Below are 216,718 nucleotides of genomic sequence, written 5' to 3'. Positions count from 1 at the left end.
AAACCATTTTCTGATTATGAGGCACGCCGTAGTGGGGGACTCCGGAAATTTTGACCACCTGGGGTTCTTTAACGTGCACCTAAATCTAAGTACACGGGTGTTTTCGCATTTTACCCCCACACAGATAGTGATCTAAAGAAAGAAAGGACGCTTTTTCCTGCAACCCGTGAGGGAGCACGGCGAAGCGTCGACAGGGAAGAGGGAGTGCGGGCCGCGACCCGCCACGCACCGGTCCCCGCACAGCCCCAATGCGCGCGTGGCGCGCCACCTTTCGGGGCAGCGCCGTACATTGAGAGGAAGGGGTCTTCTGTGTTTGCCGCAAGATGGCTCTGCGTGTGCGGAAAGCGCAGAAGAAATGTAGCGGACACGTACTTCGCTACTCGTGTAACTGTAGCTTCTGTAAGTTACATGCTCATATTTACCGATATACACTGCAGTACAACTTTCTACGGCACGTTTCTAGGGCAACACCGCATTCACTAGAGGCGCTTTTGCACTGCTTTGAAGCATCGCACTCGTGGCTGAGTGACGCAAAAAAATAAGGCGTAAACTGCTGACACGCACGTGGTAGGAGCGAAATGCCATACTAAAACGCTGCTGCCACGCACGGAAGTGACGTCACAGTTATGATGACGTTGTTTAAACAAGTATGGCGTGTTCCGGTTTATAGTTTTGCGCGCACTGCTGGAGCTGCTTCAGCTTTTCAGCTTAGCTAAAACAGAATTTTATGGTTTCTTACTGTGTTGTGTGATAGAATGTTGTTCTAGTTAGTTGCGCTGGAAGAACCGGATGGTGTTCGAGCTTGCGATCTCGAGCCACACTTGGGCGCAACGCTGGAGCAGCTCGTTTCTTTATGCCTTGGAGCGCGTTTATGGTTGGTAGTGTGGTCTTGTGCAGCTCCTGTTACGTTTTTCAGTGCTGTTGCTCTTGTTTGTTGAATTTACTGATGTGAATGGAGCATATGTGGTCTCTCAGTTTGGCAGAACTTTTTGCTCTTATGGTAAAAAACGTATAAACTCGTTCCAAATGCTTGTTGCTGCAGTTGCCGCTTAGTGTTGTGCATCGATCGCGAAAAAAAAAAGTTTCATCCTTCGTAGGATTGCTGTTGCAGATATTGCCTAAGTAAGTGAGCTGTTGCAATTTTTATATGGCACTCGATGTTGCATTTACCTGTACTGTTTCTTGTCTTGCATGTTCATACTGTTCCCTTGTTTATCGGATTTTGGCGGCTAGCGAATCGCGACTTGCTTGAGCACCTGCTCGCCACAGTTCTAAAGGAACATGTTGAGCAACCCCAATGTAAACTACGAAGACAAATATTGCAGAACGTGGCCCAGCCGCTCATAGTTCTACTTTGGCTCAATTTTGTTCTAAAGCTTGGCTGTCTTGAAGACCAAGAAATTTTCTTAAATTTCTTCCAGCTAGTTTGCTAAGCTGCTATTTAGTATTGCTTCTTGTGATGGCGCTATGCGAGGTACCAGGTTTGCGCAAATGTTCCTCTCAACTTGTTTACAAACATGATGTAGGTTCATTGCAGGAACCTGCATTAGGTTATAGATGTGAGATGCACACTAATATGACCGGTGTGGGTTTGCGGGTCCCTGCATGCCACTCTCAAGCAAATGCCAAGTTTCCATTGTATGAATCTTCCTTGACTTCGCAGGGCTTGTTTGGTTAATCCCTTCATCTGTGCAATAGAATGCTCATTAGTCATGAGCCTTCCCCTGATCCTCTTGTCCAACAAAAAAAATCTTTTAGGCATTGCATTAGGGAATATATCTGAGTGCCAATGTGACAATTTTTGCCTCTGTAACCTTTTTTTTCTCCCATCTTATCAGTGAAGGCCTTGTTCGAACAGAGTGCCATGCAGTGACAGAAATTCTGATCACAGTAAGAAAATCTCTGAAGGAGATTTTTGAGTCTGACTAGGACTTCGTCTTGGGCAAATTGGTGAAGTCTGCTGCACATTGTTTTTGTGTGCGAAAATCTATTTACAGAGGAAGGACACATGAAAGTGCGAACTACTAACTGATTTAATGATTCAAAGGATGAAACATAGTGTACAAATTTTGTGCACAGGCAAGAGGTGAATGTTGTGACAGTGCTAGTTTGTCTTTTAATGCTACAAATAGCCATTAAACAAGTGCACCTCTGGGGAATTAAGGCAATTGAAGTGCTACTAACATGTGCACTCTCTGATAAAATATACCTTCGTGAGCTCATGCGATGTTTTGTTGCTACTCCTGCACAGGATCATAATGTGCGAAAGCACGGCTCATATGAGCAGGCCTTGCAATGTGTGCTGCACCATCCGGTTTATTTAAATTGTTTGAATGCTCCCTCAAATAGTCATTCAGGCATTGGGCCGTTTGGTCCACGTAGAACTTGCCACAGCTGCGAGATATCTTATGACCAACCCACAGCACAATGCTCAATATGGTTGGCGTAATTTTTCATACACCCTTGTCTTTAGGTACGAGAACACAATTGGGCTAATTTGACAGGTGTATAAAGGAACAAATGGGACATTGTATCTAGCAGGCATGTTCTTGAAGCTGTGGGTAAATTTGTGCGCATATTTGTACATGAGGTGTACAATTTGTACACCTCAGGCCTAGTGGCGTCTGTTCCGCTTACATTTGATTAGCAAGTCCTTGTCGAGCTGCTCTTCAGCTTTCGGGAAATGGATTCGGCCATGGCACGCATGACCTAATTCCCCCACCTGTTCGCTAGTTGCGCTTCTGCTGTGACGGGTGTTGCGACGCTCGCCACCAAGGTGCTCTGTCAGGAGCATATACTAGATTGACAAGTAACCTTATTTCCGCATTTCTTGTCAGCAATTTGGGCACACTTATCTAAAACTTTCATGTTTAGTGCACTAGTGAGTAGTTACTCTAAGCACCTTTATGACAAGTTGACTGTCTTTGCTATGCGCTTAGCTGAAAACCTTCTATGTTTTTAAAGCTGATTCTGAACAGTATCCACAATTGCCGACCAAGTCACTTCCTTTGGCCTCCTCGGATGTTCTTATCTTCCAAGCTGAATTAGCCTTTATCGAGCTGAGCCATAATTGTTTGACCAGATGATGAAAATAGGTAATGAACTCGGAGAAAGCATAGGGTAAATTAAATATGCATTTTTGGAATTTATACATAGTATGGATAAGGGAAATGAAAGTGGACGAAAAGATAGTTTGCTGTAGGTAGGAGCTGAATCCACACCACCTTCATTAGGCATGTAGTGCCTTACCAATTCAGCTACTGTGGCACTCACCCTCCCATCCCCTTGGCATAAGCCACTACCACTCACAGCCACAGCAGCAGACGTCTTAACTGCAGGCATCATAAAATACATCAGCAGGCAACTGTTCAAGGGCTCTGACTTCGGCTGCCCCTTGATGCCCTAAGACAGGGTATGATGGTTTATTGGCCATTTGCCCAATTGGGGCAAGTGGCCTGTTGATGTGATTTGATCAAATGAACAGGCATTTGAAATCCCACTTACTCAATTGGTTGTACATGCCGTTACCAAATCTGTTCTTTGAAAGGTGAAGCGTTCCTCACTAGGACACACCATCGGACATAAGAAGAACAGATATCACTAGATATGACTTCGTGCCATATGTGCTCAGAATTAGCCACAAATTGAAAAACTTGACTAGTAGATATGGTGCCCCAATGGTTTCTCCCGCACCGAAGTGATTAGCCCAATTGTGTCTTTGTAACACGAGTACTGAGAGACAAGGATGTACAAAGAACCATGCCAAGCACTTTGTGTGTTGTGCTGTGGGGGTTATCAGCGCAATACCTCTCTGCTGTGGCAAGTCCTATGCAGGTCAGAGGGACTAGTGTCTAAAGGGACACTAAAGGCAATTATTAAGTCAAGCTAAAGTAATAGATTAGTGCTCGAAAACGTCGAAGGCATCACTGTTATTGCGAACAGAGCTTCAGTAATTGATGAACGTAAGTAACTGCAATACACAATTAGAGGCTGCCCCAGCACATTAAAGTACCAGCCCAATGATGAAGGCACTCCTCATTAAAGTTCTGTCGCTAGGACTTATCTACTAGTAATAAAAAGATTGCTGCATTGCATTATAAGATGAAAGAAAATGCTATTCGTCTAGTTCTATTTGATATTTAGAAAAAAGAACCCATTGAGGTTACCCTTGAAAGCATCGCCCACGCTTACATGTTTTAGTAGTTTCGTTATCACATAGTGCTGAGCTGGATTTTCTGGCTCGCGAAACTCGCACAAACTGCAAGTTACAGAGAATTCGATGTTTATGTGATGTTGCGGGGTTCCCGAACAGTCCGTGCTACTTGATCAAGAGCAGTTGCAGCGGCGAGTCCAACGTTCTGTCTTGGCTCGGTTGCTACATGGCTGGGCTTACGCATTTTGCACAGAAAACTGTAGCACCGTCTGTAGGGTACTGTTTTACTCACCAATGGAAGTGAAGGGCAGTGATGGCACAACGTCGCCACTCTGTCCTCAGGAGCAGGCGAATTGAATTGCTCTCTAGGTATGCGAACCCTTCAGATGCAATTTTCTCGTAAACTATCTCTTCTTGGCATGGAAGAAGCACTGTGAGGTTTATGGAATGCTACTTTAATAGGCAACATCTACTTAGTATTTGCCTTTAGTGTCCCATTAAATGGCCATAATAGGAAGCACTCAAACAATTCAAATAAATTTCATGGTGTGCATCTTGGCACGCTTTGCAAGGCCTACTAATGTGAACTGTGCTTTTTGCGTGTTATGATCTTGGGCAGTGCATGAGTTCATGGAGGCATATGTTATTAAAACAATCCTGCATGTGTTAGTTAATATAATTCATTTTAATTGCATATGACCTTAGAAGCAGGCTAGTAGCCAATAAACTGTTGTATGCTACCCCAAGGCATTTAGGCGGTCAAAGTTAGGGCCGTCGACCATTTGCCTGCTCCTAAGACCGATTAATGGCAAATCAGTTCTGTGGAAGCCCGCAAAATCAAGGAGGGTTCACGAAAAGGAAAATTCTCATCAACCTGACTTTAGCACAATGTCCTGGGTTCCATCCCAGGACCTGGAGAAAATTTTTTTTCAGCTATGAAGCTTTTTTTTGAAGAAATCCCTTATGGGTTTTTAAAAAACTGCTTTGGGCTGAGGAACCTATGAAGCCATCATTGTTTTAACATACATCACATGACATAGCCATAGGTACGTACGATTGTATAACACATAATCACTGATAACTTGACAATCCATGCTTCTCTTTCATATGCTCGTCCAGTACACATGTAGAACGCAACAGTCTGCATGTTGTAAGCTGACTTCAAATGGCCGGAGTAGAAATCATGCTGTCAGTGTCACACAATCATAGTCACTGACGTCTTTTTGCTTTTGTTACACACATAGTTCATTTTACACAAACATGTTGGTCCGCCTAGCAACACTTCACGTTAATCATAACAATGTTGGGTTACCAGCAAAATGTTACCATAACATTGGTTCCCATAATGCATGGGAGTCGCTCCATTTTGATTTCCGACTTGTGTAGTTGTTTAACCCTTTTGCTGGAATTCAAATTAACAAGTCCTCATTGTTAATTACATGAATGCAATAATGACTTGCAGGCTAAGGCTATGTTTTCAGACTTGCGACGGAAGCACTGTGAGCAGAGGTGTATGTACAAAGAAGTTGTGCGAAGGCTAGGTTTGGTCGTCCTGGTCACCAATTTATGGGAGGCAGCATGAAGAGGTAACTAGGCTTATTCAAGCCAGCCAGCCATGGTGTCACGGGATCTTGGGAGCAGCCGTTTAGGTCGCGTGCACTAGCATGTTCTATTCTTGCTCTGCCTGTGCGTGAGCCCATCTTCTTTGCCTATGTTGGAAGTGATAGCCGCGCGGCTACAGAGCCCATCTCCTAGTGCGAAGTGCAATTGAAATAAAGTCCAATGGTAAAGCCCCCAGGTAAAGTGTGCAGACGGTGTCGTCATTGGTAGTGTCGGGTTCTCGCAATCTGAGAGATATACACCAGGCAGCACCGGCAGCATAGGTTGTGAGTGAAGCGCAGCCACATATGATACCAAAGTGAGAAATCGCAACCTGCCACAGGCACTCGTAGATGCACGGGCCTGTAGAAGTCGGAGCTCCAAAAGTAGACCATCTGGCAGCTTGGGACTTGCGTGGAGATAGCGCAAGTGTTGGTCACTCATGTTGTTGACTTAGAAGTGATTCTCGAGCTGAAGAAACCAGATGGCAAGGTTGCTCCTGCAAAATTTCGGTAGGCCATGCATCTGCGGAAGATGTGAGCACAACATCGGAAAGCTTGCCTGCTGCTGCTTTCAGTGGAATCTCGAATGCCGATAGCATCAGGGTTGCAGTGGTCACTCAATGCATCACGAAGGTTGTGCTTGTGGCAACGCCGCGCCAGCGAGAGTGAAATTTGCGCCTTGTTGAGTCGGTGGCTGAGCCTCTGAATTGGCGATGAGCGAGTTGCCCCGAGTGGAAAGCGGGCAGCTTGTGGGGACGTCTAAGGAAGAACAGCGACGAGCTGTAAAGTAGCCAAAGGCGCTTGCGTTTAGCCCAGTGTATTTCTTGGAAAGAATCGTCGAGCAGCTGCCTTTGAGCTGGGGGAGGAAGCTCATGGACCACGTAGAGGTTTGATGCTGGGGTCGGCGCATGCCGACGACCGGCACGGGTGGAAGCAGGTGATGTGGGACGACCATATTCAGAATGACACGATAGATGGCGAGAGCTGTTGTGATGGAGCACCAGCTAGAGGAGAGTGAGTGCTCGAGGTGACATAGTGAGCAAGGACGGCTGCCCACGAGTCCTTGTACAAGTCAGAGCAGGGGCTGAGAGCCGGAGCCTGGAACCTTGTTAAGAAGGAAATGGTTGTTTAGCGGGATGAACCAGATGTCCAGCATGTCAATGTAGAATTCCCATGCCCCCTACAATCGCAAGACTTCTGCCAAACCGTGCGAGGCCACGTCACTACTCGCCTTGGTAAAGTCGGTGCGCTGATGCTGGCATGGCAGGGCTCAGTCGTCCTGGTCACCAAGTTGTGGGAAGGCTGGGCTCGGTCAGCTGTGTCATCACTTTGAGGGAGGCAGAGCGAAGAAGTAGCTGCCGGAGCCACTGTTTGTTTAAGCCAGCCATGGTGCCACGGGATCTCGGGGCAGGCTGACACCGCGGCTGCTTTGGTCAAGTGCGCTAGCGTGATCTATTCTCGCACTACCTGCATGTGAGCTCATCTTTTTCGCCTGCATTAGAGGTGACAGTCATGCCGCTACGAGGTACTAAACATGTTTACTGTTTAAGCATCTCTGAATTGCATGAGCTATTAAATACACCCATCACACAAGTGCAGAGCCCTTCCGCTAAGTCTATCTGGCAGGAGTCTTTTGTCCTGTAAATATTCACGTTTTCCCTGTCCATTGTACAGCTGTATCCTGCTACGTCTACTTGGTTAGATGCCGACGCCAAACTTGGAGGAAAAAGCGAAGCCAGATCCTTATTAAACGACTTCAATGTGATAGAATTTTTACAATTATCAGCATTCAAAATTAGCTCTCATTACAAACCACATTTAAATTTGCAAGAAACTCTCACTAAAAGGCAAAGCTTATACTTTCTGATGAGCCTACCTTGTGCATTTTCATTCCTTAAGAATTTGTGTACTTTTCCTTATAGCTTTTATCTTCAACATTAAGTGAACAGGGTTTTTCAACTTTTGGTAAAAAGACATTTACACAAGAACTAAAATTCGTGCTATCTTGTGCTGTCAGGCCAAATTTAAGCTTTTCTGTGTTGTATGTCATCTTGCTTTTGTGTTCTACTTGGCGCTTAATAGACAATTTATGCACAAACAAACCATTTGTATTACAGACTCTTCAACTTTATATGCAAAAAGTATTGCCATTGCAGACAGAAAACACTGAAATATAGTAATTCTGAGAATTGTTTTCCGCGCAAGAAATTTGGTTGGCTTTGCGCAAGGGTCTAAAAATGTTGCATAATTTGGTTTCCTAAAGTCAGTTTTTCCGAAATACAGCTGTAGTCACAGGACATGTGTGTTCCTTAATTACAGACGTGCGCACCACATGTGCTTACACATGTGCTTAAGATACCCCGATAGACATTTTACACACAAACAAACCATTTGTATTACAGACTCTTCAACTTTAAATCCAAAAAGTACTACCATTGCAGACATAAAATACTAAAATATGGTAAAAAATTCTGGGAATTGTTTTCTGCACAAGAAATTCGGTTGACTTTGGGCAAGGGTCCAAAAATGTTGTGTAAGTCGGTTTCCTAAAGTCAGATTTTCGGTAATACAGCTGTGTTACGCGGTGAAGCATGTCAAAAATGAAAAGAGGCTGTTGTCACAGGACATGCGTGTTCCTTAATTACACACGCACGCACCTGCTGTCTCCTGTCATACTACAAATACCGACACATGTAATAACTACTGGCAGCCATTCAAAGCTGTTTGTGTGGAGATTTAAGGCCCATGTTCTGGGGTGAAAAGTGCGGCCCTAGCTGTAAGAAAGTAACGTTTTGTTTATCAAGCCAAAGTTTATAGTGTTCATGTTTTTTAAGTGTTTAATATTTCTAGAATAATAGCTACATCCTTGCAAAGTAGTTGAAATAACAGCTCACATTGCGCCAGCCATGTCCAAAGTAACTCTGATGGCCTGCTAGTACAATAAATAGGTGTATTGGTGCTTTTACTGACAGGAGACGGAGGGTGCACAGACGTATCATTAAGGGGACACTAAAGCAAAACAATAAATCAGTTTAGACTAATAAAGCATTGTTTTAGAACCCTGCAGGCAGTCATTTTAAAACAATAGTTTGGTTATTAGATGCGAAAATGAAGTTCGAAGTATCAGTGTTTGAAATTCACGCCAAAACCTCGACACAGCTGCGTCAGTGTGACGTCAGGGATTTCAAAGTATATTTTTGCATTTGGGCAGCGTTGGCTGAGTAAAAATTCCAGAAACTTCATATTTGGTTCCTTTAGAACACAATGTAGACAGTCTGTACCGCTATGTACTTAAGTAGGCCCTAGAAGATACCATCCAAATCCATGACGTCACAGTGACCAGGTCTGGGAACTTCAAGGAGGCGTCGCCACCCGTCTTTTGTTTTTGCACTTTTTCTGGTCTACCAAGCATCTTATACTGGTAAGAGTGGTGTTTTTGGTGTTGTAGAAAGGTAATTTACTAATGCAGAAGAAATAATTTTTCTCTTTATTGTCACTTTAAGGAACACATTATATGTCCCTGACAGTGGCCCCTTTCCACTTTTATAATATGCTTTGCCGTCGTACATTGCATAAGCTTCACTGCATAACAAGACCGTATTGTGGCGAAGCTGATTTTAGGAAACTGAATTATGCAACATTTCTGGGAACCTTACATGGCTTCATTCTGTAGAGGCTCTAGGAAAAGGCATGCTGCTCTATATTCGCAGCAAACATAATCTGCGTCATAGAAAAAGAAATGTTTGTGATGTTTATTCGCAAAATATTCATGTAACGTCAGCCAAAATATTACCTGCCGTTTTATTGTGGCACTGCTGCCAGTAAGCCTGAATACCTGAGTGGGTCTGAGTAGTCTGGCTCTGAAAATTGCCCATTGATAATATTTGCATTCCGTTAAGATCAGTTTTTGCCTTTACAAAGATGCAAATGAAAAAAATGTTACTGTGATGTAGCATTTAGCATGACCTTTAATACGTCCCGAAGACATGGTGGACCGATCACACTGAAGGCGCAGTTCAATCTTAAGCTGGGTCCCCACAAGAGATGAAGAACACGATGTGATGATGGTCATGTGCAGATGATGAAGTGCCTAAGAAATGCCCACATTATAATTATTTGTGTCAACAGAAGAATTATAAGCAACCTCTAAAAATCTGACTTGTGATGAAATTGAAAAAGTTGGCAGGTATGTATTATGACATTGATGCAGAAAACATTCATTTTGTCATTAAAGAAAGTCATGTATGCATTCACTTTTTCATCTTCCCTCTTGTGCTTGGGCCTTCATTGGTCTGCATTGTGCAACAGGTAAAATGATGAGAAATATAACTAAAGACAAATAAAATCCTAGCCTGCTAACATATGCCTGCTCAGTACACTATTGACACGCTCTGGTTTATTAAGCGTGCTCACCTGTCAATTCAGGCACAGAAGCAGGTCCTGTTCTTGAGCTGAAACATACACAGCCATGCTTACATAGGAAACAACTTTCAGGAGGCCAATTATTGACACGCATTGCAGATAGTACTATGGATCAAGCATGAAGCTGACCACAATGCCCTCGAACTCTTCCCAACATACATATATTTTCTAGCATCCTGGGCCAACCTTCTGGCCATGCTTTGAAGCTGCTGTCAGGTTTCGAACCAAGCCCAATCTTTCTGGCTTTGTTGTCCTCCTCGTCGTACCATTTCCCCCCTCATTTATGTTTGTCTTATTGAGATAGATATTATGTGATGATTTTTCACTTGTGTGTAGTTTGGGCAAAATCAATTTCGAATAAAACAAGCCACCCAGCTATTATTATGGCCTAATTGTTTTTGCGCTCATTGATCATGGAGACCTACCTGCACGGCTGCATGTATATGGCAACTAAGTTCTCGTCAGATGTTATGTGAATATTTAATTAATAAACTTCATTTACATTTCTGCGCAGCACAGACCCATTGCGGCTGCAACTATACTGAGCTGCATGGCTGTTCGCAGCATCATTACGGAATAAAATCTGCCAGTCTTTATTTAATAAACAGTCAACATAGTGAATAACCGAATACTATTTTGTATATTCTAAATTTAAGTACTTTATGGCTTGCACTGTCGTGTTCTTATAACTTTGGCAGGCCTAAAAATCTCAACAGACCATCTAACTATGTGGAGTGATTTTTTAGCCATTACATATTCATTGCGTTTGCCTGTTTTCCACATGGCTACAAATAATCAGTAGATATCATGTCGGTTATTTATATTTGGAATTGGCGACTTTCCAAAAACCTCATAGTATCCCCCCCCAAAAAAAATCCATCGCATACATGCAATAAAAGTTTAATGCACCCATGGAAGGGGAAGTAAATCGTAAAGATTTAAGTTAGAAGCTGACAGTAAGATGGTATTTCGACGTGAACAGCAGACTACAACAAATAAAGCAGTGGCACAAAACAAAGCCAATGAAAAAAGTATTGTTCAGCCAATAAAAACATTTCACTGTTGCTGCAAGGTGAGAAGAGGGAAGCAGCCCTGCACTCACCCCAGCAACTACAGGCTTGACCGAAGGGTCCAAGGCATCTCGAACATAATGTCCACACTTGGCCAAAGAAGCGGGAACCATATCGAGAAGCTTGTGTTCTGGCCACAGAAGCGGGAGCTCACAGGCCTTGTGTTAGAATTGTGTAGCCTGGTGAAGTTACAAACCGTACTCTTGTAGCGATGTGTTGGCCAGGTTTTGACTGGTTGCCCTGGTCCAGTGAAGTCTTGACTGCATGTCTTCAGCACAATCCATGGGGTAACCTTCCTATGTGGCTTTCATCCATGTTCCAGCTATTCCCTTCATTTTTGTCACCTGGGGCTTCGTGGTCCGCAGTGATTAGTCCCGTACTTAATATGTACAAATAGGTCCTTTAATTTTCCTGTTTTCTTGCCTTGAATGCCCTCATACCTATTGCAAACAGAAAAGGAAGATAGCACCACTCTTCTATCATGATCGTTCACATTAGAGTTCCATTAAAGGAGCAAGATCAGGGTATCCATGGCATCTGTCTCGATTCTTTACATTTTGTGCCATAATACCCAGGACTCGTACTGTGGCTGCAGGCGTCATCTGTAAGTTTGGGAGGTGGGAGCACCTTCTGCTTGCTTCAGCTCCTGTCTGACCTTGCCCTTCAGCACAACAGTCTAAAGTTCACAAAGCCAGGATGCCCCCGGAGGTGAATGACACAACCTGTCAGCCCAGCCCTTGGAGCAGCCAATGACCTGCCTATCGATGCGAAGGACAACTGCAATGACAACTGCAAAGCTTGCAAGGCTGGGACGATAAATTTCTTCAGTGACATCCATCTTGAAGGCCTAGTCCTTGAAGTGAATGGCGCATAGAGTGCAGACTTATCTTGCCACCACAACGATGACTGCTCCATAGCTCACAAGGCTGGGATAGCAAGTCTCATCGGAAGGCTGATCGTGCAGGCCTAGCCCTTGAAACCACCAGCTGTGTGTCTGCCAATAATCTGTGCCTTCATCGTGATGGGCTCTCCAAGGTCTGCAAGGCTGGAACGCTGAGGTCATCCCATCTGAAATTTGGAAGCTTTGCCCTTCAAGCATCCAGTACCACCATGGCAGTATTAAAGATGGAACTGCAAGGATCACTAGTGTTTACTAACAATTATGTAGCATCCTTGTCTGTGCACTCACAAGTGCCCTAGGGACCTAAAAGACTGAAATATGGGACATTGAGTGGCTGAGAATTATGGGAATATTCTTGCACACTGACATCAAAGAAAAGTAATAGAATACTTACATCTATGTCACAAATAGTTGTTAAGTTCAACTTAGCTTGCTTTCAACAAGAGTGACGTAGAGGCTTGTGAATACTTTGAATTGGACATCTGCTGCAGTAAAGTGAAGCTCGAGGTCCGATTGACCAAATTTGACAAAAAAGCGCGTTACACATCCGCCAAGCCAACAGGGATTTTAATAAGCAGGCCTTAGAGCTGGGTTTGTTCACATGACTAGAGGATGCCCATTGATAAAGCTAAGTAACTCGGTCTAAAGAATGCTGCAAGAATTTAACACTACTTTAGTAGCGATATTCTCACAGCAAACAGATGCGTTGCAGAAGCAACAGTCATAGCTCCAGAAGCACAGAAACTCGGAGGCGAATCTGAATTTGTGCCACAAAAGCCATTCTGTTCTCTGTCAGCAGGTCTGCTATGCTGTGTCAGTCAATGGGTGCTGTGTCTGCCCTGAAGACGGCAACAGCTTACCTTTAACTGGGACTGATAGCCCATCTAGCACCACTGCTAAAGTAATGTCAAACATTTATCCTAAAGACAAAAACGCAAAACAAAGCAAGAGGGAGGGGGGGATGAAGCTTGCAGAAAAACGAGACAAGGATTCTTTGAGATAAGGTGTGGCAGTCATGATCAGAACCAGAACGATAAGTCAAAGGAGAGTTTTTGCACTTTCGTGTGTGATCAAACGGACAGGCATCATACTGAAGGCGTCAAGAGGAGCACAAGGATGAAGCAAAGGCACTTGGCAGCTTGGAAAGACTGTCACGCAATTGAATGCAGAAAAATTGCGGGAAACAACTCAAGCACCCGAATGCAAGAAAAGAGTGAAAATAATACGTTATGTTAAAGAAAAAGGATTTCCTTTTGAACACAATATTAATATAACACTGCCCCACTGTACGATACATCAAACATTATACACAGCTTCAAAATTGCATAACTGTGCAAACTCAGCCTGAAATAGATGGAATAGAATTTGTTCCTTGTGAGAAAATCGGGATTGTGGCTTGCATAAGCTGAATGTGTGCAGTTTTTGCTTAGCAGAAAGGTTATTAATTAGTCAAACTTCTATAGTGGTGAACAAAATAGGAGTTCGGCAATGGGAAAGAAAAGAACATTAACATTTGTGTGCAGTAGTGTGAGAGTTAACGTGGGCAGAAGTGCAATGTGTAAATAGGGTCTATTTTGGGCAGATATACCGAGATATAAATTGCACTGGTATTGTACTGAATCAAGTTATCTTGACATGAAGCAATAGCCTGCCCTTTAATTTGCATAGATTTTGCCATACAGTCTTGCATGGCTGTTAGACTACTGCATACTTTGGCAAAGCCAAATAGCTGTCATGCTAAATGTCATGTATAAGGCAGCCATGTATTTCTATCCACGAGAAGGCATATCTGTATTTTATGACTGTGCGCAAGTTTATTGTTGACAGATACCGTATGTTGTGCATAACATAAAGTATGTCCTTGCATTCATAATGGACGGCAATATTTTTCAATTCTACCCTGCCCCCTCACTCTAGGTCTTTGTCCAGAGAAGGAATGCCCACTGCTTGAGTGCCCGTGACACAGTCGATGCTGCTTCAAGCTTCAACAATTGTTGTGTCAGTTACAGCTATGCAAGCCAATATTTGCACCAAAAAGATGTTACTTAGCTCCTTCAGGTTTTTTAAATAAAGTACTTTACCAACAAAACTATGCCCGGGGGCTGTCCCCCTTCGACTTTTCTTTGGCATTTACAACACATCCTAAGACCATAAATGCTTATTCAAAGCACCCAATACACTTTAGGCCGAACATTGTCTGCAAAGTTCCATTTGAAGAGGTACTGACATGATATCTTCAATTATTCCTTTTTTTCTCTCATTAAATTAAGGCTTTCGAGCTCTAAAAATATAATAACAAGCCTTGGAGTGGCGTGATTTAGTATAATAGCTTTCCTGGAGCCGGTTTCAGTTTTGTTTTCTGGGAGGATACTATGTAGTGACATCACAACACAGTATGTGGTCATGTGAGAAAAGGACATTGCAATGTTTTGACACTCTCTTGAGGCCTCCGGCTAGCTCAGTCGACTTGTGCACTGCAAATTTTGAAGGTCAATGTAGCAGCACAGTGGACGACTGAATGAGCTAGAGCGAGTGTCATAACATCGTAATGTCTTGCTCCCACATGACCATATACTGTGTCGTGACATCAAGGCATAGTATCCTCCTGGAAAACAAAAGTGGCCGTAAAGAAGCTACTATATTGAATTATTTACGGTGTTTTGAGGTCTGTCATCTTCTCTCCGCCACTCTTCAGCACTGGTAAATTCAATTATAAACGTGCACTAACCAGCTCAGTTAAGCACACTCGTGCAGTATGTACTACCAAGCGCTTTTTTATCCCCTTCCATGTCGCACTGTTACCCCGATGGAGGCGAAATGAAAAGGCACCCATGTATTGTGCATTTGGCGCATATTAAGGAAACCCAGATGGTCATAATTAATGCGGAATCCCCCACTACGGTGTGCCTCGTAATCATATCATGGTTTTGGCATGTAAAACCCCATAATTCATTTCATTCTGATGAGAAGTGGCTAATGTATTTTTAAAACCTCAGCTGACAACGTGTTTTACCTGCTCAGAAAGAATAAATTTGCTTCTTCTTGTGCTGTCCCATGGATTATGCATTGCCTTCGATCAAAAGCATGACTAAGCATTGAGACACATATTGGCTTGTCCATGGCAATGCTAGAGAATGCGAAATACTGTTTATGAGCTGAGCTTGTTTTTGGCCGTTTTTAGCAAAAAGCCACGGACGAACCTAGCTCGTCGAAGGCACGGAATATGTTAAACATACCACTATGTGTACAAGTATTTCATTTCAGAATCAAGTAGGGGAACACAAGCTGCACACCTGGCAAGTATTGCTTGTACAATTGACGGAAAGCTAAGTCTACCAATCTTGCTAGAAAGCACGCCTGAAATGATGCACGTCAGCAATTCCAAAACTAGACAGCAAGGACAAAAGTCTAAGAATGCAAGGCATGCGGTGAAAGATGTTGGGTAGCTTTTGCAAAGAAACTGCGGGTAAATTATTAGGCTACTATGAAAATGCCTTTGGCAGACCAGTTCTTTTTAATAAGCTTGATGACACAAATTTTCATTGCTTAGACAAAGGAATACTGTTAAGAGCTTGGGGTCATATGGCTTTCAGTGAAAGGCAATAATGAAGAACAAGTCTTAGCACAGCCACCTACATGCTCTTTTTGTTTGGACAATGATTTAAAGCAAGGGGCCCGGCCCGGGTGGGGGGCTCAGAAGCAGATTAAGAATGATGTATGTAGGACATGCCCACACATCATTAACAATGGCAGATGAGATAGGTGATATTTCTGGCTCCTGTTCCAGACATTAAAATATGAACCAGATTCTCTCTACAATGACTGCTTTAATTATCATTAGGTTTATAATATTACCCTTTTTTATACACCTAAACTTATAAAAAGGAGCTGCAGACAGGCTTCACACAAATCAGGTAGCAATGTCTTTTGACAAATTGGCTTAATAGCATCAGCTTTAGGCATATACTTCCACAATCCTGTTCATTAAGTACTACTTGGAACATATGCAGAGGAAAGGTCACTTATATTGATATTAATTAGAGCTGCATGAATCTCGGAACATTCAAGCAACCAGAGGGGCTCCATGCTGTAACGTCTTCCTAGTTGTATTAGTATGTATGGAATACAGGTTTAGTCAGATAAGTACACTAAAGGCAAAACATTTTTCTTAGTGACCATGGTTCTTTCTTTTGTGTTTCTTTTTCAACTTGGAAGGAGAGAAATGAGTGCAAGATGATGGTTGTCAGTACATTTAGATTGCCACAACAGAGTGATTAATAAAAATGGAGTTGCCGTGAACCCGTTAAACGCATATCCAATATATAAAGAAGGGAACCTTAGCAAAGCTGCACAACCATTAGTCAAATCAGTTCAAGTGCATATACTAGTTAAAAAAACAAGCTTAAAATATAATGTACCAAATATTAATTTAGCCGTCATGTATACCACTCATAGGTGCTAGCGTGGCTGAGTTAGTGATCAGAAATGATCCTACAAAAAAACCATTGTTGTAGAAAAAACAAAATCCGTGTTCCTGCTAGGGTTTGAGTTCATGACTTAATTTATAAGCCAGGTGTTCCATACATGACATGGCAGCAGTTTCATTCTTTTCTTTCTAATGTAGACACAATCCAATAATTGTAACCCAGTGTACTTGACCACATTTGAATGTTTCAACAATTCAAATGCTGAACTCTTAAGAGTACTAAAAGTGAAATATTTTTATGTGGGTATCAGTCAATACAGTCATCCTTAGTCCACTATGACTGCTGTTGTCTTAAATATTAAATGGTGGGCAATATTGGGAGATGTTGAACAAGTAAGCACCATCGGAAGATAAATAATTTTTGTACACCACAGGTCTTAGAACAGTTACCCATTGACAAAAAGCTAATAAAATTGACATTGTGCTTAAGAAGCCCGAGTATGTGAAAGTGAGCAAAGGCTTTGCAAGTTTAAGAGCTGTCCATCAAGAAAGATGTGTTTTCAGGTAACACTATATCATAGTAAATACAAAGGGCAAGTGGAACAGTAGGAGCTCCAGATTATATTTGGTCATGACCAGGACATAACGTGAAATGATTATGAGACTTTCAGCTGTCCACAGAGTTGACAGTGCAAGCCTTACCTTAATTAGGTTTCCCTAAAAGGCTGCCACAGTAGGTTGACGCCTACTTGTATGTAATGGTTCATTTGAAGTTTTGTGGGTTGTTTTCGTCACTCCACTTGGAAGAACCCTTAGCACACCCCTTTTACTATTGCAAACTAATCCTTGCCTTCAAAGCCTTCCACTTCCCCTTTCCACAGCCTTCATTTTGCTCTTACGCACCTGATATCCTCCTCGACCCTTGCGAGCGATGAGCTATGTGGAGATCAGTTTTTAATAAGGCAAGTCCCTTTGTCCAAACATTGACTCCAGGCAGAAGATTCTTTTGTTCAGTGACTGTCAGTCATTTAACTTATTGTGTGGTGATCTACTTTCTCTACACAAAACCTTGCACAATAAGGTGTAATTTAAAACCGCCATTAATTTCTGGCAAAGTGGTACCTTAGTTGGCCAGGCCATTGCCTGACCAAGTGTGCTGACCAACTAGCTATCCCTAGTTAAGTACAAGGGCATCTCAGTCATTCAAGTGAGTATGGGAAAGAAGATTTCAACAATAACTTTGGTTTATTCTCACATAAGAATAAGTTATTCTGACAGGGCTGCCTTTGTGGAATCGCTGGATCAAAAAAGCACACATGCATGAATCACGTGCATGCATACTTTCATATGAAAAGCTGACATTTCTATTGCGTCATTCTTTCACGCTACAAGTAAATGATATATTTCATTAATGTGGAAAGCTGGGCTAGTTGCTGATTAATCATCATACCTTGCAGCTAGTGTCATAAATTCTTAGGTGTCTTCACCTTGTCCTTGTCAGTGCACTGCTTCACCTCCAAGATATGATAATCTATTTCATGTTTTGCAAAGGCTAACTATGAAGCTTTCGATGACAGTAGATACAGAACTATCAACTGACAACTCTGACTACCTAAAAGATAGACCATCAGAACACCAACATGATTGGGTAAAAAGGAATTAGTTCCTGACTGCCACCTTTGTTTCCTATACTAGCGAACGTGCCACAAATGTCGGACACGTAAATTGGGCAGCCACAACACAACGGCTCCTGAATTTCACAGGTGCAAACACCTCGCCAAAAATTCTAATGTGTAGTGCGGAAAGACATTTTTATAGTGTATTCTGTATGTATTGGTAGTGCGCTATCAAAGAACTGCGGCGCAAAAAAATCGTGAAGCTATTACGAAATCAGCTATATTTATACATCCTTCACTGCAACCAAGAACGTTATACCAGAAAGGAGTTCCTGCCGTTTACACATATAACCGAAGACAAATTCAAAACCATGCATGTTTAGAGTGTTCAAAAAACAGAGCTATCTTAATAAATTTACAAGTACCGCATCGTTAGCCTGCACAACGCCTTGTATTGCATTGGAAATAAGAAAGGAAAAATTTAAAAATGTAAATACAGCACATAAAAATGAGTAAATCATTGCATATTGTCCCAGTTTCTAAGTACTAACACATACAGCTTTAATGGACGACTGCAAACAGCAGACAGAATGAATCACTGATTGGTAGCACACACCAAAAGACACGTAGTATGAGCTGAATGAGTACTGATTTGCAGGAACTGTGAGATCACTGTGACCATTGTGAATATGGACAGCAGTTCATGGCGAGAACCACTAATTTGTTAGTCACTGTGCAACGAGTAAAGAATATGTACTTCTGAAATGCAGCTTCTTTGCAGTACAACGTAATAATGAACCTCACTGACAAAAAACTAGAAAGTTGGAAACATCTCACTCGCACGAAGACATTAAAACTACGAAACTCAAGCTAAACAGCTATTGGCTTAATTTTGTGGATGGTTTATTGTACCAGTGCAGTCGGATATGTATGGTACACGTCGAATACATTTTCACTGCAGCAAAAATTTTATGCGATGAAGCCGATAGATTTTGGTGTAAAAGCTAGTTCGTCGCAGCCACTGCAACTGCTGAGAACATATCGTAAAAACTTGATTTGCACACACACACACACACACACACACACACACATATATATATATATATATATATGTGTGTGTGTGTGTGTGTGTGTGTGTGTGTGTGTGTGTGTGTGTGTGTGTGTGTGTGTGTGCAAATCAAGTTTTTACGATATGTTCTCAGCAGTTGCAGTGGCTGCGATGAACTATATATATATATATATATATATATATATATATATATATATATATATATATATATATATATATATATATATATACTGGCTACCTGCGAGACTGGCTACCTATATACTGGCTACCTGCGAGACACTGAACATTGCGAAAACATGATGAAGCGCAATGTGTTTACCGGAGTTTAAAATTTTTACGATAGCGCTTCACTGCATAATACTTAATGCTGCTGCAAAGCCCATTTGCAGACAACAATTATGCATTGCAGCGAATAGCTGGGTTTATTAGTTGGCTTTATTGTTGTTCGCGAGCGGTTGTGTAAAGAGGGCGCAAACAGAGAGGAATCCTGAGGGCAAAAAAACGGTTTAAAACACCACACCAGAAACACCTCTGAATGCATGTCGGTACACATATAAGATGGTTCTGTGCTCATAATGTGACCGGAGACGACGTGTACGCACGTGTGTAATTAGGGACTCTTATTATAGTCCCCGTGAGAGTTGAACTGAGCCCCCTTTCAATCTCAGTATGCTTCACAGCAATGCAGTTAGTTTGTATAACTCACCACATAACTTGTCTGTATTGTGGTGAAGATAAAGCAAAAAAACAACCATTAAGAAACACATACAAGACCTTTGCCCACGTGTAGGTGTGTATATATATATATATATATATATATATATATATATATATATATATATATATATATATATATATATATATATATATATATATATATTAGCACATATGCTCCTCTGCACTGCATTTTGTACAATTTAGCCCACAAGATGTCTATGTTGCAGTCAAGTTTGCCCCCTGTGGGTTGTATTTTGTCCCCAAACAATAATCGTCATTTATCTTGCCCACATTTCCTTTCTTTAATGCTGTGAGGCCGGGACTTCCTAGTCACGAACGGCTTGTGCGTAATCAGCTTGACACAGCAGTCTCAACAGTAAAGTATCGAGCACCGAGTTTTCAAGAAAGGAAATATGCAAGTAAGGCAGATATGACGATTATCGCTGTAGGACAAGACAAGACCTAAAGGATGTAAACTTTTTTTAGAGTGTACTGTGGACTGTCAGTGGCTGTGAAATCTTCAACGTCTAGCTCTTCTCTCTCTTTCGAGATAAAATTTAATTGCGTCTAGAGAAGCCCCAGCCCCAGGCTTGGAAAACTATTCTCCATGTTAGACGGCAAGGGACTAAAGAAAGGAAGTGAGCAAAAAAAGAAAAAAAGCACACTGACTTACACTTACATCCGTGCGAAATGCACTATCGCAAAAGTGATTTTCTCATTGCCTTTGTGGAGCACAGCTCACATATATTTTTGGTTGCACCACAAATCGTGTATTGTGTGGCTACTGAATTCCTAAAGACAGCCCTCACTGTTACAAAGCCTCTGCAAATATAAATCAATGGTCCCTGTCCTAGTTAACACAACAGGCGGGTACATGTATGGCATATGCTAGACAAATAATTCTAAATAAATCCCTCTTGGGCACATGGCCGTTAACGAGACCTTTAGCATTTTGAAATGCAAGTTTAGCTCTGAAGTGGTTAAATTGGTGATACAGCCATGGTACGTCTCGAGGTAGCATTTTCTTGAATCTACTGTGTGTAAAACACACTCACGATTGTTGACAGTTGAATTGTTACAATTGCAATCAGCAGAGAGACCTAATCTTGGCCTACATAGCTATACATACTAAAGGGCTCAGAGCACATATTCAACATTCCACCATCTTGCTTGAGTACCATCTCGTTTGCTTGAAAGTGGTGAGCTCTCAGGCTACATTTTGAAGAACCATTGTTACTCACTAGCCTCCACTTTCAAAGATGTTTGCACGTGCTGCAACATCACCATTTCCCCTTCGGGGTGAGAGAAAGCTCTATTAGAACTGTTTATGACATCTGGGCCTTCTTTGTAACCCCTGGTAATTAGAGGCATACTTGATCAAGTGCCTTTACAAATTCACTGTCCTTCGTTATTAAATGTGACCACTGTAACTGCAAAAAGACCATTGAACACCTCCCCTGTCAGTCTTTGATATCCAATGTCAGCCCTTTTAGAGTTTACCCACACAACTGGATAGTCGACCTTTCACAGAGGCTAGGATCCTGGGTGCTTGGCCATATTAATGAAGAAAGCTATGCATACATGCTCTTATGACTTTCTAAAATAAACGAATCTGAAAAGATACTTATAGACACCATCTGTCTTTTGTGCGAGTGAACTGTCTCGACTTGCCTCCTTTTTTTCTTTTAAACCCTCATACCCTCACCCCCATGCAGGGATAGCCAACTGGATGTACGTCTGGTTAACTTACCCGGCCTTCCTTGTTCCTTTCTTTCTCTCTCAGATGTAAACCCCATGCAGAAAAACCAAAAACCACACAATATCTAGTCAGCCATACCTGTTGAAACTAAGATGCGACATGCTTAAACAATTTCAGACATGTAAATGCACCTAAAATACAAGTACAAAAGAAAGGACAACACACATGTAGCACATGCACTACTGATTCTTGTGCTTTCTTTTAATTGTCCTTGTATCTTATATAGATTTACAAGCCTGCAATGCTGAACCAACTCGCCCAACTACCTACATTGCTTAAACCAATTCAATTAATATTTTGGTTAATGTATACCCAAGAATTCGTGCGATGACTGGCAGATTCTTCTCTTGCAGAACTTCATCCGACCAAACACCAGAGAAAAGAGTGATGCTGATACAGACACACAAGTTTTTTTGGCAGTGGAATATGTTAACTAGACAAACTGCTGCAAGTGTTGCATAGCAACATGCATTGAAGCTGGTGAGCAAGTTCAAGTGCATGATCTGCAAATTTTCTGCCAATAATTTGCATTGTCAGACATCTGTGACGAAGGTGCAGAAAGGATTGCTGGCATCTGGACCAGGTTCTTGCTAAGTTCGTAGCAACTGCTATTACACTGGAGGACAAAATAAAGCAACCACTGGGCCACATGAAGCAGTATTCTCGCTTGTTGCTTAATCCAGCAAGGACAGAAAAAGAGTGGAGAATGCTGCCTTCCAAGCTTAATTACAAGCAATGCAAAAGCAACCTTGGAAATCGAATCAACTGCATCATTCTGGGCAGAAATGGGAGAAGTAAAAAGATAGGATGACATGCAAGAGTACAGAAATATCTTTACATTGGCCCAGCACATATTAATTTTATATTATTGCTGCAGCTGAGGGAAGCTATGCTTAAAAAAAAGAGCAGCAGCTGGGCTTGGAGTTTAAAAACTGCATGCCATAATCACAATAATATCAGCTTTTGCCATGACTGGCAGGAGCTATGTCAACGTGTACAAGCATCAATGACCAGCAAATTAAAGTCCACCAAACAGGAAGTGGACTAAACGAGACATTTGCTTGAGCTTTGGCAAGTGTTATCACCTGACATTTCTACTTTCATGGCCTCATCAATAAAGTAATACGCATAAGTAATACAATATTGCTTTTGCTGTAATGGACTTTTTATTGTGTATTTGCTTATGTTAGTATACGTTTTTTTATGTAGTTTTATAGGTGCAACAAAGCACAAAATTTTTTGTTATAGTTTGTATTGAAATATTTCAATAATGGGGTTGTTACTCTTACATGTTTTTATGCCAACCCAGTAGCCCAAGTTGTATATTAGCTTGTGCCACTAGATGTGTGGATGTGTTATGTTTGTGATGCCATCGTGTTCGCTGCGCTGTCGTCATTCCAGCTTTGTCATGCGACTCTCACGCTACCTGCGTTGGAACCAGATGGCTCACATGAAAAGATTCAGGTGTCTCAGCAGCAGCACACCCACCCGTTGTTGGTCACCTCCATTTGAAATTCAAAAGGAAGTTTCACACGAGTGTTCATTTCGAATCACCGATAGCAATACCTCACCTTGGCATAGCCAATTACCTGTAAAATACTTCACATAACATCAATTTTCACATTGCGTGGGATTTACGCAAGTTTATCTCATAGTTTTCATGTAGAGCCTTTTGGACCTTTATGTGGGGGATAATAAAATGGCTTTTCAAGTCTAGCTCCTCTGAAATATATATAATTCGACACCTTGCATGCTAAGCTGCAGCTTCTTAAGTCCCAAACTGGCATCAAGAAAGCCAGGACTGTAAAATGATACTGGGCTGGACAAATCAGTTTCCAAAGATTTACGTTACGTTCTTGACCTCCTTTCCAGAGTTCCTGTGATAAGTTTGTGTGAAAAGACATTCTCAAAGCTAACATATGTAGAGACCAGGCTGAGAAGCTTTATGTCAAGAATGGCTTAGCCGGCTGATGGTGCCTTTGGTGGAGCAATGAATTGCAATTTCTTTTATGATGTTACGAAGATAAATAACACCATAGCATGCAGACTTATGCTGCAGAAAGAAAGCAAGAAGCGAATGAGTAATTGCAAAGTGATCTGCATATTGTATCCCAGCTGTATTGTGCATGCCACATTACCAGAGAATCCTGCTGACTTTTAATTAACCTTTCCAGCAAAACATGTCTTTATCAAGCCATACCTTTACATTGGGTTGATATATGCAGGGATGCCCTTTCACCTTCATGTAAGCTTAGCTCTGTCAACAGCAGATGCACTAAAGCTGAACACTCTTGCTACCTACTTCACATACTGCAACTGAAATGAAGGAAACACAAGTCTTAACAGTAAACTTTTAAACAGTGCATTTAAATACTTGTGCAACCTTCTTTTTGGAAAGACCATGTGGTGCCTAGAGATGTAGCTTGACAAGTAAGAAACTGATGTGCTTTTATCTAAAAATAGAATTGATTGATGTTTTGTGGGACAGGGTGCCTGGTGTCTCAATGAGCACACTTTATGGCTGAGAATATTTTTGCCATTGTGTCAGCTTTGAAAACTTGTCAGAATCTTTAATCTTGGTGCATTAGAAAACACCTTGACACAAAATGAATGTAACCCTTGATGTCATTGAAAGAACAGTGCTGAAAACAATTCGATAAATACAGCAGAATGAAATGCAGAGAACTTAGGTGGGAAATAGGTAAGCAATTTACCAACCACATTATCAATGCAAGCAGCTGACACTTAATAAAATAAGAAAGCCCTGGAGCAAGTCTCTGGCTTGCAGTGCAAGACCTGTGCACACTTATGATGATATTGCAGTATTCATGGCAGGGACGGGACCATTCAACCTTACGCACTGTAACACTCTGTATATCTCTCTGAAATCTTCTTGTACCAACATGTACAAACTGCATGTTGCAAACAGCAAAATCATTGCTATTGTCCTACAGACAGTTTCCATGTTTATTGGATTCTCATTTTAACAGCTGACTTTAAGCTTCCATAGTGAGAGCTGGACGAGTTAGTGCGTTTTTGAAAGAGTAGAAACAGTGCACAAAGTATGAAGGACAGTGAAAACGCAACAGGAGCACTGACTTGCAACTGAATTTTTTATTCAGGTATACATACAAGAATAATATGCACACACCATGCAATGTGAAAAAAAGCAAGCAAATGAAGTGCAAACTATTAATCATGATTGACATTGCTAGAAAACACAAGCATGAGTGACGTCGTGAGTTAACTGCGACATCATACTAAATCCATGCGAAAAACCATGTTAGAACTTACATGGGCATTATGCGATTCAATGAATTCAACAGTATGCTTATAACCTATGTATTCTAACATTTTACTTGAATAAGGTGCTAAGAAGATCAATCTATATATAGCTACAAATGCCTTAGTCACCAGATTTGAAAAGCGGGAGGACTTTCGTTTGTTTCAGAGATGAAAGAATACCTGTTGTGGGAGAATGCTGAGAAATAACAGCGATACTGAGGAGTCCATTGGGAATAATATAATGTACCAACATGCATTAGGAATTACGGCAGGATCTCCAAATTTATTAAATTTGCAGACATACTTCTATATTTTAACAATATTATTAAGGCATACAAATTTTAAAAAGAAATGCCACTACGTTAGTATTTGCCATAGCAAATGATTTCCTAGGGGTGCATGTACAATGGCACCCAATTGAATATTGTACAACTAAAGCTCTACCACATGTGTTTGACCCCTGTTGATTGCAAGTCGCACAAGCCTGTTCCCTTAGTGAGTGAAACTCAGTGAAAGAAACTTGGCCTTCTTTGTGGAGCAAAGACAGTTGGCAAAAATGAAGCACACAAAGGTAGAGAGGTTTTGGTATAGCCTGCACAGTGAAAGATCCACTCAAGATCCAGGTGCTGTACCGTATCTTCAGAAGATAAAGCATTCATCTAAACACAAGCACAGGGTGTAAATGATCGCACTCCGATGCATGTGATACATAATGACAATCACCACGAAAGCCTATCGCATTACTATTACTTCCACAGGTAATTTTCATGGCTGCTATGGAATGGCTGTCTCGCTGCACCACAATCTATAGCAACTAATACACTGGGCATTTCAAATGGTTCATGAAAGCGGATTGGGCCCTGGTCAGACTGAAGCAGCGGCACTCGAGAGACACTTTTCAAAGCCCAGCCTCGTGTGAGTCACTTGACACTCGTCACGGACACTTGCTGACATTGCCTTCAGGCGGGAACAGGCCTTTCTGTTAGATTCACGTTTCACGTCCAGGCTTTCGTTACTAGGCTTCTGCGTGCGTAAGGCGACGCGAAATGTTTGAACGCACTTTGCTCATCGACAAAAGGCGCCCTTACTTTGCACAGCGATTTGGAAATGTGTATGCACCCTACATCGACGTCAATGCCGACGCGCACCACTTCTGCGTTTTCGAGCTCGAGAGCAGTGTGTCGACGTGGTGTCCAAGGCCAAATAGGCATCCGACTTTGCCAGAAGGCGTACACACAACTTAAAGAATCGCTACATACGACACACCCTGCAATATGCATGATCCGTGTCGGCACCATATGCAGTCGGCGCTGTGCTACCACGACTCTTCGAAACCGACAGTCCAAATGAGGCGACATGTCGTGCTGTTTCGTGGATGCAGCACAGTTCGTTCGAAGCTTCTGTAGCTTCGTAACGGCAGCGTTATTCGTACTCGCCGATATTACACAGTGACCCAATATGCAGTCGGCGCTGTGCTACCACGACTCTTCGAAACCGACAGTCCAAATGATGCGACATGTCGTGCTGTTTCGTGGATGCAGCACAGTTCGTTCGAAGCTTCTGTAGCTTCGTAGCGGCAACGTTATTCGTACTCGCCGATATTACTCAGTGATTTGTACACACCACACAGCCACAAGGAATCGCAACGGTCCTCCCACTGCGTGCACGCGTGTAGGCGCCGACAGTCATTTTCGATTTTAAAACGCTGCACAAAATAAATGCTTTATTTATTTAGGCGTAGTGTATTTAACAACAAAACAATAACGTTAGCATTTCATGTATTTTTTTCTAAGTTTTCTTTTTGTGACGTCATCATGCGTGGCAGCAGCGGACTCCACTTGGGGTCGTCTGCTGCCACGTGCGTGCACCCAGCGCCGGCCAAAAAATAAACCTGCTTACAATCTGTTTGAGGAAGAAATGTGACAACCCCGGCCCCCTATTCAACACTCTATGGAACAGATTACTACGACTTGTACGTTCCCATGTTGAGGCCCAAATAAACATCGCAAATATTCTATGCAGCTTTTGCAGACATCCTCGTCAGACATAACGCTTGCATCACATAAAAGATTTTAGCGACTAAAAACAAATTACACACGGTGGCTCTTGCAAACATTAAAAAATTATGTCCTCCCCATTTGCCGGTCTGGGTTTTCATTCGCACTACTTCATTGTCCCAATATTCTTTGCTATCTCGATAATGTTCGAGGGGGACACCTAGGTAGGTGCCTGGAGTTACCGCCCATTGCATGTTACAAAAAGTCTCAGGCTTGTATTGCCAGTTCCCATGCCAAAAACCAAGACACTTGTTCCAGTTAATAGCCCTTCCACTTGCAGTACAAAGTACTACAGCCTCTTGTACAACTGCTTTAACACTGTGATGGTCCGTACAAAACACTGCTACATCATCAGCATAAATACTCGAACTTCAGTTTTATGAAAAGTGTAACCCCGGATGTTTGGGCTCTTCAGCAGCCGCAAACAAAAGGGCTCGAGGTAGAGAGCGAAAAGCAGGGGGGATAAAGGGTAGCCTTGTCTCGCAGACGACTGCACAGGAATACCATCACTTAACTGCCTATTAATTATCAGCTTCGCTATACAACCATTGTACATCATTTTAACACCTTCTGTAATAACCGATCCAACATTGATATGGTCTAGGATATGGTCTTTTTTTGCGTGACCAAAATGTTGCTTTTCTGAGAACAATGATCCAAGCTAGACTGCGCGATTCATTGCCTGATTATGTAGTGTCGTCCATGTATACGGGGCCAATGCCTTTAAGTGCTATTTTGCGGGAAGTGGTCGCGTCTTTCCGAATACTAAAAGCAAGATTTTTTAGTGAATATCTGGCCGCTGTTACTAGTAAGAAGTTGTATAAAGATCTTGTTGATGTATTCTTGCCTGTACCGTTGTATCGTATAGCATTTGTTTTAGGTTCAGAACGAGATGTTCTTAAGAGAGTTACACGAATGCCGGTAAGAGCTTCTGTTAAATCTTTCTTTTTTCAACTACATACAGGCACTCTCCCAGTGAAACCGTGGCTGCAAAGCAAAGGCATTTTTGTACCTTGGTCTGTGAATTGCTTTATATGCAAAAAACCGGAGACGATTGAGCATATCTTTTTGGACTGTCATGACGCAGTTTTTGTGGGATATTCTAAAACGTAGCCTTAAAAAGGAATTGCCGTTAAGTGCTTTCGGGATACGCTTCCTGCCATGCGCGGAACCAGAGGGAGTGCCTGTCGATCTGTTAATGCTTCTGTGCATGCACAGTGTCTGGCGAACGCGTATGGATATTAGACATGAGCGCATTGTTCAGACCCCAGCACATGAATACTTTATTGAAAGTGTGTTATACATGCGCGAATTTTTCTGTGCACAGAGTGATCCTCCTGATAGGCTAAGTGCTTTGGACAAAGTGACTAGCCTACATCGTTCTTATCACACCTCACTGATCCGGCATTGACTAGTTGTTTTTATGGCCACGTAATACTCACATTGTATTTTCTTTTGCCAAACCGGTATTCAAAAAACTCGTGGCTGAGTGGTAGCGTCTCCGCCTGACACTCCGGAGACCCTGGTTCGATTCCCCACGCAGCCCATGTTGCAAGTTGTTTTTATTTATGAATTGCCTGCCGGGATTTTCTCTCACGGCCAACGCCGCGGACGCCGACACCAAGGACATCGGCTTTTCTGCGACACGAGCTCCTTAACGCGGTCGCGTAAATAATAAAGTGTTTGGCGACGAGCATCTGGATGAGCCTCGTTTCGATGGCACAGAGCAGCTTTTTTTCTCTCCGCACCGTCGTTATAATAGCTCTGTTAAAACACTCCCTCCTGGCGGTAGCCAATCACAAAAAAGGACGACAGCCAATGAAGGAGCACTTACAATAGTGCCGCAGATGGAATATTGGACCGGCGAAGCACCTCTCCCCCCCCCCCAGTTCCAGTGGGCGCAAAGGCTGAGAAAGGGTCTGGCTGTGGAAATGGAAGAGGAGATTGTTTATTCCCACCTGGTCTTCTCCCCTGCTTCTCAGTAGAGGGTAGGTACCAGTTCGTGGCGGCATTCTTCCGGGAAACGTCCACTAGTCCTTCACGTCGTCTCGGCTTTCCCTGGAGTGGCAACTCTTTCTTCCCTTTGTGGCGCTTCTTCTATGACGAGGAGAACTCGTTACAGGAAAATTAGCACCACCCAGGATCGCGTGGGAACTGTCCTCCGACTGTCTTTCCAGCGTGGCTCTCGTATGCTACACTTTGAGCGTGACAAAGAGCATGTTGACAGTCATAACATCACACAGAGCTTCGGGCGTTCGCATTTTCCATGCCTTCTCCGAAGGTATTTCTAAGATATACATATGATTGCTTCTGCGTAATTCACAGGCATGCTCTCTCTGCTTTCAGAGTGCATATAAAAGGGACAGCCAACCACTCAGGACATGAATCGAGATAACCCCGCCGATTCCCTATCGTAGTGGCTAAAACAATTAAGCCAAGTTTTTCTGATTAAACGTGGATGTGTACTTTTAATTAATCTCTAAAGGTCACCAAAAACTACCTTTGGCGCCCCACGCGGCAAAAGGGTGACGCTGCATAAGAGGTCCACCACGTGACCTTCTGCTAGTGTATGCGGTTACTGGCCTTTTTATTAGTACTGAAATGCAGTATAATTTTTTATTATTATAAGTTTTCCATGGCTTGCAATGTGCAGATACGCATTCGTTTGTAGCGAGTAGAAAAGTGGCGCTACCTTCACCTTCATCTTCGATTAGTTGGCTTGGCTCGTCTATCGACAGAACAACGATGACTGGGGCCAGCCAGCCATGACGTAGACGTGTACTTGGGGGAAAACGCAGTGCAAATACAGGAAATGTCTGTACGACAACGCGAACTTATTGCACCAGCTTTTTATTTTCAAAAGTGGTTGAAAAGGTCAATATGTAGGTGGTTAACCACATTTACGCTCACTCCTATGAAAGCAGAACGATGGGCGGCATTACAATTTGCGAGGTGGGTTATCGACATCGCTCTCACTTCTCAGCATTGCTGGAGGAGGGACGCATACTTTTTTAGAGGCTGCGCATGTGGAAAAATTCTCCTTACTAAGTATCCACGCGTGTTTGGAAATAACCGCTGCAGGTGTAAACAATGCCGAGGGTGAGCTTTGCGTTGCACCATAAAAAACTAGGTCCTTAAAAATCGGTTCTCATTCCCTTTAACAGTGCTGAAAAGGCAATTCAGTTCACCGTCGAGCAAGAATTAGCATACTGTTGTGTACAGTTTCTTTACGTTCTTGTCAAGCGCGGTAACAACGGCCTGTCATTCAAGGTCTGTAGAAAGTCTGCGCATAGAGGTCGGTATCTGCACTTTAACTCGGTACCTCCTCATTCACACAAAATGTATGTTGGTGCTACGCTGTTCCACCGAGCAAAAAAGCGTTTGCACAAGACAGGAAGACCACACGCGTGATGCTGCGAACGTTTGTGAAGATTTAAATACCTGCGGCTACCCTTCATTTTTTTTGTCCTCAACACAGAAGAAAGTGTCGCACCCAGCAAGACAGCCCTTTACATCGGCTCTGAGGAAGCGAGCTGCGATTCCCGATGTCCCGGGCACAAGTGAGACTATCGTTCGTATCACGCACCGGTACGACGTCGGAAATGCGCATGTGCCAACACAAAAACTAAAGAACGCTAAAGTCAACGTAAATGATAACCTGTCACGTGAAAATTTCCCCAGTATATTCCACGTCATATCTTGCAGTCTGTTGAAGCATATCAGGGAGACAAGTGATTTCAATAAACGAGTGAAATAGCACGAGTACGTCGTCCGAAAGCGGCATGTGAACTCGAATGCCCTTGTTGAACATACGAAGTCCACAGGCCACCATACTGACTTGGCAAGCACACTTGTTTTTGCCAAAGAAAAGAAGCCCACGTCACGCCTGCATCTAGAATCCTATCACATTCATACCATGGCGCACACGCTGAATAGAAATGACGTGACACTTCCGACGATCTATACTCGCTCCTTAGGTCACTTATTGAAGCGTACTTAAATATGTTGTCTCTCTGTCAAGTTGATATTATTGTGAACAAGGCTTCCGTAGGGGGAGTCGGAACGTCATTAAATTTCAGTTTTACAGCAAAGCTGTCTATGGCTAGGATCTGGACAAAAAAAATGACCAACCCTTCCCCTACCGCAAAATGGGGGTAAGCGAAGCTTGTCCTGCGTGCACCGGACCTTCGTCACGGTTAAGTAACCCACAGGTAAAGGTGCTGGATTTCCTTCGACCTCCCGCTTCCTCCGCTCAGGATCTTCTCGTTGCTGTCGGATTGCCTGAGCTCGGGCGGCTCTAAGGGCTGGATCTGCGCGCCGACGGCGAGTTCTCGCTGCCGCTCGTCGAAGGCTGCCAGTTCCTCGGGGGAACGCATAACCCATGGCCGACCCATCCGTTTTCCCAGAATGAACTGAACGGCAACGAAGTCGGTGCAGCGCGCGTGAAGCCCTCACCCACCCTTATCCTCCCCGGCGAAAGCGAAACGCCTCTGATTTGTTGCGCGCTTGGCGTGAGCATGCGCCAACGCAGCTGGAATCCTTGCTAATAAATCATGCTCCGGCGCCGGCGCAGCTGTCAACTCATCAAACCACCCTCACCCGCAGCTGCCCTGCTCTGGGAGCAACTGGGTTTTCTGCGTGACCACAACGCCACCGAAAGTTGTGAACCAATACAAGCTTCGCTTGAAAAATGTGTCCGAGATGTTGACAAAATGCGCCGGATCGATGAACACTGTTGCCCAAACGCTAAGTCTGTGACGATGTGTGTCGTCATAGATGACACGCATTGCTGTAAAAATGATACTGAAATTGACTGCTAAAACTATCCTATCATTACTCCGAGTCTCATTTAGTTGTCGTAATTACAAACTTCACAGTTAAGCTGTAAACGTTACAGCATTCCCGTCTGCTGTCAATACATGGCCGTCTACGGAGGGAGTATGGTTACAGAAAACGGCTGTAACTTGTTTTATCAAAACTATCCCGAAACAAATTATATGACAATTAGCCACTGAGACGACTCTAACATTACGCCGAATTTCATCTACTTTTCACAATTATGTAGCTCACAGCGAAGTTGTAAATATTGTGATTCCCGTCTGCCATGCGGCGGTACTTGCACACGTCAATACTTCATAAAAAATAAGAATAAATCAGACCACAGTGAAAAGATGCATTCGTCGTCTGTGTCCTTCAGTAATCATAATAATACTAATAATACCTATATATACGTAGATGCGTCGACTGAGGTAAAACACCACAGCTTCGCTGCCATCTCCACAGAGTGGAAGTGCTGATGATTTTCGGTCAGTGCATCAATCCACGTTCTACAGCGCGGCTCATGGGCGCCCGTTGCTGCGGCGAGCGTCGGCGTCGTGCCTCGTAAGCGAGCGAACGAGCACAGCGAAGGACGACAGCGAACGCGGAGCGCATCGGGCGATCAAAGACAACGAGAGCGAAGAGAACGCGAGGAGGAAAGTGGAGGGGGGGGGGCTTGAACAGAACCATGAGGCGGAAAGCGGAGGAGGATGGTATGGCGAAATGTGAGAAGAAATGCGTAGTGCCGCGCAAGACACATTGCGGTGACGATGTCTACGAGATGGCGCCAGAGTAGCGGGCGTCGTTAGGGTACCTCAATGTACTCGCTCGTATCAGCTCCGTTCGCGGGGACGCGCGCATCGAGGCACTCTACGCATCGTCTGTTCACCAAAGCGCTGCACGAGCGCTTTGGTGAACAGACGATGTCTGCGGCGGCTGCTGTGAATCGCGTCCACGCGTCAGCCATGCACTGCCTCTCGCGGATCTCCTGATTAGTCAGGCAGCGGCACCACACTTCGCTTCGTTTGGAACGTGCCGCACGAGAGACTGCTCGCGCCAGCCAATATATCGCGAAATGAAAACACGTGTAGAGCTGCACTCAAATTTCGCATTAGGGAGTATCGCAACCGTGGGTGAATTCTTTTACCGCGAAATATGCTATATACTTTCAACACAATCAAAGTTATGAAGGAATAAAACTTATATTTAGAGGACATTTCCATAAAAATTTAATTTTAATAAAACATATTTCACGAATACATCACACGAATACAGGGCGGGAAGGAATACAAGTATTGAACAACGAACGTATGAGGGAACAAACAAACGAGCGAACGAACATATAAGCAAACGAACGAACGAATGAACGAGCAAGTGAGTGAGGCATCAGCAACAGGTCCATGGTGGGCAGTCATCGGCAAACAAGTGTAAAACATGCCGATTCTCCTACCACGATTTGCCACATTAACTCGCTCTCTCGCCCTTGTGACTAACGTTCACGTCAAACAGCCAAAAACAATGCCCAGTTCATCATGCTATCGCTCGACAACGGCGACAATTCAGGGGTGGAATGCGTCAAAAACCTAGAGCTGGCGCGAACGGGCGTGCCTCCGCGTACTGGCGTCTGTGTGTGCGCTTGTGTCCCTCGAGCGAAGCATCCTCCCCTTCTCTCTGACTATGAGGACGTCTGACGTAGGCCAACAAGACGGTTGCACCGGACCACAAGCACAGCTAGGCAGGAGCGTTCAGTCTCGGGAAGCTACGAAATACGACCATCGGCAAAAAAACGACATATTTCATAAGTTGCAATGGCACAGCCCACAACGACCGATGTCTACTTCAGGTATTGACAACTGAACACCATAACTGACTCCTTAAATTAATATAGAGTCATATACTTTGCGGTAGCATTGGTAAGATACGAAAACAACTTATCCAGCCATTTTCGTCTTCTATGTTACGGCTACGGGGAATAAAGTTCATTCATTCATTCATTCATACGGCTACAAACCACGTGCTACAAACACGCGTAAATTCAGTTGCGGCCGCTGTTCCCAGCTACACAAACTTGCTAACAAGAAGTAGCAACGCAAATTTCGCTGCGCAGTTTACAAAAGGCAAGTTACTTTTTTCCGCTTGAAGCAATGCGCAAGATGGCGCAACGGCACTCCGACAGCTAAAGCCCCTTTACCGAAAGCTAGTAAAAGACGATTGGAGGTTTCGTCGCTTTGGTGGCAGAAAACTAGGGAGACCACAAATCACGGAAGCGTACAAAAATAAGTTCCCAGTAATTGTACAGAAAGTTTGATGCTTGATAGAAACGGTTTTATGTTAGGTGTGTGTGTGTGTGTGTGTGTGTGTGTGTGTGTGTGTGTGTGTGTGTGTGTGTGTGTGTGTGTGTGTGTGTGTGTGCGCGTGTGTGTTTGTGTGTGTGTGTGTGTGTGTGTGTGTCTGTGTGTGTGTGTGTGTGTGTGTGTGTGTGTGTGTGTGTGTGTGTGTGTGTGTGTGTGTGTGTGTGTGTGTGTGTGTGTGTGTGTGTGTGTGTGTGTGTGTGTTCGGCAAAATAAAAACAAGGGCTTGGTGGCGCAGTCCACCACCCCGTTTCAAAGAGTGCGCTCATAACATTCATCCATCCATCCAGCTCTGCCTGCTACACTGCCATGTCTTTTCGGCCCTCTAATGACTGCAGAGCAAGCTAAGCATACTTCGCTCCGCGACTATTAGAGGGTGGACAAAAAAAGCGACGTTACCCGCCGTGGTTGCTCAGTGGCTATGGTGTAGGGCTGCTGAGCACGAGGTCGCGCGATCGAATCCCGGCCACGGCGGCCGCATTTCGATGGGGGCGAAATGCGAAAACGCTCGTGTATTCATATTTAGGTGCACGTTAAAGAACATCAGGTGGACGAAATTTCCGGAGTCCCCCACTACGGAGTGCCTCCTAATCAGAAAGTGGTTTTGGCAGGTAAAACCCCATAATTTTAAAAAAAGCGACGTTTCCAGTCAAGCAATGAACCAAAACAAGCTTTAGAAAACTCAGTTTTAAGAAAACTGGCACTCCAAACTGCCTAGATGGTCCTGCAAGGTATGTGGCCAACTTGATGCTGTAACTTGAATCCAGAATTCCTCCGTTCGAGTCAAGATTCCAGTTGCTTACAGTTATCTTACAAGGTTACAAGGTCACAAGCGGTTTTCATTTCTAACCCAAGTTCATTCTACTTTGTGCCGCAAGTTATTTTGGTACAGTCACTGTTGGCCTTACTTCTAGCAAACATGCAAAATATAGTTCCCAGTACTGATCCCACTTTCAACAGCATATACGAGGTGTTTCACTTAACCCCAACCAAGGATTTTGAAGGGACTGACAACTGGCCAAAATGCGTTGCGAGACGTTGATGGAAATGAAATCGCCTTGACTTATAGTGATAGAATCCCGTACGTTGTTCGCGATTTAAGTAGGAATTGTAATGTTAAATCTACAAAGAAAGTCTCAAAAACCAGTAAGGGGCGAGACCCGGGGGTGAAATCTTGGTACTTCGTATGCATTCTATGAAATTACTGTACGTAAGTCGGCTGTTATGAGTTATACACCATAATTATTGCTTAACATTGGAGCCGATATATTATTAGACACTCGCGTATTATTTTGTGCTTCGGAAATCAAAAACGCACACGTGGCTACGGCAACATAAACTCTGTATCACGTGTAAACGCGTCGTTTCGTTTTCGATCCCATTTTTTTCGTTTTGACCGGTTATATACCAAAGTAGTGGGACAAGAAAACACGAAAACACGTAGCTGTTATTGCAGAAATCATTTAACAATTCGGAAAACATGAATCGTAGGAACATCGACTTGATAAAGAAAATCATACTTTGTTACAGCACGGCCACACTTGTCGTTTGTCTCTCACTAATACCGGCGTACAATCGCTATCGCGCTCACCTATAATCTTTTTCAGCATGCTTCCAGTGAACGACTACATCCTCACTGCAGATCGAAAAATTCTGAAAAAAATGTTCCAAGGCGTTTACCAGGTTAGCGCTTCATGATTAGACACTCTGACCGGTAAGCTTTCCATTGCGTTAAAGAAAATGGGTGCGATGAAAATTTGTTGTCAGTCCCTCTAAATAAGTGGTTAGCCGCAGCTGAAATAGGATAGCGCACGAGTGGAGTCACGTGCTTTTTTTTTCTTATTTCGCGGGCTTTCTTTAAACGCCGAAACAAATCGCCACGCAGTATTGTACGTTGCCAACAAAAATTGGATTGGCCGTTTCTGAACCCCCTCTACAACGCAACGAAACGCACCTCGCCCTAAAGTGAATATTAAAATTTTTGCATAATTGATCTTATTAATTCAATAATGAAGCGGAATATAAACAAAATACTCTATGGAGCGCCACATGATGGCAAACTATATGTTGTTGGTTTCATTCAGCTGCGGCTAACCACTCATTTTTAAATCCTTGGCATAAGTTACGTGGAACACCCTGTATATACTAAGAACACCAATTCGCTCTCACCCGTCGTGGTTGCTCAGTGGATATGGTGTTAGGCTGCTGAGCACGAGGTCGCGGGATCGAATCCCGGCCACGGCGGCCGCATTTCGATGGGCGCGAAATGCGAAAACACCCATGTACTTACATTTAGGTGCACGTTACAGGTGGTCGAAATTTTCGGAGTCCCCCACTACGGCGTGCCTCATAATCAGGAAGTGGTTTTGGCACGTAAAACCCCATAATTTTTAATTCGTTCCCATTGCGTATTTCGAATGGCCTTCTGCAAAACCACCTTAACGAATTTCCACCCTACTGTGTGGTTGCCAAAGATGCAACACAAGGAAAAAGCTGGAGTTGACATTCTTGAAGAAGCCGACCAGTGCGTATGTGGAATGTTCGGCTCCCGCTTCTGTGCTCGTTTTCGGACTGATTTCTGTGATTCCTAGCAACGAAATGTGCACTATTCGACGCAGTTTCTTCTAAGGAACACGCCGATGTCCGATTTTTCTTCCCGTCAGTGAACTCTTTTCCATTTCCGAGGCTTTTTAGTTCGGACCACGCCGCGGCTCAGCTAGCCTTACCCGACTAGGCCTATCGTCGGGGGCGAGGAGCGAGCAGGCCCAGGCCTCGCTCGTACGTGTGCGCGGCAGTATGCCCGCTATGGAGACCGTCGTGCCGGGAGAGGACATCTCCCAAGAAGAAGCGAATCGCCCTGGCTGGACGACGGCCATGGGCAGAAAAAAGAAGGCCACACCGGGACCGACCGTTCCGGACCGAGGCAACGAGGGACGAGCAGAGACGAAGGGCGGCCGCCGCACGACCGGCCCGCAGAGCGCGGTCAAGCGCCTCGTCGCCGCATCGAGGCGCCCCCGGCTACCGAGGGACCACATTCGCATCATAGTGAGGCCGAGAGACGGCCTCGACGTAAAAAAAGTGAGTCAGATTCGCCTGGCGCAAGCGCTAGCAATGGCGGCCTCACTCCCGCCGAACGAGACCGAGGAAGACATCGTTTGTCCGAAGGCAACCCAAAACATTCTCGTCGTGTCCACGCCAACCGAGAAGAACGCGAACGCATACGCCGGAGTTCAAAAGCTTCACCTAAGAGAAGGCGCATACAATGTGGCCGCATACATCGCGGCGCCGGACAACACGTGCAAGGGTGTCATCAGAGGAGTGGACCCCGAAATCAACGAGGCCCAGCTTCAGGCCATGATCGTGAACCAAAGAAATCCCATGGCCTTGGAAGCCAAGCGGATCAAAAACACCTCGACGGTGGTAGTGCTCTTCAACGGCATGAAAGTGCCGAACTACGTCATGTGTGGCGTAAGCCTAATACGCTGCACGCTCTACAAGCGGCAGAACGACGTGTGCTACGGGTGCGGTGACTTGGGTCACAGAGTCGACGTCTGTCCTAATCCTGACAAGAAGAGGTGCCGCGGCTGCAGAGCCAACGACCCGGCTGCAGACCACCAGTGCTCGCCCAAGTGCGCCCTCTGCGGGGGCCAACACCCGACGGCGGACAGCAAGTGCAAGCAACGATACCAAATCCCTTACGTCGTGCGGCGCAGGAGGCGCCGACGCAGAAATGCGAAGAAATCGCAGCTGCAAAGCCATCCGCAACAGCTAGAGAGTAGATCACGTGATTCCAGCGTGTCAAGTGCCCCCAGAGGAGGACGTTCGACAATGCCGACACTACAACAGCGCAGCCGATCGAGAGGCCGTTCTCGCTCCAGGGGGCGCTCCCGCTCCCAAGTGCGCATTCAAGAAGGGCCGACCTGGGCGGACCGGGCCAAGCCAAAACCGCCTTCGCAATCAAATGTAACGCAGGTAGCATTGCCAAAGCATAACAAGGAAGACTCTAGAATAGCTCAGCTAGCGGAAGAAAACGCGCGCCTCAAGGCGGAGATTCAGCAAATGAGGGCGGATTTCGAATCGTTTCGGAAACACGGTTCCACTCCTCAGCTAGTCGACCAACAGCAGCAGCAGGTGCCGCAAAGTACACCGACCCCGCAAGGGGAGCAGTCGGTTCGCTCGGTCAAACGCAGGGCCCCCCCCCCCCCTGACGGAGGAGGGAAACCCGGCGGAACCCGAGTCCAGTAGCGTCCTATTGGTAATTAAGCAGTCGATTAGCTCATTGCAGCTAATGGTCCAGCAACTAGCGGAGAGCATGGTAGCGCTCGCGGCGAGAGTGACGCGTATCGAAGCACACGTGGCGCCTGTGGGTGCTAAACAAATCCAAGGCATCAATCATGGCGACCAACTCAACTAGAGAGCTGTTAGTGTGGCAGTGGAATTGCGCTAGCTTCAAAAAGCGCAAGGCTCCACTGCTACAGTTCGTTGCCTCACAGGCGGACAAACCGCATGTCATAATCTTACAAGAAACTTTGGGTAGCGAGGTGTCCCTGCCCGGCTACCGGGTCGCCTCGTCGAAATTCGAACAGGGTAAGCGCGGAGTGGCGACCCTCGTCGCGAACAAATGCTCTTTCCAGGAACGAGATTTGAAATTAGGCAACGCGAAAGCGGAGGTAACCGTGGTCGAACTCATACCGAACAGTTGGCTGAAAAACAGCGTATTCGTAGTGAACGTGTACAGCCCGCCCTCTGACCACAGACAGTCGTTCACATCGATAATAACGAAGGCGGCCTCAATGGCCAGGGGGGGCCCTCTCATAGTGGCAGGAGATTTTAACGCGCCCCACGGAGCATGGGGTTACGCAAGGCCAGTGCCTAAGGAGAGCGGCTATTGGTGGCAGTCACTACGTGCTCGCTAGAGCTGGTGACGGACCCCTGCTATCCGACTCGACTAGGCACGTCGGTGGCGCGGGACACGACGCCCGACCTGACCTTCGTCAAGAACGTGCGAGGGGCCGAGTGGCGCAACCTGCACGAGAACCTCGGCAGCGACCACTACATACTGGCGGTCACGATCCCCATCAGGGCGGCACCACCGAGAGAATTTAAGGTCACCGACTGGGACGCCTTCCGCAAAATAAGGAAGGAAGACACAAACGAATACGCGGATCTAGACAGTCTTTTTAGAAGGCTCAAAGAGGACGTTAACACCGCGACGAGGGTTGTCCAAACTGAACTGAACGTGGAAAGGATGGACGCGAGATTGGCACACCTATTAGAGGCAAAGAATTCCATCACGGCCAGGTGGAAAACGCAAAGACTGAATCGCAGACTACGAAAGAAAGTAGCGGCACTAAACTGGGAAATCGAAGCGCACTCGATCGAGCTTTCCAAGCAACAGTGGAACGAGGTGTGCGCGTCGGTAGACGGACAAATGAGAACCGGGCGCAAATGGAACCTCCTAAAGCAACTGTTAGACGACAAACAATCCAAAGGAAGTCAGAGATTGGCAATCGATAGGATTTTACAAAAGCAAAAGGAGCAGGGCAAAACGGAAAGCGAGTTCCTAAAGGAGCTGGCGGAGACGTATCTGCCACTGGGCCCGTCAGGCGACGGCGACTATCCCCAATACGCCGGGGCAGAGGTCGAAGAACTCGACGCGCCTTTCACGGAATCAGAAATTTGGGATGCCTTACAAGGCCTCAACGGACGCTCCGCTACAGGCCCGGACGGGGTCTCGAACAAACTGTTGAGGAACCTAGACGGAAGGTCGGTCGAGAAGCTCACCGAAAAAATCAACAGAGTGTGGGAAACGGGAGAAGTACCAGAGGTGTGGAAAGAGGCCTCGGTCATACTTATACCGAAACCCGGTAAACCTCTTGCGGCGGAGAACATGCGGCCAATATCGCTCACCTCGTGCGTAGGCAAGACGGCCGAACATGCCATACATAACCGAGTATCCCGGTACATAGAGAGAGAGGGCCTCTTCCCACATAACATGGTGGGCTTCAGACCGGGCCTCTCCACACAGGACGTAATGTTGCTACTCAAAAAGCATATAATTGACGGCATGACCAGAGACACCAGGGGCATACTGGCCCTGGACCTAACGAAAGCGTTCGACACGGTCAAACACAGATTTCTAATGGAAACGATCTCGATGATGGGGCTCGGCCGGAAATTCCACTCTTACATAGGCTCCTTCCTCAGAGACAGGAAAGCCACGATCAAAATTGGACAGGCCACGTCCGATTGGTACACGCTGGGCGCGAGGGGCACCCCACAAGGGGCGGTGCTCTCCCCACTATTATTCAATCTGGCAATGAAAGGGCTCTCTGACCGGCTGACGAGAGTGACCAACGTCAATCACGCCCTGTACGCAGACGACATTACGGTGTGGTGCCCGGGAGGGTCCGACGCAGAAGTCGAGCAGGCTCTTCAAGAGGCGCTGGACACAACGGAAGAGTACCTGAAGGAAACGGGACTCCGTCTGTCACCCAACAAATCGGAACTGTTGCTGTACAGGCCCTCAAAACAAGGCATGAGGAATTTGACGCCGATCGATCAAATACCGATCAAATTACATACGAATACCGGCCAGCCGATTCCCAGAGTGGACACTATACGAATCCTGGGGCTGCTAATTGAGGCGAAAGGTGGTAACACACAAACTGCCATGAAACTAACGTCCAAAACGGAGAACATGCTCCGGCTGATCCTCAGGGTGACGAACCGCAGAGGAGGGCTCAGCGAGAGCAGTCTCATCAGACTTTACCACGCCTTCCTCATGAGTCACGTCAATTATGTAGCCTCGGCGCTAAAATGGACCAAGAGAGACGCGGCCAAAATAGAGACACTGATGCGCAAGAGCGTCAAAAGGGTGCTAGGTCTCCCGATCACTACAAGCACGGAGCAGCTCGATCGGTTAGGGGTCCACAATTCACTATCAGAAATCATCGAAGCGCAGACCAAGGCACAGGTCGTGCGGCTGTCGACCACCAGGGCCGGCAGGCGCATCCTAGAAGAAGCAGGGATAAATGCCGAGGCAGAGTGCGACGCACACAAGATTGCGCTCAGCGCGGCGGTAAGGGGCACTTTCAAGGTAGAACCGCTTCCGAGAAACGTCCACCCGCAATTCAACGAGGGGCGCCGAAAGGCGAGGGCCCGAGCACTGCTGAAATCGACCGCCCACTGCCCGGGCCTGGCGGCATTTGTAGACGCGGCCCAGTATGGGCGCAGCGACCGGTACGCGGCCGTCTCGGTACGCTGGGATGGCACAATAATTAACGCAGCATCGGTCAAGGGGGTAACGTCCGAAGTGGCCGAACAGGTGGCAATAGCCATGGCAATGAGAGACCCTGAACGTCCTCACGTCTACACAGATTCGCGATCGGCGGCAAGAGCATTCGCCTCGGGCTCGATATCCCGGGAAGCGGCGGCCGTCCTCGGCAGCGAGGGAGCCGCGGGTCAGCACCTCGTCAAATGGTTTCCAGCCCACATGGGGGCCGACGTGCACCCCGAATTTCCCAACGCCAACGAGCTGGCGCACGGACGCGCGCGAGGACTCACGCACCGCGGCGATCGTGGCGAGCGAGGTGGCGGGGAGGGAGGGGAGCACCGAGACCCGCTGCTCACCTTCAACGAAGTAACAACACACTATCAGCTGTCGAGGAGGACCTTCCCACTCCCCCACGCTAAACTCACGAGACCACAGTCATCGATATTCAGAATGCTTCAGACAGGGTCGTTCCCCTCGAGAGGCAGACTGAGCCGTTATTCACCAGAAGTAGAGCCGCAGTGTCCGGATTGTGGCGAATCTTACTGCTCGCTAGCGCACATGCTTTGGCAATGCTCCGCGTTAAGCGGCACCGTGTTCACTAAAGAAGAAGACTGGCTGGACGCCCTGCAAAGCGACGACCACCAGACCCAGCTCCGGGCCGTCCAGAGGGCTCACGAAAGGGCGGAGGCTCACGGGCTTCCCGTCCCAACGTGGGTGCGGCCCGCGACCCCTGCCGCCCACTAAACCAAGAGTGGGTGGGGAGGGGTTCCTCAGGACACATTAAAGTTATTTCCTCCTTGACATTCTTTCTGCTCACCTCGACTGGGCTTTTACCCTTAGCTTGCCTAACTACGTATACGCCGAATTTCATAGCTGAATTCGTTGCAATTATCTTGGCCGTAAAAAGACGAGTCCGCAGCAGGTTAACACAATCATTGTGACTGACACCCTTCCAGTTTGTGCGAGTTTATCGTCCCCTAGGAATTCTGCTTTATTTAATCTGTTTTTTTTGCGCTGATGCCAAATAAGACGTGCCATGTTCGCCTTGTGTGGGTACCTGGACGTAGAGGAATCTGTATAAATGAGTGTGCCAATTTCTTTGGCCTTGTCATCTACGCTATAGACCAATATCCTTCATTTTCTGCCTTTCTTTTCACTATACTCACAACCAGCTGTTTCAGGCAGTTACTATCATTGAAGTGTGCTGGATCTTCCACCTTCTATCGATGGTTTACTTCCGGCATCAATGCAGATCGTGCAGATCGATGCCTCTTACGTCGATGTGAGGTTACACTGACCAGTTCCCTATGCAGAGCCCCGCCCCTGCGTTTTTGTCATCTTTGGTTCTATTGTAATTAATACGAAACCATACACCATTTTCTTCTTGCCGTCGTTTCACCTCCTAGCGCGAAATCTTCCTTTAACTCCCTCTCTGTGATTTTGCAATCTCATTGGCTATTCAAAATTTATTATAATTTTGAGCTATCCACAGGGAAATTACCAGTTCACCCTAAGTTTATAGAAGCATGAAGTCAGTTAGGTTGCTGCGGTTCTAACTCTCTGTTGAGATATCACATGTTTTGTTTTATGCGAAGCATATTACTAGAGCTCAACCCAGCTCCTCAGGCGCGGCGGTGTCGCCTTCAATACCACGTGACACCGTGACGTCACGACAGAGGAGAAACGGGGCTCCAACTCGCGCCGTCGCTCGCGGCATCGACTTCAAGGCTGACCACGTGGCACCGTGACGTCACGACAGAGGAGTAACGGGGCTCCAACTCGCGCCATCGCTCGCGGCGTCGTGGCGGTATATAAGCAGCTGCGCTTGCCTCTGCTAGACACTCACGAGGTGAGATGCCTCCTGGAGACAGAGCTGCTCGTTGGAATGAGAAGCGAAGTTTGCGGCGTGCTACAGAGACTGTTTCTAGGTGGCTTTGCTACGGCGCAGCGACTACGCGCCCCGCATCGGACGCGGTGAGCGTCGAGCAGCGCAGCGTTCGGCGCGACAACGAAATATGCGCCTGAGCAAGCGCCGCACGCCTGAGCCGACGCCGACGACACCGGCTTTTCTGCGACACGAGCTCCTTAACGCTGTCGCGTTAAAATAAAGGCTAGTATGCTTCGCATCCTGGGCTTAACCTTAGCTAAGCCACAGCCAGTTTTTTTTTTTTTTACAAATATGCTAAATTTTCTGATTTAATAACTGGATTAAGCTTTTCGAAAGATCTTGGTAATATAAATACTCATTTAAGTTCTTATTTCTGCGGCCCATCCCCTCGTGGGTACGTGCCATGTTGAAAAGGAATCAGCATAAACATTGCCTTGATATGGTTTCGAGAACGCGAGGATATAACTAGTCTTGGGAAAACATATTCTAAACGTATTAAATGACCATATTTATCAGACTGGTCGGAGGTGTCCCTAAAACGTAAAAAGTGGTCATAAATCTGCTTAATCTGATGTATCCCTGAAAACGACGTCTTTAAGGCCTTGTGCGCTGTCTGGATTGCCGCTTGAAAAGTTATTGAAAAGAACTTAGATCTGCCTCCTAAACTGGGTGGCTCACTTGGTCTAGAGGCCCCGCTAGCAATAATGATTGCGCAGCTACCGTTATACCCGAGTTAGCCTCTTGCAGGATATGCATGAAAATATTGACGCGAAGCACGATGCCCAATACAGCCGCCGGTCGCCAGCGTGAGGGCGATGGACAGTTAAGCGCGTCCTCCGAGTTTCTACCATCATTAAAGACAATCGTTTGGCAATCTTGTTTATTAACTTCATATAAAAATGTGCCACTCACAAGTCTTCGACATATACCCATATTGTTTCGTGGGTGCACGCTAATATGGCCGTGCATTGTCACACATGAATCTAGCAAGACAACTGTCTCATGTACATAAGCACTGACCACTTCTCTTATCATCATCATCCATCCCAGTACTTTCACTCCCCTTCCTTCTTCCCCAGCGCAGAGTAGCAGACTAGAGCGCACTAGCTCAGGTCGACCTCTCTGTCTTTCCTATCAATAAATCCAATTCAATTCACACATGAATTCATATGTAATGCAGCACCGGAACGCTAGCTGTAACGGTGCGAGACTAGACCACTGTGATTACATATGCCAACGATGAAGTTAACAAAGCCCAAGCTATTTACCTAGCTGCCGCGTTCCTCCAAAACTGACCTGTATACGAGCCCTTAGTGCCGCTCAGTGTTTCTGGAGCAGCTAGGGCACTATTTGAGGCATTAACGGTCTTAGCGCAGCAAGTTGCAAGCGTAGCATTTTTGGCCCATTTGGCGCAGTTGTACCACCCGTCTTGCTTCCTGCATGGATTTCGCTGAACATTTTTACCCTACATTGACTTACTCCATGTATCGTCGTGTCCCAGGCTTTTGTACGGCGCTCGAACATCTGAGCAAGTACTGCGCAAGATACAGAAACTTTTATTTTTTTTTTCATTATCATATCGTTTACAATACAAGGGCAAAAGGAGTTGCGCTGAATGCGAACTCCAGCTGGTGGTCTGAGCAAGCGCCGGCAGCACCTGTGCTGGTAGGAAGCTGCGAAGGCTAGCAGCCACTCCAGAGTTCGTCATGACGACGGGCCACATACGGAGGTCATAAACGCCGTCACCGTTTAGGATCCCCGTTTGTCGCCTTGTCGTATTGCAGGAATGTAGTAAGACATGTCCATCTCCTTATGTTCAATTTTCTGGTTGCAAAGCAAGTGTTCTTACCCATGAACCACGGGACCTGTATTGAAGAAATATGAAAGTGGAAATGCCATGCGATTTCTGACAGCAGACAGCAAACCTGCAAACTTGGGGGGGGGCCTCGGAATCCGGGATACTCGTCCAGCAAGGGGGCGCGTGGGGCGGGCCGGAGATGACGATGGCAAAGATAAAAAAATTCGTTCTCTTTTTTTCTGGGCCACAGCAATGTCAGAAACAGCTCTGAATGGCTGCCGGTACAGTTATTGGATGTCTCGGTGCTTGTACTGCGGCCGCAGACAGCGCGTGTACAATTAAGAAACACGTACCATATGTCCCATGACAGTGGCCCCTTACCACTCCTAATATTCTTCGCGGCACAAGGCCGTATTGCGGAGAAGCAGACTTAAGGGAATCGGCCATTATGAAGCCCATATTACACGTTTGCTTCACGCACGATTCTCAACGCGTGTCCCGACGTAAGGCGAACTGAGTTAGGCCTACACTGCCTACAAACAGACAGCCCGGATTTAAATGTGCCTTAGGCTAGCTACCTCGCCCGTAACGGCAATCACGATGCAGCTTTGCTGCGTGATGCGTTTTTTTTTTTTGGGGGGGGGGGGGGGGGGGGGCGTTTGGGCAGCTTTTCGGGAGACTTGTGGGTGTGCCCGTACAATCGGGAGAATTGGTCAGAATTCAGCAGTCTTCCAGATAAATAGGAAGAGTTGGCAAGTATGACCGAAAAGGCATGCTGTCTGTTCTTGTCACTAGATGACAAGCTGTTACCGCGCTAACTCCGGCTCGTGAATCGCTGCGGAGCATAGAACGGAAAAGCTCAACCTGCGAACTATGCTCTCAGTGTTTACCTGTATTAAGACACCCTGGCTCCTCTACGCTGTCGCCATTACATCTCATTTGCGCTTAACAGGAAGCTTTAGCTCTGGAGCTCCAATCTAAATAGTACGGTGCTGTTATCTCAAAAAAGCATTTCTAAGTTTTTACATCTTGCACAGTTGAACTCCCCGATAACGATAACCCGAGACAACTAAATTCTCGGCACAACACATAGGACTGATTATTTGCATTTCGTATCTATCAACAAAGAAACGACACTGAACTGCAATCTCGCATCAACGAAATTTGCCGGAACATTAGACCCCACAGTACCTACCTGTGTAACGCTAAACAGAGTAAAAGATTTCGGCAGAACCCGTCTCACGGCGACTGTCGATGGCAGTGGGTTAGAATTGAATCAATATAGCGACACAATGTATTGCCATCGTCTAAACGAGTTCCGTATGACGCATGTACTGCAGTGGGTCCCCTCTTTTGCGCGTCCCTAAGAATGCGCGGCGCCATCTAGCGCTGCCGCCGCGAAGCCTGCGCACGCCCTCCAAATGCTTGGCGCGTCGCCTCCAAATGCTTGGCGCGCCTAATAAAACATGTTCTATTGCTTCCCTAGCCTAATTTACTGCAAGCATATGCTTCTTCTTCCTTGGTTGTACCTCTGTTTATAACTACTTATTCTAACGTTCCTGATTTCACTTCGAAAATTAAAGAGCTTCCCTGAGTAATAAATAGTTTTTCTCGATTTCGTTTCTTTCTGAACGCGCTGCACCCTCTAGTGGCACTGCCGAGCAGTGCGGGCGTGGCTTTCGAGGCGAGAAGCATGGTTCATGCAAAATCTGAGAATTGTCCCCTCACTTGCCGCACATTCAGTGGCACATATTCAGTGACCCAAGTTGGCGAGAGGTTCTTTGAATAGCGGCACGTACCCAGTGAATTCATCATATAAATAGTGCATACATAGTGCATTGGGGTCATATAAAAAAATAAGAAAAATAAAAGGCATGCTTTGTCGGTATTTTGTTTCACGACATTAGTTTGTTGGCTGCCATTATCCAAATTCTGAGGAGTTATTATGTCAAGAATGTAAGACCTGATATGAGCAATTTTAGTCATAGAATTGTGCGACAATATAACCCAGAAGAACCGCACGTCATATAGCATGGCATGGCATATAGCATACATATACCTAAATATATGCGGACCCTCACGGCAACGATGACAGCATAATTTTGCTTAAACTGTCCAGATAATTGCTGTCACAATAAAAAATATTCTTGTCTGAAACGACCTGACGATTCTGCTAACATGCTGTCACTCACAGTGGTCTAGCTCGTTCAATTGAACTCATTGAAGTGTTTGCAAACAAACAATGCAAACGGCGCAGCCCTGATAACAAGTGCCGCTATAGCTTTTCTCCAAGCCACTGGGCTGGACACACGGCTTTAGAGATTTCCTTATACCATCACCATTCATCAGCCCTTTCCCTCCCCGTCCCTTTTCCCCAGTGTAGAGTAGCAGGCCAGAAAAAGTTATAGCTCAGGGCGACCTCTCTGCCTTTCTGTAAATAAATTTCTCTCTCTCTCTTGAAGTGTTTGTGCTTAGAAGCAAAATTTTAAAGAAAATAAAATTTAAAAAAGGGAGATGTATGCCTAAAATTGATTAGTAAAGTATGCATTATCTTGCTACTTTAGCTTCACTGTAGAGGGATGCCGACTTTTTAGTAACCAGTGAAAGATTCGCAGACAGTGCAGTAATATAACCAAGTTGCACAGCAATTTTCACAGAGCAGGCGGAATGCCAGCGAAAGATGCACAAAAAGCCCAGAGGAAGTGCCAAAATGTACACTGTTTGGTCGAGTGCCCATACTCCGTTGAATGGCAGAATTTGTGCTTTTTCTAGGTAAAAAAAAGGAACTAGGTGCATTTCGGCCAAGATTGTGGCATTGGAGGGCAATGTATAATCAGTTCACTGCAATCAGCACGTTTAATTACCACAAAATCGGCCATGCCATGCATATTTTGATCCGTGCCACCGACTGCCTATCCACACTAACTCAGCGGCAGTACCGTCACCTGTAGGCCTGTAGCTAGACCTCATTGCAAACTGCCGTCGCGCTTGGCGAGCAGATCAGATTTCGGCAATTAAAGGGCCCCTGAAACGGTTCGGACAAATTTTGTAGGCGCGTAGGGTACAGCTTAAGTAGAACATTCGCACCACAATTTAAGTGAAGCGTTACGTATTAATGGAGCCGCAAGCGATTAGAAGTTACCCTCCTCCCTAGCTATGCTTTTCCTCCTCAACTCGCTCGCCGAGCGAGCGGCGCTAAGCTCCGCCTTCACTGGTTCAGCGTCACGATGCAACGTCACATCGTTCACTTCCGGTTGTTTAGGAGCACGCACCCTCCCGCGCGAGACCTCTCCGCTAGCCGCTTGGCCGTCGACCGAGAGCTATCGAAGCAGCCTGCGTTGCGAGCATTCTGTCGTAGCGCCGAACGTGTCCGGTACTCCGCTAAAAACAGGCAAGCTGGTCATTTCGGCAAATGACTGGAGGCATAAACTCATGCTGATGAAGGAACTTTAGCGTAGACGTACGTGAGCGGCCTGATCGGTCTACACGGTCCAGGCACTTGCTGGCGCAGCGCTTAACCAGTCAAACAAAGCGCTAATATTGCTCTAACCAAGTGTAAAGCATTTTAAACATTTATAAATCAACGTGTTGATGATTACACTCCTGCGAAAAATACACACCAGCAGCAAAGAATACACTTCGTTGCTGCTACTGTGTATGGTTGAACTCTGTGCCACCAGGTGGCTCCACCGTGCAGACCGTTCACATTTGCCCTTCTGCTCATCGAGATCGTGGCTCATCCCGGCACAGTCAAGCGGCCAGACCCTGTCCCCTTGCGCTTGCGTTTGCCCTAATACTGGACTCGCGGTTTGCAGGTCGCTAGGTTTGCAGTCCACAAGGCAACAAAGTCGAATCATAGTGCTCGCGAAAAGACTGAGACCGACTCTGACCGCGGAGCTCTCGTCAAAATGGAGTACGTTGTAACACAAGCAGACGACACTTGCTGTCTGCCGGAAGTGCTGAAGTGTACTAAAGAACTATTCTTGTGTATTCTCTTTAAGTTATTTTCTTTTTACAAAAACAAAGTAACGAACATTCCAACTATTACGAGCATCATTTGTTCCCCATAAAGTTAGAAAAATTATCGACCACGCGCCCTGGTCAGCCAATCAGATAGCTCGCCCATGTGACGTAATATGGGTTATTTGCATCATATGGGTATGGTGTCTAGATAGGGGAGGTGTGATGACCGGCCAGGAAAACCTGACCCCCGTTCGCGTGAATGCCGCGGGGCGGCGCTGTTGTCAGGGGCGCCGTCAGCACGCGCGGCCGTCCGCTGCGTGTTTAGAGGGAATGCTGTAGTGGAAACGCATTTGACTGAGTTTTAGAAATTTTAGCTAATACTGCAGTCCCTTAGACATCGCAAAGATGGTATTGCGCTACGGTTATCATGCGGTTTTCGAATACGGGGTAACACAACCGAGTTTTCTGCTGGCAGAAAGCGAGCACGCATTTTAGAAATTCCATATTAAAGCCACTAAAGCAGCGGGGAGCTTATCTATCGTAGAATGCTGTTTGCACGATTTATATGCAATCGTATTCTTTCTTCTCCGAGGTCAACGCGATAACTGCTAGGATCCCCCGGAATGTTCATTTTCGCCACCCGTTTTTTTTTTTTGTAGTTGTGGGCGTTATTACGTACGAAAGCGTTTAAGTTCGTTTACACCTGCCAAATCAGCATTAAACCATGACATACCTTGTAGTGCAACGTCCTCGAGTCATTTCATTCTCACTGCAATTAAAAAACCAGATAAACAAAAGCAACATGTTTCTGGACGAGCAAACTTTATTGCATACAGCAGAATGTACTTCCAATTCTGCTGCTTGTTTCACGTAAGGCAAGGCTTCGTTCTTTTGCCTTTTTTCTCATCCATTTCCTGGTTGAGGCTCTTCAAATGAAAGTGGATTCTGGTAAGGCAGAAAAACCTGACCACCGATTCTGTAAGTGCCAGGCAATGCTCCACACAACCAATTTGTGGCACATTTGTACTCGCTTTCTTGAGTATGCTGAAGGCAGCTTTAGAATGCAGACGCGTTCTGCTAAATTCATGTGTTAGCCTGCTTTCAAGAGCTTGAATCAGACGATACAATGACTCCGACGGGTAGAGAAGCCCACCCAAGTCCCACTCTTTGGAGGCATCAGCTGGGAGTTCTTTTGGGACACAGTCCCTCGGCACAAGGCAGGCATCCCTGCATGCTGCACAGCTAGTTGAGAGCACACGCTTCCTGGCCACGTAGCCTGCAATGTAGTATACCAAGCGAGCATCGCTTCGTTTTTCAACATAGTCCACATGGTCCACGGCCACTTCAACAGCCTCCATGGGTAATACACCATCTTGTTTCTGATTTTCCAGGAGTGCCTCTTCCGCAGAAAGAAGGGAGTCCAGAAGTCCTGGCGACACGCTTCCACCTCTAGGGCTCTTTGCAAGACTGTAAAAGCTCAAGCACCTGCAAATGTTGAAATTACAGGAAGCTGTTCAGCAAAATTATTTTTACAGCCAAACATATACAAGTACCTGATGATAAGGATGAACTGAGCCGGGGTGGGGTGATCATTTGCACCACTTGCCTGCCGTACTATCCCAAACGAGCGCTCAAGGCAGTCTTGGCTCAGGTGCGACGTCATCAGGTATCTGAAGCCGACCTTTTTGGTTAAGTACTTCAGGAGGGCCTTTGTGGAATGTATTGAAACACGTAGCGGTTTGTCGGCCCTTGGAATGGCATGCGCCCACTTCAAAAACAGTTCTTGGCAAGTCGGCGCACGGAAAAGGGACACTTTTTCCGAACAAGATTTATAACCGGAATCGCACCCTGGCACGAAGCACCACCTCTGAGTTTTTTTCTTTGAAGTTGAAGGCATCTTCGTCAGCCCACAGCAGTTATAAATAAGCAGCACACGAAACAATCTGCAGCAAAACACACCGTGAACATCCGGCGCCCAGGCGCTGTCTAGCCGGACTCGCTGCCTTCTCTGCGCAGTCTCCGCGGAAATGCACACGGCGCCCCGGGCCGCAGCGCTCTGTATTGCCCTAGCGGCAGTCACGCGCAAGGGGATCACCCCTCTCTATGGGAAGGGCGCCGCGGTCATCACACTATGGTGGCTAGAAGGAGAGGTGTTTGCATCGTCGCGGTCGCGCCGTGATCGGAGGCGTGCTAGTGTTTCATGCCGCCGCGGGGCGGCGCGCACGTCACTACCGAGATCCGTCGAGAGCACCCGCCGACCGCCGTCGCTGCACGTTTCGTCGCCTACATACAGATACGGACACGTGTTCTCGCAACGTCTGCGGTGTGCTTGTTTGAATTTGTTTGGGATTGCTACGTACCGACGTGGCCATGCCACAGTGATGTCTAAGCAGCAAAGACACTGTTTTGCACCTGGATGCAAAGCGGGGTATGTGCAAAGCGGGGTAGTTAGCAGCGAATATGTAAAGGAGGCCTGCAAATGCAACACTTCCAGTTCAGTGACACTCAGGGCAATGCCGCACGTCACCATGGCTGTTTGCCAGCCTAATGGGTTTGAAAAAATGCGGGTCAACTTGGCGTTCACCCTCTTCAGTGATGAAGTTTTAAGGGGCCTGTGTGTCTACAACAGCCAAGTGGAACACTGCTATGGCTCTGGCTGTACTAAGGCTACTTCTGCATTTGTCTCTATGATGAGAGACCTCATCGATGCCATGACATCAAGATACTCAAAGCGAGGTTTAAGACCAGACAGTAAAGAAGTAGCAAGCATCAAACGCTTTCTGGAGTTTTTAGCGACCTGGGAAAAAGCTGTGCCTAAGCAGGAAGGGTTCCTGAGCGAATCAACAGCCGAAGGACTTCGTGTTACTCTTACCAGCACACTTTCCATCCTGCTCTATGTCACGAAAAGCCTGGAGTTTAAGTACTTGATGACTTCTCGTTTGTGCCAAGACGCGCTTGAAAACCTCTTCGGGATACTGAGGCAAATGTCTGGCTCCAATGATCACCCTACACCGACACAATTTTTGATATCTCTAAATTGCCTCAGTTTTTACAGCTTAGCGCAGTCACCCTCCAGTGGCAACATTCCTCCAGCAGTTCTGAGCAGCCTTCTAAGTCCGGGCATTCGCACTAATCCCATGAATCTACAGAATAAGCTGGATGAGCTCCTAGATGTGGGGCGTCTCAATGACGTTCATGAAATGATTGTGGCATGTGAAGCACTCCCTGACCACGCCGAAATTGTTGGACAAAAAAGTGACTGCCGGATCACTTATTACATCAGTGGCTATGTGGCCCGGAACATGTTAAAAAAGACAAAGTGCAACGAATGTAGCAGGCTGTTGCTTAACACAGAGGACTCGAGCTTATTTCCGGCAGAGTCATGCCTCACACGCTACATGGATAGAGGTGGCCTCCTGTACCCCTCTGAGTCCCTAGCAGACCTGGAGAAAGCTATATGGAGGATGCTTTTACCTATTGCTTCAGTTTCAACAAGTTGAAAACTGATAGCATCATGGACCTCATCTCTTGCCTGTCTGTGAAGAGGTTGAATATGGTCGGTTGTGAGCAGCACAAATTGGATGTTACGAACCAAATCATTCGCTTCTTCACACTGACAAGGTTGCATTTTCTTGTAGCTGGAGAAAATGCGTCCAACCAAAAAAAGAGAGAAAAGATGAAGTTCTTGAAGTTAAGACGCACTACATAACTTTCACAACATGAACACAACCAACAAGGTTTTCTTTTTTTATGTTATTGTACATTACGCAAATTATGTCGTCTGTTGTGACTCTTCAAAAAAAATTATTGGGTTTTACGTGCCAAAACCACTTTCTGATGATTAGGCACGCCGTAGTGGAGGACTCCGGAAATTTCGACCACCTGGGGTTCTTTAACGTACACTTAAATCTAAGTACACGGGTGTTTTCGCATTTCGCCCCCATCGACATGCGGCCGCCGTGGCCGGGACTCGATCCCGCGACCTCGTGCTCAGCAGGTTGTGACTCTTTAGTAATGTCTTATTCACATTGTTACAAAGGTCCCCTTAGCAAATTTGATGTCACAATCTGGCCGTGTTTGACATAGGTAGAAATCAGTTTTCGTAAACTGGTTTATGACTGCATCTGTGTTTGTCAATAAAATCTCAATGCCATGTGTGTATGCCCATTTTGGCATTGCATATTGACTGTTCTTTTTACTTCCTTTAGCTGAGTTTTGTATAACTTGCAGTTCTCCCCAACATTTATGCATATTTTCTGTTTATTTTCTTTTGATGGTGCTTTGATGTTCAGTTGTAAGAGTGTCAAAATAAATGTCTTGCTTATTAAAGCTTGTACGAAATAGACCTTGCTTTTCGATGTGCCAGGCATCAAAATAAAGCATTGAAGAATGGCTGCTGATGCTTCTACCTGAATTGAGGCGTCATGGAGAACACTGCAGCATCAAAGCGAAAACTGCACTGACGTTGTTTCGGTGACAAGCTCACGGCAAGTTATTTCATTCACTATCTTCCAGCGCTTCGAGGTGCCAGCGGCGCACGCAGGTACTACATATGGAAGCAAGTTCAAACATCTGTATCAGTCCCAACACACGCTTTGCAGCGAGCCGTCAGAAAAGTATGCCAACCAGCCGTTGTTGTGATCCGCACGGTATCGTGAAATAGCTGCAACGAAAAGCGGCTGCTACGCGCGCGCGCGCGCGCGCGGGGTGCATCTCGGAGCCGACAGCAGCGCCGCCGCATCTGGATGAATTCTCGCTCCCTCTCCGGCGCACCGATGCTGACACCTCTCCTTCTAGCCACCATAATCACACCTCCCCTATCTAGACACCCTAATATGGGTAGGGGCGGCTTAAAATTCCGCCGAGCAGTGCGCTGCGATCGGCAGCGATGTGTATTTTTAAAACCTTATAATAAATTACACGCTTTACGCAGAGCACTTAGATGCATCAATTAATGATCAGAAGAACCTACTCTAACGACTCAGTACGTTTGTAGAAAATCGCCAAAATCGTTTCAGGGTCCCTTTAACAACTGTGCCTCGCGTTATCGTTGTGCTTCGAACATCACTTGGGCGTCCAGGCACAAGTTTGCCCAATAAAGCGGTCTGGCAGCCTTGTCAGTCGCTGTCACCACTATGTGACAATACAATCTAATGTGTCCGAAAGACTAGTCAGATTACATAAATGACGTGATTACTACACCTATTCCATTGCATCGATGCACGGCAATGCCGACTCTACTTGTTCGCAAGCTTTTGTGCCCATGTTGCCGTATTTATTCGAATGTAAAGCGAGCTTTTTTCCCCCATGATCCTTAAACTGATCCTAAGTCGCCCCCTGCCATATATCCGGGGCTGATAGCTTCAGTTACTGTTTCAATATGGAAACAGCAGTGCCACATTTCTGGCGATCTGTAATTCACACGGCAGTGCAAATTGTGCCAACCAGTAAACCTTGGCAGGCGAGGCAGTACCATATTTTTGCACGTATAACCTGCACTGGAAGAGGTGCGAATAATACCCCTGCAAAGCAGGCTAGGTAAGTGCACTTACGGGGAGTGCACTTCAGGGCCTTGAGTGACACTTTACGCCACGCGGTGCTAAATGGGAAAACAAAGCGCCCTCGCAGTAAAAAAAAAAAAAAAGAATAGTGACACACTAAAATCGCTTTTTTTAATATGTAGATTAAAATAAAAAACTTAAAAGTGATTGCTTTACTTGTATTATAAATACAAAACAATCTTAATCTATATTTACTCAACAAAAAATTAAGATATTTTTATTATAAGAGTGTTGCAGGTCACTGCCAGCCAAGACGAATGCCTAGCCAATCCAGACCAAGATGGTGCTGTGCGATGAGGCTGTATTTGATCCTGCCAGAATAGAATATCGGAGAGTTCTGCTCCGATTATTTTATCAAAAGCTGCTCAACAACGAAAATGAACTGTGTCCTTTTTCTATGCATTACATTTTGTACCGTTGAAACCGCTGGTGGCGAGGCTACGCACTCGACCAGCAAAGTGCGTTCTGTGAACGCACTCCGACCGGAGTGCACTCTTCTGCGAGTACACTCCGCTTGCGCATTTATATTTAGGAGTGTGCACTTAAAACGGAAGTGACACTGAACTTGCCCGCTTGACAGGGGTATTATACGCGAATTTCACCTTGAGGTGCGACTTCACGGCAGCACAAGTTTTGCCTCATAGTGTGGCTTCACTGCAGTGTGGCGAGTGGTGCCGTAAAGGTACTCCCTAAGGCCAAATTCACATATAACCCACGCCCATTATGAGGGTTTCTGATTATTCAGTATTTCAAGCAATCCTTGCAGAGTCTGAATAGTTAGTCGGCTGCTCTGTATCACCTTTTATTTGTGTGTACACTTAAGTTCTTTTTCTCAGGTCTCCCAATTGGAAAGTCGTATTATAACTGTGACTGCCTTATAATTACATAAGTACAGTAATTATGTGTCAGTTACAGATAGTGACAGCATTTATTTACAAAGAAACACAAGGTAAGCATGTGACAATCATTTCCACAGTACCAGCGGACTTTCGCGCCACTTTACAACAAACTGTACAGGTCTTCCAGTGCAACTTCTTTCCCTCAATGAACAAACGAAGCAAACAAACAAAAGATTTATTCTGTCTTAAAAAAGTGAGTGTTCAGGACAGCGTAATGGTAAATGCTTCAGGCACAGCAGTACTACTGCCTCAACAACAAATAAATAAACAACAGAAATAATCATGCCTTCAATATTTGCTTGTTCTTTGCATGATCTCCAAGCAAGATTACAACAAACAAGTTGCGACACACTCATTCCACCGCAAACTCGCTGCACTTGGTGAGCTGACATGAGGGAGGAACAAACACACGCAGAGCCTACACAGGATGCCTAGCCCTATACATAGCCTCTGTATTCGGTGGCAAAAAGAAAAGGTCAAAAAACGAATGGGTGGGGACAATGATGTTTCAGCATAGCACGGTATGTTATTGCCACGTGTAATCACCAGACATCACGTCAGTCAAGTGGTGCCTTGCTACTATAGTATGCCTCGGTGAGACACTACCCTTTGCGTCCAAAATACTAGTATATAGCAAAACCACAACACAATGCATGTCGACAACAGGCCACCTATGCATTCACAAGCTGCAAATGACATTTGGTGTCTGCCGAGAGCATTGCAAGCTTTGGTAAACAAGTTCAACTTTAGTGCTGCTGTCCTACTCAGCCTTCACATGTGCTATCTTCACATATAATAAGGAGCCAGAGGATTGCTTTGCACGGGATGACACATTTAGTATTTCATGCTTCTGCAGGTTCATTGCATGATGTCTGCAGCTATGGTGACAATGATGTGTGCCTTATAGCAGTGCCGTGGCCACCCACTTCTTTAAAACATTTTTGTGTGTCTGTTATGCACCTGTGGTGTTTTTTACTCCTTTGGGGTGACATCGAGCTAAGCCCTGGGCCAGTGACAGAGCCTCAAAGATAACATTCTTAACTTGCACATAATGCCATTCAAATGCTTGAGGCCAACAGCACAAGCATTCTTGAAACTGTCAGTAAGACATTACACCTTCATTTCACCTTGAAGAACAAACTAGAAGAAGTTACAGTGCACTAGAATCCAAAGTGGACACCACTGCTTGTCATTCTCCTTCACCTAACTACAATGAAACAGTTAACTCCATTAAGACAACACTGTTCCAAGTGGTAACAAAGGTGTCAAGGGGAGGGGGAGGGAGCGGGTCATGCGTTGCCACAAACCGCATCGAAATCTCTACGGAATTCAAGGTACAATCGACAGTTTAGAAAACCGCTCAATGTAGGGTGCAACTTGTCGTTTTACAGTATTACCAATGTTGATAAAATGACACATGGGAGGCACGCAAGCAACTTGTACTGGATTTCTGCAAATGTAAATTTGGCTAAAAAGCTTCTTCCATTGCCAGGGCATACTGCTTGGGTCGGTTTTTTCTTTCTCAACCAGGATGATGCCAAAATACTTAGATCACAGACGAGTTGGTGCTAAGCCACTGCTACAAGCTCAACAACGCTTTGTTCAGCATTGCTTGTGGTACCAACGAAGTTTGAGATAAAGGATGCAAGCTTCCACAGTTCTCTAGAACTACATGAAAATAAAGTGATAAAGTAGAGCCGGTCTTAACAAGCTGTGTATCAATAGTGACATCTACATGAGCACACTGGAGGAAATTGCACAACACAAGTTCTCTAGAGCACTGCAGACTGATGCGCACGCAATACGAAGCCATCTTCCCATTGTGCTCCTACTGCGTTAACTCAACATGTTTACTGATGTGATGGCAGCATCGCTTTCCTCTTCACGAATATTACAAGTATGCTCTATAAATCTCTGGATTTATCATCCACCATCAATTCGTGCTTAGCATCGCCACTTGCGCTCAGTGAAACCTGGATTGATGACTCAGTGTCCGATCTGCTGATTTTGAGTACCTGGTCTGCGTTCAAAAACTCTCTCAATGTGACTCAAAGCAAATAAAAATGTGGCGGTGTTTTGCGGACTGTTAAAGAGCAGTTTAGGGCCACGTATGTTCCAGCTGATACATCTTTAGAATCCTTATGGGTCACGACTAAACATAATTTCAGGTTCTTACTTATAGGTGCGTTTTATGAACCCTCTAAAATGAGCGGGACAATTTCAGACGAATTTCAAAGGATTCTCAATATAGTAACCAGTCACTTTTCTAACTGTGCTTACTTTCAGGGACTTCAACTTTCCAGGTATTAATTGGTCAATGTTGTCTGTTGTACCAACCCTACCACAGGAGCAATGTTTTCTTCGAACTTGTCTTAACTTTTCCTTAAGCCAGCTAATCACTTGTCCTACACAAATGACAGCTTCATCTGCAAACATTCTCAGCCTAATACTAACAGATGACCCTGAGTTTTGCTTTAACTTTGCCACCTGCTGATAGTTTGTCTCATGACGACATTACTAACGGTGGTTCTGCTGTTTTATCTAATAGACACCGATATTACCAACAAGTACATAAGATGTTACAAGGAAGCTAACTTTACTAGAATGAGCTCAAAATGCAATCTGCATTTTCTAACCAATTCCTTGGCATCTATTCAGAGAGGACTGTTGAAGGTAACTGGATGTGGCTCAAGAATATGCTTATTAGCTTGATAGAATCAACATACATTCCTCTCAGCAAAATAAAATGTTCCAATTCCACGCCCTGGTTCAGCAAGCAGCTTTGAAGCCTATTCAGTAAGAAAAAAAAAGTCTGTAGGAACACCTAGAAAAACCATGAGAACACCTTCTTTGCTAAACACGAGACATAACTTTTGTTTTACAAATGACTTTTCTTCCATTATCTCAACAAACCCATGACGTTTTTGGCAAAAGCTAAAACCAAGCACCCATCCTCTAACAGCCATCCAGCTATCCGCTCGTTCCGCCTTGTCAAACATGCATTGAATCATGCGCCTCCCTAAATACATGACCACTCGTACCTTACACTTGTTCGTCCAAAAATAGAACAAGCTTCCGTCAGTCGGGATCCTAGATGAAATGAAGCCTACCCAACTTATAACATTGAATTTGTGCAAAAACGTGCCATGAACATTATTTTTCCAATTACTTGCATCATTCAAGCATCATGACACTAAGAAGTCACTTATGAAGCTTATTCTCACTTATGAAGCGACGCAAAGTTTCACGTCTTTCATAAACTTTACAATCACTGCTTTTTCTGATTGCTTCTTTGATTTCCCCGTGGCCATCTTCCTTCGTCGCAATCACTTGTGTGTAGTTAATTCATATTATGCACTAAAGCGGATTCGAATAATCTGCCATCACACATCTTTCCAAAAGGTACCAGGACCTCCTGCATGCTGAGCACAGAAGCTGGTTGTCATCTTTAACTTTTTTTCCATGTTCTTTCCTACAACGATTTATATTCATCTACATTCTTGATGAGCCACATTTCTGCAATTTGTTATGCTTAAATACAGTGATACCGACAACATGCATTTTCTCACAAATGCCTTTTTGTGATCAATGACATTCTACATGCGTTGTATTAACTACCAAACTTTCTCCTTTCTGTCAGTTGAGTTTTGCATTTCAGTTGAACATGTGCTGTTTGCATCATTTTGTCTTATAGAATTATGCAAAGGAAGTCCCCTTTCAGCCATGTGCTGTATATAACTGTGCAACCGTAGATAAAGTGTAACTTCTTCTACACTTTATATTTTGATGATCTGCACGCTTCCTTACTTGACTTATGATTTAACTATAACACGCTTGCTACTTCTTTACTATACTGTTTATCACACCATGCGAAGGTAAGTCTCCCCCTCCTGGAAGTAACACCCTCTCCGAGGGCATTTATGGGTATCTTTAAATAAAAGCGCAAGGCTGCATGCAAACACACCAAGGAACATGCAAACTGGATTTGCTCACATTCACAAAGGCTGGCCAGGACAGTTAATCGCACAAGGACGGACCATCACAAAGCTCTCATAATATTTGTTCTCTGCACTTGTTAGCACTTCTCGTGATAATCATGTCTGGGAGCACAGCACATGCTGCAACGGCCACATGTCATGCTGAAACGCATGCCTCGAAGACAGCTAGGTCACTTGCAAGATCAGTTCTTCCAGGGACGAAATGCTTCCAAAGGTCGGGGCTCCCCCTTTCTACGACCCGAGGAGGCTGTGGAAGTGGATGGAGGCGCTCCCAAGTCGTCAGTCTCGGTGCCCCTGCGCCGGAAGGCGTTCCTGGCCAGGTACTCCTGGATCATGGGCCATGGGCCCTGGATTACAGCCGGGGACATCTGGAGCGGGTTCCACGAGGAGCGCAGGCCGTCCTTACGCTCCTTCATGCTGGGGAAGTTGAGATGGGTCCGGGCACTTTCCTCAGACAGCGCTGACTCGGCCTGCGCTGAATTCTGGCCAGTGGACTTTGAGTAGCCATCGGCGGGCTGCGCCTGTAATGTATACGCGCATTTCCAGCCTTTGATGACGGGTATTAATTTGATGCAGTGTGCAGCATTGGATTTGGCAGGCCCACACTGTGAAGTGAGTTGCATGACAATAAAATTTCATTATTATGTCCAAAAATTTCCTCTTAAGGTACGAATATGTCACATTATAGTGGTTATGTAACTGCACTCTCCAGAACAAAGGGAATGGGCAACCAGCAAACCCAACCCGCATGCGTTCAGGGGTGATTTAACTGCTAACTGCTGAGAGGTTACCGATGATCACTCACCAGTGATGAGCCTGAACAACTGGGCACCTCAGACATGAGACGGGAGGCAACGTAAAACACTCACGAGTTTAATTACTAGACAATTATGCGAGGGACACGAAAAGGAGAATAAACAAATTACACGCAAATGTGCAAAGCTTGGCCGAAGCTGAGATTGACAACAACCCAAAAATCTCATACGAAGCGAACAACAAAGCTCCGAGTTTCCACGTAACAGAAATATGTTTTTTCGTACATTCAAATTGCAATCCGACGCTATCATGTCTGTAGGTTGTGTGTAAGTCGTATTTTACAATTTTCAGTGGCTAGCCACTGCTACAAAGACATGCCTTCTTGCATCAAAAGATTCTGGAAAGTTGAGTTGATTCTACAGCGACAGAATGTTGCCTGTAATCGGATCGCATGCACGATGTAAACAGCGTTGCACATTCTAGAATGTACGTGAGCACCAGCAATTATGCTAGAATGTGGGATAAGTCGTCCTATACCTTATTCACTCACATAATGATCACACTTTCTGTTCTATAAAAAACTGATGCTAACTTTGGGGTGCAATTATTATGCAATTATTAGTATGGCTAATTAAAAAAATAGGAGGTTCTAGTTCTTATGATGGCTACCGTGAGCAAACTAAAAAATCAAGTTGAACAAGGCTTACCTTTGTAACAAATGCAAGCATTCCGTATGCACTACATGAATTGTACCTCGCCCTTTTATTTCTCTCATTCAATCCCTTTGAGTTGGCTCACTCTTATTCTAAGTCGGGGTCTGCACTATCGTCGCTGCAGGCTTCCCCTTCAGAGGGTGCACTGTTATCATTGAAGGCAGCGTCACAGTCCCGTAGAAAGTCATCTTCAGTCCCATCCAGTGAGTTCGATAGCACGGTCTTCTCGTAACTCTTAAACCTCGTCCAAGAGTCGGCTCCATGCTTTCAAGATCCAGATGCAAAGTAACACTACAGACGGCCTTTTGATTTTGCTGATTGGCGTCAGATCATGCTGGCCCGTGGCCATTCACTCTGCATACAGCCTTCAAACGTTCAAGGACACGTCAAGAGGCTGTAGCAGTGTCGTGAGGCCACCTGGGATGACTGCGATGTCGGGGCATGATTCCTTCAGCTTTGCCCGACCGCTATCCGCAAGGTGACCCCGAAAGCAGTCCACCAAGAGGAGCAAGGGAAACAGAAGTCCTTGACTTCTTCCAATAAACTCCCAGTCTCTGTCCCCAAATGGTCTTTATTCAATCGACCATAAGATCTGCCATCATTCAAACCGTTTCCTGAACTCGGATGTAGATACCACAGGGAAAGTATCCCTTCAGAAGTTTCTTACATCTTAGTGTCACATAAGGAGGCAACTTTCACCCGTCTGCCATCACTGCCAGCATCACTGTGCATCATTTCCTACAGCCGACATCTTGTGTAGGACACTTCGGAAACCTCTCTCAATAGTCGTGCTTCGAGACACGTCAAAGTTCAGCTGAGTCTGGTCAGCATCCCCTAGTTGGGACAAGAGGAAGCCTTTACCTTCGCGGATCCTCGTGACAAAGCGGTCTTCATGGGAAGACGAGAGCCGCTGGCATGATGACGTACGCCATCTCAATGACAACCCATTCTATTGCGTCAAGCGCATTGTCCATTCAGAGCTTGCACGGAAGTCTTTTGTCACGATCCCCTGCTTACTCGGGATTGCACGCACCTGATTCTGTATCATTTCCAGTGATACAGCATGTCCTTCTTTGCAGAGGTACCCTTACATCTTCAAAGGCCGCCATCTCAACTTGCGGAAACTTGCTGGTCTTCGGAACACAGAAAGCCGAGCGCGTCTTGTTTGTTACCGTAAGCTTGTTGTACTGACTTCTCCAGGACCAAACACAGATCTCGTCGACACTGGAGTGCCTGCTGGCAGCACGGTTGCCATGCTTGAGCGCGAACTCAATAACCTTTAAGTTGTAGGCAGCCATGTAACTTGCATATTGCCCCGTGGCAAAATGGCACCAAGATAGACCTAGCACAAGCAAACAAAGACAAAGGACCATGCTCGGGGAGCACAGTCAATGCAGTGGCCACCTTGCAAGATGGCGAATATACGGCATTATCAGGAATTATGGAAACACATTTGCTGCGGGATGACAACCAGCCAACCAACCGGAGGCTACTGCTGTAGAAGTGCGGGACATCAAAACAAAAATGGCGACAGACGGAGCAAGGTGCACGTACGATAGCTACTGCACCAATTTCTTTTCGCTCGTGAGTACATTACATGTGTCAAAATGGTATTAACATTGGCAAGTTACTCAATTCGTGGCGGTAATGTTGTGAGGCCCACATTGAGGAGATAGAAATCGATACTGCCACGCTCAGCTATCATTGGACATGGAAACACTTGTAGACATGCTGGGGATTTTTATACCCTAATACACTATGTTTCCACTAAGGGTGGGCAAATATTCCATTTGTAATGTAAACGGCGCCATAAAGGTATACACAATACGGTAACTTAATACGATACACTTCTCCCATGTCTATTTAAATGTGGCTACTGCTGTCGTAGCTCGCAATTTGTTACCTGCCCAGAGTACCATGCACAGCATAGCTGGCAAAGTAAATGTCCCTCATCCCTTTCGATACAGGACAGGCTCTGTAAGTGCCACAGAAGAAGTAGCAATCTTGTTCAGTTTTAAAGTTTATTTATGAACACTATGCATTTGTGCTCAGTTCATGTTGTTCAGCGTTGTCCTCTTGCGGTGGCCTGTGAGATGTCGAAGTCAGTCCAATACAAGCTCATGTTCATTTTCAAGTGGCCCACCAGCTGTTTGCCAGTTCATCTGCTTCAGGGCTGCTCATGTTGGTTTGGTGCATGCAGTCGGTTCGGCGAGTCCTGACAAGTGGTTTACGTAGCGTTCGATAGATGGCACTTGGCCTTCAGGCACAATCACTCTCAGCGGGAACAGCAGACGACTCTTGCAGCAGCAAGTTTGGGGCGAGATCATTAGGTGAGGAAAAAATATACAACTTTGATAAAAGAATTCAGAGGTACGATCATTATGTGACTGCGAACATCATGCAACGAATACAGTAAACTGCCGACGTGTTTGACTCGCAGATCAGATTTGACCGACTGACGATGGTGCTCACCACTATTGCTGTGCTTTCGGTGTTACTTGTTTTTTCTGGCCGCAAGCTCACCCAATAATGAGATAGTTTTGTGACTTGCAGTTGTGTCACTACCGTTCCTCACCATCACTGCAGCGCGGCAATGGTAACAGCGATCGTTTCTCACTCAACAAGCAGAGGTAAAAAACTGCAGTCACATCTACAGTAAAACCTCGTTACTACGAACACCACATTAACGAACTTTTCAGAAATCCCCTGCAGACTTCTTATAGTTTCAATGTAAAAATATTTCATTACTACCAACTTTGGAATACTGAACTTTTCAGAGTAACACTCATTATTCAGTTTCCCTGTAATGTTAGCAATGCCCCAGTACTACGAACTGATATTCCAAAATCTGGGTATTCATACATTTCCGTGTATCCTTCATGGCAGACAACAGGGCGGAGAGAGCAGATGTCGTGGTGCTTGGCTTCAGAAAACCTGAGACGGCGCCCGAGAAAAAAAGAATGCGGGCAAGCGGAGGCGACGACACACCAGGTTGTGCGAGCATGTACTCTGCCCAGAGAAGTGTCACCCAGCAAAGGAATGAATGAATGAATGTTTGGTGTTTTATGGCGCAAGGGCCAAGTATGGCCAAAGAGCACCATGTCCGTGTTAATGAGTTTGCAGTGAAATCATGAGTTCTATGAAGTTGGTGTGACATGGCTGTAGAAGGGCCTTAAATATGGTCGCGCTAAAGTGCGTAAAATCTGTATAATAAGGTTATGGCGATGACTTATGACGTGTACTATGAACATTAAAATGCATTTAAAAAGAATGATACGAGCTGTAAAATATTTCAGGTTAATAAGATATGCTAGAGCACTACTGCCTCCTCAGAGCCCTTGAAACACAAGGGCCTGGAGGCGTGTGCTATTCAAAACAATTATCGCAGCGGCATCCTCTGGAGCGAGGATGCTCTACCAATTTATTGGGCTTATAACGTGTGGAACTACATCCTTTAAGAAGTCGAGGACTGCCTTGGTGTTAAAAAGCGGTTCCTTACCAAGAAACATAGCCGGGTGTAGAGGGATGTAATAACGGTATGCAAGCGGAAAATGTTTCTTTCTTTCAGGTTCAGCTTTCCGACACTCCAAGAGGACATGGAGGACGATCAGCCTCTCACCGCATCTACCACAGGTTGGAGGTTCCTTTCCAGTAAGTAGAAAATGATGGGTCCCAAATGTGTGTCCTATTCTGAGGCGACAGAATAGGACATCTGTACGCCGAGATTTTGTTGGGGAGGGCCAGAAACCTAACTGTGGCTTTATAACGTGCAGTTTATTATTTATTTCTGCATCCCACTTGCGTTGCCAGTGGTTTCGCAGTTTTTTTCGCAAGTAAGGTTTCAGATCTGTGAGAGGCACCAAAGCAGTCTTATTAACAGCAGGGGGTGCAATTGACGCAGCCATCTGGTCTGCCAGAACTTTACCTTCGATTCCCCTGTGGCCAGGTACCCAGCATATGATGATATGCTGGCTAGACAGATAAGCTTTGAACAGGTCGGAATAGACCTCAGTAAGTACAGGATTTTTCTTTTTGTAGGGTGACATTAAGGCCTTCACTACACTTATAGAGTCCGTATATATTACGGCTTTTTGGAGTTTTGATTTCCGTATATGCTTTGCAGCCGACCATAATGCGTAGGCCTCTGCCGTAAAGATACTTGTTTCTGTATGTAGTACATCAGATTCCTTGAAGGATGGACCGACGGCTGCATAAGACACTCCGGCATGTGACTTAGAAGCGTCTGTGTAGAACTCTGTGCACGAGTGCTTGTACTGAAATTGTAGGAAATGCATTCTTATTTCGACCTCTGGAGCATGTTTTGTGACTTTTAAAAACGATACGTCACATTCTACCCCCTGCCACTCCCAAGAGGGTAAGAGCTTGGTTAGGTGCATTAAGGGAAGCTCGAGGAGTGGGACATGCATTTCATCGCTAAGCTCCTTGACACGCAGCGAGAACGGCTGTCTTATAGACGGACGATTGCAGAAAAGTGTAGCACACGTCATATCGGTATTGGCATTAAAACATGGGTGTTCAGGATTGGAGTGCACTTTAAGGAAATATGTAAAGCTGACGTATGATCTCTGTAAGTGGAGCGGCCACTCATTAGATTCAGCATATAAGCTTTCGATCGGGCTTGTTCTGAAAGCGCCAGTGGCTAGCCGGATACCTAGATGATGGACAGGATCCAGCATCCTTAGCGCGCTCGGGGTGGCAGAATGATAGATCACGGCACCATAATCTAATCGTGAACGAATCAGGCTCTTATAAAGATTCATTAGGCACTTCCTGTCACTACCCCACGTAGTCTGGGATAGAAGTTTCATTAGGCTCATTGTTTTCAGACATTTTTCTTTAAGATGTTTAATGTGGGGGATGAAAGTGAGTCTACAGTCAAGTATAACACCTAGAAATTTGTGTTCTTTGTTTACAGGTATCTGTTGTCCACATAGTTCTAAGCAAGGGTCTTGGATCAGGCCTCTCTTTCTTGTAAAAAGAACACAAGAACATTTGTTAGGATTGATCTTAAATCCATTTTTGTCTGCCCACATCGACACTTTGTTCAGGCCATGCTGTACCTGTCTCTCGCAGACTGCGAGGTTACAAGATTTGAAAGCTATTTGAATGTCGTCCACGTAGACAGAGTAAAAGAGGGCCGGTGGTAATGAAGCACGAAGCGTGTTCATCTTCACGATAGAGTGTGCAGCTGAGCAAGCCTCCTTGGGGTACACCCATTTCTTGCGTAAAAGGACGTGAAAGTACATTTCTGACTTTTGCCCAGAAGGTACGATTGGACAGATAGCTTTCTATTAGGTTAAGCATATTACCAAGGATGCCCATTTCTAACAAGTCTCTTAAGATTCCATAACGCCACGTTGTATCATACGCCTTTTCCATATCGAGAAATATCGATAGAAAGAACTGTTTATGTATAAATGCGTCCCGGATATTTGCTTCAACACGTATGAGATGATCAGTTGTGGAGCACCCTTCTCGGAAGCCGCACTGATAAGGATCAAGCATTTTGTTCTGTTCAAGGAAATGAATGAATCGCCGATTTATCATTTTTTCAAACATCTTACAAATGCAACTTGTGAGGGCTATCGGGCGGTAACTTGCCACTGAGGAAGGGTCTTTGCCTTGTTTCAAAACAGGGACCACAATGGCTTCCTTCCATGCGGTTGGAAGGTACCCTGCATCCCAGATGGTGTTGAAAAGTGTGAGTAGTGTAACTTGCGTATCATTGTGTAAGTTTTTGAGCATTTCATACATGATTCTATCAGATCCTGGTGCGGAGCTCTTGCATGCGCTCAAGGCAGCTCTCAATTCGGCAGTACTAAAAGGACGGTTGTAAGGCTCATTCTGTCGACGTTTTCTTGTTAATGGCTTACATTCTTCTATATGTTTGTATTTGAGAAAAGATTGTGAATAATTTGTTGGACTTGACACACTCTCAAAATACTCCCCAAGTGAGTCTGCCTGGTCTTGCGGTGTATCGCCCTGTGTATTTACCAGAGGGAGTGAGTGTGTTTGCCGCCCTCTAATCCTATTGACCCTGTTCCAGGCTTTGGCCTCGTCTCTAAACGATTTTAATACTTGATAAAAACTTGTGCCAACTTTCTCTTTTGGCCTGTCGGCGGGTTCGCCTGCCTTGGGACTTTATTTCTTTAAAGTTGACAAGATTCTCAGCAGTGGGAGAAGTGCGTAGCAACCCCCACGCCTTGTTCTGATTCTTACGGGCGATCCTACATTCGCTGTTCCACCACGGTACACGTCGTTTGCATGCCAAACCACTCACTTTGGATATGCATTTTGATGTGGCATCTATTATGAATGCTGTAAGATACTCGACAGCAGCATTAATTTCTAAAGAAGACATGTCAGCCCATGAGATGGTAGTGAGAGTTCGAAATTTCTCCCAGTCGGCTGTGTCTATCTTCCACCTAGGAGTTTGTGGAGGATATTCGTTTTCTTTGGATGTTCTTATCAGTATGGGGAAGTGGTCGCTCCCGTAAGGATTGTTCGTAACTTCCCATTCAAGTTCGAGCAGTATAGACGGGAAAACTATACTAAGATCTATTGAAGAAAAGGTTCTGTTTGCTAGAGAGTAACATGTGGATTCCTTCTTATTCAGCAAGCACGCACCAGAAGAAAAAAGGAACTGTTCAACAAGACGACCTCACGCGTCTATACAAGAGTCGCCCCACAGGCAGCTGTGTGCATTGAAATCGCCAAGAACAACATCAGGTTCTGGCAATTCGTCTATAAATGACTGAAATTCATGTTTGTTTAATTTGTAGTGTGGGGGTACGTAAAGCGAGCAAATGGTGACAAGTTTATTTCGAACAACAGCTCGAACCGCCACTGCTTCAAGGGGCGTTTGTAGCTGTAAACGCTGACAGGAAATACGTTTATGAATAAAAATGGCAACACCGCCTGATGATACGACAGCATCATTGCGATCTTTGCGAAACATGACATACGGTCGGAGAAAGTTGTGGTTGTTGTGGTTGTTGTGGTTGAGAAAGTTGTGAGAATGTTGTGGTTTTAGGTGTGTTTCCTGTAGACACAGCACTTTTGGATTGTGTTTTTGGATAAGCTCTTGCACATCATCAAGGTTCCTAAGAAGACCTCTGACGTTCCATTGAATTATTTGTGTATCCATACTGGAATTGAATAGGTGCTGTGTGTACAGAAACAGAAGTAGTGGTTATGTAAATTACAGAGATTAAATCACAGAGCACTTTCGAGGCCCTGTAACGGGAGTTTTGCCCTTTCTGGAGCGTTCGAGGGAGCCTCGCCGCTCCTTAGGCACTTGGTGCACCTTGATGATAGGTGTTGTGTCCATTGCCTCTTGTGAGGTGCCGGACACGTGCTCTTGCAAGGGAGAAGTTACCCGAGAAAGTCCCTCCAAGGGGCTCTCTGAGGGATTTGGCTGCACCGGCTGTTGCCAGCGCAGGAAGGGGCCGGGGAGGCCGTGGAGGCCGGGGCAGCCTCGGCTGCGCCAACCTTCGGGGTCGATGATCCCTCATTCTGGGTTGACGGAGCAGCGCTAGCTGCAACCGCCGCGGGGGCAGATGGCGTAGCTGCCGACTCACTGCTTGTGGGTCGGACAGCCGCCGGAGGCCGTTGTGACGTTGCCCCCTGACGTGCCACTTCGGCAGAGCTTTTCTTTGGCAGGTACGCTACTCGCCTGCGTGCCTCCTTGAATGAGATATTTTCTTTCACTTTGATCGTTACGATTTCTTTTTCTTTCTTCCAGGATGGGCACGACCGTGAGTACACGGCGTGCTCCCCATCACAGTTTACACAGTGGAGAGCATTCTCACAAGTTTCAGTGGTGTGTTCTTTGGCACTGCATTTAGCACAAGTTTGGCCGCCGCGGCAGCTCTGCGAGCTGTGGCCGAAGCGCTGGCATTTGAAACATGGGAGTGGATTGGGCACGTAAGTCCTGACATGGAGCTTTACGTACCCGGCCTCGATTGATTCGGGCAGGAAACTTGAATTGAAGGTGAGAATTAGGTGCTTGGTCGCAATTTCTTTACCATCGCGCCTCATCTTTATTCTTTTCACATTAACAACATTTTGCTCATTGAAGCCCTCTAGGAGCTCTGCCTCTGTCAGCTGAAGCAGGTCATCATCTGAGACAACGCCGCGTGTAGTGTTCATAGTGCGGTGCGGAGTCACTGTCACTTGAAAGTCCCCAAAAGACACTAGATTGGGTAGCTTTTCGTATTGGTTCAGGTCACGGAGCTCCAAAAGGAGATCTCCACTTGCCATCCCTGATGCCTTGTAACCTGGACCAAGAGCCTCAGTTAAAGACATCGAAACTAGAAATGGGGAGATTGTGCGTACTTGCTAATCTGACTTTTCCGAATGAATGACGTGAAATCGTGGGAAGTTGGGTCTTTGTCGTCCAAAAAACTGAAATACATCTTCGGTGCGCCCTCTTTTCTGAGGGCTATCTGGGAGGGGAGGGAAGGAAGTAGCCATAGATTAATGTAATTTTCGGCAATAACGCCAGCCACCCACCGTGGAGCCCTACAAGGGGACGTTACAGGGACTGTAAAAACAGGTCCTGCAAACGCCAGCTGTACGTTATCACTATGTATAACCAAATATGAGATAACCTAGGTTGGTTATTCACACAAGGTTAAACCTTGCTGCCTGGAAAAATTGGAAGTAAACGGAAGCTAGGAGAAGACAGGAAAGATGAAAAGTAAGAGAAAGACGAAGATTGGAGGGAGTAAGAGAAGCAGGAAAAGGCAACTACCGATTTCCCCCGGGTAGGTCAGTCCAGGGGTGGCGTCTATGTGAAGCAGAAGCCAAAGGGGTGTGTTGCCTCCGCCGGGGGGCCTTAAAGGTCCAAACACCCAGCGTCAGCTCAACCCCCAGAATCCCCCTTTCCCCAGACACGGCTAAGCCGCGCACGGTTAAACGCAGGAGGGTCCAAGCCTCGTGTGCTCGGATACGTAGTGTCGACCCAGCAAAGGAGGCGAGCCTCTTCCTTCTTACACCCTTCTTTCTGCGCGCGTCTGTTTCCTTCACACTTCTTTCTGCGGCCATACTTGCTATGCGCACCGTGAAATGTAACCTACGTACTCGAGGGGATGCCACAAGGTCACAGTTTGCACTTTCCAGACGGTGTCATTTACACATGCTTGCACTTTGAAATAGTTCAGGTATCTGCCTCGAGTGAGACAGTTGCAATGTCCACAGCAAGAAATGTGAAAAACAAACAAAAAGCAAGAAACAGCACTTTGGATGCAACATGGAACTACCTTTTTGTCGGTAGTTCTCTCGGCATCAGTGTCAGTTTTGTGCACATCACTCTTATTATACGGTGCTTCGGTGATGCATGGTGGCGGAAGCTATGGAAAATAGCAACAGCGGGTGCCGAGAGCCAACAGTGACGTTTCTGTGGATAGCTCATATGGTGACAACTTACGAACTGATAGGGTGATGGGTGGAATGATTAATTTTGGGGCTTTCACTATAACAATCTTTCAGAATAACGAACAATTTAGGGCAGTCTCCTGAAGTTTGTTACATCGAGATTTCACTGCATCAGGATTCCTCGATTAAAGAAACTGAACTGTTCTGTTACCATGCTGCCAGGAGGCGAGCGTCAATGTCAACAGAAATTCTCTCTCTTTGCCTCGATTAGCGTGCACAAGCAATGTTCTTTCTGTCAGCCAGCGAGTGAGCACACATGGCTGCTTTTCTACAGCATCAATGCAAATGTTTGCCTAACGCAATTTTGAATGATCGAAAACCTGAAACTAATAAAACTGAATTGCATTCTTGACCAAAAGTGTCTTTTTCACTCTGCAATTTCTGGGTCCTGCACTTCGTGCATGCCTTCTAAGCACATTTCTGTCCCGTCTGTTGCCTGCCGGTAGCCAAGCACAGGAAGGTGAATCAGTGTGCCTGCAGGTGCACGTGTGTGACCGAATGAGTCACTGAGGGTAACACAGGACTCACCGCAGCCCAGAGGAGAGCCTTCTGCAGGGCTTCTTTCTCAGCATCCAGGTCGAGCGTCCCAATCATGGTGCCAAGGGTCGACAGCAGACGACCCAGCAGCCAGAGTTCGCATTCTCCCAGGGTGGCCGGAACGTGGTTCTCCATCGACTCGCGCATCACCTGGTAGAGGTCCTCGAACTGCGGCAGCTCCCAAGTGGAATCCTCCATGGGCTCCGGAAACGGCTGCCGCTCACATGCTGCCACTATCTATGCACACCGCCATTAGGGGAGAGGAAAGCCCAATGAGTAATGCGGTACCACAGCAACGCAGTTGACACATGCATTACACCAGTGGATGCTACAGCCACCATAACGTTTCTTTAAAGAGGTCCTAAACACATTTTTGTTCAGCCTGAGCGACATTCTGAAAAGGTGCGACAATTCCAAGTATTCCTGCAAATACTTTCTGAAAGGAATTTAATATGAATGGTCATACGAAAAGTGGAATGTTTCCTTTCCTCATTCCCCTTCAACACATTGGTTCCTCTCAGCCAAGTGGGCATTAACAGCAATGCCATTCTTATCATTCCTGCTTTTCTTTTACAGGAAAGCTGATAGGAAGACATGAGTCTTAGGCTAAACATTTTTCTTAAATTTTTGTTCTCCAAGTTATGGTGCTGAAAACTTGTACATAAATGCAATGTTGAGAGCCTATCTTCAATATAAGGTCCATTTTTGTTTATCACTTTAGGTTCGGATTTCCTGCAAGCTTCCTTTAATTATTTTTGTTCAAAGGTGCACAAAATATCAGTTCCTCAGATGCCACTAAACAGAGTGTCAATGGCTTTTGCATGACTCAAGGAATGCCATAATACCAACCTTATTGCTACCCTAGAACAAGAGTTGCGAAACTTCGAAGTTCACCTCCGGGAGAACACTCTTTCAAGTTTCCACAGGAACCACAATAACTTTTCTGTCTAAGCTCCTCAAAAAAGCTGCGAGTTTGCCAAGAGCAACTGCACAGATGAAACACAGTTTTCCATATGCTTTAATAAACTTCATCTAGAAGGCAAGATTTACAAGTTCGATAGCACCACGGGTGCTGTGGTTCAAATTTCATCAGATCATGAACAATCTGCCAAATGAGGTTCAATGATACAACAGAGGAACCTGTCCCTTACAGATTCATTTTCATTGCTCTTTGCCAATTTCTGTGGCTTGTACAAATAAACCTCGATATAATGAAGCAGGCAAAATCGGCAATTTGCTTCGTTATATCGAAATTTCGTTGCGTTGAAATTCGACCCATTATGCAAATAAGTACAGTCACCGATCAATTTTTCCTACATGGAAAGGGGCCGCAGAATTTTCTTAATTGTCAGGCAATCGGAAAAAGCAAATTTGAATGATGAAACAATTTATTTTGATGAATTTGGGAGTCAGCGATGAATGATACAGTTTCATGCCAAGTCAATATCTTCACATCAGCAGTACGAATTAAGCGAAGCCAGCCACACTTTTGCGTGCACTCTCCGACCCAGCAGCTGATAGCATTGCCCACATTGGAACGACGCTATCAGGAGAAGCGCCGACAGTGAGGAGCGAATACTTCGTTTGCCTCCCGCTCCAACAAGTCACCGAAACTCGGGATTATGCAAACTCCGATACTAAACGCGCGGGAAGACAGCTAACATAATGCCACGCCGTCTCGGCACGCCTGCTCTTTGCACAAGCGGCAGACTACCTCTAAAGCAAGGTGCGCAGCTGCGTAGGCACTAAGCCGTGCTTGCAGCCACGCACAGCCACAATGGACATGCGCCAGAAATCACAAAGCACCAACTTACCCTTTCCCCCACCCCTCATGCCGGGGCTCCCCTCCCCCTCTTTCCCTTTGCTCGCACGGGGAGGCGGCAGTCGTGAAGCCACCATCTTTCTTGTCTCACCCTCATACACTTCCACTCGCACCTAAAGTACACCAGTGCGCAGGGCGCGATAGGATCTTATCGCGCTTGGACTTTATCCGGAACATGATGCGACTCCACTGCGGCGGTTGCTCTTGTTGCACGATTTGAAAGGTGCGTTTGCAAGAAGATGCTTGCAATTCAGTCATTTGACCATTGGCATCCGTGGAAGTTTCCATTTTTTGTCTCTGCATTCCCTTGCAGCGGAAGCGAAATTTCATTATATTGAAATCCCAGGTCCTAAATACATGGTGTTCTATGGATAAGAGGTTAGGAAAATTTAAATACTTCGTTATATGGAGAATTTCGTTATATTGAAGTTCGTTATATTAAGACTTAACTGTACCACAAGACTGACATTCTAAAATCCATCACACTATACTTGTTCTACAGAAATCATCATCGATACTAAGAAGGAGAATGTTGCTAGCAACGACCTTTTATTGCCAATGCCATTCCTTGGGTTTTGCAAAGACAGAAGCGGTTGGTAATGTGGTGGTGTAATTACTGCAATTCATGAACTGTACTACCCTTCTCGTTTTCCAATAGACTCACCTTTGAAAATAGTCTGGACCTCGTGCCATATTGGCCATTGGCACAACCTCCCCAACACCACACCAGAGTTCACCCGATTTTCTTAGCAACGCAATCTCGCAAGTTATGCAAAAATTTCCGAATGCTCTTTTCTTCTTAGGTGGTGCCTTCAATTATCTGCAAACTGACCGGTTCATTCTATCTACACAGTCATAATAATCGGCCTGAATGTATTCGCTTCCTTTATTTGCAACTTTATCACAACTTTATAAAACTTGCATGTGTGCCTATGCGCAGGGTCCTTGTTCTAGACCTTATATGAACCAACAGTCCTGAAATTGCTAACACATGGACACTGGAAGAAATAAGTAATCATCATAAGGCTATTCGTTGCTTGGTCTCACTTCAACATGCAAACTATATAAAACTACACGCATGGGCCGACACAATAACAGAATGCTGCCTGCTTTTGCAGACGATTTTTACAAGCACTTCGACGATCATAAGACTAGCTAGAGCTGGTGCTTGTTCCGGGTCAACCTAAAGGAAATTGAACCTGCTGCTTGTGTTCCTAAAGAAACAATAGCTACAAAAACCAATGACTCATGGTTTACCCAAGTCGTAAAACGCTTCCTGAACATGGAGAAAAGATTTAACAGGAAAGCGGGGCACTCTAACTGTCCCCAAGATTGGGCAGACTATGAATACGTTATACTGGTTCAACAAAAACCGCCATTCTCCAAGCCAAGGACAAATATTTTTAAAAAACACTCCCTAACCTAATGAAAATGGACCCTAAAAGATTTTGGGGCGTAGTGAACCCTGAACGTACCCTCTCAGCACTGGCACTGACGAACGAGGACGGCAGTACTGTACCAGTAGAACACTGTGCTGAAGAATTTAATAAGCGCTTCCCTGAGGTTATCACTAATGAACTTCCACTAAATAATTCACTGACGCTGACACAGCTATTATTCATTCTTTCCCGGAAATTTTAATCACAGAGCACGGTGTGGCTAACGCTATCAATCGCCTTCCCCGCAAAAATAGTCCAGGTCCTGAGGGCATCAGTGCCAAAGTACTAAAATTAACCTGCCATTATTCAGATAACCTTCTCACATGAATTTTGCAGCAATCCTCAAATCTGGCTGTACACCGGAGGACTAGAAATTTGCTTATGTGGTACTCATACTTAAATATTGTAACAGTAGACACTCAAACAACTACAGGCCAATTTCCCTCATGCCAATCTCATGTAAATTACTTGAGCAAATCATACTCACAGGTCATCTCAGTCGAAACAATTTGATTCTTAACACTCATCATGGTTTCTGGAAAAAGTTACCATGCCAGGCGCAACTTTTCGAGCTTGTATCGGGCCTGCACACAGCACTACGCATGTCCGTTTAGACTGATGCCATTTTCGTTTATTTTTCAAAAGCTTTTGATTGTATTCCTTATAGTCGACTACTAAAAATAAGTAATTTGCACCTCGATCGCAAAATGACTGCAATGATCGAACAATTTCTAAGCAATCGCTACCAGGCATTCAAGCTTCACAATTTAATATCTAATCAAGACTAGTAGTTGCATCTGGAGTGCAACAAGGAAGCTCACTTCTGCTTTTAATTTACATTAAGAAGAAGCTTTATCTCGGGCCCAACTCCAATACCACCTATTGAAATACATGTAAAATGCAGAAACGCTTTTCTGAGATAACCACTAAACCATTTTAATGAAATTTGTTGCACTAGAGAGATAAAGCTAAATTCTAATGACTGTCAGAAGCAAAATTTCAATTTAGCGCCTGAATGTTTTAAAAACGATTTTCAAAAATTGGTACATTTGGTAAAAAGTAGAAGCACAAAGTTTACAATTCCGTAGCTCTGCACCAAGAAGAAATATTGTAGGTCTGTAAATTGCATCCGTTAGAGCATTCAAAGTGGACAAATTTGGTATGTCAATTTGCACCTTATGTTAATTTGTTACATTGTTTACGAGGGTTTGACTCCCATATTAATGGTTTACTTGAGAGCCGTATATAATATATGAATATTGTCTGCTTTAGATGTATTATTAGGTGCAATTTACATAACTCTTGTATATCATCTTGTATTGTTGAGTTAGAGAGTTGTAAACTTGACGGTTTTGTTTTCTGAATGTTTGCAATTCTTGTACATTTTCATTAAAAAATTGACAACCTAAACTGAAAATTCGCAACCAGCAGCCATTAGATTTTAGCTATTCCTGTCAAATGAAACAAATTTCATCGAATTTGGTGCATTTGTTGCCAAGAAAAACAGTTTCTCCTTTCCCATTAATTTAGATAGGAGCTGCCGAGCTAAAGCTTACTCTTAATGACATAGCATTTAATATACATCCTTCAATCTGTCTTTTCGCAGACGACTGCGGGAGTTACTTATAAAGGAACAGCTTGACCAAGTCGATGCCACAGAATCACTGTGGCATCACCAATTAAATTATCAAGGTTAAAGAAACGGTGCAGCAATTCGTAAATGGAAATTATAGCAGAAAAAAAAAACAAGCATCTAAAATTTACTAGCATTCCATCTACATGTTCAAACACTTGTAAAAGCAATGCGTAATAGAAAATGTCCTGTCATTTAAGTACTTGGTCATTCTACTTACTTCAGATTTAAGTCGGGCTGCTCATATCGAACACATCGTTAATAAGGCTTTCAAGAAGCGCGGCCTCCTTGAAAGGCGCTTACATTTTGCCAGTAAATATACAAGACTGCACACTTTGAATTCATTGGTTCGGCCTTCTCTAGAATATGCTTCTAATATACGGCATCCTAGCCTGACAGGTCTTACTAACCTGTCCGAAAAGGTGCAGAACAAAGCCACGAAATTTGTCACGTCATCCCATTTGCGTTTTGTAAACGCCTCATCACTGAAAGCAACCCTGCACCTACATGCACATGTCATGTGCAGGTGAGATACTCGATCATCCTCCTTTCGCTCACTTTACCCACAATAAAACAGTGTTTGCCCAATCACATATTCTTCCAGCACCGCAGGCTTCAATTAGTCTTGATCACACGCACAAAGTTACCCCATTTTCACCAGGCCAAAGCAATACCAGAATTCGCCTTGGGCATTGTGCATAACCGTACCATACTCGTTTCCGTCCAACATCGCTAACAGATACATCATCATATCATTGTGTGCTACTAGGCTACTTGAGAAATGAGAAACATTGTTAGCTTATCTCTACGTATATTACTATATTATTTACACTTTTTGTACACGAAGTCTTTGAAGTGTTTATATTTATGCATATGCTATCGCAATGCTTTTGTCTGAATAACTTTTTTCTTCCCTGCACTAAATTATATTTTATTCTGAACACCACGGTTTTAATCAAATGCTGTCGGTTTGCTTTTTATTGAAACCATGTTCTTTGTTTGTATTCCTGTATTCAGGTTTTATTGTTTTGAAACCGCATGCATGTACTGAGATGAACCCTCCCTATGTAATGCCTACTAGGGTCCTTATTGAAAATAAATAAGTAAAAAATATTGTGCTGTCCAGCCAACAGTGCAAACATTTGCTTAAAAAAATAATCTGACATTTTTTAAAGCAGCAGGAATACATTCATGCTGAAAATTTATCTGCTATGCATTCACTTGACAAATATTCAAATAATTGGCAAGACCAATTATTTGGATATTACTAATTGGCAAAAATAAATGGCATGTTTGGTGCCCCTAATGTAGAAAATTAAAAGATTTTCAGCGCTTGTTAGATACGCATACAGTGTACAGACAAATGTTATTATGCTGATATATTACCGTATCTACTCGCATAATGATTGCACTTTTTGTCAAAAATATTGCCACAAATTCAGGGGCTCAATCATTATGCAGGTTAAACTTCCCGGAAAGGAAAACATATTTTTTCATCCCGCATTTGCTACGGGATGGCAACAGGTGAACAAACAGGCAGCTGCTGCTTTAACAGTGCGGGCCACCAAAACAAAATGGTGGCCGGCGGAGCAAGCCAAACGGGCGAAACGCGATTTTTTTTGTTTTTTCGTTTTCGCAAGTACATTACGCACATTGAAACAGTTTCTTCCGTATCAGTAATGAATAATACCGGTAATATTGACAAGTCTGTGGCAATAACGCAGCCATGTCCACTTTGAGGGGTCAGAAACAGAGATGGCCGTGCTTAACTGCCAGTGACATAGAAACATATGGCAGGTATGCTGCAGGAACTGCGGCATTCGTCATCATTACTATCCTAATACGGCACATTTCTGCTAAGTGTGGGCGTATATCTTACCTGTGTTACAAGCGTCGGCGTATGAATAGGGTACACTTCTAACGTACCAGTGTAAACGTGGCTACTATCATTGCTGCTCACGATTTGTTGCACGCCCACGAGTGCCGACGAGAAGAAACGAAAGGTGCCTTTTTGTTGTTGTTGTTGACCACAACCATTATAAAGCCTACAAATAATAAAGCCAAGGCAAGTTTGGTTGTAGCTTTTTTTTTTTTCATGGAAGTGTGGAAAGTGATGAAAGGAATAAAATGGAGCATCTGCTTAAGAATGTTTGGTGCATGCAGACCGCTTGGTATGTCTTGAAGAGTTGTTTGCGTAGCATCTGACAGCATTCGACAGATGGTAAGTGCGATCATCATTAGCTAGACTTGGCACACGACATATCACTGCGGCAAGTTCGGGGTGCGTTCATTACACAGGAAAGAAAAAAACATTAAATTTCGCTGACAAATTCAGGGGAGCGATCATTACACGAGTGCGATCATTATGCAAGTAAATACGGTAAATGCACAACTGCACCAACAAATTGAACTGCCTTGAACACCAGCCACACAAAACTATACAATACAGATGGGACACTCCTCCGAACTATTACATAGCAGTAGAAACCATGCCAATCCAATGTTGGAATCCATGTGCAGTGAAGCTTCTGTAGACAGGTTAATTAAATGCCATGAAACTGTTTGTCTTCTGCACTGTGGTTACGTGCCTGCCCAGCGAGATGGGAAAATGTAGAGACCCCTACAACACAAACCACATGATGCATGCAACCACATATTGCTTCGTGACCAGCCCAGATTATCACTATGCCAAGGACCAATCCACTTTACTCGGGAAGAAGCGGACTGAGCAGACATGTTAAATCTCACTAAGACCAGGCACAGAAAGCTTTACTTTAATAAAAAAAATTATGGACTTGAAGGTGCACGTTTGTTGCAACTGAGGATGTTCAGGTACCATTTGTGGTTTTGTTGCGTAGTTACATAGATGACAGAGCTGGGCACTGGCACATCTGTAGGGGTAGTACAGATGGCTGCATAGAAGCCAATTTGTTATGCGAGCACTGTCCTGTGCATGAGCTATTCAGCAAGGCAGCAACATTCCAACAACAGCCATAGTCATTAAAGTCCTGGAGGGTTTGCAAAGAAAGCATCGTGTTAAAAGGTGTGGGCACCTGAACACTGCAGTAAAACCTCATTATAACAAAGTTGAAAAGACAGCCAGAATTACTTCGTTATATCCGTTATTGCATGTACAGCACCATGAATCTCATGGGGATTTAAGGGGGAATTCCACTGATTTCGTTATATCCATTATTTTGTTATCACGAGACCTGACTGTACATTGCGCAGTATGTCAGCTGGGCCCTAAATTATGCAGGAAAAACCCACAATCCTGCCCAAAGCAATGCACTGTAGACCGCAATGCATGCTTGTGATGTTCGTGCACGATCGGGCTTGCTATGATACTGCATCAAAGACACGCACAACTGCATAGCCTGGAGACAAACTTGGGAGGCTATGGGCTAGGTTGGCCCTGACACCTGCCGATCACCTGGACCTGGAAAGTGTCACGGGGGCCTGGCTTCCAGGTCTTCAGTGAACACTCATCACCTGCTTTGGCCTGGTACTTGAAATACTAGGCACACAAGATTCCCGGGAGGCCTAACCCAAGCCTAATGTTTCAATCATCGTTGATCATAGTCGCAGTACCTGCACCACACTGAGCTGCATGTTTTTATTTGACGTGATCCACCCCCTTTTCTTCTTACGCTTTCTTTGCCTCATCCACAGGGTTTGGCATTTGTTTCTTCGCCGAGTATAATTGTGGATATGTACAGGCAACTTGGGCCAACGTGCAGGTGCTGGCTGCTTGCTGCCTTGCCAAGTAGACTTCGGCCACTTGGCAAGTTGTCTACTAGGCTAGCATATACCCATTAGCACTGGGTATGTGCCAATGGGTATCTGCCCTTTCTTGGCCAATCACCCCCAAATGAATGTGCCACTACGACACAAAAGGTTGGCATCATACATCCCCTTCGTCTTCATTAGGCAAACGGCTACAGACGGCAAGGGTGTACTCGTGTCGTACGCTACCCCAGCTACCTCGCCAACTCAAGCAAGCTTCCAGAATTACATCCCAAACATTGCGTTTGATTTGTGTGTTTTGTTTATTCTTCTTTACTACATATGCCTTGCAGCAAATCTCTCAAATAACAATAAAGAGAACTGCTCAGCTCATCATCTCACCTGTGGGAGCAATTTTGTGCGGTCGTAACGACGCCGTATCACGTTCAGTGCCCTCCGCAGGACACGGCCCGAGTACGCTGCACGGTTGCCGGCCGGGCCCTGGATTACCACGCGATCCTTCAAGCGGCGACGCTCCAACAAGAAGTGGCTGTGTGAGGATAACAAGAAGTTCACCACCATCCACTCAAATTGTAGCATTCACAGAAGCAGAAAACAAATGGTCCGTTCAGAAATATACACACTACCGTAACACCCAAGCCATCGGCCAGTCCATTTTGCCAGAGGGTGTGTTGTTAGACACCTAGCCACGATGGCTGCATCCCACAAGGGGTTGAATTAAAAAACACTTGCACTCTTAGATATTGTTGCATGATAAAAGAAACCCCAGAGAGAGGTCAAAGTTATTTCACAGCACTCCAATACATGTTTCATTGCTTCTGTGTTACCCTAACGATACTTTTTTTAATTTTTGGTCTGCGGTAGACACCTCATAAATAAATAAATAAATCTGCCTCAGAGAGGAGTCTGGGTTATGACTCAGGGAAAGTGCAGGAAAGGTTGGTAATCCAAGCACCAAATTACTGGACTATAGTACTTGGGGAAAATGTAGGGCATGCTACCCTTTTCAGAGCATTTTGTTAGTGGTGAATTCCAATGACAGATTTGGAGCACTCTTTTTCTTTCTTTCTTTCTTTCCTGGCTGCATGTTCTATGGCGGATATGGAGCAGTTGTTGATAGGAGAGATCACTCAGAGGAGCAGACTCGACTGCTGTCAAAATTGGCTGAGCCAATTGGCTAGTACTCCTGATAACGTGCCTCCTTTGTATGTGTTATTTTTATCTCCCAGCTCATCAGGTGGCCTTGGAGAAATCATAGATGTTCAGTTTGTTACAGATGCATTTGTGTCTAGAGTCAAACCCACTTATAACAGTACCAGTTTGAACAATACATTGGATATAACAATGAGCAGCCGCAAACTTTTGTTTGCGTTCTATGTTAAAATAGACGGCTTAGTACAATTCTCCCATGGCGTGTTTTCACTTATAACAATCAAATCTGGTTACTGGGTGTGTCCATCAAAAAAAAAAGAAAAAAGAAACACAAACTCCCTGAAAAAAATATTTAAGTGGCAATTAACTGGTAAATGCAAAAAAAAAATGCACTAGCATCACAACGCACCTCTTTGAGGTACCAGATCCATGACTTAAACTGCGTTCACCACAGTGTGCAAAGTGCAACTCATAGTGGTCCAGGGCCGATCGCAGTCAGTTGCACTATATATATATACACCATACCATATACCATATGATGAACTACCTGGCTATTTCTACCACGTAACCGGTTTCCCACACATACAGATTTTCCCACTTTGACGTTCCTAACGCTAATGCATAAAAAAACATGAACTGCCATACGGGCCTGCATGCCGCATGCATTCACCACACCCACCTTAGTGCCGTGCATCCTGCATGGCGCGCATTCTTCGCATTGCCCCATGCACTTCCAGCCTCACACACCTCTCTCCCTTCCACCCCTCCGATGCCAGTGAAGTGGACTCGGAGGGGTGGAAGGGAGAACAGAAGAGAGCTGGCAGAGCACGTGGGTGGGTATATTGGCTCGTACTTATTTTCGTTTTCCAGGACCTCGTGTCCCTTTCCTTTTTGACGCAGACAACACGCAGTAGCCAGATTTATTTGTCAGAGCCAATAATGTGGCATGGGAACATTCTAGTAAGAAGTTTATTTTACCATAGAACACACTCGAAAGTTCAGCCTACCGCAGCTGCTCAATGTTACATTCGAGGACTGTTAGAACCGGCGATGCTATGGGTTTGAATGTACTTCATTCTTTCTAATGGAACTGTTTCGATGTCTGTCCCCTCCGCCTTTTTTGTGCAACCCAGCTATAAGCTATAACACTTGTCAGTTATAACAATGGGATTTCCTTGGCACTTCAATATTCTTAGAAGTGGGTTCAACTGTAATATACCTGGGTCGTTCAATACTTTCTATCTGGTCACGAAACTTCCGCATAATGCTATGGGAGAGCTTCAATAGTGCCCACAGACACATCGCAGCACTGGAGCAAGTAGTGGGTGGATTGGAGCAGACGCCGGATGGACGCCACAGGCATTCAATTGCACACGCTCGCTATTGTGCAAGGGATGGTGTGTAAATATGGTCGACACAATGTGCCAATTGCCGCCATGTTTCTGTACAGTGTTCAGAAACTTAAACGCGAACAGTTTCGAAACAACTACAACAACTCGTTTCATTTCCAGGATAACTACGTTCTCAACAGCAGCTCAATTCATGATTCAAATTGCACACTTGGACTACTCCATCGTTAGAAACAGACTACAAAGCAAGTTCACGTTGCACCTTTATGTAATTTCATGTAAACAAACCTGCATTTCAAACTAAGGAAGCTAACCAAGTGGCCCGCCTCTGCATTAATGTCATGCAACTTCAATGTATTCTACTGGTTCACCAGTCCACAGCACTCCTACTGCTCCTCTCTGGCCGAAAAATCATGCCATTTTATAGGAAAGTGCAGTTTGTTGGCAGCCATCCCGATAATGCTTCACAACGCCACGAAACAAGGAGATCAAGTTGGCAGTGAACGGCAGGACACAGGTGATGCTGGGAACAGTTTCAAGCCCACTTGTTTGCCTACGCTTGTTGTCCCAATCGTAGACTTGGAGCCTTTATTTTATTCTAGAACCAACTGCTTACTCGCAGAGTTTGCCAACCCCTCAGAACCTGCGACTGAAATTCACCACTAACTTATCCTTTCCTACAAGGCACCTTGTTTTTGTATGAGAAATTTAACACTAATACTATATTTTTTTTTCGCTATTTCTTCTTTTCTGGAATAGGATTCTAAAGAAATGCGAACAACCTATTCCATGCAGTCACTTTCCCGGACATGTCTCCCTCACAAACGAGCAATCACTCAGGGCATTTGAAATTTCTGTAACCCCGCAAGCTCCTCCCTGCTTACCAAATTGAATCGCTATAGGTGCCACAAAAGCGGCACGGTGCAGATTCGATGCACAACAGAGAAAAATAGAAGTGAGGCGTGCAGACAGGACACAAGAGTAGAGAAGTGGACAACACGAACGCCGGCGTTCGTGTTGTCCACTTCTCTACTCTTGTGTCCTGTCTGCACACCTCACTTCTATTTCGCATAATGAATCCTTACCAACTAGCTCAGCTTTCTGTCGTTCTAAGCACAACAGAGTTTCTATGAACCGTCTCTTTTTTTTGCGAGACCCGTGGCCGACTCACTTGACTGCAGCAACACTTCGCGTGCGGACCGCCTTAGCAAGTTTGCTCACGTCACTGCTTCCGTGCTCCTTCAGCGCAGCCAGCAGGCACTTCCGTTCCCTGCAGAGTAAGTTGGGCGACATCAGCCTGCAGACCTTGATCGACAGGTCGAGTACAGAATGTATTCAAGGACTGTAAGCACTGATGAAAGATCATTTTTGAAAATAAGGTAGGCTTTAATTCTTTAATGGGCACAGCAGAAGGAAAGGTCATTTCGTGTCTTAATTCTTACAGGCACACTGCACATTAGAAAGGAACCGGGCGCACAGTGTGTCCTGTCAACACTCGTTTATTCACCGTTATCCCTCCGATGACATGCCAGCTCTCCAGTGTCCCTGCGACTCATGGCAGCATCTCTCAGCCTTCTCTAGAACTAGCCTGAGCTCTGCGCTTGCAGTACTCCATACAACCACACAGTCCTTACATGTTTGTAAGATAGTATTATTAACAAAAAGTCAAATTTAAAAGCTGGCAAGCACTTTGTATACGAAAATGTGGGACGTATATGTCTCACCATCTATCTAGGCCATTTTCATCAAGAAGCACATTACGTAGCCTGGTTGCCTGCTGCTACCTCCTCAATAGTGCGTGTAGAATGATCAGAAGCAGCCTGTGTGCATTAGTGTATACTGAGCAAGAAGCATGTGCATGTTCTGAATGTCTTTCTTTTTTTCCTCTCTCTCTCTTTTTACCGCCTTTCAAGGCTGCCCACTTTCACAGCAGTTCTCAGAGAACAAATGCTTCTAGGAAAGCTTCCAAGGCTATGCATTTCAATGAATAGCTTTGTAATGTGTGGGTAACGCTAACAAATTGATGATCTACTACTTTTAAGTGCGGGTTATGGCCAGTCGAGTTGCTCAACCTCACCCAAATCATTAAAGCACACGTCTGTCCAAAAATGTTCCTCAAGTTTATTTTTTTTTTTTAAGTGATTGAATGCTTGAGGAAATGGGCTCAGGCTGTTCCCCTTTCCTTACTCTAGTGCAGTACTCTAGTGCAGCACTCTAGTGCCTCTGGATGAGACAGATCCTGAAACGCTGGTTGTTGGTTCACGGCGCATTCACCAGGCGGCGCCATGCATGGGAGAAAAATGTGGCAAGGCAGGGGGGGGGGGGGGGGGGCTGCTCCAATCGACCTGCCTTCTTTTTGCATTTTTTTATTTTTGTTCTATGCTGGCGCCAGTAGCCACTGGCTCGCCTGTCGTTCCACAGCATTTTTTTTTTATTGTGCAGGCTATGTGGTTTTCTTTTGCACACTGTTTGTGCATAGTCTGTCTTAGCAATTGCTGACATTCCAAGATAGAACGTGCCAACACAAAAACAATTAAGTCCAACTGCAACACAAAACAGCACTCCCCTTGTTTTATAAAGAAATGCAGAAAGCACTAGAACGATACATATTATGGTTTCATACCTGCTTTTTAAGTATACAAAATAGGATAAAATCTGTGCGTCTTTGTTTAATGCAGCACTCATGACACACAACTAAACAAATATCAAATTAATTGGCAACGTAAAGAAACTAAATTGAACCTTCACTAAATTTTTAAAAAGAAAATGTAAAGTAGACAATAGAAAGCGAAAACATGGTAAGCTCGTTTGCATCTCAAGTACTGGTAAAAAATGAAACAGGCGGTTGCTGATATTGGTCGATGGTAACGGAAGGACAAAAGCAACACTTTAACAACCACTGAAAAAAAGAGCCAAGTAATTGTAATGAAACGAGGCCAAGATTCTATATTTTAGGCAAGTGCAGACTACATTCATGACTATTTCTTAACGAGAAACTATACGCATATAAACTCACCCTCGACAGTTTCTTGCAACAGTATTCCAAATCCAAATAATTCCATTTCATAATTCCATTTCCATTCCATTTCACAACCGATCTTCACCTAAATTTAGATTCCTCATTTCAGACGGACGTTATATCTCTCGACTTCTCGAAAGCTTTCGATCGTGTACCGCATCAGCGCCTTTTAGCCAAACTTTCATGCTTGTGTCTTGATCCGCTGATATTAAGATGGATCCGTTGTTTTCTATCCGGTCGTTGTCAATTCACTGTCATCGATAATGTTCATTCGCCCACAACTGAAGTTCTTTTTCTGGTGTCCCACAGGGCTCGGTGCTCGGCCCACTTTTGTTTTTAATCTTCATAAATGATCTTCCTTCCATCATTTCGTCGAGCATTTGTCTTTTCGCAGATGACTGCGTCTTGTACCGCCGCATAACCACATCCAACGATCAGTTATTGCTTCAAAATGACTTGGACAGAATTGAAGACTGGTGTTCGACATGGCTAATGAAGCTGAATGTATCAAAGTGTAAATACATGCAGGTAACACGCAAGCGCACTAACCTCAGCTACGCTTATTCGTTGTACTCAACCACCCTTTCTCAAGTTGAATCTTACCGTTATCTTGGAATTCACATCACCAGCAAACTCACCTGGTCCGAGCACATCACGAAGATTGCAGCTGATGCATCGAAATCACTTGGGTTTATCAGACGGCACCTCAGCTTCTCCCCTCCCTCTATTCGCAGTCTAGCTTACAAAACTTTTGTCCGAACCAAACTAGAATTTGGCTGCCCAATTTGGAATCCACATCAGGCTTACCTAATCGATAGCCTAGAAGCCATTCAAAACCGTGCAGCCCGATATATTTCATCCGATTACGACACTCACTCCAGCGTTACCAATATAAAATTATCGCTTGACATCGAGCCTCTGACACACAGACGACAAATCGCCCGTTTGGCATTATTTCATAAACTATACTTCTGTTTTCCTTCGCTTCGGGACTCTCTTCTGCTACCACCTCTCCGAACATCACGCCGTCTTTTCAACTCCATGAGCATTCTACGTCTGCACGGCTTCTCTAATGCATTTAACAAGTCATTCCTGCCTCTTGCAATTGAAGAATGGAATTCATTACCAGACCATATTGTAATAGAACGCGATCCATTTAAGTTCCGGCAATTGCTGACATCCTATTTGAAAACATGATGTGGAAATTATTGTCTTCTTCTGTTCGCCTCTGTTTGCTTTACTGTTGCTATTTTTATATTTGTATATGCTTAAAGGGTTCTTGTACTCTTTTTTTCTGTATATACCCTGCTGATCACTGATTGTGACAATGTTTGAAAGTGACCTGCGTTGTTGTGTTCAATGTTTCCCCCCCTTATGTAATGCCCCTTCCAGGGGTCTTTAAGGACCAATAAATGATAAATGATGAAATGATGATAATTATTATCCATGTTTATGTAATGTCCCGCAACAACGATAACAGCACACTTGCTGCAGCACAGTAGTCGCGAGTTGACGCACATTACAAAAACCATGCCGACATTGTTGTTATTGTAGCACAGTCGTATGGGTTGCGGTTGGAGGGTTCCCACTATGTATTATTGGCTCCTCCACTCGAGTAGTCAAATAGGTGCAATGTCAAAAGCTGAGACACAGACCCTGTTTTAGATAAATGCACTGTTCTGCACACAACTTTAAAGCTGGACGATACAAACACCAAGCAGGGTGTGAGATCGGAGACATCGCCCACAGAACGACGACGCCGTCTAGTGTGACACTATCTCATCTTCCCTTCTCGCATTTGCTGGGAGTCATGGAAAACGGCAAACATAATCGAGGCAGCCACCAGGATTTCCAGCGTGATGGTCATCCCAGGTGATCACTTCCTCTTATTTTTTTTTTTCCCCTTTTACTCCATGAGCCTTATGTATACCAACTTTCAAACCGCACACCTTCTTAAGCTCCCACAACAAAGGAGCAGCACCATCACTACCTTTAGGCATTTCACGTGTGGAACTTTTTTGCTCCTAGCTCAAAGGCTTTCAAAATGTGCTCACATGCTCAGTGTTCCCACATACCAGTGAAGCACGCACCTCGAAGACTACGCGCAGACTTGATGGATGTGCTGCTAGATGATACAGCATGTTCATGCTAGACCCGAAAGTTTTATTTTGGTAAGAAACTAAAGTTCTGTCATTAGTGTGTTGCTAGCTCGGAATAACACACTGTATGCATAGCGTGGTCATACCATGCTAGCGATGAAGTGCGGCACCACTTTATAACCTAACTGCCAGACCCTTACTGCATGGTGGTCACCCACTTCAGGCAACCACACAACTTTGTTTGACTGAAGAGTTAAAACAGCATTTACTTAATACTTTTGTGACCACACTTATTTCCATCGAGAGTATGTTATCGATGGCCACAAATTCAAATTTTGCCACTTTTCGAGCACTGCTGGACAGCTGCTAGCACCATCTAATGGTTTAAAAAGAGACTATTTTATCGGTTTCGTTTTTGTGTTTCTCTTTTCTAAGGCGTGAGGAATTTTAAAGCGCCATCGTAGTCCGAGTAACAAGCTCTCATTTCAAAAATGGCGTCAACATTGCGTGCCGCTACTCCATGAAAATGGCACATTTGGACGAATTCCGATGCATCTGGGCTCGAATTTCCGGATGATGGTAGCAGCACATACTGACAAATCACATACTGATTCGTCAGACTTTAGTACAGATGGCGAAAGTGTGTCAAACCACCCCGAAACATCAACAGGCACCCGCTGGTGACTCGCTTTCTTCTCGGACCGTTTTGTCACTGCCGCACATTGACCTAAGTATATCCGATGTGTTCTAAAGGTCACAATTCTTATCTGCAGGGTGTCAACATCATTCAAGCAGGACCGAACGATGGAATTAACGGCTAGAAGTGGACCTTGGCATTGCGCTCCATAGTGCCACACAGCAGTTTGTAAGGGTGCGGTGGTTCACTAGGGCTAATGTTTTCCTATGCATCTAGAAAAATTTGCTAAAAACAGAGCTTATATTTGCAAGGTTATTGCATATGGCCCTTCTGCTGAAAATGTATATCAATTTTGTTTCAGTGCTCATTTTGTGCAAAGCAGCACTGACGTTTTTATCAATGTTTTTGTTTTTGTTACATTTTTTAATAATCTTTTTCATACTATTTTTAATAACTACGTTCTTTGAAGTTGATACTGTTGGAAAGACAATTCCTTCCTCTTAAATTTTATATCATACACTTTAACATCAAACATTTTCTGTGACAGGAAAGAAAATATTTCCTAGACCACCCAAAAACAACCAATTTTCCCATGGTCACAAAAGTGTTACTCTGTGTTTGCCATTACTTCTAAATGCAACTCAGTTTTCCTCCTGAAATAAACTCCTTTTCGTGAATGAGTTAAAAGGCATAGTGAAAACATGGAAATACTAGGACATGTCTTGAATATGGCTTGGCCTAAAATGTGGTCACAAGTGTGCAAAAAGGGTTTTCTTGAAATTAGGTCTGTCTTCATAAAAAGCCTCGGATCTCTAGAAAATACATCTTGCATTTCTTGCTTGCTTAAATTATCACTAAAAAATGGAGAAAGTGAAAATAATATCAAACCTTGTTCACAATGAACTCAGAATGTCTCATTCATTTTGCAAGTTTAGCGACCTGCTAGTCATACTGTTCACATTTCAAGTATACTTCTAACTGTACACCTTGGTAAAACACTTGGGTCTTAATTACGATTTTTTACATAATATGTAATAACGAAATTACTGCTTTACGCGCCATTTTAATGCTAAACCATCTTGACAGACGCAACACCACTTGATAGACATGTGTCTAAGGTGCCCTGGCTCTCTAAGAAAGACGCCAATTAAGAGCCTCTTTTTCCCAGCATTCGCATGAATAAAACAGCACTGAGTCATGACTTTTGCCTACACATGATTGTAAGAAACTCCAATGTTCTAGAAACCTCTGTGAGTTTCTTGTGTAGCTTCATGCTTTTCTCAGAAGGATGAGAGTTTATCCTTTTCATGAAACTTCGTGTCAGTATCGATGCTCATCATGCCAAAGACATAAACACAAGACTGATGAAAAATAAGCAAACACATCAATTGACGTCGAACCCAAGAATTTCTCAATACCGACACTCTGGCAAGCTGCGCCACACAAAATGTGAAAATGGGAGTTGCGCCGCCTTTGAATGCAATGAGTGCAACACACTCTGTATGATGCAACATACAATAATAATACAAGGATCGACGAAGCATTGTCTGACAACGAGCGTACATTTTCATGGAGGTAAATAAACACTTGTCACAGGCAACAAATAAAGAATAACCATGTTTCTAGCATGCCGAGATCCTTACAGGCTCTTTGTTCACAAAAGGGAAAGATGTTGGGGCATGGCTTATATACATATAAGACATGGTCCACACTGGCATGGCCCACATACATGTTGTCATACATAAGGCACGGCCCAGCCTCTTTTTGTGCACAAGGAACCTTTGCAGGTCTCAGAAAGATCAAACTGCATTCTTATTTTAGTTTTCTTTTTTTTTTGCCTATTGCAAGTGCCTGCTTACTAGCAAGAAAAAGAAGACAATAATAGACCAGCATCGAAGGGTTGGAAAAAAAGGAGGAAGTAATAGCTAGTATCTTTCTGCTGCAAATGTTGTTCTGTGCAAAGTCTCAAGCAAATAATAATACACCAGCCATAGCTATCTACTGCTTCAAGCTCTGGCTGAAACTGTAAATTTCTTCACGAGCTGCAGATGATGCAACCGTCTGAATTTGTGCACAGGCAATGGTGCCGGCTATCAGATGCAATGAACCTATACAGACTGTTGACCCAGTATGAGAGAATGCTGCAACACTCCTCATTTTGTCCGGTACCAAGATACGTACTCTCCTAAGTGCACCCAGCTTCCATCTCAATCCATTTAGGATTTTGTATGCACAAAAATAGGTGCAATTTGCACAGTTGGTTGAGGCAGGATCATTCCCAACAACATTCGAAAGAACATCATATAAAAAAATTGACATAAATTATGCAGAAATATATTTAACAGCTTCACTACCCTTAGAACGAATTAATTTTTGTTTAAGAATTAGTTTTTGTTTAAGTCTGTGCATAAGTGCTCGCAAAGTGCCCTCAGTTGTCAGCGTTTTGTGCAGAACAGCAGTGTGCAGTCAGCAGTGAACAGCAGAATTCAATGCCAGCACATCATCAATGATTTCTTTTAAATGTGCTCTGGGTATGATAACAGACATACAGAGGTATCAGGGGATGTAACAGAGGTAATTTGGTCTGGGTGATGAAAAAAATGCGATTACTGCTGATGCAGCAAAAATAACGCAAGCCACAATGCATCCACCAATATATCTATTGCCTGTTCTGTTGCCATTACTCCAGTGCAAATTCTGGCACCTTCACAATTTGGACAGGAGTGAACTGACCAAGCGTCATGACCGCCCACTCACGTGACTGTCCACGGCGTGTCATCATCCTTGAACCCTTCACTCTTGAACCGGACGGTGAACTTCAGGTCCCGGCCACGGCTCGAACGCAGCACTGGCATGACAGGTCGGTGCTTGCCTTTCTTTTTGCGTTGCTTCGGCTGCTTGGGCGCCGGCGGCTGAACACCGGATGGTCCAGGTTCATCACGAGCTGTGGAGTCCGACGGATTGGCTTCATCCGCAGGCAAGTCAAAGGACAAGTCAAGCAGGTCGGCTGGAAGATCGAAGACCAGGTCGTCTTCACTGCCTTGAGGCACAGAGACTGATGATGTGCTGGGCACATTGGTGGAGTGCGCCATTGCTTCACGAGATCTGCAAAAGTGGGCACGACATTCATTCACCATCACTATCACTCTATTAATGTGATTAGCATCCTGCAGATACTTCTTTAGGCAAAGGAAATTTAAGTGGACAAAACTACAACTTGCCATAGGTGGGAGCCAAACCCACCGCTCATCAGACGCACGAAGTGATGGGCAATGCGTCGTCTTTTGGCATTCTCAAAACGCTTGCGCTCCCGCATGATGGAGTTGACCATGTTGCAGTCCTTGCAAATGAGCAGACTGAATGCATCATCTATCCCTTTTAAGACATGTCCCACTTTGTCTGACTCTGTCATGTCGTCTTCTGCTTTGCGACAAAGGGCCAGTACATATTGTATATAAGGAAGGTAGGGCTCCGCAGATGTTTGAGCACATGACGCCAGCGCCTTTTTTGCTATGGCCATACAACCAATGGCCATTCCAAACAAACCCCGCATCTTTTGCTTGCAGGAATCTCAACTCAATTTCAGCTTCATGATTCCCAAACCAAACCTCTACTGTTCCTTGTAGATGAAATATAACATGCAACAGCATGACCGTATTGTCCCATCAGTTGTTTTTACTTACGCACTCGTATATGGCCAACCAGCTTTTAATATCGATGTCATCAATTCCTCAAACATGCCTGGATCTCTTTACTGCGCAAGGACCATCGTTGACATTGCCAGTGCTGAGGAAGAGGCCGCCTATTTTGCCATTGTGGAAAAACCTTGTGAGTATCTTTTTTGTTTGTGTCTGTGATTGTATGTGCTATTTCTTTGTTCCTGTGATCACTCTGTATAAAATATTTATCACCCAGTACTTGGAGTAGCATGCCGTGCAGTCAGCCAGGCTAACATCTCTATCTTATCAATAGAGTTTGTATCTCTTTATATGTATTTCACTATGATAGCACTAAATCATTTCCTTTTTCTCAACTTCAGTTGCAAGTGAGACTGTTGACCTACCATGTGTACTTGGGTATTATTTTATCAGGGAATAAAATTACCAGCTTTTCACTGGTGGGCACACTTCAAAGGCATTTGCAACCATCTTTTAGCAAGCAGTCATGAAGTAATAACATTAAGATCAAAATCAAGGAAGAGTTTCTGGAAGAGGAGTGACATACAATAATCATCAGCCTATTTTATGTTGAATGCAGGACGAAGGCCTCTCCTTGCAATCTTCAATTACCCCTGTCCTGCACCAACCAATTCCAACTAGCACCCACAAATTTCCTAATTTCGTCGCACCACCTAGTCTTCTGCCGACCTCTACTGTGCTTCCCTTCTCTTCTAACCCATTCTGCCACCCTAATGGTCCAACGGTTATCTAATGTGCACATTGCATGACCTGCCCAGCGCCATTTTTTTTCTCTTAATATACCCATTTGCTCTATGATCCAAACCACTCTCTTTCTGTCTCTTAAAGTTATGCCTATCATTCTTCATTCCATCACTCTTTGCACAGTCCTCAACTTGTTCTCAAGCTTCTTTGTCAGTCTCCAAGTCTCTGCCCCATTTGTCGGCACCGGTAAAATGCACCGATTGTATACGTTCCCTTTCAATGATAATGGTAAGCTTCCAGTCAGGAGCTGACAATGTCAGTCATATGTGATCCAACCCATTTTTATTCTTCTATGAACTTCCTTCTCATAGTCGGGGTTCCCCATAATTATTTGATCTAGGTAAACGTACTCCTTCGCAGACTCTAAGGTTGACTGCCAATCCTGCACTATTGTTCCCTTGCCTGGTTATTCATCATTATCTTTGTCTTCTGCATATTAATCTTCAACCCCGCTCTTACACTCTCTCTGTTACAATAATCAGGAGGTTAGGAGCGCTCCTCTTCAACTGACACAACATCATCCAGCAAATGCTACAACTTTCGCAATCACTAAAAGCCCCAGTCATTCAGGACATAGCCCATATGAGGCCCTTGGACACAACTACTCATGCATCCATAAGTCAATGTTGCCATGTCAATGTAACATGCCAGCGCAATCAAAGCCCCTGGTGTGCCAAGTACTGCCGAGAGCCAAATAGAAAGATACCGCTTTTTGGCTGTTTATGAGCCAATAGTTACACATGTCGTTAACTGTGCAGTTGGTTAGAGGCAGTGTAACTACTGCCAGTCCAGCTGCTCTCTTTCTGAGGGAGAAGCCTAGCATGCAGGCAGACACCAAGTAAGCAATCGCTGTAGGGTAAATAAGAACTGTTGAACCTGGCACACTCAATTGTTATCCTGTGAGAATGGAAACTAACATAAATGAAACTATACTCCACATGTACTAGTGGTGGCGCTAGTACTCTTACCATCGACAGGTTTTACGATCAGCCTCTAAAATCCAAGAACTATACTTCCACGAACTGGCACAGTTGTGCCCTGCCTCTCAATCAACAAGTCATGTCAACAAGTGTGGTGCTGGCCCTGTATAGTGAGAATCATTTCATGCCCTCAAGTACGTGACTATATGCCACAAGCGACAGAACTTATTATAGGGAAAGCATTGGGAAGGCGGGAGATGTAAATTCAAGACGAGCGAAAGTGGAACAAGGTAAAAGCAGGAGCCATTTGTCTTCTTTTTTTTTTTTCAAGGCAGGTCTTACAGAACTTACTACAGAACTTATAATAGGAAAGGCAGAGGTAGGCCTGAGCCAGCAAGCTTCGACCTGCTACTCTGCACGGGAGAAGGAAGAATGGGGACAAACATTGACGAATATTCTACCAATTGAAATGGATTTATCTATGACAGTTCCTGTAGGCAGTCATAACCGCTATTTATGATGAGCTGAGACTAGCATTTGAAGTTGTACCCCGGTCACACGGGGCATTGCGACAGCGATCGAGCTTGATTGGGATCTCATTGCTCGATCGTGATCGCAGCTTGCGCAAAGCAGTCATTCGAGATCGAGATCGCCCCGTGTGAACGGGGCATTATAATGCCAGCGGCCATGACACTGTAAATGCCGACAGCTCTATTTTGGTGCCTGGAACTAGTGTCTGTGAACAAACGCTCGTTCAAACTACTCGAATGGCACTCGCGCCAGCGAACCTTAGCAACTTTCGTTTCTTCGCTAAGCCCGGACGATTATCGGTTGAAATATTTAAGTGACAGATCAAACAGACGAGACCACAATTAACTGACTGCGCAGTATATAGTTAGCGTATGCTGGCAAGTGTTCCGAAATTGCTAGCATGCGTTCCGTGCCAGGAAAAGCGCACCACTAAAAAAGCTGGATTTTCCTAAATTTGTACACAGCTTCGACGGCTTCATATACATGCGCAGGTTGCATATGCAACCAAAATGTGAAGGGGGAAAAAAACTATACCTGCCACGCGTGGAAAAAGCAATCGCGCGTTTCTCCACATTACTTGTCGGGCATACGTAGTACTTTCAATCACCAGCGCGTGATCTCTCTCCTGCACAATCAGTGGTCTGGTGTAGTGCCTACATCAGGCGAGAGTAATACGAACTGATAGACTCGCCGCATATATCTATATTTCCTTACACTACAATGAAAATTAAATTTAAAGGCTTGCTGATGGAACGCAACGGCGCGTTTGTATACAGGCGGGCCGGCTATTCCACGATTGTTTCGTCTTAATTCCACTACTGTAATTACACACGGCGACAACGTTGTGCAGAGCGGTGCAACAGAACCAAGCGCGTTCATTTTTCTCGCGCTCAGCTGCTGAATTCGCATAAAAGTTTACAGAGTGGCAATCGGACTTCGCGCGCTGTAGCACCGAAGCCGGGTCTTGCTTGACACCCGAAACGCTGGTTAAACGTATGGACGGACAGAGCTGAGTTGATTACAAATCACTCCTTTCACTCACCACAGTCATCAGTTGTCAGTTACCACGTCCAGAAGAGCCTGTTAAGGCAATCTAAAATAAATCTCCAAGAAGTTTGTGTCTGCGCCAAGGAATGGATAGTGCGCGACAGCCCACATGCGTTCGGCACGCGTTCTGTGGCGAAACCAAGGCGAAACTTCGGCGCTTCGGTGTATTCTGCCAACATCTGTGGTTCTGCTCACCAATTTCTAGAAAACAATCCCTTCAAGTACGACTATTTTAGGTGATAGGCGAGGCAAACTATTTCTCACACACAGTGGCACCGAGTTTTATTTCAGAACGTACAGATACGAAGCAAACACAAAAAAACGAGACACTTCTTTTTTTTTTTTACACATGCATTGCTATTTGCGTCATGCCAACGCCATCGTGATCACTTCGATGCGCTTGGCAATGCGTAGCCTGTGTAACGTTAGAGCGTTTGGTTCTGCTGACTACTTTGCCTATAGTGTACTAACTTTGCCCCTACTTGTGAACTCCTCCTGCACGCTGGCCTTGCCGCGCCTGTGACCACATCGAAACGTTTCGCTTCGTGGTGCACCCGAGGGCGTCGGCGCTGAAAACCCGGAATTCTTGGCAGGGTAGTAAAAACGCAGGTGAGCGGACGTGGGATGCATGTGCGAACCACGTTTCATTCCGTTCCGCTGTGCTACCTTTCATGAAGGCTTTGCAGCGTAGACTAAGTTCGGGAACAAGTGTATGAAGTCAGTCTGAGCAACAAACACTTGTCGGTGTCAAGCGCGCGCTGGCTCAGTTTTCGCGTGCTGATAACCGCTCGCTCTCGCTACTCTGAAGACCCAGCCGCATCCATAAGCAAGGAACAGAGTAGCCTCCGGGCAACGAAAGAGCTCAGGACATTCTCTACGAAATCCAAAACGTTGACTGTTGTTGCGCCGTGATTGAAGATTCGGCGAAGTGTTTGAAGAATCGACACACTCTCGCTTCATTTGTGTTGGGAGATCAGCGAGTTGCCGGCGAAAAAAAAAGAAGTTTAGCTTTTAATAAACATAGTTCTAATCCCCTTACGACATGCGTTCTTCACTTACGCTTTAAATCGTGGGCGCATTGTATGCACAAGATGCGCTTTCGCCCTTGCTTAGTGGTAAAGGACATGTACCCTTATATGTGCATTTATTTACCTGCCCTTTTATGGTGACCGGGCATACAGCGGTGTGCATGAAGTGTGGAAGCACTTTAATCGCGACCCTGACACATACATACATACATACATACATACATACATACATACATACATACATACATACATACATACATACATACATACATACATACATACATACATACATACATACACACACACACACACACAGGTACTGCGCCATGTAGCACAATCTTCACCAAAGGTAGCAGTGTTGCCATGAAACCTTCATTGCATTGGCACAGTATAATGCCAGCCGAAAAGTATTCTACATTTTAGCAGCCAATTTTTATGTGCAGTAATAGTGCTATTAGCATTGCCTTGTTGCTGCATGCATTCCAATTTGAGGGGTTGCTATATATGCTGTGTTCATGATGCATATGTTCTGGTTGAAATCGTCAGGTGCAACAAGACCATCGTGAAGTGTGCCAACATGGCACAAGGCTGTCTTAGATGAAAGGGACATAAAGACTGAACTGTAAAAGTACTGCAAGAGAGGCTGCTTCTAAACTGTTTGGTGTCTGTAGACTAAATTAAAACAGTGGAGCGCAGTGGGAACATCACGAAGGAGGCAGACACAAACAGCCTGATGTCATTCTTGCCTTTCTCATCAAAATTTCATTGCATTCTGCTGTTTAAGCAAAGTTTAGACAAACCAAGCAGCTTGGAATTTTTGTGGTACGCACATCCGCGCTTCTGTCTAAAGCACTGCACTCAAAAGATAAAGTAATGCCACAGAAGCTGTGATGGTTCAACATACTGAAATGAACACTGTGTGAACGGATTGTGGCTGCCACGTCCATATGACTGGCACTATTCACAAGCGTCACCTCTCACACTGAGCAGCACTGCATTGACATTGTTACCTTTACATCCCAGTGTACTGTTCAAGTGCTCAGTTATACATGTAGACGTGTACGCACATATACACACAAGGTGCCCTTAAAAAGACTGCTATGACACAAAAAGAATGTCTTGTTACCTTGTCATCATTTCATGGACATCCTTTCCGGGTGCATTATGAGAAAGACAGATACAGTTTAAGGAAAGAAAAGGCATTTGTTACATAAAGGAAAGGTAAAAATCATGAGACATTCCATTCTGCGAAGGTGGATCACCAGCGAAGCTGTTTACCATATGAGACAGAGGTGACGCAGAATTTCGAACATAGGTACGGACTCATTTACCGTGATTTTTATATACATTGGCATGGACAATGAAACCGCCTCCCTGAGGAGCCAGAGGAAACTAGACACGCATGACATTTCGACAGGAATGCCACCATGAAAGAGCAAAAGGAAAGGACATATGCAACGCTTGGAATACCGTCAAAGAGAGGGCACAGCAAACGTAGACATGACCGACACAGGTCAAAGTGTAGTATCTGTTCTTATCAGCTTAATACCTGATACAGGTTGTATTTGGACCCAAGATTTTAAACTTACTTTTGCAAGTTGGCGGAGTGCTTGAAACCTGCTTCACCTCCACCGCGGCTCGGCCCGGTATTGCACAATCTTCGGGATTGGCCCATGGTTTTTGGTCTATGGACATCAATCCGCTCGAAACTAGCCATATACAGCTTCACTGTAAAAAGAATCTTACTGTATTCTTGAGCCCTTGGTTCGTTGATTCTATAATCGTGAATGAGTTGGTGACCATCCTGGCACATTAAGTTGCAGTTTTAGGAACTAAATGAAGTGAAAGCTGTCATCACTAGTGATTTTGTGGTGCTTGACCTTGAACGGCATGCGGTGTTCTGGGCACAGCATGTTTGCGCAGGTGCTGACACGATGCCTGCAGACATGCGCCTCGCTCCGGGCTGTGGAGAAGACGGCCCTCATGGAGCTCCGCAAGAAGACTGGATACACCTTCACCAATTGCAAGAAGGCACTTGAGGCCACCAACAATGACATCAAGAAGGTGATGCAAAGAGGCTTTGTTGTCCAGAAAGATGCAGAGTCTACCATTCAGAATGTATCACATGGTCACGCCAGCAGATAAAATAAACTAGGGAAGTAACATTGAAAGTGAGCACAGCCCTCACTACACTTCTTTTAATGGCACAAGATGAAAAATGCATACATACACACGCACACCATTAACGTAATACACGTGAAGCTTGGAAACTATCCTTGTGTGATAAGTTCTCTGTAAGTGTGATGCACTTACGAAGAGCCTAGAACACAGACATCAAAACTCTTAACAATGTGCCTGTTCTTTGTTGTTTGCAGATGCATGCACTGTGTTCTTTCCCTCCTTTAGATAAAATTAAACGAAAAATAAACATTTCCTTCAGATGTTTGTATGTCTCGTCCTTAAAAGGTTAATAGTCATTTTATCAGTTTACCGAGCAATGCAGTGATGTTTTGAAGGTCACCGCCAGGTGTGTCATTCCCACTGTAACAGCACACTGATAGCTTTTGGCAAGATAGCGCAGGCCACAGTGCATGTCAACAACTGGTAATGCTAAAAAAGAAGTGCTGCTTTTCCCACACTGCTGATAAGACAGAGGTTAAAAGCCGAGCAAGGCAGCACTGCAGGCTGCGTGCTTACATATGTAAAAAGTACCGTTAGCTTCCTGTTGGCACTTGTAGGCAATGCACCATTACAGTTCGTCTGCAGCTCCTGCAAACACACGACTACAGCCAAACGTTTGCATGTTGAAACCTGTTATTCAAGGCACATTAGGAGCGTGTTTCATACCTTGCCTTGTGACAAGAGCAGGCAATAAACTGCAGTGATTTTATGAACCTATATTAGCGGGGGGGGATATCCTGTGGCACTTTTCCTGTGAAAAACTTGGTACTTACATTTGAAAAGCTATCTCCTGCTCATTCTTTTTTAGAATATTGTCCTACAGCATGCACACATTTGCCACTGCCTACATTTCCGAGTTTGTGGGATAGTGCCATTTGCGTGTGTTTTTGTGTGCTTTTGCTTTCTGACTTTAATCTCTTCTCGTCTAACACAGCTTGAGTATCATGGTGGTCATCCCACCGGGCAAACCTCTCCAGTTTACATTAAGAAGCCTCTCTTTATTGCTAGGCTAAATTGTCCAGCTGTTGGGACATGAAACATGCACAGCAATTTCACAGTGGCATTGCCAAACCTATCCTTCACTTACCATATTTACAGGCATGATGTTCACACATCTTTATTTTTGCAGAAAGTTGATACGAATTTGGGAGATGTGATAGTTTTGCTGCAAAAATGTTCTAATAGGACGTTCAAGATGCTAATAAAAAAAAATAAAGGGTCTGTAAGTTGGGTTTGTCATGCCAGCCACAATAAACTCAAATAAAGTATCACTCTCAAACAGCATTTATCTTTGTAAGAGCACAGGTTCTATGCAAGCAGAAATTGCAAATGCCCTTTATTTGCGGACATCAGCTGAATCTAGAGTCACCAACGAAAAAAATAGTCGCCCTGGCCCGACCTGTTCATAGTCGGTGCCAATGCTGATTTCAGAACAAGCAGATGAGCGTTGCTGCTGCAATTTTCAATGGTGCGATGATTGCTTGAGGAAGCAGAAAATCTAAATTCTGATAGCCAATGCGGGGGCTGCAAACATTACGCGAGTAAATACGGTAGGTCATTTTCTTACTTACGAAAGCTCGGCTCACAGTATGAGAGGCTTCGGCCAGAGATTATGGGACAACACTAGTCCCCACAACTCGCTCGGTGAGCAGGAGCCCTCAAAAGCACATCAAGAGTGCTCGCAAGAGAACATGCGTGTTCCAGTTGGTGAACAGGAGCAGGACAGCTGTCATCTGGTGGTAGAAAAGTAGTAGTTCCACTGCACCAAGAGCAGCCCCAAAAGCACTATGAGCTGCTTTCATGTGAAAAGTGGAGCACAAAAGTCTCAAATGCCTGTTTTTCAACCAGCATGTTTCGGTCACTTGGTGCACCTGCCCTTGCCCACCACCCTCGCACCAGATGTCGGAGTGCACGGAACATTCCACTGACAGAATACATAGTCTTGCTTGCACTGCAGAGCTGTTGTACTTCTCCCTATTTGACACTTCCAGACCATTTCATCCTCTGGAATGTGCTGTAACAATTTGTATTGACAAACTTCTGTTTAACTGACTGTGTACGAATCACTATACATATGGGAAATAGCGCTGTGTATGCTGCATAATTGGCTATCACACAATCGTAGAACTGTGGCCTTGGCTATGGAGCTGCACCTCAGAAAGGGGAATGTTAACCTCACATAGACCCGTTTTTTTTTTCTCATCTTTTTTTTTCTTTGGTGCCATTCATCACCATGCTTTCTCTCTCCATATTGTCACTTACCCCTCTCCCCACTATGGCGCACCTTTCTCCCCTGCAGCACTTTCATCCCATCCTAAATCCTGCACATTGCTTCTGCTCATTGAAGGTAAAAATTAACTTCCAATGCATATCTATGGTGAGACAGTGCCAAATATGGCTAGTGTTGTAAAAGCATGCTTGTGTTTGCTTGCCATTTCGTGTCGTGTGACCTTTAAATCTTTGTGAATGCAATGAAATGAGTGTTAACACACCTGCGGGTGACACAGGCTGAGAAGTGGCTCGCCGAGGAGGCCAAGAAGTACGGATGGGCAAAGGCGACGCAGATGCAAGGTCGCCAGACCATGCAGGGCCTTGTTGCCATCAATGTGGATGGGCCCTTTGCAGCCATGGCTGAGGTAAGCTGTAACTGTACAGCTTGCATGTTGTGTGGTTTATCATACAAACAGAGCAAGCTTCTTACCATAGTTGCCTTCCAGCCCGCTAAGGCGCTCTATTACTGCCGTGCTTTGCAGCAGCGGTGGTGTAATGAAACTCATCATGAAATCAATCAATTCAGGCAGGAGCACATTGTGAGATGTTGACATAACAATTTTATGAGGGAAGCTTATCGGGGAAAGGATTGTAAGGAGAGGTGTATGCATGGAGAACTACAACACATATCTAAGTATTGGTTGAATGAATGAATGTTTGATGTTTAATGGCGCAAGGGCCAGGTATGGCCAAGGAGCACCATGCTAGTGTTAAGTATTGGTTGATCTGTTATAATGAAAACAGAATTTCTTTAAATTGGGCTTTATCAATGTGAGGAAGCTTTCTCCACTCGTCCGTTCAGTGCGGCAGGTGCTGTGTGCACAAGTAGCCTTTGCAGTTTGTTTGCTAATTTACTAAAATTTGTGAATTCACCTTTCAGTTACTGGATTGAAGGCTCATGTTGCTGTGGTAGTATTGCAGCAGGGTGCTGCAGGAAGCTAGAGAAACTTATGTGATTTACGAATACCATTTATTGTTTAGATATTCACTCACGAAAATTCTCCTTTTCGATTAAACCAGTTGGGCTAAAGTGCGGTGTATAGTCGCTTATCAGGAGTGTACTGTCCGCTGTTGTTATCATTCCATCAGTGATGGAAGCCAGGTTTAAATTATTTTTTTTCTTAATGTTTTTGGGAGACTCAGCCACACCATAAAATGTACGTAGAAATGTAGTTTACATTAAACATTCTTAATTTAGGCAAGCCAGCTTTTGAATTCGATTCCTTGGATCAAATATTCCATTTGTTTAGAGCTATTTTTGGACAAGCCTCATAATTTATTTGAATTTGTAGTTATCTTGAAACATTGTGCTTGGGTGCTCATAAAACTCAACCCTGTTCATTGCGCTTAAAGAGCGAATAAAAATGCCCCAATTTTGTCGCTCTTGGTGTAACGTTCACTTGCCCTGTACTTGTGGCACGCAGGTGAACTGCGAGACAGACTTTGTGGCTCGGACCCCGGAGTTCCAAGCGTTTGTGGAACAGCTGGTGCGGTCATGTACCAGCCACGCCAAGAAGCTGCCCTCCCTGGAAACTTCCATCATGAAAGTGAGTGTTAGTTGCTGGCTTGGCTTGGCTAACTGTGGTGCCCGTCGCTAAGCATGGGGTCATCAGTTCTGTTCTTGAACTTGAGCAGGTGCTCATCAGTAGACATGCAGATTGTACTGTAGAGTCCAGTATGGAAATGGACAGATCGTTATTATTTGAGAGATGACCAGTGCAAAGATGCAACTTAAAACTTTGCTGACGATCACCAAGTTGTTCTGCTGTGTAACAATCTGCTCCTTCTAAAGAAAGAAAAAAAGTAATCACCTGTTCTGTGACTCTTCATTTTTTTAGTACCAAGGACGAGACACAGCGCTTGTGTCTCGTCCTTGGTACTTTGTGGTTGCATGTGTTTGCGCTGTTACAATTTTTATGTCAAGTATGCACCAACTCGCCCAGAAAGAAGTTTTAATGAATGTGATTCTTCATTTCAGTCCGAAGACGAGGACATGTGGTGGCCTTGAATGCTAAGGTGTTTCTTATACAGAACAGCTTAGGATGTTAAAAGCAACACATAAACATGCATTCAACATTACCATCCATCCTGTCTGCAGAAAGCCATCAGTGCTATCAGTGATGGCACGAGTGCATGCTGCAGAAAGCAGATGCTCATCTTCAGGCTACGTGCTTATTGCATTAGCTGCCATCATTGTCATTAAATGATTTTAAGGTTCTGGGGTATTACAGACCAAAACCACGACCTGATTATGAGGCACTTCGTAGTAGGGGACTGGATTAATTTTTACCACTTGGGTCACATCGCAGCAGTGTACATCATCATCACCAGCATATTTTTGCTGGAAAAAATCTTCAATTACCCCAGTCTTGTGTTGCCCGATTCGAAGTTGCACCTGCAGATTTTGTAATTTCATCAACCCATTTAATTTTCTGTCGTCCTCGGCAGCACTTTCCTTCCCTTGGCAACCATTCTTTAACTCTAATGGTCTCTGGTTATCTCCGTACTTATTATATGGCCTGCCATTATACGTGCAATTAAAGAGCTTGATGGTGGCCTCAGGAAAGTATGGTCAAATTAAAATCGTGTTAATTACGCCCTGGTTAATTAGGAAAATATGATGATTTGGACTTGCCCTCTGGTATCAGAAAATGTATGCATTATTTATTGACCCCACACTCTCGTTAATTGGTTGGAATTAACACATCGGTTAATTTGGAGAAACCCTGCAGTGCTGCAAGTTTTCAACACTGGACAGCAAGAGCTGCACAGGTGGCATTAGCATTCAACTGAAACAGTGGCGAAGCCTGTGTCGCCATAGACATCAGCAAGAAGAGCACAAGGATGGCAAGAACCACGGAGGAAAGAAAATTTCTGGTCGAACCCACCTCACAATGAATGTCAACGTTGATGCGATTTGCATTGAGTTAGTGTATCAACACACTGAATTGTGAAATTCTTTCACTTTTTTGTACAGTATACGTCCATTAATTGGACTCCGGTTAATTTGATATTCGGTTAATTCGATCCCGACTGAAGAACCCGGCCAATGGTCATACATTTCTATGGGCTGAAACTTTCGTTATTTCGATCCCAAAATTGGCCGTCGGCAGATAATTCGAAATTGGTTGGTCAGCTTCACCGCAGCACAGCCGTGTTGTGCGATGATTCATACGCAGTCTATTGAGGTAATGCCTACCAAGAATGGAATCACGGGACATAGTACGCGTTTCTTCATCATGCAGGCGCATCTGCGCCATCACCGATACGAGCACCTAGGCACCTAACAAGCATGCTGACAGTCATTCAGAGCCGTTTCTGACGCTGCTGGGGCGATCTGAGCCCTCGTTTCGCCCGCCATGAGTGTCTCGTGTATGAAGCCGCGTGCTCGCGCGCGTGCAGGCGCCTTGCCTCGAGAAGCGGAGAAAGCCTGTCCGTGTTTTAGTAAGGCTAGAGTAAAGAAAGTCGAGGCGATGTTTAAAGCCAACAAAAAGAGCGAGGGTCTTTCCAGAACTGTGAAAGCCTTGCCAATAAACTTGTTAGGCGTCTCGGTGCTCCTACTGTCAGCGGAGCCGGCGCATTTACGTGTGTAAATAAGGAACACGTGCTTTGTCCTGTAACAGTGGAGAGAGACATGTCCCGTAACATGGGAAAGAGAAATCATTTTGTTTGGCATTCACCACACCAAATCCAATCAAATTTGTTGCATTCAAAAAAGCAATGTTGAACACCATTGACTGTAGAAAGGGGTTTTTTTTTTTTCATTTTTGTCATCAAATTGTTTTTACAGAATTTGTTGAAAATTGCAAAATTAAAAAAACACTGGAGTTGACCTTAAAGCTCTAACTCAGACATAAAAGAAAAATGAGACCGCTGTTACCTGTCTCACAATACCACAATTCTGTAAACTCAACTTTTGAGACCTCTAAAGCAGAAAAAATTGACATGTTACGCATTGCTCTAAGTTAGTGTACCACTGTATTGTGGGTAGGACTTTGCGAAGCCCTCGTTAAGGTCATTATAATTTCACATAATCTGTAAAGTCGTATCAACTTTCTCCACTTTTGCTGCTTTAACAGATGCAGCTTACAGAACTGCAGTAATATTGTGTTTTCATACAGCTTTATGGATTTTTAAACACATTGCTTCACATTTCTCGAAACTTACTGATTTTTTGGCAACATTCATTAAATTTGTGTGACCCTAAATCTCAATTATTTCTGCAGTTGGTAGAACTCAGCTTTATCCCTTGAATACAACCAGTTTCACCCAAATCATCTCAGTGGAGCTGTAAAAAAGGCATATATGCATTTACCATGTATTAGATTTGAAAAATTTGACTTGACCCTGAAGTAAAGCCGTCTCTTAGAGGCCAAGTGCAAGGAACCATTAGACCACGAAATAAGCATTATAGAGTGGACCCCATGCAAAATTTTAAGGTTGAAGTATGAGAGGATGCATCACAAAAAGCCACCAAGAAATAGACACTGTTGATGCCAAAACTGGGGGAAAAAAATGCTGTCATTGCCACCCGTTGGCAATATGCTGCAGAACCAATAAACTTGAAAATCAGAATGGCTCCTCCGCATCACCTTTGATATTAGACGACACCCATGGCACTCTGGAAATTCTGGAAATGACGTGCCAGGATTTGAGTTGTACCCACTAAGCACCAGTTGTACGCATCATCTGCTAAGGTGCTTTTGAAAGGCTTTAAAGGCCTAAGAAAATTAGGCCGTTACCAGCCTTGGCATCTTTGCCAAGATTGCTTCAGTAGTGTAAGGCTACTCATCACCAATTTAGCCAAAGTTAACTTTCATTGTAGTTGGCCTTTTACATTTGCTTGACTAGAGAATGCCAAAACTGAAGAAACCCTTTGATGGCTTGCGCTGGTCTCTCTTCCGCGCCATGCGCACCTGTGTAACGAACTCTGCCATTGTGTGCGCTGTTGTGTGAACAAAACATGTCGTCTGCTTGCGTGATCAGGTGCGGCTGGGCACCAAGGAGCTGGAGAAGCTGCGCATCAAGGATGGCCACACGGTGGAGGAGGCTCGAGCGTTAGCCGTTGGCAAGCTTGGCGAGCAGCTGGCCGTGCGACGAGCCCTGTGCCTGCGGGGCGAGGCGGGAACCACGCTGCTCGCTGGTTACTGCCACCCGCAGAATAGCCAGAATGCAACCAAGAAGTACCCCTGCTTCGGTGAGCCTGATGCTGTGCACGTGCAAGCAAGCAGCAGTTGTGCGCATGACCTGGCGCAATGATGGCAGCGTTCTAGCGCATGAGTTCTGCTTTTATTGGCGAAATTTCTTGCTAAATATTTGGAGACACAGAGTCGTTCCTCATGACAGGGGTGCACCACAAGTGCTTGGCGGCAGATTATTAAGACATTTCAACAGCCGTCATGTTTGCCTTGTAGAAGCAACACAACTCTTCTTGAGTTTTATAGAGTTTCAGAACTTCGCAGGCCATCGAATTAATTGCCATTGAAAATTGCCTGAGTGACAGTTATTACCAAACAAGGATTCATATGTATTCAGTTTCAAAAAGCACTTTTTCTGAAGCAGTGAGATGGAACCGTAAGTACGAGCCATAAAGTACATGGAGGCTTTGTGGATCACACAAGCCCTTCACAGGTCATGTTGTCATGTAGTGACGGTGAAGAACCACCCATAGCAAGAACTATGAGTGAAGAAACTAACTCTTTACTGGGCGAACTTGTGCTCAGAAAAACAAGTTACACTCGAAGCATGGATAGCGGTGATCATGATCATTTATCATTCAAAATGTGATCTCATGGTCAACTGCATTGGCTATTTGTACATGACTCAGTGTAGGTTCTAGTGTAACCATGCATTCTAGAAGGTACAACACTAATCTCATCGCACATGCACTCTTATCGCACAAGGTTTGGTGACAATGACGACAACAGATACAACCGGCAATAATATTCAAGGGACTTCTGATACAGAAAGATGCGTCTTGCGCGTAACGATAACACTGTGACCAAGACTGGCTAGTGAAAAACATTCGTCGCAGACATAAACAATTTATGGGCGTGTCAATATAATGTTTGCTTATCCCAAAAGCTCCCTGGATTGCCATTTGAAACCCACTGTTCTAAGCTTTAATACTTGGAAAAGTACTTTCAAGTACTATTAGCAATAGTTGACTTACGTGCACTATAGTCTGTTAGTAGGAGTTTCTTATAAAGAAGCATTCAGGAAGTAAACTTCTGTAATGACAAGGACTAAAGTCTCTTGACACAGCAACATTTTGCTGTCAAAAGATGGCCTAATGGTCTTCAGCCATTAAGAACGCATGAATGTGCCATCATTGCAAAAATCCAAGGGTTTATCATGGGCTTGCATGTTTGTATTTAGAAATGTGTGTGGAAAAGCTTCATTCTTACGCATATGCTATTTAAAGACAGGCTGGTTGTTTTTGTTAAAGGCAATTCTAAATGATGAACTGTGAAAATAAGGGCATCATTATTTTTTTTTTCTCTAATTGCTCTTGATCACAACATTCTAGACTATTCCAATGTCCCTGTGGTCTTTGCAGGTCGGTACGGTGCCGTGGTGGCATACCGGGACCTTGGCGATAGTCCGCTGAGCGAGGATGAGGTGGAGGAGCTGGGGCGCCGCCTGTGCCAGCAGGTGGTGGCACTGAACCCAAAGTCAGTTGGCCTGCTAGACGACTACCTGCTGTTCGAGAAGGAGGAGGAAAAGAGGATCAAGGAGCAAGAGGAGAGGGAGAAGAAGGCCAAGGAAGAAGCGGGTGAGAAGAAGGAGCCAGAAGGCAGCCAAGCAGCAGAAGACAGCACACCAGCGTCAGAAGAGCAGGAACAGGTGTGTGGGCCAACTTGTTCATGTCTCTTGTGGCGACAGCTTTTATGAACTGGTATCACCTGGGCTTTTCGAACACCCTCAAAGCGATACTCGACTGACTCAAAAACAAAGTGTGCACCCCACTGCGGGCAGATTTGAGTGCCCATGAAGTGGATAGTCTTTCAGTCGATGGAACTGTGCAGAGCACCATCAGAATCTTGAAGCTCCACAAGTGGTTTAGGAGTGCATCCTTGTCCTCAGCCTATTTGCATTAGCGCACCTTAAGCAATGCATTGAAAAAAGAACAGAAAGAAACAGTGCTGGTTCTCCACTGAAAAAAAATTCTCAGCAAGTAGCCTCAATGTTGCCAAGTGCTCAAAGAAATTCAGTTCCAGTTGGCAAAAAAAATGTAAATGTGATAGCGGCCTAACTAAAATATTAGAGTAATCCTGTAAGCATTTAAAGCATTCTGCAGAAATAAACATTTTCTTTCTATGTATTTAGATCACTTTTTCAGGGCCGATTACGTTCAGTAATGCAAAATTGACAGTGGTGCCACAAGTACCCTTGTGAGGTCATTGAGACACCTCAGTGGCAATACATCTCGCCATATAGCAGTGGAAGACTGTTTCACATTTGGTATTTGATGATATTAAAGGCCACTGGCTTGAAACCCCTTTATAAGTGCCAAGCACGAGGCCTGAGGATCGTTTCTTGAAGGCTCATGATTTAGAGAAAGCTTTTAAAGAGCATTTTAGAGAAAATTGATTTCGCACCACTTGCAAGCTCCACATGCCACACACAAGTGCAAAACTTGTCTGATATGTTCACAGCAGCGTATGCTAACCGCGGGCTGTATTTTTCTACCAAGCCCAAGCAATGGTTCAAGGATCCCTTGAAGAAATGCATACCGTGTCCGATGACGCTGGCCCTTTTCCACTTTTGGTATGCTTCACTGCAATACGTGTACACTTGACTGCATAACATTGCTGTATTGCGGTGAAACTGAATTTTGGGAACCAGCATTATGCGACGCTTGACCCTTTACCTATTAACGCGACAGCATTAAGGAGCTCGTGTCGCAGAAAAGGCGGTGGCGTCGGCGTTGGCCATGAGCGAAAAAATCCCGGAAGGCAATTCATAATAAAAGCAACTTGCAAGATGGGCTGGATGGGAACCGAACCAGGGTTTCCGGAGTGTGAGATGGAGACGCTACCACTCAGCCATGAGTTCGATGGTTCAAACCGCGACAAAAGTGCCCAGTGAATGCGGTGTATATCGGTAATTATGAGCATGTAAATTACAGAAGTCGCAGTTAAATGAGTAGCGAAGTACATTTCCACTACGTTTCTTCTGCGCTTGGCGCACACGCAGAGCCATCTTGCGGCAAACACAGAAGAACCCCTCCTCGCAATGTACGGCGCTGCCCCGAGAGATGGCGCACCACTCGCCCGCTTCTCCCCTTCGTCTCGTTTGAGTGCATTGGGGCCATGCGGGGACCGGTGCGAGGATGCCCCAATACCCTTCCGTTGAATAAGTTTTTATTTATTTATTTATTTATTTATTTATTTATTTATTTATTTATTTATTTATTTATTTATTTATTTCACGTACTTTGAGGCCCGAAGGTATTACAGAAAGGAGTAGAGTCGAAAACAAAAGTAATGCAGTAAAAATGCAAACAAAAAGTATTAACAAAAAATATTAACAAAAGGCATTCTGAACAGCAGTCTTGAAGTTGGTAGAGTCGGTGATGAGTGCGATTGATGCGGGAAGGCAATTCCAGTCCATGCTTGTCCTAGGGATGAATGAGTCACTGTACCGGTTTGTACAGCACAATGGCACCCATTGGCTGTGGTCATTGTGGGCCGAAATATAAGACGGAGGGGCAAGAAGGGCCTTGCTGTACTTCCCATGTTTTTAAGCCATTGGCGAGGATGATAAAGGCAGAGTCGGCGCCATTGTTTACAGCAGCAAACCCTTTTAATGGAAAACACGGCAGCGAACGGTAGGAAGCTTTGTAGCGAATGTCGAAGCATTTAGGCCTTGCATTGCCACGGTTGCTACGGCTGCCAGTGGATTGCTGTGTGAGAGCACTGATTCTGCGCTGCAAGATAACTGAAAAAGTGGTGGCCGTGGTCGCTTCGAATAATGCTGTTTCACACCTGCGGTCGTGGCAAAAAGTCTGGAAAATCGGACAGCGAACGTTTTCAGCATCCAAAATTTCAGACATCCTTGTACATTGACTCTGTGGGGTAAGTGCCAGTGCCAATCAGGCATCCGCAGAAACCTGTAGTTGATTGTAATGTAATCTGGGGATTTTAAGGGAACCGAAATATTATCAGAACATTTTATAAGCTTATTGCCAAAGTGAAAAGACGGTGCTTTGTATTCATAGAATCGAACACAATGTGATAATTTCAACTAAAAGTTGAACTTTTAAATAAATTTAAGTTGTGTCTGAAACGACATGACACTGTGAAATGTGATCACAAATCATTTAGTTAGCTTTTTCAGATGTTCATGAGCATTTTGATTCTATTCACTGATGCAGAGTATGGCCCAGCATGGCCAAGCTGGATTGCACTTTTACAGGAGGATAGCTCTTTCCAGCTCCAAATTTAGGGTGTGCAGCTTAGAAATGCCTAAACTCTGCAAATATTTTCTGACAAATTCAATTTTGTAACTTGGGTGCGCAACTGCATGGTACATGTATGTGATGGCCAAGGTTGAGTCTTGTCTGAGGTGAACTAGAGTCATGGATTGCCCAAGCTTGAATTCATCGCGTGTCCACTGTAGTGTCCTTGCGGCTGTTGATGATCGCGAAAGTGACCCAGCATGCAAATAAACTAATTTTGTGCAGCCACCCATGGAGGAAGAGGAGGAGGAGGAAAGCCGGCTACTGTTCCAGGACTATGTTGTTGACCCCACCATCAAGGTTGGCCATTTGGTTGCTGAAAGCCGCATTGACATCATGGACTTTGAACGTTATGGGTGTGGTGAGAGCACTGAAAAGAATGAGTAGCTCACACTGCCCAGCACCAACATGCCAGCTACGTGTCTGTTCAGACCTGCACCATTGCATCGGCATCTCAGAGCATCAGCTTGCGCAAACCTTCTCTTGATGGCCATGTTGAATGACGTCCAGAGCCTAAAGGTTTTGGTAGACATTTCCCACTTAGTGCCTTCTCTCTTCAACACTCACAGAATCAGCTGCAGCAACACAAGGTTGGCATGTGTCGATGGCCACCACCCCGAATGTTTCTCATGAAGCGTGCAAAAGGGATCGCTACTTGTTGCCTCTCACTACTGTAGCAACAGGCAGCATTTGCGGCAGCTGTTGACATCACAGGCTGCATTTGTTTGTTGCAGGCATGACTAATGCAGCCGTACTTACTTCTAACAAAGGTGTCTTGATACACTAGAGGGCATAATCCGGTGCCATCTGGTGGCTGGTGATGGAACTGGTGGAGTGAAAGGACATCACGTGTAGCAGAAGACATCTGAGAAATGCCAGAGGACATCTTTCATCGCCACCTGGTGGCTGGTGATGGAACTGGTGAAGTGAGAGGACATCTTGTTTTGCAAAAGGCATCTTAGAAACACCAGATGACATCATCTAGTGCCACCTGACGGCTGGTAGTGGAACTGGTGGAGTGAGGTATGCCTATTTCAGGAGCTGTAGATATTGCATGCAACGAAAAATAATTGCGGTGCCACGGGAAGTAATTGTAGTGCCACCTTGTGGCCGGTGGAAGAACTTGGGTAGAGCAAAGGGTGGCAGCACCGACATGTTGCGCTCGCAAGTGGCAAGGTTGTGCCTTGCATAGGTTTCTTGCATCGTACCAGTGATCTTGTAGTGTTGCAGCTCTTTTTGCCAACTTCACAATGCATTCTGGGCTGTGCTTTATGCATGTGTCACATGTGGTGTGGAATTTTTGCTAATGTTAAACAAATACCATGTTGCTAGAACTATAGTTCATTTATTATGTAGTGAATGATCAATTGCTCGCAATAGTACTACTTTGCGCACATCTGTCGTGGCACATTAGCATCATTGTTTTCGTATGTAAAGCTGTGTTGTGCATGGTTCGGGCACCTGCAACCATTGCAGCAGTGTTTCTGATCTGTAATTCATCTTGGATGCCTTGACTGGCATCGGTATTTTTTCGTTATCTACGCTATATCTGCGATTATTTCGCCGTAGTTCTCGTCTGCTGTATAAATTATATACCCTCTTATTTGAGCTTAAGCACTACGTGTTATGTGCAGAATGATATACCTTGACACTACGGGCCCATCATATGTGCATGCTGTATCATGTTAAGTAATAAATGATGTTGCAGTCTGTTTTCTTGGAGTCTGTACTGCATGTGTGAAAAATTACTGCTCACATTAATACTTTCGCAGGTCTGTGTTGAGCTTTTATTTTCATTGCTAGCGGGTCTTAGCTGACCACATTTGGTCCACTCTGCTTAGAGCCATTCAGTGGGAATGCTGGTGCACAGGCGCACAGTGCTCATTCCAGCAGTGGAAACATAGAATGCTGCCCCTGCTCCACTGCATAGTCATTTGAACAAAGTGGCTTCTTTGTCGTTCTGCAGCCCAGCTGTCTGCACATTGCTCACGTCTCCGAGAGGCATGCTTTCGACAAAAACTTGAAATCAATGCATTTTTCTGCTGTGCCTGTGTGCATAATTATACGTCAGAGTCGACCGTAAATGACGCTCTGCTAAAACTGTCCATTACCTTGGCAGCATACCGCAAAAAAAAGTGTTACTCATTAATGTAAGTGCCCAACATATTTCATATTTGATAAGGATAGCACACACGGCTACGTGAACACTCTAACACCACTTACCACGTCCGTAATGGATACTTCCCAAGAGCAGGCCAGCTAGGTATGCAAAACATTACTGACAGACTCCTCAGAGAGAATGTGCTATGTAATGAGGCGTTTCTGACTACCAGTTAGAGCGTGACAGGCATCCATGGCAACACCTGCAATGAAGGCTTCTGTGCACCACTCTGCAGTGGGCAGGGCGAGGTAGGCAAGATTCCGTGTCGCTAGCTACACCTCCTAAACAAGCAATCGAATTAGTTTGGGTCCTGGCTCACTCCTCATTTGAGGGCAATGAATATGCTCATCAACAGGTCCAAGCGCTAAACTCCCAGGCCAACAAGGAGGGGGCAAGGGGGATGGCAACCCATCACAAATTACGTAGATATAGTGAAATATTATAGGGACGGCAGGAAGACATTCCCACATCCCCACCACTCCTTGACCAGAGCCGAACGAACAATATACAGGCAAATCCAGGCAGGATCCTTTCCCCACCCCTGCCTCCAGAACAAAATATACCCAGAGAGATACAAGAACACATGTCCTCACTGCAATGCATTAGGCACCCTTCAGCACGTCATAGGAGAGCGCAATTTTTCCATAGACCACCCCCCACCTATACCCATAACTAACCCCCCTGCTATCCCCACCCTTTACGAGCGGTGGGAGATCATGCTGTCCAGCCCCGCCCTGGAAGACCAACTGCGACTGATCCACAGGGGCCAGGCGGCCCTGGAAGCATATGGAGCCCGCGAAGAGGGAGCCACCCCATCAGACGCTTAACGCATTCCATTTCATAATGGACCAGTAAAGTTCTCTCTCTCTCCATGTCACTCATTGGTTGGTACATCCCATGCTTGACCAGTAAGGTAAACTTTTTACATTATGCCTGCTGGCATTGATCACTTGTCCAACATGGAACCTTATCATGTACTGCAGTGCTAATGACGACCTCGGAATGCAAGAGCTTTAGCATCATTGATGCTATTTTTTATTTGTCTGCCCTGGGAGCACAGATTTATCCCTCTCAACTTGATCCTTTTTCCCATGGCTGCTCTTATCATGCTTATTGTGCATGGTGTGTGAGAAAGCTTTTGGTCATGCTATATATTCAATGTTCACTAACTTCCTTCAACTCAGCCAGAGGGCAGCACCACAGGACTTGAGTAGTCACCAGGTTTTGATTACGCTCTTCAGTAACTTGTGTGATGAGGAGTTGTTCGGAGACACACCTCCACTTTAATGCGCTTGGGCAACACTGAGAGTGCTAGATTTTAAAATTGCAGTCCAGAAAATGTTGAGCAGCTATTTGAGCACACTGAGAGTTAGGGACAGCGCTGGCTCTTCACTTTGCGGAGACAAATACTTTTTCTGTCCATGGCTCGGAACTCCTCGGAACTTTCCACGATGAGTATGCTGCTTGAATGGTACAGCTATTGCCTTGCCTGAACAGCTAGACTTGTGGCATCGTGGGTTTTGACTGCATCTGCTCTGCCCTACTTTTTATTTGCAATACTGTTCTCGGGCTTCTTCGCCTGTAACAGGGTGGGTATAACAATATCAACCTCACGAGGTCGCGGGATCGAATCCCGGCCACGGCGGCCACATTTCAAGGGGGGCGAAATGCGAAAACACCCGTGTACTTAGATTTAGGTGCACGTTAAAGAACCCCAGGTGGTCGAAATTTCCGGAGTCCTCCACTACGGCGTGCCTCATAATCAGAAAGTGATTTTGGCACGTAAAACCCCACAATTAAATTTTTAATTTTTAACAATATCAACCTATCAACCTCACGAGGTCGCGGGATCGAATCCCGGCCACAGCGGCCACATTTCAAGGGGGGCGAAATGCGAAAACACCCGTGTACTTAGATTTAGGTGCACGTTAAAGAACCCCAGGTGGTCGAAATTTCCGGAATCCTCCACTACGGCGTGCCTCATAATCAGAAAGTGGTTTTGGCACGTAAAACCCCACAATTAAATGTTTAATTTTTAACAATATCAACCTAAACAAGCGTATGATTACTTATTGGTATGCTCTGCTAATACAGTGTTCGTGAAGATGGACTGCACTGTGTTCTAAGAGAGCCATATCTTGAACTTTGCAAGTTTTAAAAACTTTTGCAGTGCCACAGCAGCCAAAATACCTGAAATATATTGAGGTTCATTACATTTCGCTGGCATACTGGTGCTGGTGCTCCGGCACAAAACTTTAAAGTTGTTTGGCTTTCGTTTTATCATCTAGTGGTCAACCTCTTACCCCAAAATTAAAGAAATAGATTTTTTAAGTATACTACTTCATCAGTCTAAACTGAATTAAGGTTTCCCTTTAATGTCCCTTTAACATTTTCAGTGTCGCTCGCGTATCGGTACGTTTTCACGTTTTTGTCCCACTTGTCATTTGTGATTGAGCATACTTCCTAGTTAATTAGCTGAATGAAACTTGGACTAGAATTTTATTCTAGCGGACAAACATGGGGCTGTCTGTTTTCTTCCCATAGAAGCCCATGTATTGACAGCAAACAGTAATTTCACACTATTTACAACTTCACTGTGAACTATGTAATTGCGAAAAGTAAGTTAGTCTCGGTGTAATGTTAAGAGTCATCTTAGCGGCTAATTGTCATATAATATGTTTCAGTATAGTTCTGATAAAACAAGAGTTGCAGCCATTTTCTACAGTCCCTCCCCTAGGTGCCCATGCATTGACAGCAGATGGGAATTCTGTAACGTTTACAGCTTCACTGTGAACTAATTATGACAAGTAAATGATACTCGGCATAATGATAGAGTCGTCTTAGCAACCAATTTCAGTATTTCTTCCAAGATGCCTACAATAAATTGAAAGCTACAAAGCATTCGCGAGGCTTTGTCGCAAGGCGTTTCCTGTTCACCGCCACAATTTTTCTGGAGGGTAGCCATAGACAGCTTCGCTGCGAAAATTCTAGCAGAACGCTCCGTGTGTGGCACATAAAAGCAGCATTTATATAATAGTTTCTTCTCTTCATTTTCAATGCCCATTACCACATTCTTATAACACTTCACTTTCCGGTATCTATGCCCGGATCTAACCGTTTTCCTTCCATGCCAACTTGGGGTCACTGGGCACGTGTCCCTGATTATGCACCCCTCTTCAATCAACCTCTTCAATGCCAGCTTGAATCGCTGGGTGTGTCCCACTGGGTATGCGCTGTTCTTGATAATAACCATCCTAGCATATAAGACGTCACTAATTACACACCCATCATAAGACAGATTGCTAATCACATTGATGTCGCCAATCATCTCAAGGGAGAACAAATGCGCCGCCAATTTTTTTTTTTTCTTTAAAAAATTTGGAGGACGCTTAAGCTTCGTCTTTAAGAGTGGAACGCAATAGTATTCAAAGGTCTCCAACTGCTTCTCACACTTCCCGGCAACTGCAGCTTTTGCAACTGTAATGTTTACGGGGAAACGCTGGCGGCGAATGCTATGCAAGAAGGCAAGCTTTCTGATAGAAATGCGGCCTCTTGTGTGGGGCGCGATGGGGCTGAGGTGAGCACCATCTGGAGGTGCTGCAAGGAACCGGGTGCACCACTCTATGAATGCTAGAAACGCTGGAAAAGGGATTTGTGTTTGAGTTTCTGCATAGCAGAATTATGTGTTCTTGTATATTCAAATTACAATCTGATGTCATCATGTCTGTAGCTTGTGCGTAAGTAGCACTTTACAATTTTTCCGACGCATTTTGCTTTGAGAAATTAAATGAGTTCATTAACTTTGCACTACACAGACGGCCTGCATGGTCGGGTATGCGTGGTTTGGAATGATTTTTGCCAAAACAACGGTCGACGCTGGATGCAAGAAGCCGCCGCTGGATTTTCTGTGACATGGAGCCCTTAACGCTCTCGCGTTCATAAAGGTTTGAAACCTTGAAACCCCAGGAAAGTACTGGCTAGCCTGAGAGCGCCCTAAATAATTCAATGTAGTAGCTTTTTTACAGCCAACTTCATTTCCCAGGAGGCTACTGCATCGTGACATCATGAGGCAGAAGGTCACCATGTGGGAGCCAGGACATTGAGATGTTTGACACTCACTTGGTCGTCTGCTGTGCTGCTACGTCAAACCTAACAGCGGCTAGAAGCATAGGAGGCAAACGAATGAGTCTGAGCAAGTGCCAAAACGTTGCATGTCCTGTTCACATGTGACCACCTTCTGCGTCATGACAACACGACACTGTAACTTCCTGGGAAACGAAACTGAACAGTCTGTAGAAAAGCTATTATATTACGTTATTTAGGGTGTTCTGAGGCTTGCCAGTATTTTTTTTAGGGTTTAGAGATCTAGGACCTTCATTTAATGCAAAAGATTAGGAGTCAAAACGAGTATGTCAGTACCCCTCAACTTTAGCAAAAGAACTACACTTCCCACAGGGCCTAGCGAGGGGACCTTTAATTTAAGCTTCGATAAGACAGACAAATTTGCAAGTTCCTGTCACATTCATCTTATATAGAGTCTACCATGCACCTACAGCCACCAGCGACAATAGCCAGCACGCTTTCCCTAAGTGTAGCAAGTGTAGCTGACTAGATCTTTGCAGAATCTGGGGTTGCACTGAAGTTTACAGTGCATTACATAAAAGAAAACAAAGCAAAGAAAACACACATTCTTCGGACGGTGCACTTTATTCACAGAGAAAAATAACATATGCATTAAACTTTTGATCATAGGTAACAACATTCTTGCACTTTGGTATAACGTTTGATGTCCTCACTCTCAACTGGCCAACACACACACATGCAAACTGCACACCTGCGAAAAGTGTCCACTGATTTGCTTTCAGTCACACAAACGATGACAAGCATAAAATCTGCCAAACACATAATGAACACATTGACTGCAAGAAAAACAGTGGTCCAACTCATTCATAAGTTAGTGGAATCATCTCACACTTGCACCATAGGATCACCAATTTATATTAACGCCACTGCTAACACTTATGTGTCTCACATACATTTCCAATAGCAGCAAATGCCAACAGTGTTACAGAAATGACATCATTTTTTTTAGTTTCCAATAGTAACTTGGCTGTCTCAAAGCACAGGCTGCTATTATGACGGAAACTCTCACGTGCTAAAACCTGGCTCTACAAAAGTGTTCCTTTGGTGCCTTATGGTAGTCAGCAAATCTTGCATCATTTACTGTGCAAAATTTATTGCCACCTGCGTCTATAGTTACCTATATGTTTGTGTGTAGAAGCCTGAGCATGCCTCAGTGAACTTTAATATTACAGTTTCTGCTGACATGACAGTACGCAAGTGTAAAGCAGCAATTGCACTGTGTCCAAGAGTAGGTGCAGTACCGCGCTTACATTTTCTATTTCTCGATATCTGACGGCAAGGAAAAGTGCGTATGGTCAAATTTCCAAGCACATGTTTAGCTGCCCACACTGCAGTCATGATGGATAAGTTACTCTTCTTTTGGCACTTTCGGAGTGTGTTGCACAGCCTGCCAGGCCACTCGCAGTTGATTAGTGTAGTGGTAATTGATAGTTTGTATACATCGACAGTGGTTAGGGCGCTAGTCCGGATGCTTGCTGCAACACTGTCCATATCAGCTTGTCTGCAATAATGTGTTCCGCTTGTCGAGTCTGTCATCCGTTTGTCATGCACACACGGAGCTTGCTCATCTCAGCTAACCCTGGCAAATTACCTCACACACCGTGTGGCATGGTACAGAATCAACAATCGGAACCAGAAGACGCAAGTGTGATATGCTTTAAACTTTTACTTCTGTCTTGTTGAGGCATGTACACTGACAGCATCTCTGACTGGTTGTTCATGAGCACTCTGGCGGGCTTACGGAGTCATGTAATGCAACATTAAGCCCTACTACAAGGCTAAACAGCCTCTAACAGCGATAATCACATTTCAACATCCCTCCTGGAGCAGTATTTTTTTTTTTCTTAGAAAAAAGCGTATTTTCTTCTTCACACAACCTTTTCAGTGAAATGACCAGTCAAAGGCACTGTAAGCCCAATCACAAGGTGAAGGAACCATAAGCTCACTTCTTCAGGGCAAGCCCTGCATGAAGTAAAAAAAAAAGAGAGAGAGAATGACAACAAACAGTGAGGTGAACAGCACCAGCTTGGTGTGAAGTATGATGGCGAGCTGTGCAACCGGGCAGTGTCTGGTCTGGAACCCATGACACGACACAAATGCCATGATGCAATCAGTCATTCGAAGCAGGCTAGCTACGGCAGCCAGTCCCACGGCTGACATGATGCAGTTGCCAAGAATGAAGAGAGCTAGGCAGATCCTCGATGCAACTGTATGACATGTAGCGTAAGCCCAGTTGTCGCACGGAGGTCTACATGTTTGGTTGTGTCAGTTTTTATCGTGCTTAAGGTGATCCTGTTGGCTAATGTTTTTAAATGAGTACTTCTAATCAAAATTATCGGAGGAATTCTAGAGAAAGTTATACAACATGAGTACAGGGTCATCCACTAGGAAGGAGAAAAACGTGAGCAGTTTATGACTAATGTCAGCCTAATTTTAACACAAAAGCCTGCAGATAAAGTTTTCACTAATGCCGTATATGCCTAATGCATCACAGCCACACTTTTTTCGACTAGAGAAGAAGAAATAGTGACATTATACTAGAATCAATACTAATGTAGCACACTTTTCATGTAAATTTATGGCTTAGGACTTTGCGTAGGTGCCATGAATAAAAGCAGACTTAAAAGGAGGTAGGATGACAGGATGTAAATAAGGCAAAAAGTAAAAAAAATATAAACATCATTAAAACTTATGCTGAAATGTACTCTGTGCGAATGCATTTTCTCTCACAATTGGCCCCAATGGCTACACTGATCCCACGCATTATAACTGTGACTGCAATCACTACCACTTTGAAAAGCCTAGATTACATGACAAAATACAACGACTCTACTGTGACATTTATGGTCTGCTTCGACAGCATTCAGAGGAAGCAAGCTGTAATTGGGCACAGATTCACACACACCCTTAACAATGTTTACACCTTCCGGGTCGTATCTTGTCCCACAACAATATCGTCATCTGTCTTGGCCCGCTGCGAGCCCGGTACTTCCAAGTCACGAACGACTTGCATGTTATCAGGGTAACCCTGCATTCTCAACAGGAAAGCAGTGAGGGCCAAGTTTTCAAAAAGGGAAACGCAAGCAAGGTAGATGATGATTATTGTTGTGGCACAAGATAAGCCCTAAAGGGTGTAAACCTTTGTAAGAGTGTATCCACTCTACAAAGGGCATACTGATCACTCCTTTACCTGAGTAACTGATTGTGCCATGTTTAACTCCCTTGCTCAGAGTACTCATGTCAAATAAGAGTGAACATACTTAATTGCAAATTATGAGAACTTTCAGAAACAGAATTTGCCAAGAGAACACTCCATTTTGTTCTTAGAGTTTTAATGGCAATACAAGCTAGAACACCTAGCAGATTGAATGCAAATGCCCACAATATTTGTGAAAGCGTTCACATATACACAAAGGACCGAGGAATTACCAGTCAGTCCTCTAAGCAGGCGTAAAGCCACGTTCCCTAGTTAACTCCATTTTGCAGATTCCGCATGCCCAATCAGAGTGCTCATTCAAGAGCATGAGAACTCTCGAGAATGGAGCCGGAAAATGGAGCACCTCCTTATAGTCTTACAGTGTACTGTTAATGGCACTGCAAGTCACAAAAGCTGGCAAACTGGATGTCAAAGAACCACACTCTTACAAACTGTATACCCTTTAGGGTGTCATTTTACCTATCGACAATAATTACCATCGATTTTGCATGTAATCAATTTACTACTGTGTACCACATCGTTTCCTGTCAGTAACACCCCGTGTGCTTAAGTGTCCCATTGTTTTTCCAATATGATGGATACATGATGGATACATGATGGATGATTATCGCTGAGCAGTAAAAATCACACCCCAAAGAAAGTACAAGTGCTAAGACAAACAGTGTTGCTTTCGCACTTTTAAAATGCACAGCACAAGGACATCTTTGATCATATCAGCAAGGATGAGGAGGCCAAGTCTTGCGTACCTCACAAGAGTGAATGTTGAGCTCAGTATAGCAAGTGAAAGTTTGTTTGCAATCTAACAGCTCGCTCTACAATCACAGGCCACTGTCAAGTCCAAGACAGGTGAGTCTGCTGCTTCCCTTGACATCTGCTCTTGCGTTGTGATGTACCTATGCAAGGCAATCCACTGCCAAGGATAAAACAAGTAACATAAGGAACTACCGCTTGCTCTTCATGCATGGGATTGCCTTTCAAAAGTTCTGCTGCCATTATAATGTCCAGGTGCCATGTCAAATAGGCAACCAATCAGACACTTTCACCTAATGATAGCACCAAGAGTAACTGCTATCAAACATCCATGGGCAAAACGTTTACGAAGACAGCAGACACGAACAAAGTGGAAGTGTACCAAAATCCAATACAATGCCTAGTATTACATGCAGGATTTTATGGTATTCTCTAAGGAAGATGCCACAAGGGCTGCTGGCTGTCTGCACACACTGTCACTCAATCGCTTCAGCATCACAGATTGCCACCTTCAGAAACTGTCAGCCCAACAAACCTGACAAAATGGAACTCAAGTAAGGCACCACCCAAAGCACACACTTCTCTGTTCATTCAAAGAACTTTTCTCACGCTACCACCACGTTTTGCAAATCCCCACACCAGCTGTGCATGATAAATCAGTGCTCCAGGCACCAAGGACTGCTGTGACAGCAAAATGTTGTAAGTGGGCAAAAGAAACAATCACAGGACGATTCTTTTCACCCAGGCAAGTCTTCACCAAGGTCCCTGCTCGTCACCAGCCAGCTAATACAGCGTGGTCACATATGAGGAAACACTCCACTCATGCCTAATCAGTAAATACTCTCTGGGTTTGATATCACACCTAATTTGACATCAGCAACCCGTGCCCATAGAATAGCCACAAGTATTTTCATCTGCTACCATCACAGAGGAGCAGAGGAAACTGAGACACATGCCAAGCTGATGTCGCCACCGGTAATCACACTATTCCTTAGTCACGAATGTCCATAGCAACCATGTTGCTTCACTTGGCATACTGGAGGTAGAAGGCCAGTTTTATCCGTTCCAGAAGCTGGCAAAACTGGATGGCAGGATCCGGCTGAAGTTCAAGGAACTCTTGAACCATTGGTAGTGTCAGCAGCAGTAGAGCCTGGCCGTCAATTTCCTGTGCAGACGAGAGAAAGAGGAAAGCGCAAGATCAATTGGGTGATGACGCATTAATGGTGTTACGCATCTGTATCAGCTTACAAATGGCATCCAAGTCAATGAGCACAGCTGTCACCAGTCTTTCTTTTTTTTTTGCTTCTGGGCTTCCAAGCCCCACCTCGCAGCAGAAGTGGCTGTTCATTTCGCAGACGTGAGTCAATTGCTAGTGGAGGAAATGAAGGCGGAACTTAGCTTTGTCTGACTAACGAGCCCAAACCCCAGCGCAGGTACGTCGGTGAGACGTCACAGATTTTGAAGAATACGAGCGTTTCTTGTGCCGTTTTAAGAGCAGGAAAGTTCTCCAAACTTGCTAGTCTCTCTCTCTAATCCTTTACGATCTCTCTAATCCTTTACGACGTGATTCAGTTCATTACGAATGAACGATTAAGTAGACCCAAGCAGACACTGTCCAAATTTATGACATCACATCGAACTTGCGCAGAAAATTCAGCGCAGTGTTGCCACCCGTCTTCTTTTTGTTGTTGAACCTCTTCTGGCTTACCAAGCATCCCACCATGGCAAGAATGGCCGTTTTGCTATTGCAGCAGCGTACTTTAGGAATGCAGCTTAAATTTAGAGGGCCCCTACAGCACCCTGAGCTTGACAATGAGTTACGCAGTGGCTGATGTGTACTAGTCTGTAATGAACATATAGCCGCAAGAATTTTTCGAAATGGAACAGTAATAGCAAAGTTACAGGGGTTTGATGAACGAGTACGCATTTGCCAGGGTTTCTTGCTCTCCTTCGCTACCCTCTCCACTCACTGCTTGCTTCTGCTTGCCACAAATGCTCACCGACTTTATGCAGCACAGTAAAGCTACGGGTAACACGCAAGAAGAATAGAGCCTCCATTGCTGGCCCCTAATCACTCTCTGCATGAAGCTAATTGTCTGGAAGCTCCATAAGAGGTTTGATGACACGTAGTGGGCATGCCTCCCTCCATTCTCGGAACACACAATCGGCTTTCGTCATGTTGGCGTTGTCATCTGGAGCACCTTGTTAACGTCACGAAACATGAAGGAGACACCGAAAACGCCAGGAAAGGAACACAGGATTGCTTTTCTGAACTAGTGGCATTATCACGGCACCTAGCACCGCCGCATCTGCCAAAGACGATGGTTACTGCATTCTTTGCTTGATGTGCAGCATGTTCGTTTGAAATGTGTAAAAAATTTTGAGAGGTTGTTTGGGGGCTTTACTTTTAAGGGACACTAAAGAGGGAAAAAAGTGGATCTGTATTAGTACACACTGCCTTTCTACAATACCAAGGGAAACCAGAGGAGGCTTGGTCAACCAGAAGAAATGCAAGAACAGAAGACGGGTGGCAATTCCACCTTGAAATTCCTGCACCAACTTGTTGCGACATCATGAATTTCAATGGTATCTGTTAGGGCACAGTTAATTCTTTATCAGCAAAGAGGGACTAGATCGTATTCTCAAAAAGGCAAAGAGTGAGCTTGACACAGTTCGAGAACTTCTATTACACCACAACCCAAATGCGAGAAAACAGCGAAGTCAATGAAGTTACACCGACTTACCAGCACTGGGATTTATCACGACGAACTTTAGCAAGCTTGGTCTTAATTTTCTCCTCTAGTAAGCAACCTTCTCGCACAAATGACAAAAATATAGTTTTAGAAGAATACTTTATCAGTTTTAAACTGATTTAGTGCTTCTCTTCAGTGTCCCCATATTTGTAAAGGAGGGGGAGAGTTTGTGAACATGCGGAGGGCTCACCTGTTCCTGCAGGACACGAACCAGGGGCGCACAGTTGGTGCCGGCGACGAAGCGGGCCACATCCCCGACCGTCCACTCAATGGGATTGGACTCCAAGCACAGGTGGGGAATGTGGGGCTTTGGTTGCTGCTGCTGCTGCTGTGTGCTCACCAACGACGATAACGACCGCGAAGATGCCTCTTGTGCCGACTGTACAAGAAAGAGGAGAATGAAGTTCTCCTTTTTTCTTCTTGTTTCACTCAAGAGATCTGCCACAAGGAATATTGAGAACAGAAAGCTAAGAAGCGAAATTAATATGAAGTGAAGGTACACAAGCCCATATGACACACATACTAAAGCAAACGAGAAGAATAAAGGGGGAACCAAATGAATGAGACCAACAGGCAAAGATGCCAGTAAAAGCATAGGAAAAATAACTTTTCTTTCTAACTGAAATGTAGGAATAATAAGCAACAGGGGAATGAAAGTTGATAAGACATCTTGCTCCAAGTGGGGTCTTCTACAGTAAGCATGCAGCAGGTGCGAGTCCAGCTCAAACCTGCAGCAAGTTATCATTTTGTTCCCTTTTCCTTATTACTACAGCCGAACCTTAATTTAACAAAGTCCTATTTGCACACGAAAAAACTTTGTTAAATTACAAGTTTCGTTAAATCGAGATTCATATATTTCCGCAGTGCAAATAAAGATGAGAGCACTCCTGGCAGCTGGCACTTTGTGGGCAACAAACATACTAATCGGGAAGCTAACGAATTCATGAATGCTGGAATACATATTTATTTGACCTTAAAGAGCAATTCCATCCGATTCGGGTGGAAGCAAATAACTCCGCCAGCCTAACCTGCCACTTGCTTTTCACGAGTGTCAGGTTTATAAGGCGCTCGTAAGTTGGCAGAGCTACCAAGGCCTCCTCATGCGAGTGCAAGCCTGCGTGCGTGCGGAGGAGATCTGGCACATTCATGATTTGTTTCATTATAGCTGTGCTGCTACAACCTGGAGTTCTTCATCCGAGTCATCATCCTCCAGGCCTGTGTCTGCGACGCTCTGGATTATTGCGTCATCGTCCAGCTCTTCATTTATCACAGCGCAAGCATCACTGAAGACAAAGTCCTCGAGCGTCACATCACTGGGAGCACCGCCCTGATCGCAGAGCAGCTGCCATAAGTCAACAATGTCCATGCTGCATGGCAAACTTTCATTGCCCTAATTTGCTTCACACTCCACTTCATTCAAAAAATGCAGTGGAGTGACAAGTAATGTAAATTCACTAATTAACAACTTTAAAGAACATGTTTTGCAGCATTGAAGCCAGTCGGTATGGTAAGTTTTCCCATTTGATAGAAATCCTGTGCCCAGCACCAGATTGAAGAAACTCATACTCAAAATGTGCTGCAAACTGCATTGCTGTTCTAATTAGCAATTTTTCATGCTGCGAATAAATACTAACTGCTTCGCCCAATTTGTTGATATGTTTTTCAAGGGATCACCGTAAAAAAAAACTTACCGGCAGGTAAAATGTAACCCTCAGAAAGGCCGCAAATCACCACAGCAATGTCAGAGACTGCTCTGTATGGTTGACAGCACAGTTATTAGATGTCTCAGCTCTCATACTATGACCGAGGATGGTGTGTACGCATGTGGATAATTAAGCGACACGTGCAATGTTCTGTGACAGTGACCCCTCTAAACTCTGCCTCACCACAATAGTTTGCATATGCTTCATCGCATAACACGGCTCAACTGCGGCGAAGCTAACTAAAGGGGACCAGAGATAATGCAATGTATATAAGACCCTTGTCAGCCCCAAAATAAATGTAGCCCTGCACTTGGCAGATCTGGCCCAATATGTGTGTGGTTCCTGGTAGGTTTTAACTTGTACACACTTCTTTGGGTGCTTTGCCAAATGCTCGTTGCACGTTTTCTCCAGATATGCTTGAGCAGTGCTTGGACTTGTGCAACTTCACTTGCTTATTGCAAAACTTCGGCCGCTTGTTGCAGAGTACTGGCTTGCTGCAACTCTAAATTTAAGTGTACGCCACATTCAAATGCTATATAAGATGTGGGAACATTACCAAATGGTGACATATCAAAGGAAAACATAGTGCATGGAAGTCAACAATATTTAGGTCAGGACTGCGAAAATGCAACGTAGAAGCTGTACACATCATGCATGACATATTTTGGCGGTTCTCATACCTGAATGGTCATCGGAGTTGAGTTCTGTCCTAATTTTCTTTTTTTTTTTCTGAACTTAACACAAGGTGCTATCCCAGGTAACTCCAAACAAAGCACAGATGTTTTTATTTGCGAGGTTTAAAAGCCAACTGCAATGAAACTGCGGACAGCGCAAGGTTCCCAGTTTCATGTAGTGAAAATGTAGGGCAGCCTTCCTACAAAATTTTACATTTGACGTATGAGTGGCTGCAACATGAGGAACTCAAGAATTTATGGTTTTGATATAGAAACTGGAAAAATACACAGTCATTATTACTTGCAGGATGTGACACAGAAACCGTACAATTGAGAACCAGCACATGTCCTTGAAACAACCTCCGAGGTTAGGCGGCATCCATGGCGGGCCAAAAATCTCGGAGGCTGTGATATGGGATTTGTGTCGTATCCAAGGTGCATACGTAATCTGTGAAAGCACAATACAGCGAAACCTCGATAAATGGAAATTGCTTAAACAAAGGAACACCATCCTCGTGGTTGGTTGGTTTTGTATCCATGCAATTGTATTCAGCTTTGTCTCTCGGTAAATGGAACTCCTGATAAATGGAACCAATTTCCCTTGTCCCTTGAGGTTTCGTTTAAAGAGAGTCTACTGAAAGGCAGTTTGTAATAAATGTAGAAAACTACCACACCTGCAGCTCTGCCAGCATTGCTTCAGTAGCATATACTACTCATTTATAACCAATGTCAACAAAAGTTAAACATGGCTGGAACAGCACTGGGGCTCTGAGAGACAGCATAGTGGAGGGCCCTGGATTAACTTTGCCTTATGTGCACCTGAATCAAAGTAGTATGTGAACACTTTTACATGCTGTCCCACGAGGATGCAGTCAGGGAAATCGAACCTGCAGCCTCATACTCAGCAGCAGAATGTTGTAGCCACTTAGACAACTGCGGTGCCTAAGGCAAGGTGCTTTAGCAGGATAGTAGTCACATAAAACACGCTCACATTATACTTATGAGAATACTGTATATGGCTCCTGCCACAAAAACGGCCCGACGGCCATCCACTTGCCTCAGCGGTGCCCTCAGAGGACAGAGAGTCTGGGGTGTCCGAGCGTGATGCCTGCTGCTGTTGCTTCTTGTTGGACAGCAGACGTGCCCGCAGAGGCTTCTGCCAACGCAGGTCCAAGTTGAGGGTCTTGAAGTCGGGCAGGCGCGCACCCCGCGTGCGCACGCCAGGCCGATCGTCCGGTGGTGGTGCATTTGATGACCCACAGGATGAGCTGACAGGGGGAGGAGGAGGCCTGCGTTCGGACGTTCCAAGAGGGACACAGAGCGCTCAACAACAGCAACGCCAGCCCTCACGAAACACTTATTGCTTCTATCTGACTGTCAGCCATGTAACGCTAAACACACCAGTTTTCTCATCATCACAGAAGCCAAGCAACACTACACCTGATCATTAGTACTTGGAAGAGACACCTCCAAGGAATATTAAGTGCTCATGAATAATTCCCTCCTGTCGCGGAAAGTGCCAACATTGAGCGGGAAAGCCAAATTTTTCAGTGGCAGGTGACCCTCACCTTATTTATCACTAACTATTTAATCATTTATTTAAAACACCTGTTTCCTTGTTTTGAATTTCATTTAGGATTTCTGAGAAGAAGGCAATGAAGTTTTGACCAATACACCCTCATATGTTATCTCATGGCATCAAGACAGCCAAAGTTGAGACCCTCCTTATTGAATGGGCTATAAAAATAAGAGGAATTGAGGGGCACAACCCTTTGCTACTTAAAACCACATGAAGCCTGTCTGCTCTTGTGTTCATGTGGTACTACCTGATGCCTACAACTGAAAGGCTGAAAGGGTGTTCCACATCCATCGCTCCAGCCATGACAGGTGGCGCTGGCTAACACTTCTAGGATTAGGTCTAGTAGACATACACAAATGCCCAAGAAAGTGTACAGCATGCAAGTCACACATAACCGACATGGCTCCCACCAGCAAGTTCTCTTTTCTTTTCCATTTTCCACATCACTTCTACACTTAAGTGAAATTATTAACTAATTTCCCCCGTGCTTTCCCTGGCTTCATTGTCTCTTCCCTTCCTGTAGCTTTAAATCGAGCACCTCGGTTTATTCGTCTCACTCATGTAAATGACCAATGTCAAAAACAGAAACTGGCATTTCATGCTTTTGACAGGAAAAGCCCTCATTGGTCAGCTAGTGGCCCGTAAATAAAATTTTACAGTGCTAAAGTCAGCCAAGGCTCGCTGTAGGAAGTTCAATCTTTGGGGGCAGCTCGCACTAAAAGCAGAGAGCTCACTTAACATTTTAGCAAATATTTTTTTACTCCTTTCACAAGCTAAGTTTTCAAGCTGGGGCCGTATTCTGGATCGACTAATTTCACTTCCAGTGATTGCTGATTAGCTAGGCCAATGCCCAGGCTGTCCATCGATTCATTAAAGGGACACTAAAAAAAATAATCTGAGCTGTATTAGTAAATTACCTTTTTACAAAGCCAAAAAAGCCACTCTTATCCTACAAAGAAACTTTGTAAGCCAGTAAAAGACCAGGACAGGCCCTGTGATATGCTACAGCAGCTACCAGACTATTAGCCTCGTCCTGTGTCACAGCAGTTGTCTTGATAAACCAACACATCAACCATGACACCTAAACTGTCAGGAATTCTGATATAGCCAGGACTGTATGTGTCATATTACAGCTTGTATTATTCGAGTACTTGCAACACATATGCAGTGACGGTTTTCTATGGTCGCTTTGTATTAGTTTTGCTCAAATTATAAACTTATGTTTTGTGTGCATCATTCCCCTGTCTCCCACCCATTTTAAGAGTCACATGATGCAAAAAAAAAGCACCCCTGGAAAGTGGTTAGTCGAGATCCCTCAGTCAATCATCACTGATGAAATTACGAGCATTCTGAGTTTTCAAGCACAACAGCTCACACTGATACCAGAGACTGTACGAGTTATGGAGAAAGTAACGCACTGCCTGTTAGCAGACTTGGGCGGTCGGCCAGGCGGTCGGCCAGGTGGTCGATGTCCAATCCGAGTGGGCGGCCGTGTGGCTGGGCGATTTGACAGCCGCTCCGACTTTTTCGCGGCAGCAGCAGCAGCAGCAGAGGTGGTGGTGTTAGTGTTAGAGGTAGAAGTGGCATTGAGTTCCTTGGAAGCTGCACCTTGCTGAGATGCCTGCAAGTGAATCAGAGCACCACTTGTGACGAGAGAGAGGTGAACAGTTTCCAGGGAGATGCTACGGACTGCACAATGTAACACCCAGACAGGAAATTCAGGAAGTATTCAAGGGGACACATGTTAGGGAGTTAGATGCTATTTGCTTATGAGCACCCAAACAAACAAACAAAAAATCTGTGCATGTAAAAACTGGGCAAGTGATTATCCATTACTTGAAGACTATAGAGTACAAGTGGACAAGGAAGAAATAACGGACATTGGTGCTCGTGTCTGCTAAATCTTTTTCTTGTCCTCATCTGCTTGTACAGACCTGCCTACATGTTCAGACATATACAGTCGTTGTGAATTACCAGATGTTCTCATGCAAGGCCCACTTTCTTTTTGCATAGATCTGAGCCCGGACTTCCTGAGTTTGAACCGTAGGCAAATAAAAAGTAAATAAATTGGTATCTGCTTTCACAAAGCAGACACGCTTGCAGCCATGTGCAACGACCATGGGAAGTCTATTTTTATGACTTCGTTTGCTACCTCACTCGTCGCTGACATGTAGATGCGGAGTCAGAGCAGCTGCAATCTGATTCACCACAAGTGCGCTATTGTGAGATGAAACCATCCTCAGACGTGGATTCTGAGTTTACGCCCCATGTAAAGTTGCACAATAACAAAACTGCCAATGTTTTTCTAATATAACATGAATGGAATGTTTCAGTTCAGAACACCCACTTACTTCCCAAATGAGGCCAGAGGGATAAAAACTCACTACAAAAGCATGTACAGTACATAAAAGCACAGTGCCCACGTTCGTGATGCCCTATATGAAATACATACATAGCACAAAACTATATGCCCAGCATGATAGGACAAGATGCGGGGCACTGGGATGCCGATTTCGCTAGAGCTTAGTAGACGGCTTCTCTCTAAAAATCAACTGCAGAAATCACCGAAGACCAATACATGGTGTAACATAGTTAAAGCTCAATATAATGAAGTCGGTGAAAGTGACACATTATTTCATTACATTGAAATTTCGTTATATTGATATTACATCTCTTATGCAAATAAGTACAGCTGCCGGTAAATTTTCCTTACACAAGTGATACCGTAAATTTTTCCTGATTATCTGGAAGCTGGAAAAAAACTAATATCAATGAGAAAAATGTTTTCATTATATTGAATTTAAGAGCTGGTGAATAAATATAGAGTTTCATGCCATATTAACAATATCTTCACCTGAGTTCTCCGCCCTCTCGGCAAGAGGCAAGTTGCAAAATCTGTCATCGCTTAGTCTCATCTCAAGCTGAGAACAAAACATTAGGTATGTTTTGCCGGAATTATTGAGATTGGCTTTTCTTTATTTTTTTTCACGCTGCTAGGACTACAGACATGGTGAGGAGCCGTGAAGCAAGTTTGATTTCTAGTTAGCAGACGGAGCCACAGCATTAGCACTGGTGATGCACTGACGATGCGGAACACTGTAAAGGCCTAATTGTTCGCTTTATCTTTAATTTACTACCCTCATCTAGTATGCTACACAATGACGGCGGTGAGCAAACACCACGTAGATGCTGAGCAGACACAGCGGCACAGGTGAACATCTATAAGAGCGATCTGCATTGCTACTTGCTAAGGAGGCTGCAAGGTAACTGCAGGGAAAGCAAACTACAGGTAAATCAAAGCTCTGCTGTCCCATGGATGTAAACGCAGGTCATGGTTACGGCGTCAGAACATTTTTCACGTCAATCCGCCAATCATGGAGCATGCACCGACCGGATATCAAGCAGCACGGAGCAGGCCACGTGGTGCGGATGAACACATCTCGAGGGGGCATTCGGCCTCCCTATTGGCTAAGAATTCCTGTAGCTTCCACAGTGCTGCAAGGAATTGCTGAAATAAAATACAGGGGAGTGCGAATACCAAATGGTACTAGATGTCGAATCGAATATTTAATTGATGAACCAATAAAGCTGGATATCAAATTGAATATATAATATTAAAATGTATTACGAAGTTTAATGGTTATAAATGTGCCAAAAACAGATGGTGCTGTGCATGCTCAGGAGTTTACTAGCATTGCATAAAAAGATTGTAACAGGCTATGAGTAACTTCCAAGATATGCAGTACAGTCTACTCTTATCAAAGGGAAGTCCAAATTAATGCACTAGCCCTAATTACAGCTCTGCTCCAGCCTGTGTCCCAGCTAGCACGGGCTAAGCTGTCTAAAAAAAAGGGATAAGTTGGCACACGTCGCAATATCTGGTGCGCGTCTCAGCCATGGCTGCGCATGGCCGTAAGCGCAACTGAGCGCATACGCAGCCACGCACCCTGCTTTAGCGTAATCTGCTGCACGTGCAAAGAGTGGGCATGCCAAGACAGCATGGCATCAAGTCAGTTGTCTTCCCGCTCATTTAGTATTGGAGGTTGCATAATCTCAAGTTTCGGTGACTCGCTGGAGCAAGAGGCAGACGAAGCATTCGCTCCCCACTGCCGGTTCTTTTCATGATAGTGTCGTCCCAGTGTGGGCAACGCTATCAGCTGCGGAGGCGCAGTACACGCGAAAGCATGGCTGGCTTTGATTCATTTGTACCGCTGATGTAAAGACATTGTTGACGTGGCATCAAACCGTATCATTCGTCGCCGACTCCCAAATTCATCAAAATGAATTGCTTTCTAATTCAAATTTGTTTCCTTTTATTTCCCAATTATTTGGAAAATTCTGCAGCCCCTTTCTGCGTAAGAAAAATCGACCGGCGACTACTTATTTGCATAAAAGGTTGAGTTTCAATACAACGAAATTTCGGTATAAGAAAGCAAATTGCCAATTTTATCTAATTTCTTACATCGAAGCTTAACTGTATATTCACACACTGCTACTGCGAACTGCAGATACACAGAGGAGATTAATCCGTCTCTGTGTTATGCACTGATACGCCACAGACACAGTGCAGCTCAAACGCAGTTGATGGAGGTTGTGCTTGGGGGAGAGAGAGAGAGAGGACCTAGCTCGCAGCTGTTTGTCTCAAAATATTTAGGCCCAAACATAGCAGCACCACCCTTGTACCTATGTGACTGTTACACAGGTGCGGTTCCTACGAGCGAGTATTCAATAAAGTAATGCCACTTGTAACGATTACCGGCTCTAACAATGGGCACTGTTGCAGCACTGTACACCGATCAAGTGCAAGGTCGGCCAAGACACAATGATAATGCAGTAAGCGCTTGTTCAAAGGAATGTCACTGACAAGAGTGGCCATGCGTAACGCACCGAGATGGTGACGTCAACCCGGCTCTGCTTTCCCTCGCCCAGTTCGCCTGTGGACCCGCTGGACGAGGCATTGGCTCCGGATGCAGGGCTCTCGGAGCGTGCCTGCTTCGCTTTGCGGAGCGCCATCTGCCGTTTGTGCCGCTTGCGCACAAAGTGGTAGGCTGCACACAAAGCAGACCAGCGTGCATTGTTCGAGCAAAGCAACATCATCTGCTACAGCCCCAGTAAGCAGTAAAAGTAGCCAAGTCAAACTTTGATACAATAACAAACACAGATATAACACGTAATCGGATATGACAAACTAAATATAAATTACTGTTGGCTATGCTATACTTCAATGAGCATCCTACTGCTAATAATTAAACCAAGAATGCAATATCTGACGCAATATCCAACTATGTCTTCAGTTTGAATGTGTATTTTGTTAGCAAAAATATCAAATACTGAGTGACAGCAGCAAGAGAAACAGCGCAGTCTGCATGCACATGCATGCTCTGGACAATGGCTTGGCTTGGCTGGCCCACAACTGGCATACCAATGTGCCAATCCAATGCAACCACAGCAATATCATGAATGCATGATATTAATCATGATATTAATGATGGCGTTAAGTACGTGTATGTAATTTAGTGCTGTTCACGTGCAATGTATTCACACGACAAGCACATGACAGGCTATAATAAATCAATGGGAAACTCCTTGATTACCTGTCAAGAGGCATCGTGCTTGCATTCGTTTCGCATAGACCCGATAACAATTTTTTTTTTATTTTGTGAGTACATTTATAACAAATACTAGATATAACAAAGGTGTTTGTGCATCGGCTTCGACTTCATTAACCCCTTTCTGTGTCACAGAGGTAAATATACGGTGCTGTAAACAAGTCCCAAATGGTCGATGCCGTATATTTACAACACCATTTGTATATGTTTGAAAAACGCAACAATTTTTCAATTCTTTGTTGCCAGAATAAGTGCTACCACCCTAAGTGGATACAAGGAACCTTTTTTCTTTTTCACTCCTAGCCTCTTGGTTTTAATAGCAGGGGGTTCCTTATGCTGGCGTTTGAGCAACTGCTCGCTCATTCGCACGTGCACAGACGCGCACCGTTTAGTTTCGGTTTTGTCTCGCGGACTGTTTCCGTTCGTTGCATCTGTAAAAGCTCATGTCTATCTGGTTTATGATCTTTCAAAGGGTCGCTGCTAGGTGCTCGTTCATTGATTGTTTGTAAGGGTGCGATTACACTTGATCACAGGTGGGTGCTGGTATGTACAAACGATGCCGCAAGTACAAACGATGCTGCCGTGCATGTATTTCTTTTCTCGAGACTCGGCTCGTAAAAGCTGACTGCCCCTCGTTGGTGATGGAATGAAGGATTACAGAAGCTTCTGACATTTTTTAGGGGGGGTGGGGAGGTGGGCACACAACCATTGAGTTTTCTTGCACGCACTCGCATGCACGGTTCAATTGCACTACGAGCGTGCGCGTCGGTTGCTCCAAGTGATTCGAGCAGCGACTCCTCCAATGTAGACTACTGCCCAAGTGCCAAATCAGAATACATCTATTTGAGCATATCTAGTTTTTTTTATTCTCATCATACGTGTTTATATAAACCTATCTGTATTCATGAATAAACAATGCATGTTTACCTACAGGAAATATCTTTTGTCACTTTACAGCCACTTTAAAATGTGGCGGTAAGTTTTTTCAATGTGGGTCAGTCTGAAGACTTGAAATTTACAACAGTCACATTTGGTGAAACAAAAAATTTTGCCTCAAAGTGTTAAAGTGAGGGTTCGACTGTGTTTCATGGGTGCATCACAAATTTTGGCACACACACAGAACGAGAGGAACAAAGGCTGCCAAATGTCCCTGTTCTTGTCAGTAGTTAATTTTGCGAGTAAACAGAGAAGTAAGCCTTTACAGACAAAAACCACCAAATGAACATTGCAGTAGCAGATCATACACTGCAGTATGCTATAAAGCTTTGTAGAGACAGCTTAGCCAGGGAATTATTTCGGTAGTATCTTGGGGTGCATGCTGCGGTACGCTTCTGGACTTTAATTTTTCGTGTTTGCATGTATAAATCTGCAAAAGGAGACCACGTCTATCTTCAGCTCGATGAACAAACTGTTTCTCAGTATGCTAAAACTGCCTAAAGAGCATTTTAGCAGTGAGGCATTTCGATGGTCTTATGCTGCATTTCCTTTTCCTGTGCTTGTGTTATCACAAGTGACACAATCAGTATGCAGAACCACGATGTCACAAAAGCAGCATGTCGCACCAATGCGTTCAATGCTGCCAAGTACGTCTAAGATGTCTAAAGACGCCACTGTAACTTGGTTACAATGCAGCCAGTAAAATCATCCCTTTAGATGCAGGCAGCTACATACTCACTGTGGGTCACTGGTAATGCAAAAAACTTGCAAATGCCAAGCACAGAGGCAAGACGCCAGTGTGGACCTTTGTCATGTACAAGTCGGTGATTGGCTGAACAGTCGTAATGCTAAAATCTTCAAAGCCGAGACAATAACAAAAAAATATGCGAGAATGCAACTGAGAGGCATTAGGCAGCTGCAACAACCTGCACATTTACAAAAACAACTTTCAAAATTGCCTTTGCGCTTACTGCGGCTTAGTTAGCAGTTCAAATCTCATACCAAGACTATACATTTAAGTCTCGTAACATATGTTTGATATCAGTGTTTGCCTCTTTTATTGGGATGAAGTAAGAAACTGCGATCTGCACAGTTCACCATCAGAGAAGCGAGCTCCACCAGACGTACGATGTCACCACCTGTAAGCAAGGCTGCAATGTGCTGCAATTGGTTTCTTTTTCATTTACCCAACAGGCGGGTGTCTGGCACCAGTCTGCTTGTCAGGTGGAGCTCGTTTCTCCAATAGAATAGTGCGCACAAGACAGTAGTCTACCATGTTTTGCAGAGTAACAAGTCAAGTACCTATGCTCAATGTTTTATTGCTACTAAGCCAGTACTTTAACAGAAGCCAAATACTGGCCAAGTAGCAGGCTCTTGCAAGAAATAAGCACAGAGAACCTATAATTACTTACTGTACTTGGTCTTGGTGAGCCCAGAGCAGTTGTCAGGGCAGGAGTTCTCACCAAAGCTTGTCGGCCCAAACAGGTTTGGACAGCACTCGAGCTTCTCACAGATGCTGCGGCAGAATGCACCCACTTCGCCACTGCTGCGGACTGTTTCTACCGTAGCTCGATACGTCTTTCCCTTGTACCTGCACACAATTCGGAACCTCCGGTCAAAAATTTTTCTGCGCCAGGATGTCCTACACAGTTGGACAAGCAATGGGGTCCAGCACAAGTAAAAATACATCTGTTCAATTCCTGCATCGTTCCCAACACCTTCGTCACAGAAGTTCAGGAGGTGCTGCTTCAATGCATAGATAGCAGCATTGTACAACACCAACACTTCCGAATCAAAGGCTGACTTGCGGGCCATGCAATCTTCTTGACCTACTCACTCAGTTTTCTGGTGCATGTGGATGCTTTTTTGCAGCAGTGCAAATTTCCACACGGTCAAAGATACACACACACAAACACGACAGTAATCTTTTCGGAGCCTCACGGTCTACTTACTTGGCTTTGAGTGTTTGCTGGTGCATGCCTGGTGTGGGGCTTCCCCGCAGCTGAAGGATGGCGAGCACCCGGCTCGGCTTGTAGGCAACACCGATGAGCTGTGCCAGCACTTCACGCAGCACCAGCGCCACTGGACCTGGCCCCGTTTGACGTGGGAGTTCTGCCAGACGCCCTTTGGATAGCAGTGGCCCCGAGAAACACCGATGGTTCAGGTGCAGCGCAGGGCACCAACCTGCGACAACATCAGTCACCACAAGCTCATTAGAAATTATGGGCCGCCACTTGGCAGCACACATTAGTATCATCAAAAACACATCAGGCACGTGTCAGGAACACACCATGATGGCATAAGAAATGCATTACACGCTCTAAGCAGCCACGTGGCGGCACATTGTATCAAAGTGCAGTTGGCTTCTACTGCTGCATAAGTGCAGCCTGTTGAAAATATATGATGAAAGCTCACATGGAAGTATAGTCAAGGCTGCAATGTGGTGTTCATTGTGAATTCAATGTGGGTTGCAACGTGGCTGTTCATTACTAACGAAAGCAGTGTAGGAGTCGGACGATGATGGACCTAAATAACTGACTCCGAAGTAACCTGGATAGTGTGCTCAGCACCACCTTGGTATGTACTGTCATGACTAGCAAGCATACAAAATTGATCTCTAGCACCGAGGCATTACTGCATGCAAATGCACATTTACTTTCACATTTCACAGTAATGTGAGGGCACTGCCAAGAAACCCCGTTCAAGCATGAAATTTGCATCTAATCTTCGTCCAGCTCTTTCGAGAGAAAAAAAATTTTAATGGATATATATTTGACCTTAGTGTGGGCTGTATGCAAAAAGTATGACATTCATAAGCACAGCCCATAACCAAAAGAACTATTTAAACAAATTTGTTTTGCTGTCTTGAACAAAGGAGAGCCCTGGGCCAAGCTGACCTGCGCCACAAAACGTGCAGGTGATGACCATAGGAAAAGAAAAGTGTGCAGTAAAGAAACAAATGGCAGGAGCCAAACATGGCACAGATTTGTGCTGTTTGAAGACTAAGTCTTAACATCCTTCTAGTTTCTGCCTCCAAGCAGACATAACAGTAATGCCACACCTAAGCCATACGGCTCCACAACCGCTAGAACTCTGTAAAGCCATTTGGGCAATGAGTTCGATTTACGGTCATTCATATGTCCAACTGTTTTGTCACTCTGAAGTGCCCACTGGCACGTCATCGCTATTTGTGTAACACAAGCTATAGCTCAAGACAAAAGCAAACAAAAAGTAATTATATGCACTTGAACCTTGTTACAACGAAATGAGATATAACGAAATAATGGACATAACGAAGTAAATGCCATTCCCCTTGAGATCCGCATAGAGATCCATATATCTTAAAGCTCATTTTAACAAAGTAAAATTGCTCCACCAATGCATATAACAAACTAGATTCATCTCGAAACCAAGAATACCGATCATTGTGCACCGAGAATATTGGTTCCGCACTTGTTCAGCATGGCAGTTCAAAAATTCCCGTGTCGAGTACGCCGTCAAGCAACACTGGTCTTTCTCTCCTCTGCGCGCAGCCACGCACAGCGTGGATGCGCACGAGCAGTACTTTCTTATCTCATCACAACTCTCTCTCGCTGCAGCACATAGCTGGTACAGTCTGGCGCACCTTCCGAGATCACAATCTCGAAGGCCATGCATAGCTGCACCGTGCCGCACCACATATCGATGATAATGCTTGCATGCAGCATGCCAAAAGCCAGTGCCCGTCTCTCTCACAGCGGCGAGCCGCACTGTGCTGACGCAGTTAGGCGTGACCTACGAGATTGTGTGAAACCGGCATGAGCCGGCCAAGCCAAGCCGGCATGCTCACACAGCAGAGCCGTGGGGTCGCGAGAAAGTGGCAGATCAGATAGTTTCGCTTTCCAGGGTCGATTGCATCCAGGTATGTGTCCACGTTTCTGGTGCTGCACCAAGCTCTGTCCATCGTATACAGCTGAATCTCGATATACCGAACTTAAATACAGTCTGTGCTCGTTACAACGGACCCACATGGAACAGGCTTTCGGATATAATGAACCATGTTTTAGCTTTAGTTTGTCCTACATACTTTATTAGTGCAATGAAGTTCACTTTTAACGGACTGTGCTACAACAGACAATCGGCTACAGCGGACGAAATTAGCAGCAATTTTTTTTTAGAATCGAGCACATAAAACGAACTTTTGCCGTATCGTCACAGGCAGACAACTAACTTGTGAGGGTCAGCCAACGATCACAGCTCAATATCGGGCACGTGAGGGAGGAAGGCGTGGCAGAAACGCACTGAAGCGATCTGCGATGTGGACAAAGTGCTCACCCGCACGGCAGCCGTATCTTGAAAACGATCTGTTATGTGGACAAAGTTCACCCAGTGCCGGTAGCTTCGTATGTGCCGTGCTTTCGACGTTAGTTCACATTGAAGCTAGAGACAGAATGAAGGTCAATTCTCTTGCTGCTGCCACGCTTATCTTGCCTTATTTGCTATCGCAATCAATGTTTCCCCTTTCGAGCGAAACTGCAACTTTTTTTTTTTTTACTTTGGACATTCGTCACTTACTCTTTGCAATAAAATTGTTAGACATCGCAATGAAAGTTGAAAGGCGATGAAAGGCGTTTCGGATACTACGGACTTCAGATAAAACGGACATCTTTTGTGAGATTATCAAGGTTCGTTGTAATGAAGTATTTAACTTTACATAATCCCTTGCCCATAGAACACCATGTAGTTAGTAACTCAATATAACAAAGTGTGTTTGTATGCGATTTGAATATAATGAAATAGAAACTTCCACGGATGTAGATGGTCAAATAACTGAATTACAAGCGTCTGCTTGCAAATGCACCTCTTAAATCACACGTGGCGCAACAAGAGCGACTGCCGAAGTAAAGCTACATCATGTTCTGTATAAAATCCAAGTGCGATAAGATCCTGTGGCGCCCCGCGCACTGTGTGCTTTAGGTGCGAATGAAGTGTGCAAGGGTGGGACAAGAAAGATGGTGGCTTCACGAGTGCCGCCTCCCCACCTGAGCAAAGGGAAAGAGGGGAAGGGGAGCGAGTTCGCGATAATGTGATCAAGTGCACGCAAGGGGGCGGAGACTGGGGGTAACTTGGCAGGCGTCTCGATTTCTGCCACGCTGCACATGGCTTTATGTGTGGCTGAGCGCATACACAACCATTGCACCCTGCTTTAGAGGTAATCAGCTGCATATGCGAAGAGTAGGGGTGCCAAGACGGCGTTTCACCATGTAAGCCGTCTTCCTGCGCATTTAGCATCGGAGGTTGTGTAACCTCGATTTTCGGTGACCCGTTGAAGCGAGAGGCAGATGAAGCATTCGCTCCCAACTGCCGGCGCTTTTCCTGATAGTGTCGTCCAAGTGCGGGCGATGCTATCAGCCACGGAAGCAGAGCACACACGGAAGCGTGGTTGGCTTCACTCAATTCATACCACCGATGTGAAGATATTGTCGACAGATGTGGCATTCGTCGCCAACTTCCAAATTTTTCAAAATGAATTGTTATCTCATTAAAATTTACTTTATTCAACTGCCCAATAATTCTGAAAGTTCCGCGGCCCCTTTCCGTGTAAGAAAAATCGATCGGCAACTGTACTTGTGTGCATAAAAGGTCTAATTTCAATACAACGAAATTTCGACATAATGAAGCAAATTGCCGATTTTACCGACTTCGTTACGTCGAGGTTTAACTGTACTTCGACGGGTCTCGTGACAATATGAGCGAGGCAAATAGAAAGCGGAACCGAAAGACCATCACATTGGAACATAAGGACGCCATCATAACTACTGTCGTGTCAGGGGCTAAAAAGTTGCGTGCTGCACATGGCGGAGAGTTCTCTGCTGTTGCTTTATTGAATTTAATCACATATGCAGCTGCGTAATGGTTCAGTGGGCCACAGAGCCACAGTCTTCTTTGCATGTTTAAAGTTGTGCACATCAATGGGCATATAATGAAGCAGATGGCAATAGTCGGCATAGCGAAGTAATGGATATAACAAAGTTATTTTGGATTCCCCTTCAACTTTGTTATAACAAGGCTCGAGTGTATAACGAAAACATATGCACAGGACTATGTGAATCAATAGTGCAGTTACAGTGATAGATAGCTGGGGCCTGTTATCAGACTCGTACGTATCCTAAGATGGGCTTTGCAGTAGGCCTGTGATGACCCAATTATTGCCCTGTGGCAGCCCTACGGCTAATAGCATGATGCCACTGCACCTATGGCCCAGCCTGGATTAAACACCTGCTACCTCTGTCCAACACCTATTGCCCCATACTGAGCCAGCTCACATCTACCTGGACAGCTGACTTGGATGAGTATTAACATTGTTCTGAGTCGTCTCAGAACAGCATTTTGAGCCAAGAAAAAACCTTTAACAGCTATCACACTAACACAAAATGCATACTAAGCACTTGGTCCTCCTTTCTTTTAGAGGGCTAAAGGAAACTAGATGAGAAGGAGGCCAAGTAAGGCTTGTTGTTGACCTAGTTGCTATTGATTCATTTCAGAAGATACCACACAAGAGAAGACAACACATAAGACTGAAATCATCCTGTTGTCTAATCTTACGGGTCAGCTCTTTTGTGCTATATCTTCTGCAATAAGGCTGACCCTGCAGGGATGGAGCAATCCTAGGAACCATGCAAATGTACCCGCTCTCACCTGACTTGGCCTCCACAGATCCTGACTTCTTGCTGCAGTGAAAAGAAAGAGGAAGACGTGTTACCACAGCAAACAACGAGTGAAACACTTACTACTCTGCTTTGCATGGCAACAACGCCATGGCAGTTTGAGCACAGACAAGATTTGCAAACGAACAACTTGCAACAGGCTGCAGTAATATTGCAACCACTCATTCCTTCCCAAAAATAAGTGGCATACCCCCAGGTTTAACCAAATTTGGTCATCTACAATTAGCATATTTATCTGTGAAAGTACGTGTTCTATTAGTATGTGGGAAACATGCAAGGTGTTCTATTGCAAGCTGCTTTTTGGTAAAAAAAAATAAATAGCACAACCTTCACAAAAACAGTATTATGAAAAGCCACTCAAACAGCAGCCTTTATTTGCCATTCAAAACAGCAACAGCTGGCTGGAACAGGTGTTTTCTCACTTTGACATAATCATGTCGTTTGTTTCTCAAAGATCATCATTTAATAAACCAAATAAATGTTCACATGCTTCTAAGGCAGAAGAAATAACATTTACGGGTGCTATAAGAACTTAGGTTTCTGTTCGGGCCTCCTTGGTAGGCTCATGCCTCCTGGCCCAGCACATTCTTGATGTGCTACCCTAGCAGCCGTCCCCACACTTTTTCGAACTTACGTGGGGGAGAGGTCTACTTCTCTCAGCTTTTTGAAAGTGGAGGTGGCGGGACGCTACCACGAGGTGTTTTTAGTGGAGAGACAGGCTTCACACTGTTGACAAGCAGGAAGGCCTGGGTCCCCACTGATATAAAGTATATACTTTAGTGCCTGCAATGCGTGTTTGTGCTTTCACGTACGTCTGAAACAAGCCATGCCTGGCAGTCCGAACTGTTGCTCGCAGGTGGAGTCTTTCTGTTACGGCTGCTCCCACCACGAAAATGAACTGCCTCTCTTGCACTTCCTACCGCTACGGAATTAACGGTGGCCTACTCTACCAGTGTTCATTATAATATGGATGACTGTTGCTCCCACAGCACCTGGTTTTGTCGGCAGCCGCTGCAGATGTCGATGGCGCTGCTGTGCTGCCACCTGCACGCCTAAGTGGTGACGGTGCGGAAGGACGGCCTGGAGGGGCCCAGTCACGGGGCGGTCGAAGGGGCCACCCATTCGAACCACACCACCCGACAGGGAACAGCTGTTGCGAGCGCAGGGGCAGCACCACCCTGGTGCCGCCCTCGACACTGTCCTCCAGGCGGACCCACACTAGGGGAGGGCAAACCCGCTCCACTGTTCCAACACACAACTAGAGGCAGCAAACGAGAAAAAAAGAAAGGCTCGTGTCAAAAAGCACACCTAGAAGAAAACACTGCGTGGAATTTATAGGGAACATAAGAAGGGTGCAAATTAGGACAAGGATGAAGTTGATAAATTCAAGTTATGTTTGGTTTGAATGTTAGTTAGGTGTTCGATTTAAGAGTAGATCACGCCGTACACAATGCACCAATGTGAGAGAAAACACTTATAATTAAGGGTGTGCGAATTCAAAATAGTAGATTTCAAGTAGAACGTCGAATGGAGTCGAGAAAAAAGTCGTGTAGTGAATCAAATATTGAATACCAGAAAATTTGTCACAAAACTGAATGCTTACAAATTTTACAAATTTTGATGAAAGAAAAGGGGGTGCTTCATATGTTCGGGAGCCCCCTAGCATTGCATAACAAGAATTTAACAAGATATCAGTAACATGGGTACACAGAAATCAAGATATACAGTATTGTCTACTCTTATTAAAGGGAACTCCAAATTAGTATGCCAGTACTGGTTACAGATCAGTTCTAGCATATGAAGGTCTGGAAAATACTTTTTCATCAAAAGAATGCTTGTTTAATAGTACCAAGTAATTTTTTTCCCTCTTAGACAATACGCTATAATCAATACCAATGAGATTCTCAGTTCAATAGTGGACCTTTGTTCTAAGGCAACGTTTTATTGCATAGAAAGATTTGCTTTTCAGTTTTCCTCTAAAATACAGAAGAGTTTTCCCACCTTTATGGCAGGTGAGTTATTATAAGGCCAGTCTGTATGGAGTGTCGCAAAGATGGCTGTCACGAGCAACTTTGTTGCTTTACCATACACTCAATTTTGTTTGCAAAACGGTTTGTGGACTTTTCGAGTGTCGTGCGGCAGCTGCGAATAGAACTGCATCGACTCAGCATCAACCATAACTTTAGTCATTTACGCCCGACAAATCAGTGCCGATTAGACGTAATGGTACTGCAGCGTGACCTTAATGAAAATTTGCCGCTGCCGATGTGGTAAGAGCAGCAAGCCATTGCGGAATGCTTGCCGCTAATGTGTTCTACGGGTGGCTCATCAATGACTGGTCCCGAAATCACACATATGGGTTAGATGACGGCTGTTAAATCGGCATTAAGTTCGCAGCTGCGATATCTGTGCTACGATCTGCGTGCCCACACGCGGCCCCAATATTTGCGCGTGCTTTCACACTTGCCAAAATACACGGTGCTTTTGCTGCCGTTCCAAGTCGCGTTATCGTTTCGATGGGCCCCATCGACCTAGTGAAGCCTTTTACCGTTGAATGAGACCCCAGCCGACGTTGTGCCGTTCTGCGAATTGCAACGTTCAGGCACTGTGTGTGCAATCCCCACATCAAGCTCACATCAAAGTCCGCTACTGCATCAGCCGGGACAGCACGTTTGTAGTTAGCTCGGCACTCTTGTCGTGCTAAAACAACGAAGTGAGGTGTTCGCTTGCGCACCATCGAACACAAGAGGCACAACGGCATACGCAACATAGGGCATTGCACGAGTCTCGAGCTACACCGAATATTAGAAAAATCAAATTGTATCGTATTCACTCGCATAATGTAGGTAATTTTTTTCCTGAAAAGTTTAAGCCAAGTTGGAAGATGTGCACATTATGCAGGGTAAAATTTTGAGTGACCTTTATCACCCGACCACCTCTAAAAAGTAGGACACACAGGGGACAATGCAGCGTTCGATACAGTTTCCGAAGCACCATAATGGCAGCAGGATCCGAGCCGTTTTGCCATTCCATAGTGCCAGGTCGGATGTGTACGCCGTATTCGACGCCGAATCGTACCGCACATCTCCTACTTTTGTTACACACCAGGCGTCCGATTTGGTGCCATGGCATGGCAAAATGCCTCACATCCAGCACTGTTGTGGTGAGTCGGATGCCGTATATTGGACACTGAATAGCACCACATGTCATTTGAAATGCGATCATTATGCGAGAAAAAAAAAGCTCGCTTTTCGATTTCAAAAGCAGGGGTTGCGTTTATTATGCGAGTAAACACAGTAGATGCTCTATTTGCAAATTAACTTATTCGAGCGTGTACTATTTGATTCGATTCAGTGACATTCGAGTATTTGCACACCCCTACATCTTGTGATGTGTTTAAAATGCAATTTCTGAAGATGCGCAAGTCACATCTTGACTCACTGCTATTTGCTCTGTAGTTCTGCAAGTTAGAGAATCCCCCCGTTGAAATTATTTTTGTTTGTTTGTTTCAGTGCACAAACAAGAAATGAGTTAACAGCCTTAAGGGGGTCTTGAATCACCACTTGGGCTTGTTGCAAAAAGTATAGCATACGCTGCTGTGAGTATCTCAGGCAAATTTAACACTCATGCATGGAGCATGGGGCTCGCAAGCAGAGCGAGAAGACACCTTTTTCTCAAACACTTTCTTTTCCATGGAGGCCTTTTTCTCACCCTTTTGTGGAGGCCGGCGGCTACCCCTTGACATTAGTGGGCAGATGCCCGTAGAGCGCAGCCATAGGCCGATAGCTGATATCAATCAAAAAAGGTGTTTGTACCAGTGCACTTCTTGCTGTTATAGTGTATATTTATTGACGCAGTTTATGAAAGAGGATAAAGTAAGTGAAAATCTGCATTTCGAATTTCAACAAGGATTAAGTACTTCCAGAAGAAGCTGACTACCGTTTGCTTACGCTCGGCCACGCCACCTTTGGCCACCTTGCTGATCGGTGTCATAGCCATTGGGTCTCACTAAAGTCGATTAGTTTTGAAAACTCAACAAGCCTCGAGCCACGTGAAACGGTCAGACCACACGTATGGTACTCCGCACACACTCACTCCTGGCAGCTCCTCGCTAGACGCCTTGGCAGACATCACTTTATATTGAGCGACTGACAGCACTTCTAAATGCACAATTTGGATGTGGCTACTGCCCGTCAGTCAAGATGGTACAGGAGAAAGTGGTCCGCACAATGTAGCATGGCCAGACTGAAGCAAACAAGCGTGAGCATGCACTTCAGCCTTGTCATGCACATCGTAGGTGCACTACAGTTGCCATGTAAACGCATTTGCTATCTAACATAGATACCACAGCCCCTCCCTGGGGTGCCGTGGCAAGCCTACTTGTTGAGGACAACTGCGTGTTTAAGTGGTTTTTGTGGCCGACTTGGCTCCAGGCACATGGCGAGCCTATACAACTTACTGGAACAGGCCGCTTCCCGAGTCACACACCTTTGAGGTGTGTTGACATCGTGGTCAAAGTGCATTATGAGTGAACATAAAGACGAAGCTTCATTCGACCCTCCAAAATTGCGTGATTGCCATAGAGATAAGTGTGAAAGGAAATGTGCTACTTGACACTCTATGCAAGAAAACACAGCTGCGCATAGCTATCTACTACACTGTAGCTCAGCAAAGGGATGTGACACCGTGAACTGAACTGCAAGTTGAGTTTGGCTTGTCATAGACGACAAAATTGGAAGTCTGTGTGAACATTCAAAGTCAAATTTGAACAGCGCCACAGTGACATTCGGTAGGTGAAGTGTTGTGGGCACGCCCCACTTCGCCATAGCCTTCGCAGTGCAGGCCATTGAAGGAGTGGGAGCACTGCAATGTTGATCACAGGCCATCCTTGACTGCCAATACCTCCACTTCTGCTGAACGCATTGAATTAATTTTTGCAGCGAAGTATTTCTGAAATTGTCTACTTTAACTTCAAATGCATTTCTCAATTTGGATGAAAAGTGGTTCAGCGCTCCTTTAAATGAAAAACTGAAAATCTGTCGTTCCCTATTATAATGGTGTGCTATAGAACAACTAGCCGAATTATGTGCACTACATAGATTGTTGCCCTGATAAAGTAACACTGTACAAACAGCTCTTCCAGTTAAAGCATTCACTCCTTTGTGCTTGAATTTCTTGCAGATTTAAAATGCCGAAGTCCATTTTATTCATTACGATGCACCGATGCAGTATCTGCATCTTTTCACCCAGCATAAGCCACAGATGCATGTCATTCCCTCGTCAAACCAACCTGCTTTATGCTGCACATATTTAGATTTCCTCAGTAGGGGGAAGAGTGGTGCCATCTGTCACCTAAGTGTTGAAACCATTCCACCACACTACTATTTCCACTATGTCCACTATGCCCACTTCGCCTTCCTAGGACAGAAAGAACCAAAATTTCATGTCACTGAGGAAGCTACTGATTTTGACCTGGCAGTGACAACAGGCAGGTAATCGACTTACTATGAATGAAACAAGAAGGCACTGATAATAAAAATTGAGCTTAACATCCTGAAGCTCCATTGTGGGTCATAAAGGATGTCATAGCGTAGGGCTCCTGTAAACAGACCACTTGATCTGTTTTAATGTGCGTAGACGAGTTTTTCTTTCCGACTTTCTTTCTCTCTCTCTCTTTCTTTCTCTCTCTCTCTTTCTCTCTCTCTCTTGCTTTCTTTCTTTCTTTTCGATTCTGCCTTTATCATAATGTGGCGGCTGCAGCCGAGAAATAAGCCCGTAACGTACAACCCACAGCCACAAGGCTACAGAACACTGCAGCCACTGAGCAGGTAGTGCTCAGGCACACGTAAACGACTTCACATTGAGGCACGCACCACTGGATTCTTGGCTTGTCAGTGACTATAGTAATCCTCAACAACCAAAGAAGGAAGCGCATCAATACCTCGTTGGGATTCTTGCCATTAACCACCTCCAGCTTCTGGTTTGGCTCAAAGCCTAGGCTGTCTTCTTCCTGCACAGAAGACAATCTGAATGGAAGCCAGGCTAGACCAATCAACAGAAGGCAGCATTACTAAAGTGCAAGGGCCCACAAGAACGCTTTCTTCAATACAACAACAACCTGTAAAGACCTTCCTACATTGCTAATACTATTGATGAAATCACTATGGAGTAAGGCATCTTTCATCTCCCATTTTTCTATAGTCCTAATCTAGAGGCCTTAACAGATTGCAATCATTTCACAATGTACACTAGGGAGAGGTGCTTGGTTCTGTAATAGACATAAATATAAAACAAACAAAAAGCTTGCCCATGTCATTAGCTTGACACCTTTGGCTCTCAGTGTCCGCGTGGTTTCACCTAATTTCCGCTCACTCGTTGCACTGAAAACAAGTACCCAAGTCGAAATGCTGGGTGGCTCCGATCCGAGGCATGCCTTGTCCCACATGCCACTGGAAAACTTGTTTCTCTAAGAATGCTGACAACTGAACAAAAAGATACTGCAGCATCACCCGAAGATTGAAGCACGATCAGCGATTGCAAGGCATTAAAGTATTGCATGAAATAAGGCCCAATGATTTTTTTTTTTAATGGGTACCGTATCTAAAGATACTGTATTTGCTGCCACACATAATGTGTGCTCACTTCCTGCTCCTAAGTGCCGGGTCTTGTCAACATTTCCATTTTGCCTCGGCTTCTTGTTCCCACACTGCCATGTCTTCATGCTTCCAGCGTTCATTGCAAGCACAGCTAGCATTCTGCCACCCTAACTGCACCCTGGGTTGTTCATCATCATCATCCTCATTATCATCCTCATCATCATCGTCAGCCTGGTTACACCCACTGCAGGGCAAAGGCCTCTCCCATACTTCTCCAACTACACCAGTCATGTGCTAATTGTGGCCATGTTGTCCCTGCAAACTTCTTAATCTGATCCGTCCAACTAACTTTCTGCCGCCTCCTGCTACGCTTCCCTTCCCTTGGAATCCAGTCCGTAACCCTTAATGACCATCGGTCATCTTCCCTCCTCATTACATGCCCTGCCCATGCCCGTTTCTTTTTCTTGATTTCAACTAAGATGTCATTAACTCGCGTTTGTTCCCTCATCCAATATGCTCTTTTCTTATCCCTTAACGTTACACCCATCATTCTTCTTTCCATAGCTCGTTGCGTCGTCCTCAATTTAAGTAGAACCTTTTTCGTAAACCTCCAGGTTTCTGCTCCGTACGTGAGTACTGGTAAGACACAGCTGTTATACACTTTTCTTTTGAGGGATAATGGGAACCTGCTGTTCATGATCTGAGAGTGCCTGCCAAATGCACCCCGGCCGATTCTTATTCTTCTGATTATTTCAGTCTCATGATCCGGGTCTGCGGTAACTACCTACCTTAAGTGGACGTATTCCCTTACCACTTCCAGTGCCTTGCTACCTATCGTTAACTGCTGTTCTCTTCCGAGACTGTTAAACATTGCTTTAGTTTTCTGCAGATTAATTTTTAGACCCACCCTTCTGCTTTGCCTGTGCCTGGGTTGTTGCGCTAGGCTAAATGTTCAAGGACACCTTAACCCATGGCAGGCTACATTTGGTGAGAAATGGGGGTGTTTTACTGTGTGGTGTGAATGGTACCATTGTTTATATTCCCTGTATTTTGCCGCCCAGAGCCAGGACATGATGCCAAAGCTGGGAGTGTGGTCTGGAGTGTCTGCACAATTTCTGCTTCAACACAAATGACGCCTAGAGACAGTGAGAACTGCTATTACTACACAGAGCTGCCAGCCTTTGTCATCTGCATGTCTTTTAAGAAATCGGTGATTTCTCCGTGTTATCTCAATATTGCTGGTTTATGACAAAAAGGATTTGTGCAACGACTCAGAGCTAGATATCGATTAGGGGCAGCATCATGGTTCAGTAAGAACTCACACTTGCACGATGACTCAAGTTACCATAGTATTTTCCAAAGACCCAGAGACCTCCTTGCAAGTGGGAAGAGCAAATGAGCTTCCAAAACAACAACACTCACCAGGTGAAAGCACGACCTTGGCGCTGCTTTAGCTGCACACGACCTGAGGTACTCCTCCCAGTTGAATGTCTCGTGCATGTAGCCTGCAATATGAGAAAAACAAAGCACGTAAGGTCCTCAGATCTGTAGCAACCGAGAAAAGCGATACAGGCATCAACAGCGAGCGCACTCTGTTTCAACAGTTGGATGCCGAGTGCCTTGTAGAGCATATCATTTAGCACTTTTGGCACAACAAAGTTTTGATTATCATTACAAAGGTACACTCTGACTATCAACCATGAACAACCTTTACTGCCTGTTTACAGCCAGTACTACATGTTTACTTTTGTTCCAAACAAACTTTTTTTTTTAGATTCCCTGTGGCAGATAGAACCATTGAATCTCTATGGCTGGATTACCTGAAGAGGTGCAGGAACTTGCCCTGACAAACTGTAATGCTCAATTAGCTTAAAGGTGCTCTGAAACACTTTTCTAACTAATCATAGAATGACATCTATGTTACGTTTCCGTATATTATGTTGCCTCAACGTATACTACTTTGCCTCACGAATCTGCTGATGCAAACATTTTTCTAGTCCTTCAAGCACAAGCGAAGTTAGGCATAGTTATAGGCCAATCAGCGGCTTTTCCTCTCCATTCCTTTACACTGGTACTCTGGAAACTACAAGGGGGAGACGGCAAGGGGGTGGGATGGAGCAATGCGGTGCTGGCCCAGCCTAAGGGTTGAATGCGAGACAACCCGTGGTGGCACCTCGTGGCGGCCACGGTATCTACACTACACTTTTCATCTCAGAGGCCGTGCGTGCACAGCAGACGGAGTAATGCGCACCTGCGGTGTTTAGACCGGCAGTGCAAAGGTGGAATGGTTTTTCTGTCTTTTTCAGAACGCAGACGTATATATTTCTGATTCATTTACATTGCTGACAATGTCCTCGCAATCACAAAATCAGCCAATAGCTGCGGTGAGTCTAGCTGCTTGCAATGATGCTGTACGACAACATCGCATAAGCGTGAGCAAGCGATGTTTTTTTTTTTCACCACTTTTGGTACGAGATTGTAAATTCCCTGCTGCATGGAGTGCAATGATATTAGGCATGTTCACATATTCACAGGAGTTAACAGATCGGCAAAATTTTCTTACTATGTTCAAAAAGTGTCTGAGGGTCCCTATAAAGCTCTATTATTTACCACTTCACTATTACACGCCTATTGCCGGAAGTAAAGCAGCAGCGCACTGTTGAGAATGGCCATCTGGCCTTGACTTTCTTGCAATAAGCTGTATTCATGATGTTGAGTGTGCCATGAAATACAACAACATACTACCACTAAATAATTTCCCAATAGCCTCCCATAGTGTGCCGCAAGGTGAAGTCTCTTGCAGCACGTTTTAGGGATGTGACAGCTGCCAATAGATAATTCAAACATGCTTGACTGTTGACATGTTTATGAACAACACTCACCCCATAGGTGTAACGTATAATGATGAAGAAGGGTAAAAAGAAAGACACCAACCACTGAATGAATACAAGAAAAGACGTTTCGGCTCCCCTGACGGGAGCCTTGTTCACAATGAAATCAAGGGCGTGCAATACAATGTTTATATGGTTTTAAAATATGATGTAAGCAGCGCGTGTAGATGGGGGGGAGGGATTCCATGTGAAGACTGCGACTGCGTATATATCGGCGAGACAGGAAATTTCGAACAGCGGTTGAAGCAGCATATCAACGATGTAAAAAAGAAAAAAGTCGCCTCAAACGCCTTGGCAGAGCATGCAGATGACTTGGACCACAGGATTGATTGGGATAACGCGAAGATATTAGAAAAAGAAAGAAATTTGACGTCAAGACACCACTTGGAATCTCTCCTAATCCAAATGACAGATAACACCCTCAACCGGAATGACGGAACCCTCCCCCCCATCTACACGCGCTGCTTACATCATATTTTAAAACCATATAAACATTGTATCGCACGCCCTTGATTTCATTGTGAACAAGGCTCCCGTCAGGGGAGCCGAAACGTCTTTTCTTGTATTCATTCAGTGGTCGGTGTCTTTCTTTTTACCCTTCTTCATGATGCCTCCCGACCAGACGGGCTTCCGTCAAAACCTTGACTTCATTAACGTATAATGACAACTCAAGTTTTGGATGGCTCACAGCATGCTTTTTTATTTATCAGACCCCGCCTGCATGAAGCCATGCAAACTTGTCCATTGCGACAAGCAAGAAGACCTGTTTTTGTTCTCATATGCTTCCTCATCACCTTGAAACTGAAATCAGCAAAGAAAAAAGGTGCGACTGTTCTGGCCTACCAAAACCAGAAGCCATCCACTGCATCCAATAAGACAATTAGCGACTGTACCTCAAAACTGATGCTAGCCTTTGGCTTCAGCTAAACTCACGTTTATTTTTTAACTGCAGTACATGCTCTAAAGTGACTAAGGATTTGTGAAATATTTGTAAATTAGTTAACTAAATACGGTGCTTTGTTGTGCTAAGTTATGTCCTGCTCACCAAGTAATCCACCTGAAAGGATGAAATTATGCTATTTCACAAAGGCTTTCTTGATCAGTCTAAAATAGCAATTAATAAAGCATGGTATTTAGCTCATGTTCAAGGTGGCAAATAGCCCCCATAGCTTTGACCACGGCTGAACATCAACAGCGGCAATGTTGTTTAAAACAAATTGCATGCTACAGTTAGCACGCACTAACTGTGGTCATCAACTATGATCCATTAAAAATGCTTTCACAGACTTGCATACAGCCAGGACAGTTGCCAACCACTAATTACCACGCGCCAACGGGGCACCTCTGTTCACTGACAGCTTTAACTGGGTAGGAACCACCCCAAAGTAAAATTATCCTCACTGACCACATCTAGCATAAAAAGAATGCTGAGCACAGTTATGCATCGTTGCACCGACAACATCTCACGGCAGTGGTACCCCACTGGCAAGAGCAACATTGCTGCTCTCCTAAACATTATTGCATGCATGCCCAGTAGTCTCTGCTGTCTCTCAGCAACACCTATCATGAAATTAAACTGTCCACAGAAGCATAGTGAACTAATGTGTTTCAGTGTCTTTGATTTCATGCAAGTGCTACTTTTGTGTCACCGTCTATGCTCATCATTAAGATGTTCTAAAGGATGTTGGCGAGACTTCCTAGATTAGGAAAAGCGGTTCTTGTATGTGCACTGTAAGTCATCTATCTCGTAGGTCTAGTGTGGATTCAGCCATGATGCAAGCTCGTTAACTCTAATGAATCTTTCTTACGTGATGCCTTTCCGATTACTCGTACTCAATGTGTGGTATACAAAATATTGTCATCGTGATGTGTTTTTAGCTACTGCCGTCGCTCCCAGTGCTTACATAAGTACACAAAGGCATGGCCTTCAAAAATGGCATCCATTACTAGGAGGGGGCCACTGCTGGGGGTGCGGTTTGGGCACCACCTGCAGATGAAAGAGCAAAAACTCGGTTCGTTCCCCACTCACCCGGGGGTGCCAGGAGGGACAGCCCGTTCTTCTGAGCCCAGCCGACTGGCAGAAGAGTCTGCGAGCGCGCATGGCAGCAACGAACCAGAGGGGGTGCTTCTGCGGGATGCCTGAGGTCATCCACCTGCAAAAAAAAAATTTTTTTATTGAGGACATATGCCCAATTTTCAGTGACTGCACATTATACACTGCAAAAAGCTGCTTTCACTTCTTTCAGCACATTTTGAAAAATTATTTGATTTATTTATTTAAAATATTTTCAACACCTTTAAAGGCATTACAGCAGAAGCGGCTACAGAAATCACACAAGAGCTTGAGTAAAGACAGTATGAAATAAAACACAACGAATACAGCAAATACAGTTAATTATGGTAAATGTGAGAACGAGTGGATCTCAGACATACGCGCAACAACATCCTAGGGTAATTTATTTTACATGTTAATTGTGTGAGAGAAAATTTAATTTTTAAAAAGTTCTAGTGCAACATGTTACTTCACAAATTTGCAAGTCATGATTGAGTCCCCTTAAAAAAAAACAATTTTTTTTACAAGTAAGTTTGAGCTGAGATAATGGCTATGTTAAAAGTAAATAAGATACAGGTGTTCAAGCTTCTCATGCAGCCAATGTTTCCATAACTGATCTATAACTGCAGCTTGTTTTTCAGCCATGTGATGTAGCTGCTCATGCTCAAGCTGCTGTAGGGTACCGACCAGCATAGTTTTTTTTCTTAGCCCTAAACACACACCTTCTATGGGACACATACACACTTTATTAGTGATCATATAACTTTAGATCCAGCAGACAAGCAGAAGCAAGCTTTGAATAGCACGAACTGACAAACAATGCACTGTTTTGAGATCACACCCAGTGACTTTCCAGTTGCCCATTTCAAGAACCTGCTTCAAGAACTTGTCTGAATTAACTTGCCTGAAGCAGGTACCCCTCCGAATGCCATTTTACGAGACTTCCAAGGGTACGGTCGAAGAGTGACGGGAAAACCCCTTTCACGAACAGAATTTACTTTTCACGAAACTTCACAAAGCATATGTAAGTTCATATAACCAGCCCTAATTCATAAACTTTATCGAAAATTTGGGAGAGTTGGTAGGTGTGCAAAGTAGACTTCATCCATGCAGGCTGTTTGATCTTAGATCAATAAGTGCTGTTTGAGTGCATGGCCGTGGTTTCGCCCTATTTGTCCAAACACTTTGTGGTGGATATTTACTTGTGCGACTGCACATGACGTTTCATGAATTGGCTGAGTGTGGCTATAGCCAGAGCATGCAGAAAATGCATCGTACGCATGACCACCAATTTGTGCCCTCTAGAGTTTGCATCAACGGGCTCACTCATAACAGCTTTCATATGGCTATGCGGGCATGTGGTATAATGAACAAGCATTCAGGAAAATTTGGTGCTACACCATAAAAAAAAGCTGCAGTTTCTTTGGTAAGCGACACCCAATACCTGGTCTTGGTGTTTTACTTTCACACAAACATTGCTAATTCAATGGCCACATGCATAATACATTTGAAATCTGCAAAAAAAAGAATTTACTACTAAAACAAAACATTTGGGAAAAGGATTCTGATTTTTTAATCTCTCTGTGACAGTCTTAAGCAACACTCGAAGAATTATCTGGCACTCCCCTGTGCATGCCAGCATCGTGCTCATCAGCTCTACGAGCACAGGACACGACAGGGGCACATACCCCATCAAAGACAGGTCAACAACTCACCTGCACGAGGAACCACTGACCCGAGGCCAAGCTGGCCGTGACCGTGGCAGGACAGGCCTCCGTACGACTCAAGGGGTTCAGCAGCTCCACCTTGTGGCCGACTTCAAAGCTGTGCTCAGACAGAGGGACCGGCGGCTGCAACCACAAGCGAAGAAGAAAAGAAAGAAAAGCCAGAAGGAGTTCAGAAGTGAACCTATGCAGAACGGCTTGTCACGGACACAAAACAACCCCAGCATGGCCAACAGGGCGGAGCTGAAGCTGAAGGCACACAAAACAGCCAAAGTGCAGTCAACAAGATGAGATGGGCAACGAGTGTAATCGATGTGCTAAATTTAGAATGAGCAGGGCAACACTGGAAGGGGACAGGACTTTGCTTTCTTGGGGGCAGGATGAAAAGCATCCCGTCCTCAAGAGTTTATCATGCAGATGGGGCAGCTGGCCCCTCCAATGCATGTTGCTGACAAGTATTGTCGCCCTCACCTGGAGTATGTTGGCAAGGATCTTTCCATTGTACTTCTGGGCCTCACCCATGGACTCGCGCAGTATGCGCTTCCACTCATCCAGCGAGTGCAGATTCTCAATGCCTGTGAACGACAAAAGAGGGCATGTCAATCACATGCTTAGCTTGGTTTTATAGGTAGTTAACCTTGCCTTCAGAATTGCCACCACCTATAAAAAAGATCAACTTTTTTTTTACTACGACCTTAAAATATTATTTCGCGTCTCGCTTCTAAAGTGTGGTTTGAAAGACCCCACAAGTGAGCTAAAAAATGAAAGAATTGCTGATATTTCAGATTTATTTTCTGCTTAGAAAATGACCCAGTTATGCTTCTTAGACTTACAGTCAAAATTTACCAGAAGAGTGCAGGAATGGGAAATGATTTAACACTAATGTGGTTGCAAATGAGCAAGCTGTATTAGTGCAAAAAATATAACAGCCAAAAAAGAAAAAACAGATAGGAATTCTGCTCAAAGAGTCTTTTTTTTTTTTTAATACCTTCCAGATTTCCGCTGGAACCTTATTACATAAACGTGTTTATTCACAGCACGGTAGCCACAGCACAGCTGCCATGGGGTCGTGCAGAATTACTTTAACTGAAAATGCCCCGGAATTCGCGAGTTAAAATTTTCTTTATTAAGTGGAGCATTCAGCTGCATTGGGAAATGACAAATCAATGCAAAATATATGGACAAAAGGAAAGGTGCGAGACACGCAGACCTCCTGTGAATGTGTCCTGGTCAGTTCTGTTCCTGGTCAACTTTATTTCACGCTGCACCTACAACATCCCTGAATAAGCTCCAATACAACAGCAGGGTACTTGAGGCCGGCGCAAGGTCGCATGAGTCGCACAACAACCTCTTGCTTATGCAAGTAAGCAACACCCTTGTTTTCAATCTTCTGTGCACGAAATACAGCTGGCTGGTGGAGTCCCTCGTGACCAAGGAAAGTTTAGGAACCCTTGCTCTAGACTACCGATACAAATATTAGGGGTGCGTGTATACTGATTAGTGAATTTCAAATCCAATACCAAGGCGAATCAATAAAATAAAGCCGAGTACTGAATCGAAAATTTAGCACGAACTTTTAGTATTTATGTTATTAGTGTTTACGCTTCCAAATTTGGCACAGAAATCACAGTGCTGCACGCACTCAGGAGGCCAATCACATTACTTAACAACAATCATGCCGGCTATCAGTAACTTAGGCACCTATGAATCGGGATGTATTGTATGCTCTACTCTTACTAAAGGGGGGTGTGGCTTTCAAAATCAACTACCTTATTTCTCTATGGATTGTTATAAAGATGGGCAGAGATAGTGGTAATGTTCCTATGATGTTATCATAGAAATTTGATAGTAATATCTCAACAATTTCATTATTCACAAATTTTTTTCTCCTTTTGGCCTTGTCACAACCCTGAATGACTTAGAAAATGTGATAGCAGACTCATTTAAAGCACTGTGCATTCCAAAATGAATGGTTGAGGGCATCACATTCTTAGATTTATATTATTTACAACATGATCACTTATTTTATGAGACGACTGTACAACAGCCGGGTCATCTAGACTGTGAACAACTAGTCGAATTATTAATTAAGAAAAGGTTGCATTGAGAAAGCAAGAATGCCATACCTTAAACTGCACTTCAAAGAACATACTAAAAAAAATGAATTGAAATAGACCAAGCAGTCACAAGGAAATCGGCGGAACAAGCTGAGTAGGAGGCAAGAAAAAAAGTTACAAGAAAATGGCTTTCAAAGTTGTAATGTAGACGTTAATTATCAAAAGGCACCAGGTCTGTAGGCAGTGATGTCCTATCAAATGTGAGGCTTCTGGAGTGTTTTTCCTTTAGTCTGAAGGGCTTTTCTTGCCTTTTCTTTCCCCCAATGACATTCCTCTCTGCTGCTCTATGAAGAGCATATTGACTAGGTTGTAGGCAAAATATTACACAATGTCCCACAAAAGCACAGCAGGTCCCAGAATTGTATTTGCATAATGCCTTGCCGATGGCTGTCTCAAGTCAAGTAGGGAGGCTTACCCCTACTGACATAATGTCAGTCGCTTTAAATGATGCATTTTCGTCTTCTCGTAGCAATGACCAGAAGGCTAAATGAAGGTTTCCATTAGAATTTTGAATTTTGTTGCCTAGACAACAACTGAGAAGCTAGCTGCACATTGGAAAGGCACTGGCACGCGGGCAGCAATACAGCTGACATGTGCATTGCCTTGCAAGCCGGCACCTGTGTGGAGGTTTACCCTGTGTTTTTGCCGCCTAATGTTTGCACCACCTATCATATTTTGAGAACACTGCATTGTACAAACGTTTTCCCCTTTGAACCTCGTGAGGACCTGCAGAGCATACGGAATGCAATGGAAAGTTTGCTGAATATTGTGAGTGTAGTTAAATGTGACATTCTTGGCTACTTCACCCTTCGTCTCCCCTGTTCCCCTCATTGCACCTTTAATTTTTCTTGGCACCTTCTCAATAGACAATTTGGGTGTGAACGAATTGAAATAATCAAGCCAAAAAGTGAAGTCCCAACCTGCACTGTAGCTCAAGAAACCATGACAAAGAAAAATAAATAAATAAATTAAATAAAAGTCCGACTTCGGTGCTTTTACGTCTCGACAGCACAAAGGTGTTTACTGGAAGTTTCCCACGTGTCGAACCACCGCCCATCCATCAGCGCCTATCCTGATGTCAATGCAGCATGGACACCAACTCTTGATGGGTCGTACAAAAGGCTCTCACCCTGCCCTTTACCTGTCGGTCTGAGCAAAGGATGAAAAGGAGGGGAACAACGTCGAAGACCTGAGGGGCGCAGGTTGCTTTCTTGCCACATATTCCAAACCAGTCTCTTCGGAGGTGTAGTTACTCTGGGCTATTGCTAGCATGGGTGTGGTGTCGCAACGGAGTTGACGATGGTGATTTGCTGCTGGACGGTCTTCAAATTCCTTAGTCGACTCGTATAGGGAAGACAATGGTATTAAAAGCAGAGACTTTTCAAGAGTGCAGACAGAGGGTCCTGATGTGAACTTGGACGTTTAACTTGCTCCTGCATGAAATGAGGTTCCGCAACTGGAGCAGTGTAAAGAAGCTAAATAAACCGTTTTTCCTTCATTTTCTACAACCTGACATAGCAGTCGATGGGCTTGGCGGATTCCGTGCCCTGAACGCCACCCTAGCCATGACAGTGTGCGATGTGTTACAACAACAAACCCTGGAAACCCATATGCAAAATTCTGAGTCATGGATACGAGGTGTCTGTGCACAACATGCTCAATTGCTAAGTCTGAGGGGCTTGCGTGCAAGATGCTTAGCCGTGAGTCTGCAAAGTCCATGTACAATGTTCTTAATCGCCGAGTCTAATGCACCAATGCGCAAAATGCCTATCCACGGATCCAAAGAGTAAGCACGCGGTGTGCTTGGTTACGGCACTGATGCTCGAAAGGCTTAGCCGCGGGTCCAAGCATTGCTTGTGCGATGTGCTTGGGAGCAACTTGGAAGTGAAGTCCAAAGCGCCAATGCTCGAAAGACTTATCTACGCGCCCGAGGATACCGTGCGCGAAGTGCTTGGTCGCGAAGTCCATGTCGTCGAGGCTCGGAATGCTTAACCGTGGATCTGAGACATCCAGTAACGGAGGGGACGGCCACGCTTCTGCGATATTCGCATTGTGCCCGTTCCAACGCTCGTTGAGATCACGGAGGTCGAGGTGCAAAAAGCTCATGGCCTGCTCTTTCCCTCACGAGGTGCAACGAGCAGACGATGCCCCTACAAAGCGCACACAAGACCAATGGCGAACTGCCCTGGAGTCACGTGGCAGGCATGGCCAATCAGATACTCCGGGACGATGTTTAATGATTTGATTTTCGTGCGTTTGTTTCTGTAAGGGGGTGATAGCTGAGGTGGCAAATTTGAAGACGGAGAAATGTGCTTTCCGACAAGACCAAGATGGTGGCGCTCGGTTACACCAATCCAGAGGTATTGTGGCTTGAAAAATGCTGTTCCGTGATTTCCATGAAATGTTCCACCACTATGGTTGATACAACAAATCTTTTATAGCCCTTCTACGCTGTTTTCAGTGATGACAGTTACGAATCATATAGAAAAAAAGATCATAAAAACTGAAAATGTGATTTTCAAGAACATCAATTTTTGGGGGCCATTTCTTGCAATGTGAAAGCCACATCACCTCTTAAAGCATGGCACTTCAATTTATTAGATCACTATGCAGGTTCCAAAACTAACACAGATTAAAACTTTGAAGCTATGTTCACAGACTTCACAGGAATTCAGTTTCTTTTATGCAAATTTTGTGTCCCATAATCCTTTGGGGCAGACTGTACATCAGCTCTGTTCGCTGATAGACCCCACAAATGCTACTGCAGCTGAACTGCCTAAGGGGCATCAAGAAGCACTGCTACTGACCCTTGTCAGCGAGCTAGCTTTTTTGGAATGACTCTCGACTGAAATATGGTGGTCAAATATTAAAGCCGGCTGTGTGTGCGTGTGGTGCCTGCGCGATTTTATTCATGCAGTTTGTATGTGAAGTACATGCGGAGTTGGAGTACATGCGGAGTCCTGGTTTGGCATGTGGTAAGCAAACATGTGGCTAACATTTAATGATCATTCTAGTACCGAGTGTAGCCACCGTATTTCGGGCATCCTGTTTCATGGGAAAGCCAACTTAACCTTGTCAGTGAGTGACATAATTGCCACAAAACCTTTCAGTGTTTGATTTTTTTTTTTCGGAAGTTATGCAACTCGCAACATCAGGTTTTTGTCTCAGATATTATAAAATGAACACAACAGTTTATTTTTGGTCGTGCAGTAATGAAAAAACTGACATGGATAATGGCAAATGCCCTCCTGGTGTGGTTCTCACATTCCGATCTCACAAAAAGAATGTCGAAAGGAACATGGCAGGACAGAAACATGGAAACGTACTGGCACGTCAGTGAAACTGAAAGGGGTCAAGATTTCCGGACAGAGTCTACTACCTTTACGGGTTCCTACGCAATGGTACAGGGCCCATATTCGCAACAAAGTTCTTACACTTGAACTGAACGTAAGCACAGGTGCCAGACCAACATGATGTTGGACACATCATCAGCGAAGGTGGGCAGCCAATAGCATGGAGCCCTTACCAACGAAATGCTTAAGACCAAGATGCTTTGGCCTCAGGTTACCAAGAGGGTGGTGGAAACGGAAGTAGTTGCCACATACTTACACTGTGGTGGTCGATAATTTTGGTCGCCGTGTGAAGGTGTGTCGAGGGCCTTGACCCGGTGGGACAGGTAAAAGAGCCACAGGTCCCAATGGGGGTCACTGCACCCGTCATAGCGCAGAAGCAGACGACCACCCACATTCTTCAGCACCTGTTATGCAACAGTCAGAGAAGAGGAAAATAAATGAGCAAAATGGATCATCTTTATTATCATTACCATCGCTGCCATCACGGCCTCTATTAGGCCCAAGCCGTATTAGGCCTGCACTCTATTAGGCCCTCATGAACTCTACTGGACACTACTGGAACACACAAATATCTCCTGGAAACTCATGAGGGTTCCTCAAAATTGGTTCCTTTGGGACTTCACACTACAGTCCACACGATGTCTATAACACATTGTAACACATTGCATTGGGCTTGTTGGTTTGCCACAACATAAAATGCAACACCAGCGCTGGGAGACTGGGACACCAGATACAAGGCAACACAAATACAGCACCGTGTTTGTCTCAACTTCGTCTCTTGACCCCATCCTCTAGCACAGCTACAGCATCTACGTAATGCCAACTTTTCTTTTCGACAGGCTGCCTTCATCTTGCAGGTTTTCGCAGATTTCTTTAATCTATTGCCCGGCTGTGCCTAACACTGTGAACTCACTAACACTCTCATCTCATCCCATTCTGTAATGTTTCTTTGCCCTGATACGGTAGACATCAGTTAATTCAAGTCCAGTTAATTTGATTATTCTGTTAATTCGATCCCTGCCAAAGATCCTGGCCAGCGCCCATGCATTTCTGTGGGCCCAAACTTTCATTATTTCGATTCTAAAATTGGAATTCACCAGATAATTCAAACTTCACCACTCAGCACACAGGCGCCTGACCTCTCTGATGACCCCAATAGTGACCCCTTTAGCCAGAGCATCTTTCTCGGCGGAGCTTAGGGGACAGTGATAGCAGTGAACACACATCAAACTCCCGTTGAAAATGCCTATTTTCGACCTGCTCTAGGAAGATTTTCAAACAATAACCATAACTCACAATGTCTGATTACAGTATTTATCAGATGTTAAACATTTTTTTTAAAGACAATTAGCCCGAACACTGCCTGTGCAGTGCAATCAGACACAATACCAAGACCGCCTTCTCGGCATTTATATGCTTTACCCATAACAAGTATGTATTACGGCAAAGCTGACTTTAGAAAATCGGCCACCATTGTGCAACACGTCTTAATGTTTGCCAAATTTCTAGCTAAAATATCAAATGCACATTAGATTTCTACTTTATCTAGGAGCTTTAATGCCATTTCTGTGTTAGTTTTCTACTTAGGACAAACAGAAAGTGGGCGCACATTTGGTTAAGGGGTGTGTTAGAATCATAGAAAATACTGCCAAATGAATCAACAATGTATTTTGAATTTTTTTTCTGCATCCCATTTAATTTGACCCACTGAATAATTCTTTCAATTTATTCTGTCCCATCAAGGTCAAATTAACAGGCGTCAACAGTATTGACTCCATGACTATGATACCACCATTTATCTGTTCTATACAACCATGCCCTACAAAGGACTACCTACATTTAAGAGTCATGCAACAGATCTTGTCTGCTGCCCAATTCTTGTTGCTATGCTGATGTTGCATGTTGCAGACAAACGTTTCAGCATGACCTCCTCAGCTTATGTTGAAGCTAGCTAAAGATGGTTAACCTAATATTTCAGCAAATTTAGCCTTTCTTTTTTTGGTAGAGAAAGGGGGAAGAGAGCGGGGAGGCAACAACATTAGATTGAAAATGCTCCTTGCTATCAGGGAGCACGAAAAGGCAGGTGGTCGAGCAAAACACTTACAGAAGCAGCCCAGCCATTCAGCGGGTTTTCTTCCTCGAGCACAAGTAGCTTCATGCCTGGCTGGATCTGGTCAATGGGCGCCGAGCCTTTCTGCAAGGGCATTGTGCAGAAAACAAATTAATTCAGGAAGCCTCCTGTTTCGTGACATTCTGTTTTCACTGAGGGGAATACGAAAGAAGTGCGCAAATGCCAACAAAAAGGAGGGTAGGGTTCAGTTCCAACAGTTACGGCACCGAAAGCCAAACGATGGCATGCAACTCAATGTACTCCTATTGGAGCAGATTATGAAAGATTTTAATCCTGTAAGGTCGAGACTAAGGCTGGCACATAATGTAGTGGTTCCTTTTGTCTGGTTTCATCCCTTTTCTAGCATTCACTACTCGCAATCGGCCAACCATGGTGATAACGCAGGAGCAGCACCGCTCGGACTGCTGTCGAAGAGTGAAAAAGATTAGAATAGAATCACTGCGTTATCCCAGCCTGGGATGACAAAGATGCACAAAACACAGAAGATAGTAATTGTAGTATAAAATGTATTATGCTCTTAACAATAGGGATTACAAGGTTACACAATGACTGACTGTCTTATTCCACCACGATTAAACAATGAAACCAGAATACTGCATGAACGAGTGAATTATCAAGGGAATCATGTCAGCGGGGGGCAAAGTAAGATGTCGGCAAAACACAGCAGGGAAACCTAACGTTGCCTCATGGCGCCATTCCTAGCATTCCTAACAGCAGTTCCTTGTGCTGCTGACGGGAATTAAAAATGCTGGCATTATGCGAGATGTGACGGCATTAACAGTGTGACAAGATCTGACAAGTACCTAACTAGTACTACCTGATGACAAGCACTTGACAGCGAGATAGCGCAAAGCCTACCACACAAACACTTTGTGCGCAAAGAGAGGGCACGAGGGAAAAAAAACCTCGCCAAGTCACCGTTTTCCAGTAAAAAGTGTTCGTGAATAATTTAGGACTTTCTGCACTGATCTCGCGCAATCACTTCAGATTATTGCATTTCATAGCCTTTCTGTTTATCTCGTATTGCACCTACTTGTTTTCTCAGAGGCCACATTTGCTGATAATCCATTTTATTTTCCATTCTTTTCACCTTTTATCACTGCCTTAGACATGGCCTGAATACCACTGCACTGCCGTTATCTCTGGGATAAAGCACTTGGTCAGACATCCAATATAAAATGAAGAATGCAAAAATGAAATGTCACAAAGTACAAGATCTGTACAATTTATTTATCTTTTTCATAAAAGCACAGAGATAGCCAGAGAATGTATGAAGCAGTATGTCGGAATGAAACAAACAAAAACGATATTTTTGACCAGAAGGAGTAACTGAAACGTTATTCATTATTTTGTTTCAGTGTAAAACCGAAATATTTTTTGTCAGTTTTTGGTTCAACGAGAAAGTCGGCAATCTGAAAAACAAAAACGACTTCAGGCAACATGGAGGTTGCAAAATAAAACTTTTATGTTCATGCCATGCTCACAAGAAAATGCCGTTAAGACAATAGAGGCCGACACTGGTAAGAAAGAACACCCATTTGTTTATTATATGTGCATTCTTTCTCCACCATTTCTCTTCTTCTTTTTTTCCAATGCTTCAACCCAATATTTGACTCTTTCAGCTTCTAAATGCTCGAACCTATCATTATTTGCAATCCTGGTGCTTCCACGCAGCAAGAGATCAACTTACCATCTCAAGGACATAGGCTGGCACGGTGACAGCACTCTTCAATTCATCAGCAAGCAGCTTCTCCCAGTCCAAGTGCTTCTCCAATATGGCTGCAGGCGATGGAGAGATGATTTACACACACACTAGCACAAACAAACGTCTGCAGGCTAAAGAATATGCCAGATTCTCGAGACCAATAAAATAATGCAATGTCTATGTTTGGGCTCATCAGTATTGATACTGGTGAGAAACTTTTTGTTTACTTCGCTAATCTGTTATTTCTGTATTCATTATACTAATGGGGTTTGACTGTAATCACTGAGGCAGCTGCAATGTCAAAACTAAATGACACATGTGTGAGCATTGCGTTCCTGATGCTAAAAAAAAAGGGGGGGGGTAGCAATTTTTTTATGTATACAATTAGAAAGAAAACAACAACAATCATCATCAAGTAACTGCCTCATGTGCATGATTATTGTAGTATTTAGTTTTTTATTTTCATACGTATGATATCATAGCATGAGTGAGAGGAACAGAGGGAACTGAGAGGCTCAATTTTCGTTGGTGACAATAATATTAAATGACAAACAATGAAGACATAGGGGAAGTTTTATCTATGGGATTCATTTCGTGCACTTATGAAAATGAAAGCACTTTGAAATTCAGCACCAGTGTGCCTGTTATCTTCTCATCCTGTCCTTCACCCGTTTGCTCTGTTGAACGTGCACCATAATCATCAAAGGTGCCTTTGTCCAAAAACTACAATGCTGGTCGGTTTAGGATAAGGAAATCCACACAATGCCCCTTGTAGTTAGAGAGTGTGCTAGGAATGCAGTCACGTGGTGATGCTAACAAAGAAAAACTAGTTTGCGTTTACGATCACTGTAAAGGAGTGAGCCTGGCAGCCCCCAAACATTGGTCACAACGCATGGCCAGATATCAAAGCAGTTTCACAAGTGGTGTCATTGAAGCATTTCTTGCCACAACACTGCGGAGTGGCCAAGATGGCTCCCGTTCCTCCTTTGAAAAGAGAGCTACAGATGACAGAGCAGTCAAAAGAGATAATGCACAGTATGGTACCCTACTAAAGAAAAACCCCAAGCTAGTAATTACAAATTGATTACTGCTCAGTTTTGACAGGAAAGCCTCAGCAATAAAACTTTATTGATATAGGTCAGCCTAACATGTCCCGTATCAAGCAGGTTTTTCTACGAGGTTGATGATACATCCTAGTTATGAGTGCAAATTAGGTGTTCTCTGTTAGAGTGTACCATAGTGTACGTGTGATTTCAATAAATTGTTGCTAGCGCTTTCATCCTTTCTTTCTGGCCCCGATTTCCTGAGCTTTCCAAAGCCTGAAAATTTTAGTGGGAGGAGTTTACCATCAAATGCAGCAGTCGAAAAACCATGCAAGTTCCTTACCCGGAGGTGGCTTGAGAGGCTTGTGGTTGCGGGCGCACCACCCAAGTGGATGCACCTCGTTCGTGCCCACGTCGCACCAGAAGTCGGCTGACCGGTCCGCCCCGTAGCCCAGGTAGCGCAGGGACAACAGCGGGCCGCACGTGGTCACCACCGAGGCCAGCCAGTAGACTCCGCCACCATTTTCGCCGTTGCCACTGCCACCATCGGCAGAGCTCAGTGGCACTTCCAACTTCATGCCTGGGCGCAGGCCACTCTCCAGACTGTGCTCCACCTGCCACCAGGGTGCACAACCGGAATGTAATGTCCCACACAGAGGTTTTAACACCGACACAATGCAAGTGGCCGAAGTGGGTATGTAGAAATGAAACGCAGAAGGACAGAAAGCCGAGTATGTTCATAAGAATTCACAGTTTGAATTCATAGGGATATAAAACGTGCACACAAGGTTCCACTAAGCATTTATGTTGTCCTTTTGATTTCTCTTGTGCCCTTGCTTCATGCACTTAACCTTTTAAACAATGTACAGAGATGGATGTGGGTAGTAGCAAGGAAAATTCTCAGCAACTACATCTGAGAAACAACTACAGTCCCACACACTGCACCAAAGGTCCAAAATAAAAATACTTATATGGTTGACAGCATGTACTGAGAAGAAACTAGAGCTACATTTGCAAGAAAGTAACGAAGGCTGACACTCCCTACAATAGAATATGTGACTAGCCTGTTAAATATCAGGGAAGGTTTCAACACTGATAAGCAGAGCAACAAGCGGGTGATCAACAAGGCAAAATGTAGGAAACCAGAACAATGCTAAAATTTAAAAAATGGGCGATAGTTGCGTGAAAAATAGTCCTAACTGCACCTCTCAGTAGGCGCTTTCCAAACATTCCCACACAATGATTTTGCATTGTCAATGAAGGTTACTACCAATACAGCTGCACATTCCTTTGCAATTCCCAGCATTAAATGCTGTAACCTGCAAGCCAAAGCGGTACAGGTGAGAGCACAAATGATTGCTGTGCGAAAGCCTTGCATTATTTCTTGTGTTCTCTGTTTCCCTTGTTGTACTGTGCCCTACTCGTCACAATACTACACAACTAGAGGTCAAACACATAACGACACGATTTTAGACGAGAACATAAACTGAAGAGCAGACAAGCACTGTCCTTGTTTGCTGTTCAGTTTATCTTGTTGAACAGTGCGAAATCAAAGAATTCAAAAAAGAAAGGGAGACACAGACAAGTGCTGGCTACGTCTCCCTTTCCTGTCTGCGTCATTTGCCTGGTTTCTCGATGCTTAACAAGACCAACTAGCTCGGGTCTCGGACCCTAGTTCAGTTTACGTCTTCCTCCAAAGTTGTGCTCTTACAATTTGAACCATGCAGAACCAACTAGTGCAATCTTTCAGATAACCCACAAGAGGACACTGCAACTGTCACCGGCATTCAGCATCCAGGGTGAGAAGCACATAAATACTTACGTGGGCAAAGGCTGTGGCCGGCACAGCCTCGCTCTGCGTGCTCTCCAAGTAGTCATCCCAGTGGAACTCTGCCTCCCCGTCATCCTCTGCGCATCAATGCCCCCAGAACTTGGTTACGAACACTGAAGGAAACAGACTGCTATGCTGCACTGTTATGCTGCGTTGTTAGGCCCACGAACAGGAGGCCACATAGAAAGGGCTAATAATGCTCACTGCAAAAGAAGCTTTAGCTAACGAGCAAGAAGCCCACACTAAAAGTGCTGCCATCCCCTTGTGCTAGAACGAAAACACTACATATTATGGTGCAGAATGCGAGTCCTCCTCCCAATTATGGCACGCTTTCTTTTTCCTTCTCTGTTTTTTTCATCCACCATTCATTTCCATTTCACCTCTACATTTCAATTAAAAATAAACAAAAAGCAAATAATTAGATTGGTTCCCCTTCTTCTCATTCCTCCCAGGCTTATAAAATCACTGTCATGCGAGAGCTTGCATGTTTGAGAGGTTTTACTGTCTCAATATGGCGCAGGTAGCACAGTAAATCTCCACTGTTGCTTATCACACCGCTCCATGAATAACACCCACCCACCTAGCCCTTTGTCCTCCCTCTTCACCTGAAATACAATGGCCGCTACACCCATTCTCAAGTCCATACTGCCCTCTTTTTTGTCTTTGAATGTGATGCCTACAACCTTTCAGTCCATTTCTCATCTCACAGTCTGGTAACAGACTATGAGATGAAGTAAAAAGGAACAGAAAGGGCTCAGATTTACTCTTACTGAACTGCTGCATAGCTCTGCACTGTTTTGAACCAATAAGTGAGCAAGTCCTGATCGAGCAATGTGGGAACAGGTTTTTACCAGTGGTCCCCGTGAGACTCTGCCTCTTATGGGGACTGCCCTCTTTCTTGGGCGAACTCGGTACCTTGCCGCTCATGGCCGCTGACGCTGCTGCGCCTCCTCCTGCAGATGGCAAGAAAACATTCAAATCATGCAAGAAGTAAAAGTGATCAGCAACTGGTCAATCACTACAAAGGCCGATTGTGACCAAGATGGTTTGGTGTATGTTCAACAGCAAGGAAACACAAACGAAGACTCAGGCAGCAGCCCAGCCCACTGTCCATCGTTTTAGGCCTCCCTTTTCCTGTAAACACTTTGTTCTCATTGGTTCGATGTACAATACGACAAACAGAATGCAAATCTGCAAGTGAACAGAAAATTAAAACAAACATAATGACCAGTTCAATGTCACTTTGAAAGCTTCTCCCACCCGTCCCCTTCTCAAGAGAACAACAGTCCTGGATGTGTGAGGTAAGGAACAAAGCCAGAATCGAGCATGCAAGACTCATCATTCAGTTTTTGACATTGTTTATTATGATTCCTTCATTCATTCGTTCCGCTCTCATGTGCCGAACAGAAATAGAACAGCTTTACAGAAAGAAATTGAAGCACAGGCAGATATATACAAATCGAGGATGAACAAATACATGTAGTTAAGGTACAGGCACCGTCACACTTAACCCAAATGCGCCTCAAGCGCCTTTCTGCTTCTTCTGCGGAGGGGGCTAGAGATTTCTGGTTGGGATGCCTAGGATGTGCTAGCCTAATGAATTTTCTTTCAAAGGCATTCGTTTGTTCCCTATAGCATGTTAAAGTTAAGCCACCACAGGTGTGCCTTCATTCTAGTAAAGTCTGATGGCAGCTGTACATATGACATAGTTCAGAACAGCATGATGACAAACCAATTAAAGCATTGTGTTTGGCTCGATATGCAGACTAAAGTTAGAACAAAGCACTGAATGTTCCCACTGCCTCCTCTGTGCCCCTTCAGTGCACATATCAACTAGTCATACAACCTCCTTAATGCAAATGCCTATGTACTATTCAGAACACTACAATTCAGCCAATGCAGTACACAGATGAAAAAAAAAAAAAAACCTCTTTCCTCACTGCTGCTGGGATTCTGCAAATGGTTGCACCATTTTAGTCCTCCCTTTTCCCATTTACCATACATATGGCAAGATGGGCTCAATTTGATATTGATGGGGGTTTAAACTCCCAAAGTAACATTTAGGCTTTATGAAGCAAAAATGGTGGTGGTAGTGAAACATTATCACATAGCTGACATCACGGAAGAGGGCACCAAATTCTTTTTTGGCCCCCTGTAGTTCTTCCAAGGGCACCAAACTCTAAGTGCATCAGGTAAAGCTGCCAACTTTGTTGAAACAAAAGAGCAGCCCCTCTATCAAGGAAGCAATGGTCTAATGCTAGTGGCGCTAGATTTTTAAGTAAGAGCACAACACATACAAAAAACATGCAAAATTGCAAAGCTGTAACAAATACTACAGATCTTAAAGAGGCAACAGACCCACTGAAAATATTGCTACATAAAGGCAAAACAGTGTCAAGCTGGGTTAGTCAGTACTTTGATGTAACAACAAGCAGTGCAACAAGATGCGGTGCCTGTGGTACCAAAGTTTTTTGCCATCCTGTTATTGCTTTGCTTGCTCTTACGCCATTATATCAAGGATTACACGCCGCAAACAAGGCAAATTGCTCATAGAAGAAAAATTCGGCTTTCCCATCACAGTTAGTGCAGAAGTTACAGCCACTGTACTTCATCTTCTAATTAACTTTACCTATGCAGCCACTATTCTCATGTACAAGCCTGGAAAACTGGTAATAAATGCTGGGAAAGGATTGTGAACCAACAGCCAACAGGCACCTCCAAAAAGGGCAGCTGTACTGGTCACAAACCAGACACATGTCAACTGCAGCATGTGGATTTTTCTTTTTGCATTCGAGCCCCATTTACAGTGTAGTTGCAGCTGCCAAGAATCAAGCCCACAACAGCAGGGTTACATGTACTGCAACTGTGTTAACATTACCAGCAATGAGCACCCCTTGCCAAGGATGGGTTGGGTACCTGATTAAAGCAATGGACTATTTAGAGCCATTAACGTACATATAATTGTAGGTCTGAAATACTGCTAGACCACTCCGAGAAATTTTGCATATATCTACAGGTTATAGCCACAATTTCGCTTAATTGTACTGATAAGTTACCACAGAGGCAGAAACATGGGACACCCAGTGTGAAAATGTGCATTACTTTGACTCACTCGCAATAGAGAGGAAGATATTAAAGCAAACAATTAACTTAGTTTATATTTGCCATCCTTTCTTTAAGGAATACACTATGTATGCTACACAGTTGAGTCTCATTTTTTCAACACCAGTTGATCTGATGTTTATTTCCTTCGTGTTGAGAAGTTTGAAAAAGCACTCATGCTTCCTAAGCACTTCTTGAGGATGATGTGTGCTTTTCAACTACTATAATATCATGTGACTTCAGTTCATTTGAATGCCTGTTTTTCAAGCATTGTACGTACTATGTGACTTAATTCAGTCAACTTGAATTTAATTTGCACATTCTGAGGGGAAAGTAATGGGAGTCGAGAGAATTCAGCCTTGTTCTGAGTTTTGACTTCTTGTATTATTTGGTGTGAATTAGTTACTCTTTATTCACTCAATTTTTTATTTTATTTTTTCATTCTTCAGGCACCACTGATATGGCTTACATACAATGCCCAAACATAGCCAAAATAAGCCGACACAATTTAGACTGAAACACAAGCCCAGGAAACAGCATATGTGGTGACTTCTTCAAAAAAAAATAAATGGCTAAAGAAATGTAACAAGACTAACAATAGTATACAGAGCTCGCATTAACCTGGCCTATATTTCTTTCACATGTTAACGCCCATTTTATCAAAGTGCGATTACTACTAACTTTGTAAGAATTGGTGTCCACTTCCATGAACAACAGCTGTCATAATTTTGAATATTGATACAGAAACGATAACCTAATATATTCTGGTGCAAAACAAAGCTAGATGCAAGTGACACTACATTCCAAGTTTGATGTAATAGTTCTGCAAAAACCCTCAAGTTGGAGGGAAGTAATTAATAAATGGAAAAAATTAGACATCCACCCTATCGCGTCCCGGAACAAGACAAATTTTTCTTCAACTGTGAAGCTTTTCTTTCGAGGAACCTGTATGGGTTTCCTTTGTAGCAGTTTCTACGATTGGGTGGATGTCTCATTTTTCCCTTTATTAACTACATTCCAAGTGTTTAATCATTTTGTTGCCACCAGTTTCCAAGAAGCGAGATACCTTATGTGAGACATACCGCTACATCCACTCGACGACGAAAAACAAATATGTGGAACACTTCGTATGTCACAAGTTGATGCAGAAATTCAGGATGAAAAATGAACTCGCGGAATTCCCAGATGATGTCAAACCTGAATGTACCTGTTTAGGCAAACAAAAGACAGTTTTATCTGAGCAAACAGAAGAAATGGATTGTTTGTCCACACACATCTAGGTGCTGTAAAGCAGGCACCCAGGGCCATCTGATTAATACAGTTTCCCAGGTTCATAGGGGACCACTTTACAATAAGGACTTACTTTAAGAGGTATTGTTTAAATATGGTTTTGTTCAGTCTGAGCAGGTTAATTTGGAATTCAATGAACTGATAGTTGATTAATACAGCACACACTCTGAATTGAATATTCAGTGATGCCCAAAGGGTAATTACCATCATGTACAATAAATCGAAAGTTTTATAAGTGTGACTAAGTGAAAGGGAACATATCTTCATCAAGAATAAATAGTGTAAATGCATACCTTGTAGAAGCTATCATTATCACTAGTAGATGTGTTAAAATGTCAGTGAAATAGAGAACGTAATGACTGTGCCATTTCTCTGTTAGAGGAGAATTGTTTGTGGCAAATTATTAAAGTGAACTGTTTTATCTAACCCAGGGAAGAATTTCGCCAAGAAATCGGAGTCAATAATTAGCGGGCCCGGGTCATATTCGAATCCCGAAACAAGATCGACAAAAAAAAAGAAGAAGAAGAAGATCCACAGCAGCTCTTGGACAATCGTACGTAATTATGTAGCTTAATTTTCATTACGTGCGCCACATGTTTCTTCACGCACGATAGCAACAACGTCTGACGCGATTCGTGGAGCTCGCTTATCAGTAATCGATTATGGGCGGCCCTCATTAAAACAATGCGTCTCTACGAAAGAGAGCCGACAAAAGTGCGTTTTGTTTTCACAGTGCTGACAGATCGAGGCATAGTAATAAAATAAAAGAAAAAGAAAGAAGAAGAAACGGAATTGACGCACCTCCAACGTACGGAAAAATAAAGGCACGTGTGCAAGAAGATCCACAGACGGAACTATCTGACAGCGCAGCTTTCCGCTACACTGCGGCAATCATTTCAAGCAAAACCGAGCAGTGATCGAGCGCATAAGCACGCGACATAAACAATAAATTCCAAGACTGCCTGCCGGCAACATACGCGATAAATCCATTAAAAACAGCTGGCCGGGCGAAAGAATCTGATCGCCGAATATATAATCGCCACGCGAACGCTAGGTGATGATCCGATTATTCCAACATTCCACTCGCAGCATATCTGATCCTCGGCTAGCGTCCGTTATTCATTCGCTCAACGCTTCGCGTTTTTCACCGCTTTCCTTCGTAATTATCGGAGCGTGAAGCCGACATGCGCGGACCAGAAACGCGAGCGAAATGCTAAGTAACAAGAAGAAAAAGAAAGATAAAAAAAGTATTGAAGTGTACTATGCTTGTAAATTTAAGACGACATGGAAATAAATATCTACCGCAATTTCCAGTCACGCGCATTCGCTTCGGTTTTATATGATCCACACAGACACGACCTAACAAGAAAATGATAACGTAATACCCGATTACCAACTTTCAAACGCCTCTGCACACTGCCGCTGAATATGGAACATAGAACGTTGATGGAACCGGCGTAGCAGCTGACGACGCTGAGTGATTGCGTCCAATAAAGTACAGTGCACTAGGACAGCTCTGTATAGTATTCAAATGCGGCCAATGGATTGCCGATCGCGAAGAACGAGCAGATAACGGAGACAAACTATTTACCGAGCGTTTTCCGGGCCGAAATTTGTCGAAATTGCAGGCGCGCAGGTTCCACCAGTTGTCCGTCTCTTCGCATGCACAGAAACAGCGAACAGCGCAGCAGCGCCAGCGTTGCGCTTTTAGTTTTTTGTTTTTTTCCCTTCAACTCATAATCGAAACCGAAACTGATTTAAACCAACAGAAAGGCTTTGCTGAAAAACGTAAGTCCGGTAAATTTGAATGAGAAACGAAGTATCGCTGTAGTAAAAAGGCTCACGTAATATATAGTTATTGCGATGGAAGACTGCACGATGAAACCCCATTTTGCAAATTTCATACCTGCGTCCGATTTTCGGTCTTGCAGAGAGATAGAGAGCTTATTCACAGGAAGGCACAGAGCTAGGCCATGCCTGAGAGTTGACTTAATTTACCTGCTATCACTGTTCTCGAAGGTAAAGGGGAATTAACCATTAAGGGAAAATGAAGGAAGCGATAAATCATGTATTACAAAGTGCTGCACAGTCTGATGTATATTGGTGTCGGGAAGAGACCTAAGGAATATATTTAAATTTCTAAAGGCCCAAATTAAATCAATGTTGTCACGAGAGTGAAAACTGTGAAAAATAAACAAACAGCTGGACCAACTAGCTAAATGAATAACATCCATGGCGCGAAATGCGCCTCGATCCGTGATACATATGATGCACGTGCCACGTACATCGCCCGGCGCGTTTAGCCTAACCGAACATAACGACCAGGCATCGCCTGAAAACTCTGTTGGTTGACAGCCACCGTAAAACAAAGGAGAGGCCGCGGGCATGGTATCACACGGGATGCCAGCTCACGTGCGTCATCTCCATTGTTCGCGTCACGCGCGTGCCCGAGGTGAGACCTTCCCGAGCGAATGCTGGTTTTCCTCGGTCAGAAAAACCTCATTCACCGCGTGCCTTTGCCCAACAACATGTTTATGTCGCTATATTCAATTGTCCTGACTGTAATATGGTTGCACTGCAAAAGGGGGTGCACCCTTTGCAGTGCAACCAAGAACACGTTTTCGTGTCAGTGTACATGTGTGTGTGTCTACACACAACAGACACGCATATATATATATATATATATATATATATATATATATATATATATATATAGAGAGAGAGAGAGAGAGAGAGAGAGAGAGAGATTCTTCAGGTTACTCTTGAAACGTAAAGAAATCGAACTTGGTAAACAGTTCGAAGGCGGCAGACAGCGTACTTGGCCGTTCGTAAGGGAAAAAGGTAAAAGCATACAAGAGATAAGTCAGATTATGGTGACAGGGATTTACTCTTTCTAGGCACTTTGACAGCTTTACAGCAGTCGATGACGATGCAGGGCAAGAGGAAGGCGGATGCTTGTAGGGCAAGAGAGGAAAGTCGGAGAAGAGGTAGAGGGGCGCAGCAGCGGTATAATTAGGTTTCCGTTGTAACGAGGCAGGCGAAGGAGAAAGCGGTCGCAGCCCAAGTGCGCGTGTCCCCGTCTTGGAGAGGAGAAGTTGAAAAGGTGGGGTGCACAACACAGAAGGAGCCAGGAAGGAAGAGCGCGTTTCGATCGTGAACATATGCGTGCCATTTCATCATTTGACAGACTACGTGCAGTGCCTTTGGATAAATATGAAGCAATTTGTGTCCCATCAGCAGATATCGTTGCCCACACAGAAAATGTTCAGTTTCTCTAAGAGAGATATAAATTTATTGACAGGCAAGGCAGAGAGGTCGGCCCGAGTTGGTGCGCTCTATAGCCTGCGCACTGGTGAGTGAAATTTCGTATACTGCGACGGACGATGATGGGGAGAGAAGTGGCGAATGCTTGCGTACATCAGACGGTAACCCTGCTAGGGCCGGTCGTCTAGTTTCGTGTCTTGCAGAAACTTAGCGCTTTAGAATTGCCTTCAGTTAATTGTCTGATGACTATATTGACATATATACCAGTGGCGGATATGCACCGCAAGGCAGTACCTGCAGATGCTGGCCGCATTGGGCCGTACTCGACCACTGATTTGTTAGTGATGTTAGTGCACGTGATACTGCGGCGCACACATGCATGACCTTGTTGCACTCACGCAAACCACAGTGTTGTTTAATTAGAGACGCTGTATGTGTATTACCGTAAAAACACGAAGTACAGGTCAAACTTATTTTTAAAAAAACCGCGGCAAAAGTCGGCCCCCTTCTGATATACCGGTCACTTCTTTACCGGTTTATACCGTCTCTTTTATTTCTTTAATAAAATTTGGGCAGTGGACCTGCATTCCGTTTTTCTTTTTTGTTTTTTGTTTTTTTTTTCTCTTTTTTTCCGGAACACGCAGCCCGAATCTGAATCATTTACGTAACATTAGCTGTTGAGCAAATGTTCCGCAAAGATATATTCGTACAGCTCCTGTTTGGCTTCGCTGTTAAACGGCATGACCGAAACCACGCTCTTCAAAAGGAGTAGCAGGTTAATATACCCGTTTCCCTCCGGGGTCGTCCAGATTGCTGTTTGTTGATCTATATGGATGGATATCAAGGGCGCATGCAAGCCGCAGCGCTAGCCTGCGTCTCTCCATCGACGACCCCTATTCTAAGGCCGTTCGTGGCCTTATACCACCACCTGCACATGCAGCTTCGCTGTAAACTGGCTGTACATTTGCGGAGTACAGCGCGTGTCAAAAAAAAAAAAGTTGTCTTCTAAATTGTGATTACCAGAGTATGTTTATGGTTGCGCGGAATTGGGGCGGCATTTAGAATAATCTGAACACCACGAAGCTCGCGCCCTCTTGTTCGCAGACTCCAAGAAAGCGACATGGTTTGGAGCTCAATATCGCACGCATTCTATGAGTACGTTCCCTCTCGCCTCCTCCCCGAGAGAAACGGGAATAAATAAAACGAGGGGTGAGCGTATTACCCGATAAAACGTATAATTAGCCTGGCAAATAAATGCTCTATTTAGCAAGGAAGAAATCAAACGAGAGTATCTAACGGAGCCTGCGAACACAAGGCATGTCTTAGCCACTACAAAGCCGGTACACGGTCGGGCGTTTCCCACGAAGCAAGGGTTTATCTTCAGGGATGCCGAAGCTACTGTACCGAAGCCCTGCCCTTAGTGGCGCTGCTCCAGCGTCAATAAGCAGCACTGCATGTGCACCTACAGTGCGATCGCGTTGACATTCTGCACAAGGTCCGCTCCCATTTGGGTGCTTAAAGAGGGATTTTTTTTTTTCTAAGCGAGAAGGAATATTTATCGTGAAAAGCAAAGAATTTGACTCATAATATCAATTTAGGGGGAGGGGAGACAACATTAGGCCATTCATTTATAACAAATGAAAGAAGAAGAAAAAAAAAGACCTCTTCAGTTTATAAGTGGTAACGTTGTAGGTTCTCCCAAGTAAAAAAAAAAGAAAAAGAAAAAAAGAAAACAATATGTCCCTTAACTTAAGCTCATAACAAACCCGTGCTATTCAAAAAGAAGAAATGTCCCAAGCAATGAAGACAGCACCCTCGATAATAGCCGAGTCGAATATCTGAAAAAAAAACATGAAAATAAATAAACGACTGCTTGATGCGGTAATTAAGAGTTGGAATGCGGGTAATAGAAATTCAAGCAGATGAGCAAAACGAGGACAAGGTGAAAGCAGGAGGCTCCTGCTTTCACCTTGTTCTCGTTTTGCTCATCTGCTTGATACGGTGTGTCATAATTTTTTTGTTGCTGGTGTTTGTTTCTCTTTGTTTTTCCTTCCTTTCTTTCATTTTATGCTATCAAGTTAATGGGAATATGAAGTCAGCTATTCCGTGTTAAATGTTTCTAAGGCGAAACCCATCACAAAAGTCGCTGTATAAATTCTCTTGCGTTCTAGCTGACTTTATTTTTTTCTTTACAAAGACGCCGTTAATATGGAATGCGCGATTTTTTTCTTTCTTTTTTTTTTGCAAACGCTGGCCAATCTCACGAGTGGGTATGCGTGCCGATTCTCTCGGACAGCAAGTTCACAAACAGCTGCCTCCGCGTAGCAGCTATACATACTGTCACGTTGCAGTGACCTTTTTTTTTTTTTCTGTGATAGTGCCGGTGAAGAACACAGTATATATCGACAACTGTCAATCCCGTAGCTGACTCTTCATTGAGCAAACTTGTGCCCAGCAAAACAAGTAACACTCAGACACAACGATAGCGGCAATCAAAGTCGGCAATCGTCGAAAATCTGATCTGTGGGTCGAGCGCGTCGGCTTTCACACACGACTCGTCGAAGGTTCTGTAGTAATCGCTGGTGCTCGTATACCTTCCAGAAAGCCCAACGCTACTTGCGTCGCGCACACAATATTCAGACGCGATTAATACAACACAACACAACAGACGCGATTAATACACCGCAACTATACGCATAGGCGACAAAAGCAAATATGGGGGGGGGGGAGGGGGGGGGGGGTTAGCTGTATACGTGTGGTAAAGTGAACTGTCTCCTGCTTTGACGTCCTGTATATACGCTGTCCCTTCAGGGAACGATTCTTCGAGATCACATGAAGTTTCTTAAGTGCAACGGTTATTAAAGGATATATATATATATATATATATATATATATATATATATATATATATATATATATATATATATATATATATATATATAAACATATATAAACGAAAAACATACGCCAGACCTGTTATCATCAGCACCATCCTTATCTGGGCTGAGTCAACGGAGTCGGCGGTGAAGATCCTGAAACCTTTGGCATACATCACGGCTGCAAGATTTAGAAAATGTTGTTGTCAGGAAGAACATAATAAATAATGCGTATTAAATAACGCCGATTGAGATTTCCTTGGTGCAGCAGGGGGTGTTCAACAAGAAAATTTGAAGTTTCATACACGAGAATGCGTTGCCGCGAATACCAATGCTTAATTTTCATTGCCACAGGTCTGGTTCGGCACCTTCCCCTCATTGTTTTTATTGCAATGAACCCGAAACTATGGAACATTTCTTTATAGATCTCGAGCGTCGTAGGTTCGACGTGCACAGAAAACGACTTCTGGAATGTCCTTCGCCAACTATAGGATAGGATATTACGCCCCCCCGTGATACTCTCACGGGGCGTCGGCGCCAGGACACTGCAATGGGAACGTATTTGATGCCATATTTAATTTTGTAAGTGAAACAAAGAGACTGCCACGTTAACTTAATTGTTTTACTTTCCTCAGTATGAGCACAAAATATTAACTTCAAATTTGAAATAATAGAGCCTGAAAATTGATAATAACGATTAGTATTCATTTATTACCATTTCTAAATTACAAAAATCTATTTAAGCACTCTTCCCTTCTTACCTACTACCGCCCGATTCATGGCCGATCCCCCGTAGTGCAGTAAAGTCGAAAGTTGGGCTAGTTGGTGAGTGATCATCGTACCTTGCTGGTGAAGCAGCGCACTGACACGGACACAGAGAAGACAAACAGAAAAAGACGACACTCGCTGCACTCGCAACTATTTTATTTCAGAACACATACTTCATATATATATACCCGCGCACCCTCAGGCGTCAACCCCCGTAGTGGGTTGGGCCATATCCATAGGCACCAAACCAAATCGACGGTGCTGATTTGGATCGCCTTTCCGTGGGTGCAGGTGAAATATAGCGTATGCCTTACTTTCTGAGCGATGACTGCGCTGTTTCCTTTGGAAGGGCACGCCTACTTGTTCAAAACATACCGCTGTGAGCGCCTTGTTCATTAATTAACGCTGTTCACACCTTTTTCAACGAACCTGTGATAAGCAGACTAATTCATAGCACCGCAGGGTTCACACTCCGCGCGAGGTATGATAACGTGCATTTATTGCGGTCCGTGTTTAGGGCAGCCGGCTTGCTTCAAAATTCAAACCTCCCGCCGCTTCAGCGCGAGCAGCGCTTCGAGCAGGCAGCCCTCTCGCTGCTTGCGACGTCACCGAGTGTCGCTTGCTTATCGGGTGCGCGAATCGAAGGGCTCTCAAGGTCAGCGAGAGCGCTTAGGCAAGGCGGCAAATGGTGCCCTCCCTCGCCCGTCCGCCGTCACCTCCCTTTCAGAACATAGCGGGCGGGAGTTCGCTGGGGTTTGTACGGCCGCTGCGAGCTGTCGAGGGACTGGGTGTACATTCGCGACTCGCGGCGGTTCTCAGCCGCGCCGTATCTGTACCACTTCAGCAGCTGCTTCGACAGCGTCACAGAAATCCGGGGGCACAGCCTGCGTATCGGCGCGTACAATTCGGCCGCCCTAAGTGCGCTTAATTGGAAGTCCGTCGACGGCAGCTACAAGCAACTTTCTCTATTTCAAAATCGAAAGCCGCACGACATGGTCACCATGAAGAAGCTGGTGCTCAAGTGCCTGTTCATCGTCATCCGCTACGTGAAGGTGTTAAACGAATTCTTCCTCACGTCCCTGTTCGCCTTCATCCACGGCAAGCCGCAGCGCCTGCCTCCGATCACCGACGATATACTGCTGAAACCGGCCACTGTCCTCGCTGAAGAGATCAGGACCGGCAAGGTGAGACCCCCCGCTTTCGTTCTAACCGAGCCGTGACGACGTCGTTCCTTTGTTCTTGCACACATAATACACCGGTGCGTGAGTCACGGGCTTCAAGATCGCGACGTCTCTTTTCGCGGTGCCCCTCTCTTGTTTTGAATTGGAGAACGCCTAGCCAGCCGGCGACACCGTAGCGGTGGCTTCGCCGCCAGGCACGTCCGGCCGCCTGCGTTGTGCCAGCTGTGCTAACATTCAAGGGAAAGAGACCTCGTGATTCTCGCGTATCAGCAGTCGCCTCACGGTCGCGCAGACAACATTCGTGTGCCTTGCGCAGCTGAGGAGGCGCGCACTCGCCGCTTTTCTCAGATATTCGGGTTATAGAAAGCGGACATGCCCACGCTACTTGGGCCGCGTCGGCGCGCCTCGGCGAGCTCGTGTGCTCTCCGTACTCCTAAGTAAACACTACTGCACGTTCCGCGCTCGCGTGCGTATCGTTGCGCGGGTGCGTGCGCTGCACCATTAAGGTGTTCCTAATTAAACTGGCTATAAATGTGACGCATGCTCGACGGCAGTAGCTGTCGCGCGATTTCGAAATTTTTTTCTCGCGGTGGGCCAATCGGCCGGGCGCGCGCGTTCCTTGCGAAACGTACTGCTGCGTGCGCGTGTGAAGGAAGTATCCGCCCAGCGTCGTCGATCATGCTTATTTTGGCACGCGCCAGCGTCACTTCTCGACACACCTTATATGATATATATTTTCGCCCGGCGGCAACGTGATCGGGAATAAATAAAAGACGCGTGAAGGTAGAAAAACTATAGCTCCGGTTTGGTTTCGACTGCCTCAAAGCGCCCGTTTTTCTCTTTCATGTCGAAGTGCATGGTGAGTCACTGCGCGCGGACGTTGAAAAATGTATGCATCTGCGTCTTCTGCGCAGCAAACACTTGTGTAATGCTAATTCCTTATGTATATTCGCCGGAGGCGGTGAAAGACAGACACACGGGACGATCGTTTGGGCAACGTACTCTAAACGTGAGTGCGGTACAGTGGCTCTTGCGCGAGCTCTATATTGCCTTTTGTTTGACGCTTCCTGCCACCGCGTACCACTGTCGCATGTGTGTGTTGCCTCTTTCCGAAATCGGAGAAAAACAGGTTTTCAAACTATACAGCAGTCGACAGGCGGTCAAGGCTGGTCAGCCGAGAAAGGAGGCACTGGCCGCGAGACCATGCGAAAGGGCGCCTTGCCAGAGATGAAGTGGTGACAAAGCGCGCGTGACTCTCTCTCTCTCTCTCTCTCTCTCCCTCTTTGATGTGTTCACGTCCGAGGAAGGCGCGCACAGATGGGAAACTCTGATAGCAGAATTGAACGCACGCACTCGTTTGATAAGTCGAGGTGCCTTATAAACAACACATACACGTACTCTACATCCATTGCAGGCTTCCTTGCCAAACTGTCATGGGCAGCAGAATACGTTACCAGTGATCGTGATACGGCAACAGGATGAGCCCAGTTGCCATGTAGTACTTGTTTTTGTGCGCGAAAATTGGTAGCTTGTTGCCATTAATTATGATTGCTGTTGAACCAGATATTAGTGTTATAGAACCTGTCTTCAAATTTACACTATGAGCTGCTGCCTTAGTGGTGTGCAAAATATATCCCTTTCGTGCCGCATCACAAATGCCTTGCTGCACAGTGATCAGCTGCATCGATACACTTTTTGAATATTTTCTTTTTCCACACTGAAGAACATCTTGTGGAGTAACCAACTTTTATTAAGTATATATAACTATTGGTATTAATTGGTATGGTATATATGCCTTTGCTGGTGAATCTTATACCACAAGACATATCGCTTATATAGCTGCATCGAAATGGAAAAAGCAAAGTGTTTCAATATAGCCTTGTGATTATGAAGCACACCTGGCTATGTCTTTGTATATAGCACAGCATGTGCTGTGGTACATAAATACATAACAATTTCGAGTCAACATTTGTGCAAGAGCAGATCAAACATGCCTGAATCAAGCAGTTGCCTGTGCATACCCTGTTGTATTCAGTGAAGCAGGAAAAGAAGTAAGTGTGCATGCACGACTGAATTTCTGGCGAGGCAGTAAATAACTGACATGTCAAATGCTGTTGCTTACTTCAGCCACAATGCAGCCACGATGAGGTGTGAGAAAGGGAAAAGAAATAATTAAATTCCCAGCAATGAGTGTCTTTTTACCCATCACAGCTGTGTAGTTGTAGTAATGCCCCAGTGAATTAAGCCTCAACAAACATGGATACGTCAAGGCTCTTAGGGAGTTTCAGACTCAAGTGCTAATTGTGATGTACATAACTTGGCAAAACTGAATAGGTACCTTGCTTCTGACAGAGAATCACTAGCACTACTAGATATCATCTCCTTCAATGTATTTATTAGGCGTGCCAAGCATCACTACTACACCTGGTGCTAACTTTAGACTGCGGTAGTTTTGCCTAATGACAGTACAGTGGCTATTTAATTTATTAATTTGTATTCTAAGGGCATTAATTTAAGGGGAGACTTGTGGTACATTTATGTGCCAAGATGTGTAGATTCCATAGGTAATGTAATGAGCATTGACCAATAATTCTGGACCAACTTCGCTGTCATTCTCAAACCATGAATGCTCATGTCAGCTGTCGCAGTACTGCTAATTATGGGATGAGAAGTGCAACATATATAAATGCGTGTATATCTGTGTGTGTGTGTTACATCTACCAGCAGTTGTTAAGCATGGCTAGTGTTACGACACAGGTGAAAAGAGCGCAGAAGTATTTGTTGCAATTGCTGTCTGCCTCTTCAAGTAACCCAACTGAACAGATGAACACCTGAAGCATTATCCAAAAACTCTGTTCAGCTTAAAAATAAAAGGCATAATCATGAAATGGCATATTTCCATGAATGCTTTGAGTATTTCTAAAGGCATTGTGCTAGAGATAAAAAAAAGTTATTTCCCTCACATTGCCACATAGTTCTGCAGCCTTGAGGTAATCGGGCCAGTTGGTGATTCCCCGCGCCGAGCCCAGACCTGTCGTTGGAATTGCGGTTTTTGCGTATACCCGGTCATAAACGATTAAGGTTGGCTTCCCGCTTATCCTAACTGCACAAATAAAATTGTAATAATATTTCTCATTAATGCTCATATTGTAATTATAAGATTGTAGGCAGCCTGTTAAGTTATGCCCATTTCTTGGAGTCTAGAGGCATGTGCCAGTTTGGAGATACTTGTTTAGAAAATGGAAAAAACGGTGCATACCACACATTATTTTTTGATATCGCACAAGCCAAACGCGTCTTGGGGGAAAAAAATGTTGGAGCACATGGGAATTCACATGAAAACGGTATATAAAACACAGAGATGCAGTTCCGATTTGTTGATGGGGAAAGTATAAAAGTACTGGGGCCTGGCCATTTGTTCTGCAAGGAGTCTTGACTGCATTTCTTTCTGTCAATATGGAAATAAAGTAACAACAACAACAAAAAAAACAATGCCTCGAAATGTAATCCCAACACGTCTGAGAACACTACAAGGCAAAAGGGAAATTGGCAGAATGGCAAGCTTAGATGCTGAATGCTTTGTTCTTACTGAAATGGCAGCTTCCCCACCTTTTTTTTTCTTTATTTCTCCACACGTCTTTTTTGCTGGCTGGTTGAGAACACTGAGCATGTCGTTGACCAGCGGAAAATCAATATTTTTGCTGCATTTTGTGGGAACTTCTTCCTACACTCACACAAGTGCACGCAAGATTAAGCAGAATTCAATTGCTACTGTTTCCAGGGCCAGTGCGTACAGTCCATTAGAAGGGCAATCGTGGTTATCAAGTTGCATGCAGTTATCCGGTTGCTGAGAGAGAGTGAGAGATAAAACACAGCAAAGATAGGATTGCATGCCTGCTCGAGGCCTGTCAAATTTCTCATTTGCACTGACGAAACATCGCAGCAGAGTAAGTTACAGTAGACTAGGTAATACAATTAAGTGAATTGCAATGGTCATATCAATAAGATAAGAAAAATATCCAGAGTCAAACAGAGGGGTCACATGAACAATACTATAAGCTCCAGGGCAGCCGGACGTAAGTTGTTGACAATGTCTCTTTTTTTTACTCCATTGCAGTTCAAACTGAGATAGGACTTGTTCACTTCATGTTGTGAGTCATTAATGTACCGCTAACAAGCTCAACTTCGCCCGATGTCCGGCTAGACAGGTGGGAAGACAAAAAGAAAAAGGAACGAATTTCAAAACACTTACAGTTGATAGCTCATGGCTTGAGTTATGCGGCTGTATTTTTTATCCAGTCTCTTTGTAGCTACAAAGTGTCTGTGCTTCAGTTGTGTCCTTGCAGCAGCTGTAAATTTTGCCGGTGCATCAGCTTTAGTATTGTTTCATTAGCCATGTGCGGTTTTGAAGGTTTTAAAGGTTCTTTTTTAATGTTCTTTCCACAGTGATGAAATTGGACTATTATATTTTTTTTATGAGAACTAAATTAGCTGTTCCTTTTCTGCTGGCTCCACTGTGCGCTTTTTCTGTGTTAGCACAAGGTGGTAAGACAGGAAGCATTTTAACGTCTTCTTCCTTTAGAATTGTGAAAAAGCTACAGAGGAATGATCCCTTAGATGACACAAGCAACAAGTCACTTTAATGGCAAGATTTTGGAAACTGGTTACAAATTTAATTATCCCTGAGATCATTCTTCTGCCAGTTCTCAGGTTTGCATTCATGGGAAAGCTGCTGTGGGGACAGAAACGATTTCTCCCTCTTCATTTGACACGTTCCGAGTATACTTTTTCACTATGTTTCACCTGACTGAGTTTAAGCATTAATATACAGTAAAAAAAAACTTTTTTTTTCGATTTTCACAAATGGCCAATTCTTTTAAAGGTGAAGTGGCCTCGCAGAAAATTTATTGGCAGGATTGGCACGTTCAATTTTACCAGTAAGTGACCCTCTTAAGGCACCACTACATTGTCGATGAATCGTGTTGGTGAATGATTGCAAAATTTCAGCCCAGAATGAAGTCGGAAAAAATTTATTTCATGAGCTAATGGTTATTAACAGTATCATTAAAAGTTTTGCTTAAACTATGTCACCTAACATTCACAGGCTTGTCTTCTCAGACACTCTTCAATTTGATGTTCAATTTAATGAAGTATTATTATCTTTTAAAAAATTCTTGTAAGAAGCTCCAAGTGTAAACCAAGATTTCTGACAAACCCTGATGATAGGTAATTTAAAGGGAAGCTAAACGGAAACACTAAATCACTTCAGACTGGTAAAGTATCACTTTTATTAAGACTCTGCTTTCATTAATATCACCATAAGAGGTTGAGTGATTACCAGAAGAGAAAGTTAGGACCAAACCACCGCTTTAAATTTTGTGCCAAAACACCAGCGTGGGTACGTCCATGTTGTCACGGGTTTCAAAGTACTTTCTCGTGTTTGGACCATTGTAGCCGAGTAGATGTTCCTCTAACCTGCTGTGTTCACTCTTTCGCTTGATTGGAATACAATAGGTAGTCCGTCTCTGCTGATAGGTAGTCCGTCTCTGCTGATAAAGAAAATTCCAGCAGAACCAATCTTCTTGATCCACATGTAGTCACTCAGTGGCCATGTGCTCTGGCAGCATCCAAGTAGGTTCTTCTTCACTGATCGTGCACTAAAAAAGAGCATTCACAATCTGTTGCTACCCGCCGACAGCTTCTGTTGGTACTGGCTTGGCACTGGCAGGTGCATGTTTGCCGAGCTCAGTGCTGTGCTCATATAATGTTATCTGAACTGTTAGTGAGATTTTTTTTTTTCATCTGCAACCCAGCAGAACACAATGTGACCCTGTGTTGACTGCTACCTGCATTTCGTCAGCCGCTCATCACACAATTCAAAAGATGCAGTGCAGTTGTTTTTTTCTTTTTTTTGCTAAAAGTGTGAAATTCTACGTGAAAGAAAAGAAGGCTGGATGTTGTTCACAACACTTGTAGGAATGCTTTGTGTGACAGAAAGCTGTGATATCTAGTCTTTCATGAACATGTCCGTCGCTAGTTTAGAAAATATGGAGTTAGTTAAATTGCAGCAGATATTGCACAAATTTTGTAAATGTGGTACTTTTATTTTTCATCATGCCTGATGGTGCAAAGAACAGGATGCATGCAGTATTTTTGGTATCTTTATTTATTTGTTTATTTATTTATTTATTTATTTATTTTTGCTTTGTTTTTGAGAAAGTTGAGGTTACTTTATTGCTTAATAAAAGAAGTTGTCTACTAAAGATGCAGGTATTAGTTAAACACACATCTTTCTTAAAATTGCAGCTAGTAATGTTATGAAAAATTAAGCAAAATATAAAGATTTGCACTTTCTTATTTAAAGTTATGCAGTTATATCACGTGGCAAACAGTACATCTTTCACCTCTGGAAAAAGAATGTTGAAAGTGTTTAAAGTTAATCTAGTAACACGCACTTACACATGTGCAAGTCACATCCTCATTTTGACCATTTTTAAACATTGGTAACATTAATGCTATTTTTTTACAATGATGTGTTTGTTTTTCCTTTTCTTGATCTCTTAGGGAAATTTGTTACCCTATTTAGCATAATAGTAGCCGATTCAAGGACATAGGTAAAGAAGCTAGCATTCAGCTGCACGTTTCTGTGTACTACAGTGAAAGCTCGTTAATTCGAACTTCAATAATTCGAATTTATGGATAATTCGAACTGTACGATTTGGTCCGGCCAAGCTCCACAGAAGTCTATGTATAAAAAAGTCCGTTAATTCGAACGCGAGAAGGTTCCCTCACGGATAATTCGAACTACGCTCACCTGGCACACGGCCAGAGAAAAGCGCCTACTGCCTACACACAAGGCTGTATTGCCTCCGAAACAGAGAGAACGGCGAGAGAAGGCAAAATCGGAAAAAAATCTAACCGACGCGGGGTCAGCCAGAAGGCAGTGGCGGCTGCCGCCTCTCCGTTCTACGTAACCTCCAAGACTTCTTGCCCGTTGCGAATCTCAGAGGCTTTGGAAATCTTGTACAGCTGCTAATGTTGTGCGGAGATGGCACGGCAAGCGCCAAAACACAGCGATTCAAGTACGTCGCAGCTGCGCTTGCAATCAGGAACCAACGAATCAGGGCCTTCGCCACCTTCACATGTTCAGCGTCTTTGTCTCGGCAGTCTTCATCGGTTGTGCACCTCTGTTTTCAGCTTAGGAGGTATCGGCCGTCGCGAATCATTGTGATAGTGTTAAGCCTCGGCTAACGTTCGTATCGGTGGACATCGGTAGTGTGGCACAGTTGGACCCAGAGCTTCGACTTGAAGATGGCATGTGCCCGCGGCACACGCCATCACTTTCTGACACGCCAAATTTCTGACATGCCCTACTGCTTCCAAATCGCAGCGTACTGTTGCTCTCCTTCACTTTCGTTAGTTCGAACTTTCGTTAATTCGAACTGAAGCGGCTTCCCCTTGCGGTTCGAATTAACGAGCTTTTACTGTATTACTTTTGTTTTTTAATACTGCAAACTTACAGAAACTTCAATAAGGAAGGACAAAATAAAATGCAATACAAGAAATTAAGTGCAGTTTAGCAAGCAGGAAATAAAACGGAATAGAATAACTTATTTCTACAGATTTATAAATGCAAAGAAAAGCAAAACAAAAAAGATATTGTCAGTGCAAAACTTCAAAGTGTTCACAAAGTGGAAATTAACGTAAATATAGAAATTCAGTAGCATTTACTAGAGTCGTTAAAGCACAACTTGATAATCCTCTATTGTCATCACAACTTGCTAATGACTGCAATTTATTGTAGTGTTTAGTCATTAGCAGAAAAGAAAGATAACTTAATTTTATATATGTTAGTTTTTGGCTAAAAGTGGGTGATAAAATGTTGTCATGTTGGTGGTGCATTCTTCATATAGTTGATGTTTGCATATTGTGAAGGAGACATTTGCAAGTTTTGGTTACTTTACAAGTGCATGGCCTTGAATTGGGCTTCATTTGTTTGTTCTTTATGCAAATTACCCATTTTAAAACTGAATCGAGGTGCCATTGTGGTTGAAACCTTGAGCGGGGAAGACGATGGGGTAACTTGAGGAAATTGCAGAATATGAGCCCCCATTCTTAGTCATATAAGTGGCCTTGTGCATGTGAGTGCGAGCACGAGATAATTGCAATGATTGAGGCTTGTGGGAACGGTTGTGAAGGCCCATGCACTTTTTCCTTGTAGATTTTTTCCCTGTTCTGGCACACTTTTCAAAATGAATTATTGCATGCTCACTCATGCCTTGTTGTCCAGAACTACAATTCATAGCTCACATTGGCAACCTTAAGCACATGCCAATGAAGAGAGAGAGAATAACTATGGAAGACGACGAACCTTTAAGATCTTGTTAAAGGGTAAAAAAACACTAAGCTAGTTTGAAACTAACCTTTGTCCTGGGGCATCAGATAAGCACATGTTAATAGTGAAGTCTTTTTTTTTTTTTGCAAGCTGTATGTGTATGGGTGTGTGTGTTATGTGGAGCCAATAACATGTGGATTATGTGGAGCTTTTACCTTTTTTGAGGAAAGACCCTCGTAATGGTCTTTTTGATTGTGCTATCAGCCAGATGGAAGTTCGTTTAGATTATTTTATATAGGTGTATTAGGTGTCAATTTATAGGAATACACTAATAACTGTATTCTTATAAAGTCTTAATCATAAGTATGGAAGTTGGATTCATGAATGATTGACATGAAAAAAAAAATGGCACGCTGCTTTCTTTTTCTTTCCTAAAGATGCCCGTATATTCCTGTGGATTCTGTGCTGCAAGGAATGCTATAAATGTGCGTTTGAAAGAGTCATTTGTCAAATAAGGCCTTTGCCAAGTTTTGTCTTTCACCACTGCAGTTTGACGCGCACCAATTTTCGCACATTATAAAAGCACCGTGCGAAGCTGCCTCTTAATACGCCAAGTGCCGACCTCTGATGCAAGAGAGCGGACCAAGCATGCTCTTCTGATGCTTGGTTCTTTCTTGGTGATTCAACTCTGCCTGGTTTTGCAATTTCAGAACATTATCTTGTCACTTTCAGCAGTGGCTTATCATTGGGGTCTTTTGAAAGGGCAAGTGGATTACTCAGTGCACGTCGGGTGTTGTTGCATCATCATACACTGAAAGAGAAACAAGGAAGATTGCGAATTGAAAGTAAATGAGCTTCCTGCCTGAGCTCCTCTGCTAAGCGTCGTCAGGGAAGCGAATGAGGAAGTCATGTTACTGGTTACGCTACTGACTCTGTTGACATTTTCTTCTGGACAGCTCGAGATGGGCTTCATTTGACCCCATCAGGCCAATTCCATGCTCAGCCTCCACGTGCCCTCTGTAGCCCTTCCATCCCTGTTCAAGAAAGGGGGCTCCTACATTCTCTGTAACCCTGTAGTTTGCTTTTAAAAATGGGGCCACTTAGGTCTTAATTATATATATTTAGCGTCAATTTAGTGTAGACGTTTGGAATAGGCTGCCTGGCTATCATTTGGCAGGATGACATTGCAGGCATCGCAAAAAAGTTGTTCCTCAGAAAAAAGCCTGCATAGTAGCAGCTCGTCTTTCTTGGTCAGGCCACAATGGAGGAACACAGAACACAGAGGAATTATTGTGTGTGTCTAGAAATGGAGGCGGTTTTTGCAAGACAAGAGGAATAGCCTGGGTTGTTGAGCAGTACGAAGGGATGTAGTAGGGTTTATTTTATTTGTAGGCTGTAGTGAAAATGTATTTATTTTGATCTAATATCACCATTATTGCAAAGCTGGGTCGTACATTCAACACCATAAGCAGCGTCGTTGCAGTAAAAGTGATCCTGAAGCTCCAGTAATGGGCAACTGTGAGGTATTGCAAGACACGAGTGGACTTGTCTACCTGGTAGACAATGCAGCGAACCAGAAGCGTACATAAGTACACCTCACACCTACATTATTTAAGGTCCTTAACTCATTTGGAAAACATAAAGAAAGATTAAGACCTACTTAAGTACAACCTTGATGAACCGTTAAATAGAGGAAGCTGTTGGTTTGAAGCTATGCATGAGGTTGCCATATTAACAATTTCATCATACTTAAAAGTTATAGCAAGGAGTCATGTAAGTGAGCTATCCTGTATATATTTTTGTTATTGCACGTTCCTGCAAGAAAGGTTCACCACACGGTTTAGAAGCAAGTGGTGTTGTCTCAAGTACATGTGCAGTGTTCACTGACAAAATATTGTTACAGAGTTAAAAACATTCAGACGTGTATTTACAGAATGTTTACAATAATTATAGCAGCTAACAAGATGGTAGACAGCTTTCAGTTCTGCAATTACTCTGAACATCTTAACAGCAGAGGGGACCACGCTGGTAGCTGCTGGTAGATTCAGGGACAGACAAAATGCATATTTTAGTTCAGCACCCACATTTCAGTGATGCCTTTGCTGAAGTTCAGAGGCTTTTTATTTTTGCTGGGTGCAGGCACTGATGTGTCACTGTTGCTGTGTTTAATCTCCCACCTGTGGCAAACAGGTTGGAATTTTCGTTCAAGTCAAGGCCAACCTCCTGGCAGGTTCTGAACACTTGAGTTTGTAATCCTTCTGGCATTGCTGCTGGCCTACTTCCATATGCTAATGTGTTTGTCATTTTCTAGTGCTTGCACTTTCCAATTCATTCAAGTCACGGCCAATGTCCTGGCAGACTAGAAACGCTTGAGCTTGCAATCCTTCTAGCATTGCAGCTAGAATATGCAAACGTGCCCGTTTGCATATTCTAATAGGTTAGTCATGTTTTAGTGTTCGCATTTTCCAGTGCAGCATACTTTTATTGTTTATCCAGCAAGTAGCAGTTTTTTTCTTTACTTGCTATTTATGTTCATATCAGACTTTATTTGGTGACGGGCCAGCAGGCAATTTGCACAAACTCTGTCTGGTTTTTCACTCATCCGTGTAATAGCAACGTCGACGTAAAATGTTTTTGATTTCATGTATAATCTTTCTTAAAAAAAAAAAGAGCTGCATCAAAAAAAAGTTTAGAAACAATGATTCTGAGCTGTTGCTATCATGATATGCATGTAGCACTCGTAAGCATTCATTAATGTGTTGGCAAGAAGATTCTTGGCACAGGCTACAGTTGGTTCGTAATGGGCAGGAGGCTCAAGGCAAGCGACGCATGGACAAGTTGAATAAAGCACACACCTCCCAGACTCATGCACATGTTAGTGCCTACAAGACTGCACAGTGATAAGCTGTTGCACCCTGCAGTTCTGTGCAGCCCAGTATGATCATGCGTAGGTAGCTTGAGGCGCGGCACTACAATGTTCTCTGACCTCTTGTTCGGTCGTGGTGTACAAAACTTGCTTTTGCTACTTCTGTTCTATGGTGGCAAGGAAAAATGCCATGGACGCCGAGCTTCTCGTAAATGTCACCCTCCAGCATACTCGGTGTAGCTCCACTTGACTTCAATGCACTAAGTGTTGCTGAAGTCACCACTATTTTGGAAGGAACATTCAACATGACCTGTTTCTTTAGCAATAGCAGAATTTTTCTTCATTGTCGTACTTTAGGCCAATGACCAACTCGTTCTGGTGCTTTGAGCCACACTTCTATTCTCTGCATGAAGAAACATGGCACAAATGACAACTAAATCAATACTTAACTACTCGGAAATTAAGAGGACTCAATAGAAAGTGCACAACACATTACCCCACCACCTTGGCTGTCCTCAATGCATAAGAATGAAATTATGTAAATTTTTTTATCGTAATTCACAACTGAGGAGGATACAAAACTGTGATTACTACTGTGCATCACCTTGCATGTATTTTGGTGCCCTTTTTTTCCTCATCATTTTCAAACATCTTGGAGTATGAACAATTTGGTCAATAATTTCGCTGGCGGCACATACCTGAAATTGAACGTGTTCCCATTCTGCGCACTCCTACTGGGATTGCACTGGATTGATCAAGAAGGTGGGGCACAATATTTTTTTTTTTACACGGTTACACAAAGAGGACACAGAACCCACATAGTGGAAGACTTGAAAGCTACTTGCTGTAAATTGGGACCAGCATTGACATCCAAGTTGTAAGTCAATGCCAATCCTGTCTTTATGTGCTACGCTGTGTCCTTTTCTTGTTTGTAGTTTAGACAGATTGGCAATTCGCTCATAAATGCGTGTTTGTGTGCGTGTGTGTCTGTGTGTCTGTGTGCTTGTGCATGCATGCATGCATGCACAAATTATCAAGTAAGCCCTCCATCGTGAACATCACTTTTGTTGTCCATTTCTTTCTTCTGCCCCCATTTTTTTTTCCTGCGGTCACTGTAAATAAAATATACAAACTTGCAGACAAACTCGCCCAGCTCACACCATCAGTAAAGAAAAGGTAGCTCTTGTTCTGACCTCAGGGTACCCCAAAACTTTCAGATGCGTCTTTCTCATTCTGCAGTTTTAGTTAATTTTACACCCGCTGTGGTTGCTCAGTGGCTATGGTGTTGGGCTGCTGAGCACGAGGTCAGGGGATCGAATCCCGGCCACGGCGGCCACATTTTGATGGGGGCGAAATGCGACAACACCCGTGTACTTAGATTTAGGTGGACGTTAAAGAACCCCAGGTGGTTGAAATTTTCTGAGTCCTCCACTACGGCGTGCCTCATAATCAAAAAGTGGTTTTGGCATGTTAGACCCCATAATTTTTAGTTAATTTTACGGTTTTGTCCTCTCGTGAATGCTTATTGAAGATTAATCAAACTGAAATCCTGTGCCCACTTGCCTTACAGTGTGTATTGAATGCAAGTGTGGTGGAATGCAAGCATTCGTTGATGTAATATTTATTTCATTTCATTTATTTATTTTCTGAAAGTGCCCAAGAACAGCTAGTACGCCTTAATATGGTGTACTTGTGATATGCCTTGGCATAGTGTGTAAAGTGGACCTGATGTGTGAGAATTTGGATCTATCAATTTTTCTTGGAAGATGTTAACACTTATGGGCAAGTGAGAACTAGTCTTGCACTTCAGTTCCTAAGCAGCAAGATAATGTAAAAACAAACATTTATTACTTTGTGGACAGGAATCCTGTACACTTTCGGTTGTATGTCGTGGGATGTAAAAACTCGCCTAAAACCAAATGATAGCACTTATAAAGCAAGCAAAGCTTGGATTTGCTGGCTTTAGTTTCGTGGCCAATGATTTACTAAAAAGAAAATTATGTTTATGGAGAACTGTCCCGTAAGCAATGTAATATTACTTGATTGAATATGCTCAGCTGTTGCACTATGTCCTCACCTCATGCATGCTAAGCTATGTATCTTTAGCTGTCTTGTCATAATCTAATCATAACTAATCATAATTAATGGAAGCTTCCATAATTTACATATTCAATTTGGCTCATTTAGCATGCTGTGATGCAACTCTGTGCTACAGGAGGCATCACATGTGCCAAAGTTGCAGCTTGTAACCATTAAACATATATGCATTTGTGAAAATATATAGTACTGTATTTTCTTTTAACATGGCATTATACAGCAGCATTCTCGCCCCACTTTAGTGCACCAATAATCTATTTTCATTGCATTCAGCCAAACAATCGCCATAATTTTGACACTATATGGCCATAGTAGCCTTTTTGCCATTGAACTCCATGAGCATCATTATCATCAAAGCTGCAACTGACTTAAAATGCCTTACCCTTTCTTGTTGGTTTGTTCATTCACTCTTTCGTTTATCATATATCTTTCCCCTAGTACCATGTTTGTCATAGCATCGTCTGCTTTCTGAAATGCTATCAGCTCACTGCAGCCCATCTATTCCTCCTCTGCTACTTCTGCTACGCAGCTCAAGAGCGTGGATCTAGTTGAGCGATACATGCGCCGCATCCGAGAGGTGCAGCCTGTGATCAATGCTGTGGTGGAGGACCGGTATGCGGAAGCCATAGCTGAAGCTGAAGCCGCTGACCAGCTTGTTGCCTCCGGTAAGGTCACACCGGAGCAGCTGGCCAAGGACAAGCCCTTCCTTGGGGTGCCACTCTCAACCAAGGACTGCTATGCCGTCAAAGGTCAGTCCCACGATGCACGGCAGTGCGTCGCACTGCTCTACGTTGCGTACCTCCTTACACCAATGCAGGAAGCAATCTCTAGTAAACGGGGCTGTTTGCTTGCTCTGTTACAACAGCCTGTTGTTTCTTCCTTTTTATTAAATTTATTAATAGACAATATGGCTGAGAATGCTTTATCTTGGCTCTGCAGTGCAGGATTTGTAACCACCACTATATTTCAACTTATGCTTTTCCTTAAAGGAACAGGGCAAGTTAATGGCAAAGTACGAGCTCTATTATGCCTTTTATGGAATTGAGGCCTCTTACCCGCCGCAATAGCTCGGTTGCATCGCTACGGTATTGTGCTTGCTGTGCTCGACATTGCAAGTTCAATGCCGGCCATGGTGGCTACATTCCAACGTGGGTGGAATGCAAAAACGCTTATGTACCATGCATTGGGTCCACGTAAAAAAAAACTGAGATGGCCAAAATTAATCCGGATTCCCCCACTACGGCGTGCCTCGTGATCATATCGTAATTTTGGCATGGAAGACCTCTGAAGTTTGTTTTCTGCTTCCTTTTTTTTCCGGTTAAGGCCTTTATAACCTCCCAAACCCATGATGCAATTCTCATGTCCTTGCTCCCAAGGACAGTCGCACCTCGATAGTGTAATGAAGTCACACCCAACACTAAAATATCTTCATCATATCCTCTATTCGTTATAAGCATATATTAAGGTGAGAGCCTGAAGTGGCTCGTGGGTCGAAAAATTTACTGTCTGGTGTTATGGCACAAATATTCAATGTCACCAAAATTAGTGGGAGTCGAACTTACGATCTTTAGTTTTGAACAAGGCACAGTTAATTAAGGCACTCGAACCCACGGCCTGTGGTGCTAAGGCACGGCTAATTGAGGCACAGTTAATTAGGATATTGTTAATTAACATAAAGCAAGTAATAAGTAACAACACATTCAAATGGCATGTCAACTAATTTAATGATTTTCTCGTGAGCGCACAGGCTTTCACTTTCATATCCTTTAGCGTATGCTAAACTGTCTGTCAACTTTCATACTGATATTGGCAAAAATATTTTTAGGTTTACTTTGTTCAATATTTCGTTGGGACTGTATGTGCATTCAATCTTGCTGCTTTGTTCACTGTGTTCAAGTGGCACTGGCTCTGTCAGCTACTGTTTCCTCTGGCTATGGATTATCTAAGAAAATGTTCTGCTCATGCCGAGTTATAGTTGCTTGTAGTTGTCTTTCTATTTGACCCGTTTGGTGTTTAAGGTTGGCTTTCTGTTCCCCCCCTTTTTTTTCTCGTTTTTCTCTAGTGACAATAGTGCTGGCAGAAACACTTAAGACATCTTTTCTTCCATGCAGCGTATAAGCTTAGTGGTAGCCTTGGGAAATTGCTGAAGCTGTGTGTGTGTGCACACAGCATGTTCAACACCTATGTTGAGAAAGTCAACAGTGGTGTTGTGATGATATTGTTCCTGATTGTGCACTTCTAGTATGCATGCTTGACATTGATTCGAATGAACATTTCAGTTTCTCTGGTTTTCTTTGCTTGTAAGGAGGAGCAGAATCTGTACACCAAGGAATCAGCTTGTCAAAAGCTTTAGCCCCCTTTGAATTGTCAACCAGAAGTGCAGGCATCATTATGCAGACACTTGTTCTCAAAACCATAATATTTTTTGCGAGACTCTTGTTTTCGGAAGAAAATTGCCGCTATCACTAATATTTTTATGAAGAATGGCATTGAAAAGGACCATCCGACATGTTGCACCACCAAGCCTGGCTCCTCATTTTTGTACACGCCTGTCGTGCAATGCTTTTCCAGATGTTATGTGACATAATATTGCTAAAATACCATGCATAGCAGTGTCCTACATGTCTTACATGGTTTCCACGTTCACTTTGGAAAAACATTGTTCCCTAAATACAGTGGTAGGAAAGCTTTAATTTGCTAAAATGAGTTCATAAATTGAATTTAATTTGTTCATTATGTATTTGAACCCACTTATAACAGTATTGAAGTGCCAAGAAAATTGCATTTTTATAACTGGTAATTGTTTCAACTGGGTTGCACTAAAAGAAAGAACAAAGGGAGAATGGAAGCATTTTATTACACAGAAAATTATGTACGCTTTTCACTTGCTTGCATAAGAAAAGCCATGTCCGTCAGCTTTGCCTGCTTTATGCGAAGCTTGCCGACATCCTTCTCCAGGGCATCCAGGTGCATCACTTAGTGCAGCGGAAGGTCTCTCATGAAAATGTAACCCTGGAGGGACTGAATCATCTGCAGGAGCTCCTGCAACAACACTGGGGCAGCCTGCCCAACCATGTTGTCGTTGCCGTCAACACTGTCGCTGTTGCCATCACTATCCACTGCTAGCACCTTCATGACAATTGCCTCATCAGTCAGTTGTTCCAATGTTTCTAATGCATCATCTGCATGCAGGAACTCAGAGTTCCAATGCGTTATCAACCACTGCAAACTGCGTCGTGCATTGCTGGTGATCTGGTGATCAAGGGAAGATCAACTGGTACAGTCGCGAGACAATGAAGCCGGGAAGCCAAATTCGTGTTGGGACCATGTGACTGGGAGGGACGCCAGGATGCAACGGAGGCAAACGTAAACACTGAGACAAAGCAGACCTTTTGCTCTTCATTGGCGCTGTTGGCCAACTTGGCGCAGTCGTCTCTTGTTTTAGAAGTGTGAAAGGGATACAGAAGAGAGCTACGAGACGTGGGCACTTGATGTGCACGGCATGCAGGCGTGTGCAGTGGCTCAGGTCTTTTTCCAGAATTTGTCATCGCTTTTGGTTATAGTGCAGACATCGACTGCCAGATTTAATTGTTATAATGAATTACACGGCAGGGTAACATTATAGTAAGCAGTTTATTTTACCTTAGAACACGCACAAAGGTTCACGTTGCCAAGGCTGCTCATTGTTAAATCCAAAATGTTGTTGTAACCGGTATTGTTATAAGCGGGTCTGACTGTAGATTGCTTTCTTATAGCCCTTTTAATCATAATGAGGTTACACAGTAACAGAAAAACGACTCTGTTCTGGTGACTTTTTTTTTCTGCTGAATGTCACACTGACGAGAACTATCCTGCCTAATCGCCATCCTGTTTGTGCAACCTCAGGCATGCTGCAGGACTCGGGTCTGGTGCTGCGAAAAGGCTTCCGTGCTCCACAGGATGCAGACGGCATGGCCCTGCTGCGTGCGGCCGGTGCCATCCCACTGGCGCTCACCAACATCTCGGAGCTGTGCATGTGGTGGGAGTCGTACAACAACCTGCACGGACGCACCAACAACCCCTACGACAGCCGGCGTATCTGTGGCGGATCCAGTGGTCAGTTCATGCTTGCTCTTGCAGCTGTGTGTTTTTGTGGTTATTTTGTTACGGTAGCATCAACGTGTCACTTGTGATTGTCACAGATGAGCAGGTAAAAGGATCATTCATTAGCACAAGAACTTGCTGACTCATGTGATAAAACACAGACTGATGTTTTCAGGATCTCTACAGATCACTTCTTTACATTGTGCCAGTAATTGCAAAATTCGTTGTCACTGCAGGGGTGCAGGGGCACAAATGGCAGTATGCCTCAACACTCCATGCACTGCAGTTGCCTCATGACTGTGGTACTTCAATTCAGGCTTAAGGAAACATTGGAAAATTGCGACAATTACACTGGGAAAACATTTATTGCATTTGCAACTAATACTTTGAGCTAACCAGCTAGTTGTACAGACAATCAATGAGGAATTCCGTGCAGAAAGTACTCTAGGTGAACAGGATTATTTACTCACTAGCTAAAGTATGAGTGGCTGCAGTGTCTGCCATGGCAATACGTGGATAATTTCTCACATGTGGGAAAATACTGGAGAAAAGCACAAATTGATACTTTGCTATTTGCTAGAAATCGGGAGACCCAAGGCACGAAGTAAGCAGGATTGCCTGGGTCTCGCCTCCTAACACTTGTACTCCTTGTATGCGGCCCGCAAGAGGAAGTATTCTTCTTTCAAACCTGCTGGCACAGGTGTGCTCGGTCAATGTGAGGCTTCACATGTAGGGCGGGTGGCCACATTGGGACACCACCGTTCTCGCAACAGGTGCTTGGGAATTTATCCCAGGGCTCAAGGATACATGCTGTCAAATAGCCATGCACTCTGTCTAGTGTGCTTGCGATAGTTTGGATAAAAGAAGATCTAGACACAGCCTTGATCATATATTTTTTTGCTCCCTGCTTTGCTTTAAAGACAGAAAATGTATGGAAATAGTGATACGACAGCATTTGCTTCTAGACTGGAGGTAGCAGCATCTTTGGGCGGGGTTGGGTAATGCTTTATTAAAAAAAGAAGTTATTTGAAGCATGCAGTTGTAAAACATCCATGGCAGTGAATCTCAAAAGGTTAAATGTTCAATTCAAGCTTACGTTTCCGAAAAACATCCTGGAAAGGAATATGGACTAAGAGATAAAGACCCCTGCAGCACATAAAACAGCAGCAGTTCAACAACGATGCAAGAAGGCAATGATAAGTTGTCTAGCAATAAGACAATATGGAGGCAATAAGTTGTCTACCCCATTCCATCAGGCAACTGGGCCATGCCAGTGTCTGATTCATACATTCGATTCTGCATTGTGACCGCAATATGCAGCTGTGCTGGCTAATGAATTGATGTTGTCGAAGTCGTTAATCTCACTGCATAAATGAAAAGTGGGAACACAAACATGAGTGAGAGTCTAGTGGCAGTGCCCTTGATAGCAATGGCTGCATGTATGTTACAATGTGAACTTAGCAACACTACATCTAGTGTAAACTTTGCAGAGTTCAAACATGGCCTCTAAAATACTTTGGCAAGCACGTGCTTGGGAACATGCATCCTGTGCAAAAATTGAGGCACAACCAAATTACATCCCTTTTTGCACACTAGTTGTATAACATTCTTTGATGCTTTTGAAAGACATCGACAGCTTGATCGCTTGATTTCTGTGTCCTGCAGTTCACCAAAATGTTGTATATGAATGGAACGCATGTTTATTTCTCATCAAGTTTTTTTTGGCAACGTCTGTTCATTCTTTTTCAGAAGTGAGGAGTGCGGAGGATTTGCACCACTCAAAAAGCATTTTCTCATTTATGTTTGCCTTTTAGGCGTAGTAATTTGTATTTTAATAGCACAGCGACCATTGCTACCATAATGTGTCATGGTTGAATGTGTGAGCTCTGACTGGCTTCTGCTCATGCTAATAACCAAAAAGCAAGGAGTTAGTAGTGATTGAAGTCTTAGTTTCTGGGACAAACAAAGCACCAATACCATAACCAGACTTCAGAAGCCCTCTGATCAGCTGTTGCTGTAAATCAAATCTGAACGACAAATTACAGTATCAATCATATTTACATTATTTGTTGCGCTTGTTCCTTTGCGTGTGCCCTGTCCGTAGTGTTCTTTTTCAACTGTAATGCTGCATCTCATAGACATATTTTGCCACATCATCACACAGGGGGTGAGGGAAGCCTCATCGCTAGTGCTGGCTCCGTAATTGGTGTCGGCACTGACATCGGCGGCAGCATACGGATGCCAGCATTCTTCAATGGCATCTTTGGCCACAAGCCTACAAGAGGTGAGGCACGGTTTTCTGTGTTCTGACATTGCTGCCTGCACTTTTGTTCATTTGCACGTCAGGCTACTCTGTGGCACTATGACATCCTGCAGGGCACACAGCAGAACTGTGTGCGTCATTGGTAGGCCTTCTGTGACAACTTTAGCCTGAATCCTTACCTGCAATAGTGCATTATCCTGTTGGTATTGCAGTGTGGCTACCAGAAAGACGATTTTTCAGAGCGCAGCTCTTCCGCAGCCGTTCCTGTGGTGAGCATTGGCATGACCGAGCAAACGAGCACAACCGCGAAAGACGGAAAGAGCAACGCAGAGTGCAGCGGGGTACGAAAGGTGGCAATAGTGAAGAGCGTGCAAGGAGGAAAGCGTGAGAAGAAAAGCATAGTGCCGCGCAAGACATGTTCTGTGACAATCGCTACGAGATGGTGCCAGAGTACCGCGCATCGTCTGTGCACTTCGTCTCTCTTAGTCACTGCTTCTCACCGGCTAACAAATGTTGGAACGTTATCCCTCAACACACGACGTGCCTACACGTATCGGAAGTTTCACGAATGTTATCGATAGTTATATCCGTTGGCAGTTGTCACCAAAGCTTTTTTTTAATCTGATTGTATGATTGAAGCTTTTTTTTAATCTGATTGTATCTGATTGTACACGAGTTGCATAGTACTTTTGGGAAGCCACGCGGGCACCAGCAATTACACTGTGACCTTCGACGAGTCATGTATAAAAGCCGACGTGCTTGACCCGCAGATCAGATTTTCGACAATCGCCGACTCTACTTGCCCTTGTCATTGTGCTTGAGTGTTGCTTGTTTTGCTGGGCATAAGTTTGCCCAATAAAAAGTTAAATTTGTAACTAACAGTTTCGATACTTTGTCGTTCTTTACTGTCACTAGTGTCAGTGAATGGTAGTGTCACTTCACTACCTTGTGAAAGTATAAATCGTAATACAAAGCCAGTTCTTTCTGACAATGAGCGATGCAACAGGTGGAACTGCTTCGTCTGCTACAGAGGCTCCACGCTACCACTGCCGAGAGGACCCTATCATTCAGAATCAAATTCTTTGCCACAATATACCGCGAATTCAAAACACCTAAACAGCTGCACCCAAAATTTGTGTTAGGGAGTATAGTAATCGTTGAATTTTTTTATGCCATTGTGCTGAGCATATTATTGTAACTGTAGATAAGCCGTCTTGTATAATCTGTCCATCTCTTTTCATTACGTGAGTGCATATGTCCTGAATGAGGGCAGGCCAGGTGATATTTAGACACTGTTAATGCAAAGCAATGCAATGTTAAAGCAAAAGGAATAGAGAGGAGAGGAACTTGTCCTGTGATTTTCTTTTATGTGTGTTTTCATCTGTTGTGTCAGGTAGCCAAAGCGAATGTGCATGTGTCTGGGTTGATTCAGAGGAGTGCATACATGACTGGTTCAAAGAATGTGATTGTGCGCTCCATATTGCATAGGTATGAAGATGGTCCAACTGCAAACAAATCTGTTGCCCCGCGAAAACTGGGAAAAAGAAAATTGTGCTTGTGTGCAAGATGTGTAATTCACTTGCACATAATATGCACATCTACTTGGCGTTGGCTTGAAAGAAGAATGTATGCATTTGTGGCTTAATTAGAGCATCTGGCTGTAGTGCTAGGAGACCGAGATTCAGTCCCACCGTCAGACGTGCAATTATTTTCTATTAATTTCTGTCTGAGTTACTCAGCAAGACAGCAGCAGCCATGATCAGCAAAGTCCAGAAGGGTTCGCTGGAAAAGTCTTGCTTTAATAAACCTGCTTGGTATGTGTATCAATTGTCTGGGTTGTCTGACGCTGTCTGCAGGACTGGTGTCCAACAAGGGCCAGTACCCACCGGCGCGTGATGACTCCCTCGACGCCTGCCTCGTGGCGGGTCCCATGTGCCGATATGCCCAGGACCTCGAACCCATGCTGGCCATCATGGCGGGACCCCGTGCATCTCTGGTGCCATTCAACACTGAGGTGCGAGAAGAATCAAAAGAACTGAGGGGCACGATTTTGTGTTAATGATGACGGTACCAAGCGCATGTTCAATATAGAGTTTTAGCTTGTCCGTAAACTTCTTGCCATTTACGGATTACAGAGTTTCCAGAGCATCGAACGACAGTAGCAAAGCTGGTGGCAATGTCTTGTGATGCTTTGTCCAATGCAAAGTGCTTGTAAAATGTTTGTCATGTGAGTTCCCTTGTCAAACGAAAATCTGAAAAGGACTGTATGCCTACAGTTATGTCACTACCAATGCTTTACACTGTCAGTTAAGTAGAATATGATAGGTCACTTTAGTACAGAAGTAGCAAAGAAGTAATAGAAGTAACAAAGGAAACCCAAAGGTTTCCTTTGTAGCAATTGCTACAAACGGGTGGATGACTGATTTTCCCTTTATTAATTACTTATCTCCACCTTGCGGGTTTCCGCAGAACTATTACGTCAAACGTCTGCCTTTGCTTTGAGTTGCTAAAAAATTCGACTTCGCCCTACCATCTGCTAGCTGCCTGGTTAGCTCAGATAGTAGAGCAGCTGCCCCGGAAAGGCGGTGGTCCCGGGTTTGAGTCCCGGACCAGGACGAATTTTTCTTCAACTGCGAGGCTTTTCTTTCGGGGAACCCGTATGGGTTTCCTTTGTAGCAATTGCTACGAACGGGTGGATGTACTGATTTTCGCTTTATTAATTATATAGAAGTGATATTAAGGAGGTGGCCTTTCCTACCTTTCGTTGTTTCTACTTCTGTCAAAGCTGTGCTGCTGTGCCTTTAGTATGAGCATGGCCTCCAATATTTGGCAGTGCAACCCTCCATCACATCCCTCTGTGTCGGAGGCCATAGTATCTGCGCAGTGGTATCATTCTTTGTCACCAGAGGGCATCAGCTGTGCGAACACCTGATGTTCACCTGTTTCACGATATGGCTGAGTGGCTATTGTACTATGATGCTGAGCACGACCTCATAGGTTTCATTTCCCTGCTGCCATGGCTACTTTCTGGCAGCACTCACGCTAGGACACTCGTGTTTTGAGAATTGGGTTGCATGTGCTAAAGAACCCTGAATGGTCTAAATTAACCTGAAGTGCCTACCCTTCCATTACGGCAGCTGTCTAGTCACCGTGTAGCCTTGGGACATTAAATCCCATCCGTCAATCAACCAACACACAGTGTCTTCATCTGCTGCAGGTGGACTGGTCCAAGGTGACAGTGTACTACATGGTTGATGACCTGGGAGGCACCCTCTGCACGCCTGTCCACCCTGAGATGAAAGATGTAGTGCGCAAGGTAGGTTGTTTGGGCATTTCGTTTGATTTGCTGTTTTGTTCTTGTGCCACATCTTTCTTACGAGGTCCGGTTTTGGTTTCACAATGGAACGCAGTCTTAGCAAAGGTATCGGCAAGCAGACACTTGTTACAATCCCCGGAAAGGTGTTGGGCTCCTACATGTGTAAAGCAGTAGTGTAATTTGCAGCCTATTGCAAGGAAGTAAAGAGCAGTCAGCTGTTGCTAGCAATGGCCGACAGGCTTTTACTTCCTTGCTGTGGACTGTACCTATGAGAAAATAGGGATAGTTGGTTTGTTAGGGTGCTGAGAGGCTATAAATGCTAGCGCAGCTGCTTGAAGTACTAATACAGTCCATTGAAGATTTAGTCGATCAATAGAAAACTAGTACATTCCTTGCATCCTCAGCATCAGCAAAAATAGGCAACAGCTGAGCACCGCTAAGCTTTGCTCGCTAGCATGCAAGCACATAAGCTTACACTGGCACAATGGAACTGAACTGAACTTACAAACATGCATCTTCAAAGCCTAGACCTGCAATCATCGCGCCATCTTCCGCAAGGGATATCGCGAGCTGAAGAAAGGTTTCTGTACCACCTGTGGCTTGGCGTGGCCTTCACAAGTGCCTATTCATTTCAGTTCGGCATGGCCAACAACTCTACTTGCAACGACTGCAGCAGTGAAGAGACAATTGCACAGCCTCCTTAGTAAATGTGCTCATTTCAGTACACCTAGAAAAGAACTCTCAACTGCATTAAAAAGACTGGACACAATCGCCCTTTGTCAGAAGGGAGTATTCTCGAGACACCAGTCGAGACCGTCCTCAGCACAGAAGGCATTGTGCACATTGTTGTGTTTGAGGACAACTGGACCGAGTGGTAGACTTTGAGAAGTGTTGTGTGCTACATTGCACTCGTGTACAGTTTCGACCGAGAAGCGACCTGGCTCCCTGCATAAAAAAAAAGAAAGAAAGGCATCTGCCTTCTTTGTCTCTCACGGTGCACATGAGAACGGATTAAAAAGTCGCCACATATACGCAAATAAAATGGGCAAACTAGTAAGTGGTTGCACACGTGTTGTGCAAATGTATAGCAATTCAGAATTAGATATACAGTTAAACCTTGATATAAGGAAGTTGGCAAGACCTGCAATTTGCTTCGTTATATTGAAATTTTATTACATTGATATGTGATCTTTTATTCAAATAAGTACAGTCGCCGATGAATTTTTCTTGCACGGAAGGGGCCACTAAATTTTCTGACTTATCGGGTGGTTGGAAGAAAGGAACTTGACTGAGAAAATAATAATAATTTCGTTGAATTTGAGGGTCGGTGACAAAAAATACGGTTTCAGGCTGTGTCGACAATATCTACACATAGGTGGTAAAAAGGAAAGCCAGACAAGCTTTCGCGTCTGCTCCGCTCCCCCAGCTGGTAGTGTCGCCCGCAGCAAGACGACGCTGTCGTGAGAAGCGAATGCTTTGTCTGCCTCTTGCTGCAATGCCTCTCTGAAACTCGAGACTACACACCCTCTAGCCCTAAATGGATGAGAAGACAGCGCACATCCCTGTTTTAATGACATGACATATGCTACACTCTTTCGCAATCGTCCTTCCGTAAGACAGCCTTTCTCGCTGCGTGTGAGGGAGCTTAGTGAAGAAATGCACGTTCCACTCCTCGAGCTTCCCCTAATGCATCCAGCCAAGCTACTGCCTCCGTGGGAGTGGCAGCTCATACAATGTGATATATCTTTCATGCAAGTTACAAAACACGCTCCAGAGATTGAAATCCTAATGCATTTCCGGGAACTCCAGCACAAATACTCCTGCACGGAGTTCTACACAGACGCATCGAAGTCACACGACGGGGTGTCCTATGCAGCCGTCGGTCTATCCTTCTCGGAATCCGACGTACTGCATCCGGAAACTAGTATCTTTACGGCTGAGGCCTACGCACTGCTGTCGGCCGTAAAGCATATAAATAAATCACAACTCCAGAAATCAGTTATATATACGGACTCCCTCAGTGTTGTGAAGGCCTTGATGTCATTTTCTAAGCACAAAAACCCAGTCATCAACGAACTCTATTCCGTCCTATGTAAAACGTATATATGTAACCAGCATGTCATCATATGCTGGGTGCCCGGTCATAGGGCCATTGAAGGCAATGTTCTGGCGGACCAGATGGCCACATCAGTTGCATCGTATTCTGTAAATCCTACCGCAGCAGTCCCTGTCACAGATCTGAGGCCCTACTTGCGCAGAAAACTGCGGAACTACTGGCAACGCTCGTGGGACATGGAAACAAACAATAAACTGCATGTAATCAAGCCACAATTAGGTTTCTGGCCTCCCGTAACAAAATCCCGCCGGACAGATGTCCTATTCTGCCGTCTAAGAATAGGACACACTTTCGGCACACATAACTTTTTACTCACGGGAAACGAGCCTCCAACCTGTGGTAGATGCGGGGAGAGGCTGACCGTCCTCCACGTCTTACTGGAGTGTCGGAAAGCCGAATCTGAACGAAAGAAACATTTTCCCGTAGCATACCGCCAGCACATCCCCCTTCATCCAGTAATGTTACTAGGCCCAGAACCTTTATTTGACACCAACGCAGTACTAAGCTTTCTGAAAGATGTTGTCTTGCATGTTTTTAGCCCCACATGTTCGTAGCGGGTCCTCTCTCCAGAGGATGCCGCTGAGATAATTATTCTGAATAGCACATGCCTCTAGGCCCTTATGGTTCAGGGGCTCTGGCGAGGCAGTAGTGCTGTAAGCAATTTAAAGTCTCGCATATTTTAAACATTGCATCATTCTTTTACGATGGATTTTAAAGTTCATAGTATTCGTCATCAGTCATCGCCATAATTTTATAGCACGTAGATTTTACGCACTTTACAGCGACTATTTTAGGCCACTCTACAGCCAAGTCACATCTTCCATAATACATCCTTAACACTACCACCAGTCATGGCGCTCTTTGGCCAAACCTGGCCCTTGTGCCACAAAACAACACACATCATCAAGACAGCGCACAATGCCTTGTCATCTTAGCTCATCTATGTTTTGCACGCACGGTAGATTACCTCTAAAACAGGGCGTGCAGACTGCATATGTACTCGGCCATGCTGATAGCCATGCGCAACCCCGGCCGCACTAGAAGAGGAGACTTGTGCCAACCTGCCCCCTTCCCTCTCCTCCCCGCCCATCTCCTATTATGGCTTCCCTCCTCCCTTTCCCCTTGCTTGCATTGGAAGACAGCGTTCGTCAAGCCACTCGCACCTAAATCGCGTATCGTATCGTATCGTATCGCGCTTGGACTTCGTACGAAAATTTGACTCTGCTCTGCTTCAATGGTAACATGATTTGAGAGGTGCATCCGCAAGCAGCCGCATTAATTCAACCATTTGACCACCTGGGTCTACAGAAGTTTGCATTTGTTGTCTTGGTATTCATTCGTGGCGAGAACAAAGTTTTGTTGATTGAAATTGAAATCGTGTATAAACGAACTTCACTATATTCGGGTTCAAACTACATGTCTTTCTGTGGACAAGAAGTTATAGAAAGTTAAATACTTTGTTATATCAAGAATTTCATTATATTAAAGTTCGTTATGTAGAGGTTTAACTGTACATGCATGCATGTAAATAAACTGCTGGTATTTTGTTCGTGCACAATTTTGCTGCTACCATGAGATATGCCAAACCTTGTTATTTTTTGTACTCAATCATGTATTTTGTTCTGTAACTGTTCTTTTCTTGTTGCTTTTAGATGTTAATTACAATAACTGTTCTTGTACAGGAGGTCCCGATACAGTCTTTGACTATGGGACCTCCTTCTGCATACTAAGTACTTGTAATTGTGACCCAACTTCTAATAATAAATTTTTTATTCTGATTCTGAAAGCCTTGCCCTTGTTGTTGCGCAGGTGGCCCGCTACTTCCGTGATGCGCATGGTAGCCCTGTGGTTGAGCTGGCCCTTGAGGAATTCCGTTACTCAGCCCAAATCTTCACTGCTCGGCTGGCCGCCGCAGCCGTGCCCTCCTTTGCCTCGGAGCTGGCACTGCTCAAGGTGAGCTTAACTGACATGCGCATAATGTTTATCTCCTGGGAACTTACTGTGAATGTAACATTGCGTGTTCGGTGTGGCAGTGAAATTTTGTGATTAAACGCAAATCTTCAAATTTCGTGAATGCTTTACCGTATTTACTCGAGTCTAATGCGCACAATGTGGGGATGCGAGACTTCCACGTGTCCCCTGATATGTTGTTTTCTCGCACAGCTGCCGTCTCCTGTAATCCGGCTTCGCCGCGTGGCTTTACTGTGGCGGGTGGTATGCTTGCAGGGTAGTACGAGAGATGGCGCGAGTGTTGCTCTGCTAATGCCACCGAACGGCGAGGTTACTGCGGAGGTTACTTGGGCGCAGCCCAAGTAACCCCCGCATTTCTTCAATTGCAATATGATGAAACGAAAATGTCCCCAGGAAATTCTGTAGTTCCCAGACAAGACAGTTCCTCGAAACCATACAGTTCCCTGAAAGCCAAGTTGATTTGTCTTCAACCTAAAAGACCTATTCACTTTTCTCTGGTGACTTGGTGCAAGAAAGCAGCTGTATTTTGCGGTAAGAATTTGTGGATAGGCACAGAAAAGCAAGAGGATTGCAAATGTGAGCACAGTGAAAGTACGAATTTCGGGACCACTTGATCCTGAACAGCTGCATTGCCTTTAATGAAGCTAGTGACAACTTCCTGTACAGCAGTACTATTATAGAGTCTAGACCAGCTGTAACTGGTACAACCTTTACATTGGGTTGTAATTCCAAGCCATTTCCTGCGCGTGTCTAAGTTCATTTGTGCTGTCGTCTTGTGTTTGTTTTCGCTCTTGCTGTCGCCGAGGAATCTGAACCCGAGCGCATGCACCCTCTAGTCTCTTACCAAGACATCACACAACACTACAAGCTAACCCGCAGAACATATGCACCCCCACACAAGCCACTACCTAGACAGCAGGAGCGATTCCTCCGAGCTCTACAGGTTAATACATTGCCCCACCCAACCAGAAATCACCTCATAGACCCTACACAATTCTCTCCGCAATGCCGCTTCTGCGCAGAGCCCGGGTCCCTCAGGCACATAGTAGGGGGTTGCAGAGCGGCACCATTAAATCCTCCGAACCCTTACCCCACTAACGAGCTTTGGGAGAGAGCCTTGGCCAGCTCCGACCTCGAGGATCAGCAACGGCTGATTGCGAGGGCCCAGGACGCGGCCCGAGCTCAAGGCATTCTGGAATGAGGACGCCTCTCCAAAGCTTCATTCACCGAATAAAAATGTTTATTCTCTCTCTCTCTCTCTCTCTCGAGTCAGAGTGGCCATCCCGCGAGCCCACGATGCGGCCAGGGAGTTAAAACTTCCGGTATCAACGTGGGAGTAGCCCACTCTATGGGGCCTTGCGCCCCGTAGCCCACAGGACCTTTCAGTAAAGTTATTCCCTCCATCCATCCACGTATTGCATGCAATATACAGGGTGTTTCAGCTAACTTGAACCAAGGATTTAAAAAATGTGGTTAACTGCAGCTGAATAAAACCAGCGACATATGGTTTGCCATCATGTGGTGCTTCTTGGAGTATTTTTCATATTCTGCTTAATTGATTAATTAAAATCAATAATGCTAGATTTCCGTATTCACTATAAGGCCAAGTGTGTTTCATTACGTTGTAGAGGGAATTCAGAAATGACCGATCCAATTTTTTGTGGTAGCGTACACGCTACATGGTGATTATTTTCACCGTTTGAGCAAAGTTGCGAAATATGAAATAAAACCATGTGACCGCGCTTCTGTGCTATCGTATTGCAGCATTCTCAACCGTGCTTCGAGCAAAAGAACTGTACGCACGGACCGCGGAGAAATGAGCGGCCGCGACTCCAGGCACGAGTTTCACAGTGCGTCAGCATCTTTGATGGTGGCACACGGAAAGGGAGCTGATAAGCAATAGGCTCGAAGCACGGTTGAGAGTGCTGCAATACGATAGCGCATCAGCGCAGTGACGTGGTTTTATTTCACATTTCGCTAGCTTTCTTTAAATGCCAAAAAATATCACCACGCAGTATCTACGTTGCCACAAAAAGATTGACTCGATCGTTTCGGAACCCCTTTAAAACGTAATGAAACGCATTTGACTCTGAAGCAAATATAAATAAAATGTGAGTAATTTATCTCAGTTAATTAACTAATTAGGCAGAATATAAAAAATATCTTGAGGAGCGCCACATGACAGCAAAACATATGTTGTTGGTTTCACCCAGTGGTGGTTAAACACTTTCTTTAAATCCTTGGTTCAAGCTGTGTGAAACACCCTGTATAAGTGAGAACACGCCATAACCGCTTTGTTTGACCTTTTTATCGTGTCGGCTGCACAGTGTAATTTAGATACGTTGTTTTTTTGTTTTGTTTTTGTTTTTTGCAGGGAAAAGTGCCCGTATGGCGAGAACTTGGGCGCTGGCTGCTGCGGCGTTCACCACACACGCTACCTGCTCTTGCCCTCTGCCTGCTGGAATGGCTGTCTCCGAAACGCGGCCACCCCGCGCTCACGCGGGTCCTGGCTCGAGCAGACACCTTGCGAGACCGTCTCGATGCTCTTCTTGGAGCCGGCACGGCCATATTTGTCTACCCTTCGCACCCAGAGCCAGCACCTTTCCACTACCAGCCATTGCTCAAGCCTTTCAACTACGCCTACACGGCCATCTTCAATGTCCTCGGCTACCCCACGTGCCAGTGCCCCGTGGGAATCTCACCGAGCACAGGCACGCCACTGGGTGTGCAGGTCGTGGCTGCCTTCTACAAGGACCACCTCTGCTTGGACGGGGCAAGAGAGATTGAGAAGGCATTCGGTGGCTGGCATCAGCCGCCAACAAAGTAGAAGCAGGTGCTGAGACAGCCAACAGAAATGGACAGCGTCACTTTGCCTTCCTCTTGTAAAGGGATGGACATTGCTGCCCCCTGTTGCTCACACATTCACCTTATTTCTGGGCCAAAGGTGCGGATTGGAGACTGGGACAACAGTGAGAAATGGTTTAGAGGTAGATACGTTTTTCCTTCTTTGTGTTGCACATTATGCTGATGAGCTCTGGCTGGAGCCTGGTGAACAGTGGTTGGAGTGAGGTGTTGATCAGCAGCCTCTGGCCCCATGTGACGGTAACCCGGGCATGGTGAGGCTCAGATTGTTGGCAGGATATTTCATGTTAGTGCTGATCGTTTTGTGAAACGTGTGTTGTGCAGAGGGCACCTGGAGCAGGCGCTTCACTGCGCATCTGCCGATGAAGTGAGGAACACTTGTATGTGGGATCAACAGAATTCTTGGACTCGGCACTTCGTCTGCGGGACTTTTCTGTCGACATCGCATGATTCACACTGTGTAGTTCATCTACGCGTCTGTGCAGCCTTGCACCATTTGATTGTGTTCTGTAATGTCCTGACCTTGCAATAATGCTTGCATACCGAGCCTGCTACGTTCGTGCTGCTCGTCATTGTCCACTGGCCATGTCTGCTGTCTTTGTCTAACATTGCGGCATGTGCGGTGTGTGCATGTGTAACATTGCATGTTACATGTGCATGTGTAACATTGTGGCATGTGTCACATGCATCTTTTGATGCTTCCTGTCTCAAAAGAGCTAGCCATCTGCTAAGCTTAGTACAGTCGCATGTATTAGGACAGCTGTTATACCATGTGCTCTGATACGTATTGTACTTTGCATTGTCTTTGAAGTTGAGAAGTGTGAGCTTATGTTCTTCCGGTACTCTCAGTTTCACAGAACCGGTGATATGTTTGTTTATGTATACTGTGATCTCTTCATTCATAAAGATTGGACACTTGTTGTTTGGTGGCAGGTTTTTTGAGATTTGTATGCACTCACAAATAGCAGCTGCAGCTTGAAAGCTTCGGTGTTTTTCATAGAAAAATTTCAAAGCAATGCAATCATGCCATACTTTCAGATCGTTTCCCCAGACTTTTTACTTTTACGTTGTCGTTCTTTGACTTCCTCCTCACATATAACAAAATGGCTTCAGCTATACCTCTCCATTTACAGTAGTGCACAGGCATCGGCCTAATGATAGTCATTTTCCAATAGGAAGCTAATGTAACCACCCAGAAAGGATGACTACGGTCATCTGTTTGTTCATGAGTTAAGCTTTGTGTTTACCTCTTGAGTTTAACTCCATCTGTGAAACTGCAGCAACGACTTGCTGCCACCTGCTGGACGGTTCTTATACACACAGCTTAGCATAGCTGTGACAAGATTGCATGCATATGCACAGCTTTACATGCCTACCAGACATACGGGATCCTTTCAGGGGCACTTGGCAACCTGTCTAACGTTTCCCGACAGTCTGGCAGCCGCCTATGCAAACTCTGAAAATCTGAGCACCAGTACCATCTTGTGCGTGTGCTGCTGTTTAGAGCATATTGCATGTCATGCACTCAGTAGGTGACGTCTGTCTTGGGTTAGCCTTCATCCCTGTGCGTAACCAGGTACAAATCTATACTTCTCCAGGCCTGAGGGTCAGACCCTCTTAGACAATGATGATGAATGGTAGTGAGATGACAACCTCGGCAATTTCGTGACGGTGTAGCATGTTTACTTGGGATGATGAATGGTGTGATGACAGCTCTGTAATCACCAGGCGTAGTAGCCTGTAGGGTGCCTGTATGAAGTTCCAGAATAGATGGTTGGTAGTTGATCCAGCACCTCCGCCAAATGTAAGGGAAGCCTGCTGTGTCCCACTTTTAGCATCCCTTTTCGTTGAGCATTGGCGTGGCTGCTTTGTGTGGGTGTTCATCATCTTCATCACAGTAGTGACAGTTTTGTGATAGCGCACTGCGTTCACTCACAATATACCAGTGTCTAATAGGGTGTGCCTGTTGTTTGAATGTCAGATTTCGATTCTTTTCCTTTTCTGCTAACCAGCTGAAAAAAAAAAGACATGTAAAGTGTTTCTTTGGCCGAAACAGACACCCGAGAATACATGAGCATACCCTTGTGCCATCTAATTAATTATGTCTGTTAATCGCCACAACGAAAGTACTGGCATCACCCTCTGCACTGGTCTACTGTACAATACAAAGTTGAGGGGGTAAGAAGCGTTGAGGACATTCAGACACCTACCCTTGGTCCATGCCTGCAATTTAATTGCAATTGCAATTAAAAACGTAGAACACACCAAGAGCCTTTGTATCGAAAAGCACTGCCAGCTTGTGGAAAGAAGCCAGCGGCAGCAGCTCTGAATGGAAAGAAACGAGTAGCAGTTGATCACTGGCCTAAGGCAAAGCCATTCATCCTGTGGGCTTCCCAGCTTTATCATCTACCTTGGCACCTGTTGCAGCTCGTGTACGCCTCACGATGGTTACAGCTGTGGAGTAGCCAAACTTTTTGAACAAGACTTGTTCTATAGAACTGCTACGTTAGAACTGAAGGAATGGCGTGTCTGTGCTCACTTTTTGGCAGCCTTAGATTCACTAACATGTGGCTCTCTATGTGCGCTGCAAGGAAGGCTAGCTGTGCTAAGGCAACTAGCAGTGTTGTTGCTCCGGCAGGTGCATGCCTGTGGTTCCAAGCTGCTTTTTTTTTTATGTTGGCCTATCTTGAGGTGCACCTGATCATGCAGTTGTGCTCTGCAAAGCACCTTGAGAACACGAACTGTCAGTCTGTCCACACTGAAGAAAAGCAGATTCTTTGGTTCTGCGGAAGATTAGACAGAATGGGATTCTTTTCTTTCTTTCCCATTAACGCAGTAAAATAATTTTGAACTGTCATCAAGCAAAGCAATACAGGGGAAAGAAAGACTAGCAGCACCTTTGGCTCTTCATTCGTTTACCTCGGCAGAAGTGGGCTCTTGTAGTTGACACTGCTGTCTTGTCACGAACAATTTCTTCTCGGTACTGCACACAACATAGTCTTCATCCTCTATGGTGTTTCTTGCTGTTGCCTTAAAAATAAGGCACAAACACTGCAACTGTCAGCCTGTGTGGCGCACAAAACACCGCACCGGCTATTGAGCTTCAAGGCTGTGCAATAGCGCTGTGGCTATGAACTTCACGTTACTGCGAAGGTGATGGTGGTCTTGTTTTTTTCTTCCCCATATGGTGAGAATGGAGAATATGTTTACGAGTTGGCCTGATGATGATTACATAATGGAAAGGATGAATGCAGCAAACTCTGTTCCAAGCTTTTAACTGCCATCGCACTAATATAGCACAGTCGAGCCCGGTTACAACTAACAGAACTATGCACTAAAAATTCTTGAGTAATCAGGTAATTTGATATACCTAAACTCTGCTATAACAAATTAAGTAAACTTCTGCATTGCATTCATTATCTATGGATTTGTTAGGTTCATAGAAGGAAAGAAGCAAGGAAGGAATCAACTTAGTAAAAACAAAACTACAGGTGTAGGTGTAGTAGGCGGTAACTTTTGCCAGTCCTTTGAACAGTTTTTCAATGTCACTAATAATGGCATTTGTGATGTGCAAGATTCTGTTGACCTGCTCCACTTCGATTCCATGAAAGCCTGTACAGTATCAATGCAGCGCATCCATTGCACTCCGTTGAGTCAAGCGAGGCAGCTTCTCACATGGCATTGGACGCCCCGAGTTTGATATATCCAATGTCCTGTTCGTTATGAGGGAGTTATTCTGCATAAGTATCAGCCAGTAAGTTTTGTGTGTTTGATGTAAAGAATAATTTGCCTTATTCGGGTTCATTACGTTGGTGTTCAAGTGTAATGCGAATCACTACAGCTTCCGTGTACCTTTTTCCGTCCTCGTACAACTGGTAATCTCTGTCTTCCATGCACTTTGCCCTAGGTTACATTTCCTGCGAACACTCGGGAAATTTGGCGTCCAAAAAAACTTGTGAACGTTTTTGAAGGCAGGAAATGAAACACGCAAGTGATTAATGCAATCCGAGCCTATGTTTGTGACCGTTATAAAGAACATTCAATTGCAATTGGTTGTCACCTCAGGTTGTCAGAAGGCATTTGTTTCTTCTTCTTTGTTTCCGCCCTTTCTTTAAGATGATCCTTGCATAGATTCCATCAAGAGAGAAAGTCTGGCATAAAAGCATAGGCGAGTTTAGCTGAACATAATTTTAGTAAGTCAATGGCATGAAGCAACAAGAATTGTCATATTGTACTATAATATGACAACACAGCACTTGTTTATCGTCATGACTTCAAAGTTCAAATGACGGGACCACAAGCGTGACCTAATTTAGCACATGTTTCCAGAACTTATTTTTGTGCCATTTCAGGATGAAATAAGTATTTTCTCGTACTCCTCCTAATTCTTATGGCTGAGACACACTTTTAGTTTCAAAAAAGGGCTCTGTGACTAGTGAGCATGTTAGCTTTGAGAGTGTTTTATGTTTAATTTTAAACCGCTGCTAACTGATAGGCAACATTCAAACTGGATGATTTCATGGTACCTAAACTGAACATCGGAAGTGTTGCTGTCCAATTGCTAAAGCTCATTCTTGGCTTCAGGTCTTCAGGCCTTGCAGTCTTCAGAGGCTTTGCGTCAAAGCATGAAGCTGAAAAACTGGTGGGCAACACGCACATCGAGCGTGACCTCATGTTGAGTGTTGCCAACATTCAACATTGAAGGATATGTGGTTGCAGCTTGTTAGGCAGCCAAGTTGTTGACATGCTTGCATCTTGGTATTCTTGTGTGTACCAAATGCAGATTCCCGAGTAAAGGTGTCATACTTCAAATTTGTTCCTTTGGTTATCTGTTCCCTTTGCCACAATGTAGAAATTGCAGTGATGCCACAGGTGTCCCAGGTGTCTCTGATAACACTGATGCATGCGATACTCTGATGAGCCCTTCATTCGCAAGCCCTCGCCACACCTCTGGAAGATTTTCTTTGGTTTTGCTTTACGGACTTCTCTACACTCATTTTTATTACAAATACAGAAACACAAACAAAAGGAAGCTAATTAGACTTGGTTATTTTCAGGCATGCGAAGGTGCTAAAACACTAGCATCTCTTAGCCTGTCGAAGTGGTACAAAGGCATGGATTGGGAAAAGAATTGGTCACAATACGTGGCCGTAGGAACCGACTCTCTCGCATTTGGTTTTATGAAGCTGGTAATCCTAGGATGCAGCCAGATTTGTTTGTTCACAGCTGTTTACCAAGTCGGTCTTGTTGAGTTGTGCAACAAAAGATGCCATGCCAACGGCTAGAACATGACTGTGGCACATGCAGTAAACACTCATAATGAAGTCATTTTACTCGGTATAACTCTCCATTAACAGTTCTATGTGGTCCTGATTGCAATGCACATATTTTAAGCCAGATTACTTGAAGCGAAGTGGCACCAGCCTTTGCCTATTATAAAGTGTAAAGCAGGTAATCCAGACAAGGCCACTCAGTACGGCATGTAGACGATGGTCCTTTGTTTTTCCGTGCTATCAATGTGGATAGGCTTATAGCTCCCCAAAGGCAACTCTGCTACATGGCTCTTCGTGACTTTATATTGACTTTATAAAACATTGTTTGCAGGCATAAGTTTTGGAATGCTTTTGTCAAACATTGTTTCTGACCAACCAGGGTATGCACATGTCAGTGCTCTTACTTTCGTATCTTGCGATGTTCTTGCTACAGTTTGTGTGCGCATTTTAGAAAACAGAGAGTAACCAACTTGTTTGTTGAGAGCGTAGTATATACATAGGGACATCTTTGTAACTATATATAACACCATTTGCTTGGCAGTCTGTGAGTGTGCAAATTGGGCCAAACAGTGTCCCGGTGTCTTGCTAGTAAAGAGGGTAATGCTGGCAAGTTACTTTTGTGTGCATTTGTGCAGTTATAATTTTTTGTCTTCAAATGTCATTGTTCCAGGCACGTCTGCTCTGTGTTTCATATGGTGCATACGTGTGTGTCGATCCGTCATGCTTAGGTAGTGCATGATGTGTCGGATTTGTGAACGAGGACTATGTCATAGTCAACCAGCAGAATGCCTGTAGAATAATTGCGAGCAAAAGCAGGGCTTTTGCATTGTTGTTTTCGTACTGTCACCTCGTCACATGTGCCTGCACTTGTTCTCCGAGGCCTTGCAAGCTTTCTTGGAACACCCCTGGCACCTCGTTTTTTTTCCATTATTATTATTATTGTTTTGCTTTTCTGTGAGAGCCTTCTTTAAAGGTGCCCTGCGACACTGTTCCTTGAGAACTGAGAGCACACTGGAGTGAGTGCGATGCCTTTCAATGAATATATAATCTCACATAAATTTTTGAAGAGGACCTAATTATAACGGAGATTAAGATGTTTAATTTTCCCATTCCTCTTCAACGCGGTGTTTCCTCTCAGCTGAGTTGGTGTTGAAAGCAGTGCCCAGCCCATTGCTCCTTACCTATTCCTCTTTCTTGGATGCACTTATGGTGACCCTTCAGGAATGACACCCGATGGGGGTACCCAGGAACAACAGCAGAGGGGTGACAAGATGGCCAGGACATGTTGACAGCTGCCGCTTCTCCATTTGCTGGAACATTATAAGGATGTGCCTGCATGTGTAAGCTGCTCAGGAGTAACTCGTGGTCCTGCACAATTGCCCATTGGTTGGCATCTGTGAGCTTTCATGCTATGATGTCAAAGAGGAGGCATAGAGGGGTCCCTGAAAGCCTCGGGAGAGAGTGAGCGATCTTTGATGTGCGACTGCAGGACTCGCTGCATGCAGTTAAATAATATTTGGCTCGCGCATTATGGCAGCATTGTCTACAGATCAAGAAGGTTTTCTCGCTGTGTCCAGAATGTGTCGCAGTGCCCCTTTAAACGTTCTCATTCACTTCTTGCCGTTGAGAGAATTGGGGGAATGTACAGGGGAATGTCCCATGGCTAGCGGGACAGTGTGTCGCAGATCCGTTTCCTGCCTGGAAGAAAGCCTATACAAATAGCGCAGGGTGTTCGAAAGCAATAATTTTAAATGCCATTTTGCTTGTGCACTGTTTGTTTTGCAGGTGGTTTTTCTGCATATTCTATTCAATGGGACGATCTACATTCATTTTTCTTTTTACTAGCCGGTGTTCCTTCGGCAGCACTGTGGCACCTTGCATACTCGGGTATTGTTGTTATGCAAATTTTATTGCTGCATATTTTTCTTTTGCCGTTTTTGTTGATTCTTTGTTTGCAGCTTTTGTTGCCACTGTTATTGTATGTCCTCTTATTATTTGGCTGTGCCTGCTTTAGAAGGATTCATGCAGTCATGTCATTAACTGTTCTTTTACTGTTGCCACGTGTTGCATCTATGTTGCACTAATGCAATATATGTGCTCACTCGCCCCCTTTTTTATGTTTGTTATGTGATTGAAAACCAATGTGATAGTAGCGATATGTGGTACTGACTGCACATTTGAAGCTTTTTTTTTTGCTGTTTTTGGCAGATGTTTTTCTCGAGCACACTTTCACACAGCAGCCATTGTGTTATGCCATCCAGTGTTTTTCATCTGTGATCGGCAGTTAAAAACTCATCACGATAGCAACTGTCACTATCGTACATATTTACACTTGGAAACCTTGATTCGAGCAAGCATTTTCTTGTTTTTGATATCTCTCATGTACCTTTGCAGTTATTGTCATGTCCCCATGATGATGTCTCTGACAATGAATTGCACTCATTTGTGCGCACTAAGGCACTGAAGTAGTGATTTGCATCACTGCAGTATTTTAGACCAACTACACTGCCCAAGATAATGTTTGTATATTTAGTCAGTGTTGGCTTATGAATAATCGCTTCCTCCTTCAAATCCAACGTATATGAACTACAGGGTGTTCACAGTACTGAGCTGCCCTCTAAAATGTTTGTTAGCTGGAAATATTGGCATGCATTCGTTTGGTTGCATGATGGAGTGACTGCATGTGATAAAGAGAAAAATTGTCTGGTGTGTGTGTAAAGTTTAATGAATGCGCAAACCTTAATTTTTTTTGTGGGCTAGAGTAAATTTTTATTCATTCTGGCATGCCAGCATTATCATATATGGCTATCATATTTGCAATGTTTACGAGCATTTGTTGAAAAGCATTTCAGAATACATTCCTGACGATGATCTGGCAAAAAAAAAAAGTACGCTGACAAGGCAGTAAACTCTGTTACAAAAGTGAGAATGGCTTTGTACGTTCTGCCTCTTGAAATTTTGTTACAGTTAGGATTGCACATTGAGGGGGATTTCTCTGGCCTTTCTTTCCCCCTTTTTTTTTCGTAACCTGCAACATCTGTGTTCACAATAAGAATCAACTTTCTGTTCATGGAATCCTATGTATCACACTACTTGCTTGCATTAAACTTGTGCACTATATTGTTCTTTATTTTAGTCTGTTTGGTTGACTCTCGGCAAGTTAGCTGTAGATGCTTAATATGGGGCCAGGAAAGAAAGTATGCAGCTTATCATTATTATTATTAATAATAATATTAATATTAGACATTGCGAAGGTATTCTGTAATAGTCCACCTATCGTACTGTCAATTTCGGCCACCGCTCATTGGCTGGAGCAGTGCCAGCAAGGAGGAGGCTAGCTGGGGGCGCCTGCCTCCTTCTCGCTAGTACCCCAGCCCAGACAATTGGCACTTCAGCAGCTGCCGAAATGGACAGCCCACTAGGTCGACACTTACAGACTATCCCCCTTCGCCCCATTTGTGTTATGCTATCAGAGTGATACGGTTCTTTTCAAGCTAACATCTGCA

The 216,718-nt window shown here is 44.4% G+C and overlaps 4 protein-coding genes and 1 pseudogene across 7 annotated transcripts; 3 read left to right on the top strand and 2 right to left on the bottom strand.

Moving 5' to 3' along the window:
* Positions 1–55,640: 55,640 nt before the first annotated feature.
* On the bottom strand, positions 55,641–95,179 carry LOC135911193 (uncharacterized). Its single transcript, XM_065443383.2, has 6 exons — positions 94,926–95,179; positions 90,748–91,095; positions 83,407–83,505; positions 80,116–80,263; positions 71,085–71,330; positions 55,641–60,149 (listed from the first exon to the last, which is right to left on the bottom strand). The coding sequence occupies exons 2-6, from the start codon at positions 91,080–91,082 to the stop codon at positions 59,811–59,813; spliced, it is 1,167 nt and encodes a 388-aa protein (XP_065299455.2). The 5' UTR covers positions 91,083–91,095; positions 94,926–95,179; the 3' UTR covers positions 55,641–59,810.
* Positions 95,180–95,329: 150 nt separating this feature from the next.
* mEFTs (elongation factor Ts, mitochondrial) lies at positions 95,330–111,595 on the top strand. The gene is made up of 7 exons (XM_065443384.2): positions 95,330–95,539; positions 97,869–98,022; positions 100,647–100,775; positions 101,835–101,957; positions 105,397–105,607; positions 106,970–107,256; positions 110,099–111,595. The coding sequence occupies exons 2-7, from the start codon at positions 97,870–97,872 to the stop codon at positions 110,258–110,260; spliced, it is 1,065 nt and encodes a 354-aa protein (XP_065299456.2). The 5' UTR covers positions 95,330–95,539; position 97,869; the 3' UTR covers positions 110,261–111,595.
* On the top strand, positions 97,459–97,638 carry LOC135911216 (U2 spliceosomal RNA; annotated as a pseudogene).
* A 5,125-nt stretch (positions 111,596–116,720) lies between the features above and the next one.
* Positions 116,721–171,687, bottom strand: LOC135911192 (scm-like with four MBT domains protein 2). 4 transcript variants are annotated; one of them, XM_065443380.2, is made up of 21 exons: positions 171,533–171,687; positions 166,401–166,502; positions 165,541–165,626; positions 164,062–164,332; positions 162,661–162,749; positions 160,944–161,033; positions 159,096–159,243; positions 153,841–153,944; positions 153,361–153,495; positions 151,622–151,745; positions 148,124–148,206; positions 146,047–146,115; positions 141,098–141,363; positions 140,077–140,108; positions 135,351–135,582; positions 134,811–134,989; positions 131,741–131,901; positions 128,272–128,474; positions 126,332–126,563; positions 123,088–123,276; positions 116,721–121,309 (listed from the first exon to the last, which is right to left on the bottom strand). In XM_065443380.2, exons 1-21 carry the CDS (start codon positions 171,603–171,605, stop codon positions 121,169–121,171), a joined length of 3,009 nt encoding a protein of 1,002 aa, XP_065299452.2. In that variant the 5' UTR covers positions 171,606–171,687; the 3' UTR covers positions 116,721–121,168. The 4 variants fall into 4 exon arrangements, with proteins under 4 accessions (XP_065299452.2, XP_065299453.2, XP_065299454.2 ...); XM_065443381.2 differs by lacking the exon at positions 171,533–171,687 and adding an exon at positions 171,339–171,457; XM_065443382.2 differs by lacking the exon at positions 171,533–171,687 and adding an exon at positions 171,335–171,433.
* Positions 171,688–177,123: 5,436 nt separating this feature from the next.
* On the top strand, positions 177,124–216,342 carry LOC135911191 (fatty-acid amide hydrolase 2-A-like). Its single transcript, XM_065443379.2, has 8 exons — positions 177,124–178,033; positions 191,858–192,077; positions 195,214–195,423; positions 197,576–197,695; positions 199,531–199,688; positions 200,892–200,990; positions 204,916–205,059; positions 207,452–216,342. Exons 1-8 carry the CDS (start codon positions 177,842–177,844, stop codon positions 207,902–207,904), a joined length of 1,596 nt encoding a protein of 531 aa, XP_065299451.2. The 5' UTR covers positions 177,124–177,841; the 3' UTR covers positions 207,905–216,342.
* The last annotated feature ends 376 nt before the right edge of the window (positions 216,343–216,718 follow it).

The sequence above is a fragment of the Dermacentor albipictus genome, chromosome 5 (genome assembly GCF_038994185.2).
Source record: "Dermacentor albipictus isolate Rhodes 1998 colony chromosome 5, USDA_Dalb.pri_finalv2, whole genome shotgun sequence".
Lineage (NCBI taxonomy): Eukaryota > Metazoa > Arthropoda > Arachnida > Ixodida > Ixodidae > Dermacentor > Dermacentor albipictus.
Note: the sequence above shows the minus strand (reverse complement) of the source record. Positions and strands in the feature narration are given on the sequence as shown.

What these genes read in the sequence shown, in the direction of transcription:
- LOC135911193 (XM_065443383.2), bottom strand. Translation starts at nt 91,082, where the DNA reads ATGGCGCACTCCACCAATGTGCCCAGCACATCATCAGTCTCTGTGCCT. An exon ending in GACACGCCGTGGACAGTCAC is followed by an intron (nt 83,506 to 90,747) that starts GTGAGTGGGCGG and finishes CTTACTCTGCAG; the next exon opens with GGAACGGAAGTGCCTGCTGG. An exon ending in GCACAAAATTGCTCCCACAG is followed by an intron (nt 71,331 to 80,115) that starts GTGAGATGATGA and finishes CGGTGTGCATAG; the next exon opens with ATAGTGGCAGCATGTGAGCG.
- mEFTs (XM_065443384.2), top strand. Translation starts at nt 97,870, where the DNA reads ATGTTTGCGCAGGTGCTGACACGATGCCTGCAGACATGCGCCTCGCTC. An exon ending in CCTTTGCAGCCATGGCTGAG is followed by an intron (nt 100,776 to 101,834) that starts GTAAGCTGTAAC and finishes TGTGGCACGCAG; the next exon opens with GTGAACTGCGAGACAGACTT. An exon ending in CAAGAAGTACCCCTGCTTCG is followed by an intron (nt 105,608 to 106,969) that starts GTGAGCCTGATG and finishes TGGTCTTTGCAG; the next exon opens with GTCGGTACGGTGCCGTGGTG.
- LOC135911192 (XM_065443380.2), bottom strand. Translation starts at nt 171,605, where the DNA reads ATGCGAAGAGACGGACAACTGGTGGAACCTGCGCGCCTGCAATTTCGA. An exon ending in AAATTATCGACCACCACAGT is followed by an intron (nt 153,945 to 159,095) that starts GTAAGTATGTGG and finishes TGTCGTTCACAG; the next exon opens with GCATTGAGAATCTGCACTCG. An exon ending in CCTCTGAGGGCACCGCTGAG is followed by an intron (nt 123,277 to 126,331) that starts GCAAGTGGATGG and finishes TTTCTTGTACAG; the next exon opens with TCGGCACAAGAGGCATCTTC.
- LOC135911191 (XM_065443379.2), top strand. Translation starts at nt 177,842, where the DNA reads ATGGTCACCATGAAGAAGCTGGTGCTCAAGTGCCTGTTCATCGTCATC. An exon ending in GGACTGCTATGCCGTCAAAG is followed by an intron (nt 192,078 to 195,213) that starts GTCAGTCCCACG and finishes GTGCAACCTCAG; the next exon opens with GCATGCTGCAGGACTCGGGT. An exon ending in TGGCCACAAGCCTACAAGAG is followed by an intron (nt 197,696 to 199,530) that starts GTGAGGCACGGT and finishes CGCTGTCTGCAG; the next exon opens with GACTGGTGTCCAACAAGGGC.